General features: G+C 40.1%; 21 protein-coding genes, 3 long non-coding RNA genes, 2 other non-coding genes and 1 pseudogene across 43 annotated transcripts; 11 read left to right on the top strand and 16 right to left on the bottom strand.

Moving 5' to 3' along the window:
- Positions 1–3,709: 3,709 nt before the first annotated feature.
- si:ch211-51c14.1 (protein kinase C and casein kinase substrate in neurons protein 3) lies at positions 3,710–18,351 on the bottom strand. Of its 4 annotated transcripts, none has more exons than XM_038706341.1 (11): positions 18,135–18,351; positions 16,660–17,001; positions 14,438–14,505; positions 9,829–9,985; positions 9,380–9,615; positions 6,726–6,881; positions 5,814–5,989; positions 5,079–5,199; positions 4,903–4,973; positions 4,673–4,752; positions 3,710–4,055 (listed from the first exon to the last, which is right to left on the bottom strand). In XM_038706341.1, exons 3-11 carry the CDS (start codon positions 14,495–14,497, stop codon positions 3,946–3,948), a joined length of 1,167 nt encoding a protein of 388 aa, XP_038562269.1. In that variant the 5' UTR covers positions 14,498–14,505; positions 16,660–17,001; positions 18,135–18,351; the 3' UTR covers positions 3,710–3,945. The 4 variants fall into 4 exon arrangements, with proteins under 4 accessions (XP_038562269.1, XP_038562278.1, XP_038562253.1 ...); XM_038706350.1 differs by lacking the exon at positions 18,135–18,351 and adding an exon at positions 17,692–17,919; XM_038706325.1 differs by lacking the exon at positions 16,660–17,001 and having other exon boundaries at positions 18,135–18,350.
- Positions 18,352–21,105: 2,754 nt separating this feature from the next.
- Positions 21,106–22,982, top strand: LOC119893909. The gene is made up of 3 exons (XR_005442848.1): positions 21,106–21,355; positions 22,056–22,102; positions 22,855–22,982. It is a non-coding gene; the product is annotated as an uncharacterized LOC119893909 (long non-coding RNA).
- LOC119896655 lies at positions 21,889–21,980 on the top strand. Its single transcript, XR_005443272.1, has one exon. It is a non-coding gene; the product is annotated as a small nucleolar RNA SNORD88 (small nucleolar RNA).
- Positions 22,680–22,771, top strand: LOC119896654. Its single transcript, XR_005443271.1, has one exon. It is a non-coding gene; the product is annotated as a small nucleolar RNA SNORD88 (small nucleolar RNA).
- Positions 22,983–27,082: 4,100 nt separating the features above from the next.
- shank1 (SH3 and multiple ankyrin repeat domains 1) lies at positions 27,083–102,819 on the bottom strand. 3 transcript variants are annotated; one of them, XM_038706290.1, is made up of 28 exons: positions 102,464–102,819; positions 81,321–81,878; positions 68,465–68,668; positions 67,711–67,782; positions 67,229–67,337; positions 62,297–62,451; positions 61,353–61,520; positions 59,991–60,107; positions 59,291–59,368; positions 58,671–58,737; positions 58,228–58,397; positions 56,628–56,749; positions 55,914–56,062; positions 54,048–54,161; positions 52,106–52,181; positions 39,844–39,926; positions 39,589–39,713; positions 38,630–38,765; positions 38,450–38,530; positions 36,470–36,478; positions 36,193–36,219; positions 36,045–36,101; positions 35,745–35,860; positions 34,906–35,029; positions 30,710–34,286; positions 30,465–30,476; positions 29,259–30,149; positions 27,083–27,603 (listed from the first exon to the last, which is right to left on the bottom strand). In XM_038706290.1, the coding sequence occupies exons 2-28, from the start codon at positions 81,828–81,830 to the stop codon at positions 27,516–27,518; spliced, it is 7,437 nt and encodes a 2,478-aa protein (XP_038562218.1). In that variant the 5' UTR covers positions 81,831–81,878; positions 102,464–102,819; the 3' UTR covers positions 27,083–27,515. The 3 variants fall into 3 exon arrangements, with proteins under 3 accessions (XP_038562218.1, XP_038562235.1, XP_038562226.1); XM_038706307.1 differs by having other exon boundaries at positions 34,930–35,029; XM_038706298.1 differs by lacking the exon at positions 30,465–30,476.
- Positions 102,820–107,897: 5,078 nt separating this feature from the next.
- Positions 107,898–122,843, bottom strand: kmt5c (lysine methyltransferase 5C). 2 transcript variants are annotated; one of them, XM_038706254.1, is made up of 9 exons: positions 122,463–122,843; positions 121,880–122,012; positions 120,339–120,504; positions 120,122–120,231; positions 119,832–119,995; positions 117,047–117,066; positions 116,640–116,776; positions 116,327–116,499; positions 107,898–114,954 (listed from the first exon to the last, which is right to left on the bottom strand). In XM_038706254.1, the coding sequence occupies exons 2-9, from the start codon at positions 121,990–121,992 to the stop codon at positions 109,535–109,537; spliced, it is 6,303 nt and encodes a 2,100-aa protein (XP_038562182.1). In that variant the 5' UTR covers positions 121,993–122,012; positions 122,463–122,843; the 3' UTR covers positions 107,898–109,534. The 2 variants fall into 2 exon arrangements, with proteins under 2 accessions (XP_038562182.1, XP_038562189.1); XM_038706261.1 differs by having other exon boundaries at positions 116,339–116,499.
- Positions 122,844–127,131: 4,288 nt separating this feature from the next.
- Positions 127,132–135,945, bottom strand: ppp1caa (protein phosphatase 1, catalytic subunit, alpha isozyme a). Its single transcript, XM_038706275.1, has 8 exons — positions 135,785–135,945; positions 135,396–135,510; positions 130,084–130,215; positions 129,571–129,801; positions 129,365–129,469; positions 129,057–129,280; positions 128,471–128,605; positions 127,132–128,077 (listed from the first exon to the last, which is right to left on the bottom strand). Exons 2-8 carry the CDS (start codon positions 135,448–135,450, stop codon positions 127,961–127,963), a joined length of 999 nt encoding a protein of 332 aa, XP_038562203.1. The 5' UTR covers positions 135,451–135,510; positions 135,785–135,945; the 3' UTR covers positions 127,132–127,960.
- Positions 135,946–137,759: 1,814 nt separating this feature from the next.
- cldni (claudin i) lies at positions 137,760–141,996 on the top strand. The gene is made up of 3 exons (XM_038706242.1): positions 137,760–137,893; positions 139,323–139,455; positions 140,679–141,996. The coding sequence occupies exons 2-3, from the start codon at positions 139,324–139,326 to the stop codon at positions 141,174–141,176; spliced, it is 630 nt and encodes a 209-aa protein (XP_038562170.1). The 5' UTR covers positions 137,760–137,893; position 139,323; the 3' UTR covers positions 141,177–141,996.
- A 50-nt stretch (positions 141,997–142,046) lies between these two features.
- On the bottom strand, positions 142,047–148,849 carry coro1a (coronin, actin binding protein, 1A). Its single transcript, XM_038706181.1, has 11 exons — positions 148,699–148,849; positions 147,214–147,417; positions 145,167–145,289; positions 144,868–144,997; positions 144,158–144,336; positions 143,898–144,017; positions 143,484–143,588; positions 143,260–143,405; positions 143,063–143,120; positions 142,743–142,958; positions 142,047–142,335 (listed from the first exon to the last, which is right to left on the bottom strand). Exons 2-11 carry the CDS (start codon positions 147,409–147,411, stop codon positions 142,243–142,245), a joined length of 1,368 nt encoding a protein of 455 aa, XP_038562109.1. The 5' UTR covers positions 147,412–147,417; positions 148,699–148,849; the 3' UTR covers positions 142,047–142,242.
- A 2,931-nt stretch (positions 148,850–151,780) lies between these two features.
- On the bottom strand, positions 151,781–160,717 carry paqr4a (progestin and adipoQ receptor family member IVa). The gene is made up of 3 exons (XM_038706194.1): positions 160,108–160,717; positions 155,618–155,836; positions 151,781–154,735 (listed from the first exon to the last, which is right to left on the bottom strand). The coding sequence occupies exons 1-3, from the start codon at positions 160,391–160,393 to the stop codon at positions 154,302–154,304; spliced, it is 939 nt and encodes a 312-aa protein (XP_038562122.1). The 5' UTR covers positions 160,394–160,717; the 3' UTR covers positions 151,781–154,301.
- Positions 160,718–161,155: 438 nt separating this feature from the next.
- LOC119893819 lies at positions 161,156–168,965 on the top strand (annotated as a pseudogene).
- On the top strand, positions 168,338–172,825 carry LOC119893808 (perforin-1-like). Its single transcript, XM_038706158.1, has 5 exons — positions 168,338–168,412; positions 170,335–170,910; positions 171,048–171,186; positions 171,282–171,493; positions 171,607–172,825. Exons 1-5 carry the CDS (start codon positions 168,387–168,389, stop codon positions 172,454–172,456), a joined length of 1,803 nt encoding a protein of 600 aa, XP_038562086.1. The 5' UTR covers positions 168,338–168,386; the 3' UTR covers positions 172,457–172,825.
- Positions 172,826–173,031: 206 nt separating this feature from the next.
- Positions 173,032–185,150, bottom strand: LOC119893842 (glycine-rich cell wall structural protein). 4 transcript variants are annotated; one of them, XM_038706213.1, is made up of 18 exons: positions 185,083–185,150; positions 184,751–184,795; positions 184,305–184,355; positions 180,534–180,596; positions 180,371–180,439; positions 180,208–180,261; positions 178,726–178,779; positions 178,429–178,461; positions 178,231–178,266; positions 178,063–178,122; positions 177,695–177,739; positions 177,136–177,177; positions 176,883–176,942; positions 175,601–175,675; positions 174,432–174,464; positions 174,100–174,138; positions 173,612–173,668; positions 173,032–173,385 (listed from the first exon to the last, which is right to left on the bottom strand). In XM_038706213.1, the coding sequence occupies exons 4-18, from the start codon at positions 180,589–180,591 to the stop codon at positions 173,381–173,383; spliced, it is 720 nt and encodes a 239-aa protein (XP_038562141.1). In that variant the 5' UTR covers positions 180,592–180,596; positions 184,305–184,355; positions 184,751–184,795; positions 185,083–185,150; the 3' UTR covers positions 173,032–173,380. The 4 variants fall into 4 exon arrangements, with proteins under 4 accessions (XP_038562141.1, XP_038562149.1, XP_038562133.1 ...); XM_038706221.1 differs by lacking the exons at positions 184,751–184,795; positions 185,083–185,150 and having other exon boundaries at positions 180,371–180,418; positions 184,305–184,475; XM_038706205.1 differs by lacking the exons at positions 184,751–184,795; positions 185,083–185,150 and having other exon boundaries at positions 184,305–184,474.
- Positions 185,151–186,343: 1,193 nt separating this feature from the next.
- LOC119918270 lies at positions 186,344–186,877 on the bottom strand. Its single transcript, XR_005447414.1, has 3 exons — positions 186,845–186,877; positions 186,588–186,647; positions 186,344–186,424 (listed from the first exon to the last, which is right to left on the bottom strand). It is a non-coding gene; the product is annotated as an uncharacterized LOC119918270 (long non-coding RNA).
- A 10,530-nt stretch (positions 186,878–197,407) lies between these two features.
- Positions 197,408–198,799, top strand: LOC119893803 (cytochrome c oxidase subunit 6A, mitochondrial). The gene is made up of 4 exons (XM_038706146.1): positions 197,408–197,566; positions 197,942–198,017; positions 198,295–198,437; positions 198,585–198,799. Exons 2-4 carry the CDS (start codon positions 197,942–197,944, stop codon positions 198,672–198,674), a joined length of 309 nt encoding a protein of 102 aa, XP_038562074.1. The 5' UTR covers positions 197,408–197,566; the 3' UTR covers positions 198,675–198,799.
- An 831-nt stretch (positions 198,800–199,630) lies between these two features.
- On the bottom strand, positions 199,631–206,348 carry armc5 (armadillo repeat containing 5). Its single transcript, XM_038706093.1, has 7 exons — positions 205,357–206,348; positions 205,242–205,272; positions 205,013–205,123; positions 203,612–204,500; positions 202,710–203,512; positions 201,946–202,078; positions 199,631–201,658 (listed from the first exon to the last, which is right to left on the bottom strand). The coding sequence occupies exons 1-7, from the start codon at positions 205,744–205,746 to the stop codon at positions 200,170–200,172; spliced, it is 3,846 nt and encodes a 1,281-aa protein (XP_038562021.1). The 5' UTR covers positions 205,747–206,348; the 3' UTR covers positions 199,631–200,169.
- A 196-nt stretch (positions 206,349–206,544) lies between these two features.
- si:dkey-66i24.7 lies at positions 206,545–208,718 on the top strand. The gene is made up of 2 exons (XM_038706115.1): positions 206,545–206,761; positions 207,077–208,718. Exons 1-2 carry the CDS (start codon positions 206,668–206,670, stop codon positions 207,682–207,684), a joined length of 702 nt encoding a protein of 233 aa, XP_038562043.1. The 5' UTR covers positions 206,545–206,667; the 3' UTR covers positions 207,685–208,718.
- A 273-nt stretch (positions 208,719–208,991) lies between these two features.
- LOC119893767 lies at positions 208,992–211,900 on the bottom strand. Its single transcript, XM_038706105.1, is given in 4 exon segments — positions 208,992–209,770; positions 209,861–210,092; positions 210,851–210,920; positions 210,922–211,900. Coding segments are annotated over 4 exon segments (1,254 nt in total). The 5' UTR covers positions 211,158–211,900; the 3' UTR covers positions 208,992–209,054.
- A 111-nt stretch (positions 211,901–212,011) lies between these two features.
- On the bottom strand, positions 212,012–216,215 carry elob (elongin B). 2 transcript variants are annotated; one of them, XM_038706126.1, is made up of 4 exons: positions 216,067–216,215; positions 214,498–214,632; positions 213,705–213,813; positions 212,012–213,492 (listed from the first exon to the last, which is right to left on the bottom strand). In XM_038706126.1, the coding sequence occupies exons 1-4, from the start codon at positions 216,067–216,069 to the stop codon at positions 213,380–213,382; spliced, it is 360 nt and encodes a 119-aa protein (XP_038562054.1). In that variant the 5' UTR covers positions 216,070–216,215; the 3' UTR covers positions 212,012–213,379. The 2 variants fall into 2 exon arrangements, with proteins under 2 accessions (XP_038562054.1, XP_038562062.1); XM_038706134.1 differs by having other exon boundaries at positions 216,108–216,175.
- A 2,296-nt stretch (positions 216,216–218,511) lies between these two features.
- On the bottom strand, positions 218,512–225,417 carry zgc:153292 (uncharacterized protein LOC100003014 homolog). 2 transcript variants are annotated; one of them, XM_038706073.1, is made up of 12 exons: positions 224,624–225,200; positions 224,007–224,208; positions 223,488–223,520; positions 223,181–223,281; positions 222,095–222,203; positions 221,887–221,919; positions 221,752–221,784; positions 221,415–221,648; positions 219,850–219,953; positions 219,413–219,578; positions 219,251–219,313; positions 218,512–219,098 (listed from the first exon to the last, which is right to left on the bottom strand). In XM_038706073.1, the coding sequence occupies exons 1-11, from the start codon at positions 224,686–224,688 to the stop codon at positions 219,269–219,271; spliced, it is 1,125 nt and encodes a 374-aa protein (XP_038562001.1). In that variant the 5' UTR covers positions 224,689–225,200; the 3' UTR covers positions 218,512–219,098; positions 219,251–219,268. The 2 variants fall into 2 exon arrangements, with proteins under 2 accessions (XP_038562001.1, XP_038562008.1); XM_038706080.1 differs by lacking the exon at positions 223,488–223,520 and having other exon boundaries at positions 224,624–225,417.
- Positions 225,418–225,565: 148 nt separating this feature from the next.
- rusf1 (RUS family member 1) lies at positions 225,566–229,322 on the bottom strand. Of its 2 annotated transcripts, none has more exons than XM_038706054.1 (14): positions 228,984–229,322; positions 228,817–228,894; positions 228,608–228,722; positions 228,484–228,529; positions 228,321–228,353; positions 228,134–228,239; positions 227,356–227,457; positions 226,821–226,891; positions 226,525–226,709; positions 226,345–226,402; positions 226,191–226,255; positions 225,970–226,101; positions 225,815–225,880; positions 225,566–225,725 (listed from the first exon to the last, which is right to left on the bottom strand). In XM_038706054.1, exons 1-14 carry the CDS (start codon positions 229,131–229,133, stop codon positions 225,640–225,642), a joined length of 1,293 nt encoding a protein of 430 aa, XP_038561982.1. In that variant the 5' UTR covers positions 229,134–229,322; the 3' UTR covers positions 225,566–225,639. The 2 variants fall into 2 exon arrangements, with proteins under 2 accessions (XP_038561982.1, XP_038561990.1); XM_038706062.1 differs by having other exon boundaries at positions 229,022–229,322.
- A 2,250-nt stretch (positions 229,323–231,572) lies between these two features.
- LOC119893749 lies at positions 231,573–235,442 on the top strand. The gene is made up of 3 exons (XR_005442838.1): positions 231,573–231,811; positions 233,332–233,564; positions 234,508–235,442. It is a non-coding gene; the product is annotated as an uncharacterized LOC119893749 (long non-coding RNA).
- prr14 (proline rich 14) lies at positions 234,938–250,346 on the bottom strand. Of its 4 annotated transcripts, XM_038706041.1 has the most exons (12): positions 250,222–250,339; positions 249,095–249,123; positions 248,815–248,994; positions 246,953–247,115; positions 246,793–246,858; positions 246,190–246,230; positions 242,400–245,132; positions 242,181–242,316; positions 241,718–241,827; positions 238,531–238,599; positions 236,792–236,943; positions 234,938–236,167 (listed from the first exon to the last, which is right to left on the bottom strand). In XM_038706041.1, exons 3-12 carry the CDS (start codon positions 248,955–248,957, stop codon positions 236,118–236,120), a joined length of 3,663 nt encoding a protein of 1,220 aa, XP_038561969.1. In that variant the 5' UTR covers positions 248,958–248,994; positions 249,095–249,123; positions 250,222–250,339; the 3' UTR covers positions 234,938–236,117. The 4 variants fall into 4 exon arrangements, with proteins under 4 accessions (XP_038561969.1, XP_038561961.1, XP_038561945.1 ...); XM_038706033.1 differs by having other exon boundaries at positions 234,944–236,943; positions 248,815–248,924; positions 250,222–250,346; XM_038706017.1 differs by having other exon boundaries at positions 234,944–236,943.
- A 281-nt stretch (positions 250,347–250,627) lies between these two features.
- On the bottom strand, positions 250,628–255,515 carry cd2bp2 (CD2 (cytoplasmic tail) binding protein 2). 2 transcript variants are annotated; one of them, XM_038705999.1, is made up of 7 exons: positions 255,431–255,515; positions 255,031–255,109; positions 253,653–253,782; positions 253,276–253,433; positions 252,610–253,195; positions 252,442–252,527; positions 250,628–251,780 (listed from the first exon to the last, which is right to left on the bottom strand). In XM_038705999.1, exons 2-7 carry the CDS (start codon positions 255,103–255,105, stop codon positions 251,670–251,672), a joined length of 1,146 nt encoding a protein of 381 aa, XP_038561927.1. In that variant the 5' UTR covers positions 255,106–255,109; positions 255,431–255,515; the 3' UTR covers positions 250,628–251,669. The 2 variants fall into 2 exon arrangements, with proteins under 2 accessions (XP_038561927.1, XP_038561935.1); XM_038706007.1 differs by lacking the exon at positions 255,431–255,515 and having other exon boundaries at positions 255,031–255,407.
- A 1,037-nt stretch (positions 255,516–256,552) lies between these two features.
- Positions 256,553–259,641, top strand: zgc:153733 (uncharacterized protein LOC556313 homolog). The gene is made up of 4 exons (XM_038705986.1): positions 256,553–256,851; positions 257,316–257,404; positions 257,493–257,796; positions 258,489–259,641. Exons 2-4 carry the CDS (start codon positions 257,324–257,326, stop codon positions 258,884–258,886), a joined length of 783 nt encoding a protein of 260 aa, XP_038561914.1. The 5' UTR covers positions 256,553–256,851; positions 257,316–257,323; the 3' UTR covers positions 258,887–259,641.
- A 4,642-nt stretch (positions 259,642–264,283) lies between these two features.
- Positions 264,284–269,295, top strand: mylpfa (myosin light chain, phosphorylatable, fast skeletal muscle a). The gene is made up of 7 exons (XM_038705975.1): positions 264,284–264,438; positions 265,212–265,310; positions 266,548–266,623; positions 266,731–266,835; positions 267,471–267,549; positions 267,748–267,796; positions 268,416–269,295. The coding sequence occupies exons 1-7, from the start codon at positions 264,436–264,438 to the stop codon at positions 268,515–268,517; spliced, it is 513 nt and encodes a 170-aa protein (XP_038561903.1). The 5' UTR covers positions 264,284–264,435; the 3' UTR covers positions 268,518–269,295.
- A 376-nt stretch (positions 269,296–269,671) lies between these two features.
- Positions 269,672–280,530, bottom strand: LOC119893655 (TBC1 domain family member 10A-like). Of its 2 annotated transcripts, XM_038705953.1 has the most exons (10): positions 280,283–280,530; positions 278,245–279,246; positions 277,412–277,511; positions 277,201–277,308; positions 276,214–276,320; positions 275,591–275,705; positions 274,354–274,419; positions 274,083–274,272; positions 273,662–273,816; positions 272,571–273,500 (listed from the first exon to the last, which is right to left on the bottom strand). In XM_038705953.1, the coding sequence occupies exons 2-10, from the start codon at positions 279,225–279,227 to the stop codon at positions 272,571–272,573; spliced, it is 2,754 nt and encodes a 917-aa protein (XP_038561881.1). In that variant the 5' UTR covers positions 279,228–279,246; positions 280,283–280,530. The 2 variants fall into 2 exon arrangements, with proteins under 2 accessions (XP_038561890.1, XP_038561881.1); XM_038705962.1 differs by lacking the exon at positions 280,283–280,530 and having other exon boundaries at positions 269,672–273,500; positions 278,245–279,227.
- Between the last annotated feature and the right edge of the window lie 2,693 nt (positions 280,531–283,223).

The following is a 283,223-nucleotide window of genomic DNA, read 5'->3' as shown; positions in this document are numbered from 1 at the left end:
TAAAGGTCAAAGGTCAAACAGACGTAATGACTAATTTTCTGTTGTGGACGTCCGAAACATGTCATCGATTCAAAATCATGTTAATTTGCAATTTCCATGAAATTAGGAAAAGTCATGAAATATCAGATACCTCCATAACCCCAAACAAAACATTAGGGTTACACTGTGTAAACAGTATAAAGTGCTAGATCTTTTACAACATTAAAATACTGCTTACACATTAATAGTAAGTATATCAGAACAGAAGACTCATTGTGATGAACCTACAGAGAATTATCACCTGCATCAACAGATCCCTTCGGCGTAGCATAGCTTAATAGCGAGTTTCAGTTAATTGTTTAGCTGTCCGGCCCACAACTTTACTGTTTTGGTTTACACTCACTGCGACATTTCTGGCGGCAGCATGCAGCTGTTTTGGCAAGTGGCAAAAAAAGAATTTATTTTAAGTAAAATGTTAAATGCACGATTTCACTTGTAATGGAGTATTTCTACACTGTAAACTGCTACTGTTATTTTTTTCAAAACATGTTGACCCCTTAATCTGGCCAACTAGCTAGTCTAACTAAAATAATGTTTACTTTCTGTATACTACATATACTCTATTCTCCATCTTTTTGAAGTTCTTCCGCACTTTGTCAGAAATGTTATATGGAGCTGGGTGTGAGAGCTCAGCTGTGACTGTCTTTGTGATTACAGATAAGTCTATGTTTGCTACAAGCAAGAAAACTGTCATCAGGTGAGCAAATTCCTTCCAGGGTGACATCATTATATCCATTACTCCTGTGGAAACAGACATTCTTACATACTTCTGAAATGCTTGTTTGTACTGCAAAACTCACTCACACTGTGTGTGTGTGTGTGTGTGTGTGTGTGTGTGTGTGTGTGTGTGTGTGTGTGTGTGTGTGTGTGTGTGTATGTGTATGTGTGTTTGTAAAGTGTAACAATATACCAGGATTTATCACTGCATTTCTTGCTATTGGTTCAAACATAAACACTGGTGTGAGACAGTTTGCTTGGCTGATGGCCATGTGTTGATGTCAGGCTGCGTCTGACTCTGTGGTGGCATCATCAAGATAAAGAGCAGCATTTGACCCGGACATAGTTCTCTTGACATGGACACAAGGCTTGAAAGTGACTGTGTGCGTGTATGACAGCTGACAAGTGTGCACATTTAATAACATCCACAGGCACAGGACTCAAGAGGATGATGGCATAATGAGTCACAAACTCAAACACACGTACACAACAACAATCTCTGTCTCTCTAACACACACACATGTGCATACTTTCCATTCTAAATTCAAAAATACTTATTTTGTTTGTGTAACAGTTTCAAATTTATTTCCAAAAGACAGACAATTAGCAAAAAAAATTGGGGGGGGGGGGCAAAGTTTTTACATGACATATAAAGACACACAGCACATACACAGATACTGAAGAAAGATAAGGACAAAGGCAAGACAAATTCAGCTGTTTCTGGAAGCCGCTTCCTTACTTTGGTAAAGATGCTCTCCATGATAAGCACCATACAGTATAGCAACATATGATTAGATAGATAGGAAAACTATTTGTTCCCCAGTACTTAGCTTAAAGGAACAGTGACTTGCTAAGAAATTTCAATGTTTGATGTCAAACTGAGAATCTGATGAAGAGCAATATCAGTTTCATCTCTGAACGTTCTGGCAGAGTTAGCTTGACATCTGGGACATGGTTTAGAACTTGGCCACATTCTTCAAAAGCATCTGGATGCTTAGAGAGACAGGGAGAAACTCCTAGCCTCACTCCATCAAAATTTTAAAAAATGATAAATGGACTGCACTTAGATATCCCTTGTTTATGTTAACTGGTGGTGGCGCTGTCACTGGCCTGGCTATCAGAAACAATTTTGAGGTTTGAACCACTTATTAATGCAATTAATGGACACCCTACTCTTCCTCCGGAGCCTCAGCTACCCCAGAATATGAAGAACTCCAAAGCTGTCTTATGTACACTTTCACTGTCCCACAAAACAAAACAATTAATTAAGTGAAGGAAAAGAAGGCCACAACATAAAGTGAAGTCCATTATTCTCTATATGAGTACCTCAGAGTGCATTATTGTGATTATGACATGGACTCTTACCAAAGGAAAAAAGAGGGTTTAAATATTTTTGTGATGTAGCATGAAGAACAAGTATTGTTGTTATGCTATACAAATCGTAAAGCCACTTGAGGCACATTTGTGATATTGGGCTCTATAAATAAAATTGACTTGACTTATAGGCTAACTACCGTAAAACTTCAATTAAATAAATAGCCACCTACCCTGTTTACTGGCCTGGTGTGGGAATGCATTTTGACAAATAAATGCAGGTCCCCATAAAACGCCTGGTCTGGTTTTTATAGAAGTTCTTTGGATGGATAAAACCTCTTAAACCCTGCGGGGTCACCTGCTTTAGCTTTAATACAAATATTAATGTTTAGACCTATGATTAATAGCCTATGTCAGTATGGACATGCTACACATCGTTAGATTGGTTCGTTTCTCCGCAATTCAATCGTTCAGTTAATTTAACAGAAACAACAAGCCCCAAACTCTAATTCTTATAGATTTACCGGTGTAACCTGCGTGGTACAAGAGATGAAAAGGGGAAAAAAGTGCCAACTTACGTTACCTTTGAAACCCTCCTTAAGTCTGTATGTGTCAGTTCCTTGATTATTTATATTCCTTTAGTCTGTAAGGGTCCACCGATCAAAAAAATCAAAACAGCTTTTCATAAAAATTTATCCAAGTTGTGATTCCTGTCATGTGAAGTCCAGCGCTCTCTGTCTGCTAACTTCTGCCACACACTCTCATCCTACAGTTTAATACTATATTGGCGTTTTCCACATATTAGATTGTAAAAGGCACCTGCCATCAGTATCTTTGGTGGCCATAATATATGTCTTGTTAGCTAGAAAACTAGTCATTAATACAATAGCTACCCCGAATTTTGTTTTCAGAAGGACGTTTGTGATGTTGTGTGCAGTCACCAGGTCAGTTTGGCAGTTTCTGGCCATGTGATTAATGTAGGTCCAACATTCACTCTCTTTTAGCTCTGTCTTTGGTCTCCACCAAGTCCTTAGGGTGATTTAGCTGCTAAATGCTCCACTAAATTCACTAGCTAGTTACTATCTGTGTCTTTCAGTAAAATTAAAATATTGATTATAGCCGCTTTAAGTAAACAAAGATACACAGAAAGACAGCACTGGAGTTCCTGGAATGTGTGTTGATGCTGCTAGCCTAGAAGTTTCCCCCTTGACACATCATCATCTCATTGTGTATTTGACAGAAAATAACCATATTTTTTTTAACTGTTCCTTTAAACCACAAAAAACAGATGAGAATTACAGGTTATGAAACCATCTATATCTGACTCCACTTGTACGGCTGCTTCGGATGAATTATAATCACAGTATCAGCGTCACTTTCTTCGTATGTTGAGAGGCTTTGTGAGAATTTTAATAGCATGTGCTGAAGTGCAAAAAATTAAAAAAAACAGCTGAAAGATAATAGCAGTCCTTTAAAGCAATTTTAGCACCAAATGGTTATATAGTGTACCTTAAGAGCAGCATTTCATACCTTTTTTGCAATAAAGCATTGTTTATAATATGGCTTCAAAACAAGTGGTCTATGCATACTGTATATATTAAAACATTTGTCAAAATCCTTTAAGAGATTACACAAGAGATTACACAACCTGGGTAGTTTTAAAAAATCTTTGTAAGCTGAAATACTAAAACATCCACTTAAGCATGATCATACTCTCATCACAGCCCAAATCTTTGGCTAACAGCTACATTGTGTTGTTCTTTACAGCATCGGCTTCATGACATTTAGAAGTTTAGCCAGGTTGTGACTTCACACAGTGAAATGAAGCATGGTATGTGACATGATGTTCTTCATTTTCAGTCGAGATGCTTTTAACTACACCACCTCAACATAGTTCGCTGGGTAAAGCCCCTCCCACCCATCATCCTTCATCCCCCGACACCAGCCCTGATCATCCTCATCCTCGATCTTCAAAAACCCCTCACCTGCAGGGAGACAGAGCCATTTTCTTCTTTATAATCCAAAATTTAAATAGGGTTGAACCAATATTTTCCTTATCGAGTATTTATTTATTTATTTTCTTGATAAACTGTTTTTAGCTAGTTTTTCTATAAAATGTCATAAAATAGCAAGAAATGACCATCATAGTTTCCTAGTGCTCAAATTAACGTTTTGTTTTCTTTGATGCTTGTCTTGCCCAATCAGCAGTCCAAAACCCAAAAATATTCATTATATCATCATAAAAGAGCAAGAAAACAGATGTTCTCATTTGAGAAGTCAGAACCAGTGAATTATTGGCACTTTTGCTTAAACTATTAAATTACTTTTATTACAATTAACAATTAAATGATTATTAAAATAGTTGCTGATTAATTTTCTGCTGTTCAACTACTTGATTAATCAACTAATCTTTTCAGCTCAAAAAACAAACAAAAAAGACAACTGAACAGAGAAAAATTTGTCATATGAAACATAAATGATAGTATGCCAAATTACAAAACTTTCACACAATAATATACACTTCAGCATACTGTTTATGATTAACATGTTGTCTACACAGTGCAGTTCAGTTAGTCTTGTAGGATGATATGTGTGTGTTTACCTGCTGTAAATGACAGCTCATCTGTCTCCTGGCCAACATAATCATACAGAGCTCTTACTCTCACTCCTCCAATCATCACACTACAGGAAGAAAAAGAGACAGAGAGACAAAAAGAAGAGACAGAGAGACAAATGGATGTTTGATCAGCCATACACAACGGCTTCACAGCATCAGATCATTGTAAACATAAATTTGCATTTCACACTTTCCTTTGGGATAGATTTACTCACCTCCTCTCTATTGTACCTTTCTTGTCTTCTTCTTTCTTCCCTTTTTTAGGTTTCTTCTCAGGCATCCATTCCTTACAAGCATTTGAACAAAACAATGGGAATTAAAATAAGAAGAATTGAACGTCACATTGATTTGAATAACAGAAATGGTTGGACACTGACAAAAACTGAAATACCTGGAAGTGAGGCCAGTCGGTGGGCATGCCGGGCCCATGGGTTTTTTTCCACCAGCGAAGGTCCTCATGCTCATCGATGGCCATTAGGGTGTTGTGGAGCTCATCATACACAGCCCTCACACTAAATGAGGGGTGGAGAGTAAATAAGATAAGCCAAAATAATATTCATACATATTTTAGCAGGGTCACACCAATACAGAGCTGCACTAGACATGTCTCCAATCTTCAGTATAAACCACCAACATTAGTTTATTCTCATTGCAAAAACAATGGGCTGACTTTCCTAAATACCAGAGAAATGATTTGTCCTTTATGCTAAATGTTTTGGCTTGTCAAAGAACCAAAAAGCCTCACATTTCTGCTGGTTATACTGTAACTAAAGTTTGCTTAAAATTGCCAAATTGGCACATAATCTGCTTGCACTGCCATCCAGAGCATTTACGTAAAGCGTTGCCCAAAAATTAAGCAGATTAATAGAGTACATCATTTCTCTCATCTATATCCCCCTGTGGCTCCTGCAGATTTTATAAAGCAATTAAGTTGTTGTCTTTGCTATTATTTTCTTTATTAGAGTACAAGTGAATCACTGAGAAACATTTATGTGCCTTGTGTAGAGGAACAACATTTAATAAGGACTAAAGTAAGTCAAAAGATTGATTTTAAAATCAATCAAACACACACACACACACACACACACACACACACACAAATAAATGTAGAAGTACTGTGCTTCACCTCTCATTGTTGGTAATGTCCAGGTGTTTATGGATGGAGAGAAAAGCCTGTTTGAGGAAGACAATCCTCTTCCGCTCTTCGTCCTGCGATTGGTCAAAGATGGACTCCATCTCCTCCATGTAGCGTGGAGCGTAGCGGTTCACCTCCTCAAGAACTTTCTCATAGCGGGCACGAACCTGTGAACATTTAGATATGCCTTTACACGCTGCTCAGGACTCAGTTGGTCTTATTGGATTTACATGTGAAAACAATTGAACGTCTATAAATCTAAAACAAAAGCATTGTATCTAAATTAACTAAAATAAAAAAAACTGCTGGTGGATTGTTCCTAATTATGGTTGTGATACAGTTCTCAATAGGGAGACCCTCCTCTTCTTTTTCTTGAAAATTCACTTCAAATCTGAATTAAATATACCACACAAGCCACCATTTCCTCCCAATTCACTGAATTCTTTATATCATTTTTTGCTAGCTAGCAGCATTGTTCTTCCCAGCATTTTTTTGGCATGCCAGTTTTCTTTGCACCACAGACTGTCGATCTGTGAAATAGCCTGAAACAGCCTGAAATCGTGGAGAGCTTGTGTGTGTGCACAAGATACAAATAACTTGGGGACCCGCTCACAAAAACACTGCTCCAACAAGTGTCCTTTGGCAAGACACTGAATCCCAAATTGCTCCCAATAGTCAGGTCAGCACCCTGTCACACCTACACACCAATGGTCGCGGTGTATCCGTGTGTGTGCGTGAGTAAGTATATGAACAAAACCTTGTAAAGCGCTTAAAGCTGGATAAAAAGCTATTTACTATTTAATCACTGACATCATTTCCATTCAGCACATAAAGTGATGGAACAGATGACAAAAATCATGAATACCCAATGATAATGATAATGAGATGAAACATGATGCTTACCTTCTCGGCCTCCAGTTGAACCAGTTCCCTCTCCTCCTGGATCTTCTTCTGTTTGTCGATGGCAACGTCCGGGTTTCCCTGAGCATGTGCCTCTCGCTCCCTGGCTGCCTGCTCTTTACGGCTCACTTTGTGGTACGCACTTTTGGCTTTATCCAGCTGTGGATGACCCAAAACATACCTTATGAACAGGTCACAACAAAAAACAATACAGCGCAGACGCGGCCTTTAGTAAACTAAAATCTTACAATGCTTACAATATCCTTGCATATTTAACTAATATGTGCTGTCTAGAGATGATGAGAAATCAAATTCATTGCACCAGTTCATTGGTGCACCATACTACACGTTTGTAGTCAGAGGTCACTATTCTACAGCAAAACTGCCAGAAAGTCAGACACACAACCGCAGATCATCATGACCGCTCAAAACAGACCTACTCAATGTTGAACCAGAACCAAAGACACTATCATAAAATACAGGCTGCATTGTCATCTCTGATTCTTAATAATTATCATTTCAAGTTTCAACCTTTATTTAGCAAATATCTCCTTTCCTCTTGCTCATGTTGACTGTAAATGAAATGTAATCTGCGTTCAATAAAGCAGCTGTCATACACTGCTGGGGAATTTTTGGGTCTCTGTAAATAATATTAAACAGAGTACTGTCTAGACCTGCTTTATATAAAAAGTGCAGTTAGATGCCTTTTATTGTGAATTGCCGCTATATAAATAAAAGTGAATACATTTGAAATAACATTTCCAGGTAAAACTTCTGAATTCCACAGTGAAGACAAATATCATGCTTATTGTAGAAAGACTCACAAACTACTTAAAATAAAATAATAAACTCTAAATTGATGTCAAAATGTAGCTTACCTACAATAACTAATCCTCAATTTCACTGCTCGTGCCTAAGCACCATTGTTAGCTGACCATTAACAGTTACATAAAATATGAAATGGTATAGCCAAGTGGTAATGAAATGACAGGGTGGGCTATCAGCTAGCTAACATCAGGTAGCTCATTTAAAGTAAAATAAAAGCTAATAACAAAAACCTGAAGATAGGAAAGTTAAGTGTATTAAAGAAGCTAGAAAACTAACTACTGACATTAAATGACAGTGTTTCCACCTGGACTGGAGCAGCTGTGCTGCAGTGATGTGGGCCAAAACATACCTTATTATCTACAGTTGTGGATAAAGGAAGTTCACAAAGAAGGGTGTGCCTGTCTACATGGACTTAACATTACACTAACAACCGTCTCATCGATTCAAAAGTAAACCCATACAACTAATTTTGAAAACTGAGATGCTCTTGGCTTTGAAAAGCATCTTGCTCATACTCAATAAAATTGTGGTGCATTAGGTCTCAGTGGTCTAAATATAGGCCTATAGATTGATCTGAGACCATTTGTTTAATGAGTACCCATTTGTGAAGTTGCAGTCACTTTTAGTATGTATGAAGTATTGATTTTTAAGGGGCTTGTGTATATTTTTGATGCAAATATGCTATTCTGCTTTTGACTGATGTCCTTAGCAGCTCTCAAATCACAAAAAAGCACAGATTCAAGTGGCTCATTGCTGTGAATGCGTAAGAGAGACTGTTGTGGATTCCTTGTTTAAATGTCTCTTTTCAGATCACTGTAGCCTAGTCCCGACCTGGTTGGGAAAATGTGATTTGAGATTGTAACAGAGAAATGCTCCCCAAAAACAAACACCCAAATTCTATGACTACAGGAGAGGACCGTGGAACTCAATGAATGTAGTCATATTGTAGTCAATTATAATGTTAATGGTTTGTTTAAATGTATTGTTAATAGCTTAATATTAAAAAGAAGAAAACTTGCATGATTGACAGCCACTGCCAATTAAACAATTACAATTAAACAAACTTGAGCCCTAGCCCACATGTCACGGGCAGACAGTGTGTTGTTACTGGTATTGAAGATCGAGTAAGGACCACACCAGCATCTAACTGGACCTATTGACATTTGCAGGTAAGTTTACATGCTGTTTAATGTTCAGCATCTGAGGAGCTAATTAGCTATCTAAGCTATCTAAATAGCTAAGTGCATTTTCCCCAGTAAATGTTTGTTTGGTGGCTCAAGCTAAGGTGCAGGACAAGATGTGTTTTCATGTTTGTAAGTTAGATAATAAGGAGACTATAGCCTGAAGACTAATATGGGTTGTTGCTGTCTTGTGTTGTGTAGCAGGCTGCAGTCTGGCTCTGTATGGCCATCTGCTCTGCATGTGATAGATCGCGGACAATTCTTCTTTATGCAAGATTCGATGGGCTGTACCTCAATAAGGTCACTGTCATGTTACGTGTCTTTGAATGTGACCCTGTCATCCAGAAGTAAATTGTTTTTTCTTTCTCTTATACTCTTTTAGGCAAGAACTTATAACTTATAATATACTATTATTATTATTATATGGTTTTTAATCTTTAACCTGTTCCTTTTATTATTATACTCATTATTCTAGTCTGTCCACATGGGTTTAGGTCAGAGATGTGAAGTTGTTCATCATTCATCTATTTTATATTAGTGTTATAAAACTGAGAGAGTCTGACAGAGTTTTTAATCATCATGCGTTGTAAAAATAAATAAATTAATAAAAGCCACAGAACCTGGTTTTTAAATCTGAAAAATTCAGACCTTTTTAAGTCTTTTGGCCCATGGCTTCTGAGCACGTGTAAAGCCTGTCTCAATGTCCTGGGACTCCTTGAAACCTCCAAATAACCTCTTGTGGAAGGTGTCCTTCTGCCAGGTCCTGACCCGGTCTCCATCTTCCGACACCAGGGAGCGACAGATGGAGGCATGTAAGGAGGCCAGCCGGTCAGCGGAGGACAGAAAACACTGCCAAGCCTTCAGAAGAGATCCGTACAGAGGACCTGACAAAGGAGGACAAAGACCAGGAAATCACACATTCCTGAAATTCTCTCTGTACTCTCTAAAAAATGTAATATTTTTTATATACAATATAGCTGAAATAAAACTAAAAGGTACATATTACTACCTCTTATCACAAAAAGGAGATTTTCTGATCCCAGTTTACATGTTCTACACACACCTAGCTGGGGTTGCAGCTACAGTAGGCTACTTACTGGAGTCCACTACTGGTTTCCACTTGTTGCTCCATTCACTGAGCTGCTGGGCATACTGCCTCTCCACGCGAGCTCTCTCTTGGAAACATGCCACTATGTCATTACAGGCCTGGAAGGCATCTTCTGTTCGCTTCACAGTGCGCTGATAGTTCCCAGGCTGCCAGGACACAAAGAGAAATGAAGATCTACTGGTAACACAAAATAAACAGGGGAAGGAGGGAAGCCCAGTGGACTTCAAACCCTGATACTAACACTCAATTAGACATTTGGATTGAAAAAGCCAAAAGTTGATGATATTTTTGCCGATATTTTTTGATAAAGTATTATAGTTTCTTTTTGTATTTAGTCTTACAATTTCAATGTCAAAGAATATGAAATTGTACATCTGCTCACAGTTTATTCCTGGCAGAGTGGCCATGTAGACCATAAAGTGATTTAGACAAACTAATTTAGAAAACGATTCAAGCCAGTGTGACTCTTCGACTCTCACTATCACTACTACTTTTATTATTACTCATATTGGTACTAAGAGCATTACTTGTGCCTTATCTCCATTAAAAGGAATATTTCACCGTTCTGGGGGAATCTTTTTTTTTGCTTCCTTGCCAAGAGCTAAATATGGTGATTGATACCAGGACTGTAAACATGTAGATGGAGCGAGCAGCCTGTTAGCTTAGCTTAGCAGAATGACATGGGAAGAAACTGCTGACCTGGATATGGCCAAAGTTAACATAATCCGCCTACCAGCACCTCTAAATCTCAAGGTCAAAGTTTTCCTTTCATGATTTCTCTGTTCCATTTTGGTGTCCCAGTAAGTTGTGCCAGTTAACCAGCATGCACAAACCCTTTAACTGGAACTGGCACAGCTAAGAGGAATGTAACGATGATTAATGTTGTAAGTCACACCTGTGTTTGAAATGTCAAAAGGACACTCTACATGGTGAGTGTCTATTAGCACTACTGACTACTTCTACTACTATAAGAACTTCTGCTTCTTAACAACATTAAACAGTCACTACTGGTCTGTATCACATTCTCTGTTCAGCCAGTCATAACAAGGTGCAGCTTGCATCCGCCTCTCTTTTCACAGCTGTGACACTGCTGCAGCCGTCTAAGGTCAACCCCCACAGGCCACAAGTGGCACTTTATTGGTATTAAGTTTCCTGTGGTAAACTCTAATGCTGGCAGCAGCATGGGGCGTGGTCATTGGACAGGAGGACAAGGCCTAGCTGTAAAAAAAAAAATACTACAAAAAAAACCGACAGGGAGGACAAGAGGGCAGCAGAGGCAAGGCTCAGAGTGTAATAACATATCTGAAGAAATTGTGTTGTTTGTGGATGTGGTATTTGGAAATCTCTCTACAATTTTCCTGGCAGCTGCCATCAGCTCCTTCTCAGCACTCACTCCTACACTCTTTTTCACTTTCTGCCTGACTCTGTCAGACTCTCAGCCCCTGACACATTTAGACAGCTGGGTGAAAGTTTCTGGACACCACATATGTTGTCGTGTTGTATAAAATCATCTGAGGCAAATGCACTTCATTTAAATACAATACCAAATAAAAAAAATATAAGTAAGAAATAGACATGAGTGAGCAGAAATTTCTCATGGCTTACATTTTCACTTGCATACAACAAACAACAAAGGTATAACAGATAACATCAGTCACGGAGCTCCAATTACTGGTGATATGCATGCTGGCTCATTGGCATGACTTACTAGGAAAGCTAAATGTACCAGAGAGACATCTTTAATGTTATTAGTTACGGGTTTTTTAAAAAACTAATTAACAAGATCCTAATGGGACTCTTAATTAATGGTATATTAAATGCAGGTGCATGGGAATGATCAAGCAGTTAAGTCAAAACATGTTAGTGCTAGCAGCAATTGTGAGACAAATATGCAGTGTGTTTTCTGCTACAGGTAGGTATAGCAAGATTAATCAATATGTTGGACATCATTTTTTAATTCAGTATCACACATTTTTTCTTACATTCTTTAATTTTTAGCTACTTGTACTGGTGTTTCATTGTGAATGCATTGTTTAAAGTAAGCTATGTGATATATGTATTTCCCATATAAACATCTTTTCTGTCCATTGTCACCTAGTCATCACATTAAGTGGTTAAAAGCATGCATAAAAGCATGCACCACGGCTGTAAAAGTGATTTATTTTCATACTCTTACTTCAACTAAAGTAATCACATCAATATGCCTTTAATGAAACACTGTAGTTAGCACTACAGTACTACTACATAGTTACTTGTGCCTTAATCAGAGTCAATTGGAGTACTTCTCATCAGTGCCCTCCTGTTTCTCTCTCTCTCTCTCTCCTTCTTCCTTACTTTCTGCCTCTGTTGTGGTTTTCACTGACTCTCCTCACTCGTCTGAGAATTAAACAGAAACAGCTGAGGAATCCAGTTTGAGGCCAACGGCAACGCTGCAGAGCCCCAGTTGGCCAATCTCTGAAGCAGATGCAAATCCGCTACCAGAGAATCTGTCTATGCAACAAAACACAGTATAAGAAAATGGCCACGGTCCTCCATTGAAAAATCATATTTCACGTATCTAACCGATCCTATCCAGACTAGCAAACATCTCAGTGCACAGAAAGAGAGCTGGGAATCACTAGCAGATGTACTACAGCATCCGCAATAGTAATTAGCAGTTATCAAGTTACTAATGGTTGCAGTACAAGAATTGAAGTAGTAGTAGCAGTAGTGGAGTGATTGTACAGTAGAAACAATGGCAGCTGTGGTAGTTCCAGTCTTAGTAGTTATAGTAATAGTAAAGAAATAGTGAAAGTTGTAGCAGCAGTAATAATAGTCACAGTAATAGGATTAGTAGTAGTAGTAGTAGTAGTAGTAGTGGTAATGGAAGTAGAAATAGCAGAAGTAAACTATATGTATGCCAGCGTTTATATTCATGCCCTTACTAAGTTCTAAGCAAATATAGATCAATGCACAAAACAAAACACAGCCAGCTCACAGGACACATCAGAGCATTAACAGATTAAGATAAATGTCAGCCTGACAGAAATGTTTGTCTTAAAAACAAAGAGGGAAATCGGTTCAGTCAAATATTTACAGTGTCTGTTGCAGATTTAAAAACACTATCAGCTTTTGTTTTATTGCTGAAAACAACAAAAAGGGATGTGATCAGCGAGTGTCTCTATATAATCTGTAGTGAGTAAAGAGGATGAAGAGTAATTATATAATATATTATATAGTATAATATGAGATCCACAACTGAGTCCAAACCGTCACAGTAGGATGTGTGTATCTTTCAGTATGAATATTACACTACAGAACGCACCGTAATTGCCACCTTGTTGAAGTGCAGGTGACTTTGCAAATACAAAACAAAAGAGCTTCAGTTTGCAGTATAATGACAGACAGCCCTTGAGCATGGCGGCAGGATGACACAGACAGGAACTGGCCTGGAAACACATCCAACTCAACAGGAGGCTGCCAAAATTACAGGAGGGGAGAGATGAAAGTGGGGCAGTTCGTCGAGGCCAACGGGAGACAAAGCCAATATTAAAGTGGTAGCACAAATTAGATAGTCAGGCACTTTGTATGTTGGAAGTGTTTACAGCTTTAAAATATGGTGATTAAAAAGAACTGTGTATTGCAAACAGTGCAGAGCAGTTCACAAAACGGAAAAGTAAAACAGTACAATGTTTGTTACTAGACCTGAATTGGAACAAAGAAGATTTAGGCAATTTAAAGCAGACATGTCTTATGATTTAGGCTGTTGCTGTATGTGTAATTCATTATGTGTTATCATGTCCTGTGAATTATTCTGAATGAAACGGTACAGTATGCTGTACATGGAACAATCTAAAGCTGGAATTTATTGTTTATTTGTGAAAATTTACATATGCAAGCTTAGTTTTATGCAACATTATGGTTTAGATCTTATTTTAAAGGAATATTTGACATTTTGGGAAATACATTTACTCGCTTTCTTGCAAGACTTAGATGAGAAGATCAACATATATGAATATGAATATGAAGCTGGAGCCGGCAGCCAGTTAGCTTTGCTTTGCACAAACTAAAAACAGGGGAAAGGCTAGCCTGGCTCTGTCTGAAGGTAATAAAATCCACCTACTAGCACCTCTAAAACTCACTAATCAACACTGGAGTCTTTTATTCCTTCGAGTCACAATGGACAAATGCATGTAATATGTTGGAGCTGACCCTCAGTTCACACAGAAATTTTTCCTTATCCACAAATAAAAACATCATGCAGTAGCAGAAAGAAGTGGAAATAAAAAATACTTGTCCTGGATCCCCAGAGACATGACCCCTGTGCTACTGTGTTCTACTCTGTCGAGCAAACACAGACAATCAAATGCCTAATGAGCTGAGCACTATCACAAAAAACCTTCCTGGAGCACAGTTAAGCCAAGAAAGGCAATTCAGAGTGTACAATGGTTACAATTCACATTTAAAAGTGAAAGCAGTTCACGCTGATATGTAGCCTGAACGACAAAACAATTTAGTCTATTTTGACTGGAAGGTCATTGAGACTCTCTCAGAAGACAAACAGACAAAGACAAAGACAGAGCCACACACAAAATTCACACACAAACACACAGTCTTACCATCCAGAAGCTGCGATTGTTGGCATCTTCAGAGCTGTTTTCTGATGATAGCGTCGACATCTTGTTCTCTGAGAGTAAAGAGTATATGATTATTTCAGAGTATGGTATCTCTCTGCCTTTTAATCTGCACACTGACCTTTTTGTAATCGACTTCCACACGTGGGTAATGAACTCTGGGGTTTTGTAGCTACACTATGAACAATGATCTAAGGTAGAGACTAGACGATCTCAACCATGATGTCAGTTCACTGATCCCATATAGGGATTATGTGATTTACAGCCTTTTAATTATAGATTTTATTCTCACGTGATTATCTCCTCACAGTTTTAATTTTTAATTTAGTTCAAAACCACCAGCAAAAAGCCTTCAATGTAGGAGTCAGTGGAGACATATCCATGAGGAAACCAGGTCCTCTAAACCCTTTGTCAGACATGCCCCACAGCCCTGTCAGATGAACACACATCAACACCACCCAGATGTGTTCATTAGGGCCACCCCCCACCCACCCCCAAATGAATCACATATTTGAGGGCCTAAAGGTGCTCGAGAACTCACTAAACTTTGCACACTTGTCAGAAGTGGCGAAACTTGTCATCTTATATGGATGTGGCAAAATGGCTCGAAAGCTTCCCCTTTTTAAATTAAAACAAAGTAATCAACCAGGTACGTTTCACCCAGATGTACATTTGGGAGGCCAATATATCATCATCAGACTTTAAGATAAGCCTCATGGAGCTATACCCTAAACTCAACAGGAAGTCAGCCATTTTGAATTAACAGTGCAATTTTAGGGGATTTTTTTTGCAATTCACATGCTCTGCTCTTCAACAAACTCCTCCTAGACAATTCATCAGATCGACTTCAGATTTGGGCTGCGCAAACTAAAGACCTTTGTTATGAAAAGTTGAAAGTCAAAGTTTCTGTGGTGTCAAATCTTGATGTTTCACCTTTAAACAGGAAGTTGCTGTAACTTGAGTGCAGGTACTTGCCAATATTCAGTCACATAGCGTCATAGCACCACTTACACTGGCAACAGGAAACGACATGTTTACTTTAATGTACTCCTAGCAGACTGACCAGATCCACCTCAAATATGACCAGCAAAGTCTCAAGCCAATGGTGATGCCAAAAAGTGAAGCTTGTGAGTTTTTATCAAACAACGTTCCCATGATGCCTCATTATCGCCATAGAACAGAAATTGTCGTACATTGTCCAATCTGCCCCAAATTTCAGACATGTGAGAGGTGCAAGGCGCTGTTCATTGCTGCTTGCAGCTTTAATTTTAATTAATTTTCAACTGGTTATTTAAATGTTAAACAAAAAAAGGCTTACTTTCAGTAAACTAACTGGTTTAGCTAACTATTTCAACCATTACTTTCATCTAACTTTCAACTGTTAATCTATTACTTCAAGCTATCTATTTCAACTGTTAATCCATTATTTTTAGCAAACTGTTAACTCCTTATCCATAAGTTATCTATTCAACCATTTATACTTCACTTTTAGCTGTATAGTTTGACCATATTCCATCACTTTTAGCTAACTGTTTCTCTACGCTTCGCCCTTTCCATTTTTGATCAAATCAGAATCAAATTACTTGAGCTACTCCACAATCTTCCCACATACCCCCAGGGCCCTGGTAACTGCAGAAGTAGCCCCTGCAGTACAATTATCTGTGGTTGGTAATAACTGCTCTAGAGTCTAGAGTCTGTGATATGAATGCATTTGATATCCCCTCAGATAAATGACTGGGGCTCTTTTTTCAGGATCAATGTGTAGATATACACAGGTGTATCGTGTCTGGACTGAACTGTTTGGAGCCTCTGTAAACCCATTTAACAGTGTAGTTGCTGTTGGAAGTCGGCGAGCAGTTAATTTGGACCAGGAGGTGTACAGTAAACCGATGCAGTGTCTCACACACTGTAATCAGTGTCCATGGAGTATCCTCTCCCAGCACTGCCAGCTTTGAAACATGAGCTATCTTAAAATAAACTGGGGGTAAGGGTCAACACATCCTGTCATTTGCACTCACTTTCTTCCCATGCTAGTGGCCTGTCTGCTTTTTTTTTTTTATCATTATAAAAAGAAAACACTGGCACACTTCCTCATATGCTCAAACCAACAACAGACTCACATGACAATGGTGACGGAAATACATAAAAAGTTCTGTCTAACTCAAAATTAAGTGATCCACATACAGTATTTCAGATCTTTGAATTACTTCATGCTCATGATGTTCCACTTCCAAAAAAGAAACTTTTCCAGCTTAAATATTTAAGCATGCAGCAGTTTTGCCTCCAGTCTTTCAAACCCTCGATGCATCCGGAGCTGAACTCCACCCAGACACAGCTTGCATTTTCTTGCCTGTTTTTCCTCCCTGCAGCCATGGCTCTGTGAGGCACACAATTAGATTCAATGATTTTCCTCCTCATTCTGCTGTTCACGGGGCATCACATGCTCCACAAAGAGCATGATGCCACGCCTCACCCTGCCTGAATCTTCCTCAGCTTGCTTCAGTTGTGTCTCCAACGCTGAGGTCTTGTAGATTACACAACCCAGAGATCTGCACAAGGTCAGAAAAATAATAAATCGCCTGCCTATTAACCCTTGACCTCGACTTCCTGTCCCCCACGCTGTCCGGGTGTTCAGTTGGGGACAGGGGTGGTGGGGGTGGGGGACAGGGGTGGGGGACAGGGGTGGTGGGGGCAGGGGAGCTCTGTTGTCCCAGCATAATATCAAATAATCTGTGCATTCCTGCAAGTTCTACTAAGTACAGTCTCCAACAAACTACTACGTGTGAATTCAGTCCCAGCTTTACCCTGTAACTGCACAAGAAAGTATAAACTCTAACTTTCCATCTACCATCATAGCTGTGATCTACTTGCATGCCTCTCAGATATAATTTCATGCTTTTATAAGCATTATGATTCTGCTTTTGTGCAAGATCTACTCTGTATCTACTAGAACAAATCTGATGGCACCATGGGCCTTTCAGATTTCATGGACTTTATAATCAATTTAAACATCCTCTAAAGGTCTCGGATTGGCCCAGATTTTGCCCTTGTAAATGTAAATAAAAGTCTGAAATCTTATTTGTAAAATAAAATGAAACAAATTGTTAGAAAAGCCTGACTGGAACTTCTTCCAGTTGGTTCTCGTGCCATATGTGTGAGGCATATTCCCTTATTCCAAACCTGCTGACCTGCTGTCCTATGAGTACAACGCAGAGTATATTGTACAACTAACCACCTACCAGCACAGATCTAATTCCACCATGGGTCCTCCAGACTTTTTTTTAAATCTCTTAGAAGGTCAGACAGGAAATGTGTTCCCTCAGTTTTCAAAAGTCCTGTAGCATTCCGGTAACTTGCGTTAATCCAGTCCGAACAGTATCTAAAACTTTACGTGTAAAAAACTTTTTAACAACTAAACTAAAACTAAAGCTCTTTTGAGTTGTAAGAACCCATCTGGAGTTTCCAACCAAGAAACTCTTTCACCCCTGAATCCTGCACACATACTCACTCCTCCCCCTGTCCCCGTTTCATCTGTCACACATAACTCACCACACACACGCATTGCATGTAGGAAATATATAGTAACAAATGAACACACAGAGCAGAAATAGGAGCTCACTCACTCCATCGGATCTCTCTGAAATGCAGCTATATTGCCATGGAAGGCTAACAAGTTCCTTACCTCTCTAAATGTTGGGGCCCTCTCTGCCTCAACCCCCTTTTTCTTCTTTTGTTTGGCAGGTTAAAACTTTTTTCCCTCCTAGTTCAAACTTTCTGCAGACTCTCGAGCTCTCTTTCTCTCCGTCTTGTCTTCGTTAAACTTCTCCTCCTTTTCTCTTACTTTGATTTTCCACTCGTTCTGGACAGTTCTCCTCCTGCTCTTCCCCTTTCTTTGGCCCACTGTTTGTGTCAGATGAGTTGGCTTCTTCTTTTTTTTTTTTACTCCCTCCTTCTCCTCCCTCACACCCTCCCTCCCTATATCCTAGTCCCTCTCCCTCCAAAACTGCTGGAGGGAACTTATTCTCTTGTTCTTTGTACTTTGTACCACTTGTTGGAGAAGGTCTCTCTCTTTTTCTCTCTCATTCACTTGATTCACCTCCCTCAGAGTAGTGTCAATGAAGTGTGATATAGTGTGGGTTTTTTTGGTGTTTGTTTGAACATGGAGGTGAATCAGACCATAGATGAGTCACCCAACCAGACTGTTTATGTGTCTGTTTGGTCTGTTAACTATGTTTTACTATTTTACAAAGAAGCACATAGCAGCATGACCAGATAAGGATAACCCCATCCCTCTGTGCTTATCTTTATACCCCCTTAGACACTCCCCTCGACGTTCCCTTGGGATACTTCGGTAGGCCTGCCTCCACAGCTGGAAGATTCATCCGGTGTGTGTATGTGTGCTTGAAGGGAGAGATTCTTTTAAGTCAGAGGCCCCTGAAGAAGAATTGTTCACCCACACATCCAGCTCTTGCTTCATGCTATGCTCAACTTGTGAAACTTTGCCTTGCCAGAACATGCCATGTAAATAACCAGACAGCGTACGTTGCAATGTTTACGCCCAGCTACAACCTGCTCTTAGGAAACAGTAATCCTATAATCAGATCTGCAAGGATAGTAGACAGAGATCATGACAACACTGTGAGATCCTGTGATTAAAATGATAATAAGCACAAGAGACAGAAAATGTCAACAAGTGGAATAAGGTTCCATGAGACAATGTTACGTCATACATTCACAATTCAGTAGCACAGTATAAATCTCTATAGGAAAGTTTAAGGAATATTATAGTGATTGTAATTGCAGAGCAGCAGGTAAGCACTTTGTTAAAACGCATTGATGTAAATGCATCAAATGTACTTAGTTGTCCTTGCACCAAAATCATGATTTACTTTAGAGCTGTCTGTTATTCATACTAAGAAAAGAAACTACACTTACCCTACACAATCCCAGCTGACATCGGGCGAAAGGCGGGGTACACCCTGGACAGGTCGCCAGTCCATTGCAGGGCCACACATAGACAAACAACCAGTCACACACACTCACACCTAAGGGTCACCAATCAACCTAGTCTTTGGATGGTGGAGAGAACCCACGCAAACACGGGGAGAACATGCAAACTCTACACAGAAAGGCCGGGGCAACCGAGGTTCAACCTTCTTGCAGTGAGGCAACAGTGCTATCCACTAGGCCACCGTGATACCCCATTTAAAATAGTGTTGATTACAATTTTTTTTACCTCGTATACTTTAATGTGAGTTAAATATTAGACTTAACCTTAGGTCGCGATCCAAAATATGTCACGGACTCGTTTTTATTGGGTGGCCAAATTGCAGAGTAAAATAGATAATAATGCTATGAAATGCTTAATTTGTAAATCAGAAGGTCCTGAAACACAGTGCACACAGAGAATATGTTGTTCGGCGGGTCGGGGGTGAGAAAAAGTCACAGGAATGCATCAAAAATCCACAGCGCCTGGAGCACATTGGACAACACTGCAGTTGCTAGTTGTTAAACGAAACACAACTGTCATCACAAAGAAAGCATTATTTATTTACATTTAATCATCATCAGAGCATTCACTAAATTGATACAGCTGTCTACGTTTTGTAGCTCTCTCTCCCTTGATTGCTGTCCCTTCACTTCCCTGTCGTTTCCTCTAAGTTCTATTTACAACCATGAAAAGCAAGCAGGCTAAGACACAAAACTAAGATGTGCTCTGCCTGTATGTCTGTCAGACTCTGTTTGCCATTTCACAGCACAAACACCCCCTTGCTCAGATGTGGGGCTTACTGTAATTATATGCAAAAATATTTAGACACCAAAGAGCAAACTCACAAAAGGTGTTTGCTTAAAATATTATGTTTATTGGGATTAAATCACAGCAAAATATGTTTATTTTGGATTCATACCACCGGCACAATATTTGCAGGTTATGTTTACTCGCATTACTTGCAAAAATAATCCAGAGGTCATACTCAGTGAGTCACGGGAGGTGAAAATTCACTTCGCTTTCTGTGGGAACACACCATCACTGATCACAGTTTGTACTTCACTAGAATCAAGGCAGATAGTTGCCTGTAGTACTACCTCTAGCTAATACCCAGTGTTGGGGAACTAGTTAAACAAAGCATAGTTATGCTCTGTAACCAATAGAGGGTAGAAATACTCATTATTCTAAATACACACTGGTTGTCGAGCTCACAGGCTGGCTACGTAGTGGATAAATGCACAACTCAACTTACTTTCTAACGCAAAGAGAAAACTCTGCAAGGTTTGTGAAGTTTTCTCTCTTCTTTACCTACGTTTGGTCCCGACACCACTTCTGAATTTAAAATCCAAGCAATAGCAATAGTTATTTCAAACAACCACTAATAGCCACCATTGGGCTATTTCCACGTTTGTGAATGCCAGGTGAAGCCAACATCTCAGTGTATTTATTAAGAGATATTTAGGAATAGCAAGTTAAGTATCCTACATATTACTAATTTAAAAATATAAACACAAATATAACTTTCACTTGGACAGTTGTAATGTTTGCTCATCTATTAATTATAATAATAATAATAGCCTAGCTAGCTTGAAGTCAACTGAAAAGTTATTTGTTATTTGTGGGTTTTTTTAATCATTGGAGGAAGCCAAACATAATAAAAAGTTAGGAAGTCTTATTCGGTAGACATCGAGGCAGACTTAGTCATTTTAATAAAATAGTTAAAGGTTGTTATGCAGAGCTAATTTAGAGTAGTTAGCCAATTTACTGCGCCACACTTCCACTCCAGTCCAGCAGGTGGAGGTAATGTGCTTACGAACTGGCTGTCAAGCGCCGACATTTAAAAGCCAAAGAAGCAGCACCGGTTCAGTCAGTTGGTTCTTCTCTGCATTGAGCTAACATCGTTGGTGAAGCTGGTAAGATGACATTAAGACTAGCACAAATCCTGTCTGATTGATTCTGTTTAATTAACGTTAACGCCAGCAGTATTAACGTCGTTAAACAGCAGGCGTAGTATTGAAAGCAAAGTGGTTTATCAATATATAAGCCGGCTTTGTTGGGTAAATGTAACGCCGAACTCAACACCGTGCCATGTGGCTGCAACTCAAAGCATGTGGTCTCATATAGGACTCGTGTTGAACGTGGCAACATTAAATTTACACATTGCTGAATTGGGTTTGGTGTTATCGCCCGTTACTGCGGTTTGCCAGCAGTTAAAACAGCCGGACAGTTGGTAACACTGTGGGCCTATCTCCACGTGGAAAGCCTACCAGGTTACATTAGCTTGGTAGCTAACAGTATGAAGAGCTAACGTTAACTCCGACTGTACTCACAGGATCAGAAGCAGCAAAACACTATTTATTTAATTTGATAACACTTGAGGAGTAAGTTAAGTGTATTTGTTTATGATCACATGGGATATTATCTGAAGTGTGTGGCTTTTGCTCTCCCTCTCCCCTGATGACTTGCACTGGGCTCTGAGTAGGTATGGAGATAAACGTGCATCTTTGGCCCTGACAAGCCAGAGTCTCTGAGGAGAAAACTACTTCATGCTGGCCAAAGATTATAGTCATGACAATTCAGTAACTCATGCTTTTGTCGTTTTTTTCCCCCTAGATCACTTCCATCAAGTTAAAACCACTCCCAGACTGGACTCTACTTGGGTATGTAAAATGATATCATAATAAATGCTCCTGTGGCAACCATCACCAACTGAAGGCAGACACATTTTTACAAACTTTTTTTGGTTAACACATTTTGAAAATGTCCTTAAACGATAATGGTGTAGTTATGAACTGTGACCACTGGAGGGCAATGAACACTTGATAATGCACATGAACTCGGAGTCAAAGTGGATGTACCAGCACTTCTGTCAGATATATAAACCCTAAAACTTTTAAATTAGGCAGAAGTGAAGATGGGGTGCTGTGCCTATAGAAACTGGGATGTTGTGCTCAAAACAGACTTCAAGAGCACTGGTCATAGCATTTATGGTGTGTTGAAGCAAAGCATTGATGTATCTCGCCACAATACATCTTCATTGAAAGTCACCACGGTCTGCTTTGACATCACTGTGGAAATGGTACATTACTGCACAATATTGCTGTATAGAAAATGTAAGGTTTATTACCTTAATGTTTAGGAGAGTATTGTAGTGAGATTTACTTGTACATATCAGCTACTGCGACCCAGTGCGTTTCTGTTTTGTATGTGGATTACATTAATTTGGATTTGGCTGTCCCTCTCCCCTGATGACCTGCACTGGGCTCTGAGTCTGTATGGAGACAAAAGTGCATCTTTGGCCCTGACAAGCCAGAGTTTCTGAGGAGAAGAGAAACTATTGTTGGTCAAAAGCGAGAATTATAACACACATTAACGCTTGCTTGTCTTTTTTTTTTTTTTTTTTGTTTTTCAGGTACGGGTTCAACAGCAAGCTTCATCTACTCATGTCATGTTCTTGCATGTTTTGGTTAGTGTGAATTTTTATGAAGTTATTATCCTGTATTTGCTATAATTTGATCAAATAAATAAAGCTGCATTGTATTTGTCTCTTTACTTTTCTACAACTATACACTCAGCTGTGAGAGCTGATAGTGAAGGGAACTGATTTAAGTGTAAATGAAATGCTCAAGGTTAATTTGAGTCAGTTTAATGTTTTGCAGTATTTAAGTCTGTGCTGTTACAAACAACATTGGTGACACTAAATCGTAGCATCGAAATTACTATAATTTAAAATAGTGCCAATATAATGCATTTACCAAAGCAAATATGGTATAATTTAAGATGAATGGTAAATAACAGGGTTAACAACTTTGAGATATTGAATGAAAATAGTACTATATACTTAATAAATTACAGTAAAAATGCAGAAACCATGTAATAGAGCAGAGATTTAAATTGTATCATAAAAATGAACTTGAGAAAATTTGAAATTTTATGTGCTTAATATAAGCACATTTATAGGAACACAACCTTTAGGCTGAACCTCAAAAGAATGCTGCACCTCTCATAGCAATAATAAGTTTGAAATACAGGGGAATAGTACTGTAGTGGATCCGCTGCACTATATAATCCATCTGATCAAAAACAACCTTCTATATCCGGTCAGATCCAAAAAATAAGTATGGAGCACGTACAGTATAAACTTAATGAACAGTGTGGCAAGCTATTGTAGGTGTGTGCACAGCGCAAAGCAGACATTTTATATTTAAAGTTTATATGTAGTTTCGCTCTTTTTGATGACATAGCTGTTGTGAGAAGACATAGGCGATGCTTTTTGGTCACTCGTATGTACCTTGTAAATATTTAATATTTACCTGGTATTTAAAAATGACGAGGTTGTAATTAATTTCTAGGTACCTCCTAAATATACCCTAGGTACCTAGTAAGTATATCATCAGGACATTGTATATACACTGTAATCTTAAGCATTACGGCAACAGTTTAGTGTGCAGATTAAGTTGCAGAAGATTTATAGAACAAGTGTTGTATAGTATTTTTTAAAGATAGATTTGAAATCAACTCTATAATCCATCTGAGGAGTGATGACAAATCTGGGACCTGTAAAGTGAGTCAGGGAGTGAAACCGTTGTCTTGATCCGCAGGAACAATGTCCAGATGAAAATTAATCATTTCAAGAAAACATAAGTTACAACTTTGTTTCTGTATCTTTATTATAATTCTAACAATTTATTATCTCTTAAAACATTTGAAATTCATATGTTTATATGAATGTGTGTATATGCATATAACATATACATATATATTCTGTAAGTTACCTTTCATCAGTTCATATTCTCATTTTTTAAAAGATCTCTTAAAGGAAAAGAAATGCTTTCTATAGAGTCAGACCGATTCCCTCAGATCTTGCTTTTTCTCCCGACAGCAACGATGAGCCATCACTCCTGAATTTAACTACTAAACGCAAAGAAAGAATTAATAACAATTCTCCAAAAACAGTTTCTCACCAGTCACTTAACGAGATCATCATTGTATCAGCAAGAGATGTTTTCAAAATGTCTTATCCGAAGTTATTAATTGGCCCTATTCACACTAGCAAACTTTTTAGAGACCTGAAAGAAACAAGCAGAATCTGGCTGTGGATTGGGTCTGGACAGGAAGCCACATTCTGCTTGTTCAGAAACGGCCCCTTTCAGGCTCAAAATGACTCCAATACCTCTAAAGGGACGTGTGAAAAGCCACAGTTGCTAATGGAAATAGGGTCATTGCATAATACGCTGGTAATAAACAATGAGCTGTGAGCATACTGGCACATGTCAGCGACGGCAGAAGGTGCTTTGTACAAACAAGAAGATGCATATGAGCAAAAACACACTGGAGCTCTTAATACTGTCAGGTCAATAACAGTGGAAGGGGGCAGATGTAGAGAATGGGTCGAACTGTATAGAAAGCAGAACAGTTAAATAAATACATTGTACCTTTTCATGTTAAACATTATTTGGAAGACAGAGATTCTTTAGAACTTTTGAGACTTCTTTTTTACATCTTAAACCATAATTAGGTGACCATTATTTTCATCGTCCTTACTGCTATTTCCCTTAGCATTCAAATATAATCTCTCCTTGACCGCCAACACAAAGCACTTACAGAGTCAAATGCCCCCTTAATGACCTTTGCTCATTCACATTTGTAGCCTGTGCACTTGATGAGCGACATGATCTAAAAACTCATCTAGCTTTTTGCAAAAACAGACTGAGGATGCCCGATGTAAAATGCACATTTGATATGTTTCGAGGACTCAAAAGCAGCAGGACAGGTGAGGGGAAAGTGGTCATGAGAGAGCCCTTATATTTGATCTCAGCAAAATTGAGAAAAGCAGGACTGAGGTTATAATGAGATATAAATGTGCAGTTATAGCTGATGGGAAAATAAAAGGACTTCAGTGTAATATGGCACATCAAGACATAATAGAAGAGTGACATTTGTGATTAATCAGGAGGGGATGGCGGTTATCTGGAATTGAAAACAAAAAAATTTCACCTATGTGTTTTGTGGGCATCCACAGAGTAACAGTTGCTACATTTTCAGCATCTCCATGTTATTAAGTGGCAGCCAACTTTAAAAAGAGGGAGGAAATCATAGTTTGAGGCCATAAAAGTCAACATGTAACTTTGATTAAAGCTTCTTTTTTTTTAGTCTGACAAAAGAAAAACAGTAAGGAGGAAGTAAGGAATTGATTATAAAATGTGCTTCACATTAAGTTGCAACGCCTCTTGTCACATAAAAGCAATGTTAAGGGTACCGTGCATGAAATAATATGCATCTTTCAATTCAAAAATACCTACATTTACATATATATTCATATAGCCATCACGATTATCTTCAATACTGTCGTAGCTGAGCCATCTCAGCCATCAAAGGCAGAAACCAGGAACTCTTCGAAGCTTTAATAACAGTAAGGACGATGATAGTAATGATAAATAGTAACAATAAATCTCTTCATATCAATATCAGTATTCCAGTATTCCCATTTAAAGTTTAAAAATTGTAAGAACAATCATAGTATTAAAACTCGATATAAGCGGTTCTCTCAGATCCTCTCAGCCGGGTGGCTGCATGTTTCCTCCAGGATTTTGTCGAGAGAGAGAGAGAGAGAGAGAGAGAGAGGGACCACTCCTGGAAGGAGCAGGGGGGATTGGCTGGGAAAGAGCAAGTAAATGGCAGTTTTTCCTCGTTCCCTTCCCTCTCCTTTCCAGTCTCCCTCGGACTGAAGGTCTGAATGGGTGTACAACAGTTGCCTCAATGCTGAGGAAGTCTTTCTCGGTAAATAAAATCCTCGGGGTTTAGATATCTCCTCACATGGTCACATATCCTGTCTAACAGTTGAAAGCACAGTCTGTCTCCTTTTGTTTAAGTACATCTTGGATCCAAACATATAGTGTGTGTCTATATATGAGGTGTCCCATAAACTCTAACACAATCACTTGTAAGTGCTTGTGTGTGTTTACATGTTGGTGTCTGCATGCAGGCGTGTATAGTAGTAACTTGGGTGCCTGTGTGTGCGTATCAGTGTGTTTCCTTTTTTTATTCCTTTTTTTTTTTGTTGGTCTGGGCACTTATTTTTGCTACAAATTTGTGATACAGTGACCAGTCTGTATATATGTCATTATAAGACTTAAGATGATAAATAGATATTGAGAAACACACAACATCCTGATCACAGGACCTGCAGTGAGGACAGAGCCCTACCAGTGATGAGGTAAAAACAACACGTAACCAATCAAAGCCACAGCCAGCCTCCTTGGCCTTAACCAAGGAAGTTATCTGTGCCCTCATCACCTCTAAAAGACGTGGAAGCTGTCATGATATACTGCCCTGCGTCGTCCAACGTTCACCATGCAGACAGACAAAATCCTTACTCCTGCACACATTCACCCACATTCACCCTCAAATATTCATCCTCTGATATTCAGACACGTTTTAAGCATACTGACATCCATTCACACGGGGACAGGTTGTCATTGATTGCACTCTTAAATATTCGTGGTGGGTTCCACTCTTAAACCTGAACAGATATAACCAGCCAACTGAGGGGTAAGAGGACTACTCAACAAGATGGCAGCATGATGAAGGACACCTTTATCTTCTCCAGCTCGCTGCCAAACAACACAACCTGCTTGATTAAAAAAAAATAATCTAACTGGCTTTTGATTGTTCCTCTCATGTATTTGGTTCGGTTTCATCGCTGTTCTTCACTCCGCTGCAGCCATGGTGTCTCCGTATGCATTTTGGATGACAGTGTGTTTGTGTTACTTGTTTGTTGATTGGTGTGACCGTGCATGCATGTGGGGAGTGTACTTGTGTATATCAGCCTGCCACAACTTGGGAGCGCCAGCCACTGTCTTTATGGATCGTCAGCCCTTTTTCCATCCCTGTGTTTCCATCTCCCTTTGGGACTTGACTCCCTCTTTCTGTCGCTCTCTGTGTGAAATCTGTTCCCCCCTCATTTGTTGTGTGAATCCACCATGGATAGCAGCAGTTGTGTCTTCCTCCCTCATTGACTCCAATCCCTCCTTCTTTCTTACTCTCTCTCTTTCTGCCTCTGCATTTGCAACCTCAGCTCCGACTCCCGTCGTCCCTCCTCCTCTCAGTCTGTCCATCCCGAGGTGAGAGAACAGAAATGGGAAATGGGCTGCTGGACAGCCTGAGGACAGAAGAACAAACAAAAGACACACGTGACGTTTGGTGTTTTTTGTGAAATAATAATGAATGGTGTGTGTTGTTTTGTGGCAGTTGTGAGTTGTTCTCTGGCTTGACTCTCACTTTTTTGGAGATAATTATTTGTTCATTATGAAAGTATGGCCGCTCTTGTGCTGTAGACTCACTACATGACGGATTAGATTAGGAAAACATTGGTCATCACACATGCGGTGATAGAGCATTTTTCAATCCATACATTTACAAATCCATTTTACGGTATAACATAGCATGAGAATAGAAAAAGCCACGCATCAAAACCATAGTAACAGTAATTTAAACTAATGAGGAGTTTTCACTGTGGGGAAAACTACTTGAATGCTTTAAAGCACAAAACAGGAAGAGGGCGCTGTTCTTCCAGTGCAAATGGAGCTAAAGCTTTTTAAGAGTTTGAGATAGGGGCAGATGGTGAATGGAGTGAATGGCCAAATGAAAATTATTCCATCCAACATGTTTATCCTGAATGACAAACAACAAGCTCAATGACAAAAGGGAGGGAGAAGCTTTTATGGTGTCTTAATTTTAACACTTGAATAAAATATAACACTGCTGTGACATGGAGGTAACCAATCATCTCAGTTATGGTCTTTTTGTTTTAAAGTAATATTATTATTAGTATACTAGTGTCCACAGTATTTCACAACACGTGAGTGCTGTGTGTGCCACATTGTTAACTCTGCTCTCTGTTTAGAGCCTGGACTACAAGAGGACCTCAGTGTTGTTAAAATAGACTTGATGATTATAGATTACAGGTTTTTAAAACCTTTTTTAAAAACTCTTCACAGAGTCAGTACAACAGCAGTCAAGGTGGACTATGCTTTGTCTAATATGTTGTTTGTTATTGTTATGCGTTGTACCTGTCTGACTATTATTCTGTATATATTGCTAATACGTGCGGATTGTAATAAGTCATTTTATTTAATTGTAATTCTTTATTTTAGGTTGCCCTTTTAATAACTGGCGAGGGACAACAGATGAAAATTAGCCTGTTGAGCTAACTCTTGCTCATTTACAGTGACTTTACAGTTAATTAATGAGCACTATAAACAAATAAATGAAATTAAGTGAATAACTTCTCATTACTTTGTCACAAAATGTGTTCACATTGTCATTCACTCTACTCCACAACCACATCAGCTCTGTATTTACAGATTTGCAAATGTATGCTGTTTGTTAACTGTTAGCACAATCTATGCAGTGGTGCTATTCCTTTTTTGTAAGGTAAACAATACATGAATAAAAGCTACTACAGACAACACTAATACAATTTGTAATGCTACTAGTTATTAGTGGTTTTTTTTAGGTCATTGTGGGATGAGTGACCAAGTTTTCTCGTTGGAACACAAACGTTATGGTACATCCTGAGCTGTGTATAAAGTGTTTTGGTGTGCTGTGTAGAGATGCATATTGATAAAGAGAGCTGTTTGTAAAGTTTGTCAGACAGAAAAAGCATGTAACCAGGTGCAAACATTCAAAATAATTGAGATGGTCCTGCCAGGTAACATTTAAGGATAATCTTTGGTTACTTTCTATTGCAACTCTTCTAAATGAGTTGTAGTGGTTAATTGTGTTTCTCAGCAGCCTGTACAATTGCAGCCATACCTGTCCATTACGCTCCTCAGGGCCCGTTCAATGTTCATGCGGTGGCCTACACGTGTCACACCCAAATCTAGATAGTCATCCTTGGTTAGCGAGGGAAGGTGGGTGCCGTCAATCTCGTTGTCCAGGAAACGCTCTCTGTGCTCACCCAAGTTCAGGTATCCTAGCCAGTCTGCAACATCATACTTGGTCCAGTAGGGCAGCGGCTTGGAGGCAAAAGGTTTTGTAGGGGAAGGGGGTGGAAGATGGGGGTAACTCAGGCAGGTAGGTGGAGGGAGAGGGTGCAGGGGTGGAGAAGAAGTCCCGGACAGGAAGTGAGTTGGAGAGAGCGATCGAGAAACAACTAAGGTGGAGTTTGGAGGAGGAGGGGCACCAGAGGGAGCAAACAGTGGAGGAGAGGGCGAGAAGTAAGGATCTCCAAGAGGGTTCCCAGGTGATGGTGGGGTGATTGAACCTCGAAGGTCATAGATGGCACTGTATAGGGGTGAGGTGGGGAGGAGTGGAAGGGATGATGGCCGCGGTGGACCCAGTTTGGGCCTCTCTGACGGGGAGATGAGGGGGCTGGGTGCTCGCCTACGCTGGAGTATGTGTGATTCTGCTTTACGGGACTCTCGACTAGGGATGAACTGGAATTCTAGGGCTTTGGTCCGGTAGACAGGTCTGTGTTTGGGGGAGGTGGGGTAAGGGGAATAAGATGTCGGAGACAGCGGGGAGTGGGAACGTGGAGGCTGAGAAGAAGCTGGAGGCTGAGGAGATGGGGATCGTCCCCAGTTAGGGTACTGGGAGGCAGGGGTGGGGGATGGGGATAACGACGGCTGCGATAACGAAATTGGAGACGGTGACTGGGATCGAGCTGAGGGGGGGCTCAGAGCTGAGGCTGAGTCTTCTGAAAATCTGTGAATGGAGAGGGAGATAAACTGTTACAAGAGAAAAACATGATAGAAAACAGAAAACGATAAAATTAAAAACGTGCACACACATTAAGGGTATTGTGGGTAAAACATTGTCCAGCCATTTTTAGAAACAGCGGATTAAAATTATTTTATACTGTCAACATCTTGATTGTGTACAATAAGTCTATCAGTTGTTTCAAGTTTAACAAGGGTTCCTCTCCTTCCTTACTGTCTCAGGCTATAAATTCAAGCAGATGTCAAAGTTTTATGTCCTTCCTGACAGAAAAAAAAATGAGTGTGGAAGTGCCTCTATTACCTGTTTCTGCTTCTGAGAGAAACACATGGAAAAAGCCAGAGAAATAAAAGAGGAGAGGTTTACACAGTATAGACAACACTTACACAAGACATAAACAGACAGCAATTGTGGGAGGTAAAGAGCTCACAACTCACAAGTGGCACACTGACATGAACAGAATGACAATGCCGTGCCTCAACAACAACTACAACTGTTCATGCTGTGACACTGAAAAACATAAAGCCAAAGTTTTCACTGATGTGTACCTGTGTCTGCTCAGTGGTCTCTGGCTGCTCCAGCTGTCCTTGCTTCTTTGATGCAGTTTGCTGCTCAGCTCATTTATGATGCTGGGCTTCATACTGGATGCAGGAGGGTAAATCTTCTTCCCCTCTAAAAGTGCCCCGGACTGACCCCCTCCATCACCGGACATCTGCCCTTCGCCCCAGAGAGGCTTCATCTCAGGAGTGCGTGGGCGATCAAAGTATGGTGAAATGGGACGTCCCAAATTCTGCATGTCCCTCACCCCATACCCATCCTGGCTACTTTCTTCCTCTGCGATTCCCTCCTCGATCTCGTCCTCTTCCTGCTCGTCCCTCCGTCTGTGGGAGTGGAAGGACGCAGGAGCGGTGCTGGTCTGTCTGTGTAGATCACTGGTGCGACCTCCCTCTCTGAACCTATTGGCTTTTGGGTAGGTGGAGGCTGCTGCTGTGGCATTCTGCATTTCAAAAGTTTGTCCGTCCAGGTAGCTCATGTAAGACTCCAGAAAATCTCCTCCCCTTTCTGATTCCCCTGTTCCACTTCCCCCTCCCATCCGTCCGCCAGCTCCACCTCCTCTCTCCCCTCGGTCCAGCCTGTCTCCCCGTACGCTGGCTCCACTTAAAGCCAGGATGCTGTCCAGGTGGTGGTCACTGCTGCTGCGGCTATCCAGCTCTTCAATCCCAGAGTCTACCACTGTCTCCTGGGACTCTCCTTTCTTGGTAGTAGGGGGAGGACGGTGGTGCTCCCCTGTCCTGCGACTGCCCGTGATGGAGGTGGAGGATGTTGTATGTGTGGTGTGTGCACGCTCTTGGTAGAGCTGAGTGGAGGTGCTTGTTGTGGTGGCAGCAGCGGTGGTTGTAGCGGCACAGCTAGCGGTCGTGGCGTATGAGGCGTTGCCCCTAAGTGGAGCAGAGGTGGCAGCAGTGGAGGAGGGCGTTGGGGGACCACGGTAGGCGGGAGGAGGAGCGACAGTGTGCGGGGGAGGCGTGGGGGAAGAGCGCCCAGGAGTATGAGAGCTGTTGTAAAGGTGGTGGGGGTGGGACATAGAGAAGGGTCTGTGATAGGAACCAGGAGGAGGTGGCGGTGAAACTGACGGGGGAGGTGGGGGTCCTGCTATCGAGGTGGGTTGCAAGGTAGAGGGCGAGGCAGGGGGTGGTGGGTTAGGTGATGTTTGGGAGGGGGAGGGAGCGGACTGAGTAAGGTTAGCCACCTCACTGTCATAAGATGTGAGGCTGGAGGCAGTGGAGTCCCCTGCCTGAGGTGAGGGCAGGGGTGTATGAGAGGGAAACCCACTTACAAATGGTTCTTTTTGGGAGGGTGGAGGGGGTGGTGGTGGAGGTGGAGGAGGAGGTGGTGGGGGTGGGACCTGCTGTTGGCGGGATGTCAGGCTGTTGGGTAGCATCCCGTGTTGTGTGTACCTTGATATTCCCCTGTCAAAGCTGTTAGCAAACTCTAATGGAGGTGGGAGAGGGTCTGCGTAGACAAACTCATCATCAGCATCAACTGAGGGGGCAGGGGGAGGGAGAACCATCAGGCCAGTCCCAGTGCTCCCAGTAGTGTTCACTGTCTGCTGGGTACTGGTAGGTGGAGGAGAGGGAGGGGTGAGGGACAAGATATAGGCATCAGATTGACTTTCCATCCTGAGAAAAGTGGGCCTCCGAGGCTGCTGAGGCTGGGACACTTGCTGAGCCGAGCTCTCAGCAGCCGCCGCATTGGCAGCAGCCTGCTCTGCCCTCCTCATGTAACCCTCTCTCTCTTTGTCCCGCTCTCTTTCTCTCGAAAGCTCCCTCTCGCGTTCCCTTGACCTCTCCCGCTCCCTCTCCTTGTAGGTTGGCTGATACGGCTGAGACTGGTAGTGGTGCGTGTGGACGGTTTTGTCCTCAGAGAAGCGAACTCTTAGTCCTTCACGAGCCCCTCCTCCTTCCCGCTCCCTTTCTCCTCCACCCCCTTCCTCACTCCACACACTCCCAACTCCTCTGAGGATTCTGGGTGAGGGTGGACGGCCAACAGTGGGCGTGGTGGCAGCCAGAGAAGACGAGGTGACCAGGTAGGAGGAGCTGGAGGACTGGGCGGTGGAGGACTGGGCGTTGGACGACACAGACTGAGAGGCGGCAGAAGATGAAGGAAACACCACACTCGACATCTGGCGGCTGAAGTGGTGCTCTGTTCCCCTCCTTAACCTGCTGTCATCCCTCAGAGCACGCTCTCTAGCAGCCAGGGCGAGGCCTAGTGGTGATGTGGGGTCAAGAGCCTTTCCTGTTAGAGGGTGAATGAAGGTGGTGGTAGCAGAGGTTGCTGGCTGCCTGCCTGCTGCTGTGTACAAGTCAGTAGGCACAGACTTAGGTTGATAGTCCAGGGCAGGTGAGGAGTACTCAGGTAGACCAAAGGCTGGTGGCATACTGCGGGTGTGATGGATAAAGGTGTCCCCAGAGAACATGCCCTCATCAATTGATTTGGATGGGCGCAGCCGTGTTGATGAACTTTCACCCTGTGTGCTAAGCTGCTGCTGTGACACCTGAGTCCTTGTTACTCCGCCTATTCCATCACTCACTCCCCCAAGGCTCACATCCTCCTCAGCAGACATGAACAAGGAGGCACTCTTTCTGCGGGCTTCATGAAACCGTTCCCTGTCTCGGCGAGCTGCACCAACAATGGCAGCCCCAAACTGGCTGGTAAAGTCCAGGTTATCCTGGGCTCGGATGGAAGGCAAGGAAGGAGGCGGCGGTGCTGGGATGGAAGGCGGGGCAGGGGGCTGTGGAGCGGGAGTTGAAGGAGGAGGACCATGGGGTGTTTTGGTTTCATCTGTCTCCCCTGATGTAGGAGCGTCAGCCTCCACACTGCTGCCCTGGCTGCTGCGTCCACTGCTGCTGGTTGAAGGGGCCTTGACGATAATGGTGGGGATGGGGATTGAGCTTTTCTCCACCGAACCTTTGCCCCCCAGTGTACCCTGTCCCGTGCGCAGGTCCTCTACCTTGGATTGCTTCACCAGGGGACCCTTACCTCTCCGGGCCCCTGCTTTAGGACCACCTGCTCCAGCCCCAGCCGCACTGCGGTCTGCTCGCTGGGGTTGACTCTGGGTAGTCTGTTGTTGCTGAGGCATTACAGTGGCAATGCTCGATGGGGGGACAGCGGTGCTGTAGCCTCTCCTAAGACCTGCTGTCTTGGCCCCCGCACCAGCCCCTATGCCAGGTCCAACAGGCTCCCCAGTATAGGCAACTTTCCGCGAAGCAGTCCTGCTTTGAGTAGTATGGGGAGCTGCATGTGCATACGAGGTTGTGTGGTCCACCGCTCCACCACTGGAGCCGGTGCTGGGACCACCTGCCCTCTCCCTGCCCCCATGGGTGAAGTGCACTGACTGGGGGTAGGGCTGGTAGTGTGCAGAGGTGGATGTGGACTGAGACACAGAGACAGAGGGCTGTTGGGATGACTTAGCTCTCCAACCTAGTGGCGGAGCAGAGGAGAATGGAGGGTCTGGTGGAGCTGTGGTGGGAGGAGGAGGGATGTCGTCTGGGCCAGGCACAGACAAACTGCGAGCAAACTTCATGGCTGGAGGGTGCAGGAACTGCTTCTCCTCCTCAGGCACCCCTGCAGTACAGCATTCACAAATGGAGAAAAAACAAATTGATGAAATAGGGATTTTTAGATGGTACAGATGGTATGGAGTGAGAGTAAGAGAGGCAAAAGATTTTGGGCGAATAAGAGTGGAGAGCAAATGGAGCCAGAAAAAAGGGAAACTGAGGATACTATGAGAGTGTCTGTCTAAATCTGCCTGCCCGTCTACCTGTCAGCGAGTCTGTCCTCAATTATTATGCCTGTTAGTAGGTAAGTCCGTTAGTGCTATATATTCCACAAACAGCAACTGGGCAGCATCACAAAACAGCAGTTTTGTTGGTCACCAGAGAGCACAATACTAGTGTAGAGTTAGCAAGGCCTTAGTAAGTAAGAATAAAACAGGATTAGTGGCACTACAATATGACAAATAGTAGTAGGGTGAGTATAAGACAAACAAACATCTTATTTTTATAGTAAGTTAAACAGGTACCACACGATCAGCTACAGATATAGAAGTGCGCACATTTTTGGCCGCAGACAAGACATAGTTGGCCACAGACAAACAGGTTAGCACAGTGTAGACCCTCTACTGGTCCAGAGGACAGACAGACAGGCGGATGGAAGGGCAGACAGGAAAAACAGACAGCCTCACCGATGGATTTTTGCCGCAGCATACCGTGCTGTGGGCCGTGACCTGAGGTGTACTGGCCACGGTCATAGCCGAGGCCCAACCCCGACGACATCATCCCCATCCCGGACTGATCCCCGTAGTTTGGCTGAAATGCCAAAAAAAAAAAGAGCACGTGAAGTGGAGAGAGCCATGAGACTCAACTGTAAATTACATGTATGGGCCGGAAAACGAAAATAATAATCTAAAAGAGACTTAAAGTTACTGAGTCTGGTGTTAATTCTCAGTAGTTTTGGCAATATGAGTGACCCCTTTGTATGATTAGTTTATTGTTAATCAGTCAGAAATAATATTTAATGCAGGTTTAAATGAGCTAAGAATAAAGGCTTCACTGGTACATCAGTTGTTCACTTAGCAACATTTTCATGCCTATAAATGAAACATAAGCTGTTGTTGTAGACATTAGCATGTTTTAAATCTTTAGACTACGCATTCTGCTTCACAGAAACGTGAAAAAATGCCACTTCTGTTGTTTTTTTACATTGGTTCATGACCAGGTAATACATGACTCAAGTGTATTTATATGCAAGTCTGTCGGTCACATTGAATCGGGATCTTTAATTTTGAAATATTTTTGACGTAGGAATATCTTGCCCAGTGCAGCTTATAAATGTTACTGTTGAAACTAATGGTTGCATCAAGTTTTGCTTTGACATTCTTTCAATTTATATTCCATAGTCTTTGCTGTCTCCTCCTACAACTCATTGTAAGACTGGCACTCTTCTCAACCTGATGAGAGACACAGTCATCACAGATTTAAGACACATGTAAATCAATCCTGTAGCTTGATTCACAATACACACCTCATTGCCATAGAAACTTCGTCCCCTCTCTCTTTTTGGCCCCTGTCCCCGTGTCCCTGGCGCCTCATTGGTGCTGATTGTCTGCTGAGCTGCTGCAAGAATTTCATCTAGTTTATCTGGGAGGAAAAAAAGGGAGAGAAAGAAACAGAAAGAGAGACAGAAAGGAAGAGAGAGAAAGAGACATACGACGATGAAACAGAAAAATGGACAGTAACAAATGTGTGGAAAGGGACACACTTGATGAAGGTGGGTGAGAAAGAGATTCAGAAAACGTTTACTGACAAACATGAGCTCCCTTACTCAAAGCCATCTGATAGACTGTCCTCTTCTTCTCTGTAACTTGTGAGGATTCGAATTCTAAAAAGAAAAGAAATGCAGAATAAGTAAGTCAAGTCATTTTGGACAGACATAAATACAATGCCTTAAGCAAGAGTGTACCAGAGCATACCTGATTTTTTTTTCCAAGGGGTAGCAGCTGGAAAGAGGACAAAAGGAGACTTAAGTTTTGGCAGGAGTGTAAGTGTGATAGCGTTGTTACAGTGAATACTAATCACATTCCCCAGAGTCTGACAAACTGAGTCACCTCGCCAGGCTTTTCAATGTAAAACAACATATCACACTCACATTTTAAAACAGCTGAAGGGTGCACACATATGTTACAGTAAATATGCTGCACATACAGAATGCTTCTTGCTGTTATTATGTGAAATTAGTCTGACCCCCACCTCTCTCCACTGTTAAATGGTTAGGATCCCGCCAGCGGTGAAGTGGGGACAAAGGAGACAAAGAAAAGACAGAGTTAGTGGTTAAACCAGTGAACAGTAAAGGGACATAGAGGAGTAAAGAGGATGAATTAAAGGTGACCCTTCAGTGTTTGCATCCACTGGTGTGAGTGAGCTTGTGTGTGTGCACTGAATAGGGATAGGGTTATCTGCCATATGTATACTCAAGCCATTTTATTTCATAATGTGTAGTACAAAGATTAATTAAACAGAAATAAAAATGTCTGATAGTTTAACAAAGCATGAAAGGGCTTTGAACTTGTGCTCATTTCATCTCTTAAACACAACTTTACTGCACAAACCCTTTTTTAAAAAGCCATAGTTTTATCAAAACATGTGTCCAACCATATTTAAACAACAATTGCATGAAATTATTGTCAGGAAAACAACAGGTTGTGGACTTATATGCACTGCAGGATCATTTCCATTTTAATGTCCTTGTTATCTTGCAGCATAACTTCTAGGTGAACTGAGACACTGCACCAATCACAGAGGTGAGATAGTTTAATAGGCGTCACAGCTAAATTAATTCTAATGCATTAGAATAAGCATATGGCAGGGGCTGACATGGCTTCATCATACCTTGTGCTCCTCTTACCTTGATCCAGAAAGAGGCAAAAGCAATGAGGATCTGAGTTAAAAGGTGTCTGACTGCAAAGGAAACTGGTACCTGTGTTTCAGACTGGGTGCTCATGCTTTATGCTGGTCACGTGAGGTCACACCACAGAGAGAAGGCAGGTGAGGGGAAGAGATGGGGGAGGAATTGGGTAATGGGCAGATTTCTACACTCAGGATAAACTTTCACTCGTAGTATGGGTACCGGTTTGCGCATTGTTTGTTGTGAAAGCCTTGCAGATTTCCCTCCCCTTCAGCAGTTACACATGTCATCATCTTTCAAACACGGTCAATCGCTCACCAGGCATGCTCAGAACCAGACAGCAGCGACAGATACAAGGACAGCAAACGCCATAAATGTTTAGAAGATATAACCCAATCACCAATAAAACACTGGCCCACGTTCTGATCTGCAAATGGGGGGCGTTGACCCTCACCATGCACTCTCCTCCCACTATTTTGCCTCAAATAGAGATGGCATAAGCACGGCCACGCATAATGCTGTTACCACAGCAACAGACCTGGAACAAAGTTGTTTGTTTTGTTTTTTTTCACAAAAATTACTCATCTCAATAATTTTATCCTGGGTGTGATTTCGTCTAAATGAATCAAAAACGCTTTCAACAAAAGACATCAATCTTCACAAGAGGCACATATTTTGCCACTTGCTCTAGAACACGTATGAAGTCCGTATACACTTTGCAATGATGTTTGTGGCGCCCGGAAAACTCTTGTCAGGTGACGCCCATTCCCCTGCAGTGTTACCTTGGCAACAAATACTTGCTGAGTGTCTGCGTGTGTGTGCGTGTTGAGCAGAGGGGCTGGTAGACTTGCTCTGTGGGCGCTGGGGTTAAAGCTGTGGGCGGGCCAGGGAGCAGTGGGAGGTGCAGGGGGGTAAGAGGTAAGAGAGGCGGGCAGTGAGAGAGGGATCACAGGGTGGATGGCGACACTTTTTCTGGGTGGGGTTACCTGTAGTGGGGGTGCTGGAAGTGACAGTGTGGAACCTCTGAAAGAACAGTGAAATGCATTGAGACCGTCATCCACGGCGGTAGCCAATCTTCTTTCTCCTCTCCATTATCTCCCTCTCTACTTTCTTCCTGTCTAAATTTAGCCTAAAGCTCAACTTCCCTTCACACGTTCACCTTCTTTAGCAACACTGTTTCCGTCAATTCCTCAATCTATTTCTTCTAGTAACTTTAATGTCTCCTCCTCTTCAACTTTAAATCACTTTTCTTTATTTGTCCACAACTCTCTGTCTGTCTGTTTCTTCATTATTTGTAATTTTTTCACTCCCCAAAAATTTCTTACCCATCTCCTCCAGTTCTGAAGTCATGGATTTGGATCGTAGGGCGATAGCTGGAGTGCTTAGCCTCTTACTCTGCTGGGGGACTGGAGGGCAGGTAAGAGACAAAGACAACAGTGGTCAGGCAACTGTTCAAGAACAAGGTTCAGTCCCCAACCAGCATTCACAGAGAGAAGCACTCTTACTTTTCTTCCTTGAACCTTCCTCCATGTCTGGGTTGCGGGTTACCATGACAACCTTTACCATGAGGCTGTTGCCACCTTGCCGGATCATGTTGACGACCTGCCGGTGACCAACCTTCACGACATTTTGACCATTGACCTGGGATGGACACAGAGACAGGAAGCGACAAAGAGTTTAGTTGCATGGCTTGTTGTCAATTTTACTATCTTTTCTCAATTGCAATTTGGGGGTCTAGGTGGGTGATGGGAAAGTGCGCAAGCACATGCCTTTGATGTGGGAGACCTGGGTTCAATTCCCACCGTGACATCAACTTATGGGTCCCTGAGCGAGAACCCTACTTGCTCCAGAGGAGTGCAAACACTGACATATATAGCAATTGTAAGTCACTTTGGATAAAACTACCTACTAATTATAATTATTATGTTCTTAGGTATAATTTATGTCAACAAATGACAAACTGACATGCTGACAGTGAAAGATAGAGTGAAGTATTTGCTTGTAGTTTAGGGTTCTTGGACATTAATATCAGCTAAACTCAGAAACAGTTGTCGCAGAATATAAAATAACAGAGGGTCTACAACTCAATGAATCTTGAAATCATTTGTACTTGACTGAAATATATATTTATTTCTAGTTTTGCAGGCTGTTAGAAGTATCTCAAAGACCTACAAACAGCTTTAGATGAAATTTGGTGGTAAGTGAGGCCTTAGGCCACTGAACAAAATATATATTTTTGGTGCATATCTGGATCCAGGTGTCAATAAAGTTTCATAAAATAATAATTTTGAACAGAACAAATTTGATTTTGACGATTCAGCTAGAAATATGGATGAAACTTTTTTATCCCACATTTAGGGGACCTTTGCCTTGTGTGATTGCTCTTTAGTTCAGAAACCTCTACAGAAAATCTGTCAGTGCTTTTAATCCCAACCCATAATGCAGTGGTAAATCATGGCAGTACTTCTATCAGGAAATCCCCCATCCTGAGACCGGCTCTCCAGGCGACGCCTCCCTCGTCCACTGACTCCAGGTACTGCAGTGCAGGGAAGGCCGGGGTGGGAGTGAATTCCTCTATAGGAGTCTGAGCTGGAGACGCCATGTAAATATGACAATGCATTAGCTTTGCATGTGAAACAGTATGTTAAATATGATTACAACTACCATACCTACATCAATTATTGCAAGGCAGGATGTTTGTTTATTTCACATGTGTTACCTTTGGCCCCTCTCAGCACAAAGCCAAAACCCTCGCTGTCTTTTTTCTGCAGCAGCACCGTCTTCTCCTTGATTATATAGTCACTAGCAGAGAGAAGACACAAGACAGAAATTAAAGACAAGGAGGACATGCACTGTAAATCCCATCTGCAGTCACCCTCTGCCTCAATCACTGGAGATTATGGGTAGAAAGTAAAGTTTTAAAATCCATAAATCACAGCATTTCAGGTGTTACTTTTCCCTTCCTCAACTACACCACTCATCTCCTCTGCTGTCTGCTTCCCGCTTCCTGTGTCCCTCTCTGATGACATCACCACCAGCACTAGGCATAAACTAATTACTAACTAACAGTCTTGGATTTAAACTGGAAACCAAGTATATATCTGTATTTACGTTTATATAATGTATGCGTATACTTACTAATATCCATGTTTTTTTTGCTTTGTTTGTCACTTTCTAATCTTAAAATGATAATACATTTTGACCTCCTGTTCTTATTTATGCTTTATCGCAGCTCTTTTTTCACTTTCCTTTCTATTATTTATACATTGTTAAAATCTTTACAAATAAAGTTTCAAAAAGTGTTTTGGATTGATATTTGACATCCAAACAGGTGACTGTCATCCAACTGTAATGTGATGGAGATGATGGTGTTTAATTTATACTTTTAGTGAAGAACTGATCTGACAATGGGTTAAGGGTACAGTATGCTTGATCTAATAGACATTTTATGTACCCTTAAATATGTTACTGTTTAATAATAATCTATTGTTATTATTAGAAGTAGTAGTGGTAATATTAGTAATAGTAATATTAGTAATGAAAAGTTTACCTGTTTCAAAAGCTGTTTAAAAGCTTTTCTGAAATGATGACAATATACTTCTGAAATGGAAATAATAAATTTAAATGTAAAAATTGACAATTGATTTAAAAATATTGCAGCTTCAATTTAAAACTACCGCTATCAGTCTTCATAATTCATACTCCAAACACCACTAATTGTAATTTATGCCACACTCCCTACAGTACGGTGAGGACTTCACTTTTTCTGTATGTTCTTGACAGCGAGCCCAGAGCCGGTTTCTACCAGAACCTCAGTGAAGATGCTATATACGGTATGATGGTGCTGCTTGTTGCCTCAGCAACAGCTAGAACTGGACACAGAGAAAATTTGCTTTGGTAGGTCCACACCAGAGTCAAAGTCATGAAATGGTAGTAGTCACTGACAGCAAAGAACAGGCAGTGCCTGCTCACATGTAGAGGCTGCATTGTATAGTATACTTTCTATTCTGTCCAGTGGCACAAACATATGGGAAAACAGTGGTTGAATGTAACTACATATATTTACTGAATTAATGCAAAATGTTGAGGTACTTGAATATTTCAGTTTTATGCTACTTTATATGTCTGTCAACTGAATTTCAGATGGACGTATTGTGCGTTTTACACAATTGCATTTATTTCTATGTTTAACTATGTTATTTTCAGAGGAAGATTTTACACAAAAAAAACAGATTATCTAATAATTACAATGCATTGAAGACTAAACCAACATTTTTGGCTTGTGACTCCTCACAAAAAGCAGTGTCTAGTTGAAGCCTTTGTTGTGTTTCAGATGATTATGAGAAGTTGGCAGTCCCACCATACAGTCATTTTCCCTCTGAACTGCTCAGATGACTAAATCTAAGTAACTAATCAGGGCCGAGATAGACAGATATAACCAAGATTTCACATAAAAATAGAGACAAGAGAAACTTTTTTAAAAAAATGAATGCAGATTTGCGTAGCAGACTTTTTTCTCCTTTCCTCTCTCATTAATCATCTCCATTCCCTCATATTTATCTTGTGACCATTTCGAGTGTGCCGACCTCTAGGTTGGGAACCACTGAACAAAACTACCTAACTGTATATAAAGTAGTTAAAACCAGCTCCACCTTGACCAGCTACAACTGTAAAATCTTACTTAAGAATGAATGATTCAGTAATAATAATCTAATAATGTCATATATAATAATATATAATGTTGTTTTCTGCAGAACAAGTGCTTTTTGCTTCTGATAATTTAAGTAGGTTTTGCTGATACTACTTTTTACTGAAGTGGGATTCTTAATAAAGGACCTTAACTTGTAATGGAGTATATTTACATTGTTGTATTGGTACTTTACATAAGTAGAGGATCGAAAGTACAAAACATAAAGGACTGAATGACAATATATAAATTCACACATTTTGACTGACTTTTAAAAACAATTTTGTAGCTAGCTATCATAATGCATTTGTCCTAGCCCATTAAATGCTGGAGAAGATGTTATAAAAAACTTTAAATTCTCAATCGTGTTGTATGTGCCCATGACAAGAGGCTTATCTTATCCTACTAGCATGAGAGTTCAGAGACGTACACACTTGGACGCTCGGCCTCTTCAGTTTAAACCACTTTGGTGTAAGAAACAGCACCGCTTCTAAGGTTTTCTGGCCTCTAACAGACTCTTGTTATGAATGGAAAGATCATCCAAACAGTCATTCAGTCAGTCAGTGACTCAGAGAGGTATATATACACCGTGTCAGCTGTAACATACTGTAACCACATGCTGATAATCCCATCGTGCACCAAAATAGTCCCAGCCCACTCCATCTGTTCATCCCTCTCTCTTTCTCTCCTCACTGGCTTTTCTTCTTTTTAGATTTTTCCCATCCTGATGGCCCCAACTACTTCATACCTCACTCTATATTGGCTTCCTTCCTTTGTTCTCTAAACTTCCACTCATTTTTTTCTAATTACATTTCCCCCTAATGATCTTTGTCATTCAGTCTATTGAGTGCACAATGCTCTCCACAGGCTGCGAGAGCCTCTCTGTCTCTGCCAAGACTCTGTCTCTTTGTTACTCTTGTCCTCTTCTTTCCATCTTTGCTGCCCAGCACAGACCTCAAACACTCTGAGGGTCCAAGTTTAAACGAGTACAAAATGCACAGGCAAGAATGTTCACACAAGTCTTATGGTAGGACTTTATAGTAAAAGAAATAACTACTGGGAATTAGGTACAAAGTAATGTAGACGTGCAAACACACACATCACATTCCCCCTGTAGCTGTAAGCCTGCCTTGTTCCCAAGGGCAACACAAGCAACAAGTCACTCTGGTGGAAATTCAGCATGTGTGCAGACAACAAACATATCAGTTCAGGAAACTTTACCAACAACAGCAATTTATATTTTTGCACTTGTTTCCCTACTGATGTTGTTTAGTTTCATGGACATTAGTTCGGCCCAGTAAATATAATGGATTACTACTGCAATATGACGTTTCTTAGTTTTATGCAACCTTTAGTTAACGAATGATCCCTACATGATCATCCCTACAAAACAACACTGAAAGAACTATTGCATCCATCAATGTGGCGCATGATAAACTCTGAAGAAATAGTCTTGACTTGACAGCTATATTTACTGATCAGAATGACAAAACTTTACGAGGGGTGTTACCAAAGCAGCGGAAAATGCAAAATATGCCTAATCAAAAATATAATGACAACTGCATAAATGCACCGAAGCCTTTTGCACAACCAAAAATCACAGAGAACACGATGACACTGTCAAAGCCAAGTCATTCGCAATAATTAGGGCAACTGCTCTTCTAACTATATTCTTTACGAAGAATCTGTCATTGGAAGATGTGTCAGATCATAAGTGTCATGTTTATGTTGTACAACTTATCCTATATTCACTCCTTGAATCCAATCGCTTGAAGCACCTACAACTAACTCAGAAGTTGCTGTCTTCAAGGATGTCATCAACTTTAAGTGGCTATAGCAGTGTCCCAGTTTAGTGGATCCTCTGAAGTCCGAATTTCTGGACGAATGCTCTTCCAAGTGAAGCTGAGAAATGCAGCCTACATTTGCTCACAACCAGTGCATCCTTAGAAGTTCCCATTGTCCTCAAATCCACTGTGTGCTGGCCAACTTTTTAACAGTGTTTAGGCCTCTTCAGCTTGTAAAGCTGGGGAATAGCCCATCACCAGGTCATATTAAGCAGGTGTCCGTGTTCAGATACTGTAGGGTGTAAATCATGGAAGCCAGGCATAAAAACCACAGTCTGGTCGTGTTCTTAATCACAGGGTATTACAGAAAAACAGAACTAAAATGTTAACACTATTAGCTATGTGTCCATAATGTGCTCCTTAAACTTTTAATGCAATTTTGGACATCATTAAGCGAATCCCAGTTTATCGTATCGTTCTCGTATTTACACTTTTCTAGGTGTTTCGATTTCTCAGTGACAAACTTTAAAACTTGTTTTCTTTACATGTTGACACTGGAACACATCATTACTTTTGCTCTTTGTGAGTTCATCTTATTTAGAGAGAAGACCAGATTCACCACCTTTGTGGACTACATCCATCAGCTGTTCCAGCTACTGATCTGAGACCCAGTGATAGTGCCGCGCAGTGTCTTTAGTGACCCAGTGTTGTCATCAGTATCTTAGATGCAAGTAACTGAGCTGGACAATCCAACACAGTATACAGTGTGCCTAATACTGGATACGTAAGAAGCCAAGGCATTAGAAAGGTTTGGCCAAGCAGGCTTCAGAAAGATGTCAGAAAGAAGCTGGAACTTGTCATGCATGCTGCATCGGTTAAACTCCCTCACCAAGCGCGGTTTCCAATTCATCGGCAGCCTCCCTTTCTCTCTCTCTCTCTCTCACACACACACACACACACACACACACTGGTAAACATACAGAAGCACGCCACACATCACACAGGAAACAAGAACACATGCAATCAACCATCCAGCAGAGGAAGAAAAATTTCCTCACCATACCTGTTTTATGTTTTTGATGGACAACAGCAAACACACCATCCATCCATACACACACACACACACACACACACACACACACACACACACACACAAACATAGGCATGCATGCACACAAACAAACACGCAATCGATTTGCACATCAGTAAAAGCAGCAAGCATCACTTGTGCCGGTGCAGCATTGCTAGAGGACGTTTGTTCTGAGAGCAATTCAAAGCAGAGAGAGAGAGAAAACGACACGCACATGTTCATACAGCGAAACACAGAACGGCTGCACTGCTCATACACCGGGCTGTGCAGCAGCAGCTCTCATCCGTCTTCACACACGTACATTACACACACACACCATCCCATTCAAATTGAGACACACTGAATCAAACACATCCGTCTGCAAGCATGCATTGCAACATCTGTCAATCTATCTAATTGATCCTGCCCTGCCATCCATGATTACCACATGCATGCATGCCTCCCTCCGCCCCCCCCATCTCCCCCGGCAACTGGAGGGAGAGGGGAGAGAGAGGGAAGGGTAGGAGGGTATGAAAAACCATGGCAGGTACCTGTAAATGAACCAGACGCTCCTATTCACAGGGCCGAGCGACGGCCAGGAAGAAGAGAGGGAGAGGGAGAGGGAGAGATCCTCCTCGCCGCATGCCCCCATCGCCATTTCCTCCCCTCCCTCTCCTCCTCCTCCTTCTCCTGCTCCTGCTCCTTCTCCTTCTCGTCTTCCAGCGAGACAGCAGCGAACGCAAGCCGCGAGCGAGGAGGAGGAGGAGAGGAGGTGGAAGAGGAGGAGGAGAGAGAGATGGAAGAAGGGAAAGGGAGAGGGCCAAGCTCTCCCAGCCCCTTCATACTTAAGACAGAGAGAGAGGAGGAATGGGAGAGAGAGAGATGGAGATGGTTCATTGTGACTGCGACACAGGGAGAGAGAGAGAGAGAGAGAGAGAGAAAGAGAGGGAGAGAGAAGAGGAGCAGGGAAAGAGGGAGGGGGAATAAGGTGGCTTTAAAAAGGAGAGAGAAATGAGGTAATTTTGAGAGAGAGAGTGAGAGGTGATTGGGTTTGTTCGCAAGGGGTTTCATGAACAAACACACACACACTATCTCACACACACACACACACACACACACACACACACACACAGTCCAAACATGCATGCATTCATGCAATCAACTTACACACAACAACAACACCACATACACCGGCTAAACTCACTATCCTCCTCTTTTTCCATCCTCCTCTTCCCCTTAGATTTCTGTTCCCTCCTTGACTTCCTATGGTTTATATGTATAGTATTCACTCGGCCTATCTATCACTGTCATGATTTCCCATTCATAAAAACGGATGCTACTGAGATAAGTCTTTGTTAAAACGTCCAAATAATTAATTCAAAGGGAAAGATAGGATAGTCTTGCAGTTAAAATGCGAGGTATCAACATTATGAGATATAATGATAAAAGACAAGTCAAATTATTATTATGTAATATTACAAAGAAAAAGCTTACAGAAGCTGATTTGAAGAATAAATCTGACTTTGTGCAGATCCTTCTGGAGCCTGCTGCTGTCCTTCCCCTGCTGTTATTGACCCCACGTGCCTTTAAATCATACTTAACTACCCTCACCCACCCCTTTTTTTTGCTTTCTTTCCAACCTCTAACATGCACACACACACACACACACACACACACACACACACAATGTTCTCACATTTGCTGTAAACAAAGCATGAATGAGAGGGTAGAGCAGGGAAAGAGGGAGGGAAGGAGGAGACGCATCGACGCAGACAGGAAGAGGAGAGAGGACAGAGAAACAGCTGGCGGGTGAGTGGCGGAAGGAGGAAGAGGAGGAGAAGAAGAAGAGAGGGAGAGAGAGGTACAGATTCTAGGATAGGCACTCACATCATCTCTTAGTCAGAGGCTCCTTCCACGTATGTCGAAGCTGTCCTCCGTCGACTTGCCCTCCCTCCCTCCTTCCTTCCCTCTCTCCGTCTCTCTCTCCTTCTTGCCTGCCTCCTGCATTCGAGGATGATCACAGCTCTTGTCCCCTCTCTTCTCACATCTCTGCCTTTTTGTTTCTCTCCCTGCATGTCAGGCTTTACCGCTGTGATTCTGGGTACAGTATGTGTGTTTGTGTGTGCATGCATGTGTGATGAGGGGTGGGGGGGTGGGGTGGAGATGAGGGAGGGAGCAGGAGCGCAAACAAGACAGAAGGTCCACATGATTGTGTTTATGTGTATCTGTGTGTCTGCCTAATGTGTCCTGTATTACAGTATGTGTGTGTGTGTGTGTGTGTGTGTGCGCATCTGTGTATCTATCATGGCCAAACCTGAACACACGCTGTTGTCTATCTCTTGTTTCAAATTCCAGCCCAAAAGTCAAGTAAGGTGAAGTCATACATGTCTGAAATCAAACAACTTTTCTTCAAACCACAACATTAGTTTTTAGCATTCTTCCAAACTGTGTGTGCTAATTTGACCCACTGTTGGCCAAAAATGGCCTAATGGGGGCTGTGTACAGATTGTGTACAGTTACTCAGTACATATGTGGCAATGACACAGAGATCTGATAATAGTTTATAGCGTCCATCTCTTTTATTGAGAACAGTATGAGAAGCCTTTTGTAAGCTAGTTTAAAACTAAACTTCTTGCAAATGTAGCTAAACCATTTCTCTCAAATGCTGTAAGACAATGGTTATATTACTATGTGAATATAAATTAATAAGTACGTATGTATGTTGTTCATCACACATATGCAGTTCTCACTCCAATGAACAATAAAATTAATTTACTGTAAGTTTTGTGACTGGGGCAATTATAGAGGCACAGAGAGTTCAAAGCACTGCAATTTGACATCACATATGTCATAGAAATAAATTATTGCACACATCCACCAATTTGACAACACATAAGCAGCATAGAGTAGCATGTTGCAAATAGGAAATCAAAAGCAAATAAAGCAATGCTGCAAGTCATACACAAAAGAACAAAATAAAGTTACACAGCAGATGTTTCTGGTGGTCACCAAAAGCTGATTAACACTTCAAACAGTTCAAATTTAAATTAAAGTTGTTAACTGACAAGTGGACACTTTGTAGAGTCCATTGTGTTGTGTACAACTTGCAGTATTTCTGTATTAACTTGTGTTTTCTGTATTTGCAGAAAATGCTTACTTTGTCAAAGTGAAAAAACATGTTTTATTCATTTACTGGGATTTTTTTCTATTTGCATATGTTTTCTGAGGTTGCAGTGTGATGAGCTCTTTCAGCTACCATAGGCAATTGGCTGATGACCTTCTTTCAGAAAAGGAGGTCATCAGTGGTTGAAGTCAATAGTTTTCCTCGGTTTATCATTTGGATGCTGTTCACTGCAGAACAGACCATATTTGATGAAAATATTTTCAACTCTGATGAGGTTTGATCAGACCCAAATAGTCGAGCATGTCTTATGACTGACTGACTGACTTGACTTTGCCAGTTGAAGACCTTTCTAATATGGTTAAAAAAGAGACAAGGTGCGGAATATCAATGCAGCCATCCAAAGAGAAAAAAAGTCTGTGATGGTTGAAGGACAAGGAGCAGAGGGGAGGATGATTAAATACAGTACATCTGAGGTGGAGGGACATGGCAGATTAACATAAGAATTCTCCATTTGTTTGTTATTTGTCACTGCTGGTTTTCCAAGTCATCATATGTCTCACTCGTTGTGTTCTTATTAATGTAATTGTCACACTATATTATCAAGTTAAAGCAGTTAATTTTGCTGATTGCCAGGTTTCAGTTTTCATGCCTTGTTATTATGTCATGGCTTGTCTTGTGCTCTAAAACGAGGCAACAGAATATACTCAGCTGTCATGACAGGTTCTGGGCAGGACAGAGGGTCAGAGAGTCAGACAGATAAGATGTCCCTGTTTAATAGAGACGACATTGGGCTAATGCGAGGAATTGATCAAAAAACTCCATTGTAACAATAGCAGGCTTATTTACATTCCTCCTCTAACGAATGGAACGCTAGCCACCTGAGAGGGCATCTACCTGTCACTCAAAGCAGCACACTCTTAACTACGCATAACTTTAAGCCTTAATATAATTTACGAGTGAGTTATATACAAATTCAGCCCCTGCACAGTTGGCATGAAGGGGGAAATTATAGATCAAAACCATTTGTTTTTTGTACCAGGGCTTTGTACCAGGCTGTATGTCTTATTCTGCTGTAAAGTTGGTTAACCTCTTACCATTCCAATAAAATTCATGCAAACGCCTGTTCAAGGCATATCCAAAGTAAATTGAATGTAGTTCTTGAACCCTTTGAAGTAAATATATGGTTTTGGACTTCTCTGACAACTGGGTGTAGCTTTAACTTAACGCTAGCTTTCTATGTGTTCAACGAGCCTATAAGTTGGCTAAAAAGCCACAGTCACCAAACGTACCTTTCTTTATGGGTTCTGTAGTGACGGATGAAGTTGGATGTTGTGGGTGTTGTGTCACTGATTTTTGAGCTGCAGACCTTCCACACCGCTGTTCTTTTCTTTATACTGTCATCAATATCTACAACATAATCCTTGAATGTCTGTGTTGTACACATAACGTTAATGGTCTTTTTATACGCCGCTGGTTACGGAGATCCCGACTTCTATGTGAAAGCACACATGGTTGCAGGATTATGCCGCAAACGTTAGAATAAGCGAATGCAAGTATTTAATAAAAAAAAAATCAGGTCATTTTCAAGTCATCTGTCTCAAGTCTAAGTCAAGTCTCAAGTCATGAATACCAAGTCAAAGTCAAGTCGAGTATTTTGTCTTGCTTTTGGAGCCAGCCTCAAGTGGCCATTCAATGAACTGCAGTTTTTGGCACGTGGGCGCTGGCTTTCCTCTGCTGTGATTTGAGCTAAATGCTAACATCAGCATGCTAATATGTTCACTATACCAATCCTTACATGCCGATGTTTAGCAGGTACCACGTTCACCATCTTAGTGTAGCATTTTAGCATGCTAACAGTTGTTAATGTGCACTAAACAATTAGGCTACAGCTAAGGCTGAATGTTATTAAAAACTTAAGTATTTGAGAAATACATTTTTTTACCTGATGGTATTAGATGAGAAGTTGGGGGATCACCAACACCATTAGGGTTAATCGTCTGGAAACCATAAATGTCTGTACAAACTGGTCCTGAAGTGGTGGACAAACTGACCGACAATGTCATCCCTAAATAAAATCAGTATCATAGGAGCCTTGAAAATTAATATTGGTCTCGCTTTGGTCTTTACAGACAGAATGAAGAAACATTGCAGAGGGCATCCTTCTTCACGCTTTTTTCTAACCTGTTTTGGCCCCCTGTTGCTTGCACAAAAAGCTATGCATATGTCTCTTTTCACCCATTTGTAAACAGAGTAAGCCTTTGTTCCTTCATCCAAGCTCTTCATCCCTCTCTCCAAGTGCCCTTCACTGTCTGACCTCCAGATGGAGACACCACAGGGGAGATAGGGTGATAGAAATAAAATTAAAAAAGTACAGGGGGGTTAGCAATACAGTGATGAATAGAAAGCGAGGGAGGGATGCAGAGATGGTCAGGAGATGTGGCCAAATATAAAGGGATGAAAGGAGGGATAGGTGAGATATTACATGTAGTGATAAAGGCTGTGAAAGTAGGCCCATGTGAGGGCGGCTCTGAGTCAGCCATGCTTGCCTGGCCAAACAAACAGTCTTTTGGGCTCCGTCTATGCTGCAGTACACGGCTTTAATTATCCATGATGTGTGTGTTAGCATGTGTGTAAAAATACACGTGCATGAGTTTGCATGGCTGAGTGAGACCCTAGCATGAAATGCCACTGTTGATGAACAGCATTTAAATAATAAATGATACTTTGTGCATGTGCAAGAGAGAAACAGAGTTACTGGGAGATAAAGAGAAAGGAAAACATGAACCACAAAAAAATAGCATGCCTGAAAGAAAAGGTTGAGGAATGATAAAGAAGGATGATGAGTGAGAAAGAGGGGGAAAAAGACGGAGAGAGAGGCAGAAGGCAGGACTTCGTGTAAATAATACATGTGATTGATAATGGCCTTTTTTCTATGTAAATAATTCTCTCTTTGCTCAGTCCAAGTCACGGATGCTGAAATTAGTTTGCCTCAAAGCGACGCTGTGTTCGCCACGATGCAGATGCAAGGCATTAAAGGGAATGACATTGTATTAGGCTGAGTTAACGAGGAGAAGTCACACATCCAAAGTAAATACAGGAGAGTTTTCCCCACTCATGTGTCAACGGATCTCCTCCACAGAAGAGATAGCAAAGTTTCCGTTCTGGGTCTATGCTCAAAAAGCTCAATAGGAACCGTTTTCTGGTAATGTTCCCACACTGATTAAGTTGCAATGGGTGGATGTCTGTATCAGGGCAAGACGCATAATGACCTTCTATTAAAAGTTAAAGATCTCAGCTGCTGGTTGGTTAGTCCAATGATACAGTATTAATATGCATCAGTTCAGATAGTTTGGTCATTGAGGGCAGTTATGATGACCCGGTGATTACATAACATCTGTCAACATAAAGAAATCTCAGACTTAGTCATCAAAGTGGTCTGAAAGCACCTTCTTTATCGCTGACAAGTTCATCCCACCTAAAAACTGCAGCTTGGCAACAAGACTTTGCACCTCAGAGCCAACAAGCAGACATACAAAAGGAAGAGACTTACTAAATTCAGCAAAACCAGCAAGTCAGAATATGGCTGGTAAACGTGTGCCCTAAGGATGACTCCAGTATGAAAGCAGGAGGATCAGCTTCTAGACCTGAGGCAGTGAACCCTCACACTTAGTCATCCTACCGCATGAATCACTCACAACCCATCACACAAATCAAAGTACCAACATATGAATCACTACATGAATCATCTTATCCAGATAGATGTATACAGTATGCTACCGTACAAACAAATCCCCTCTCAACATGTGCTGTGTCTAAACACTGGAGCAGAAGGGTCATAATGAATAGGTTGTCAATTTGATTTGCAGTGCTCCTTGGGAGGATGGAGGACAAGTTACATTATGCTCTTTAGCAAGGCAGACAACCCCTTCTTGCCTCTGTAGAGCTGTTCTGTGGCCGATGGTAGAAAACAGTCCTTGCCGACTCTAATCTGAATAATGATCTGAATGTCAAACTGCCCATCTCTTAACCTTTATTTAACCAGCATGTGAGTTTGGCCTAATGGGATACTTTCATGCTTCATTCTGGTCCTAATGTCACACCAAACAGGCACTGAAGCATCTAAATGCTTCTGCTGTCAGCCCAAGTGCCCCGAAGTGCCGTTGTGTTCAGCTCAAATGCCCCTCTGGTAGGTGAATTGCCACTCTGGTGTAACCTTACCCTAAATGAACCCCACCACAATCCGTGTGAGCTGAAGCAGGGCTCTTTATTAATTTTTGCCCCTCCTGTGCTTCTTTGAATAAAACTTGAAACTCTTACCTGGGAGCTTCAAAGCTGTCATAGGATCCCACAGTGTAATGGCGGAACAGCCTTTTGGCTCGTTCTCCGCGGCTCTCTGAAACATAAAATCACAGGGACATAAGCATAATCGCACCTGCATTAAATCTATTCAGCTACTGTTCAGTTATTGTATTACTTTTACAATAAAATATTAACATCACAGGAAAATATCACTTTTATCAGCTGACAGCAGACCTGCAAACTAAACCAAAAATTAATATGTATATTTGTGTGGAAACAATTAGTAAACTGACAGAAAATCAAAAAATCTTGATAACCAATTGTTTTAATGGCTTAAGACATTTGTTGATGTCACTCCATTACTCAGCGACCTCCACTGGCCACCTAAATTAAATTCAAGTCACTAATGCTTGCATACAGAGTGACTACTGGGTCTGCACCCATCTACCTAAACTCAACAATACAAGCTTACGTTCCTTCTCGGCCAATGCGCTCCTCCAACGAACGCCACCTGGTTCTGCCATCCCTACACACAGGCCAATCTCATCTGTGACACCACGATGGTGGAACAAGCTACCACACGCCATCAGAGCAGGGGCATCCCTCTCTTACTTCAGGAAGCTCTTGAATACTCATCTCTTCCGAGAACACTTCTTCTTTTAACACCTCTAACATGCACTTCCTGTGCTCTTCTTCTCTCCCCTTACAATTATCTTGTATTGCACTATTTCGTTAACTCTTACTTCTTTCCCTAGGTAATTACCTATTTTGCCATATGTTCTAATAGCTCTTACTCATATTTATTGCTGCTCTTACTACTATGTATTGTCACTTGTAGATCTCTTGCTGTATTGATGCTCTGTTGATGTATGTATGTTGTTCCTCAAATGGAAGTTGCTTTGGATAAAAGTGTCTGCCAAATGAGTAAATCCATCCATCGTCAAATGCTTATCCTGTGAACGTGGGTCATCAATCCCAGCTTACATTGGGCGAAAGGCGGGATACACCCTGGACAGGTTGCCAGTCCATCGCAGGGCCACACATAGACAAACAACCACTCATACTCACATCCACACCTAAGGACAATTTTGGAGACACCAATTAACCTAGCCTGCGTGGGAGGAAGCCGTAGCACCCGGAGAGAACCCACGCGGACAACATGCAAACTCCACACAGAAAAGCCGGGGCAACCGGTGCTGTGCAGCGACAGTGCTAACCACTGCACCACCGCGCCACCCCAAATGAGAAAATGTAAATGTTAAATAAAATTCTAAATATTACTTAGTTTCAGCTTCTCAAATGTAAGAATTTAGCGGATTTTCTTTCCTTTATGTCAGCTTTGGGTTTTGGGACTGTTGGTCACACAAAAAAAGAAGATTGGTACCACTCTTGTGTCTGCACGGTAAATATGAATACTGGAAACCGGGAGAAACAGCTAGTTTGTTTCTGTCCAAAGGTGGAAAAATCGGCCTACCAGGACTAAAGCGCACTAATGACAAGGTATAACTTTCTTTTTTAATCGGATAAAAAAACTGGGGTGTTAAAAGGGCACATTATCATTCTGCAGGGGGTTGTGTGCTGAACTATTTCTTGGCACAGAGCAGCAACTTCCTGAAGTTTGTCATCACCATGAGGTGTCCAGGCAACCAGCAGAGATTTTAAGAGGTTACTGCGTCCAGCCAAGAAATAGTCCACTTCATAACCCCCATAATAAGGGTATTTCCCAAAACTAATACTTTATATATTAACATAGCTTATTGTTTCCAATCTGCAAGGTTACAAAACACCGAAACTAGCATCATAACTCCTCATCAGACTTTTGTGAGAGATTAATTTTGTTTTAATGCATAGGAGGGGAGGTGTGAAACTCATTGCTAAAAGGTGTGTTTTTTCCTATTGAAGTGATGCTGGATGTTTTTCAGGATGAGCCTGCTGAGTTTGTGTAACTGGTGGTGCTCACCTGATCGGTTGTCTTGGCTTCGAAGCATCACTTCCTCTACACAGTCAGAGGGGAACCAACCTGTGCGACCCCTGACCGTCCCCTCCCAGTATCCGCCTTCGCCAACACTCAACACTAGAGGGGGGGAGCAGGAAAGAGCAGCATGTCAGGAAAAGGCAACACAACACATGCTCCAACACACACACACTAATGAGAAATTAACACACGCAAAAAGACAACAACATTATACTGACAGAAAACAAATCATGTAGACCCACACACAGACATGCAAACCTCCTACATACTCACCAAGACATACATACCTGGCAACACCTTAGACTCACTCACAAACACACACATATTCATACCTGCAGACATTGAATACAAACATATATAGAGACCTTACACACATGTTAGGACATGGCCATTTTACAAACTGATCTGAAGACACTCTAGATCCTGGCCTGGGTACTGATCTGTCTCTAAGACCGAAAGATCCCTTTTACACCTGGTGTTAACATGCATCTCCTGCCAGACTTGAGTCATTTGTCTTTTTTAAGTATATTGTTGGGGTTGTTTAACAATGTTAGTCAACTCACTGCTTCAAAAGATTCTTAAAGCAATAGTTTAGATATTTAGGGAATTTTTTGCTTTGAGTCATATGTGTCTGTTGTAATGACTGACAGCAGTGTAAACAGCTGTCAGTCATTACAATGTCAAAATGTACAAAATGTATATTACAGCACCTCTAAAGCTTATTGATTGACATTATTATTATTATATTATTGATTATTATTGATAGTGATTGTTTAATCTGTACAATAACCAAAGTGTGAAAACAACAGGTTGTGGTTTGATGAGGGGTTGTGTAAAGCTTTGTAGGCTAGAAGTCCATCCATCTGCAGTTTTGGTGGGAATGCTCAACATCTCCAAGCTTTGTTAACATGATAGTTTACTATCATATCACTATGTTCGCTAGTAACAATTCTGTAGCCCAACACAGCTTATTTATTGCTTTGGTTTTACAGTCCAAACTTGGTCTGAATGGTTGAACTTGTCACCAGCCATGTTTTCATATAACTTGTAGGCGGAAAACAAACACAGAAAATCTGTAGGCCTACCAGAGCTTAAAAAAAGAGTGAATGTAATGTTGGACTTACATTAGTCAGGTGGCTATAAATAAAACATCAATGGGATGATCGTGTGGCATCCTGCGCCCTGTGTCTGCAAGATGTGAAAGTAGGCATTTGTTCGATAATGTTAATGTCAATGTTAGCCAAAACACCATAATAAACCAATGGTGTAACGGTTTGTTTTGGATGATAGTATTAGCAATGGTGTTGTTCGCCAGTGTAATATTAGCTAATGTCAGGCAGATAAACTTAATATTCTTGTGATGCAGCATCTCAGATCATGTCCAAAATACTTCATCAGTTAGCTAAATGGTGTTAGCTTAAAAGCTGCTAATTAAATCACAACTCTGGAATGATTAAACCCCTGCAGTCAGCAGCTTACATATTATACTGAATAATTTGGGGCTATGCCAGCGCCCCAAACAGAGAGGGACTACTGTACATGTAACCTCCTGTTACATTCATATCTTTTAAATGTTGTTTTGCCAGTTTCTGAATGTGCCTTCATTTCATTTTTACAAGTGTGTGGATGTCAGAGTTGCCTTTCTGATACATGTGGAGATTTATTTCATTTACATGTTCTTTTTAAAGGGGAAAATGCCCTTCACACACCTCTGGAGGTGGCCTGAAAGAGGAGAACATCACAGTTTCATTGCAGTCATGTTAGTACCAGGTGTAAACAGCATCACAAACAGTGACTCCCAACAAGACAGACGTTTTGAATTCACATGAAAGACAAATGAAATATACTCACCTTTGACCCTGTCTCCCTTATTAAAGCTGATTTCTCGCTCTCCCTGGGCAGAGTGCGCTCGAGTAGCTACAAAGACTCGTCCTGGGACAGCGCTGTAGAGGCGTCTTCGCTGGCCAGCGGTTTGCCCAACTGTGCTGGCTGGAGCAGGCCTGGATGGGAGGGAGCAGAAGGTGGGGCGGATGATTGGAGACTGCAGTTAAAAACTCATAGCCTCCTATGTATAGGTCACTAAATTACTAAATGCAATACTTACTTTGTTTGAGAGAAAGAAATCTGAGTATTTTTAAGACTTTGTCAGCCGGTTTGTGAGAAAATTTGCCTAAACAGTCCAGGGTTCTCTATTTGGTCACACTGTACATTCACTTAACATATTGAATTCTCCTTAAGTAATAATACAACTTATTTTAAGAAATTTAATCATTCTTATTACAGATCTTCAGAGAACTCTACCTAACCCTACAAAACCATTTGTTCCAGAGAAATTAACTATTGCACCACAGAAACTTTTATTTTCAAAAACCATTTAACCACTTTTGTAAATCCTTTTAGCACCTTGACTCAGGTAATTCACATTCACGTTAAGGACTATTTTAGGACCTTCAGACATCTAGTAGAAAGTCTCAAATGTAACTTAACCGTCCTAGATGAACCTACAGTATTATGCACTTAGAGAAGTGGAAGAGAGGTTCTTCTGGTTCAGCCTTTGCCACTCACCCCTGTCTCCGACTCTGCCTGCTCCGGTCCTCCTTGTCTCCAATCCTCCCTCGGGACGGGGAACGCGTCCTCGCCCCTCTGGGACTGCTGGAGCTCCGCAGGGTTCCTGTATGCTTATAGCCCTGTGAGAGACAGAGAGGGAGAAAGGTGTTGTTTCATTCAAGATGGTTATATGTAAAGGTACATACAATATTCAGTTTATGATTTAGCATTACCATTATAATATTGAAAAATTGTACAAGGACATATTTATGTAAATAGTATAACTCTACTTGCACAATGTGTACAGTCTTTCTACCATATTGTGTACATGTACACATTGGACCAAAATAACCTGCAATGTTGTGATTACAGGAATTGTTTATTTTGGATGCTGTGTTTGTTCTTTTTCTTTAAATTTTATATAATACATTCATTTTGGTTACTAGTAATACTAACTTCAGTGCATTTTTCTAATCATTTATTAACTACTGGCTCTTCTTCTCTGCCACTATGACAACTTTCTCTGACTACTCTCTTGCCATTGATTTGCTTTTAAGAGCACATAATGTTTACAGACGATAACCTAAACATTCATAAAATTATAAATATAATAAAATGTACATGTCTCATAAATTATGTAATTTTATTTCATGATGTCGCATGTGTATGGGCAGTCACTCAAGGGCAAAAGCTTGTGACTTCATGACTTATTTTCCTCTACATAGTAAATAAAAAATAAAAAAACATGTACATGGACAGCTTATGCGAGAAAGGGAGATGGAAGTTGCTGCAGTTAATAGTGTTAACCACTAGAGGTTGGCAAAGGTCATCCAATATGTAGTATAATGTCCCTTCAAATTTCTGTTTCTGAATTGTTGGGATGCAGCTGCTCAGGCCTCCACCTGTGCAGTGGAAACAGTCATTATCTGGGCATTAACTATTTCTCCAGGCTGTCAGTTTTAAAGAAAAGTACTGATCTACCCTTAGCTCTTCTTTTATTGGAAGAATCAAAATCTACAATTAAACAGACATCAGAAAGCAAGCATATTTAGAAGCACCAAACACCATTTCTGTCCAAGAAAATAACAAACTTACAGTGGACTATTACTAAGTGGATAAAACCTCCCAATTAGGCTTGTTATGTGTCTGCTACTTGCTATTGTGTCCTTTGTTTTGCTTCCATGTGTTTAATACAATTGAATACAGTATTACTTCATGTTGTTAAGTGACTGATTGTTTATGTATTAAATGTATTTAGCATTTAAAAACATTACTTAAACAATACCAGATAATGATGATCTGTGCACTAAGAAATCTCTGGTGTGTGTTTTGCAGCATACTGAAATTATTAACATACATTCAATATCTCCTTAGATTACTTCAGAAGGAGTCAATAATATTCAGGAGCACTTTGTACTTGCAAATCAGTTAGTAGAGATAGTATCTATGGCATTACGCAAGTTATTTTGTAATACATCAGTAAAGTGTGTTAGTGTTCAGAGAGGAGCAACTCTGAATTCTTTAGAGAGGTCAAAAGCTCCAGAACAGCTACTAATTGGACCTTGAGGTGAGGTCTGTCAACTACTGTTTGATCCTCATCTTTTGCAAACACACACACCTGCACAGAGACGATGTTGGTCCCCGGGGCATTGGGCACTGCCATCCAATCTGGCAAGTTCATGCTGCTATCACTGTTGGCACGAAGGAAGGGATGAGGGTGGGGTATTGTCAGCGTCCGGGCACTCTCCCGCCTCTGAGGCGCGTACTTCGGAGACTCCACAAAGGGAACTGGGAGGTGAGGGGAGACAGTAAAGAGTGAGAGACAAAAAAAAAGACCATAATGTAAAGTTTTTCTTCATAATTAATATTCCAACATGCGAATTTTCCTTTGTACTATATTCTATTTTTTCACTGCTTCTTCCTTTTTTTTTTAATTCATGGCCTAATTTCCACCCTGAAGAGCCAATGCATCATTTCAGATTAGTAAAATGTCTTACATTAAAGGACATTACATATCTCCAAACCGGCATAAAACATTCAGACCAGACCTCAGCTACTCACCCACATCTGTATCCCTGTGGTTTTTGATAATTTCTCCCAGCTCAAAATGGCCGGACATAACAGCCACCTGATAAAAACACACATAGACACACACACACACATACAATCTTTTTGGCAAATAAATACACAAAATGAAAGGGTGAAACAAACAAGGATATCTACAACTACAATGTCAGGGGATAATTAATTTGTTGTTTTCTTGAAAAAAAAAAAAAAAACATAGGAGCGCTCTCACGTGAGAACATAGTTTCGTATTCTTTCAACCATAACCCAAATGCTTTTTAACCTTTTGTTTTACAAATTATACAGGTCAGCACACAATCAGACACATTTCAATGCTTTCTCCCTGTTGTCTCCTCTCTTGTTTTCTCTCTCTCTCACACAGACGCACAAACGCAACAGATTGCCCCAGCTGGCTTTTTCTGCACTGACAGAGTTAATGTATCCAGATTAAGGGGTCACATGCAATCCTGCCACCTGGGACCTCTGTGTGCATCGCAGCACAATAATGGTTTAAAGTGAAATTAGGGCTTGGCACTTTCTGCTACGTTAACTTAATAAGACACTAAACCATACAACCACCCAACATGCATAATTACCCAGCCAGGCACAGCCATTACCTGAAAGGGTGTCTGACCACTGTTATTCTTTGTGTCTTTATTTGCTCCCCGGTAGAGAAGAATTCGTGCACAGCTTTCCTGCAACAAACAGTGTTGACTAATGTACATTAATTGTAAAATTTAAATTGTATAATTTCTGCTACAGATAGTTCATAGAGCATTTGTAACATTTCATCAGCGTATTAGTTGAGATTTACCAATTTATCTGTTTCACAGATAACATCATTTTCTAGGTTTGGTTAGGTTTGGGCACAAATAACATCTTGGTTAGGGTATGTTCATGGATTGTCACACCTTGATAATTTTATCTACAGACAAAATTAAACAGTTGTTAAAAAACTCTTACCAAATACTCTATGAAACATGCTCCTAAAGCAAAGTGGGGTGAAAATCCAAGAAGGTTATGTAAAAGAATGGAAGCTCTTTGGCAGAAATAACTAGTTTGCCAAATTTAAACCTGTTTGTTGACATAATGTTTAAAGTATATTATTCATACAAGTCAAAGTAAAATTCATATACAGATTTAGGTTTATATGTTTTTCAAATTACTCTAATTGAATCGGTTTTGCATTCAGGCTGAACCTAAAATTTCTTTAGCAAAGGTAAAGAGTATTTATGTGGTTTTCACTTTGTTATACCGTATGTTCAAAGAATTTACATGTTTTATCGTAACATTTTCCCTACTGTAAAGTGAGTCTACCTTGTTGTATAAAGCACAGATGTGCAAGGCAGTGTTTCCAGATGCATTCTGGGAGGAAGAATCCGCCCCATAGAAGAGGAGGTGCTCCAGATGTTGCGAGTTACCATTCTGACAGGCCTGAGTGAGCATGTAGGAGTGATGGAACGAGGGAGAGAGACAGCAGGAAGATTTTGAAAAGGAGGTAAAAAAAAAAAACAGGATGAACCAAAGAATAAAGGATTTACATGGTTTAATAAAGAGAGAGAGGTGGAGAAGCAAACAAGGATGAAGAAGAGACAGTGACAGAGAGAGGAACATGGTGACAATTATAAATTGGCACTGTATTTAATTAACACCACCTTCAAACTCAGAGAGCGAGAGAACAAAGTGGGATCCAATAATAACAATAATCTTAGTTAAAACAACAAGAATTATCATTATAGTGAAATGTACATACAGTAACATCATACAGGGAAAATCAAAACTACTAATGGTTTTTATTGAATCATAGGTGATTTATGTTATTGTCATTTATCCCATGGCCACATTAAATGCTGATTTCTGCAGCTCTCTATTACAATCACATATCAGGTCACTGAGCAAATTTTAGGTCAACAACTTCACAATGGATGTAAATTAATTGTAAATTAATTTGTGGGGCATTTTGGGGATATAATGAGTTTCAATCTAAAAAATTAAAAAACATAGTCATAACATAACTCAACACACACAGACAGTACAAGATGAAGGCCACGAGTGGATAGCAGAGCTGAAGCGACAGATGCTGATGACGTGTGGGTGATCCCACTGAGACGAAGAGGCTAATACCTTTATTTTTCTGTCCACTTCACTGCTGGTTTATGAAGCCACAGAAGCAGGATGGGTGGGATGAAGGGCGAAAGGTGTCTGAGATAAAAGATGAGAGGTGTAGTGTTTCATGGCATGAATGGTTTTTGACGTAGACACAGATGATGTACATACGCAGACACTGGAACACAGAGTACACTGGTACATTACAGGAGGCATGCACACGTGTGCAATACAATAAACAGAAACTAAAACCCCAAACACCCTAAGGAAGGACTTTTTTCCAGTGATTTTATATCATAACCCCCAAATAGACAGAAATTAGGCCACTGACCCCATTAGACTGGAAGATTTAGCCCCAAGCACTCTCTAACAAACGCTTTGCTGTTGATTTAGTATAGAATTAACTGTATAAACAGCACATGGGAGATAATACAAGAAAGAAAGAAATGAATTACTTTCTATATTCAGATCCATATCTGATTAATTTTTTTCCCAAAATCTAATCAAATGCCCTTTAAAGACCCGCTGAGGATTCCCTTGAAATCTTACTTGACCCAAATAAAGCACACATACCTGATGTGTCTCGTCCCAGCCGTTCTCATCCCTGATGCCCAGCTTGCCACGGTGGTAAAGGAGTGTTTCGCAGCAGGAGGTATCTCCCCCTGTCAGCACAGTGTGGTAGAGCGGAGTCAACCCTCTTCGGTCCTTATAGTCTGGAGACGCACCCAGAGACAGCAGGACCTGCAGAAAGACACAGGAGGAGAAAAGGTCAGCCTCATATGCATGTTATTCTCAAATACTGGTAGTAATGATAACAATAAAGGAGAATTATAAAGAGTAAACACCACAACAATAAAAAAGTAGCAAGGTGAAATCTCTTAAGGTGGTTTCCAACTTCAAGTCGAGGAATATTCATGGAATTTTAAATCGTAAGGGGAACACATAGCCGGGTTTCAGAGAGGTCATGCAACACCTCAGACTAGAGAGCATTATGTATTCAAACAGAGTCTGCAGTAAATCTTAATGGAGTTTAGCAGCTGTTTCTTTCCTTTTTGGAAAACATGGACTATGGCAATGTAATACATGCAATTATCTCCCCTTGAATGACTTTCTTCTTTTACAGGTACGTGACTTCTTGCTGATTTGGGAGCTGAAATTCTGGACAAACGCCTAAAATGTAAATGTGCTACATACCTTTAAACTAGGCAATCTGAATTTTAATGTTTTTTTTCTCTCTGGTTGAATAGAATACTGGGTTTTTTTATTGTTCATGTGCTTTATGTGTGTGGATTGCTGAGTGGGAGGGTCTGTTTATTCTGTCTTCAGCTTGTCTGCGTATACAGTAACACAAATAAAGATAGCACTGCATCAGTTTCAGTGCAAGTATCCAGTGCAGATACATACTCTGGTGCTGGTTCGATTTTCTCCTTTTATGGCATGACAATGAAAACTCATTACTTGTTATGATTAGATAACAGCAGTTCTATAAAAGGACAACAACATGTGTGAATGTTTACCAGCAGGGCTGTATGGCGGTGGCCTCGAACAGCCTTGTGTATCGATGTGAGTCCATCTTTGGCGCGGAAATCAATATGAGCCCCTCCCTCCACCAGGACCCGGATGGGCTCACCTCCACCCGGCTCACACTGCACCGCCAGGGACAGAGGAGTCTCTGGCAGACACACACACGGAGATTCAAATAAAGTTTTTAATGGTCAGATGGTCTGTCCTAGAGCAGGGGTCTGAAACTCTAATTATCTGGGGCACTGTGGCCAGATTGTTTGCTCCTAGGGGGCTGCTTGAACACTCAGTGGGAAAGCTGTTTCAACAATAAATTTACGTTTAAACTCTTCTGTCCTTGCTTTGAGGTAATATTTTTGAACAACAGCTATTTCCCCTTGCTGCAAAGTTGCAGCTTACTTTGTTAACGATACCCTGTGGATTATGTTTACATTCAGTGTCTCTTAACAAAATGCATTCTGTGTGTCCTTGAGGTCTAACAAAAATGCTGAAAACATTTCTTTCCTCATAAAACATGGGCAAAGTTGATTTAAAAAAATTTTAAATCGTACATTGTGAGCATGTTAGCATGGCGACATTTGCTTTTAGCCTAAAGCTCCACTGCTGCAATCAATAAGCCAATGAGTAAGTGTTTTCTACCTTGCAGTCTTCTTCTTGCTATGCTTTTTTGCGAATTTTATTTTTGCCTCATTCCTGAGCGAGCAATGGGAGAACTGGATCACAGAAAAATAGCGGGCATATGAGTAAAACTGAGTGAAAGGGGTTATTATTGTTCGTTAACATGGATAATAGCAAACGTGCAAATACCTTTATTGAGCACAGAATAGATTTTTGTTTGATCAAATTAAAAAATGCTTTGCTTCCACAAACTCCACATTTTTAAATATGAAATAAACAAGTCGAGTCTTCAGTCATGCTAGCTGCTCGTTGACTATACTTAGGCATAACAATGGTGCTTTGAGCTAAATGCAAATGTCGCCATGCTAACATGCTCACGATGACAATGCCAACATGCAGCTGTATTACTAATCAGGTTAGGTTTACCATGTTCCCCATTGTAATTTTAATAGTCAGTTCAATCATTTAGAATTAAAAGAGAAGGAGTTCCCTGGACAATATAGGGATCAGTGACTGGTCCTTAATAGGCACACATTCATAGCTCATTCATGTTTCTGTGTTGCTGATGATTGGTTGACTAACTGTACTGCAGCTTTTCTCTACAGAGCCACAGCCTCATGAGAGCGCATTCACTGAGATTTTCTTCAACAGAAAGTCCAAGAAGTCCCAAAAGCTAGCTCGGTATTAAAAGTTGCTAAATCTAGCAAGAAAGTAATAAAGTTGGCAATCCCAGTTTTAGAGTTTTAGGCCAGTTTCACATGTAAAGGGGATTTTCAGGTACAGTTTCTGACATTCACAGTCATTCTTAAATCATGTTTTATTCCAAAACGCACACCCAGAGACAACTCAAACAACTGTAAAGGTTCCTGCAAATCTTCAAATTCACCTATGCTAAATGTCAGGCAAAATAAAAACATCTCTGGAGATTTACCTCCCAGGACTGGTTTCATCCTACAGGCAGCAACGCAACCTTTGCTGTTTTTCCTACAAATGCACCGATAATTTGCCAATTACACTGATATCAAATAAAGCAACAAAGAAGCTCACTAAAAGTATTTCATAATAAAAGCTACGCTGTGTCAAAACCCTTTTAACCTCACTTAACACACTTGAACTTCTTCAGCAGGAAAGTTCAATGGCATCTAGAAGAATAAAAGCATTTGAAGTGTTCCTAGTAAAAACAGGGTACAGAGCATTGGCTGCCATGGCGACAAGAGTTTTTGGCAAAGAGGCAAATGACTGAGGGCTTTTATCTTCAAACTCCTTCTGTAGATATCAGGTACAAATAATTTGAGGGAATGTTTTGACTACACCTCCCCTGAAGTTCCCATGTCAGGACGACTTAGGGAATGCCCATTAAGCTTTCCTTGGCATATATGGAAGTGAGCCCCTACTGACAGGAGCCTCATTGAATATGGTAGAATTGTTTTATGTCCTATTAAAGGCACTCAGTGTGAACCATCTGCTGGGTGGGAAAGCATGAAGGGTTTCAGAGAGACAGGCAGGTCAAATGTAAAAAGAGTTGGGAATATCTGCATCCCAGAACCTTTTGATCGCCTCTTTGCTCTACAAAGACCTAACACCTAGGACCTAATAGTTCATGGATTGACTGTAGGAACACCTTGACATTACCTCACAGTCAAGAAAGAAGAGGAAATCATTTGAACTCATTGTTTTTTCTATTTTCTGTAGATTACGGATTATCCTTAACAGCTTTTTTAATAGATTTTGTGGGCTTTACAGCAAACCTAAGCTGTTTTGTTGCAAGTTTGTTGCATCAATATAATTAATATTGTCAAATTAATTAATTATGCTATCCAAATTTAAAAAGGATCACTACCCTTGACTCTTAAGCACACAAAACAGGACCCACCATCAAAACCTGATGTCCAAAGTAGCAATAACTGGAAGTATAATTTTCAGTAAGGTGTATATGCCACGCACAGTCTTTCCCGTTCAATGTGAGTGGATTGTGCTGGTGAGGTGGGTTCACCAGGGCTCTCTGTTGCCCCCCGGTGTTATAAAGTAGAAGTGTGTTTCACACTCTTGATGACAGGCTGTGTTTTGTGTTTTGACACTTGCTCCCAGAGCGGCTGGAGTGACACAGAGCAGCACACCCAAACTGTAAATGAGCCGTCTGCTGTGCTCCCTAAGCACTAACAGGATCTGAGAAAAGCCACCAAATTGTGAACAGCGCTGGCTCAGATCCTTGACAAAGTGTTAGGCCAACATACTGCAGAGCTGAGGACAGAAAACGGATGGAGGAGGTTTGTTATTTGCAGAGAGTTCAAAGGTTGAGTTTATGCAGCAGATCTACAGGTCACAAAGCTTCTGGCTACCGGCTTGCTAATCTAGCAGAGAGGAGATGGTTAACCCGCTTAGGGGTGTTGAATATCAAATACATGTTTGAATGTTTGATGGACAGGCATAAATAGAGAGAGACAGATGAAAGAAGAGATTTGATCATATGTGGGTGTGTAGATGTATGTAGAGTATGGATGGATCTAATGGATGCTGTGGCGGTTTTGGGGGGAAGCCAACAGGGACCAGTGTCCCTGCAACACAGACCTTGAACCCCCCTATGAACGAAAAGTCTACAGCGGCCCTACTGAATTGGCGGCCCGCGGGCCACATCTGGCCCCAAAGCAACCTCCATGTGGCCCAGCACATATTCTAATATGAAAACAAAAGTAAACTAGGCCTACATGTATATTGTATAGAAGTAGCTAAAGAGTGAGCTATATCTTTTCCTTCTCATCTTTGTTGAGTTTCACATGCGCTGTACCGATCACCGCCAATCAAGACATAACTGCCTCTCCGATCCTCTGTGTCTGCAGAGCGCCTCCACACACAGATCGAAGTCAGCCAGCCGATCAGCGGACATTGACTACAACTACTCTCGTTAGCATAAGTACATGGTGCAATAACAACGTAGCGAGTAAAACGCCATTACTTTACCAACACACCTGTTTAATAAGCATGAACACGCAAAATGCTCTGTTTTAACCCGCTCAGTCTCTCATCCACGGCAGCTGTGTTTTGGTTTTATACAGGCACAGCTCTGTCTTTAGTGACTGTTTAGCCTAGTTTGCCACGTAGGCCTACATTAAAATATGGCACATTATACTCAGCTGGTGGCTGAGACAGACTACCAGCAGCAGCAGCAGAGGGAGGAGGAGAGATGGCCCATGTCCAACATGTCCAATGTCTGGCCCATCTCTGTGTCCTGGTTTTAAAATCCAGCCCAATCGAATCTGTAATTGAATAGCCCTGGTCTACAGTAATCATAGTAATATATCTTCCTCGCAACAAATGTACATCCATTATGGATGGATGGATGAAATGAGCTGAATGAAGTGAAAACCCTTAACTTCAAACCTATTTTTTTGAATAATTGTACTTCTATTTTCACAGGGGTCTTAAAGACAATTCTGTATATTGTTCCTAAAAGCACAACATCTTATTTGTTAACTTTAAACAATCTGTGAGATAGTAAATCTGTTAGTAAGTAAACCAAATTTTGCAGTCCTGATTCCTGTAACTGAGAACCCATCTTTAGAATTTAAACCTTTTTGTCATTTAGTATTCTATGTCATCAATGCACCTCATTAACTTTGTCTGGTGATGGCGCAGTGGACACTTAACCCCTAAATGCTCCAGAGGCGTGCGACCTCTGACATGTATAGCAATTATAAGTCACTTTGGCTAAATGAATAAATGTAATTTCTTATTCATCCTCGTCATGTACAAAAAGCAGCTGCAAGAATTAAAACTGAAGCAAACAGCTGGAATTATAGTATATCACTCTGGTCCAAACATCCCTAACTCTGATTAACTGTCACTTCTATAATTGATTTTAAGCTTTTACTTTATTTTTTAAAGGGCTCTTACCTCTTAACTCCTTAAGAGCCACAGTTAAGTAACAAGGAACTTTGTGGCTGTTCAAAAGTCTCGAGTCAGGACTCAGGGTAATCAAGAATTTTGTAAAGATGGCTGCTGTTCTTTGGTGAAACAAGCCCAAAAACATTGCACTGATGCTAAACATGCTATATAGAGACAGTAAGTAATTTTTGCCATTCTTGAAGAACTTTGTAAATTACTCTTTCAAATAACTGCAGTACATGTGTAATGTGTTGATTGATTGACAGAAAGATCTCTCGGTGGATGAAGCGAATGGAGCTGAGGAAAACTCTTCATCAATCTGATCTCCTTCCACTATGTTGTTGTATTGCAAGACCTTTTCGTGAAGCTTCTTCTTCAGCTCTGTGATATGCTAAATGACAGTGGGGAGGCTCTTTGGTATTCCTTACCGCCGGTGTCAGAGTCCTGGAAGTTGGGATCAAGGCCTTTGTCTAAGAACTTGATCATCTTGTCCACAGCGCTGGTTTGGATATAATCCATGAATTTCTTCAGGCTGGCCTGCATCCAGAGAGAAAAGTGTTACTGTATTATAGACAACAGAAACAACTCCTCCTGCCTTAGAAATTATGTATGCGCAAGTAAAGGACAGTACAGTATAAAACAGCAAACTACAGTCCAATACAGTGCAGTACAGAACAGTACAGCCCAGTGAAATACACTCATGTATACACTTACATTGGTATACATACTGTACAGTATTGATTTGATTTGAGGTAAATTTATATTACTGGAACATGCAGATAGATATATATAACTTTATTGTCTGTAAAACACACATTTAAAACACACATCTAAAACCAGCAGCTGTACAATGTCTATTTTTTGCTGAAACGCTTCAGCGATCCAACTTCAGCACTAATGGGTTTCATACCTTAGTGTGCAGTTTGGCCAGTTGCTTCTCATCAAGATTGGTCTGTTTGTACACCCTGGTCTTGTATCGAAACTAAACCCGGGAGACAAAAAGAGAAAGGAAATGAAGAGTTAATCTTAACACAGAGGGCGTTTGTCCTTAATTCTCTTAGCTTTTGGCCTAGATCCACAAAATGGTCCCTGCAGATTTATTTTACAGGGAAGCTTTATCTGGTTTTCTATACAAACCTCCTCTTCTACTTCACTGATGACATGAATTGTGAAAGAATTGGTCTGGCTTTACAGTAGTTTAAAGACGGTTTAGAGCCTCCACTGGGTCATAATATAGCATGAAAAGAAGGCGACCGTACAGACTGGTTAAGCGATTAGCGGGTATTGCATTAAACAGTGCACTGAAGCTGTGACACTCATCTTAGAAATGTGTATGAAACTCATAAACCAGTTTTTTTTCAGACCAGGTTTAACTTAATCAAGACAAGAAACATTTGCGGTAGATGTATTCTAAACTGCCTTGAACTGCTGCTGTTCAGTCATCTGGGATCTGGATTCTGGACACACAATACAAAATGTTTCCGTTAATCTTGGTCTCCTTTGTAAAACAAGAGGAAGCCATCACATGAGATTTGGTTTTTGACCATTGCATTATTGAATTACAGTGACATCTTGAGGATATGCAGGCTACATTACATCTCTACTGGGTAGTACTGTGTATTACAACTATACACAACTGTGTCAAAGGAAGAGTGGAATCGTACCTCCAAATATGGTACCCCTTTCTCAAAGGACTGTGGGTACTCTCTGAGCAGCCTCTCCTCTTCCAGGAACTTGGCATCATGGCCGTCCGTGGCGGGCTGGAACAGACCATAGTTCAGGACGTCCCGCAGAGATTCGGTCAGGGAGCACAGCACCTGCTGCTTGGCCTTCCACACTGTGGCATCTGGGTTAAACCGCAAACATTTCTGCAGGAGAGACAGAAGTAGATCAACTGATCATTGATTCATTGGGGAACTCTATTAATAAACATCTTACCATGTGAGGAATATTAAAAACTTTTAACATTAAAAGCACGTCAATAAAACTGAGCTTTGAGAACTGACATTACAGATGATGAAAGATACAGCTAGATTTGTTATACATCAATCTAGACACTGGAGGTCATGACAGAAACAACTTGACCAAGCTTGAACTTGAAACCAAGAAATAGTCTATAGGAACCACATCACTATAAAACAGAACAGCCCAAATTAATCTTGTTTTCAACATATATTGTGGAAAAGGCACAATTTTTAAAGTTTAAACTTTTAAACTAAGCCCTGCCTGAGTACCTTGGGATGCAATCTGCAAACTATTTATCTTGTGATCCTTTGGATGGGGCCCGACCCTAGGTTGGAAACCACTAGACTAAAATACCTAGCTGCATGTAGTACCCAAAAGTAGCTCCACCTCAACCAGCTACAATGGCAACATGCCATGCATTGATGCATCAGTATTAAGAAACCAAAACATCGTATATTAGTTTATTATATTAGTCCCTGCGACCCTGTATGCAGGATAAGCGGTTCACGATGGATGGCTGGATGGATATTATATTATTCACAGGGGTCATCTTTCTGCAAAACCAGTACTTTTATTTTAGCTGATCACACATTTGTACATTTACTTTAGTATTTTTAGATTGCTGTAATCTGAGTACTTCTTCCACCACTGATTTCAATTGAATAATTGGTAGAATAGAAGTCAGGGAAATTAATACTATACATTTTGTGTAGCAGAGAGAGAGAGCGAGCAATATTTTGCTTATTTCCTGTCCCGTGAATCATCTTGTGAGTCCTAATGTTTATCTTTGGTCCTCTGGTAGACAATCCTGTGGCAGTAGGTGCTCTAACCTGAGTGACTGCAGCACACTGACAATGTTCTTCCTCTGAACCAGTAGGGGGAGACGTCGCCAGAGTAAAGTGGATGATTCCCAGTGGCCTCTGTTAGCAGACTGTATATGAATAGCAGTTTGGTGCAGCTTTAAGTGTCTCCGGTGAGGTGAGGTCGTGAATGGGCAAATGCATAATGGCTCAGGGGCACAGTCAGCAAAGTGGAGCGTAACTCACTACACAGATGGCTGACAGAAGGTTTTTGGCGCTGCTCTCTCTCTCTCTCTCTCTCTCTCTCTCTCTCTCTCTCTCTCTCTCTCTCTCTCTCTCTCTCTCTCTCTCACTCCCTCCCTCCCTCCCTCCCTCCTTGCCCAGAGTGGAGTTGGGTTGTTCTCTGACCTTGAGGCAGCAGCAGGATGACTGGCCCATGCAGAGTACAGCCAGCTGCAAAGATCCCTGCCTCTTGCTGCATTACTGCATGGGCTTTTGTCTCAAACCAACACTTCCTCTAACCCAGAACATTCGCTCAGTCATTGTTACTCATCTTAATCTCTTCACACATAGGCACACGTTTCTGTGTGTGTTTTCTGTGTGTGTGCGCGCCCTACAGAGAAAGAGATAAAACCCTGCACGGGGGTTTTGTGCAGAGGAGTAACATAACATTTTCTCCCTCTATTTTATCCAGTGTCTCCATTCGCACACAGCCAACCCGGTCACCACAGCAACCGGTTCATTAGTGGAGCAAGCTGCTTGTTGCTATAGAGACATCCCTGTGTTCCCTAGGAGATGGGTACCAGGAGGGTGTGCATGTGTGTGAGGATGTGCATTATTGTGCATCTTTTTTTTATGTGTGCGCGTGAGTGTCAGAGAAGCGTGGCGAAAGAGAGCAGAGAAAATGGGAGGGGAATGTCTAAGACTGAGTATGAGAGTGAAAGAGGATGAAAAGGTGTGTCTGTTTGTATTAGATTAGGTTTCACACACAGAGACACACAGACACACACAGATGCACTCACAAGCCTACACACTGCACTTACAGTTTCAATAAAGGATGCAAGCAAACACACTCTAAAATGAATCACAATCACAGCTGGTTAAGGATTCAGTTATGCAGGAGGGATATCCCCACAGTCAAAGTGAACAATTATAAAACAGTGATAATTATTATAAAATAATGGTGATTCAAATGTGTGTAATAATTTTATTTTTGGCCTAATAAGCGTCAAATAGTTGAAGATTTTACTGAGGCTGCTTATTGATCTGTATACCTCCAGGAATGTGATTGATCCTCCAGCTTCTAACCGGTCAACCAATTAGGGCTCATCACATATTTGGTCCTGTGAGCAGTTTTCCCACAGATCCAACCTATATTACTGATTTTTGTACTGTTAGAAATACAATAGTAAAGCCTGTACACTATGCTTTATTAAAACCATGGCTATATAGTCACAGACAGCCAATTTGTTACATTTGGTTCACTTGTAAATTACTGTTTTGTGGCGCCCTCTAGTGGTCTATGAGCTTTGTGCAAATTAATGAGACTTTATAGGCTTTGCAACGACAATGATGTTTCAGTGTCAAAATATAAAAACATAATTGCTGAGATGTTTATTTCCTTCCAATCTATGCTTTTTCTAATGCTAGTGTTCTGGCTAATCAGTGCTCACTGTCTAAATTACAAAACACTTACAATACCAAGTGCTAGGATATATTTAAGTAGTAGAAGAAGTACTCCAATCCTTTACTTAAGTAAAAGTACCATCAAAACAATGTAAAAGTATACTCCATTACCTAGATAAGTGCAAAATTAAAATCCTAGTCAGATAAAAATGATTCTCTGACAGTATTAGATTGTCAATACTGATGCATTTTACTGTTGTAGCTGGTCAAGGTGTAGTTAGTTTTAATTACTTTATATACAGTTTTGGTAGATTAGTGCAGTGGATCCTAAACTAAAAGTTGGGTCTCTTCAGGGGGGGGGACATAAAATAAATCTGAAGGGGTCGTAAGATGAATAAAGGGGCCGAAAAGAAGAAAAAACTTCTGATAAAGTTCTGATACAAATCTGTTGCTTTAATGTAAATTATTGGATATTAGTATCTCTTTGGGCCTCAAGCTGTTGAAAGGGACAGTTGACAAGGGGCCCAGACAGATCTACTTTTATGTAAGGGGTCACAAGCCCAAAAGGTAAATGCATTGTTTAATGTAAAATCTTAATCTGAAAAGCTGTCACATAAATGTAGTGAAGAAAGCATTGAAGGAAAAACATGAAAATACTAAAAAATAAATTGGACTCAAGTACAGTACTTGGGAAAATGTACTTTCCACAATTTATATATTTTCATCTAACAAGCATTCGTCAATGTAGGATGAACCAGGATTAAAGCAAAGCATTAATCCTTATTTGCTACAGTTTGAATTAGAGAAATGTCTTGTCCCTGTTTACTTGATTATAACAGTATCCAGGTTTCTAATCGTTTGTGTGCATTTGTGTCCTCAAAATCTCAGCCACTCATTTCTGAGCTTGAACACAATTTGGTTTCTGGCTGTCAGAACTCTGCTGTATTTACCACTCTGCAGGGATTCAGCTTCTCCATCTGATCATTTGTAATGGAAAAAGAGTGACAATACAATTTTTGCTCTGCATTATCTAAGTCAGACATTTTCATTTCAGCTTGTTTATATCAGCTTTGTTTCATAGTACCATTATATTTTTGTTTTACTGACAAACTACTACTAATTTGAGCTGATCATGCACCTGCATTTACATGCCCCAACTTCCAGTGGTGGATTGTAACTAAATATATTTACTCAAATACTCTACTTAAGTACAGTGTTGAGTGTTGACAACATTGCAGAGGGAAATATTGCACTTTTATCTGTCAGTTACTAGTTATTGTGCATATTGTCATTTGCAAAATACAATCAAGTTTATTAAATATAACATGTATTGTTATAGGTTAAACTATCAAAGAGTAGAGTAGTAGTATATAAAGTAATTACAATTACCTACACCTTAACCAACTACAACAGTAAAATACTACTTACGCATTTATGTATCAGTAATAATATGACACTCACAGTGGCCATTTTTCAACATAACGAGTACTTTCATTTTTAATACTTTAAGTACACATAGCTTACAATACTTTCATACTTTTTACTTAAGTACAATTATTGCGACTTTTACTAAAGTAAAGAATCTGAATATTTCCTCCACCACTGTGGGCACAACATAACCAGGATCCAGCAAAAGCCCAATCATAACCGGGATACTATAATCACATATAAGCCCACTATATGTCACAGCTTTTATATAACTTTTCAGTTTTACATTAAAATCTAAACGCAGCTTTAAGCCCTTCTGTTTCTCTTGTGGTTTTATCATTATGCAGACCAAAAATTCAGTCTTGCCTCCTAAAGCTGTGATCACACTTTCCCACTCACGTACGCCCACTCACTCTGTCCATGCTGCTCTTTATCTTCCCCTGCCTATCTCTATCTTATTCCTCCTCCTCCTTCCCTCTCTCTAAATCTTTCTGTAACAGCTCTGTCAATTATCTATGCAGAAATAAGAGTCACTGTAGCTCTCTCTATCTTTGTCCCTCTGGCCTTTTTCTGCAGGCCATGTGCAGGGGGAGTAGAAGCCTTTAATGAGATCTACGGGGAAATAACCCCCCACCAAACACATTCACACACACACGCCAGCCATGTCACCATTTAAGTCAACTTTCTACTCCATATCTCACTCTTTCTCTCTCACAACCACTCCAACCACCCCCTTCCTCTCTCCAGCAGTTCAGAAAAAGAGCAAATTAATTTCTTTTAAGCAGTCCTGTCACCCCCTCTCTGCCTTGTTCTCTCAGCCTTCATTGTCTGTCTCGCACTCACCCAGTGCTGCAATCCCTCCTCTCCTCCTCTTCCCTCTCTTTTATCTCAGTCCCTCTGTTCACCTTTGGTGGGGCTCACGCTTTCATTAACTTACAACCTCTCCACAACTGTAGAGAGACATGGTGGACACCGTCAGTGTCTTATAGTATTAGAAGTTCACATATCTGAAATATCAGTTCACATATCCAATGAGTGAAATATCAATGTGTGTGTCTCTGCGCGCATCTGGATTGCAGCATAGAAGTGTTCGTGAGGCCAAATCCTGCCTGAGGGGCTGCTGCTTATACTTTGCTGTTTGACTTGAGCTGAATTCGTGCAACCTCTGAAGAAAAACTCATTTGTTTCACGCTGTTTAATGCACTCGGCAGGGAAATGCCAACGTGACTGCATGTGTGTGCGTCTGACAATCTAATAAACCTGCAAACCAAACTGCCTTGATCTCCTGCTGTGACAGAATCATCAACAACTTGTGACACATAGATCTGACAATTGGTGTGCACAGAAGTGAGTTAATGAACCAGTGCCTTCTTCATCAGCCACTAGTGGAAGAGGAAGGATCCGTGCAGAGTACAGCTAACTCAGAGATCCCCCTCACCACTGTCACTACCCAGTTATCAAAGAGTTGGTGGCCAAAAGATGGTTGAATTAAAAAAATGTACTTAATGTATCACAAGAAAAAAATTACCACTGTGAGTTTTATATTATTGTATATTATATATTATATCAATGGATTTGTTAGGCTGCTGCTGGCACCCCTGTTCTTTTGTGCTAACATGTTAAGTAGGATGTGTGATCCCCCTCTGAGGATTGGCTGAGTCAAGACCACTTAGTCCTGCCTCCTCCTCTGGTGTTCCAGATTGGAGCGGCATCCAGCTACCACCGCAAATCCGGAGGCTGCGATCGGGCCCGCCTCCTTCCAAAAAGCCTGTCATCCTGCAGCTCAGGGCAGCTTCTCACTCCCATTGAGAAGTTATCCTGGGTGCCACCTGTTGTAGCATATCAGTGTGTGTTTTCATGTTAGTTTTTGCAAAATTCAGAGAACTCAAGTGTGTGGTCTCAGTAGAGAATAAGTGGCATGTTTTGTACAGTGCTCAAAAAAAAAAAGGGAATACTTAAACAACGCAATTTAACTCCAAGTCAATCACACTCCTGTGAAATCAAACTGTCCACTTAGGAAGCAACACTGATTGACAATCAATTTCACATGCTGTTGTGCAAATGGAATAGACAACAGGTGGAAATTATAGGCAATTAGCAAGACGCCCCCAATAAAGGAGTGGTTCTGCAGGTGGTGACCACAGACCACTTCTCAGTTCCTATGCTTCCTGGTTGATGTTTTGGTCACTTTTGAATGCTGGTGGTGCTTTCACTCTAGTGGCTCAAGTAGTGCAGCTCATCCAGGATGGCGCATCAATGTGAGCTGTGGCAAGAAAGTTTGCTGTGTCTGTCAGCGTAGTGTCCAGAGCATGGAGGCGCCACCAGGAGACAGGCCAGTACATCAGGAGACGTGGAGGAAATGCTAGACCTCACATGGCTGGGGTGTGTCAGCAGTTCCTGCAAGAGGAAGGCATTGATGCTATGGACTGGCCCGCCTGTTCCCCAGACCCGAATCCAATTGAGCACATCTGGGACATCGTGTCTCGCTCCATCCACCAACGCCATGTTGCACCACAGACTGTCCAGGAGTTGGCGGATGCTTTAGTCCAGATCTGGGAGGAGATCCCTCATAAGACCTCATCTCCGCCACCTCATCAGGAGCATGCCCAGGCGTTGTAGGGAGGTCATACAGGCACGTGGAGGCCACACACACTACTGAGCCTCATTTTGACTTGTTTTAAGGACATTACATCAAGGTTGGATCGGCCTGTAGTGTGGTTTTCCACTTTGATTTGGTTTTCCATGGAGACCTCCACGGGTTGATAAATTTGATTTACATTGATAATCTTTGTGTGATTTTTTTACATTCGATTTAATGTAAAGAAAGGAGTATTTAATGAGATTATTTCATTCATTTGACCTAGGATGTGTTATTTTAGTGTTCCCTTTATTTGTATATATGGTTCCTCTAGAGGATTTTGGGCAGGGGATTAGTTTCAATACTGACACTGCTTTAACTCGCGTAGTGTGTTCATGTTAAGATTCACTAGGTTCAGAGATGCTGCGCTCCCTGTGTTTGGTTTTTGTTCTTATTTAGACAAAGAGGCCTTATTTTTACTTCTATTGTTTTGCTGCCCAGTAGTTAGTCCCTCGTTTAGGAGGGATTTTTTTTTTCGTTCTAATGTGTTCATTTATTTATGCAGCACCTACTAGCCCATTTTCCGTTTGTAGAATTTGTTGAAACTCCCTCCTGAAAATAAACAACTTCCATTTACCAAGAACAACTGGTTTATGTGTACGTCTCTTTCCCCCACACGAGCTGGAACGTAACAGGATTATTATTACTGATGCATGAACACAATCAGCATTTTAATGTTGTAGTTAATCATAGTCAAATAAATGTAGCAGAGTAGAAGTGTAAAGGTACTGAGCTACTTTCCACCATTGAGTGTCATTACACAGTAATCTGAGTTGTTGATGTGCAGGTATATGATGTTCATATATAAACAATAGAATGTATAAACTGGATGATATTTGGTTGGTACAGTAATATACTTAAAATGCTGTTTAAAGAAAAGCTATGTCACTTAGATTTCTAAAAAATATTTTAACCAAATGTAGCCTTGTTTCTAGACAATTTGATCTGCAAATCACCAAAACTGTGCTTATGTGATACCCTAAGGTTTGTATAATTTTTCTTCAATACAGGTTCAGTATCCCAGAAGTGCCTTGACCTTCAGTACATAATCATGGACTTGACATCAGCTGTCACAGTGTAAATAAATAATTTTCTACATAGCCCTCTGATCTGTCTCTCTCACCGGGCATAAGAAGGCTGAATTTCTCCTTGACCTATAACAACTAACTACTAAAGCAGGATTTTGTCTGCATGTAGCAATGGCCCAAATTGTCTGATGACAAATGCAGTAGTCTGATAGTACACACAGATCTCTCACTCTGCAGCACCATCAGCACTGACAGTGACGTAAGAGACATCTCCCCAGTAGGCTTGCACAGCTCTGTTGAGAGAGTTTTGAAGCAGCAGAGGTAATCCCACAGAGGGGAGGCAGGATGTATCACCAGATGTTTTCTCTGAGGGCTCTGCGGAAACGTTTCACGAGAGAGTAACAAACACTGACTTCTTGACAAAGGTCAGAGAGCATTACTAATTTCCATGTCACAAAATATCTTGCAATAGTCTGCAGAAAAGGGAGTCTATCTGCTCAGTCTATCTTACCTTTTCTGTGTTCTTCAAGTGCCAGTATCTGTGCACACATATTCACACAGATTCTTTGTAACAAAACATCCTGCTTCAGATATGTACACATTTATCACAGCTCTTTATTATCTATTTTTGGGAGCCTTGCCAAAATAACTGTTTATAATATGCCTGAATGTAAAACAATTTTTTTTTATTTGCAAAAAGAATATTCACTGATATCTTAAATATCAGTATCAGCCCAAACAATATAGTGCTCTTGTCACCAGGTGCCACTTGCTCTGTTTGGTGTAAATGCACCCTGATGTGCAGCAGTCCCACTGGAACCATAGCATTAATAGCCATATCAATTTGTCAATTTGTGAAAGTAAATCTGTAATCAAAGTGTATCAAATTGGATCACTTAGGAGATGCACAACACTGATTGGTGAAAATTCAACAAGACGGGTTAGATCCACCACTAATTACCAGTGTTTGTGTGTTTATGTGTATTCTCTGCATAGACGCATGTAAGTGCTCCTTCGTCACTCAAAATCCTCCTCCCTCAATTCATAGCATTTGCATTTACATTTGCGTTCCACAGTCACTCCCTCGTCTCATTACAACACAATTAACGAGCAATTAGAGTTTATAGAGGGTGAATTAGCTGACATGTAGAACAAACCTAATGTACTGGGAGTGTAACGGGATATTGCCCAACACCAGTGAGTGGAGGAGGACAGAGGGCAAGAGATGAACCAGTGGACAAAAATTGAGGAGGATCAGAGAGTTTTTATTCTGACTTTGCACCATGCGAATGAGAGAGAGAAAGTGAAAAACGGCCTGAAGAGGTTGAGCCATGACAGGGGGAGAGAGTGAGGGAGAGAGAGAGAGAGAGAGAGAGAGAGAGAGACTGAGTAAATGTCACTGTGATGGTTATAACTCTCCTGACCTTGGGGAGCAAGACAATATGTACTGAGTCAGTACATCTTGGCAGGAAGTCTATAGGTCATGTTTTAGCTCTTTCATATGTAAATGTTATCTGCATCTGTGAGTTTATTTAGCTACTCAGTTTTAGACATGTGGATAATAATTTAAAATAAATAATTAAAAAAATAATAATAATTAAAAATACTGTACAGACTATATATTGGATTATTATTGCCATTTTCCAGCCAGTCTAATTAATATACTTATCAATCTTGAGAGTCTATAAACAAGTAATTGTATGAGAAATAAATGTTGAAAAGGTTGTAAATAAGGTAGGCTTGTGAGTCAAAACCTTCAGCAGTGAATGTTTCATTTTACTTTTAAAATATATATTCATTATTTCATTTCCGCCTCCTCGCTACTCAAAAAAATCAACAAGATTTGCATAAAAATCTTTGCTGTTAAACGACTCAGAGAGAAAAGTGAATATGTCCTCCCACAATGATCTGAATTTGTTCTTTAATGTGGTCTTTGTTATTTTGTTAACTGATCTGGAACAGCAGTGATAGTCCAGGAGGGCCTTGATTTTTTTTTAGTGCTACTAAACTAAATGAGCAAAACTTTAGGAGGTGTGAACATCTAAATCTAAATGTAAAGATACATAACTCAATCTAAAAATACTGTCAGCTTAAAAAGTCGAAATATCAATCACCAGCCAAACCCTTTCTGAATTCGCTATTTCTGTTTCTTTGTTCATTCCTGTCTGCTTCATGTTATCCATCTGGATCTATCTCTATCTCACTCTGTCTTCTTCTTTCTACCTTTATCTCTTTTCACCTGTCTTTCTCAGTTAACTTCTTTCTACATCTATCTGCTTTGATCCACTTCTCTCTGTGTCCACCTCAATTTACCTTTATCTCTATCCTCCTCTATTGTGCATCTACTCTGTCTCCACCTTTTTCTGCCCTTTTCTGCCTCTACTTCCAAATGCCCATGTCTATGTGCCACATTCTACCTCTATGTATCTGTATTAGAGCTCAGTGATATATTGAATATGTTCGATGTATTCAAATATCAATTAATACGCCATACACCATATCGTCATGTTCAAGTTTTCAGAGTTTCCGCTGGTCATCACTGAGGGGTAGTTACGTAACTTTAGTCAGGGATAAAGTGTATAGATAACTCAGGTTGCAGTACAATAGTTACTGAAAGGCTGTGTGTTGCTACTTGCACAGAAAATTAAAATTAACGTTTATGTAACGTTAATACAGCGTCTTCTACTCTTCACAGCAGAGCTTGTCCAGACTGTGAAAGGCAAGCTTGTTGGCAGCTATGTATGTGTCTTCATGTGACTGAGGTTTTGACCTCAAGCTTGACTGTGCATTCTCCTCCCGCGTATTCTCATATATCCATCTTTTGACAATTAAACTTTGATGCCGATTTGTTAGAAAAAATAGGGAGTGGTGAATTATTTATGGCTGGATTTAAAAACACTGAATCAAGCACGGTGGTGTAGGCTATCCACACGCGTACACACACACTGCTGAAAACACCCATGCACAGATCAATAATAAATCACACGGCAGCAAGAGGGAGGAAGAAGCGTTGAGCGAGGAATTTATAGTGCACTGGGATGGTAAATATAAAATATGGACACTCATACACACACACACTCACAAACACATTTATTTCATTTCCAGTCTCATTCTTGCTGATGATTTATAAAGCCAATCCATCACAAAGGGCTTGATAGCTTAATAGAAAGGAGAAAAGAGGACAGACTGCTAATGTCTGAGGGACGCGGCCTTCCGTTTGTCAAACACAAAGGCAGTCTGGTTTAGCTTCAATCTAGCAATGAGCAAAGATGTGTAGGAAATATGATACTCTCTTCTCTTTCTCTGCTACTCCCTTTTCTTCCTCTTTGTCTGTTTTTTCTCTTCTGCACATAACAAACACTTGGATGCGGCCTCAGTCCCTTGCAGCCCCGATTCCCTGCTCTTCATAATTGAATTATCAGTACAATTGAGTAACTATTCATGATTCACTTTAACAGATCGCCCATGAGAAAAACACAGAGGTAGGGGGAAAGGCTGACTAAATGCCTGGGTGTTTGGCAACTGCCTAATTTTTCAAGAGTGGGAGAATGGCTTACTGTACATGGAGGAAGCTGCATCTCCAGCCCGTGAAGCCCATTTAGACACGCTTGTGACGAAAGCTTTCGCAATGATGTGATGTAAGACCACATCTGGGAAATGGAGAGCGATGGCGGATTGGTCTATCATGACTCTTTACAACCCTCTGAAAACCAGTCACACCGAAAAAGGCCTTTTCACAGCATGCCTCATCGCACCATTTAAAAGCTCTTTGGCGACAGTAAGCCAGAGGTAGCGCTTCCCTCTATGTTACACTCTTCACCTTCAACTTCCCTCTATTTGATTCTCTATGAATCCTTTCTGGCTTTTAAAAAAAATCAAATTCTTGCCCTCATATTTTCATAATGATATGCTCTTGTATGCAATTTGGCTCAGCCTCTCGCTGTCTCTCTCTTTCTCTAGCGCTGGGTCACCTTGAAAGTCTCTCTCACCCTCTCAGATCGGTCACTTTGCTGACGAGTAATTGCGCTTCTCTCATATTTCGCTGGTGAGAGAGAAATGGAGAGATAGAGAATCTAATCGACGTAATGCGCCTAATCTTCTGAGACTTGCAGTGTTTCTGGAGCACTGCACATTGCAGGTTTTGATGGATCTGACCACACATACTGTCAAACACCCATGGACAGATTATGAGCCCAGGGCACAGACAGCGAACAAGGCTCCCTCCTATAATCACTCCTCAAAGTCCCAGAGACCATACTGCATGATGTCAGTGAGGAGGTGTAAACATTCACTCCTTTTGAAGGTCATGAAGGCTTCCTTGTTGTGACATCTTTAAAGGGACAGGAAATCCACTCTTCCATTTTTTACACCAGTGCAGGGTCACAAAAATGATATCTAATAGAGGCCCTGGATTAGGGGCCCTGAGCACTTCTGGTATGTTTTAACACAATGTATGTTAAAGGAACAGTTAAACATGTTGGGAAATGAGAAGATCGATACCACTCCCGTGGCAGTACATTAAATATGAAGTCACAGCATCAACCAGGTAGCTTAGCTTAGTCACAAAACCCGTAAAACAGCGTTTTAAAAATCGTTTTTACACTTTTGCTTTTGTACAGGTTAAACATACAAATAAGATACAACATTAATTAGTGAGCTTTAAAGGTGCTGGTGTAGTGGGGAATTTTGTCACCTTTGGACAGATCCTGTTTCCACTCTTTGTGGTAAGCTATGCTAACCGGTTCTCATCTTACTCTCAGCCAGAAAGCAAATAAAAGTGTATTTACCAAAATATCAAACTATGTCTTTAAAGACAACACCACCTGATGCAAGTTATGATGCATATGTTGTGTTTTGAAAAGAAAAACTAAACACATCTTTGGTGGAATTGATAATAAAACGTGATTTGTTAAGAAAAGTTTAGATGTTCAAACTAATGGGACAAGAGCAGGACGGCCCTTTGTGTTTTTGAACTTATCAGCGATTGTTGCCATGATGTTGGCAGATTTTGTGGGTGTGTGGAGACAGCACTGACCGTTTGCTTTATGTCTGGGATGCCGATGCGAAACACCATCATGGCAATGTGGGTGTCCTCAGATGGCACCGAGCTGGCACTGCGCTCCTTCAGCCTCCTCTGCTGCTGCTGTTGTATGTGATTGGCTGGCTGTTGGTGTGTGGGTCCAGGGTTGGACGAATAGGGGTTTGTGGTGTGTCCAGGGTTCCCTGGCCGTATCTGTCTGTCCCCGGTGGGTCGTCCGGCCAGTTTACCTGACTGCCTGTGTCCCTCACCCCTGCCCCCCCGCGATAGGCCTCCTCGCCTGACCTCCTCCACCATCTCCTCCTCATCGTCTTCCTCCTCCCCCTCCAGCTCGCCATTCTCCTCCTCCTCCTCCTGGTCCTCATCACGTTCATCTTCTTCCATTTCCTCCTCCTCCTCTTCCTCCTCCTCTTCCTCGTCCTCTGCCCCTGGATAGAGATGTCGATTGTTTCCCAGCATCCTTTGTTGCTCCTCGTCGCTGGACAGGGGGCTGAACGGCATCGTCATGGCGACAGAGTGGCAACCAGTGGCAACACCATCATTCCCAGAGAGACACTGCAATGAATGGGATGAAAGAGGAGACATGAAAAACTACAGAAGGTTTCTTCCCTGGCAGTATCAAGGCTGCCACACCACATCACTCTATGGGAATAGACTGCTTCAGTTAATGACATGTAGTACTTCTAACCCTCGACGCATGATGACATACTATTCACACCTCATGTATAAATGAACCCACTTGTGCTATTAATTTTCAGCTTACAGACACTCACCAGACATTCAGACATCCTGCTTGTGGTATTAAACTTAAGATATGGCTGCAGATGACTGAACCTTCAGAAGCTTGAAACGCCTGAAATATACCAGTATTTCACTCTGAGCGATAGTACTATGGTGGTTAATGTTATGCTATATTGGAATATGCTCCTAAGGAGAGCACTACTGTGACTGTGTGCATTACTGAGGTCCTATTTACACCATAACCTTGAAAAATAAAACTAAAAAGAAAGTATTCCTCTGTAGATATAATATATATCAGACAAACAGCTAATATATATATATATATATATATATATATATATATATACACACATTATATAATTTTTATTAACTATAATTATATATCATCTACCGTAAAACTTCACTTAATAGCCCAGGCTTTTATTTGAGGAGAATCTAACCAATTTAACAATGTGTAGCATGTCTTTTCACCAAAGTTTAAACATTTAGGTTTTATACATCCAAAGAACTTCTATAAACATCAGACCAGGTTTCTATTTGAGACCTGCTTTTATTTATCAAAATGTGTAGCCACACCAGGCCAGTGGAAGGGACAGGTGTCTACTTGGTATAGGCTTTTAAGTTTTACGGTATATTAAGATATATTTTGGCAATTTGTTTGCACATAACTTTGGGCAATTACTGGGCAGGTTTTCATGATATTTTGATTGTTCAAAGAGGATAAATCAGGTTCTGTTAACCTCCTGACCTTTAGCTTTGCGCAACCAACAGGCAAAAATTACCACTTTTACATAAGAAATATCAAAACCTAGTCAAGAATTTACATGACTTTCATTAAGCACATCAGAAAATTAAATATTTCCATTTGGATGTCACAGCTCTCTCAGTGTAATCTTCAACCAAAAATGTCAGCGTTGCACCTTAATGGTATGATAAAATAAGCAGATTGTCAAATTCATGTGCACTGGAGAATAAACCTTTTGATTTTAATGTCTCCTCAAGTGTTTTTTAACACTTCTGCCAGGAAAAACTTACCCTCACTACTGTTAAAGCTCTAAAAATAGAAAAACCAACTGTGTTTTGTTCCTTAGGTTAAGCACTATAATACTGTTGGTTGTAATCAACACGAACCTTAGACTTTAAGTCTTGTTACAGTGAAGCTGCTGAGAGCTGATACTGATACTCCTATCCTTGAACAATTTAAATGCACAAAACAGAATTTCGCTTGAACTAAAATCAATTGAAATACATACCATGAAATTACTTTGTGATTGTAGTTTCTTAAGGCAGGATGAAATTAAATGTCAGTTTTTACCAATGCAGTTCCTTGAAGCTGTGTGAAAAAGCTAACATCATCCACAGTAAACTAATATGTCGGTCTAGCACTGCACAGCAGACTATTAATCAATGCACGTCTGCTATATAGACACTCCAATGGACAACAGCTCTTCATATATACACACTCTTTTGCTCTTGCCATCACCCGAGAGAGCCAAGAAGCCACTTCAGAGCATCAGTGATGCAGCGCTGTATTCAAGTACAAGCTGAGCAAGATAACAGATCTGTCCCTGGTGCCTCCTGGTTGGCTCTGTGTGCTGTTTCAGGATTTTCAGCACCACTACATTCTGGACAGCTCCACACAGAACCAAACAGCAGAATAACGGTGAGAGAGACAAAACAAATTTCACACCAGAGGATTAACCAATCAGCACAGAGAGCTGGAGAAACACCAAATAAACATCTGATCTGAAAATAAAGAAATCAAGCCTAAAGGTGGAGTGTGGGACTTTTACATATAAATAAATGTCCGATCTGACAACATGCAAAAACAAAACTTTGAACTTAATTTCAAATGACGGTTATAATTTCAACATTCATCTGAAAATTAAATAAGAATCAAGGTGTTTGTGTTCATTTTACTTCTAATGAACATCAAGTGCAGAATAATGAGGTGACATTATGCATGTGTGTGTGTGTGTGTGTGTGTGTGTGTGTGTGTGAGTGTGTGAGTGTGTGAGTGTGTGTGAGAGAGAGAGAGAGAGAGACATGGGAATCACAGCCATGTTGTGAAAGGAAAAAAGTCTTAAGACACACAATGTCAAGGCTTTCCTCATGGGACACTGAGATAAAACTACCAGCTTTCCAGTCTGACATGAAACAGGAAGGGAGAAGGGGGTACCACAAGAAAATGAAAAAAGAACAGCTAAGAGTGAACAGGTTTCAACATGTCAATTAATCAGGTATCAAGTCTTCAAATATTATTCTTCTTTAAAAAAAAAAATTTTAAGCATGGAAGTTCAGGGAGATAATAACAAATTTTTATTATGCAACGTGAACCAAGACTGCACCAGTGGAGCAATGTGTACCTAGATTGTGCCGTTTGGTGGCAATAACTACAATAAATGAAACTGTCAAAGAGAAAATTGGAATTCTTGCCACAATCCTTCACTTGATCTAACAAAAACACAATTTCAAGCCTAAATGTGAAACTAAACGGCCTGTTAAACATTTTTTCGTTTTGGAGAATATATGTCAGTCTTTTTTCGATTTTTCCTCTCTTCTCACACAAATAAACACACTGACTGTGTCCAACTATAGAAATCCTATTAGCAGGCAGACTTCTTCACAGTAATAAAGAAAGACAGAGATGGCAAATGAGTGTGAAGTTTAACACACACAACATGCAGACTGTAGCACAACTATTAGAAACAAGAAGAGGACACAGGCTTGTGACACTTGACAACAAAGGAGAAATGATAAATTAGTCATTATTATTACTCATGCATTTTATCATTATTGATGCGTTAACCTATAAATAGCCTTTTTCAATATTACTCATACTTTATGCACTCTTGGATTATTAAGTGTTGCAGGTTGTGTCCTCGACTTTCTCACTAACAGAACGAAGTGTGTAAGGGTGAACAATAAAATGTCTAGTGTGTTGAAATCACTGGCTCTCCTCAGGGGTGTGTATTCTATATACAAATGACTGCCGAAGCCATTATGACAACAGACACATCATTAAGTTTGCTGACGACTCTGTAATTGTCAATTGTAATTGCCTTCTCAGTGATGATGAAACTGGTTATGGTTTGGTTGTTAACGATTTTGTATCCTGGTGTGATCATAATTTCTTACAACTTAAATGTTTCCAAAACAAAAGACATGTGTACTGATTTCAAACGTTCCCATCCAGCCAACCAGAATAGTGTTGCCAAAGGATAGGCAGTGGACATGGTCACTAATTATAAATATTTGGGCATTATGATAGCCTGTTAATAGCCTGAAATTTGACCTAAACACTGAATTGCTATGCAAAAAGGGCCAGCAACACCTTTTTTGCTTAAGGAAACTGGCTAAATTTCAGTTTGAACAGACTCTAATGAAACTATTCTGTAGAGCTTTCATTGAATCTGTCATTTCATTTTCCATTATCTGCTGGTATGGTAACCTTGGTATCAAAGATAGAAATGCCCTGGCTAGGATTACTAAAGCGGGAGTTCAGTTTAGCAGTCTGAACCATATATTCATTAAGCGTGTGCTTATAAAAGCAACGGCTATTCAGATAGTGCCCATCCTCTTAACTCTGAGTATACTCTACTACCACCTGGCCAGCGCTTAAAAGCCCCTACTGCCAGAAAAAACAGGTATAAGAACTCCTCCATTCCTGTCTGTATTCAAGCTTCAAATGCAAATAGCAGAAGGAGGTAGCCACCTTATTGATGTTGAGGGGATGGTTGACGGTGACCATGCCAACACGAGATTGGGGCAAGTATGTAGCGGGGTTTTTTAGTTTTTGTTTTATTGAGATAATTATATCCTATCTGTGTTATTTACCTGCAGGGTTATATTTTATCTAGGGTAAAAGTTGCGCAAAATATATCGTAGTGTGGGATAATTTCTGTAGTGCAGAATGTTAGTGGTGTGATAGGTGTACATATATTTTATAGTTGTCAATGCCTTTGTTTTTAGCTAGGACGACCAACGTTGTATTGGTGTGAGGAATCCAGTGTATAGGTTTTGTTTGTGTATGTGTGTGTGTGTGTGTGTCTGTGTGTGTCTGTGTGTCTGTGTGTGTCTGTGTGTATCTGTGTGTGTCTGTGTGTATGTATTTTTGTATTATATTGTATGTTTATGGGTTTTTTTGTGTTGTGTTAATATGCCTGCTGCAGCACAAATTGCCCAAATAATAAATGATTGATTGATTGATTGATTGGATTATTAAATACACAACATTATATGTTCTCATCTCACCCTATGTTTTGCATGTAAAATCTTTATGTCTACAGTAATAAATAGTAACTAAAGCTTTAAGATATAGTGGAGCAAATTGTGCAGTAAGTCAAGTATTAAGCTTAAGCTTAATTATAGTACTTAGTAGATTAGTTAATATAGTAAACATAAACATAAATGTGTGCTCTTGTTATATGGTCAGCTGTATAAAATGCATTTTTAAAACTTCTGAAAAGGTTTAAATGGAAATGGAAATGAATGAGGCTTCTTATATAAAGCTGTGTCTGACAATTTTGAGGAGTGCTAGAAGAATGGAAGAAACAAAGATGAAATTAAGCAAGCTTTTGTGACTAAACAAAGAGATAGACAAGATGACAGGGGAGCAGAAGAAGGCTAGAAACCAAATTGTTGGAGGTAATTGATGAATAAAAGAGACAAGGGCACAGAGACAAAGACAGACGGGAGTGGGAGAAAGTAACAAGGTTGGTACAGTCTTGTCAGAAAGCTGACCAACCAGGGAGTTATGATAATAAATGGAAGTGAACAATCCATATTTTTGCATAGTGCTGAGTAATCAAAGATAGGGGAAGCTAGAGAGGAAGGAGAGGATAAAGGGAGAAGCAGTAAGGTAAGACGGGTGTGATCAGAAAGAGAGGGAAAAAAGAAGGGACTAAAACAACGGGACGGTTTAACCAAGGGGAGGGGAAGCACATCGCAAACAAGGCTAAAAGCTAAACACTAACATATTTTAGCTTAGCGTCTAAGCTTATTATCACTGGCTAATAAGCTGTAATCACAAATTACAGCTGAGGCTGATGAGAATGTTGGTAGTTTTGGACATGAACCAAGGAATTGGACAAATAAAAAAATGACCTGAGGTGGGCAATAGAGGAAACGTTAAAGGATCACCAAAGTTATTACAGGTCATCCTAAATATGTGCACCACATTTCAAGACAATCCATACAATAGATGTTGAGATATTTTGCTCAAAACCATTATTGTAAATCGAATGTTGGTGCTAGAGGCAATAACAGGGGATCACAAAAGGTCATTAGGATGAATCCTCTAAGGAATTTGATGGCCAACCATCCAACAGTTGTAAAGATATTTCCCTCTGAATCACAAATGCCAACCTCATGGTGACTCTAAAGGAAAAGTCAGGGGATCACCAAAGTTATTAGAATACATCGTCTGGGATGCAGAAGTGAAAACTTTGACCTGCTGGTGGCACTACCAGCGTGAATCATCTGGAGAACTTGAATATGTGTCTGCTAAAGGAAAAGTCAGAGGATGCCTGTACAAAATGCCATGTCAATCCATCCAGTAGTTGTTGAGATACTACAGTCGGGAGTGGTGGCCAACCAACACACAGACAGACAGACAGACCCACACTGCCATAGAAACAAAACAGCAGAGATATTGAGATGGAACAGGGACACAAAAGAACACTGAAGGAGAACAGTGAAGAAAGGAGTTGAATGTGAGAGGTGGCTGTGAAATCAGAGGTGTGAACTCACAAGGCTGGATGGTGGAGAGCAGAGAGGAGCAGAAGGCTGAGAAGATGAAGATGGGGTCAATTTACCAAAAGCCAGAGCTACTGTTGGTATTCATTGTATTTGGATTTGGCCTTTTTTACACATTTTCATGCCCAAAAAATAAAATGTCCCATTCTGGTCATGTTGGGAAAGACAGCATTTAGACCCTCACAGGATTCTAAAATGCCTGACTGAAAGCCATAATAGAATTAATTATACAAAAAGGACCTCCTTAAAGCATGCAGAGGTAGATTTCATTGCAGGTTTTACAGACTGATACCTTGAAGCTGTTGAAGTAAAATCCACCCACACCACACAGTGATCATCAGCCTCAAAGTGGCTGGCATGACAGAGCTGTTTGTCACGCACTCTTAGTTACTTAGATTTTTATTCGAGGTTGATATTAGCCGGATCCTGGCTGATCCAGAGGGACAGAGCTGAGAAAATAAACGTGGGGTTAAAAGGCTGAATCCAAACTTTTGAGAGAATCACTCATCGTCAATTAAGCTGGAACAGGTCAGGACAGAGGGAAAATTATGAGAGAGAAAGTGATAATCAGTTCCCGAGAGAAAAGTCATGACTCACACATAAAAGACCTTCATAATGAATGCCCTGTGTGTGTGAGCTTATGTGTGTCTATCTGAGTGAAGATGAAGAGGGCGATGGAGTGATTAGATATTGCCTAATGCCAACAAGTGATAATCATCTCCTCCGCTTCATTTCTCGCTTTCATAAATCTTTATCTCTCACCATTCTCATAGGAGAGCTGTTTTCAATTTCAGGTCATATCATTAACACTTTCAGTCAGCTCGGCAACTTATATAAACTATATTAACCCTGCTAACCGTCACCTCGCCGAGCAATAAGAGATGTTAGTTCCACTAGGAAAGTAAGAACATCCCTGTAGGAACAGCGAGCACACTCAAGCCAATCGATTTTCAAAAAAAAAAATGTGCCAGGTGCACAAATGGCAGCATAAATGATACATTTTAAACAATATTAAAGGGATTTTCTTGCTGTCACACTTAATATGCATGATATTCTGCACATTATAAGTTAATGCTATTGTTTTTGTGGAGCTAGTTTCCCTCACACTGCTTCTTTTACTTCAATTTTATCCCATAATACCTCAAAAAAAAGGTAATGGAAAAGAAGTTTGCCACATTTGGCTGTAGATTATAAATTCTCTCATGTACGTGACATACACAAGATACATAATACACTGCTCTCTGAAAGCACACAATGTAAGTGAGTTGGGCAGAGAGGGGACAGGGCAGGTCTCCTGAGCTTAACATGCATTGCAAGCTTTACAGAGTGGTGAGTTAATGGGTATTAGGAGATGGAAAACTTTATTTTACTAGCAGTATTATGCTTGATGGTGTGCCCCTTCCCTGACATTTGCTGTAGATTCATTTTTACATTCAAAAACATCTGACAGCTTTTATATTTATCTGTTCTGTCAGCAGTGTCGCTTTCAATAGTGTTAGTTGTGCAGAAGGCAGCGTGTTATGCGCACACAGGTTATGTCATTCTTGCTTTTTATGATGTGTTGATATTCAGCTGGGTTGTGTATACAGTTATGTTTTTTAGATTTTAATCAGCTATTGGTAGCCTTTTACAGCATGTGAACAGCATTTAGGTAACTCCTTTTTGCTCTGTAGGCCCTCTGTTAAAATTTATGAAATACACATGGTTCTCATGGATTTTTCTTTTGTCCCTATAGTCACCTGAAGTTTGCCCCAATGATCAGGAGTCTTGAGGATAGACTGCAGAAAGCATGACATTAAAACTTTACTGTATGTCTGATGTTTACTGATGATTCTGAGCTGGATGTATCTCAGGTTGACATCACCTCATTTACATTTTGTCAGTCTGTGAGTGTGAGACCTAGAAAGGAAAGACACACCACTACTTACTGTTTCTGGCAGTGCTAAAACATTTTAGGCTATTGATTCTTTATTTTAACATGCATTGTGCATTGGTGTATTGTAATCAAGTATAGTAAGATGTGAATGTTGTAAATTTACCCAGTATGCACTGAAGCTCAAATCAACAAAAGGAAACAGTTGGCTGGCGGCTCGGGTGGTAACACACTTGTCAGAAAGGAAATGTTCAGATATTCATGAATGAGGAACAAGTCAGATGAGCAATTTAACATCTGTTTTAAAAGACACAAAGCTCAGTGGCATGTTTTAGCAAATCTGTGTTGGCAAGGGAAAGATGAATTTGATCTCTCAAGACACAGCCGCCAGGTGTAAATGTGATCCAAATAAATCCTTCGTACACACAATCACGTGCTGATGCCACCTGCCATTGGTGGCAGAAGACAATGCGCAGAAGAAAATGGGGTTATGAGGCAGCATTTCTACTTCTACTTGAGGAGTTTTCATATGACAGAAGTGAGAGGGAAAATTAGGTAACTTTGCTGGGTGACTTGCTGGAGTCTTGACCTGGTTCTTCTAAGCTTCAATCTATCAGCGGTCTGTGTGATGCCATCAAAAGACTGATATCCCACCAGCACAGTGACATTTAACCCCCCCTCCCCCCCTCTCTCTTTATCTTTCCCAGACACACATGTGTCTTCATGTGCTCGCTCACTCCTTCTCTTCCGCCCTCTGGTTCACGGTCTTTTATGTAGGACATAGTGTGTATATAGATAGATATTTTCAGTGTCTTGGTCCCCAGGAAATTTCACTGGGAAACTTCCAAAGAACAGATCGCCCCACTTTCCTGCCACTAAACTGGAACGGCCAATTTCCCTCCCTCCTTGTTTGACATCTACTCACAAAATGGCACACTGATGCGCACAAATGGACACAAACCTCCTGTTTGTGTGTGTGCGATGTGTGTGTATGTGCAAGGACTCGCACCCACATCCACAATATCCCCTAATGCTGTGTATACAGATGGATGAAGGCTAATGTGTGTAAACTTTGACCCTCTGGTCAATTGAGCACATATGTAATCATCAACCAGCACTATGGCCTCCACATGGGAGTGGTCGTCACAGAAAATGGCAATCTAAACTGCAGGGACCCAAGGGAGCTTGAGCAAATGAGAATTAATCTACATGTTCTACGCACATTCTGATGTAACCATCTTGTGCTATTAAACTAGGGTGAGCGCCGGTGGAGGAACCTGGTTTGAGTTTGAGAGGAAAGGGTGGGGTGTACTACAGCGCCACTGTTCTCATCATGGAAATTTCGCAGAATTAGGCCCAGCACACTTCAGAAAAGAACACAAGCTCATTTGGTGTCCCACAATCTCCCCTCTGTTCCCCATACACACCCATCATATCTACAGCATCTACCAGCAGGCCAACAGGGACACAAACCACTTAAGACTGTACTTAAAGAGCTAAATGCTAATGTCGGCATGCCAACTTGCTCACAATGATAATGCAAACATGCTGATGCTAAGCAGGTATGATGTTTACCATGTTCACCAGCTTAGTTTAGCATGTTAGCCTGCAGACATTTGCTAATTAGCACTTAACACAATGTGCAACACATCCTCATACTTAAACGATAACATTGGTTGAGTATAATTGTCCCAAAACGAGTTTATATGACCATTGGAAAGTAAAAGTCCAGTGACAGTCATACCGGACCTTAAGTATGTTATGTATCGACCTATACGGCCATTTTTCTGGTGAGGACAAGGCTGCAGTGAACTTGCTGAGGGGAATGTCATTAGTTTTGCAGATATTTGGTCATAAACCAAAATACTGGACAAAATGAAAATTTAAACTGAAGATGGCGCCAGAGGTGATGTCAAAAGTTATTACATTTAGGATTCATCATCTGGGGACCATGAATGTCTTCCAGCTACCTAGTGCCAATCCTTCAAGTGGATATCAAGTTATTTTACTGGATAAGTGAAAATTTAAAACTGCTGGTGGTGATAAAGGAAAAGGACAGGGAATCACCAAAGTCATTGGGTGATTAGGTTATAGCCATATTCTGGGCTCCATGGACAAAATTTCAAAATGGCAATCCATCAAGTAGTTGTTGAGATATCTCAGTCTGGACCAACCAACTAACAAAACCAACTTCGCCATTTGCCATTCCTAAAGCCATGTCATCACCATGGTTAAACATCCTTCTCATAGACTATACTTAAGTTACTTTAGTCCACCTGCTAAGGCCAAAACACTCCAACTGCAAAACAGTCACCAAGACATTCATGCTTACAAGAAATCAAAAGCCTTTCATGTAGACAATAAGCCCAAAGACATCCATCCAATTCTGTCTCTCTAATTTTTGAGCATCAAAAGAAACAGTACTGTAATACAGGAAGCGGATTTAGAGACGTGTGGGGGAAGAGCAATAAAACAAACCCTTGGAGGACTCCCTATATATAGACAAAAGTGGATTATAGTGAAGATATGAGTGGGTGTATGAAAACTACATAAAGACAACAAGAAATAAATGAACGTGTGAGCATTTCCTGAGGGGTAAGAGTGACCTCGTAGCTCATCTCGCTGTGGTTCAAAATGGTGTTTACCTCGGGCTACCCAACCTTGCCTCACAACACAGTGACTTTTAAGATATTTTCCAGACGAAATCAAGCTTTACAGACTATTAAACTCTGTTTAATAAACGTTGGAAGCAGACCCATTAAAATCTGAAAGATTCTAATCAACATTAGTAATTTATAAAAGATTTCTCTTTCTTTCCTGCCTTAAAGATTGCCTTTGTGGACTGCATAGGTTACCTGTTATATTAATTTGTATACAAATGTTATTACAAGGTTGCTGGTGACCCTTTCGCAGAAGGATTGCTCATCTGCAATTAACCAAACAGAGGTTTGGTTGTTTACAAGGACCTGTCAAATCTTGACAGCTGATGAATGTCAGAACCACACACAAAACAACCCGTTAGACTGAGCAACAAGCTATGACTCTTATTTTGAATGGTTTTGCCAGCAATAGTATTTCATACTGTAAAGGATATTCCAGTTTTGTTTTAACCTTAAGAGCTAAAATGTCACTGCATTGATTCAGTTAAAAATTAAACTCTTCAGTGATTCCAAAGTAGTGCATCTAGACTGCAGAGATCACTTTCTTTATAGTCCCTCTTTACACAGCAAATGTTATCACAATAGGTCAAAAGTAACAAAAATGATTTTGTATTGTGCAAGAGGCATGTGTATATGCCACACAACTTCACGTTAATCCTCTGTTTGGATGAAAATTAAGTTCAAGTGTGTAAGCAAGCTGGTAGAGGGTTTGCATGGTGCAGTGCAGTGATTTATTGCAGTACATTTAGCTAAATACTATATATTTTATTGCAAGAACACACACTCTGTGTTACTGAAAAATGTTTTCAATTAAGTGATTAAACCTTTGCCCTGTAAAATGTCATATAATAGTGCAAAATGCCCATCACAATTACAAATATTCACTAAACTATCGCAGGAAAGAACAAAGCAGAAACTCTTCACAAATGAAAAGATAGAGGTAGAAAAATATTTTTGTCTTATATAGTGGTTTAAATAGTTGCTGATTATTTTTCTCTCAAGTGCCTTCTTGATTAATTGAATAAACGTTTCAGCTCCACTTTATTATAAAGCAGTCTATTATAAGCAAAAACAGTATTTCTCTGCATGCATGTAAGAGAGCACAGTGTTTGTTAAAGTGTCCCTATTCTCCACAGAATGGAAGAAGACAGTCAATCAGCTGGGGAACCAGAGAGATGTGCTCACATTCAAATAGCCTGCTAATTTATCAGCTTTATTCATCATCGCCACTAAATCTCTGTGGGACTGCTCAGAATTTTTTTTATTGTGATAATAACGTACTTGTTTTCTGCTTGCAGCTAAATATGCTGCCTGTTTCACAGAGCTGAGTAATATCCTAAACCACACAGACTTGTGTCTCTTGTCTAGCTGAAGAGCTGAAGTGGCTCAGCTCAGAGTGGCAGGACCCACTTGCTGCTATCTAGGACCGAACTGAGGCCCAAGTTGGGGCTATTAGTTGGCAGTGCGTGGGGAGCTCATGAATAAATAAGCCACAATGGGAGTAGCTGTAGGGGAGGAGACTGCCTGAACATACGAGGGGCTGTGAAATATTAAAGGTGGGTGCTGTTTCACGGCTACAAGTGCCAAATGGGTGCCTGACCATGTGGCAACCTCCAGGATGTCCCTTTTTGTTTTTTTTACAGGCTTTTCGTCCACATGTCTCATTGGTTGACATTCACAATAGCTTTGCTGGATTTCTGTTTTGCTTGTCTCTTCAGAACAACGTCCTTTGAAGTCCTGTCAGAAAGTACCAACCGTCAGCAGAGTCGATGTAACAATGGAAGTTTTGATCTCAAGCCGCTGGGAGTTGACCGAAGCTGGGTTTGTGATGAGCGTGCAGCTCTGACAAAACTGACTAAAAAGCCAGGTTTGGAATTAAACACCTTGAACCAGGAGACATCATGCTCACTCATGTACTCTCCAACAAAATCAGGTAGAATGAGTAGGGGCCAAAAGCTGGAAAAAGCTGTTATAGTTTGAAGAAGCGTTGTCTGACCAAGTGAAGGGAGTTTTTCAGCTCCCTGCGGTTCAGCAGCGGCTGATTCAGCACTTCTTCCAGGAGGGTGTGTAGTTTCAAGGCTTTTGAATGGGAAATCTCGTCAGACAGATGCAGCATCCCAAACATACACATTACTTAAACACATCTCTCAGCCACTCTTTCACACAGACTAAACAAATGCTGGTTAATTCTCAGCACATTTGCCACAACTTAGCTGCACATTTCGACTCTTTTCTCATAAGTGACATGTACATGCCAATCACGCTACTGCGATCTTCATAGATACAATCAGCCACTCAGTCACAGGAAGTGGTGGGTGGGGATGGCGCATAGATAAGATGTTTGTCTTTGGTGTGGGAGCCCTGGGTTCAATTCCCACTCTGAGATATCCACCAATGTGTCCCAGAGCAAGACGCTTAATCCCTAGTTGCTCCAGAGGCGTGCGACGTAAGTTGCTTTGGATAAAAGTGTCAGCTAAATGTAATGAAAAGTACATTTACTAGTACTCTATTTAAGTAAAAGTTTGTGGTCCTTTTCTTGAATAATTCTATTCTGCTACTTTATACTTATTCTTCACTATATTTATTTAATGCATTGTTCAGAGCTCCTTCTTCTCTAGTAATTTTAGTCTGTAATTTAAGTTATATTTTCTTCTTGTTTTTAAGTGAAAAACAAACAAACAAAAATACGTGCAATAAGAATGTTCCAAGTGTTTAAGTTTCAACCGTTTTATTCAGTAACCCACCTCATTTTTTCTTGTTTCAAGGATTAGTCACTTTGTTCTACAGGATTTTTAAACAAATTGATTTAAAATTAAAATTGATCAAATATAGTATTCTTACTGCACTGACTGTTTTTCTTACTTGTTTTAGGAAAAATCTTTTAAAGACATAATTATATGCAGAAATGTTTTCATGACATTAAACTGTATATCACAGTATATAGAGTAGTTAAAAGTTGCTCCACCTCAACCAACTACAAAAGCAGCCATTTTGAGCAGAATAGGTATTTTTTACACTGGATACTTTAAGTAAATGTGACTGATAATACTTATGTACTTCAGTAAGTAAAAGATCTGCCTTCCACGACTGGTCACAGAGCTGAATCCACATTCAAAGAAGTGGATCTTTAAACATCATTGCCATTTATGTGTCATGGGACAGCACAGATGTTGTTGCATATCACATGATATCCTTTCATTTCCTCACATCCCTGCTGTCTTGTACAAAAAACCGGTTCACCTCCTTATCCTTCACTTCAATAATCCACTGGGACTCGGCCGCTTCTGATGTGCAACTGTCATCTGTGTTCTTGTTATCTAGCTTGAAAATGACAGAAAAAGTAACAAAGCCGAGGAGTCGAACAACTGCGAGTCACAGATTCTTCATAAACTTTAACCACAGAGTGTAAAGCCATCACATGTTCGCTGTTTTAATCTTAGCTCTGTAGGCCAATCAATATGGCTTTACATCAAACGACTCCTATAGGCTATAGGTCCTTTGCCTCTATCCTTGGGCTCCTCACTCCATTTTTATTCTCCTCATATAGCTTAGACTGACAATCTCAAGCACATTCTAATCATCAGCATCACTTCTTTTAGCTTTCCTCCTCAGCCTTGTGTGCAAATGTATCCACACTGTAAGTCTGAGCATGTTTTTGTGAATGTGTCTGTGGACATGCCACCATCAGATCCCCCCCCTCTGTCCGCCAATTTCAGATCCAGCACTGCCTACCGTGAGGGAACTCACACCGTCTGATGTCCAGGCGAGCTGGCAGGATGTACTGTATCTCATATATCACCTCCCATTCACACTGCCACGGCCCCCCTTCCACTGTTTCTATAAATACTGCCAGCTGTGCTTCCATTATTAATGCAGCAAGACGCCCAAACCTCCCCTGGCCCGAACATCGCGGATTCATCATCTCCAATAAACTTTAAAACTCCCACTACTGCCTACTGCTGGTGCAAACTGACACGCATAAATAAGCAGATAAGGTGCATGCACACACACCAACACACACTTCTGTCCATGACAAGTTCATTGGTGGAGGAGGAGGCAGGCAGAGAGGGAGAATCAGCATGAAAACCAAAAATAACACATTGCATCTTGATGACAGATCAGTTACTGTTTGAAAAAAAAGGCTGTAATGCAATATGGAAGCAGAAGGCCATAGCTCAGTGGAGGTGAATTGAATCATGGCTCCATTTTATTTTATTTTTTTGCTGAGGCGTCGTAACAAATTGAGATATAATAGTGTTATTTAAAAAGGTTGCAGGAAGGGACAGGAAGAAGAAATAATAAACTGTTTTAGTAATGTCAAAGCTAATCACTGCATTAGAAAATTTTGAGTTGAAAGCTGAACTATGCTGCATTTTTATTCAGCTGCAGCTGTTTACCCAACAGGGTTACACTGTGACAAAAACAAGGCGATGCAGCTTGACACCTTTCAATCACAAGCAGCAAACCTGCCACCAATTGGAGTTTGCACAAAGCGCAGAGTCACACACAGTGACAGTAACGTTTGCAGAAATCCCAACAACACAACAAAGGTCCTGAACTGAACTGACAAGCTAGTTGACATCTATTTTAGCATATGGACTGTAACTACTGACGGAAACATCAAAAAACAGTCTATTTTTTTTATGTGATAGGGAGCAGAATAGAGAGGCATTGATTTGCAAGATTCTTCACGAATATCTACAGTATCTGAATGTGTAGTATGCATTTCCAAGTGAGATCTCATATTAATCTATAATGATTTGTGGCACAATGCCTTCTACAACTTTTACAGATCTTACACATTTCACTGTTTGGTTGAATCAAATAAGCCTCTCACAGATGAATGAACATGAAACACTTGCTTCGGTTGGATAGTCTTTGAACGCTGCTTACGATCCTATCACACTGTAGTGCTGCACTCAAGGCTTAAGGGAATTACAGTGAGAACAAATATAGGATTTCCAGTAAGAAACATGGAAGTTTTAGTGTGTTTTAGCTCATTTGAGGTCACTAAAAGAATCAGAATTTAGGTTTTCTGGAGATTTTGTTGGTGATACATTGGAGTTGATCACAAATCCACCTACCATAGATTTTAGTCATAACTCAAAAGAAAAAGTTTAAACAAAGAATAATGCTTTTACTTATTGTGATTTTTTTTTTATGAAAACAACATACATTTTTTAGTATATGTATCCAAAATTCCCTAAATTTCCAGATGTAATTAGCACCTGAAGCTGATAAGAACACTGCTTTCAAGTAAGAAGCTCACACCTACTGTCTTTCCCACCAGACCTGAAAGAAGCATTAGATCCTGCTGCTGATGCTTATGCTGCTGTCTTCTATCGTGCACAAATACACACACACACACAAATCACACCCCACCCTGCACTGTGCTCAACATCCCGGGCCAGCACTACTCCTGTGCCGCCATGCATCTGCTGCTGCTGCTAAATATAGCAATCCCACATTGATGATGCAGCGGTGACTGAACTCAAAACCCCCAGCCCCCCCCCACCACTCCTCCCGCCTCTCAATGGCGCAATTAGCCCTAATAAACTGAGAGTGAATTCATGATGCATGGAGGAATCTGGCTAACCCTCCAAACCCGTGCAAGCCCCTACCATCCTGCCCTCCAATTGCCATGAATGGAGTCTTTGCAATGGGACAGATGTGATCTGTTTGTGAGGAGATGAAGCAGGAGCAAGTGAGAGAGAGCATAACATTAGAGGTAAATAAGAGAGATAGAGAGTGAGTGAGTGAGTGAGTGAGTGAGTGAGTGAGTGAGTGAGTGTGTGTGTCCAAATCCTGGCTGGGCATCATTTCCACTGGGAGAAGTACACACACAGCAACGTGGCTCTATGGATAGCAATGTGGTTTTATCAGCGGGTCCACAACTTTGGTCCAGACTGAAAAATCATTACCAAATATGCCAATGTTAGCATGCTAACATGATAAACTAAGATGATGAACATGGTAAACATTGTATTTGCTTAATGTCAGCATGTTCGAATTGTCACTGTGAGTGTGTTGGATCAAATCACCAGCCTCACAGAGTCGCTAGTCTGGCTGTAGACTCTTACTCTTAACATTTGGTATTACAAGCGTGTGACCAATATAAGACCTTTAAACAACTAACATCCAAAACGCATTAAATTGTAGCATGCATACATATATGTGGGAAGACAAAATGAAACCATAATACTGCATTTTCAATACTGTATATTGTTCGACCTCTAATGAGCAGAGAAGAGGTAGCCATTATTGCACTATAGAAAGATGAGCACCTACAGACACTCCCAGATAATTCAAACAAAATTAAAAACAAACTGTTTTATTGAAATTCAGCATGAGCGTCTGCTACCAGCAGAGAGAAGAACTGAATTTCAAAAGCACGTAAACCTCACAAATTAGCCTACCATGGCAGATGGGTGACTTTGTTTTCATATAAGAGAAAGCAGTTTGAACACTTGTACAAAAACTCTGAAGCTACACTTACACTCCTAATCATCACCTCTCCTCAAAGAAGGGCTGTTTCATGGCATACAAGCATCAATTTTCTACATCACACCAGGTAGAGAAAGATTTACTGTTGGTAATAACGCCTCTGTCTGCCAAACATCCTGACAGCCTATTAACACCAGACAAAACCATCACTCTGGTATGATGACAACAGTCACAGATGGTTAAATGATTAATAGAGACGGAGACAGGGCGACTCACTAAGAGATAGGTGGATATAGCTAAATGACAGAGAAAAAGGAATAAGGAGAAACAAGAGAGGACAATGCTGAAGTAGGACAGAGCGCAGGGGAGGCCCGTCTGTCCCAGATCAGTCGTTTACTGCCGGCAAGAGAGGGAGAAGGAACAAGTGAGGTAGGGAAAAAAGAGAGAAAGGAGTTAGAGAGTAAAGAGATGGCTAAATTTGGAGTTATGAACTACATCCCCCCCCCTAGCAGCGTAGCAAATATTGAAAAGACTGTTAAGCTCCTATCCTTGCACTTGGGCAAATATAGCTAGGAGAGGGACTGAAAATAAAATAATCGCAATACCTCAGACAAAATAAGGCTACAACTATAGGGCTTTGACAAGTTGTCAGCACAGCATCAACTGAACAGAGGGATGATCAGTCCAAAAGACACAGCATTTTCCCCCTTTCTCTCCTTCCAAGCACCTGTGGAAGAGCATTCAGAATAAACATGGATTGAAATAATCCAATTAAAGCCAATTAATCAACATGTAACTTCTTCTAGTCCTGTTTTTCCTCTTTGAGACAGGTCATTTCTGCCCTAGTCAGAAGAGATTTTGATCCGCAAAGAGGAACTGCACAGGGGGGTAATGTCAGCTGGATGCTTTGTCCTCTGTGTGTGTAGTGTGGAACTGAAGTGTGGCGTTCCATAGCACTTTACAACGAAGAAGAAATTAATGGTATTTCCCTGCTAACGTGGGCAGAATGTTAATTCCTCGGCTCAAGGGGCAAATCATGGGTGTTTGCTGGACCTTGACTCTCTTTGTGCCAAACAACATCTGAAGTACAAACTACATGACAGTCAGATCAGCTCCACTTCCACAGGCCAAATTAACTGAGTTCCCATGGTGTCAAACTAAACAGATCTGCACGCTTCCATCTGCACCTAACCTCTGAACCTCTTCACACTGACGGACTCCTGTTTGATGCTGAGTTTCTCACATCATTCAAAGACTTCAAACATGATCTGACCAGCCTGCTGATTAGTTGGAACAGTCATTGACATTTTGCCTGTTGTTGAGGCAAGTAAAAAGACGTAATGTTGTAAACTGAAGATTTTCAAAAGTCAAAATTCGTGCTTCACATCAAAATGATCTGACTACAGTTAGATATCAACAGCACAAGAATTTAAAAGAAACACCAGAGATCGTTAATAGTTTTCATACAATATTTTGTGCCTTTTCATCCTTGCATAACAGGACTTGCTACTGTTGCTATAATGGCTACAGTGATTAGCCTGCAGCTCAAGCCGACGATAACTAGGCCCATGTATAAAGAATTAACAGCATTAACAGTTTACAGCTTTAAAAGTAACTTACAAGAGTTGGACAAGAGGTAGACTATGTTGGTCTGGACCGCTATCACAAAGGAGTCTCATTTCTGTGATGATTAGCTATTAATTACACACAAATGTTGAAAAGAAAGAAAGTTCTCAAAGGTATACAAAAGCCAGACAAGCAAATCACGTGGTATAGTGATTAGTTGGACCTGCATTCCAGCCTCCATCATCCATCTCTGCCTTAGAAACTGCAGGAGGATTAAATAAATGTGAAACTCATTGCACTGCTTTTATCCAACATGTGCAATCTAATGTGTTTGGCAGATAAGACTCTCTTTTTTTTTTTATATGAGCCAGTGAAGCGCCACTGAAACTGATCTATGGGGAGCTGGTAGCAATAAGTTAACGTGTAGCGACTGCCTGACATTAGTATATGATGAGTGTGTTTGAACTTACAGCACCACTCTCAGCAAAGACTGAGTCATGTATCTGTAGCACACCAACACTTAACAGAATAATCACTACACATTGTCAAAAGCACTTCACTTTTGTACATCAATACAGACTATACACTTCACCAAATCGACCATTTATGCGCGGATGGTAGCTTTCAAAGTTTTCACTGTTAAAAATTTCACCCATGGTATGTAATGTCGGCTGTCTTCTCTGATGATCCGCTCTTCCATCCTCTACTTCCACGTCCCTGAGGCGACGCACCACATACAGAGCATGAATAGCATGTGCATGTGTGAGTTACTATGACTCTGTGTGGGCGAAGTGCCGCCATATGCCATTGTCCAAACCTCTGTGAAGCCAAAACTGAACACACAGCCAAATCTCTTGCGCTTCAACGCCTCCAACAACAAGTTATTTGCAGTTTAAATTCAATACTGCCTCATTATGCTGAAATCCACCTCGCCGCTCTGTGCATCACACATATAAAAGAAGCTTGTGTGTAATTACGTGTGCCCTGTAAGGTGACCTGCCATCACCTTCCTGTGGGCTGTGTTCAATAAAGACAAAGGCATCTATAGACAGACCAAAATCAGGTGGAGAGATAATGACAGGGGTAGCCCAAACACATGTTCTCTGCTGGCAGGGTGACCCTTTTCTTGTAGAGGTAGCCACTCGAGTGAAAGGACAGCAGTTTGAATATCCGCTATCATATTCATCTGCTGTTTAATGCATGGCAAAACACTTATATCTATATCCGCTCCTGAGTCTATTATTCCACACATTTTTATGATAAAGTGCATCTGTGTCCATGTTCATCCATGCATACCTTGCCTAACACGCTACAGTCAACACACAAGTGTAGCCAAAGTGTGATTTACTAGGTGACTTTATGCACTGGTTTGCCTTTTAATGTGAACACAGAGCAGTGAGCTGCTCAGTGCACCATATCATCAGCAATCCCTGGCAGGCATGCAAATGTATGTGGGAGGGATTATCAGTTTGACACAATGATCTCACATTTCTCATACATCTACCTATATCTATCCTATTTATTGATGCTGCCACATAAATTGTCTGATTCCCTGTCTTGTCTCGGTCTCATCTACACTACATCTGTGTTCCTCCACTGTTGCCTCATCGTTTTTTTTTATTCTCCTACTTTCTCACTTCTCCCTTCTTCTTCTGCCTCTCTTTAAAGCTGGGATAGCGTTCATCTGCTGGCATCAAGGAGCGATCCACTATCAAACACACTGCTTGGTTTGCTTTCCTTGTGTCTGTGCATCCTTCAGCAGATCCTTTCAAAGCAGTTTTGCTTTTCTCATTTCATTTTACTTTCATTTCAAGTGTTATTTTGTGCAGCTGCGGTGTATCTTCATTTAAATCTGGGATACAGCATGCGAGAAAGGAATTACAGTTACAATGCAGGAAACTTGAACATGCAAAAACCGCCTCCCACCCCCTGCTGCACACACACACACATACACACACACACTCCCTTTTGACTCCACCACTGTCCCTCCACAAACATAAAATCACTCTCCTCCGCTTTTCCATCACCCCCCTCCATCTCCATGCCTCCTTGAGAGAAAAGAAAGAAAGAAATGCAGAAAAGACAGAAAACCTTCTTACTGTCTTCTACAATCCCTGATGAAAAACAGAAATCCCTCCACTGGAAAAAGGGACAGAAGTAGAAAAGAGAGGAGGGGTAGCCCAGCGGTTGCCAATTGCAGAGGAATAAGGAGTGAGGAGGGGCGAGTAGGAAGATGATGAAGAAGACTGTGGTTAAAGGGAGAAAAAAAAGAAAAGAAAAGAAAATCACTGCTGCAGCAATGAAGACCCTCTTCCTCCACAGTCGCCGCTGCCACGAGAAATCACAAGGTGTCCAGCGTGCTGCCGTACGCTGAGGGATGGAGCATTATCCTCGGCTCCCAGCCCGTCCACCAGCAGCAGCAGCTCTGTAGTAACACTTCTATCCACTCGGTCCAGCAATCTCCCCATCCCTCGCTCGCTATCCTCCCCTCCTCCCTCCCTTCAGCATGTTCAGAGTGCCCCTGTCTCTCTCTTTTTCGTTCCCTCTCTCTCCTTATACTGGTTGGTTGGTTTCTCTCCCTCACCCTCCCTCGCACACCTCTCCCTCGCTCTCTTTTGTCCCCCCTCCTCCCTACACCTCTCTCTCCTCCATCATTACCCGGATACAGGGCATACCCCTCCCTCCCTCCGTTTATGTCTCTCTCTCTCTCTGTGTCTTTGATGTTATGGAGTTAGACTCTTAGCTGTGAAAAACTCTGTTTTTTTCCTTCTCACAGAACTGGAAGCACCATAGAACACAGTGGGATCCACCCAACGGTGCAGAGATACACACCAAAGCACACACGCACACACACACAAAAGATTATCCAATAATTACCACGCAACGTCAACAACAAAACCACACACATCAATTAGAGCAAAATTTCTCATTTTTAACGGATTCCTTCCATAATCCAATGATTATATCCAAATCAAATATACACAACAGCGCAGTCTGCGGCAGTGAAGCCAACATGTGTATTCTCTCTCACACACACACACACACACACACACACACACACACACACACACACACAGAAATATGAATAAGGAATGAAAGAGATGTGTATAAGAGGATGAGGGAAGCCACTGCTGCAATGCTTATTACCATACGTAGAGCAGAGTGAGGGAGTGAGAGGACTGTGGGTGGAGAGGGAGTCTTTTACTGACGAGCTGAATAGCAAGTAGAAATCAACTCCATTATGCCAATCATTGAGGAGTGAAACATGTCAAACTCATCATTGGCTTTGATAAGCTAACACCCCTTTAATAGTTGGGGATGAGGGGTAGGGGGGGGACAAAGAAACAGATGTTTCTCACCAGTCAGATCTCCCTCTTGTTGCTGAGGGTGATAAACATAAAGTCTGTGTTGGCTTTGTCGACACTCAGTTAGTCAAAAGCTCTTGTGGATATTAAAGCAAGACCCCCCCACCCCCCCCAAGAAAAACTGGTCTGGTTACAGCTGATGATGAGAAGTGTTACGCTGCATGTCAAATGTTGACAACATATCACTGGTTTATAATCCAGTGATGGATCTAAAGGGAAAGCTCTCCTGCATCTGTTTCACACTGTTACATGAAACATTATTATTATCAGACTATGAAAAATGGCTTCTCCAACCTGGCCTGTGTTACATTTTACCCTGTTAGGTTGAAACATTAGTCACATTAGTCCAGCCAGAGGACCCAAGGTGTTCCATCAAACAAAACCCCAAAATTTACAATTTTCTTAAATGTAGGACAAAAGAAAAACAGGAGAAATATCAATCGAGAAGCTGAAATGTTCAATTAAACGATCAAATATTTGGAATATTTACTTAAAAAAATCATTTAAACGGTGAGTCGATTATAAGCTCAAGATATCACCCGCCTTCTTCTAACAGAATCTGCCATCCTGCAACTGGACTAATTATAATAGTCTCACAGATACCATACTCCATGTTTCAGGCATGGTGAGGCAGCTTCAACTTAAAGGTTACAGTGACTATGACATCACAGCTCAGTGGCATTAATAACTATAAATATCACAACCCTTCACTTTATTTTCTCTCGTTAACGTTACATCCATTAGCTCCAAGCTGGGCGTTTAGAAACAGATGCGATTGAAATGAAACCTCACACAGCGAAGAATGTCCACCTCTTCACACAGTCATTGACTCATGCGGAGGTAACTTTCTCACACAGTATTAAAAGTATTACGCCACCTGCTCTATTGGGTTTTTTTTAAATTAGGTTTGCATTGATTGGTCACAATGCATTTTCCAGCACTACTCTTTTGACTGATGAGTCTATATGTTGCCAAGGGTGTTTAACAGGTTTAGTTAATGAGGCTCAAGCTGGACCAACAGTATTAATTGGATGAAAGTAAGCAAGCAGTTGTAGTAAGCTAAAAGGCATTGCTGTCTTTCATCAAAACCACAGGCGAGACTCTAGCTTGTACAAAGAGACGGGGGAGTTGCCTTAATAGCAGAGTCAGACTTAATAAAGAAAAATACCCATAATAATGATAAGAGCAATATCCCTGCTTGTGCAGCTGACATATTTATTCAGCCCCCTCTGTCAGACACACAGGGTTTTGTCACAGTCATAATTTACACTAATGTACTGACACCTCAGCCAGTAGCCTAGTCATTTAGAGCTTCTGCCACCTGTCACCTGGGAAATAATGTGCAACGCCAGTACACCTTTCTAAAGCTCTGTCCTCTAAATGTGTTTTCCTCTCCCAGCCTAAGCTTCTCTGGGTTACAGACCGTTTGTGTTTCTCTTGCTCTTCCACCACCACGAGGGTGACTGCTCTAATGCTCATGAAGACCAAAATCCAACAGTAACTGAACACAGTCAGCCATTTCACAACGCTACCGTTGCAGTGCAACACTCATATCCCATTACGGATTATAATCCCTCGGAACATGGGGAACATGGAGTCATGTGGCTACATACATACATGTGTTAGAGTTTAATGGAATTGTTATGTACACAAGAGTAAGACGAGGAGCGAGAGAAGCGACGGCTTAATGAATAATTAAAAATGTGGAAAACAAGCAGGGTTAAAATGGTTGGGAAATATTTTATGTGGCACAAAATGGAAATCTACTGTATTTTGTATAAAGCAGCGCTGCAGGGAATAGACAAGATTAAAAGCAGTGGTGGACGGTAAGTACATTTTCTCAAGAAGCTGCCACGTAACTAATTTTTTACATTAAAAAAACACATAAGACAAGACACATTAGGCTTTTTAATAGCTCCTAATGTGTGAACGATGTTAGAGAGACATTTCTCCTCTAAACTTCTCAGATGCTTTTATTTAAATAACAGTTGGAGGCCTAAAGAGGTCAAAGATTAGTAAAAAAAATTAATCAATACAAATTTGTGCAGCAGGACTGTTTTTTTATTTCCTTTTTGTCCTCATTAGGCATCTCACAACCTGTCAGATTTATCTTGTGAACCAGTGGACTAAACTAAATAAAGTAGTTAAGCTCCACAACAGTAAAATCAGTATTAAAAATGTAATAATGTAACATGTAATAATTTAGCAGACACATTTAACATCAGAGGGCTTTAACATCTGATGTACAGTACATCTGGCTGATATTTCTGTACTTTTACTTAGTTTACTTACTAAGTAGGATTTTGGATCCATTCTTTCACCACTAGTTAAAAGGATATCAAACTGAAATCAATGCATACATCTAAGTACAATAAACCTGGGTACTCACTGGGTTTAAATATTTACAGTTGTCACCATGTTCTTCTGTTGTCCTGGATTTTCTGTCCCTTTAACTGTACCATCTCCAAGACACCCTTTCCCTCACTACTATAACGGATAATCCCTCCCTCTCTTTCTGTCCTCATTATGAGAAAACTGTTATACTTGGCATACTTGGCATCAGAATTAACTGCTCTGCAGCTACTGAGAGCTAGAAGGAAAAGCAGAAGTGGGTCACATGCTGGAGGAGAGGAGGGGATGGAGGGGAAGAACACAAATGCTGGTTGTGTAGGATGAAAGCACAGGTAGGAAGGAGGTAAAGGCTGAGCACTAAACCAGGAGGATGAACGCTTGCCCCAAGCTTTGAAATTTACCGGATGAATACAGTAGAGCAGGAGGAGACTTGATGTGAAGCAAAACTGAAGGAATACAGAAGAAATTGCTGGGAAATGGGATTTTAACTGACAATAACTAACATTTCTTTAGTCAATATCAAAGCATCAAAATATTCTCCAACTACCAAAAGTAAAAAATATACAATATGCAGAATAGCCCATTTCAGAATCATCACTTTACCGTTATCAACATTTATATTACAGTAATGTGCACCACACCATGACCTTTATCTCTATGCACTGTACACAGCCAAATAAAACATTACATACCTGTCGCAGGGTTGTGTTGAATCCTTGCAAAGATTCTCTCCATTTGTTGAATGGCGGACAAAGGTTTCCACCCGTGCTCTATCACTGTCCCTTGTTCTTCGGTCAATACTTTCTTTTCCTCTTTGTAGCTCCTGCCCCAGTATCACAAAATATAACATCGAAAATAAAATTCTCCTGCTTCTTTTTAACTGGCTAATGTACCAGCCTACGCACTGTGAAACTTTGCATGGGAAATTGTAAACTTAGGCTCTTCCACTCTGTCTGCCATAAGTCGTTTCATCGGATTTTGTGGAAAACTGGACCGGTGACAGGCATTTAGAATAACAATCTTTTCGCTGATGGTCTAGTTTGCTTATGTAGGTCAAACAAAAGGCATCAGTATTAAATTGAGACTGTTTCCAATTCAGTTGAAAAACTCCTTGCAGTTACTTTAAGCACAGTACTTCAGTAAAGGCTCGATCATTGCTACTTAATAGTTTCATAAATTAATGCCAGGGTACAATTTAAGCAGGATTTTCACAACTTTCAACTAGACTATTTAGAGAGTATACAGCGTCTGAAGAATCTGATTCTGTATTAGAGCTAAAGTGATTAGTCGATTAATCAATATACAGAAAATTAGCAACCAGCAACTGTTTGATAACCAATTATTGTTTCAGTTGTTTTTCAAGCACAAATGTGTTTTTTTATATAAATATTATTGCATTTTCACTATTTTTTACATTAATCAGCAGATTAATTGACAATATCTACAGTATATCAATTATAATCATTAATGAAGCCCTATCTAAATACAATGACACCGGAGTAAATTGATTGATTGTGAGGGGCACAATGAAATAATAGATTGTCATTAGATGTGGACTTCTAGGAATGACATAACATGACTAAAATGATCACATGAATGAATCAACTCTGCTGGCCATCCCATCACTTGTATTTACGTTAAACCAGCTGAAGTGTTTATAATTATAATTTTTGTATGTTTCCCTTTGGTAATACCTTTGCATTTCAAGTTTTTTTATATACACAGTACACATAAAATTGGCAAAATACTATAATGTAAACAATCACATGTTGTGGTCTTGAAGGAAAATGTTAAAAAAAAAGTCAAAGAGAGGAAATACAAAAAAAGAATTAAGAGTCTTTAATGATATACGCTACATTTGTACATTTCTACAGCAGACTTTCAGTAAGACTAACTGCCAATTAGAAAAAAAGAAAATATTAATATTCAGTTTAGTATTTTGTCCCATTAAATAATAATTAAAACATTTAATAGTTCATAGAACAATGAATGTGAAATATAAATTACATTAAAGCACCATTTCAAGGATGAGGATATTAAAATAAATAATTGGCCTTTCCATAACAATAATGTAAGGCTGTGCAGTCACACTGAACACTCCTGCCCAATGATGTCAAATGGGTTCAACGTACAGTACATCACGACATGAGGGGAATGCTCGCGTGACTTTCACACTCAACAGCAAATTACTCTATTGCTGTTCTCTATGCTTACACAATAAAACCTTTGAACATGTAGCTCTGTCAGAAACAACAACAGACAAGACAGTCACTATTGTAGGCAATGAACTTATCCTTCTGTTCTTTCTGTATAATAATTAACGATTTTGGGGAAAAAATGTCATAAGTGAGTTACACTATGAGAAGATTGTCACTTTCCTTAATGTAACAACGTAATATTGAAATGTTTCTCTTTTGCCAATTGTGATAACTCCGCTTACAAATACCCCATGTTGTACTATCCCTCAATCGATTAAGCACAACTGGCCTTAAAAAAACAAAAATAACAAAAAAACAAAAAGATATTGCAGTTTCTCTCACTCGCTCAGTCACATAGGTACTCAAAACAACAGCTATGAGAAGCTGCAGTTCATGTCACGCATATTTTCACCCAGTAGAGCGGTCCTTGAAAATATATATATGCGAGTTTCAGTTCGGGAAAACATTTTACTGTATACTGTTCATGCAAAAACCTTTCATTTATGCACTAATGACTAATGAGCTTACCAAAAATCTGGCAGAGCAACAGTCACACTATCAGGTACCACGCCACACCTTACTTTGGTCCCTCAAGACCTTCCCACCAACTGCATGCACACACACTCACACACACACACACCCCCACACACACACACACACCTGGAGGTACACACACAAAGTGAGAAAAAAGCTTACTGTGAGTATAAAAAACAAGGGTGAACCGTTTCAACAGGTGCTTCAAAAAGTCACAAGAACATATCAAAGACTGAGGCACAAAGCTGCCTTTTTAAAACCAATCGATACAAGTACCAGCAACCAATGATGGTGCTCCTGTCTCTACTGCCATACACGGTATAGAAAACTTCATACAGCTATGTTACAGTACAGTAAGAGGGCTTTCAAAGTTTACAGGGTTCAAACTCCTAGTCACAAATATATTAATGCTTTCTTTTCTTTATGCATTTTAAATTTGGTATTCTATGCAAATTGTAGTGGATATTTCATTTCTTAAAAATCATACAGTAGTTAAAACACGCTGATACTGCCTGCTTTACATAAAACCCTGTACATGCCATTCATACATTAACAGTCCATCAAAATCCTGACTGAAATATGTCAATCAGTCAGCGCGCTTTAATAACTGGTAGACTATGAATTACAGTGTTTACAAAAACATCTTTATAATCCTGAATAATTCCCCTTGAGGAAAACAACATCCAAATATATTCAGGGATCCAGTGACTCCAGATACAAATCAATCCGAGTACTGGAGATCTAAGTCTACTGTGCCGTCTGTCACCACTAACCTCACTCTCTTGGGTTTTGTGGCACCCATGGAGTGAGACGTTGGAACAGGTCCATAGTGTGCTGCGCCTTGGTGTTCCCCTGGCTGGCACTGTTGCTGCATGTCCTTCCTGCAGTGTTCATCCTGTCCTTTGAGCCCTGAAAATCCACCCAAAGAAAAAGACGGTGGGTTAGACAGCTGGGGTCCACAGGGCTCAAGAACCAGCCGCCCTTGGGTGCCTGAAGGTTCCATCAGGCAATGGTAGGTGTAGTTTGTCGAGCCTAATCCTGGGTAACCATCAGCTCCATCCCTGAGACCCAGGGTCAGTGAGTGATCTCCACTGAAGTTTAGTACGTAAGGGGGACCTTGGTAGCCATAAGGGAAAGAGGCTGAGGTTGATGACTGGCTCTTGTTTGCTGGTGCTGGTGTACCAGGAGGTGTACTGTGGACCACTTGGGGGCTGTTGTGATGAGACATAGGAGAAAGAGACGAGCCAAAGCTAAAATCAAAAGAGTCTTGCTGAGTGTAACATGGCTGGTGTTTGTCTGAGGTCGACATAGTGGATTTTTCCTGTTTTAAACTCTTGTCTTGTGGTGATGAATAACCGTCAGACATTTTGCTAGGAAAGAAAGGTCTTGGCAGCGCTGAGAGGGTTTTGTATGTCATGTTGGTTTCAACAATTTCATGTTTGTCGGATGAAATCTTACTTTTACTACAAGACTGAGGGAAAGATTGGTTGGGTTTGTTGAAATGAAGGTTGGACCTGCTGGGGTTGCTGGAAGAACCAAGATGGCCAACATCCTTTCCAAACCCTTGAAAAGAAATGTTGCCTTTATGATGACTGTCTGTATTAACACCTAGTTTCTGACTCTGCTGGGTCCTCTCAATAGCACCTGATTTATGAAGTGTATGAAGTGTTCTGGATGCGACGGTCGGGCTGCCTGCAGCCATGGTGTCTTTACAGGGTGCACTATACAAGTTCTGACTCTGGTTCCCCCCCTGAAACTTAAGCACTCTGTGAATAACTGTAGAGGTTTTCTCGTGGAATTTGAATGGATTGTCAGGAGGATTGGGATTTTTCACAGTGAAGAGTTGAGGAGAGAGGAATTTGTTAGACATCTGAGATGCCGGGATGGATTTAGTCAAGCTACTCGGGGACACTCCTCTGACTGTGTTTGGCTGACTATTTGAAAAACACTGGGATTTACTAGGAGTGGTCATTCGATGGAAGGGGCCCTGGGTTTTAAGGTTGGACTGGGCTTTTGAATGACTAGCGCTCGCCTTCATGTTGCTGGAGGGTTGTGTTAAAGTAACAGGAACTTGAGATGTAACAGAAGATGATGTTGTGCCAAATAACCTAGGCTTGCTGACTACAGACAGGGGCTGAGTTTTGAAGTCTTCTTTGGACAGCCTCATTCCTGGATTTCTACTTATTATTCTATCTTTAGCACTCAAGTCAGAGCTGCAGAGAGCTGAAAAACTGAAACTGGGATTGGGGAGGTTTCTGTCTTTGGAGGTATCCTTCATTTCACATTCCAGAGGAACAGAGTCACTTTTGGAAGAAATTAGACCTGGAAAAAACTGCAGGTCCTCACTGTTAAAGTTATTTCCTGGACTGGGAGGGCCAAGGTACGGCGTTTCAGTGGTCCATGTATCAGACGGGCTGTGAGAGAGGGGACTGCTGAAAGGATCTGTGGGTGGATCCAGTGAACACAGATCTGATGGGGAAGATGGAAGTATGTTCTGTGGCTGATAATACCCCTCAAAGTTTAGACACTGAAAGTCCAGAATATCATCACAGCAGTTTGTGAAGCTGGGCTCCCCAGAAAGCATGTTATCTGCAGTTGTGAATAGAGGAGACTGGGACGGGGGCTGGGCGACAGCAGTAGAAGTACTGGAACAGGCTGTTGGCTTCTCCAAAGTCTGAGATGAACACAAGCCCTCGGAGAGCCTAGAGAGACTGTTGTCAATTTGTTGGAGTGTGTGACTAAGACAAGTTGTGGGCGTTTCTACAGGCCCACATTTGCGTGTTCTCTCCATTTTGTGCCTCTGTTTCCTTCCTCCGCTGTTCATCTCTGGCCTTTCAATGACTGTATCTGCAGCCGAGGATATAACTTCCGCTTTATTGTCATTAAGAGGGGAAGACAGAGACAGCGGCGACAGAGACAAGGAAAATGGAGGTGGTTCTATTTTCAGAAGGGCTGAGTTGCGGTTCAGTTCCTGCGAAGATGGGCACTCTTCTTTGAGCTTGTTAAAATCAACACATTCTTTCTTTTCTTTCCCTAAAATGTGACCCTTTATCTCATTCTTAATATTGGGTTCTACTTTAAGTTCAGTTTCAAAAAGCCCTTCTTTGCTGTCCACCTCCCAGATATCCTCTTTCTTTCTGCGTAGTTTGATGACTGGTAATGGAAAACCATTTGAATCCAATTCAGGCTGCACTTGTGACCCAGTTTCAAACAAGCAGCAATTCTTCACAAAACGATCTTCAATTTTGGTTTCTTGCCCTACTGCTGGCAACATGTCAAGCTCACTTTTACAAATCTCAATTTTTTCTGGTAGTACCTTCTCTCCATCTGTAAGTTCTTTATCAAGCTTCACTTTAAAGTCTACTTTGTCATTGGGTGTTTCACTGGGTTTACATGCATTTCCATCATTGTTGAGGTCTTTGTCAGATTTTTCATCTGCGTGATTTGTGAACTGTCTTTCACTCAGCCTCTCACCTCTTCTTTTTAAACGATGCAATCTGCTTTTTGACTTCTTACTAGCATGCACATGCGCCTGAGCTGCCTCCATCTCCATGTTTAAAACTGACACGGAATCCATGATGGCTTTAAATGGATCGCATGTCACCAACTCGTCTCCCTTTTCTGTTTTTAATGCCTTATTTTCAAATCCTGCTCGTTGCATTTCCCATACTCTCCCTCTCCTCCTTTTAAAACGAATCTTAAAATCAAGGTCCGGCTTTGTCTCATCCAAATCACTTTGCTGGATTAATGTTTCCACCTCATCTTCCTTTTCAGATTTATTTGGAGTGTGATTTTTACCACACTGCTCTTGAATTTTAGCAGGATCCACAGTTTGTTTGTCCTCTGCAAGACTCTCTAGTGTCTGAGCCTTATCAATGTCATCCTCATCTTGCGTCTCTAATTTACACTTTCGAGCTTTCCTAAATAAATGGCTTCGCTGAACTTCATTAGCTTGGGAGCGAAGCACTCTGTTAAAAGAGTTCTGTTTTGTGATTCGTTTGGAGGTTAACCTCTGGACTTCTGTTCTCTTTAATCTGCCTTTACCATCGTTTTTCCGTTTGCTACTCTCCCCTGAACAAGTGGTAAGGCCCTGCCTTAGCTCGGCGGACGAATTTAACGAAGTGGCTTCTTTGGAAGCTTGATCTGAAGCAAAATTCAAACCTTGTTCAGAGTCTATTTCCACGGAACTGCGAAATGTACGTTTTTTTAGAGGTATGTTGGACTGTATGTGTGCCGGTGGATTGGTGTCTGGATGCAAATTAGTCGTGGCTTTTGCTGAAGTTAGTGACTCATGAGGTAGTGGGTTGAGGCAGGTGGCCGGTGGGTCATTTTGCCTCTGTGACGACTGAAGCTGCAAACTTTCCTCATTTCTCACTGCAGCTGGAACTTCTTTGCTGAAGCGTCCCTTGGTGGTTTGTTTACTTTCTGCTTTTGTTTTCGCTGTTCTAGGCATTGACTTTCGTCGTCTAATAATCCTCCTCTGCACTGAACAACGGTACATGCCTCCATTAATTTCAGTCTGTTCTCCTTCTTCCGCCTCAGCACTTTGCGTTTCTTTAGAGGCCGAGGTAGAAAACCTTGTTTCTACAATATCTCCGTCTAATCTCTTATCTATTAAAGGTTTATCTTTTTTTAAAATATCAGATAGCAGAACCTTTGCCTGCTTTATGACAATATCTTCTTCATGCCTACTTACTGGCTGTTTACTCACACTCCTAGACATTTGTTCTGGCAGTTTCACAACTTCCTCCTCCACACATGCATCCTTGACTTTATTTCTAACACACTGCATGTCATTTTGTCCACTATGTTTGTCGCTGGGCACTATTTTATATTCAGACTCTTTCACTTCTTCCAGGGCCTTGTTACTTATGCATTCCGTAACTGTAGATGCAGCACTTCTATTTTCATTCTGCTCTTCAATTTTGCTTTTTACAATGTCCTGCTGCTCCCTAAGTATATTATCTTTTTCTTCTGAAACTGTTTGTATTTCAATGACCTTGTCATTCCCCCTTTTCTCACATTGTGATAAATCACTTACAGATTCACTTGCTTGTCGCTTCCTTAAATTTACTTTATCAATGGCCTTGAAAAACATTTCTCTCACCCCTCTGTTACCTTCAACTGTGCAGATCTCTGAACTTCCTCTCTGCCTCTGCTGAGATCTGGACACCCTTTTTTCTGACTGTACTGTCAGAGGCGCTGGTCTGGGACACTGGGTCTGCCTGCTCCTTCCTCTCACCTCCACTCTTCCTTTCTTGTCTTCACTGGTCTTTTCTGCTTCTATACTTTGTGATACTGATAACCTTGTTAGGTTAACTGTAAGGTATTGCGTCAGTGATTTTAGCGGATTGTCCCCGGCTTTCTTCAATCTATCTGTGACACTCTGACAAACTTCAGGTATAAACAGTGATGAACCTCTGATAGTCCTGTGCTTCGTTTGCTCAGTGGCTGGATTTTCTGCTGTGTCCACAGTGCAGGATTCAATGCTGCTGCACTTGCTGCTTTGGCTCTCTCCGATAGTCTTTTCAGTTTTGTTTTGTTTTATTGCACTGCAGGTATTGTCAACTTCGACAGGGTGACAAACTGTTGTAGTGTTGGCTGTGTTACTGGACACCGTTTGTTGTTTGGACATGGGATGAACCAAGCTTCTTGTTCTCGAAGAGGTCCTCGTAGGAACTGCATGCTTATCCACCACTTTGACAGACTTCCCATTAAGGCCTGCGTTAATTACTGCAGGTCTACTTTTCTGATGAACTGACATGGAGGAATTTAGAGTGAAAGGTTTCAAGTTTACTTCAGTGGTGTTATTTTCTTCACCAGTCAAAAGTTCACTCAACTTGTTATCTTCTGGCTTCACTTCCTCCAGTTGTTGAAGCAAGGCTCTTTCTTTGCTTTTTGGATCCTTGCAGTTGACTAAGAAATCCACTGTGTGGCGCCGTACTCTGATTCTAAGGTCCCTCAGTGTAACCTCAGACAAAAGTGGAACTGTCCAACAGGGTTTGACTGTGGAGGACTTCAATGGGTGCTTTCCTGATCGTCTATGCTTCTCTCGTCTCCACTTCTTTGTCTGACTAAATTTTCTGTTCTTCAAGGCATTTCTCCTCATCTGCTGGGTAAACGAATTCCTTGAGGGGATTGCTATGAATGAAGGACAACAAAGAAGCAGTTAAACTTGAAGCTGCTGCATACAAAGCCATCTTATGCTAATATGCATGTTTAATCAGCATAAGAAGGGCACAAAAACATGCTTATTTAAACAATGAAAACACTGAAATTCTGTTGTTTAAAATTAGCAAAAAATGGTAACTCTTATAAACAAATTGTATATCCATTTAAACTAAATATCTAGCCATAGATATTATCTGAGTGACTATTGAGCAATTTAGTTTTACAACAGATGCGAGGATAGTCTGTAGTGCTAGCAAAACATGTCATGCTTGTAATGGTGGGACAAAAGTAACCTATATCTACTTATTATTTGGGTTAAAATGAGTAAAATCCATTGTTAATGTTTATGATATGCCCCGTTTGTTTCCTAAGAAGATGTCAAAATACTTTATTTCCTCCATGGTAAATCCTTTTTTTGATTTGTTTTGTTATTGTTTCACAGTCATACAACATGCTACTTAAAGTACTGATGCTTTGTATTGTCATAACAGCGCTAATAATAACAAGGAAAACACAAGTGCTTCAATATTGTTTAGCAATTATGTACCAATTAAGAAAGTTATTTAAGTAAATGTTTGCATGCTATATTTAATCCATACGACATGAAGAAGCAACACAATCTACTTCGTAAAATCAGGCCCAATGAATCACATTTGTAACATTTAACATACGTGGGTCTGGATGCCTGCATTCACTGTGTTCATTGTTTCAGACCTAACCGTAAAAGACACATCTGGTGGATTTCAAAAGCAGTTAAAATGTCACCTTGATGAGTTTCAACCAGAATTTCATCTTGTTTGATGCATAAAAAACCCTGTGCTTTTTTGCAATGATACGGTCATCACAGCATTGCAATTTTAAAATGTGAAAATAAGCCGCCCCTCAACTGTTTGCACGCTGTCTCCACAGTAAGTCAGTCAGTTGACATTTTTTGGAAAAAATACAACGTACAAAAACATTTGTTTTTGTTCCTAAATTATGGTTAATATTCTTAGATCTGCAAACATGTTTCATTTAGCAATTCTGAGATCATCAAGCTCTCATAATGTTAAAGAAATCTGTATGAGGTAATACAGCAGGTACGTGCTGAAATCTGACTTTCACAAAAAGGTATATTGTACAGCAAATGTTCCTATTAGTTGGTTTTGAGAGACTTCTGTGGTGATGAGAGAGCTTTCAGGGAGCCAGCAATGGAGATCTTCTATTTGAATTAGCTTACCATATTTATTTTGTTACTTTCATTTTAACAGTACTTAGAAATGCAGCGCTAGTAATTACTTTCTATGATTATCAATTACTGATTTGAGATAGATCACTTTAGAGAAAATCCTAAAGCTGTTACCTTTAATGATACCTGAGTGTATTCCTGGTATTATCGGCCTTGTGGGACAGTGTCCTTTCTCTCTGTGCTGACGAAGATATCTCTCTCTCAGGCGGTACTTTTGGCCCACAGGATCCTTTGTTTCTTCACATTCAGGCTGCTTCCCTCTGTGCTTGAAGTGACCCTCTCCGTTTCTAGGGAACAGTTAAAATTGCAGAATGAAACTGAATTTAAAAAGTCAACAAGTCTTTTGACATCTGAAAAACAAACTCTTCAGGTTTGAGAAGAAACCACACTATAATGAAGACAATGTCTGATCAGAAGAAAGACACACCTCTCACAGGTGCAGCATTCACACATTTCATTGCCTTCCCCAAAAAAGCTGGCACCATAGTAACATGTGATCTCCTCCCCAGGTGAGATGGGTCGAATCACTTCAACACATGCGATATTCTTTTCACCAGGGACGAACTGGGCGGGTGAAAAGGGAAAGAAAAAAAACAGCAAGAGACAAAGACAAAAGGTTGGTTGGCCCATGGGATACATTTACACAGAGCAGTTAGGAAACAGACCAGGAGTGTAATTCTGCACCTAAAATACACTTTCAATATGCAAAATTTGACAATAATAATGTTACTAGATTATGCAAATAAGCTGTAAACATTTGTCAGAGAAATACATCAATTATTTAAATTTGTCAAATCACTTCAGTGCGTGTGGTAAATAAATATTGCTGATTACCTTGCAGTTCGGTTTGCAGTCTTCAACCCAGAAGGACAAACAAAGACACAAACACAGAGATGAAAGATTTCAAGTTATAAATTCAATCACGAATAAAAGACTCATCATTTTGTTGATCAACTGATTTGTACAGAAATCACTTTGCAAAGGCTCAAAGGCTAAGCTGATTAACCCTCAAAAATGATTAAAAGATCTTGTCACAAACGTCCTCCTGGTGGACGGAAGAATTAACCAAAATATCACTGGACCTTTTGTATGCATTACAACTCTGTTCACACCGTTGGCTGACACCTGGTCTGTGATACATTGGAGATGTTACTTTTGGATTTTAATGCACAAATTAAATGCTTTGTAATTATCCAGAAATCCTGTATAGAAAATAAATGATGCATCGATAATCGTTTTATAAATCGCATTACAGCCCTCTGAATAGCAATCGAATCGTGAGGTGCCAAGAGATTCCCACCTCTAGTACTTACATAACGCAAAAGTTAATTATAACGATATAAACTGCATACATATTTGGCTATATGGCTGAAAAATCTGCATTTTGTGTCCCTCAAATAATCGCAATTGAAACTATAGGCCTCTTTCAGTATGTACTGTCAGTAATCAAACATTATTAGACAACAAATGACTAAGACTTAATTGTTGTGTAGTGTGACCACATGTGATAAAAGACCTGTCAATCAGTTTGAGAGTGATAGCATCTTATAATCTTGTGTTTTGAATGTTGGTATTTGGATTGCCTTTTGTTGACATTTGGATCACAGACATAAGGGGTGGAAGTAACAAAAAAAAAGTATAATTGATCAAAAACAGGAGGTGAAGAAAATGCATGTGAATTGAAAACGATTGGGGTAAAAATGAATGAAAAATTGTATTATAAATTATCAAGTGATTCGATTAATTTAAAGCCAATTTGATTAAGTTAGTTGTGATATGAAGAAAACAGAGTAATGTATCATCACAAGAAAAATTGCCACTCGTCAGTTAAGGAAAGTGGCCTAATTTCTTTGTTACTACAACAATAATTGAAAAAATGCAAGTAATGAAAATTCTTATGAATTAACAATGGAAGGTATATAATGTATGTGAATTGAAAAACAGTGATAAATTTTATTTAAATCATTTTATTTGAAACAATGATGCTCTGATAATCAACTGGGTTGTGATAATGTCTATTGTCTACTTTTCATCAATCACAAAAGAGAAACTGTTGTTTCCCCGGTAAACACACTGACCTCTTCGGCTGTTGCAGTGCCTCCTGCTCAGCCTGATTCTGCTCCTTTTGGGAGCAGATCTTCGCTGCAGAGTGGACAAGCCAGGTGGATACATGGCGGGCTGCTGTCAGGCTGCCCCTCCATGCACACTGAGCACTACCTCGTTCTCCGGCGGACTGGACCTGCTGGCGGCGGCGCTGGTACAATCCCCTGTATCAGCACTGCCACTGGCTGTTTGTTCTACAAACCAACCCTCAAGACAAGGAATGATAACCAGGGCTACACATAATACATCCTCTATTGCTTGACTCAAACTGTTAATAGTCCTTCAGAATTAACATTTCCCGGTACTCAAATATGAAAAACAGTAAATTTATTAAAGTCAGTGCCCCATGTTGCTATTTTTTAAGCTACTGTTGCTGTCATGTCCCAAATGACATTTATCGTTTATAGCAAGCTATTTTTTGTTACTTCCATCATGGGTCAATCGTTTCCAACCCACTTCAGGTGAAAGCACGCCCACTTCCATATGATGAAAGCTTTAACAGCTGCATGACAGGACATGACAGCTACAGTAGATTAGAAAATTGCAACATGGGGCACTGAATTTCATAAATTCACTGAATGTTGAGAAATGGGAAATGTTAATTCTGAAGGACTATTAACAGTTTGAGTCAAACGCAGAGGCTGTATTATGTGTAGCCCTTTTATTCCCCCCTTGCATTTACAGCTAGCAGCGGTGCTGAAACAGCGGATTGTACCAGCGCCGCCGCTAGCAGGTACTGGTCCGGACCCGGAGCTGGGTCCAGGTCCAGTCTACCAGAGAATGGGGCAAAGAAGTGCTAGGTGTGCGTGGAGGGGCAACCCAACAGCAGCCCACCATGTGGACACCTGGTGGTGGAATGGCTCCCCGAAAGGAGCAACAGCAGGCTGGGCAGGAGGGACTGCGACAGCCACAGGAAAACAACAGCTCACAATCTTTTGTGAATGATAAATGGTAGACAATAGACAGTAACACAGCCCAATTGATTATCAGAGCAACACTGTTTCAAATAAAATACCCATCAAGTTTATCAAATCAATTCACAATTTATTGCTCTATTTTTCATGTTACATACATTTCATCTGTTCCATTATTAATTTGTAAGCATTTTCATCATTCCACTTTTTTTTTTTTAATCATTTGTTACTTGCACCATTGAGGCCACTTTCAACACAATTTTGTGTTGTGAATGATGAAACATGGCTTTGTTCATATCAACTATTTTCAGTCAAAACAGCTTTAAATTAATCAAATCACTGGATAATTCATCACTCCTTTTTCATTTCACATCATTTGTTGCCTCTCTATTTTTTTAATTCACATGCATTTTCATCACCTCTCTCTTTATCAGTTTATTTGTGTTATGTCCAGCCCTCATATACAGACGCATTTAATTTTTTTTTTTTTTTTTTTTTTAAGGGGGAAAATCTTCTGCTGATGAATCTCACATGTGAGCTCTCTTATCAGCTCTGTGTGCATGTACTGGGAAAGAATGAGTCATGAATGCAAACAAACTCACCATGGTTAATGAAAGCTGCAGGCCCGAGCCAGAGCTGAGCGCAGCGTTTGCGTGTGGAATACATCACACTAAAGTCATTGACTCCAGCCCTCAACACAGCGCTGTCAGCAAGGCTCAGTTCTGCTATGCAGCCCAGTAGGACCTCCACCCGCTCTCCTGCAAACCTATGAGGTAACAATTCAAGTATCACATAAAAAATCCCCAAAATAAGACAGCAGTGTCCAGGACATGCAGAAGCTACATGCTACCTTTACAAATGCAAAACAATATTACGAGTGTGATTAATTTACCAGTGCCTTGTTGAGGTTATCTTTGCTCCGTTGGTCTCTGAGGAGTATCTGTCACAGGACTCTATCTTGACACCGCTATCTAACAGGAAGGCACTGAGGTACCGATACACCTGCAGACATCATAGATTGATTTATGTATTTTGTCTAAGTAAGTTGTAATTCGTTTGTGACATTATGTTATATTTATACTGATTAATAAAATTAAACATCAGCCTACATGTTGTCTCAGCAGCTCCTGTCGATGGCTCCCCAAAGCATTAAAGTAGTCACCAGCCAGATCACCCACTGTCAGCGCCTCAAAGGTAGCGTTGAAGTCGTGTGTACGCTGAAAGCGCAACAGGGTCTCTTTGAGGTTGCCCCACCGCCGGATCTCTGGCGGCGGACTAAAGAAAAAAGGAAAAAAAAGCAGATAATGGCAAACAGGAAGAGAAAAAAAACAGTCAAAGGACAAAGTCTAAGTTTTTGTAAGGCGTGTCAGTGTAAAATGCTAATCTTGAATATTACATAGATAATGTTGGATATCAGAAGAATGCGTCACCATATATTCTTTAAATGATCAAAATATTAGTGCTCATAATTGTTGCATAACACAAAAAAATAAATATAAATTCTCAAGGATTTGCATTTTAGTAAGATTTTTAACATTTCTATTGCTTGATGTGCTCGGAGAATATAAGATGAAAAAAAAAAACACCAAAATCAAACACCAGTTAAACAATAGATTAGGTCTAAATGATACATGCAAATGTTGTAAAAAATTTAAATAATGATCACTAATTATGTATGCAACTTTCCCAGTAAAATAGTTAAACTTTCACACTGTCTTTAATAAATTACTTCAAGTAAACAAAACATTTAATAAAATGACTAAAAATCTGTTATTATTAAATTTGTATCATCAAATAGTAGCTTTTTCCCTTCACAGTAAATCAAACTAAATCACACTTGCATGTGACCTGCAGCCACAATGCACTGGAAGCAGAAAGCATTAATCACAGCATGATAAAAACAAACCTATTTGTTTGGTCACATGAGCGTCTTCCCTAAAGTCACAATTTCAAAAGCTTTTATTCCAGTTGTTGTGGAGAGCTAGGCAATAGTTTCCAACTAGGGCTGGGCGATATGGCCAAAAATGTTATCATGATAAAAACATTTCCTATCACTCGATATCGATAATTATGACGATATATGACAAGTCATTATTTCTTTCAAGTTTAAAGGCTGATTTTTGCTTCCGAGTGTAAATTGAAGAAACCAGATGGTTAATTATGTGATTAAACATTTCTTTTTGGTCAGAATGTGACAAACACTTGATGCCAAACAGTAGATCACATAACAAATCTGACATAGAACATTCAAAACCATTATAATAAAATCTTTTTCAACATTTGATTAGTAAATCTTTTTTCAGTCCCTTTTCCTCAACAAAATAAATATTTTAATAGAAAAATTAAGTAATTGTAAGTATTGTCAAATATTAATTGACAAATATTTCCTCAATAACAATATAATTAATGTTCAATATATTAACTTGCGTGTCTATATCTATATATACACCTTAAGGACAGGTGTGGGTGTGGTGACATGCTTCTACATGTCCCAGTAAACATAGAAATAGAACAGAAAAAGCAGGCATAATACTGTACTAACGTGGAAACAATAAATAATCAATCAACAACTGTTTAAATACCGTTCAAGTGTTAATTAGAGTCTAGGATTATGATAGTTTGAACTGACAGTCATTGAGTGACATATTACCTTATGTTCATTTTGTGGGTGCTGAAGCCCAACAGAGGGTCCAGCACCAAACCGGTGGCCAGGTCATCGGTCTCACACAGTTCCTTCACACTCATTCTAGTGCATCCGTCCATTGCCTCCCACTATCAGCATGCTGCAATCACAGGGTCAAAGTAACGCTAGTATAACAACATCATCATCCATCTATGAGTTGTGCATATAAACAGATCCAGCGTGCAAACGACATTTTCACATTATTAGCTACTTGTTCACTTGCTAAAGTTGGCTCAAACACGGTTTTTATCTGAATTATATATCATATCCTTACATTAAATCAGTAAATGATAACGTTAACTGTAAGTAAGGAATGTAACGGAGTTCGCATTAGCTGCCATAGCACATTAGCGTAGCTTGCTGGGAACAAATGCTAGATTATCAGCTGAAGAGTGAACGGGCTAACAGTATGATAGCACTAGCGGTATGCAGCTAACGTAACAAGACTCAGATCGTTGAGGAAATCCAGGCAACGTTACTGGGAGCCGACTTGTGAATCAATATGCTCTCACGGTGATGCATATTGTTAATGTGGTTTTCAACAACATACCTGGGAGTGGGTTGTAGTCAACGAATGTATCGTCAGATAGACAATTTATCGCAAGCTACTTGCTTGCTCCGGCTCTCGTTCGCCTGCCAGGGAAAGTTAGCCTAGCAGCATAACCAGCTAGTTTTCCGCCGTCTTGCTGGCTAGTCCGGTCAGCCGCGTAGGAAAATGGAGTCCCCTCGTCACTTCTGGAATTTGCTGGTTTGTTGACGAATGCAAATCCCAGACTGAAATACACAATGCAAAAATGCGCCACACACGACGATAAATTAGCTGAAAATGTATATGGTGTGTAGCTAGCTAGCTAGGTAGCTTTGCACAACGCTCGTCTATTAGCAAAAGTTGATGGGCAACGTCCAGTGCAACCGAACTACTGTTGGCCACGCCCACACGCTGTGCTATTCGCTGAGGTCAAGGTCAATTTTACTAATCAAACGAGATGCCGCGTTTTAAGCTCTCTGATTGGTCAGAGTTTAAATGGGCGGGGTCATCTTTTGAATTTACTATGTTGATGCTGGAAAGCATCTCACAAAATCACTCACACGAACAAATTGCTAGTACACATTGGAGATGTCGCCAGGAGCAGCAGATAAGCTTTCCTGCTACTGCATGATAGAAAAGCTACGCATAGTACTGTCCTATAAAGATGTCTATACCAGGTACTAGGTACAAGGTTGTTTATTTGTCATTATACAGCACAAGGTTTTATAACGAGACGAAGTTTGTAAACATCTAGCAATTAGTGGGTAGATCTGGATTAGTGTTTCAGAGGGGAAGTACAATTGACAATTTTGTACAATGTACAGACTTTGATGCAGGGTTAACCAACGAGCTTTTAAAATAAGCCAGTGTAATGAAGAATGCAGTAGGCTGTTTAGTTTAGTTTTTGTAATAAAAATGTGAATAACACTCATAAATGGAGGGGTTTGTTTCAGAGATAGAAAGTCTAATTTGTATGTGTTTCTCAAGTTATCATAGCTCAAAATACAAGCCTGTTGTAGCCTACTGGCAGATACATGCAAACCTTTAATAAAAACATAAGAAGAGATTCAAAATAAGAGACTGAGTTGTTGTTTACATTTTTTGCTTTCCACATTTTGTTTACAAAATGGGATATTGCCAACAGCTGATATTTTCACGGTTGAAATATCTTGGAAATCAAGACGCCCAACTGCAAAAGAATCTACAGCAGTGCTACTGCATATTTTAAAGGGCGTCACGGCATATATGCTCTAATAGACAACAAGGACTTGAAGAGTTGCTCTGTCAAAGGCTCAGCTGAGCTAATTCATGTGGCTGCAAGAATTTATCCATCACAGATTATGGTTTCAGTTTTACACAATAGCCCACAATGAGTCTGTCCTCCCCCGCCTTAGCGCAGGAGGTTGCACCCTGGCGAACATTGTTCAGGATCTCCGGACAATCACAAAATTAATTGTCTATTATAGAGTTACGTATTTTTAACTGAGCTACAGGCCTATAGCCCACCACCCAAGCTAATGTCTGCTTATTTTATTTTATTTTTGTTCGTTTTAAAACACTGCATTAACACTGAATACTCATTCACAAGTCTGATTCATAAATCTGCTGACAGGACAGGCAGTGACTTCGCTGTAAAGGACTTGCTGCACCGTCATAAATCTACAGGACCAGCACAGGCAAGACTCCTGATGTGAATGCTGCAGGTACGGCAAGTTACCTTTCACCAGGTGTTACATAAGAAAATAGTGCTCCCAAATGTTTTCATTGCATTTGTTGCTACTAGTGATTTCCTTAGCTTTCTTTCAGTAAGCTATACATAGGCCTATAGCCTAACTCATATGTCTCTGTTTTCTATTTTAACTACACTTGTTTATACTTACAGTAGGTTATAAATAGGCTACACTGTATTGTATAGCATGTTTAGCAACATCTCTTTCATCCTATTTCTATTGTAATTTTCAAACTCTAAACGTATTCGTTATTTTGTTACAGTAACCCATTGAGTAGATTCACAATTTTGTTTTTAGAAGGCCTGCATGAATGAAATAGATTTTTTGTGTTTCTGGTGGGCTCTGTCTGAAGCAGTAGACTGTGGTTCAATTTAGAGGAACTCTTTTACATATTTTAAGGCCCATTTTTTAAAACAGAAGCGACTGGCAGCATGGATGGAGAAAGATTGTTGTCTGTTTTTCTTTTTATGATAAACCACGCTGGATGTGGTCTTTGGCTCTTTGATTTGGTAAAGTGTCTGTGTGGTATCTGAGGCAGGTGACATTTAATAAATAAGAAAACACACAGGGATAAAGACCCATCCATGCTCTCACTCATGCCGAAAGAAATACAGACACAAATATACAAATTCTATGTTTTATTTCTACCTTGTAACAGAGACAATTTGTGATTGATTTGAAAACAAATAAATATACTGTTCATTTCTGTTGTTTCTGTTTCTTAATTGTAACAATCTAATAATTTCATATCTAACCAGCGACAGTGCATGGTGCAAAACATCCCTGATTGATTAAAAAATCCTACACCAATAAGCTTGCAGTATAGTGTTAAATTTGTCAGTAAAAACAATATGAACATAAAAGCCATTAAAGACCAGATCCTAAGAGGTAATAACAGTTAATATAGAGAAACAATAAAAAAAATGTTATAAGCAGAGGTTTGTACAGCTGTGAAAATGGTAATGAAAGTGGCCTCTATTGGACCATTTATTCAGAAGACAGAAATCTACAAGTTCCATCATTTTTTCAGCACTTTCTTATTTCTTACATGAGCCACTTAATTGTTTAGCATTGTTAAAGACACAATTTCTCTCCATTGGAGAAGGTCCCCAACACAGCATAGCTCTACCGCTTTGTATTAACTTTTTATTATCCTATCAGGCTTTAATATATGTTCCCCCATGAACTCACCAGCATGCCAAAGTCAGGCTCGACTCATTTCAATTTAACCACCTTAAAACGTGAAGAGAAACTGCTAGTCATCTGACTTGTGAATATCCCGTGACAATGGCGTTTATTGATGTATTTTTCTACATATATGAATATAAATATGATTTCCTCATACCATTTATTTTGATTTAAATTTCACTTCCTGAGTTCATCTAACTGGACATGAACACACAATGAGGTCCAATATGATTTTCTTTTTGCCCTCTCTGACACAATATCTGCTGCAGATGAGTTGCACTGAGCAAATTGTTAGAAAGCAAGCAGGATTCTGAATAAAGCTTACTTACATTGCTTTGATTTCTTAAAAAACATTTATTTTCTGAGGTACAGAGTTGAAAACCTCTTGCTGAGAAAGTGGAGGGAAAAAGGTGGGCCAGGATGACAGCTGAATTCCAGCTTCCCCACCCTCTGCTTGAACATGTGCGTATGCACTACACTAATCTTGACCAATATTTACTGGCTTTGCAATCTGGAGAGCTGCGGTCACATTTGTTCATACTTGGTACAGAGGGCTGAAGAATGAAGACAGACAGCAGACAAATAAAACCAGACACGCCAATTAGGTAACTGGGGGGTTTGGGTTATTAGAAAAGGGCAGTGAGATACCCTGAAATACTGTAGAAATGTTTTTCCCCAGTTGCAACAGCTTGTGCTGAACCGTTTACTGCTTTCACTGGGAACACCCTGTATGCCAAAACATAATGCACAATGGCACATTTGTGACATTAACTGGTTATCAAGATAGTTTGGTTTTTAAAGGATGTATAAACAAGCAGTGTCTTTTTGATTGCCTGAACCCTTTTAGATTCATTCAGATTATCTTGATTATATTTTGTCTTACAGTAAAACAATAATTGTGTGCTTAAAGTCCCCATTAAGTTCAAAGAATCACCTGCAACTATGTCAGAAATTTGATCTATGACTTAGTTTTATCCAAACACTGTCTTTAGTTCTCATGTTCCTAGTTTTCGCTTGCATGCAACCCTCATGTGTTTAGATTTAAAATAACCCACTCTTTATTTTTATGATGGACTCAACTGAAGTGGTCTTGACTAGACCTGGAAAGGTCAGAGAAGCAATTAAACAGCTCCTCCTCCTTTGATCATTTCTGCCTTTGATCAAAGCAAAATGTGGAAAACCTTCAAGCCACTTTCTCCTCAGTGGGCGCATTGAATGTATTGTGTTAGTTCAATAGAAATAAAAAGCCAGATAAATAGTGGTATCCACTTGTGGAACACAACAATTGCACATGGTGATATTGTACTTTGTGAGGACTGAGTGTTGTGAGGCATTGAGCAACAGAAGCTCGGTAGCAGAGCCATTTACATCCTGTTCCTGAACTTCATTAACCACTTGGTCTTAATCATTAGGAAAAAAAATAAACATTTTGCATTGAAGAGATTCCTAATCATTTTGTGATAAAACAGGCAACGTCTGGTTCTGAAACTAGCTTTGAGCTGTCCCTTACTGCGGTCCACAAATCTCCCTTTAACAAAAACCCTAAACAAAACAAATCACGTTGAAGCAGCACATGAAATGCCCCTTTGTTTAAACTAAGTGAAAGCTGGGCCAAAATTACACTATTCAGCTTCCACATCTCATAAGATATCTCTCTTCATGCTGTTGTAATGTCAAAATCAACATACCACACTCAAGCGCAGCAACTATATATGGCAAAGGTTGCAGACAAACATGAAAAAGCAATGGCAAACACAAAGTGGTCAGCATGATGGCATAATTCAAATACATGGTTATTTTTATTCGTCTTTAACTTTCAGTGAACTAAAAACAAAAACAGGAAAGAAAATCAAACCAAGTTGGTTTCATGTATCTACAAAAAAGAAAAAAAAGAAAATGAAGCATAACTATTTCACATCCATGACCGCATTCTCAAATCATTGGTTTTCAAAAAAATGGAAGAGAAAAAAAAAATGTTATCATTGGGAATCCACTTCATTCAAGGATTCACCTGTACATATATCCAACTGTGCACCCTGTGTGCGTGGTATGTGCCGTTACTGTTTGACCATGCCCCCCGTCCCTCCCTCCCCACCCATCACATAGACATACACAGACCTCTGAAACAGGATGTACAAAAGCTTGTGTTTAGCATTAAACAGTGCAGGGCCTTAACATAAACAGCTATGGCTCCTCTTTTTCTCTCCCACTTCCCTTCTTCCCCCCTGCACCCAGGTTTGAAATTACATCACAGATGAGCAAGAACCCATCCATACAAAATGACAGGAAAACAGATCCGAGGGCACAGGAAGAAAAAACACATACATACAGAATACAGCAATTTTATCTACATCATTCTCACTTTGTTTTTTTAAAAACACACACACAAAAAAAATTGCACGCAAACAGCCAAATCAACAGTTAAAATATTTTAGAGAAAAAAAAACATGATTGAACCCTGGACACTTGTCTGCTTTGTTGCCATTTGGTGATGAGGGAGAAACAAGTTTAGGAGGTAGAGGGGGGGAAAAAAATAAAAAATAAAGGAGCGTTGGACCGACAGGGGAGGTGACAGATTGTGGGAGGGGGACCCAGCGGGTGTTATTTCTTGGCCTTGGCGGCCTTGGCTGTATTTCGTGGTGGGGTGACCGGTCTCCCAGATCCCATTCCTCCCCCTCCGCCATAAGGATACAATTTCTTATCTGCTGGCTTCAGAATCTGTAAAAGACAGACACACACAATGAGCCCTGTAATGACTGACAGAAATTTATCTGGCATTTAGTATTTAAATTTGACAGTATAGGTAAACTCAATAACGTTTGAAAGATAAAAAACAGAAATATACATGCTAAGCTATTCACTAGAATTCATTGAAAAAGGTGTGGTATGTGATTCTGGAGAAATCCAATGTAACTAACGTTAGCTAGGTTGTGGGTTAGCAGACTTTTGCTACAGTTGCTGCGGTGAGATTTTCAGTGAATTTGACAAAAACACATGTACTGGATTAGAATCACTTACCCCACCTACAGCAATGCATACTGTATTATTGTGGTTTGATACTGGTAGACAAAATACAAGCAGCATACAAATATGTTTCAAAATGAAAAGTACCTGGAAGGAGCACATGAGTGTCTCATCCACACTCATCATGGCACCGGCGTTGTCAAACTCTCCACAGTAGTTGGGAGCCGAGAACAGGGTCACGAGCTGCCTCTTTGCGAAAAACTCATAACCATCTTCTACCACCTCAGGACAGAAATGAGACCATTAACACCCCATACAATAAAACTAAAGCGAGAAAATAACCAATAACTGGTCAGCTGGTGACTCGCTTTGTTGGTACTGTTTTAGTTCATTGAGTGAAGTGTTTTTTTATTATTATTGTTATTTACAGCTTGTCCTGCCGAAACAGGAGTCATGGATCTTGATTACCACTAGATGTCACTACTACTTATTGACATGGATGATTGTAATGTACATTACATTTTAGCATTTTTAAAGTAATCAACTGCCTTTCTTGTTTATTTATAGTGAATATTTTAAAATATCCCTTTTGGTAGCGCTTAAATATGTTGAACTGCAATACATTCCTTAATAGTGGTACACCACTATTCCATATCATAAATTAGAGAGAGGACAAATGGAAGTCCCACAGCTTCAGTTAGTAGGAACACCAGACCTCCTGGCTAGACATTACCTGATGCGCCCTGCATATCAGGTCCATGTCGTGTTTGTGCAAAAATTTGGCCACCACATCTGCCCCGAATGTGAAGGAGACACCACGGTCGTTTTCACCCCAGCCCAGCACGTCTTTGTCTGGATCAGCCCACAGCAGGTCACACAACAAACCCTGGTCAGGCACGTCTGTGGGTCGCATTACTCTGCGGATCTGCTCCATTGACTGAAGATCAGGAGAGAGGCCTGGAGAAAGATCATACATCCATGTTAGTCTGATTCTTATAATCTAATGCGCATCCTGTAACATCTTATTTTAACAAGGCCTACCTCCATGACAGCAGAATATTTTCTCATCTACAATGGCAGCCACAGGTAAACAGTTGAAGCAGTCTGTGAAGGTCTTCCACAGCTTAATGTTATACCGTCGCTTACCTACCCACAAAAGAGGAGAGATGAGAATTTAGCAAAACACAAAAAAGCAGTCAAAACTAGATTTGACATTCTTCGTGTTTACAAATATACTCTGCACTTACACTCATCATAAAAGCCATAGATTCGATTAATAGAAGCGCACTCATGGTTTCCACGCAGCAGGAAAAAGTTCTCTGGATATTTGATCTTGTAGGCTAGAAGCAGGCAGATAGTCTCCAATGACTGCTTTCCTCTGTCTACGTAGTCACCCAGGAACAGGTAGTTGCTTTCTGGGGGGAAGCCTCCATATTCAAACAGCCGGAGCAGATCATAGTATTGACCATGTACATCACCTGCAGACAGCAGCAGAGAGGGGTAATTAAAACACCATACCTACACTCCTACTAGGTGTAGGTGCATTTGCATACAGAGTCAGCACTTATCAAGTGATACAACCGACAATTTCAGACAACTGTCTAGTAAATCATGAACAAAACCTCAGGAAATTATCTTCTCTTGCATCAGAGCCAGTCTACAGTGTAACCTCTTAGACTTTATATTTCACACTTGGTCTTGGTGAATTATTGAAGCTATATTAAAAATATATAAAAAATAAATAAAAAAACCCCACTTACCACAGATTTTGAGGGGAGCTTCTAATTCAAGCAGGATTGGCTGGCTCAGGAAGATTTCACGGGATTTTAGGCAAAGGCCACGTATCTCACCCTCTGTCAGCTGGACGTTCTTCCCTGGCCGAGAGCCCTTTACTGAAAAAAGGGAGATAAGGGGGTAGACATTTGATGGGAGATACAATAACACTACAAACAAAAATCTATTAGCTGTACGAAAGACTGAATGGAGGAGGACATAAGGCACAGCAATGAAACGTGATCCTCTTGATATTAAACCAGTCTACCAGACTGGGAAGTTAACACCTCCCACCAGCCAAATGCCGGCAAATTCTGTTAGCAGTCCAGTTTTTAGCAGGTAAACATCACTTAGACGTCCCTTGAGGGACTGGTTTGAATGCAGAGAATGAATTTCACAACAAGTATGTGACAATAAAAGGTATCTTCTATTCTTATATTCTATTACTCTAAAGTTTAGAAATTAGAAGTTACTATAACAAAATACAGTGTTTATCAAACCCCAACCCAACAAGATGAGCCTGTGCAGTATGTACACTTCTGAGAGAACCTGATCAGTGGAAACTAGCCTGACACCGTCAGCCTCAGAAGCAAGTCTTTCTGCTTAGGTAGCAGTTCAAACCCAATATATGAGAAAGACATAAAACCCACTTTCCCATTCTAGATGATGTAGCTGCAAAGACATTGCAAACACCTAATTAGGACTCTTAGGGCGCACTGTTAAGAAATTAAGAATGGCACAGCATCGACTTTAATAACAATGTTTCAAATAAAAAATAAAAAAAGGCCAAGAAACAGGTTGTAAGATGAAACTATATCAACAGATACAAGAACTGTATTTATCATGTGATAATTAAAGTAACACTCTGTTCCAGTCATCCAGATACTTTCACTGATGCTGTCTCGAGAATTCAGCAGGTTTGTCATGTCTCTTCTTGTCATGTTTTTTTTTTTTTTTTAAACACATACCAAACTCACGCTGAATGAAGCCAAAAACAAATCAAGAGACTTGAACATAGGTCTGGGCAATAAAACAACGATAATTATGGCAATATAATTTTCCTCAATAACAATATTACAAATGTTAAATATATTGTCAGTAAATGTTTGTTTGAAATGTTTTAATTAATTAAGATTTATTTATTTTGTTGAGGAAAAAGGACTGAAAAAAGATTATCATAATTGTTCTGAATGTTCTACCTCAGATGTGTGAAGTGATCCACTCTTTGGCATCATGCATTTGTCTCGCTCAGAACAGTTTTAAACCACAGTTTACCATCTGGTTTCACTCAAGAGCAAAAATCTGCCTTTAAACTTAATAATTATTTGACATTTATCAATTTTGAATGATAATAAATGTTTTTATCATGATAACATTTTTGGCTATATGGCCCAGCCCTACTTGAATGTGAACACAATTTATTACCCCGACAGATTATTTAGTCTTAAAAGTCTTAAAATGGAAACACGTCTTTGTGGCTCTAATGCTAGAGAAAGCAGGAGTTGGTAGTCTCATACAAGTTCTGAAAAGATTTACATCAACTACTGCCACTACCACTGCTTATAAATCAGATCAAAATATTTACATAATATTGACATGCCAACTGTAGGGTGCGGACATGACGCCATGAGACTATATGTCAGCGACTGTGTGTGTGTGTGTACTGTAACAAGACTGCCTCTGATGGAGTAAGGAATGTGGAATGTGGTTTGTTTGTATCACAGACAGAATCAATCACACCCCCATTCCTACACGTACTGCTTGATGCCAAAGTAGATCCCAACGCAAACTATGCAAGGCTACTAATGAGGAATCTAATTTCCATCCAACTGTCTGACAATTTTTTTCAAGCTGGGTGTGAACTAATCTCTCTTCAGTGTGTTTATGGAATTGATTTAACAGTTGTCAGGTGTTCACAGCTTAACAGACAAATAACAGGCGAATGACTTAATCTGTAAAATGCCAAACAATCAAAGTGACACAGATTAAAGGCAAATAAGAACAAGCACTACAGCTGTTTACAATGTAGATTTGTTTTACAACATTGGGTCTGTAATTGTACTTCCTGCTACAGGCAAAACTCAAAGCAAATGAACAAAAACTGGTTTAAAATGTACTCTATTTCCTTCACAAGACATAAATTTTATTTCACAAATCAAAGTTTAAATAAAATGACGATACTAATGCACCAGAGTAGCATTCAAACAAATAAGGATTCAATCTCTAAGTACACCATTCTGTTTCATTACACTTGCAGTTTGCCGTTGTGGTGAAAATGCTTTTGTCTGCAATGACAATTGTGTAGCAGAGAGCCATAAATCACAGCGTGCACAAAAGAAACATTTGTGACACAGAGCTCTTGATTTCATGTACCAGGGCAAGTACTTAAACACAAAACACTGATGTCACAAGAGATCAAATTAACATGTGGTCTCTAAAATCATGATTGAATTTATTATAATTATTATACAATTAATGAAACTACATCATAGAGACAAGAGGATTAAATTAAATATAAACAATTTGGAAATCAAAACATTGCAAATCGCTGCAGGTTAACTCTTATTTGGCAACTTTTGATAAATTGTGTCACAGATTGACTGCAACAGAAGCAATTGCTAATAACTGTCAAACTAACATTTGCATGCATACATACATATGGCAACAGAGGCACAGATCAAGTTTTTGCCCAAGCGATGCACCATAACCTGAGGAAAGATATCCTTTACTTGTTGTGAATTGTTGTTACATGCAGAGCACCTGGCACTTAATTACAGACCATCTCTCAGTAAAACAAATCCACTTTTAATAGTGCTTACAAAACACTTTGATAGGGAGGGTGAGAGTAGAAATAAACAAATGGATGTAAATTAATGGCACTACGCTGAAGCGGCAACTAAAAGCAACGTCCTAAACAATTAAAAGTAGGTATAAATACTGCAGTGAACTAAAGTGCAGTCACTTTAAACCTGGATTATAGAAGGTTAAGCTCTGACAGAGCTTACTCCAAAGTTAGCCACATAGCCAGTGGACAACAGAGAGCTTATCATGAGGGGTACAGACAAAAACTTTTCCACTAGACTGATCAGGGGGCAGAAAACAAAGAGCTTGACCAGTACAACAGAAAAGCTGTTGCGGTGCCGGAGTGCTGGAATCAACAGTTGGATTGGTCCAACACTCCTGACTCAGTGCTTGGTGTTCTTGCTGAGTTTATGTGATGTTATGCTCTCCAGACAATGGCATTAGCAACATACACTCCCAGAGTTCACTTAGCTCTAGATCTACAAATGTAATCCAATTGAGACCGCTAATTATCCAAACACATTTAATTGGTTTGGTCTCAAAACACAGCCAGCCAGCAGGAGAGTTTCCATAAGAGACTGAGCTGATGTGGGATATAATTTATCAATCTTCTGACCTGTGGTAGAGCAAGTATTGATGAGTCTACTATTGTCTTGAACAAAGTAGTTTAACACATAGTAATATTAACTGGAGAGTGGTTACTATGAGCAATAAAACCACAAATGCTAACAATAAAAAGGTCAAGTGAGTTACATAAGAGGATATAAATACTGCCACTGTCAGGCTTGTTTGTCTTCTCCTGCATTTGGCAGACAACCTTATCACAGCCCAAGTATAACACTCCATGTACAAAACACTCCAGCAGTCACATCAAACTCCCAGGAGGCACCATGAGTGCACGTGCATATTTATGAATAATCCCTATCACCTCCATCAGCTCGGTTTAGGCAGATCATGCAGGCCTGTATTTAAGAAGGTAAATAAACACAGGGGTAAGGGCAAATTTAATTGAGAAATTTCTCTGTACCCAATGTTTCTCATTTACAGGCCAAAACACCTTCTGATACTGTGACTAAAGGCAATTTTTATGAAATCATCAACTTGTAGAGGCTACAAACCACCTCAACATGTGATGATGCTCCTGCGAAATAGTCACACAAAGAAGCAGGCACAAGTTCCACATCCAGCACACTTCCCTCCCAAGGCCAACTACAGAGGTCACAACCTTATTTCTTGTGTTCTTTAGATTAACTGTACAGTTGGGTGTGAAGGGATTTATGCTTGATGTCCTTAGGGCTCTACATTCATCATGTGGATTGAAGATAAAACAGCCGTGTTTTCCCCCTCACACACATATACCTCCAACCATAACAAATCTGTTTTCAGACATGTAAAACCTACTACTTAGGAATTGTTCATGTCACATTTGTAGAGCTACAACAGCTTACCCATCCGACTACAGAACATCAAGTTTCTTATTTGCAAAACAAATAATTTACGCACACCATGTTTTACAGTTACAACATAAAAATGACTTTTGGAACCATAAATGTTATTTTTCATGGGGAGCACATAAGATACACCAAACACTGCTGAGTAGGGGGGGGAAAAAAAATGTAGTAAGCCGTTTTTATCTTGCCTTAAAAACGGCAGTTAAGTAGCAGAGATGGCCAACCAGCAGTTTCACACAGTATTACAGTGAGCGTGTGCCAATCAAAGCATCTTTGTTTGTACACCTCATTAAACAAGCCACTCTGGCCAGGGTTGTGTCTGCAAATTGTAATCTGAGTCTAAACTGCAAAACAGTAAGCATAACAAGGGCAGCCCACGTTGTAACTGAAAAGCTCTGATGGCAAGCAGTAACAAATGAGGTCGGAAAAAACAATGACCACAAGACTTCCTACAGTGTCAATGAATGTATGTATACATGTACGAGTCAAAGTACTAATCCTTCGCAGTCATGTTACACATAGCCCTTCTCAATTCCTCTGACTATTCAGACTGGGCATTTCTCATATTCTGAAAGAAGTAAGAAATCTCATATCAGCATCACCTCCTCCATGGGTAAAGCAAATGCAAAAACCAAGGCAGTGACGTATAAGGTGTAATTTGTCTACACTGTGTGTGATGTTTCCCCATTTCTGTGCCATTTCACCCACTTCCCCTTGATCTGCAGACAACGCTATAGCATTGTAAGTTATCTCAAATGAAAACACATATCGATGACTATAATAATAATAAAAAAATCTATCAAAAAACGTAAGCTGAAGAATATGTAACGTTAGGTTTATTTGGCTACACCCGTGCATCCAAATCCAGTCACAGAGCCGGCGAGCACATCAATCTTAAGTAGGCTACTAGAAGAAGATAACGTGACTAACTCACCTTTTCCTTTAGCTGACTTATCTGGTATATACACAATACACGTTTCATTACCATCAAGATACTCCCATAACGTAAATTAAGTACGTTTCTGAATGGGTTTGGTCTTTCTCACCTTCCAGGAGACGCTGAATTATAGAGTCGATGTTTAATTTGTCTGGCTCCGCCATTTTCTTTATTTTCTGACGTTCTCGAGCAGTCAAGACCTTGGTTTTCCGCGTTGGTTGCACCTTAGATTTCAAGAACAGAAAGAAACAGAGACGGAAACCAACAGTTACTCACAATATACGTTTTAACATCGGTTAGCTAACGACTGAGCATTGCTAGCAGACTGGAACGATGAATGATCTTATGCGAGCTTGAGCTAACCAAGCTAGCTGAGCTATGTAGCTACTACTAACGTTAGCCAAGTAACGTAGGCTAAACTAGCAGCAACACTGAACGGCTAGTTAGCTAACGTTAGCTAAGTAACATAACTTATTAACAGATAAAATCTCCCCGAACCCTGTCTTCGGTCTAACGGCAGTCGTCCTGGGATGAAAAATGCCTTAAAATTGATCCTCTTTGCTGAATCGTGGCCCCTTTTCTTTGACTTGTCCGGGTCCCTTCCCTCTTCCCCCAGGAACTTTAAAAGAGGGCCGTTTCCACCGAAATGTCTACGGTAACGTAGGAGGTTGAATCAAACACAGTTCTTCACACGTTTCTCAGAAGATGATTGGTCCATCCAGGAATTTAGAACTCGAATTGTTGTATTTGATTGGTCGCATGCTGGGTCCGTCTGACACTTAAGGCCCTCCCCCAGCCATTTACAACGGCTACAATGCTCATGGAGATTTAAATTGGAACTCAAATTGCGCCACCAAGTGTTTAGAAATGGAATTGAAACCTAAAAATACCAAGGGAAGATCATAGTTTTCGGTTTTAGAGAGAAACAAAATGGGCTTGTACATTTCCTCCACGACATAGCTGGTATCACTAAAAACGTTTGGTTCTTGACTAAAGTAAAGTGCTGTGAGTTTGAACTGTGTCATTTGAGTTTGTGTTGATAGACCCAACCAAAGCGTCTGTGGAATTGATGTTTAATTAAAAGGAACCCTTTTAAATGTAATTCTGTCTGCTAGGACTTAAAACAAATATTATAGAATACTAGAAAGCAATGACCAATCTTATATTTGTTTTAATAGCATTTAAGTTTCCTGACTGTCCAGCTGTTTTGACCATGTAAAAATAGATCAGAAAGATTTAGACTGGTACCTCAGTTTACATTGACACTTATTGTGATGTAATGTAACAGATACACTTGTTAAAATACTCTACTTAAGTAAATATGTACTACTTGTACTTTATTTGAGTATTTAGAAATATGATATTTTCATGCTATTTGATAACGGGAAATGTTATCCTGTAGCCTATACATTCTACCCTAACACATTGTTGACAGCTTTAGTTATGGTAATAGTTATGGTAATAAATACTTGTACAGATTAAGATTTTCCATACAAAAGATATGATGAGTTTGTGAAATATGAAGCTTCTTATAATAGATTAGATATAAAACAGCATATGAAAAAGTTAGAAAAAATAGACCGTAATTATCAACACTAATAGTAGCCTATGGTATAAAACTCAGAGGGGGCATATGTCTGTATCTGTACTTTTACTTTTAATGGCATACTTTTAATGTTAATGTTTAATTTAGCTAAAAGCACTTGGGTACTGTTACTGTAGTTTAGTGTGTGACATTGTTACTTTGACTTAAGTTTTAAAAAAGTGCTAGAAGAAGTCTAAATAGAAAAAAAAAAAGCTTCTCAATATTGCTGGTAATATGACATTATTCTTATACAGTTAATGTACAGCATCTGTTAAAATACAGTTAATGTCCATGTAAAATGTGAGCTCTGTGTACCATCACTGAATCCAAATCCAATCTACAATAAAGAAAATTCTGTATATTATGCAAACTGTGCGTGTTTCTAATTATGTTTATGGCAGGTACACATATTTGGTTTCACAACATTCCTTTTCAACTTCTTTTATTTCCTCCCAGTTATCCACAAAACTTACGCAAAATCCTAACCCCACTCTGTCTCGGTTTCCTAAATCAGTCTCCATGCATTCGTCATCACAGTTTCGACAGAGGTAGGTTTATGGGGGTTGAGCTAGGATGTTCAGGTATGATAGCCTTGGTGGTGTTTTCTTTAGATTATTAACATAGAGAGAACAATTGGCAGTGTTCCAGATGGAAAATTATTCACTCTGAGAATCTGAATCATCACAGCAATCACAAAAACATCTGAGGCTGGATATTGTTCTTATCATACTTTTTTCCCATGGAAACTGAGATTTCTCCACAGAGGTGTGGGCTCCACAACAGGTCAAAAAGAGAGGGAAATATACGTATAGGACAAGTCCAGTCTGGTTCCCTCTTGTTTACTTCAGCCCCACCCTATACCTCACATTCCCCTACAAATACCCCATCTTATCACACAGCCTCTGCACAATACCTGAGCATCCAAAAACAGCATCTGCAAACCAGCACACAGGAAGAAAGGAAGAACCTCAAGAAACACAGACTTAAATTTCACATAAAGTTTCGAGGACAGAGAATACAGGGTAGGCATCTTTTTTTACACACTTTTTATTCAGATGGACAGCCTATGCTTTGAAAAGAGACATCATTCTGCAAAAGCTTAAAATGACAGAGGATGAAAGGTTTGGCTGAGGATTAGTTGAATACCTTTTTATGGGCACCACCAAAAATCACAAAGTGCAAATGAACAGATGTGAGAGAGCAAATGGAGGGGTAAAAAAAGGTATGAAAGGCTCAGCAGCATATTTATGATTTTCCAGAAATTGTTTTTTTCTGTGTGTGTGTGTGTGTGAGCTCTGTTTTAAGAGACGTTTGATAACAATTTTTAAAAAATTGTAATTTGCAAAAAAACAGGAAAAATTAACAGGAATAATAACATCTGGTTTTAAATCCAGTGACCCACATCACATTAGTTTTCAGTGTTCAATCTGTTTTGAGACTTTGTGATCTGGGGCGAGTCACATTTGCGTAAGATATTTTTGTCCTGGTCTAATTCCAGCTCAAGTTACAGTGTCCAACCATGACTGGGTTGGGTTATTGGCTCTCCTTTGTTCTGTCACTAGATTTTGGTGTAGGGAATTAGGTTTAATGGTCATCGGTGGGTATTATTTGAGACATTTCTAACTTACAGTTACAAGAAATTGGGTGTTTTCAGATAGTGAAGATAATTTGTATTGTCTATATAGATGAAGAACAAAGAGAAGGGCTTCCTCGAATGAAAAGAGGATTATTCACATATCTGTAACAAATATACTGTATAAAAAATAAAGATATGAATAGAACATAGGTATATAGGTTTTTTCCAAGCACCTGTATTTAAGTAAAATTTTCTGACATTTTGTTGACATTTTTTCTTAATCAAAATATACAATTTATTTAATGGCAACGGTAATCGGCCAAACATTTAATTTACTATATATAATTAATTAAAGATCCCCTGACTCAAGATCAAAAGTATTTTCTTAAACCGCATCGCTTTTTGCATTGCTCTTCATAGTTAATCTGCCAGGTGTGGGTCCATTTTCCTGAAAATTATACAGCACAATTTTGGCTGTATGAAATTGAATTATACAGTGACCATAAAATAAAAAAAGTAAGGAAGATTTTCGAAGTAAGATGTGAGGGAGTGGTTCAGGGAGTGGTTCAGGCCGTCCTAGCCGGAGATCCATCTGGGGCCTGTCAGGACATGAATTTGTTCTATAACATAGCCCTGAGCAACATATTCCTGTGAAGGAATATATTGCTCAGTAACACCGCAGTAACACCGCAGCAGCAACAGATAAACCTTAGATCAGGGAAGAGATTCAACAAGCCCTCCTCTGAAACCAAAGGCGGGGAACCAAAAGAGTTTTACTCAAACAAAGAGCAGTACTAAGAATTAAAAGTACCTCCCCTCCTCAGATGGCTGGGGATGCAATTAATCTTTGTGATTTTCCTCTCCTTCTTTTCCAGAATGGGATCTGTTGGAGTTCAGATTGTTTGTGTGGCCCTTGGGGTCTTCGGCCTGATCGGGACCATCATATGCTGCGTTGTCCCAAACTGGAAAGTGTCCTCCTTCGTAGGATCCAACATTGTGACAGCACAGGTAATGAAACACCTAAACTCTTTTATTATGGAAGGTAATGAATAGAAAGAAAGTGTGTAAGTATGGCAGGGAAATAAAACCAACATTTAATGTCTAACGTACAGTGTACTCTTCTGCCACACTGATAGCATGTATCTGGAATCGGTTTTAACTACACATTATACTTTCCTGAAAGTACAGTATATTTAAACCCATAGTTAAAATATTAAACACAGGATTGAAACACACCATCACTACCAAACTGACTGACAGGTCTTTAAATACAGGAACTAAAACAACACAACAACTAAATCTGATTTCTGATACTGTTAGAGAATTGCTCATATTTGTAATGTTTGTAAATACTAGGTCTGTAAAAACAGACCTACTGATCATTTCCATTGGTAACCAACATACAAAATGTATATTTTTCATCATTATATAATATATGCAAATATACATTTAAGTCATTGCGTCATAATTTTACAGATTTGGCCTATAATCTTTTATAATGGTCATTAACTTTAGGGTGAACAGTTTAGCCACTTGTTTTTTCTTTTTACCACAATTAACTACAATATGTTTAAGAAATTTCTTTATGGATTCAAGTCACATAAGAGTAACCGCACTGAATTTATTATTATTACATTAAGACTTAATAAAATAAGACTATTAACACTGAAAGCATTTAAAAAGTAGGTATAAAATATAAAAGTATTCAGATTGCACGCCTATTATCTATTATGCCATTAGATTACCATTACTGATCCATTATTGTGTTAGTAGTATTTTACTGTTGAAGTTGGGTGGACCTTATTTGAAAGTTAGGTTAGGTTTTGTCATATACTGTACTTTAAAGGCCCTGTAAACTTATTTTCTTAATCAGCTTCTTACTATGAGTGAGCTACATGGACTAAAAATGTTCTGCCAAAATTAGAACAGCTTATTATTGTCGATAAGTCGCTGCACATGAGAGATTTCCTTCTCTGTGGGGTGGGGCTCATTTGACGATGTTGTTTTAGTTATGAACTTTTAAGGAAATAGAGAAGATTTAAAACCAAGTTTACCAACTTTAACTATAACAGTGTATCATTTTTTTATGAGCTCATCATATGTTTTGTAGGAAAAAGTATTTATTTATGGTATATATTTCCCTTGTTGTGGAGTAGAAGTATAAAGTTAAGTACCACTGGACATGAACTATATTTGAAATGACTTAACCCCTCATGTCTGTGTGTGAGTAGAGCTCCCAGGATGGTCTGTGGATGAGCTGTGTGGTGCAGAGTACCGGCCAGCAGCAGTGCAAGAACTACGACTCCCTGCTGGTGTTGGCCTCTGACCTGCAGGCCGCCCGTGCCATGACCATCATCAGCTGCATGCTCAGCAGCCTCAGCGTCCTCGTCCTGTTCTGTGGGGCCGACTTCACCACCTGTATTGAGAATGAAGAAGCCAAGCCCAAGATCAGCCTAGGGGCCGGGATAGGCCTGCTGCTGGCCGGCCTCTTGGTGATCATCCCCGTCAGCTGGTCCGCTAACAATGTTGTGCAAGCCTTCAACAACCCCCTGAACCTCCAGAAGCAGGAGCTGGGAGCATGTATCTTTGTGGGTTGGGGGGCCGGCGTGCTGCTCCTTCTGGCTGGCGGTCTGCTCTGCTGCTTCAGCAGGCCAAAATCTGGCAGCTCCGGTGGAACCGCCAAGTACTACAGCAACAGTGCCTCCGCCCCTGCTAAAAACTACGTGTAGTGGCTTTATGAGGGGGACTGGTGGCTGAGAGAAAGGAGGGGAGGGTGATTTAGTTGGTGAAAGAGTGGGGAGCAACAAGATAGATGACATTACGGGTTGTTTTGGAAAAAAACAGAAAAGGTCTCTGTAAATACCGAAAGCTGATAATAACTGTCCCCAAGTTTTACTTTTGCATTCATAAGTATGCTGGTGATGTCTTAAATGTTTAAGCTGTTTTGCTATTAGGTACTGGGTTATGCATATGCTATATGAAAGTATATGGAAAGCAAATGGTATACAGGCTGTAAATTATAGATCAGACCCAACATTTTGTGATCTTAGAATTACAAAGGTTTTATTTAGCTTATTGCTTTGAAATATACAGTATAAACTACAATATCCTGTTGCATTCAACTTATTTTTCTTGAAATTTGACTTCAGATGTGACTTTAAAAGATCCACCAAGTGTAAAATTAAATGAAATATCATAAAAATATGTAAACTGTATTTGTGAGAAGAAAATGATCTGATAATCTAAGCTCTCCATAAAAGAGCCATTCAGTCTTTTTAGATGCACTAGTGTCTCATATTTTACATAGTTTGGATCATAGCTTCTTTTCAATCTTTTTAAAAGAAAATCTGTTTCTATTATCCAGTCACAAAAAGCTACTCAAAATAGTCTTTAACCAAAGGCACCTCAGTAGGCCTCAGGGAGCATCTGTGTGCCCGTGTTTCTCTGATGATATGTTTTCCATGACCTTACACACATTTTATATAATATTTGTTATTGCTAATTTTGTATGATGATGAGTATAAATGAATAAAATTTGGTGTAATTCAACCATGTGTTTCATGTGTATTTCATGTGTTTAAAAGAAAGTCAAAACAGCATTTGGAAAATACAGAAGACTTTATTTCAAACTAAAAGCATATATTAAAATAGGGTTATTTTCAAATTGATCAGACAAACCAAACAACAAATTCAAACATTAAGCCAAAGAAAACTTAAGTTTCATTACAACTGTTGTCTTCTCTCCCTTTGTTAGAAGTTCACTCTGCTTTTTCTTGTTTTTCAAACTTCTCTAATTTAATTCTTGTTCTCCAGCTCACTCACACGTTTGGTCAGCTCCTCTATTGCCGCTTTGAGGTCTTTCACCTCCTTTTTCAAGGACTGAACCTCCTAGGAGACGGACAGACAGGCAAAGTTATGATACGATGGAGTCAATCAATCAGTGGTATGTGACTTATTCAGATAATTTACTTCAGTAAAAGTAGCAATACTAATGTGTAAAAATACTTGGGCACAAGTAAAACTCCTGCATGCAAAATTGTACTTTAAAAGAACAGAAACAGTAACTGGTAAGTAAATCTGTGAAATCAATGTAGTGTAAAAACTACAATATTTCTCATTGAATCATAGTGGACTAGAAGTAAACAGTAGCGTAAAATGGAAGTACTCGACTAAAGTACAAGTAAATCTTCTTAATTACAATCCTTGAGTAAATGCACTTAGTCCTAGAGACTAGCACAGTTTTGAAACAGTTTGAACCCTAAATGTAACATGATATTTAGCTTTAAACGTCTCACCTGACTGTTTTCCTGATGATGGCCAGCAGAAGCAGTCTTGGTCTGCAGGAGAGTCTTATGAACTTTGAACTCCTTGGCTTTGGTGGTTGCTGTAAACCCATCCTTTAGAGAGATCAGAATAGGCTGGGCATCTTTTCCTTGAAACCACTCATCAGCTTCGGCTGAAGGCTCAGGACCGATGGTGTTTGGGTACAGATCCTCCTGGAACAGATCAGACTGCACAGGCAGAGAAGAAAAAAGTTAAAGATAGAAACTCAAAAATGAACCTCAATCCATGAACTAATACTGTCTGATAAAAGTACATATATTTTATACTGTACCTTGCGTGGCACCGTCATGACTATGGGCTCACATTTCCTCTCATGGAGTTTGTAGAACCTGAAGGAATGTTTGTTCATATTTATAGTTTAAATGTCAGAAATTGATTGTCTAGATGCTGTATTGCTTTTTTTTTTAGCATAAGTAGAGCTAAAAACTCTGAGCTACTTTGGTTTTATAAAGACATAAATGTCACTACCTGGCGATTTCACATTTGTTGACCTCCAGGCCCCTCTTGGGCATGTACCCCATCCCCTTCTGGCTCTCCTTGCTGCTGTACATGGACAGGTAGTGGACATAAGGAGCTTCATCTGTCACCTCAAAGTAACGGATACTGCTGTCCCCCTGTGAATAAGATGTGTAAGTATGTGTCTGTGTGTGTGACACACACAGAAAAGAGTTGTTTCAACATCTAAATCTAACCTTGCCACAGAGGTAGACAATGCCGGTGTCTGGGTCAAAAAATGGCAGAAGGACGCCACTACTGGTGTCCAGTTCCTGCAAGGTCAGTGGCTCTCCAAAGTTGTTCTGTGGAAGAAGATTCATATACATTTGATTATATCCAATGTATTATATATGTTGTGTTGTATTAAACAGGTTGAGCAGACTGCAATTAAGCCAAGGATTTAGTTAATTGAGCCTGATGTGGGATATTGCAGAGCAACACCGCCCTTAGTGCTGTAAGCTGGCAGTTGTGAAACAGCAGTGTTGTAAATACAGTAAATAACTCCCTAGTAACACTGTGTAACACCGTGCAGAATGATGTATGTCCAGAGTCTGACACTAGAAGTGACTGTAAGAGACAAAAGTCTTGAACTGCAGGTTGTTGACACTCACTGGGTCCCACAGCGCCACCTGTCTCTCGCTCACGCGACTGAAGCCGGTACTGAGGATCTTCCCATCAGACACGAACACCGCCCTGATAGGCCTGGAGCCCTCATGAGGCTTCTCCTTCTCCTGTAGATGTGTGAGGAGGACCAGAGATGGTGTTACAGACAGTGCAGAGAAATATACTTTAAGACTTGTTCGGTAAAGCTTCTGTGATGTTGGTGCCGGTGCAGCATTACAGGGAAGGACAGTAAGAGGAGGGAACCTACAACGAGGACTGTGCCCTTGCGTGGGTCTAGCACCCGCAGAGTCTTGTCCTTGCAGGAGGTGAGAATCCTGGAGCCGTCCCTGTTCCAGCAGGCACTGTAGATGAGGTCAGGGTGTACGTCGATCCTTATCACTGCCTCCCCATGGGCCACGTTCCACAGGATCACAACATTGTCGCAGGCTGCATGGACACAACAGTGACAAAAGTGGTAAATGAAAAGGGAAGTTTCATGCTTCACTGTGGATCATCATAAGGCCATTAATCTACAGTATAAATCAAGATCCAAATAATTTCAGTTATGTTTTACAGTAATATTCTTATTTTCTCATTTTAAACATGCACGTTTCTAATAATATCTTGATATTATCAATTTCAAACATATTGTCCTTTCCTAGTAGCTCCCAGATATTAGCAGTATTGTGTAGCATGTCTCTAACTGAGGGGTTTAAGGAGTCATTGTAATGTATCAAAGTCTCAACAAGAGCGCTTATCTGTGTTCAAAGTGTAAAAAGTGGGTAGAGGCTGTGAGAACTTCCTGGTCAATGGAGGTGTGAGTTTTTTCAATAATACATATGTGATATACCATACCCACATTCATACCACCCCAGTTCCTCTAATATACAAGCTACACGTCTGCACAGGAACTCTCTGTCAGAGCATGTAAATGCAGCTCAGGTGGAAGGTGCATCTGTGTTTTTAGCAGGTTTATACCTGCACTCATCAGCACATTGTGGGCGGTGGGGTGCCAGCTGAGGATGCCAACACGTTTGGAGTGGCCTTCCAGCTTGACAACAGGATCTGTGAGTGATGTTGTCAGCCCGCCGTCCGGTATCTCCCAAATCTATTTACCATGAAAGCAATTTAGATACTGAATTTACACACATTACAGTATAACATTACAGTACAATGTCATGTCATGCTTTAGTGGCTGAAAGGCTGAAACTGAAATGCTTGAAAGATCAAACTGAAAATGTCTGCCATGTTTGCTGTTACAATATGGTAATGCCTACCATCACACTGCAGTCCTCAGAGCCACTGGCAATGATGTTGTCATTGTGAGGACAAAACTCGATGTCTAGGACCGGTCCTGTGTGGCCGCACACAGTTGGGTAGGACATGTCAATACGTCCTGTCTGCAGAGAGAAACATCAAGAAGGGTGGTGAATACAACTCATCCATAGTGTGAAGTGAGATTAGGTAAAGCACAGGGACGGAAAGGTTAGACACAACTAAACTAAACATGATGATTTAGTCTAGGTAGGAGGAAGAAGTTGATAAATGCCACAGCTATGCCTCCAATTTGCCCTAATGTCTAGTAACTGGGTTAGAGAGGAGATCAGGGCCACGGAGATGAAATCCAATGGTTCTCCTTCCATGCCCCGATCTGATCTGTTCTCCCTCGAACTAACCAGGATCCCGTCGACTTACAATGTCAAAGGAGATAGTGGAGTTGGCTTGGACACACCATCAGAAAACCTGCCAAAAACATCACCTGAAAAGCCCTGAAAGGGAACTCCAGGAACAGCTAGAGACAACGTTTCCAGGCAAGAAATGTCTGGGAGTGGGTGGAGTAAATTGGAGGATGTTTGTCAATGGCCTATACTCTCTAGAGGAGAGTCAAGTAAGTCAAGACTCCTCGAAACATCATGTCTGACCCATGGCATCAGAAAGATTCATTTTATCTGTTTGACTGAAAAACTTTGTATAGACATTTTTTGAGCATGTTTTCAGCATACTGTATCAATCAGTTCTGGCTCCACCGAGTTTCTGCAGTTAGTTTATTAACAAGGGAAAACTAACCTAAACAAGTTATTGGTGCTTGAAGCGAGATGAGAGAAGCATGATAGCAAAACAGGATGAGCATTTCCATGTCTCCACAGCACATTTCTCTGTGATTTTATGCCCACTGATCCCTTGACTAATTTTTTCCCTTGAGAATTATGTACTACAGAGATAACACCGTGAGTAATGTGGTTTCTGCAGGATTCACCAAGTTAAACTTGCGACTTTTAAATACCTCACAGAATGCACTTCCCATCATACTTGTTTCACATCATATTCACAAATATTTATTATTATAAAACATTTTTGTCAGTACTTCCCAAAAGTGTATAACAATATTTCCCAGTAGGATAATACATTATATTAACAGTACTTGGACCCTGATAAGTGGCATAAAATGGATAGATAGATTAACAAATGAAAAATCATTCAGTTCATTCACTAAAAATTTAAGTTTTCGCTAAAACTGACATCATGAGACGATGAGCATCATAGCTGCTATAGCCAGCAGTAGTGACAGCATTGTGCTGACTGAAACTTCTCAAAAAGGCTTCCTGTGCACACAATCCGCAGTCGAAACCATGCCACTCTTAGTTTATAGGTGTATAAAGTCTTTCAACAACCCACAATTACATACAAAAATATTTTATCCCTAACATTAATGCCTACAGCAGGCAAGAGAAAAGACCTTTATTTATATCATTATTCTTGCAGAAACTGAATTCAATGATTTTTAAGCCTTTTAAAGACCTGCAGATGGCCAATGTATATTAAATTCACAAGTATGATGGAAGATGCAGGTGATCCTAAGAGAAACTTAAGTGAGTTCACATTCTATGACAAATTCAGATGTTCGGATGACCATAAACAATTTCCCACCTTTTCGAGCACATAAAATGCACAAAAAAAAGTTTCAAGCCACCTAACATACTCCATAAGTGACTGCAGAATAACAGGGCTGAGGCCACATCCTGCCCTGACTGAGCTCACAACAAACTCCTAATATGGTGAAAACCTCTCTCAACAGCAGAGCGTGTGACGTGCAGAAAGTCGGCATCAAACTTCCTTATTCAAGTGAATGTGCGATGGTGACTGGCAACATTCAAATTTTAAAATGTAAGCATGGTGTTAAAAAAAAATCACACTAACTTGCATCTGAAATGATCAACACGTCCAAAAATGGTATGATGAGAAGTTGACGGGCACAGAGAGCCAAGCAGCAGATTTAGTTTTCATCTTTGTGCGAATATAAGCAAGGTGTTTCCTGTGACCCACCTTGCTCAGGGGCAACACCATGAAGGCTCCTCCACCACTGGCGTCCACAATCATGGCCACAAACTTGGGGTTAACAGAGCAGAAGTTGCTGTCCCATGTCATCTGGGAGATTCGGATGTCATCGTAGCATTGGTCAGCTTTCAAAGCCTGGCCAAAGACGTGACGGAACTTACTGGTCCTCACAACCTTCCTGGACATGGTGAACTGGAAAGAAACCATGGGTCAATATGATGACAGGCTCAGAATGAAAATTTATATGTGCAGGAAGCCTGTAGTAAAACCTAAAATTGTCTATAAGCTGTTACACTGTGCATTTCAAAGGCCCACCAAATGTCATCATTTGATTGAATAAAAGACTATGTAATTAACCTGTAGTAATTCCCTTTATGTTTATGCTTTTATGTTTCATGTGGAAATAAACTGATAGAGACAAAGCTGACGACACAGCTGAAAGTCACGACAGAGGAAACCTAAAAAAAAGAGGAAGAAAAGCTTTCACAACTGCTTCCTCTAGTCTGTCTGTGACTGATACTTTGCTCCCTTTCTCTCTTTACTTTGGGGTTCTGTGTGTTGCTTAAATAATTGTGCATGCTGAAGACAATTGTACAAGACAACAGTATGAAGATAACCCATAAAAAGCAATGCTATGTATCATCAGTTGAGCTGCACATGCTGTATGCCTAATAAGGTAGATGAGTTACCCAAAGCAGCAGTTACACCACATCCTTCAGAGCGAGCAACAAAACCACCAACCTGTCTCTCTGGTGAAATTTGTCATTCACACACTCATGCTGTCATTGTGAGATATACACACTTGCAAATACATATTTTAGCAAGTTGCAAGTTAAAAACATTAAACACAATAAATTCACCCTTTAGCAAAGCAGAAATCAAACAAAACTGAATGAGTTACAAGATTTGTGTCAAGCCTCAAATCATGTATAAGTTCGGTCAATACCAGCTGCAAAATAAACAAACACTATTTTGCGACAGTACCACCAATCAAAAACACTGAATATGTTTTGCTTTACCTCCATTTGTAGATTTTACTTCCTGAAATCTGCAGCCGCGCCTAAGCTCTGACTGAGAAGCGTACAACAGTTTTGCTGCATGTGCATCACAAGACCTCTCTGGCTGCTCTGCGCCTAATTTAATAATCCTTTATAGAGTGAGCAGTAATTTTATCAGGAACCTAAATGCATGTCAATAATTTCTCTCTACCACTGTGACTCTCTGTTGTGATGGAAAACATTGCCTGGTACAAAGTAGGAGACAATTCACTGACTCGAAACAGGAGGAAGCATGTGGAACATAAGGATCAAAGATGCTCACTTCAAATCAATGACTTTCTGTTAGTTTTACATGTTATTTTACTATTATATTTTAAAAAAATTAACCTATTATAGATACATTGGTATCTGCAGAGATGTTTTGTAGGCGTAAATGAACTGAATCACAAACTGCAGACAGATATTGCAGGCCTACCTGGGAGTCGTGTGGGGGCGATTCAGCTCAAGGAGTTTCGGCGGTGCACCAAACACCCTGCCACCAGAATGAGGACTTAAGAGGTCGGTAGGTTAATGCATATCACAAAATGACACGGAGGAAGTGACAGTTTCAAATGATTGTGGAAGTGGGAGGTGTCTCTTGTGACAGTTTTAGGGTTGAAAAACTGCAGACAGCAACACACAAGCAAAGACGGTGCAAGTTTTAAAAGATCTTTTGCAAGATTATATCAAGATAAAAATGCCAACCCTATCCTAACCTCAGCCCCTACCCTAACATTAACCTAAACGTGATTCTAACTTCAACTTCTCTTATTGCTTGACAGTATTTGTGTGGACCTCATATCTATTTGATTCATTTCCTAACCTCTAATCTTACAAATAATGCGTACACCTTACTTTGACGCTCACTGATATTAAAACTAAACCCAATTTATTAACTTCAACCTCTGACCTTACACTAAAAGCTCTACCTTTCCTTATCTATGACAGTAACAAGCTCTACCCCTGATTTACTACTTGAAGAGCTGAGGTCAAGTAGTGTCCTCTCCTTTTAGGATTTTCCTTCTATCATTGTGGGGACAGTCAATCCTGATTATACATGCACACGTACTGCTGTACTTGTGAGTACTCTTACTCACATAATGCATTCCCTAGCCCAGTGTTTGCAGATTTGACTGACACCAATTTGCCTAATCAGCACTTCAAACCTGCCCAATCATAAACAAAAGTATTCCTAAATCTGCAGCTCAATTCAATAAAAATGATTTCAACCAAGTCTTAGGCAAAACTGCATTAAACTGAAAAAGTATTAAATTATATAAACAGATGTCAGGATTTTATCACAGAGATGATGAAAAATATTTTGAAAAAAAAAAAATGGTTTTAGCCCAGTTGTAATAAACTTTAATGCCATTTGGCTTCATCAAGCTCAATGATAAGATATGTACTAATTAGAAAAGAGATTTGTCAGAATATAGTCTTACTTTTAGTGGGAAATTTGTATTCCGATAAAAAGACGCTTTTTCAATTGGGCGTCAGTGGAAACACTGCCCTGGTCCCCAGTCCTAACCTTAACCACCACAACTACATGCATAACTTCAACTTTTATGCCAACTTTAACCTAATTCTAACCCTAAAACCAAATCTAAACCTTCAAACAGCCGTTTAAAGAGGTGCGGACTGGCCAAAACGTCCTCACTTCCCAGTCCTAAAACTCAAATTGTTAGTAAGTACAAAAGGACACACACACACTTCTCAGTAAAAGGAACATGGATGAAAGAGATGGCATATAGGCGAGTTTAAAAATATAGACTTCAGTTTATTGCACAATCGTTGCTGGAGACTGAGGAGTGTGAGAGCCTGTCTGTTACACAGGACACTAATGTTGGACAGACGCGTGAACTACAGCACAGGAACAAAGTGTGCGTCTGTGCTCATGCACATTAATTTGCAAGCACACAGACTGGATAATGACACACTCTGGGGATGCAATCAGCACCCCATCAGTGCAAAGGGAGAAAGTAAATTTGACAACATACAGATTTCATGCTTGCATGGGTTTTGCAGGAGAGATCATACACGCGTCATACATACATGGTCTGGAAATATAAATAAACAACCCTGGAGAATAACTACAAATCCACAGCTGACAGCCTGTCAATTATTTTCATTTGCCTGCAGTATGGCTACAGTAATGCCTGCATCAGTGCACATGAAGTTCCGCTAGATGGAGCCACATTCACTCCTTTGACTGCAGATATGAAGAGACAATAACAGACAGACACTCCAGAAAGCTCCCTTCATCCTAAAGGAAAGGGCATGTCTCATTATCTGTACACAAAGACCAGTGTCATTATTAGATCCACAGAATAACAGTAATCATAATAATCAGTATATAACAATACAGGTAATCCATTATAAACAGGTCATTAACAGGCTATCCGGCACCTGTTATATTAAAAAAAATTTTGAATTTTGTTTTGTTAGTGATGTGTTATTACATCATGTCACTTTTTTTCATATAACATACAGACAAAAGACCAATTTCTCTGGCCAGATTCCACTCCTGTAACATGGTTTTCTGAGAGAAACTTCTTTCCACCTTTTCTCTCCCTTCTATCCAATCTGTTACACAGTTCATAGCATGAACAGACTGGACCAAGAGGGCAGGTGGAGGTAGGTCAAAGTCTCGCAGCCATGTTTCAGGCAGCAGAGGTCAGGTCTCGGATGTTACAGCTACTGTTATGGCACCCTGAGAAGTGGGAGACCCAGGATGTCGGAGCGAAGCCCTCCGTTACAGTGGATCAGAGAGCTGTCTTACCAAACACAAATCGACTTCACTGTTACATTTCCTTCAGCTGATAATGCATAGATAGACCACTGGTAGTCACGAGGTATTCACATGCCTGCCAAGATTCCCCGCAATGGTCAGGAATGTCTTTCCCACGTGTCTAAAAAACCTAAACGATCAAATGCATTCTTAGCTAGGGTCACAAAAGGTCAAACAACTCTACATTAGCACTGAAACCAATTTCAGTATTTTTTTTTCTGTGTTATTCACATACATATGGATATAGCTAAGCAAACACACGTCTTCGATATTAATCTGAAGCACCGCACCGAGCCGCGTCTGCTTCCCTCTCTCATATTTCACTTTGGCTGTGAAAGAGAGCAGCAGCTTATATGTGGCTAACCATTATTCCTGTTTCTTCTTATTTTTCTTTCCTTAACATTATGGTGTGTGTGTATCAAAAATTAATCAGGGTATATTATTTGCACTGTATGTATACAGAATCTACATACATGTATTTACATTATTTATATGGACTTTAAATATGGTTCACAATTGTAATTTACTTTGATCCAAAGCCCTTTTTAGAACGATGAACGATGCAGTTTATTTGATAGTGATGTATTGCTTCTGATCGGAGCTGTTCAATAATCTTCCTGTAGTGGACATCCCCCAACATCACCCATCCCACCCCCACCCCCCCAACTAATCAACAAACAATTGGCTAACACTATTGGACAACAATTTCTGTTTCACAACTACTTTCATGCATCTTTTTCAGTTTCATTCAATGGCCAAAAATACATACATTGTCCCATGGTCATAGTAAGTAATAATCATCATAGTGAGACTAGCAGACGTCCAGTATCTTGCTCTTTATCAAGGTGGGGGGGTGGGCACAATGTAGTGTATGTGATAAAGACTATGGGAAATCCTTCTTCATCATGAGTCAGTGATAGCGCAGGAGGCAGAGGATATGCTACACCTCAGACTCTGCTAATTTGGCGAGATGAAGTGAGGCTGGGGAAATTAGCAACTACTCAGTGGGCGGCTGTGACTGTTGGCATGGAAAACAAGTGCAATGTCATTAAGAAAGTAAAGTCTCCCTCTGGAAAAGAAATCGCACTTCAACCACTAGTCTTGAGAATGAAGGTACAGAGCAACAGCGACTTTTACTCAAGAGTAGTAACTGAAATGCTACAGAGGAATACAGTGGCAAAACAATCATGGACATTCACAAAGACCTAACAGGAGGGCATAGGGGTTCATTCCTGTTTGGCAAAGCGAGCTAAATTAAATACTACTCCAATTTAAAAAGACTCAGACTGTCTAACATCTATTCAGGTTTTTTTTTTAAAGTGCAAGTCAAGCTGTTCAATTTCACAAAACACAAATCTAGCTGCAGAGCAAAAGTGGTGCATTTAAATAAGAAAACATAAAGTAGCAATAATCACTGACCCTTATAAACCATCAATATCTAGCGTCAATGTACAAGTAAACATCCAAATACAATAAAACTGTTTTCATTCAAGCCCGAGAAAAAGTAACATCTTCAGAAGAGTTTTAAAAGTCACATAACAATGTTCTTCTTAATGATTATTGTGAATGTTATGTGAATTGTAATGCATAGAGACCGACCTTCCCCCCCGCCACATTATTGTGTGACTGAGAAGTCAAACATCGCTGGAAAAAAAGTGTGAGGGGAGAAAATGAGGATTTAATCCTCGGGATTTGCACGGCTTGAATAAAATAAAAGATTTTCTCTGACCTCTAAATTGATCTGTCAGCCAGTGATCCTGCACAGCAACAACGTAAACTGTTCAGGCAGAAACAATGTTACCTGTATCTGCAAATAAATACAACTGAATAAAAAGCTTAATAAATATAATGTATTTCATTACAGTATCTTGCGCATATTGTGCCAATATGCAAGTGAGTTTTGTCTGTAGTTTGTCTGAACAGGTTTATAGTGTAAAGATGTTTAATTTTTTAAGATCTTATAATTACAATCAAGTTACCATAAAAGATGTTTCGTGCATCTTGCTTCCACATATACATCATGATCTAATTGACATATGATGGCGTTTCAGTGTAAAACTTTGTTATCATCAGAGGACCTGTCTGAGTCTGTCAGTCATTTTTACAGAACAAATTATAAATTAAATAATGTTAAACATAAGACAGCACTTATAAAAGTACTAAAACCTCCTCTTCCATAAAAGGAAATAGTGGTGACAACCTTCCTTATAATGGGAGGTTATTGTAAATGCACAAGAATAAATTACTAGGACTTTGCTATATGCAAAGGTTTGGCAAAGGGTAATGCCACTGAACAACATAGTTTGTAAACGTGTGCATTTGTTTTTCTGATTAAAAATGCCTGAATATCATTGGCACTGAGCTCAGGTGCAAACAAAGCCAATAACACTGCACAATTGATTCTAATGTGTGGTCCAAGCCACCAACAGCAAGTTAACTCATTGCCAACATGCTAGCACACTTTGGAATGAACCCCCTCGCCCATCTTCATTTCCTCGTAATCTTGTGACTTTAAGGACGAATCAGACACACACATAAATAAAAAGAGGCAGTGGCAGAAAACAAGGAAACACAGACAGAACAACCAGTCCAGTAAAATTCAGTCCGTTGGACATAGTGAAAACTCTATGAACTTGTACAGTATGTACATGTAGTATAAAAATATATGTGCGAGGGTGTCTGAGTGTTGTTGAGTGTATGTGATGTGCATGACTTGTGATATGGATGTGCTGCATAGGTCGCAACAGTGACATCTGAGAGGACTTGAGCATGTGATATAATTTAGCCACAGGCTGTCTTAACCAACTACATCAACTACTGCTCAAGTAAAACTTCTGTTACTAAGTAAAGGCTTTAAACTCAGCATTAGCCTTTAACTAGAGCCTTTACTTAAGACTTTATCAATGCATGTATATGTTCAAAACTAATTCATTAAATTTACTGTTTAAAATATTTCCATTCTGCTGTGTGTGTGTGTGTGTGTTTGTGGCAATTAAGAGTCAAAATGCTTGTGCGTGTTACTTGACATACTTTTGTATGTATCTGCACAAAGTACCAAGATGAACGGAGATATGAACATTCTACGTTTCAGTGCATGAGGTGAACACATGCACAAACAACATATCGTCTCACCTCACAGGATCAGTTCCCCCTGATTTCCCTTCCTTCCCCTTCCCTCTACAGACACCCACAGAGGTCCTTTAACATTATATCCCAGTGTTCTTTGTGAGGGGGTGAGACTGCGGGGGGGGTCAGTCTGAGGGACAGTTATAGCTGTTGATCCACAGCAGATCGTCCAGCACACCCCAGTGCAGGTAAAGGATGGAACCCACCACCAGTACATGCATGATCTGGTGGCTATTGCACCAGTAGTCAAAGAGGCCCGGGCGGAAGCGCTCCGGGATGCGTGTGATGTTAATGACCCCACCCAGCACGGCCAGCGCGTCCATCGTGAGGAAGTGGCGTAGCGAGGTGGGGCTGCCGCCGCCCACGCCCACCCAGCGCAGCAAGAAGAAGGAGAAGCGGAAAAGGGCCTGCCAGGCGAAGGAGCGCAGCCGGCGAACGCTGCTCCGAGCCGTGACGGCGCAGTAGATGGCGTGGCTGGACAGCAGGATGTAGACTAACAGAGCCACGGTGCGGATGAACGGGTAGCACAGCAGCGTGCTGTAGACGATGGGCAGCGCCCCTGAGACAAGAAAACACACAAGGGAGAATCAGCATAGAGATGGAGCTGATGGCGCGCTGATGCTTGACTCAGCAATGCAACACCTGGTGCAAACCACAACGCTAAGAGGCCAAACTGTTTCAGTAGTGTGACACTGCTCTTTCCGAGTGCGGTAAGCAGCTTGCAGACCGTCTAATGTTTAATTACTGCCTGACTGGGCAAAAATATAGCACTCAACTACTTTGATAAGCAAAAACACTCCAGCTTCTCAAATAGGAGGATTTTTTTCTGATTTATTTATATATAAGTCCATTTAGTCCCACCTTTAAAAGAAATGACAGGCCAAATCAATTTTATTATCTTTTATGATTATATACAATACTAAATCTAAGCTAGGGGTAAAGTAAGGAATAAAATATAAGTAATGTGGGCATGTTGGCAAAGCAGGTAGAGCCATTCAATGTTAATGTGACTCAGCAGGAACAGCTGCATCAGATTAATGCAGCCTTCATTTAAATTGTAAGTCTCATGTCACAATATTAGTTATTACTTTATTTTTATTAACAGAATAATAACAGTGTTGCCACTCTAAATTGTTTGTTATAAGCACATAAGAACATATATAAATATTGCACTTGTCATTGTTGTTATAATAGGTTCATGCCGGCACCATGGAAAGATCAATAGTCATCTTAGAACTTGGATCAGTGCTTGCATTGGCCACTTGACTCAGAAGTCAAATTTGTTTCAGTGCGCCTCCAAGCAAAATACGTCTATGGTAAATCATTGACAATCGATACAGAAAAATATATTAAAACCACTCCCAAAGTAAACAGATAAGTAATAACAATAGGGCGAATATACGGTGAAGAAATCTGCTGAGCTTCCAAGAAGTCGTCTTACCCAACGTGTTGATCATGCAGATTCCACACACGTCGAGTTTGAGGAGGGTGTGGTAGACGGGTTCCCCTCCCTCGTGGTTCATGAAGAGGTGGTAGAGCACAGAGCCTAGCTGAGGTGACAGGCAAGCCAGGAAGTGCACCACGCCCAACCACGTAACACTGATCTGAGACCAGGGGATGTTGAGAGGCAGCAGCACCAGAAAGCAAACCAAAGGGATGCCTGGAGAGAGGAAGGGCAGAGACAGCACAGGTTGTAGGAGTTGGCTTTAGTTGTGTAGCTCCACTCACGGCTTGACACACAAAGATTTTAAATTGAGAATACCTTTGTTGTACACAGTGTCATGTGCTTTCTGTGCAGTAATTTCTGACAGTAACGTGTTTGAACCTGAGGTTATGTGCATTTTGGTATGAAAACCATCAGCTAAAAACCAAATTTCAGTGTCATGTTTGTTGTGATGGATTATCAACCTCAGGACTTTCCACGCCTGTGCATGTTATTTTATCAAACTGCACAAAAGTGAGTCGCCAGGAAGGGCTTGCAACTATGCTGAGTGTGTGCAGACGACAGCAAGAATAATGTGGAGCAGAGCAGAAACCTACTTGATGGGCAGAAATGTATCAGTGTTACCCTTTGAGGGGAAAGACAAAGCTCCTACTAAGCTCATATTTTACAGCAAAGGGCCATATCAGAAATCAGAAATACTTTATTGATCACCGAGGGGAAATTCTGCGTCACAGTTGCACACACATAAAAGGAATACAAATAATAACAGAAAGTTGGTATATAAAGAAGTATAGAAATATCAGAGTAAAAATATAAAATACAAAGAAATATAAAGGAGTGTGGATATGTACAATATTTAGATAATTAAAATAATTGTTATGGTGAACAGTAAAACTGTATAAATAGCAGCAGAACTGCAGCAGAAAATATTGCACGTTACGTTTTTAAACAGATTATTGCACAGATAATAATGTCTAGTTTAATAACTAACTAAGCGCCCGTGTTTCAGGCACTTAAAGGGAGGAGTTATAGAGTTTGATGGTCACAGGCAAGAATAACTTCCCATGGTGCACTGTGGTGCATTTTGGTGGAGTGAGTCTTGCACTGAAAGTGCTCCTGTGTTTTAGCAGCACGTCATGGAGTGGGTGGGAGACAATGTCCATGATGACATGTAGCTTGGACAGCATCCTTCTCTGACACCACCGACAGAGAGTCCAGCTCCACCCCCACAACGTCACTGGCCTTGCGGATCAGTTTGTTGAGTCTGTTAGCGTCCGCTACCCTCAACCTGCTGTCCCAGCATGCAACAGCAAACAGGATAGCACTGGACACCACAGACTCAAAAAACATCCTCAGCATAGTCCTGCAGATGTTGAAGGACTTCAGCCTGATCAGAAAATAGAGATGGTTTTGGCCCTTCCTGTGGAGAGCTTGAGTGTTCTTGGACCAGTCCAGTTTATTGTCCATGTGCACTCCCAGGTATTTGTAGTCCTCCATACTGCTAATATACAGTAGCTGAAGTGGAATTCACTGCTATGTGAGCAAAATCCTTGAAATTTGATCCACATACCATTGTTACGATCATTTCTCATATTGCACTCCCTTCCTCTTTTTTTGCTCACTCTGCCTTTCCCAATGTCAAGGCCCAGCCAGGTGATACAGGCACTGCCATCTACTGTAACACATCTATTTTAAGTGTGTTATCTCTGTTCTTACCCCGACTCGTCCTGAGCCGACGGGCTGTACTCAGTCCCACTCAGGGTTGGAGAGAGTGGGGGGAGGGGGGGACCTCTCCTGAAGGCCAGCGACATGAACATGGGGAAGTGTCTGAGAGCTGAGCCGCCGCGGGCAGGATGTTTTGAGTTTATATGCAAAACAAACCAGCTCATGAAACTTAGCTGAAATGTTACAACACAATACAAACTCAACAATGTACCATCTGAGCACTGCACTGCATATTTTCTTTTAAATTTGAAAAAATTGGACAAAATCTCATTGGATTAAACATCACTTCCTTATATAGGCAATGATGTTAAGCATGCATTTGAGGTCAGATGCTCAGCTGACGTCAGTGGAGTGTAATAAAGACTTCCAGGGCCGCTTCCCTGATGATCACTACTGTGGTTTCGCTGTCCAATTCTCAGAACACCGCAACCTCTACGGCTATAGGATGCATTTAGATGGTAATCAGAGGAGGGGTCAAAGTCATGCTACTGTGTGCCATGCTAATGTCAGTCTAATCATATCACAACAGAAACAATGACACAATAACACCATGCAGATTGCTAACAAGCTGACACATCAGTCTCACCTCTGGCTACACAGATTAACACATAACTGCAATTAATCTGGGTTGCACCAACCTTTTCAAAGAATGCCATATCTTTGTGTAACTATGACATTTTGGACCAGATGAAAAAAGCCACTCCTGGCTATTTTTGTTGTGTGTATATATATGTCTGCTTGTTAGTGGCGATACATAGCTGGTTAAATTTGGCCTACGGTCTGTAATTTGAAACAAATGCTATATGCAATGTATGTATGTGTTGTATTAATGTATTAATTAAAAGAAAAAGTGGTTGAAGTGGTTATCTCTGCTCGCCATTGCAAGATTAATATTGGTAGGAAATTGTGGCAACCTTTAAAGTGCATGACTGACAGTGGTTAAAGAAGTATTTTGATGCTTTACTGAAGTATAGATAAGAATACAACTGTGTAAAAATACTCATACTTACAAGCAAAAGCATTCAAAATCTTTTTTTTTTGTAAAATTACAGAGTAAACGTACTTGTTAATCTGACAAACCCCCTCTGTGATTGTTGTTTTGTTGTATATCATAATAATGGAAAAATGTTACTGATGCATTAATGTGGAAGTAGCATTTATAGCAGCTTTTACTGTAGCGGGTTGAGCTGGAGCAAACTATGTTATAGATCTGAAACGATTGATCTATTATTTGATTAGTTGATCTGCAACTATTTTGATAATCGATTAATCGTTTCAGTCTTTTTTAAGCAAAAATAGTGAAAAAATGTCAAACTTTCTGGTTCCAGTATCTCACATGAGAGGATTGGTTGCTTTTCTTCATCACGTAGCATTGAAAACTGAATAAATTTGGGTTTTGGACTGTTTGTCAGACAAAACAAGACATGTGAAGTGTGGCTGGGGCGATTTGTTGGCGTAGATGATGTAATCGATTACATAAATACATCTACTCGCATTAAGTGCATCGAACTTGTGTTTCTTCATCGCCTTCATGTTAAAAGTAATTTCTGCCCACCTGCTGTCATGGCAACGTAACGTTACAACGTGTGTCATCTAACGTTTGGCCGTTTCATATTTTCTGTTTATTTTACCGCCACGTATGAGCAACAAAACAGCTGAATCCAATCCATTACAGACAATCTGTGACTGTCTGCACAGTCTGTGAGTCGTTTCAGTTGTTTTCTTTGCCCCACACTGATGTAGAAATACACTTGATTATCATACTGCATTACTCAATATTGAAATAAATCCATGTCAGAAACATTTAAAGTTTGTAGCCCAATTAATGTCTGTTATTGTTATTATCACAACACATGAGTGACGTGGAAATTGGAATGTGCTTCAGGATGATTGAATAAAATATTGATTTATTGATTAGACATGTTTTTGATATTTATTTTGGATAAATTGGTATGTTAAACGAGTAATAGGCTAAAAAAAATCTTTATAATACACAAAATTATAGTCCTTAGATTAATCAACTAATCGAAAAAATAATCAGATTAATCGACTTGAAAAATAATGTTATGTACAGCCCTAATTTGAAGACATCACCTTGGGCTCTGGGAAGATGTGATTGGCATTTCTTTACTAGGTTTTTATGTTCGGATAGGAAATAATCAGTACTTAAAATAATTGCTAGTTGCAGCCCTAATACATTATATTAGTAGTTTAATCTTTAACAACGGGTCATATTTTAAAGGTTGATCATAATCAGCTAAGTAGTAACTACATCTGTCTAATAAAGTGGAACAAAAGTACAGTATTTCTCTCTAAAAGGGATCGGAGAAGTATAAAGTAACATCCATACTCAAGTTAAGTTCCTCAGAATTGTACCTTACCTGAGCAAATGTCAGTAGTCACTTTCACATTTATTAAAACCAACCTATGACTCTCAAATTGACTGACAGGCATTTTAATACATGGACAAACATTATGCAACAAATAAATACACGTTATTAAATACTTATATACTAAATGCTTATATTATATATCGAATTAAACATTCATTAATCATTAAGACAAGTTTTTCAAATATAAATATGAATTTATCTCAAATATATGTGGTCAGATAATAAGGGTGTGGATCATGTGTTCCCTGGCCTTAGTGCAATAATGCCTGGCATCTTTCTGCAGGTCCAGCATCTGGACGGTGTGGGTTAATAGTCAAAGTCACACCGGCTACAGAAATCTCACCTGCTGACTAAGCTGTTCTTACTCACCGTGAGTGTATATGTTTCCAAGTTCATTGTGCAGGTAAAACAGGCTTCTGATGCAGTCTTGCACTGAGGAGATTGGCCGGTAACCCGTTAAGACGTATCTGTTAAACTGAAGATGTGGAGGTGAATTCGCCCAGTCAAGCAGCCTGGGTCCATTTAGAAATGCCATAGCAAAGAGGACCGTTAAAAGGACGCCGCCGAATAAGTATAAAACAGACTGTACACCTATATACACATTTAGTAAGATTATTGCGACGAAGACCTTATGGGATACCATTGGTGTTGGCATTTGTCTGGAGTTTTTTATTTTTATTTTATTCTTGTGCTGTTAGCTTTCTAGCTTGGCGTCTCTCAGCACTTCCCGGTAACGGTGAGTCCGCGCCGCCGCTGTTTGCTCTGAACCGCCGGTACCTGTGTGAGTGTCATCCGCAAGGTTGGAGACAGACACGGCCAGCCACATACATGGTGCAAGCTCGGGGCGGTCATTACATTTGGCATCTAAAAAATATCCATGTAGCACCCGAAAGCCTTGAGCGGCCGGGAGGCAATGATGTCCCTCGTCATGTTACAGCCACTTCCTCGTTTAGTTAGCATTCCGGTGCAGCTGCACGGGCTTGGACGCGTCCCGGGCTCCGGGGGCAATGATGCTGAGGGTGGTGTCTGAGCCGGAGCCGCGCGTCCATCCAACTCCAGATGATGCTAGCTTGATCCTAGCGGTCAGATTTGCGATAGAGGACTAACTAGATGCAGGTCGTGCCGTTACTTGAATGAAAAGCAGTCAGATGCTCGGGTCGGTTACGCGCGATGCGGGATGGCGTTCCTGATGCTATTAAAACAGATGTGAGCCGTGATTCTGGAGCGGTGCTTTTTGGGAAAAGGACTGCTGGCTAGCAGCAAGCCGGGGCACTCGGCTACCGATGCCCTGTGACTGAGGAAGCTGATATCTGAGCCGGCTGACTCCAAACACACGCGGTCCGGTGGGTAAAGCGTATATTCAGTTTATTCAACATCTGCAGCCACGAATTATTTAACACCATTATTTCTTGGCTAGCTGTATTCCTTGAAACGCGGAGTCTTCCCCCGGCGGCCTCAAGTCCCCCGCATCGCCGAGTCGCCTCTCCAATGTCAAGCTACATGGTACAGAAGGAGCAAGACTTCCGGTCAGTGTTTTCAAAATAAAAACTACACTCGTGAACACGTCAAAATCTTTAAGCAAGGTACCAACAAAGTTTTAAAAAATTAAATAAATGCTGCATTTGGTACTGCATTGTAATTTTTTTTTTCCACTGCAGGCACCAGGGTCTAAATTAAGTTCTAGGGTCTTTATTTGGCCCCTACTTAATATCTGAATGGTTGAATAGAGGCAACTTGCTTTAAGTCAATCTTGTCGGGTGTTTCGCTACTACTGCTCCGTCTTCAACCGTCAAACCAATAAATCACAATCAACACCAAAAGATAGCACACACAAGTCTCCCCAGATGTCTGCCTGAGATCGTAGTCTACTTCATATATATATAGCTCGGAAATAGCAGCCGGTGTGCAGCTAGTCCTGCTGATGGAGTTCAGCTAAATACTGGGTCCGGAGTCATTGTTTTCAGTCAGGAGGTTTTTGCTGAAACAGGCCAGCTGATTACAACAGGTAATAAAGCACTTTAAAAACCACGTACCTCTTTATTCCTGTGTCTCTTCATTTTACTCCCACACAAAAAAAATCTATTGTTAGTGGTCAAGCATATAATTTTTCATTGTAGGCTCTTCATGCAAAATATTTTTGGTCAGTGAAAATGAAATTTTCCCACTAAAATCTATACTCATAATGCAATCGCAATGTCTGTCAAAATAATCACTACATGATTATTATTTTTTTGCATATTGAATGCATGGAAGGAATTGCATCCCGTTATTGCATTTAAATTTTCACACAGGCATTGAAGCAAGGCAGTAATCATTCTCATTGTTCAGCTGAGTTTAGTTCAACCTGGTTAACATAAATACACAATATGAAGATGTCTCTGAAGATTATCAGTCATCCAGGTCTAGTTATCCAAGGAAAGTTAAAAAACAAAACAAAAAAAAGGGCAAATCCTTGGATACAAGATGATGATGATGTTCTTTAGAGAGGCCACAACTGCACCTCCATTTCTCCACTCTACTTTAATAAAGAATATGCGCCATGTGAGAACAATATGTACTAAATATAATAAATGCAGGGTGTCTCTACAAGACATGCGACAATTAGCAATAACCCCAACCAACTAAATCTGGGACTCTAAAGGACCTAAAGCAGCTGCCCGCTTTGAATCCAGCTTTCTCTTTTGTTAAACAGGCTTTCATTTAAAGATCAAATTTTATTTTGAAGGGGAACTATTTGAGCTTCTGGTGTTATTCTGGTTGACTGACTAGTTTGATCCTGCTTGGCTGCACTTGGCAATGTGAATACCAGCACTGCCTGAGCTGCAGCTGCCTTCAAAACAGCCGGAAACATCGCAGTTACTGCCTGAGCTCACACGATGAACAGAAAGAACACGCTCAGTATTTCTAAGGCACTACGAAAAATAAATATGTCCATTACAGTATAACGACATGTGTCTTTTCCTTCTGTAATAATGATACAAATTATTTTAATTTAATTTAAATTAGGGATTAATTTTGAGGTTAGCCTTTCAAGAATGATTCCAAAGGCCTAGATGCTGAATTTTCTGAAAACTATTTATTTTATAATTATACTAGAGGGGGAAAAGTCACTCTATAATTATAGAAATGACGGGAGTCTCAGATTTCATCATCAGAAAATCTGTTGCCTGACAAAATTCAAGTTAGTCCAACCTCCAAACCAGTGATTTTTTGTCTTTTCACTTCTGCGCTTAACAAGGAGTCATTGGATTCAAAATAAGGCACATCCCTGTTGTACTGTGATTATTATTCAGATGCTGCAATACGCATGTGAAGGACTGGTAAAAGACCTTCTACCTTGTGATTTTTCTTTTTTTATGTACAATAAAAGGAGTCTTCACACTGAAAGTGTCAGGTTCATAAATGAGTCACCATCAAGACGCATGACAATTTCAGTGCAGTTTGCAAATCTCATATATGCAGCGTGTTGCTTGACTTCTAACTCAAACAACAGTATAAGGTAAATTTTGCTTTTATTACTGCACACAAGTAATGTCCACGTGCAATTGGGAGTTAGACGTTTCCTAGGAGCACTTGAAGGCAGCAGGTGACGTGCTGTAATCCTGTAATGGGAGAGGACTGTTGAGGAGCTGGATGAATCACACCACCTCCACCTCTCACCCCTCTCTGCAGCTTGGACCTTATGATATGTAGCCGCCTACAACCACACCTCTGTACTGGAACTGGGACAAACAAGACCCCCCTTTACTCTTTGACTAACCACATGTCACATGTTAATCAGATGTCGCTAGATGTAGCCTACTCACATCTCTATGGAAAGTGGAGGGGAGAAATGAAGAACACAATCATATTGTTTTAAAGTACCTTCATGTTACAAATGATTCATATATTTCAACTGTCAGTTAGTTAGTCTCTGACTTGCAGTGTTGCTTTACCTCCTTTGTGCTGAGAAAAAATTTTTTGTTTCTGTGCCCTAAAAGCTGTTAAAGCTGTCCTGGGAGCTCCCTCTCTCCTAGCTGTCGGTGCCTCATCCGTTGATCTGGATCTTCGTCCCCCAGGAGATTCAGCCTCATCCCCCACTCTCCCTAGTTTGCATGTTCTCATGGCCCTTTCTCCCTCTGTGTGTTTGTTTCTCCTCTCTGTGTGAGATGCTGTTGTCCTCTTCTGTGTTTGTGTGGCTTGTCCTCTTCCCGGGTCTGAAGCTGCTCACTTGTCCTCCTGTATCCATCCTCTTCACTTATGTCTTACAATCTACTTTTTGTCATCGTAATAGTATTTACTATGATTTCCTGTTGTGAATCTGTTTCCTGCCTGTCCGTCCTGGGCGAGGGATTCCTCCTATGTTCCTCTTCCTGAGGTTTATTCCTTGTTAAAAGGGTTTTGAGGGTTTTTTTTCCTCTTCTGAATTGAGGGTTTAAGAACAGAGGGTGTTGTATGCTGTACAGATTGTAAAGCTCCATGTGGCAAGTTGTGATTTGTGATATTTGGCTATATAAATAAAATTTACTTGACGTATCAGTTTTAACAGTTTCTTCTCAGTTAATTTCAAACATTTTAATTACTCCTTATTAGATTTACTTACTCTCAAAGTGGCTCACAAAAAATTATCTTAGCATGTTATATGCAACTGCAAAAACACATATTTTTGTTTGTGATAGGAGCGTTTGCATGTCACAGTCAGCTCTTCTCACCTAACATGGCCATGGCCAATAACTACTTCAGAAAAATATCTCACGGTCAAACTGTCAAACCACTTGTTTTTTCCTGTGTTCTCTCAAAGACCACTCTCACCTCAGCCCACCTCTATCACGTCTATAAAAGCACAAAATTCCAATATTGATGCCCAGAGCCCACAGAGTCACGCATACAGTGTGAACACAAAAGACAAATGTAAGTCTGTGCTGATTTGCTCATTTTGAAATATTCTCAAACTTTATTTTAAAAAAAAAAGCATTTTGTTGGCTATTGAATATAACAATTGTAAAAATATATAGTGTTGTTATTAAGTTATTTAGCAAATGTTCCTTACTAGTTAAGTGTGGAAATCTCATTAATAAACTTCTTCACTTCATGTTCATGTTTGTTCAACTAAAATGTTTGTTTTTTTCAGGATCAGCCATGTTTCTGTTGTATATTTGCGTCTGTGCCGGCCTCATGCTGTCCCTCCCTCAGTGTACGTATCAGTCATGCATGGAAGGGACACCCAGACAGTGCCTGGATGCGGAATTTGCTCCAGGTACCAATTTGGCCGGGGAAGGCTTCGACATTACCAAAATGGAACGTAAGGGGGCCTTTGTGCTCGACATGAATCAGTGGAAACGCAAGGACAAAACATGCACCCTGTGTAGCAACCCCTATCTGGAGAACAAAAAGCAAAAGCTCCCCTTGTCAGTGGAGGACTGGAGGGCGAAATACTCCTGCAGCATGAAAGTTACCAGTAATCTCCACAGATCTAGTGAGTCTCTGGTCAGTTCCAGCTCCTCTTCGGTGGAAAACAACTGGCAGGCCAATCTAGATGTTAATGTTGGTAAAAAAAGGAGGCTCATTGATGCTAGCTGGAACCAATTCTAAGTTAGCTGAATACTCCATGGAAAAAACGAAGAATGACAAGTTCAGCTTCACAAGCCAAAGCATGTCCTGCGAGTACTACAGGTAAGAAGATGGGGACTGAGATGAAACTTTTCTCCACACACTCTCTTACATGCAAAGATTTATGCCAAGGAACAAAAGTAATGTACTTTAAGGCTCAAATACAACATTGTGAAATACCTGTTTTATACTGGTCTGTCTTTTATTGTCCGAAAACAGCTACCGAGTGTCCCTCAGTCCCAAATTGCACAGAGAATTTTGCAAAGCAGTGAAACAGCTCCCCAAAATCTACAGCCCTGAATACAAGCAACGATTCTACAAACTGATTGACAACTTTGGCACCCATTACCTCAGCAAGGTGAATCAAAATGATGGCGTGGTTGTTACAAAACAAAATGCAATTTTATCACATTTAACACATTTTCCTATGTGTGTTAAAATATATCATTCCAGGTGAAGTTGGGAGGAAGCGTTCAATCTGTGACCAGCATCAGGCAGTGCCAGGCCAGCCTGCAGGGCCTCAGCGCAGAGGAGGTGCAGATGTGCCTGGAGGTTGAGGCGTCCGCCACATTCAAAGCTACAGTAAAAACTCAATCAAAACACTGCAAGAAGGACATAGAGAAGACGGACAGTAAGTCAGCCTTCTCCAGCCTCTTCAATGACAGGTAAAAAACATTTTCTCATGTATATTGCAATGTTTTCTATTTATATCAAATCGAAATTATTATTCTCAACACTGGAAAAGCCGAACTGTGGTTGACTTAAATGCCAGAATTTAAATGTCACATTTCAAATCCAATCTTCTGTGCAAACCAGTGAAAGACTTTCAATATCATGTAAGGCAATATTAATTCAAATACAATAAAAACCCTTGTACTCAAAGATAGGCCCCTAAAAGCTGTTGGCTTCTCTAGTGTTGTTTAAAATTATGCTCTGGCTGAGTTTTTAACACAACTCTCTCCCCTACAGGTTCACAGAAATAAAGGGGGGCCATACCACGGAGCCAGACATTCTCTTCTCTGCTGACAAAAATCCATCAGCCTACAAAGAATGGCTGAACACACTGCCACAGAATCCAGACATATTCTCTTATTCCCTGGAATCGCTTCATGAGTTACTGCCTACAAACACCTCTGTCAGGAAGAACCTGCGCTCGGCCATTAGCCATTACATCCTGGAGAAAGGCCTGTTGAGGAACTGCAGTGAGCGCTGTCAGGCCGGCATCAAGAGTGACCCGAGGGATACCTGCGTCTGCCAGTGCCACAATGACCCTGCTGTAAACCAAGACTGCTGCCCAACCCGTAAGGGCATGGCGCGGGTTATAATAACTGTACAACGGGCGTCCGGTCTTTGGGGAGACTACTTCACAGCCACGGATGGCTATGTCAAGGTCTTTTTCAACAAACAGATGGTCCGGCGCTCTCCTGTCATTTACAACAACAACAACCCACACTGGGGCATGATTGTCGACCTGGGTTCCCAGGATATATCAGCAGGAAATAGAGTGAGATTTGAAGTGTGGGATCAGGACAACAACTGGGACGATGACCTGTTGGGACAATGTGAGAAAGATCTGTCCGCTGGAGTCAAAGAGGATCTCTGTAACATGCACCACGGCCAGTTCTACTACAAACTGGAGGTGAAATGTGCTCCGAGTCTGAGTGGAAATTCATGCGTGGACTACAAACCTTCACCTATGAGTCAAAGTCTGAAGAAGCTGTATGTGTCCCGTCATGCCCAACCTATTCCAAAGGCCATCCTATTAGAGATGGGTGTGTTTGTTAATGAAACAACCTCACAGAGAAACCTTACTGTGACTGAGAGTCAAAAGGTTCATGTGAACCCCCATGTTTGGCCTTTCTGAGGCTTATGTTCATAGTAATAGCAATATTTCTGTATTTGTATATCTCATTTGTATTCATGAGGTTAATCAAAGCAACAGGATTTATCCATACCCCTTATTAAATAATAATTGCTCACAAACGATGAGCTGTACATCAGTTCAGGAAGAACTGACAAAGTGCTGACAAAGTGGCTGCAGCTTGGGTCACTTTTGTGTGTTAAGTTTTTCTTCCTTTTTGTTTTCTTTTTTAATCTGTACTTTTAAAAATAACTGTATTGTTTCGATACAGGCATTTATAACATGTACTAAGATGCTTTAAACTTTTAATCACATTATTGCCTTGTTGGTTTTTTGACATGTTTGACTCCCAGTTCTAAAGAAAGAAATGAAGAATAGGACGATAAAGATATGTATAGGTCACACCTGCAGTGTCCATTACACATAAAATAGCATATACTTGTTTTATACATTTTATAGTCAGTTAGTTTCTCTTCTACTTAAACTGTTTTCTACAACTTCTTAGCAATGATATAGATATATTTTAATGTATAAATCCAATGCATTTATCAGTTTTTATTGATTGTTTTCTTACCATCTGTAATTTGAATGCCTTTTTCTCTCTTAATTTCAGATATGTCAATTTCTCCATCTGTGATTTACCTTTTAGTGCTCTTTAATCAAAATAATCAGATATTCATTGTCATATGTCAATGGGTGCTTTATGTGTTTTATTTTAGATAAATTTTCTTTGCTGTACAGTGTTTGCTGCTGAAACAGCCCAATTCTCAGCGCTCGCTAAAATTTTATCCCAGCTTAAACAATTAGTAAGTTACTTTGTGTTTGTGATAAACTTAAGAAATCCATCTTTGTGAATGTGACAGTCTCTTGTTCTCACAGAGCATTTGGCCACAGCCCACCACCACTTCAGATAAATGATCGGTTTGTGGTCACTGGTCCGTTACTGACTGGAAAGCCAGGCTGAGTTTCATGTAGTCACTATCTGTTTGAGTTTGTCTGTAGACCACCGGCTCCTCCCTCTCGGTGATGGGTCTGCTCAACATCGATGAAAATGTCAAACTACTCCCCCAACCCCCCAACCCCCCAACCCCCCCTTCTCAGGCCACTGTCACCTCACCCCCTCACCACCTCCTGCCGTTTTTTTTTTTTACTTTTAAAGACAAGGCAGTGATGTGTGTGCTCACTGTCAGTTTCACAAATGCAGTGTGAACAGGCAAGGCGAAGGTGAGTCTATGCTGATGTGCTCATATTGAAATATTTTTTCACTTTACTTGAATATATGTAACCGTCTATTCATTGTTTACCATAGTGTTAAGTTACAAAGCCTCCGGTACAACCTAGTCATTGCTGTATCACTTAGAAATTGCATAGTATAGTTTAGCTCTCTGACATTTGTTAGAGCACAAAAGTTAAACATTCAATGAGCTATTATTCTGTAAGTCACGAGCATTCATCTATAAAGCACATTTAAGAACAACAAATGTCAACCACAGCATTGTTTAGTTATGATCATTCTGGAGACCCAAACGCAGCTGTAAAAAGATTGGTCTTAAGACAGGATTTAAAAAATGGCAATGGACTGGAAAGATTTGACAGTAAGGGTTAAGATGTTACACAGTATGGGGGTTCACCTTTGGATTTTGACTAAGAACATAGAATAAAGGGGAGCAATTGAGCTAAACGTCAAAAAAGCGTTAAGTTGGAATAGAGGCCAACGAGATCTCAGATATAAACACTGCCAATCCATACAGTGCTTAAAAGGAAATAAAAGATTCTTTAAAAAATCAGTGCCATATTTTATTGGTTACTCTTGTTGCTAAAATTGAAGAGATTCTTGACAAACCGCAGGCAAGACTAAGCAGATTGACTGACGCAGAGAAAGAAAGTTACAGCAGTCAAGATGCGATGAGATGAAAACATGTAAAATCTCCTGAACCTAAGAAGACAGATATGGTTTATAAATATGGGAAACGCTACTACTAATGACAGAGTTTGTGTAAGGCAGATTCAAAAGTGCCAACCAGATGTTTGAATGTTGAGGGACATTTGACCAAGAATGTTAATTAAACCAACGATGTAAACTGAAGGGCTGGAAAGTAGGAGTTTTGTCTACTCTTATTTATCTGTGAATGGAAATGCTCCGTACTTGTATAGCGCCTTTCTAGTCTTTCCAGTCACACAATGAGCCTAAGTGCTCAGACGGAAACTAACATTCACACTCACTCATACATTCGGGGTTCAGTATCTTGCCCAAGGACACTTTGACACGCAACCAGGGGGAGCCAGGAATTGAAACACCGACCTTCCGATTAACGGCCAACCCGCTCTACCTCCTGAGCCACAGCCACCCCTGTGGAAAGTTTTAGGCCATCCACTACTTGACATCCATGTGGCAAATGATAAGAGACTTGAGGATGCCCTGCTGAGTTTTCTTGCAAGATATGTTTTTACTAAAACACATTGTGTGTGTCCTTGAGGTCTATCAAACTTGTTGAATGCATTTCCTTCCTCATAAAACATTCAGAAAAACAAAACAAACCATGGGTTGTCATGTTTTGTAAAAGCAGACTCTAGTGAAGGTATAATAAAAAAAAAACGTCTTAAAAAAGGAACTTGAGGTACACCACAAGAGAAAGAATCAAAGGAAGGCAAAGAGTTTCAGTCAAACTGAACCTGCAGATAAGAATCCAGTCACAAGACCTTACCTTGATTATGAACTACATGATTTAAGAAGCCCAAGATAACAGAAGGGAAAACTTTATCAAAAGCAACAGAGGGGTTAAACAAAATTAAATTAATGTAATTCACAATTTCTGAAGACATCACAAGGTGATTTGTTACCCTTAGGAGAGCAAGCTATGTCGACAGTGTCTAGAAGATAAGCTATGAAAAGACCTAACCAAGACCTTAGATAAAAATTCTGAAATGGTAAATTATAAAGTACAGTCAGATCTACAGAAGGTTTATGTGATCAAAAATGTATCACTGCATGTTCGAAGGAGGATGTGACATAAAGATGGAGTACTTTGTTTATTATCACTCCATTCCACTGGGGTTAACACCTTTTTAATGTCTCCAACGACTAAGTGTTGGACTATTCAACTGCTTTACTTCAGGTTTGTTCAACAAAAATGTTTTTTTTTCAGGATCAACCATCAGTTTGCATCCATCATCAGACTTAACAACAACATGTTTCTGTTGAATATTTGCGTCTGTGCCGGCCTCATGCTGTCCCTCCCTCAGTGTACGTATCAGTCATGCATGGAAGGGACACCCAGACAGTGCCTGGATGCGGAATTTGCTCCAGGTACCAATTTGGCCGGGGAAGGCTTCGACATTACCAAAATGGAACGTAAGGGGGCCTTTGTGCTCGACATGAATCAGTGGAAACGCAAGGACAAAACATGCACCCTGTGTAGCAACCCCTATCTGGAGAACAAAAAGCAAAAGCTCCCCTTGTCAGTGGAGGACTGGAGGGCGAAACACTCCTGCAGCATGAAAGTGGTCAGTAATCTCCACAGATCTAGTGAGTCTCTGGTCAGTTCCAGCTCCTCTTCGGTGGAAAACAACTGGCAGGCCAATCTAGATGTTAATGTTGGTGAAAAAGGAGGCTCAGTGATGCTAGCTGGAACCAATTCTAAGTTAGCTGAATACTCCATGGAAAAAACGAAGAATGACAAGTTCAGCTTCACAAGCCAAAGCATGTCCTGCGAGTACTACAGGTAAGAAGATGGGGACTGAGATGAAACTTTTCTCCACACACTCTCTTACATGCAAAGATTTATGCAAAGGAACTAAAGTAATGTACTTTAAGGCTCAAATACAACATTGTGGTCTTTCTTTTATTGTCCGAAAACAGCTACCGAGTGTCCCTCAGTCCCAAGTTGCACAGAGAATTTCGCAAAGCAGTGAAACAGCTCCCCAAAATCTACAGCCCTGAATACAAGCAACGATTCTACAAACTGATTGACAACTTTGGCACCCATTACCTCAGCAAGGTGAATCAAAATGATGGCGTGGTTGTTACAAAACAAAATGCAATTTTATCACATTTAACACATTTTCCTATGTGTGTTAAAATATATCATTCCAGGTGAAGTTGGGAGGAAGCGTTCAATCTGTGACCAGCATCAGGCAGTGCCAGGCCAGCCTGCAGGGCCTCAGCGCAGAGGAGGTGCAGATGTGCCTGGAGGTTGAGGCGTCCGCCACATTCAAAGCTACAGTAAAAACTCAATCAAAACACTGCAAGAAGGACATAGAGAAGACGGACAGTAAGTCAGCCTTCTCCAGCCTCTTCAATGACAGGTAAAAAAACATTTTCTCACATCAGTTGACCGAATACACTTTCATAAATTATTATTTTCAGCACCAGAAAAGCCTTGTTGGCGGAGTTCTTTAAGCAACTCTCTCCTCTACAGGTTCACAGAAATAAAGGGGGGCCATACCACGGAGCCAGACCTTCTCTTCTCTGCTGACAAAAATCCATCAGCCTACAAAGAATGGCTGAACACACTGCCACAGAATCCAGACATATTCTCTTATTCCCTGGAATCGCTTCATGAGTTACTGCCTACAAACACCCCTGTCAGGAAGAACCTGCGCTCGGCCATTAGCCATTACATCCTGGAGAAAGGCCTGTTGAGGAACTGCAGTGAACGCTGTCAGGCCGGCATCAAGAGTGACCCGAGGGATACCTGCGTCTGCCAGTGCCACAATGACCCTGCTGTAAACCAAGACTGCTGCCCAACCCGTAAGGGCATGGCGCGGGTTATAATAACTGTACAACGGGCGTCCGGTCTTTGGGGAGACCACACCACAGCCACAGATGGCTATGTGAAAGTGTCCCTCAACGGGCAGATGGTCCGTCGTTCTCCCGTCATTTACAACGACAACAACCCACACTGGGGCATGATCATCGACCTGGGCTCCCAGGATTTGTCAGCGGGACATCGAGTGAGATTTGAAGTGTGGGATGAGGACAACAACTGGGACGACGACCTGTTGGGACAATGTGAGAAAGATCTGTCCGCTGGAGTCATGGAGGATCTCTGTAACCTGCAACACGGCCGGCTCTTCTACAAACTGGAGGTGAAATGTGCTCCGAGTCTGAGTGGAAATTCATGCGTGGACTACAAACCTTCACCTATGAGTCAAAGTCTGAAGAAGCTGTATGTGTCCCGTCATGCCCACCCTATTCCAAAGGTCATCCTGTCACAGATGGGTGTGTTTGTGGATGAAAAAAGCTCACAGAGAAATCTTACTGCATAGAGTCAAAAGTCTGATATATAACACCCGTGTTTAGCTTTACTGCGGCTTATTTAGCAACATCACTATTTTTATTAGGTGTATCGATGAGGTTAATTTAAGCAGGACCTCTTACCCATAATTGACACCCCCACTAAACTCTACTTATGTGTTGACAAAGCAGCTCTAACTTAATTATTTTAAAGTGTTATTTTTTTCAGTTGCAGATTTGAAAAGTACATATTTGTTATGTATTGTGCAATCATTATGTAGCATTTTATTATCTATACAAACATTTATTACATCAAATAGTGTGTTTTATGTAATTTAATCACGTTATCTTGTGGATTTTTGACATGTTTGTTTATCATGAATAAAAGCTTAGTATATGAACTGTGCTATTTGATGTTTCATCACATTACTTTTAGTTTTTATTTGAGTGTTCATGTTCCGTTCGTCTTCGACAGTGTTACCCGACATGAGAAAGGAAGTGGTAATATTTCCTGTGTGCGGATGAGGCTTCACGATGCTATTAAAAAGAACAATGTGTGCTGGTAAACATTATGTATGCTGTTTTTACTCAGAAGCTTCTATTCAGCATCATTTGACATAGACTTTATTGAATTCAAAAAGTAAAATCCTTTTATATCCTTTATATAACATAGAGACAATTTTTTTGCACTTAACATCTATTTATGTGAATTAGTCTCCACCAGTGTTTTCAGTGTTGACAGAATAAGACTGGTGCAGGTTTTGGACCTACAAGACAAAGAGACATTGTGTAACAAATGTCCACTTACAGAGAAAGACAATGGTGTCAAGAAAAATCAAACAAAAGACAAAACAGACAACACAACAAGACAAAACAGAGTGAAACACACAAAAAGCTTTAAAAATACTGAACACATTATGGAAATGATCCACTTGAAGAAGTCCACGTCATTTGAATTAGCCTGGTTAATAAAGACAGACAAAGAGAGCGGGCAGTGGGGGGTGGGAACACAAAGACAATGAATCAGGAAATATAAATGAATTTGATTGGTTGATAACAGACACAAGTAAGGTAAAGTGTTTTATATTCAGTCCACTTTTCTTTAAAAGTGAAAGGTTCTTTTTAAGGTTTCCTGATGTTTTTGCTTGACCTTCCTGCACCAAATATAAAACTTTCTTCATTCTCACCTTTGTATCCATTTCCAAGGGCAGCATTGACTCCGCCATATTTGCCAGGTTGCTCTCCTGTGAAAGAATCAACCTAGTTCAATGTTATGAATGTGGTCAGAAGAAAACATACCCTTCAGTGGAAAATGATCCATAATATACGCAGTTGTACTTTTTGAGTGAAGGCTATTTCAATCAAAGTAAATGTTCAGAGCACTTAAAAAGAACAATTATGAGTACAGTATTAATAAAATTAATAAAAACAATAGCTTCACTTTGTTTGTTTTACTCAGGAAAGAATGTTTGAAAGCATAGGGATATTTAGACCCACGGAAAACCACACAGTAATTAGATATGAAAGCTATTGTGTAGCACAGCAAAATGTAAAGCACAATATGTGCTGTCACTGTAATATCATGCTAGAAGACATGAAAAATTAAGGTCACCAGAAACGGCAAAGTCAGTGGAAGTTGATCATAAATGACGATGTCTGGGGGTTTCTTGCTTACCCAAGGCATCTTGAGTTGCTCCTAGCTGTGCGCCGTAACCTTATCAAACACAGGCAAATAAGTTACATTTTTCAAACAGACCAAGACAAAAGGCACAAAATACATTTATGTTGTGATTTGGTGTTATTTGGACATCAGGAGTAGCTGGAGAAACATGTGCTGCTTTAATTTAAAATTAAAATTCTCAAATATGCAAGACATACTAATAATAAAAAGGTGTATTACTGTCATGCTGATTCAACCATCTCTGTTAATTGCAATGTGATGCACTAGTGTGACAAAAGACATAAAGGATTTGTTTATTTTGGGAAAGAGAGTCAATGAAAAATTACCTGCTTGCTGAGCTCCATATCCTGCTCCGGCTCCTGAAACAACACAAAACATGTAGATAGTTGGACTACAACAAAGATGCTTTGGATTAGCATTATCAGAGCGAATAAACAACACGCAGACATCTAGTTCACTCTACATGGAAAGCAAACTGTTATAACTATATTACAAACTACATGTTGATTTTGCACAAAGTTCTGTATACTTATTGATGTCTCATGTACGGCGCAACATGCCAAAGTCCATGCAAGGGGACCCACGGTGTATGTAGATAGAAATGGCTCATTCTAAGGTAATAAAAACATAATGGTTCATTATGTAAGGTCTTTCTACACTACTGAAAACATATATATATATATATATATATATATATATATATATTATATTGCATTTCTGTAAATAGATTCTCCTAAATATTACACACTGGACATTTGAATCGTATTATTCAGTATAAGCACTGAATGGGTGTTGATGAGGGCTGGATTGCGTGTACATTGTTGTTACAGGCTGGTTTGTTGATACGTGACCCTCGCATTTGATGTTAGTATGGTAAGGACTCAATCAGACTCATTCTGTGATGTCTGGGTGTAGTTTGATGTGGTTATATCAGATGATCTGACTTAAGCAAGTAGGCCTACATGCTTGCAGCTATGAATGTTGTTGGTTTTTTTACAACAAGAGTAAGTCCTTTCTTTGAGGTATGCGCAAACGCCCCTCGCACCAAAAAAAAAAGAATTAGCCCCCCCGAGAGCCATAGTATAGTATGCACACTGTGTAAGGGTAACAAAGATAAGTCATAATGGACAGAGATATTGCACACACACAGATATGACACACAGAGACACAAACACACACAGCACAGCCTCATAGATTAGCTTCACAAGACATATTTCTGATGTCTGTCCCATAATGCAAAGACAGAAAGCATTCATATTCACCGGGAATCTGATGAGTTCAAGACTGAAACTGAAACTGAAAAATCAATGGTATGTTTTCTTGATTAATTTTAGCCTTTTTAAAGTTGTTACCTGTTTTCACTATTATCTAGGACTTATGTGGTTAGATAAATATTAGCCACCACGCTGCTGCCTTACAGAAACAGTGAAAAAGTACTTTTTCCATTACCTACAGACTCTCACACTTTATAGCTCAAACACTCAGCTATTCTCACCATATTTGTTGGCGGTTTTGGCACCTTCAGCCCCGAGGCCAAGCTGCTGAGCAGCATATGGGTAGGCACCATCACCTGAGGGGATGACAAATCTGTTAAGTGTCTAACTGTTCTGGTAGGTGTGATAAACTAACAGAGTGGCTCAAAGGATACTAAAAGTCAGCACCCACCCAGACACAGCCCGTTCACCCTGCTATTATACAACCCTGTTGTAAAATGACAAATAAATTTATCTTGTGCCTTTTATTTGTACACCAATAAACTGAAATTTCCGCTTACAGATCACATGTGAAAGATACACGCCAAAGTGTCCTGAAAATGACAAATGAAGTGAAGGAGAAAAAGGGGACCCCATTTATTTTTTAACTCCGAACACCCTGGAGTGTTTTATTATGCCTTGTGCAAAAAGAGACACTGTTTATCCAAGGAAGGTTAAAATCAAGGGCAACTTGACTTGGTTTTAACCTTTCTTGAAGTGCAACCCAGATGACAGAGACTCTTCACAGACAGACACTGTTTATTAAATCCTCATCTGTTTATTCCATAGACTGTAGAAAACATGAATGTAATTTCAGTGACTTCAGCGATTGCGAAGCTTTAGTGAGTTATGTAAAAATTCGCCCCTGTACAGTTGTCATGAACGGGGAAAAACCAAAACAGTTTTTTTTACCAGGCTTTGGATTCAGCCTCAAGTGGTCATTCAAGGAACTGTAGTTTTTGGTGCTTAGCGTAGGTGCCATTTTTTTAGCCCCGGAGAGTGCCGCTCTCCGGGGCTAGTTTATTCAAGTTTTTATAATGAGTTTTACTCATAGTCAGATCCAATAATACTAGATTAAGATCCACTAGTGTTATAGCTTTAGTAAGATGTACTTAAGTAAGATGGTGTGTTTTGGGAAATATGTTTAATCTTGCTTAGAGTTGGGAAGGTCAATAACATTCATGTGTGGTTATTATGTAGCTTGAGTCAGGCATCAGTTAGCTTAGTTTAGTTTAGCAAAATGACTTGAAACAGCAAGCCAGCCTGTGGAAAGATAACAAAATCCATCTACCAGCTCTTCTAATTATCATGTTATATATATTGCGTGTTATAATCTGTGCAAAAACCAAAGTGAAGAATGACAATTTTTACTGCATATTTTAACTGCATAAATGTAACAGGTATGTTGATCTTCTCATCAAGCTCTGCATGAAACGTCAGACTATTTCCAACGGTCATAGCACATCTCATTATGTACGTAAGTTTTATATAAAGTAATATGATGCGTAATAGAACAGCTCTTACCATCCAGTCCAGCAGGAATCACTGGTGCATTACCATAAGGAACCTGAGCAGCTCCTCCTCCTGCAGGAAAAAGATCAGATGGGCAAAATGACTCATCTGACTTCTCTATTTTCACCCTTCCACCTGCACAGGCTGTAAATCAGCTCCGTGGAATCCACTAGTTCAAAAGTCTGACTCATGCATATAAAGCCACATCGACAGGAGCTTGACTAATAGAGTCAAAGAAGGATGATGTCATGTCAGCACTGCTCACCATATTTGCCACCAGTTGATTCCAGTCCTGCACCAAGTGCTCCTGAAAGAAGAGAAGAGGGCCTTCAGTGACAAAGTTTTAATTTATCAGAAAATATATTCATACTGAAAACGTAAAACGTTTTTTCAACAAAGTAATAGATTTGTGGTAGACAGATATTAGACAACACAGAATTTATGAGGCTCTAGCTTTTATGCTAAATATGTGATTGGACATTATATCTGATTGTAACTACGCTGCTATTTAGAACTAGATGTTCAACTGATCCCACGACCCTGTACGCAGGATAAGCAGTTGGATGGATGTTCAACTAATAAGTTACTATGAACAAACTTAAGCCATTACAGAGCCTTCAGCTTGGCACGCTGCGAAGAGGACAATTGTTTATTTATATTATCTTTTCCTCTAGTTTAATTTTAAATTGTATGAATTATATTGTGCAGCCATTAGGGAGGCATTCACACTCTCAGTGCTCTCTAGTATTGCCATGCGTTGTGTCCATGTAAACAGTGCGCAGCAGCCAGAGAAATAAACGGTGCTCCATCCTTAAATCTCTTACCATACGCCCCCTGGCCCTGTCCGGCATAGCCTCCTGTACTGAGGGCTAGAAAAATCAGAAATACATTTACATGAGAGTCAGGTACTGTTCAATCCATTGACTGATTGACAAATTTAAATAAAACTGAAAAGCATCTATGTTAGCAGGACGTCAGAAACCACCAGATTAAACTGGTCAGCTTCTATACATAAGAGGCAATAGCTACACCAAGTGGATGAAAGACAACACTGGACATGTTAAGCAGAGGAAGTGTGCTTCCTTGACGTCCTCTTATTTTTTCAGCTGTCAAACGTCGCAGGTTAAAGCATCTACGGGTTAGTGCCACCTGTTATAGGTTTCAGCAGGTTATAACTCCTCAAAACTGTTACCTTCACTCTTCCCTGCTTTGTTCTCAGCACCATCAGCTAACTCTGCAGGGTAACCAAGCCCTGAAACATAGTTCTAATTAGCATTATATTATGTCTGTGAGCTAATAACTCTTTAAATGGAGCGAGCTTCTCTTAAATTCCCTTCTTTTTTCTTTAAATGGCACTCACCAGCCCCGTAACCATCGCTGTAACCATTCCCATAACCTGTTGAGAGAGGGGACTATATGTTAAAACATTTAAGAGGAACATTTACTGAATTCAAAGCTAATATTTTTAACTCAGTGCTGTATTTGACATTTCTGACTGTACCCAGTAACAAAAGGAAAGGAAATGTTCAAGAGAGTCTTCAGCATGCATGTGAAATACCTGTAGACAAAGCTTTTGCACCAGCATCTCCACCTACAGTGATAACAGAACAAAGAAATTCACTCAACACAAAGGATCGGCCTGTCTTAACTGAATAACGTCTGTCCTGACAGTGATGGCTTTGATGCAGTGACAACAAGAAGGAGGAATGATCCCCAGGCAGACAATTTACATTTCAAGCATAAAGTTTAGATTTTTTTATTTAAATTGTCTTCTATGCTTCCTTCTGTAACTCACAGAGTACACAATTTGACTAGTAGAATTTGAATTTCTATTTGTGGATGAGTTGCCACTTACCGAAGCCATTGCCTGCCACAGCACCCAGGTATCCTGTTGCTCCCTCACCATAGCCTGTGATAACACACATTCAAAACATATTGTATGGGACACAGACTCTCAGAACTTTTGTTTAACAGAAGACATCAATATTTAACTTGGGACAAACATGAAACAACACAAAACCATACCATACCATCAAAACAAAATAAATTGTTTTGATGGAATGACTTGCATGCATATGAAAGAAGAGGAAAAGACATCCACAGGAGTAAAATCTGATCTCTAATCCTTTGTTGTTGTTGTTGTTGTTGTTGTTGTCTTCTACTTTTTAAATGCACTATCAATAATTCACCAGAAAGGAAAGGAAGATACTAACGCAGCTTTTCCTCTGACCTTTAAAGGAAGGTTGAAATGAACTCAGACACAGCTTGTTTTTTCTAGAAAGACTCATAAGCAAATGGTTGGTTTACAAGGCAAATTAGGAGAAACAGCTGATTCTCTGCTGTGTGACACATGATCTACTGTGCACCTTCAGCTCCATTCACATTTTGAACATTCAGATTCAGTTCATCATTCATCATTCATTTGCATAGGGTCATTGGGAGCAATGTGTAAGATATGGCCAGACGTTTTGTTTAAAACATTTAAAAAATGGACTATTGCTATCAATAAAATGTGAAGAAATAACAGTTCTGACATTACGTCAAAGATATTGTTTTGCAGAGTTATCTACTAAAGTTAGCACATTAACCAGCTAGCCCCAGCCCATCCTGTCTCTTATACCACTTTGTACTTCATGAGGCAAGTTTGTTGTCTTAGATTTTTAAGTCTAACAAATAAACAAAACATACTCACAAAATGTCAAGAAAGGAAATATTCATACAATGGCTGTTTCTCTTATCAAACAGATAAATAGAACCGTACACCTTCTCAATTCAAGCTTCTCTCTTTCATCGAACTAATTGCCTTTTTAACTCATCTCAAAACATATTTCATTCAAACTCCACAGTAACAAAAAAAAATTCACCAAAACCGTTGTGGTTAGTGTTTCCACTGTTCCAACAATCACCAATCTGGTTTGGTTGAAATAAACCCTTAGATGTGAAAATATTCTGGCTCTACAAGCTGTTGCTGCCTCTCTGATGCCCGAGCTCCCTCTCGCTCATCTCCCACTTCACACCCCTCCTGTCGCCACCTGAACTCGGAGTCAAAGTCCTCGCCAGAGCCGCTGTAAATCACCTAGGTACTGTATTCCCTGTCATCAAACTGGCCTCCGTCGGTCTCTGAGGCTGTGTTTGGTCCCAGTCGGCCAGTCGAAGTTAGTTGCATGGCTGAGTGAGCTGATATGTGAAATGCTGCCTCCTATATTTTTTGGAGTATGAATTTGTGAAGGTGGAGAGTAGTTTCAATTCTTACACATTGTACCTTTAAGAATCAAAAGTTAGAGTACAAATTGAGATTGAAAATGTATCAGAAAGTAAAATTATTCCACAGCCTCACCAGTTGACCTGCCGGCAACTCCATGGGGATACCCACCCTGTCCAGCAGCAGCAGCTGAGAAAGTTGGGAGTCAGGACAAAAGTGGTGCAAAAGGAAAGCATGAGAGCATAAACCCTAAATTGTAACAAAGAAAAGAAAAAAGTATGAAAATATACATCCTTACCTGCATGTTTGCCAGCTGCACCACCAAGGTATGCTCCCTGTCCCAACCCTGTAGGCAGGCCATGGGAATCTGTTAGCACAGGTAGTGTCAATTTTACATCACCATCTCCATCACTAGCAGCATGTTAACTTTTCCTGCGTTGCATGTCAGTGCTTAATATTACCTGGTCCATAGCCCCCTGCACCCAGGCTTGCTCCCAGATAGTTTCCTGCGCCACCCATATAACCTGTGGAGGAAGATAACGCAGGCTCAGCAAAAATCACCGGTAACTTGCTGTGGGCTAGAGGGACATGACCCCTGATTTCTGTATAAAACACCAGTGCCAACATAAATATTGATCCCTCAGTACTGCTTTTGGCTGAAAGTCATGTTTAAATCAAAATCACATTTTAAACACATGATAAAACTGGGACATAACATCCCGCCTCATTCACTTGTTTCCATATACAGAAGATACAGAGGTTGCTGTTGAGGGAGTTTTTGACATGTACAGCTACCAGTGGAACAAAAACATTTTTTAACTTCCTCTTCATTGGACACTGACTCTCACACAGCAATAATTATTGATTGGCTCAGACACAATAATCAGTTATGTGTCACACCTGAACAAAAAAGCAGATACTGATTTTGTAAATATGGATGATGCACAAAGACTGAGTTGCTCTTTATCAGGATAAACTGCAGGCATGCAGCAGTTCTTTCAATTACAGTTCATTTGAATTCCCACAAAAATATGTTATTTGAAAGAATGTATGAACTTCTTCCTATGTATTACTGTAAGATGCATATTTTGTTAAATTTAACTAAACTCTAACCATGGCCTAAAGCACAACTGCAGCACTCTCTAAACACATAGACATGACAAGTAGGCATCAAGGCACCAATAAAGAAAAAGATTAAATCAACAGTGAGGGCGAGAAACACTGAAGCATCTGTACAATGTGCCATTGCCTTCAGTTAACAGGGTAAATATGGAATCAGCATGGGAACTGCTCCCAAACCACATACACAATGCTATCCATTTATCAGATAATACCCAATAAATACATCATATTCAGAATCATAAACGTCAGCAAAAATGTACACATCCATTAATAAACAAACAATAACAAATTTAATCAATGCAAAATCACAGAGCAAACAGTGTTTGCATATCCAGGGTTGGTGTCTCCTATTACACCGTGGATCATTTCCAGATAAATATCTAGATAATGCACCTAAATCTCTTCTGCCATCTGCAAAATATGCAGAAGACGAAAAAACTTTGAAGCTAGCTAAGAAATGTGTTTAGCTAGCCCAGCTAACTATCAAACAACTGGTACAATCACATGGGTTACTCACACAGACTAACAAACAGACAAAGGTTTTGCTACAGCAGTCAGATAGCAAGTCACTAATGTTTCTTTGTTGCATTTAAACATTTGTTTTTTGATATCAGATTGTTACCAAATAAGCTCAAGACAAGTGATTAAAGGTAAATGGGATGATTTTAAGACAGCTGCCATCCTGCAGGAGACTAATCTCTCAGCAGTAAGGAAATGAGGGATTATTAGTTAGAAGTCCAGTGAGAACAGGGTCAGCGTTTCAGAAGAGATACATTTGTAGAGACGCTACTTTCCAAAGGCAACAAGCACCTGAAAAAAATGCCGTTACTCAGAAAATCACCTCTGTTAGTACAAAGTAATATAAACAGAGGAAGCGAAATACAGAAGGAAATGAAAACAATCTGCATTTCACTTGTATTTAAGAATTTGGATAACCAATAGAAAGTGGAAGATTTCAAGAATGGGCAAAAAGACAAAGTGATGGTGAATAAGTACAAAGCTTTGCTCTTACTTGTTGCCTGGGTATTCCTCCCAGTCTGTCCTGGGATACTGAGAGCTTTTGATTTTATGACGTCACGTTCAGCATGGGAAAGGTGTTTTGCTTTCTGACCATCAGCAGTTAAGCCTTTAGCTTTCTGCCCTTCTACTGAGGTGATGCCTAAACTTTGGGTTCCACTTGCACCTGGGATCAGTTGTCCAAAGCGCTCCTCTCCTTGTACTTGAAGATTTAGAGAACCATGACCATGGTTTTCTACAGCAAGAGTCCCATGGCTTTTAGCCCCTTTTGTGTCTTTAGCCACAAACCTGAGGTCTTTGACACCCCGCCCGTCTGCTACAGAAGATAAATAGTTTGCCTGACCTTGTGGAAGAGAGAATATATTGCGACTTGAATCCTGAGTTTGTGGCAGTCGAGCTGCACGTCCAAGATGCTTGCTGTTCTTACCAGAATGAGGCTGGGGCACTAAACTTTGAGTCCTCTGGGTTTCTAATCCCAAAAGCACATGGCGATTGATTTCCAATATTTCTGAGAAATCACTAGAGGATCCACAGTTTTTCTGATTTTGTTGGATAGATGAATCATAGTCTCTCGCACTCTGTACCTGAGAAGAAGCCGGACTTCTGATGGTGTCTATATCAAGAGGCAGCTGATGTCTTACACCTCCAGCAGCCATTGAGACCATAGGTTCAAAAGTTCCTTGTCCTTGTGAAACAGCCAGACCAAGATTTTTACTTTGTTTATCAAGGGGTGCCATTGGTCCAAGACTTGATGACGTAACTACTGGATCAAGGCTTTTGACTTCTCTTCCAGGTGGCAGTACAGCAGGTCTAAAGCCAGCTTCTGTCTGTAATTCAGTAGCAGTGGGACCATAGCTTCTCCCCATGTTGGGCATTTCAGGTCCAAGACTTCTGTCTCTTTTTCCATGCGGGTGACCTACTGCTCTGCTCTTTTCTCTCTTCAGATCTTGAACAGCTTGGCCCAGATTGGCCATCTCAGGTCCACCCAAATCTGCTGTAGACACACCTGGCAGAGAAATATCATCATGCATTCACGACTTCTTGGTGGCTCAGAGACAACAGTGTTTCTCTGAGGGTGAACAGCACACTGTAGTGACGAGTGGCAAAAAATTTTTTTTCTGATGTGTGTATCAGAGCATTCAGTGCAACATAACACATCATCCACAGAGTGATCAGTACTAAACGGGCACAAGGCAAAATCCATTATGGCTTGAAATTAGTCCAGTTTCATAGGACAGAATCATCACCATAATAAGGAACTGAGACAACACACATGTGAAGCCACTCTTTGGAAGGACACGGTACTTCACACTGAGTCAGAGCAATGACATCAACACATAAAACATGACAACATAATGTTGCCATCCCAAATTGTGGAAATGCCATAAAATACACACAGGACGAGACAAAGACACCACCAGACACAGAGAGCAGCATCAGTGTGGGACAAAAACAACTGAGAAAAAATCTGATTCTTCCTGAAACTATGGATATAAGGTAAGGTAAGGTAATGGATTTAAAACATTAGATAGCTCGCAGTAACCGGTTACCCCCCAGAGGGCAAATTAAGTGTGTGTGAATCATTTGTTTTTGTGAGTAAGATTTAGCAAAGATTGATTACAAGCGAGCAAAATACAGCTTTTGCAATTATCAGCGTATCGCCCTAAGCTCATTATAATCGAGTTGTTAATGTGTATTTACATATTTTCCAATAGCCCCTTCAGCACTTGTTAACCACAGCGCTAAGTACTCCACACACACCAACTCTCATTATCTATGATTAACTCTCAGACTGAATCTGTGTTAAGAAGAGCTGGGGAGCTCATGCAACATGCAACACAAACACTGACAGACAAACACAGTCAGACATCAGCATCTGAATCTCCCCTGTACACGCAAAAACACAACAGTGGAGCTGATGGTAATATTACAGTAGATAGGTTTCATGCAAACAAAAGCCAGCATGAACATGACATCAGTGAATTATAAGACACCAATTCCACAGGGAGGTCACAGACAAACACAACACAGGACAAAGACAGACAAAGACTAACAAACACAAAGACCACAGGTTGCTGGGGTGAAGGTTTTACCAGGTTTTTGCTCCTTAGCCCTGTGTCCAGTGGGATACCCAAGTCCAAGTCCTAATAATAGCAGATAGAGGAACTGTCATTGATTTCACTCAGCATGCCAACTGAAAAGAGACACCCAGGCCAGCACTATGGCCAGACAGGCCTACAATCTTTAGGCGTGTTTGCAAAGACGTGCATCACTGTAACAGGGGAGGTGCTAATAAAAAAGGCCCTCAGCAATAAGTTGGACATGGTTTTGCATGACTAGCTGCCTTAAAATGTGATAATAAACAATCTGATTGTCGTATTCTCTTTTGTGCAATCCGATAAACCTGATTTTATCCATGACTAACAGCATAAGTGTGTGTTTGTGGCAAGAGCGATGAGAAAATACCCTCCAGCATACAAATCTGAGCTGAATGGAAGAAGTAATGGGTTTGTGGGGAAGGACCTGATTCATTACTTACCTGGCTGCGCTCCAGGATAGCCAATGCCAGCTAGAGGCCCATATCCTGGCAAGAAAACAAAGAGCCAAGTTCAGAGGATGTGGGACAAATCTCTAAATCTGACAAGCACTCTGATTACATCACTTGTGCCCAGGGTTTTTCTCTGTTTTACAAGGACACATAATTTATTCGCTAAGATGCAATCTGCTCCATATATCATGTTCACAGACAGTGACAGAGAGCCACTTAGCTGAGATTTATCAAGCAAATAAGTATAGGGTTTACAGAGAGTGTAATTCGGAGTGTATACTCTCATTCGGGCAAACAATATAAAAAAACATATAATTACTTACCTGGCAGAGAGCCAAGGCCAGCGCCATAAACTAGAAAGTCACAAGCACACAGAGTTAATCTTGATTATTTACAAAGATTTCTACGGCTAAAAACTGTTTATGTAAGATCTGTCTTCATGCTTGCCTTCGTCTTTTTCCCTAAGACATTACACAGACTGCTTTTTGACAATTAACTGTTTCAGTGTAATGCCAATAAAAAGTTACAATAAACCCTTGCCATGTTTAAATAAAGGTAAAGGATTAAAGACACAAAAAAGGAAGACATGAACAATTCAGCACCTTTCATATAGCTGATTCATTTTAGCCTTTTCTTTTACTAGGGCTGAACAAAACGTATGAGAGACTACACTGGGTTGCCTAATGCCTAATGCCTCTATAACATGAATATTCATAACAAAACCCAGCAACAATCAAAGTTTGAGTTTGGGAAAAACATAACTTGTTAGTCTTTAGTTAAGTATCTTAAATATGTAGTTAATCTGCTGTATTAGAACTGTTGGGGTGTGGTTTGATCAGATTTGGATGATTGTGGCCTGGCAACACAAGCAAAAATAAACTCTGATTTAGATGACAGTTCAGATGACTCTGATTGGTGCACAGGGATGCGTGGCTTCCCCTTTTCCCACCTGAGAGCTGGCCACTTTAACCAGATGAGAAAAGCACAGACAAAAACAGAGATGCAAAAATCTCTCATGTGAAATGGCCAAAACTTTAACTTTAATGGGCCTTAAATATCACCACAATCAGTTTTTCAAATTGCAGTGAGTCAGGCTTTTACCTGCAGGTGCTGGACTGTTAATGAAATGTTCTTTATTTCTATTGCACGTATTTGTTGTTGTTGTTAATCATTGTTATTCTTCTACAGTTTTAGATTTTGTCAATTTACATATTTATGTAAATACAATATCCTCTCCCACGGCAATACGTCTGCACAACACAAACCCAGAGTAATACACAAGTAAATATCTGCCACGTTGTTCTTTCTCTGCACAAAGTTGTATTATTTTTTATTATTCTTTTATTATAACTTGCATCTGTTTGTTCCATATTTATATTTGTTTACATTTACACTCATATGTGTGAAATACTACTTGGCAGTAAAGCTCTTTCTGATTCTGATTTATCAAGCTTAAAGTGTGTTCTATAAATGTGTTTGATGGTCTATAAATGTATCCAATAGGTTTGGCTGCCACTGACTGTTGCTTATGTCTGTCTATATAACATTTTATTCATGCACATGCATGAGGGAACGTCTTACCACGTTTCCCTCCCTGGCCCAAACCCAGTCCCAGCCCATTTAGAAGTCCAGCCCCCAAAGCCATTCCTGTGCCCAGACTGGCCCCTGCAATCACAATAAATATGTTAGTTAAAAAAAAGGTCGTATTTTTATAAACAAGTTGTATTGTCTACAAAGAGCAAATCAGTAAATTACAGCAAAAGTCAAGGGAAGATAAATAACAAGGAAGCAGGCTGTGAGAGTTTGATAAGCAGTTATAATGATGTACCATAGGCTCCCTGGGTTCCATGTCCACCTTGCTTTGGGCCTGCTCTACCTCTGTAACCTCCTGTGAAAACAATAAAAACAACACATTTCACAATGAACAGCAGAGTCTGCCAGAAATCATCATCATTCAGGCTTAAGATGCACAGATTGTTTCTATGAATCAGAACTGGAGGGAGGTTTGTTTTTTTTTCACTTTCACCTTAAATGATGGAAAAAGTTTAATTTAAAGTTTAACTAAGATTTGTTAAGACAACTTACCAACACCAAGCTGAGCCCCTGGATAATGTCCAACTAAGATGTTTTTTTAAAAAGGGAGGGGGAGAAAAGATAAAAACATTAATCATATGAGGTAAAAGTAATATACAGTAAAACAATGTTGTGTGCTGAAAGGTAGACATACTTCTAGTCTTCATTGCTTTGGTGCCATACTGGCTCCCCAGTGCACCTGCTACTGAAAAAAGTAGAAACAGAATCAGTCTGTGATTTTATTATGCCATTTAATATCCATCAGCTGTGTACTAGTTCTAACTTGAAGCAAGAAATATGCATTTCCTTTACATTCATTAAATAGATTATGTGTCATGTGTCAATTTAAAGTGAAAACTTTTAACATGAACCCTCAGGACATATTTTAAACATGTCTGATATGTAACTAATTACCCAAATGTAAATCTTACTACATCCAGGTTACATGTCACATATAGTACATCTGTACATGATGATGATGATGGTGATGATTATTAATTAATTATGCGATTAATATTACATGTGGCCTCTTTAATTGTTCTGGTGACTTATCTGTAAATCATAGGATTTGCACATGTAAACAATGCACACTTATGCATCCACAAAGCTATAAATCAGTCAATAAAGGTGCTAATCATGTGGCATCATTTGTACTTTAGACATTAGTTAACCATGTAGCTTTGGTGTAATGGTGTAACGCGTGCTGAGAAAGCCACTGACCCCCGGGTTTAACTCCGATGCCAACACCTGATGAAAAACAAAACACAGACACAAAAAGGAAAGACATGTACTTGATTAAATTTCACATTTAAGGAAAATGTTTGTTTTGTTGTTGCTGTTTCCAAGAGTTAATAATATTATGACAGTTTAGTCTGTGGCTACAAACCAAAAAAAAAAGTTGAATACTTGAAAAAACTTTATTTGATAGGAGCCTAGCTGGTATTGCTCATGTTCCAAGCTAACAAAGCTAATCTAAAACAGACCTTTAAAAGTCATAAATTACACGGTCATGAACGGAGCGAATCTACTATTTGTCAGTCTTCAAAGTAATTAAAACACGTATACATGCTTGGAGAACATTTAAAAAGTTTGTGACATACCTCTGGCTGGTAGCACTCTCCCCCAGGCTACACTTTGAGGTCTAACCCCTGAAAAGAGCAATACACAATAACAATGTACCATTTGTGGAAATTTGTTCTTTTAATTTGTCAAAAGACCAAAATTTATAAATTATTCAAAATTATTCTTGCAGTATAAAATGGACCAAGAGACCTGCTTGTTATTTTATAGTAGGACATAAATTAAAATTAAAATCACCAAACTACAGACAGACACAATACACAGATTAGTATATTAAATATACGTTATACCTACATCCACTGCATGCAAATTATGATAATAAAAATAAAGCATGCATGAGAAACACTATATCCAACACAGTGTGAACAAACAATTTGCAAGTGTGGTCAATGAAGTTCCACACACTTTTTTAAACTGGTCTTGTTATTTATCTTAAAAAATAATTGACTTTTGCTGCAGGAAAGGTTTGGAGTTCTGTTACAGTAATTCTTTTTTTCTCTTTTTTGGCAAAGATTTGTTGGCTTGATGGTTTGATGAAATGTCAGTAATTATATGTTTTGATTAACTTACTTTTAGGCCATAACCTCCTTGAATACTATCCTCAATAAGGTACATGCTTTGAGTGACATGTGGATGACAACATGAATTACTTCAAACTACTGAGTATCACAAATACCACTGTAGAGTTTCAAGAATATCGCAATCTGACTGGGCAACAGTAGGAGAGAAGAACAGCGATGCATTGATGGATGAGACTAAATGGAGCGACTGTGTGGAGCCTGTTACTTCATCTCACGATTGGTCGTCAAATTTTACCTGCTGCTGCCATCTTTTCATCGCATCCTTTGACTCAAAGAAATTAGATAATATAAAGCGCAGTGACTTGGCAGGATCACTCAATCTCACAGACATGATATCTGACAAGTAAGTGAGAGAGAGTCACTGGAGATGCTGATCCATCTGGGCTTTCAAGGTGAAATCATACTGCTTTCATTGATCAAGTTAACTTGTCCCTCAAAATGACAAACACCTTATCACATCAACAACAGCTATAACGTATAAATACTAATTGAGTAAATACACCAATGGCAATGAAAATTTACCAAACATCACCCCAAGTCTGTGCAGAAATGACCAGACTGTGCTTTACATTTTTGATATTGTTTAATTTCAATAAATATTTCAGTTTTGCAGCAACTTTTTCTTTTTGAATGATTATATCCTTTACAACCAAAAAGCTAAATTAATATTATTACACAAATGTGACTAGTACACATAGTAATCTAAAAACTCCATCAACCAAATCAGATAAATATAATTATTTTAAATGATTACAAATAATACTTGTACTAATTAGTAAGAGATGCCAGCAGCGGAAATAAACAGGATGTTTTTCAACAAGAGCATAGACAACAAAAATGGTCCAGATCATAGTTTTTGTGCAGACATAGTGTTCAAGACAAGCTGAAAAATTATCAAATAATACTCTCAAGTTTGAACAAAATTGAATTGTTTATAAAGCTGTATAGAGCCAAAGTTCTGTCTTTACTTATGTAATCCCTTGTTTTTCTTACCGCCTTGCAGAGTAAGCTGAGCCAACCAGAGAACCAGCGAGGTCTGGAGTAGAGCTCGAACCTGCATGATAGAGGAGCCGGGGTACAAAATACTGAGCTGCACTGACAGAGAGCAGAGAGAACAAATGATGAACGATGAACGACTGGATGGATACTTAAAGCATGACTACCCCTGATGTCTTATATATGATATTCTCTTTGATACACTCCCACTGCGTGGTCCTGCCCTCTGCACACACACACAGGTCTGATTGGGCAAAGCCAAAGGTCCATTTCGGTCCATTTCGATTAGCTGAGAACGCACACACACACACTGGATATAGATCCAATGCTTTCTGCCACAGTAACAAGGGAATAGAGGACATAAAAAGCAAAGCAACTGGGTTAAAAAATTATTTTAGTAGACTGAGAGCCAGAGAGGAATGTCATTCTTGTGAATACAGTGTTAAAGAGCAAACACCCAGTGTGTCTTTCTGAGTTTTCTGCCACTTTCTGCGCTGTTAAAAGAGTCAAGGATTCAGGATTCAACGGTTTGTCCCATATACAGGTAATAAGTGTGGTGAAATGCAATTACGCGTGCTCCAAAGGTTGTGCTGAAAGACTACTGTGAAATACGAAGGATTATGAAAATGAAGATTTTGTTTTTCTTCAGTCTTTCTCTGTGTTGGGCTTGTGGTTATAGAGGCATTCCCTTGAGCACAGAAGCTGGGAGTCTCTTGCTGGGGAGGTGAGGATGCTTCAAATCTTACCAGTGCTGGTTCTGCACCTTCTAGTGTATAAGTCCTACACAGTGGGGACTGTCCATCAAATGGTATGCTCTGCTGAATACACCACTCTCAGTAATGCTCTGTGGTCTAGCAGAGCAGTTCCCTGACCAGTGGTGGTGAAGACCTTCTACTTTGGTGCTGTGGAGGCTTTCCACAACACAGTAGAAGGCGTTGATGCAAAATGAAAATTTGTTTGGAGAAAATTAGGTTTCAACAGATGGGTTTAACTCAGCTCCCCCACAAACAAACTCACATGCGTCAAAGATTGTTAACAACAGACCTGTTTTTCTTGGGTTTTTATTGGGAGAGTAAATATTACACCTTCTAAAAACAAGAAGGGGAAAAGATTGACAGCAAACAAACATAATCTTTTTAAGTAATGTAAATATCTGAAATGTGTACACTGGAAATTGCAAAGTAAACATTACATCCTTTTTGTGTTTATGTTTGTAGGTGTTTGTTGGGGGGGGGTCATAACAATTTAGTAAAAAACATGCAACAATAAATGTTTAATATGGAAACACACACACACACACAAACTTTACCGCTGCAGAAATAGCCCTTAAGGCTGCCACCCCAATTAAACGTAATTTTCAAGGTGTTTCCATGGTTTTCTACAGAAGAGCGTTGTAATTTCATTTGAAACAGGCTGTCGGCTGTCATTGGGCTCTCAGGGGCAACATAGTGTGTGACTACCATCTGTTGAGACTGTGTATAAGAAGCATTAGCCCATGATGGTATCAACTCCAATACTCATCCTATAGTGTGGGAGGTCCTTTGTGTAACAGCCATTTCTTCATGTAATGTTTAAGTTTATTTCTAAACCTCAGGCAAGGCAGCGCTCAATGCAAATGGTTATGGGTTGAAAGAAGGCCGTTGTTTTTAAGCCACCTGAGGAAAACTGATGTCTCATGTGCAGACCACCACATCGTCTTCCCTGGTGGTACTGAGAACAAGACAATAACATAACCCACGTCTGACTCACGACTCCTTCACCCATGATTCACCTCTAAACATTTGTCTGTCTGCATGTTTGAGAGATCCCTATTAAAAAAGTATGAGTATCAATTTTTCAAGGCGAGATGTCAGAGCTTTGAAAAGAGGAGCTGATTGTTGTCTGCAGACTGTGTTGGCAGGGAGAGCAGTGTCTGTGGAGACACATCTGGCTGGCAGTTACACTGTGGTCTGTCATATAAGAAACATTGTGTGCCCCAATATATACATACAAACTACATTCTGTGTGTGTTCGTGTGCTGTCCTTATGTGTCCTTTATGGTTGAAAAAGGTAAAAAAAATAAATTTTAAAAAACGCTTTAGTAAAGAGATTTGAATTTTCTCTTATGCACCGGGATCCGTGGACAGAAAGGATAGACTCAAGATTATGTTTAGTACATCAGATTTACCAAACAGGATGAACGTGATTTTTGAAGGTTGGCCTAACAATAAAAACTTAAAATAGCTTTATAAAGTTCACCATTTAAGTCCCAATAAAGATGTAACATCACTGGTATCTGCCCCTGGTCAGTGCTTTTGCAACATAATAGAAAAGTGCATAACATTTTTGTGACCTACATTGAATAAATGCAATATGTAGCAAATATATATGCAATTTTACCCTAGTATAGTGGTGCTACACGCTAGTCTAAGTTTATATTTTGTGTAACTTCTATCAAATATTTTATGCAAATCTGAGAGTATGTGTTTGTTGTTGTGCACAATGGAAATTGCAGATCTGCAAAAATTCATGGTTACTTTTCATTTAGCTTCAGTGGTACAAAATGGTCATTTTCATTTCTGAGAAAGTTTGTAAAGGAGTGAGTTTGTTAGCGTTAGAGTTGGTTACGAGTACTGCAGCCACCAGGGGATGGGTGGATGGTTTCCCTCTGTAGTGACTATTTGCTATATTTTTCTGTATTCAAATGACAATGAGGGGCTGCTATTCTGTAAGATTTAGTTATGATTACCTTCCGAGTTATTATACAGCTCAATACAGCTCATCAGTTGTTGCTGCAGTATAGCCCATTGTTTCCATCTCACTTAAAATAAACCAAAATGCTCCACAAAAATGGTCATAAACACAGACTAGGGCACGGTGTGGCCGGAGCGCAGTCACAAACTGTGTGCCTAACAAAGCTACAACACCTGTCCCTGATTACATTTACCTCCTCAATTAACAACAATAATAAGTACAGATGCTCTGCTTGGTGGTTGGAGGTGTAAAGACAGATAATCACAGTTTCAGTGTGAAGTTGGAAATCTGGATCATCTCAAAAAACATGACCACTTTCATGAACTCAGAAAAAATGACCAGCTGTGGTAAAATAAATATCTTCACTCTGGTAAAATGAAAACTTTCACTCTTGACAAAAGAACTCCAATTTAACTTTAGTCTTGAATTTTCTGGCAAGTTTTTTTTTAGCTTTGGGACTGGAACAGTAGTGTTTATTGGTGGTTTTATGCTCTTCTTCTTCCAGCTTGTAAGACACTGTGGGCCACCTCCAGGGGACTTAATATAAGCGTTCAGCTCCATGTAGCGTGTGCACATTAGGGGAAGAACACAAAGACCTACAGAGTGATGGTGCTGGCACACTCTTCATGCAGGTGTTTCAGCTGCCCCTTCATCTGACTGGGCATTTCAAGCCAGAGAGTGTTTGGAGCTGATGTGAAAAAATTACAATAAATCAGCCTCACAATCAAATCAGTACATTTTGGTTTTGAAGACAACGCAGCAGCAAATTTACTCAATCAGGGAGTCTATGATGAAGTAGGACTCCATCACAGGTCTTCTAGCAGGACTTCATTGTGACTCAATATAACCATTTAGCCAGAATTTAACATTATTCTTTCGTCAAAGGGAGCCATGAGTGTCAAAAGGTGGAAAGTGCTGTGTGGGGAAACTCGCCTTAAAAGTGAGTCTGATGGAAGAGTGAGATTGCGGCAAAGCAGGTGGACTACCATAGTGACATTACTCCAAAAGTGTGTTGTGAAGAAATGATATAGCCTACATTACAACACAGGGAGGCAATAGTTAGGTCTATCTAAGGATGAACCTGGTTTATATTACCTTTTATAAAAAAAAATATCAACGAAACCCATGAAAAGAAAAGAAACAATAAATAAATCATACATCAAAATATTGTAATTTTTTACACTCAGCTGAGGTGGAAAAGTTGGTGTATTAGTAAAAGCAAAAATGCAATGGACACTCTAGTAGTATATGTGGTGAATTAATCATGATGAACATGAAGAATGTGACTTAAATGTCCACTGAAGAGATGAAAATGAGGTTTAGGGTTGGGGAAAACAACCTGGAATAAAATAAATGCCACATTTCCACTAAAAAAACATTCTCTCTTCTCTTCATTAGTAGAAAAGTATTAACAATGCAACATACAAGGATCCATACAACTCATAAGAGATACAAAGGTACATATAGCTAGGGGGCACCACAACAAAATAAGAGGAAAAACCAACCAACCCCTTACAGTAAATTCACATGTTCTTTTGCCCAATTTCTGATAGTTAAGTTAAAATTTGCACTATATTTTGATGGAAACCTGTCTACTGAGTACATGACCTTAACATTTACAGCTCCATGGTGCAAGTCTAGAATAACAGGCACCAGAAAAAAGCTGTGAAACAACATCGACATGTTACAGTGTTTTATGTTGACATGGTAAACATGTTAGCAAACAGCAGCCTATTTACTATCTAGCGGATTCAGACATTAGCATTGATACTGAGTCATGTTTCTGGCCAGTGGATGAAATCCAATTCCAGCTCTACTGACTCCTGAGTGAAACATCTGGTTCTTCAGCCGCCAAATGCTTCACTATGTAATGTTACACTTGCTATTCGCTGACTGTTTGGTGCAATGAGTTTATCAGCTTTTTTCGCTGACACAAGCGTCTTCTTCTTCTGAAAACAACGACGTAAGAACAGTGAGAGTGAACCAAACCAGTAAAGTTGTGAGCCAGAAAAACAAAACAATGAGCTGAAAGATGCAATAAAACTCTGTAGACCTGTAAGGAACTGCAGAGCAAGGTCATGTGACCTGTTGTTATAAACATTTTCAACTTTAAATTGGCTTCCACTAGCTGTCGCCACTGGCAGCCAGTCGGTGGTACTGTGCATTTCCACTGGCATGTTCAACTGAAAATTAAAAAATACCCAGACCTAGTCATAGGTCGTGTCAGACTTGGTGTGTCAGACTGTCAGTAAATATCCAAGCAGCAGACAAATCTATTTTTCCCACCCGCTCTGTCTGCACGGGACCTGCTGATGTGATGGACAGTGTACAGAAGTTTCCACTGCAAAGTACCGCTGGCACTCACATCGCTCCAAATCCCCTGCCGTGGGACAATATTGATGGTAGATTCTGACTCCTCACGGTTTGTTCAAGTGTTTGCACCCAATTACCCTACAGGCCGGTTCCAGTTCTCACTCACTCACAATTAGAGACCTCTTTCCAGTGTTATACAAGACTTCTTACCGAGTATTAGTAAGTAGGCCTATTTCCGTAAGTAACAAGAATAACTTCTGTCTAGTAATTTAAAGCCATGGTTTGAAATCGGTTCAGTCGTGGAGATAAACATTAGAATATTTTAATAGTTTGTTTGTCAGCCTGGTGAAACGCAGACATGTGGTAGCTAAGTGCCCAGAAAAGAGAGCGCCACACAGATTTACAAGGGAAAGATGGGACAGACAATTGGCACAGGCTGCGTTCACCTCTGTCCAACATCACACACACTTACTGCATTGCACACAATCCATAGTTGTCTTTCTCTTGGCATGGTGGACACACAGACAGTGGCGTATGGGTGTTAAGGGATGTTGTGGAGAGTCAACCCAACTGAGCTCAGTTTACACACCTTTTTTGAACACACTTTACACAAACTTCAGGATGACTTAAATCCCTTTAAGTGATGTCGAATTGATTAAGACTATACAATCAGGAAAAATCATCTGCAATACTTAAAATATATATATAATTGTGTTTGCTTTCTGATGTAGGAGGATATAGTTTTCCCCCTTTTTTTTTATTCAGTGTTCGTCTGTGTCTGTCCTGTGCTGTGTTGAGTCTACAGTGTTTCCTCCTGCTGCTGTGCACAACGCCACACCCACTGAATGAAATGCTGTACTGCATCAGGTTTGGATAGAAAACCTGTTGAATTGGTTCTTTCTGAATGAGGCTGTCCATCATACTGGCAAAAAAGGCTGTTGTATTCAGTAATGGAGAGACACTCAGCTCAGGAGGAAGCTATCAGCCCAACTAATGAGTGTTATGAAGAGTGGATGTTGGGAAGGGAAACTGTATGTCGTCACTGTGAATTGCACTGAAAACTATAAGTGAATGGTGAAACAACCATTTCAGATCTTTCATAATTAAATAAAGCACTTACAGGCTAGTGCTAGTGGCTCTGTGAGGCATAATGGTTCACCAACATCAACATGCTAACATGGTAACATTGAAAATGCTTACATGATGATTTTTAGCAGGTGTAACAATCACCATCTTAGTTTACTGTGTTAGCATGCTAAAATTAATAAATAATAATTAACATTATCAAGTGAAGCTGAGGCTGAAAGAATTGTCATTAAGTTTGCAGATATTTTTGTAATTATTAAACAAATAAACATTTTGACCTGATGACGGCACTTACGGAAAAGTTAAGCGACCACACAAGTCTTTACGGTTTATTATCTGGAGAGCATTAATGTTTGTTTTAAATGTGTCTGCCAAATGAATGTAGTTTAAAACTAAAATATCTATCTCACAATGGTGCTAGAGAAAAAGTTAGGGGATCACCAAAGTCATTAGGATTCATCCTCTGGGGACCATGACTGTCTGTAGTGTGGACAGACTAACAGACCGCTTGCAGGGCTATAAAACAAAAGAGGCGTCACAGACTTAACTGGGTTTGGAAACTTCATTCACATACATCTCATTTGTCATTTTTAACTAAATACTTGCTTACAGATACTTTACACGTTTAAGTAAGGTTCTGCATTAAATAGGCTATGCTTGTAAATAGGCAGTTCAGCCTTCTTAATCTTAATCTTTGTAGGTTGGAGGGACTGGATTTTGGCCTCTCCAGCTCCAGCAGCCCACCTGCAGGATATGCAAACCTCCATGTGTCTATCTCCCCAGTCTTCAAACTGAGATGGTGTTTAACCTGTGCCCACAATAACACAAGTTCTAGACATTCAGACTGGCTGCTTGCATGACTGGCTGACATCACTGCTGGCTCTGGCTGCTGTTTGCACTGCACCCGCAGCTGCCCAGACAGAGACGACAAAGGCATTACTAAGTGTAAAATTAAAGAATGGGACACTCATTGGAGGGGAGAACAGCACAAATATAAGGAATGCTAATTTGAGACCTTGCTCTTTTCAAAAAGGACCCATTTTGTATCCGATTACATTTTTTGACCTTTCAAAGTTGTGAAATGGACTCTACCAAATGAAAAACATAAATAAAAGAAATCAGCTGTAATACATATGTATGAAACAACTTTTAATCAAATTTAACTTTAATTTAAACATTATACAGAGTCACTGGAGCAGTCCAACTCTAACCAAGAGGAAGGAAACCCCACTGCAGAAGTGAGCCTGTGTAACACAAATGATGAAAGGACACGAGTCTGAAGGAGGAACTCATTGCAACACTGCCCCACCTGGTGGAGAGGCTATCTTAAGGAAAAAATAAAAATAAATGTTTTTAATAGTCTCTTTTACATGTTTTTTTCACAGAAGGTAGGTTACCAAGTAAGTTACCAAACAAACCTAGTCAACACTTAAGCACAGGCTGAGTGGGCCAAACTAAATATGAACTTGGACTTGGAATATGGACCAGAATTAGCCATAACTTATCAATCATTACGGGATTCGGTTCCCACTGAGCTGCCAAACACAATCCCGTGCACCTGAAACACTTGGTTTATAAACTGTTTTATTCATAATGTAATTTGTGTTGTTTATTCGCATCTAGGTCCTAAAATGTGCATAGATTTCACAGTCATCGTGGCTCAGAGACAGCAGTGTAATGGCACAGGCTTCTTTAAGAAAAGCACACTTCCGCCCCCACAACCTTCCTCACATATCAGCACGCCTTTCACTTGCCCAAATATGAACTAAGCTTCTTTGCGCAGGGACAGATTGAAATGGGGAGGAGTCTGACAGACTGAGTTCAGATCAGGACAGACTGAAGGACAAACAACCAGAAAGGAGGAGTAAATTAAGTGAGCAACAGGTTCGACAGAACCAGAACCACAAAAATAAGAGGGCAATAAATATTGCCTGCCTGAAGAACAGTAAGTTTTTACCTGTTTTTCTTGTATTTTAATTTCAGTAGGGTTACCACAACTTCTAAAAACACAGAAATACTAGTAGGCCTTGCCCCAACTGCCTGCTGTTGTACAGTTACTGCTTGTTTGTACAGGGCCATATGACATTTATTATGCAAACTATGACAAATATATGATGCTTAAATGGCTGTATAGGTTCTCTTTACTTGATTAGTCATTATTTTAACATTGGTCTGAGTGTTTTGGCTGAAGTTTATGAACCTCCTTTGACATTACAAGAAACTGAAGCATAAACTATCATTTTCATTTCATGCAGAACATTAAAATATACTTTAGGTGTTTATCAACGCTTCTCTTTTTTCTCCCTATCCACTTTTACAGATGTCTCTATCTCCCGCCGCCTTTGCAGCTCGTCGGGTGTTTGCTGCTGCGTCACATTCAAGCCATGAGGGTGGAGGTCAGTGTGTCTTTACAGTTGCTCTCAACCAAATACAACAAAAATGCATCAAAGCCTCCAGATTCAGAGCTTCTGCATGCAGCAGCACCTCTGAGTCACGTATAGCTGCAACCTTTTGTTGAACATTAACTTAAAAGTCTGCAGAGCTGGCAGCTGTCCTGCTCTTTGGCAAATGATCAGGAATTATACTGTATTGTTGATATGTAGAGTTGCTATAATTCATTTTGCCCTCTTGAGTGCTGCTGTCATGTACTTTCACTGGCTGTGTTTTCCACAGCGAGGACCTGGAAAATACTGACCATTGTGTTGGCCTTTCCTGGTGTTGGCGTCTGCATGGCTAATGCCTACATGAAGATGCAGGCGCACTCACACTCGCAGCCAGAATTTGTGGCATATCCTCACCTGCGTATCCGAACCAAGGTTTGTCTCAAACTCACACATATGCTCCAAATCTTTCAGCAGGATTTCCAGAACGACACCCTTCCAGTAAAGAAATGGTATAGGATGAATATTAATGGATTTTCCCTCCATTGTTGACTTTACCTAAGTGTTAATGTCTCCTTCCAGAAATTTCCCTGGGGTGATGGAAATCATTCCCTATTCCACAACACTCACACCAATGCTTTGCCTGATGGCTTCGAGAACTCCCATCACTGAGAAGATCGGCCACATTTCTCAGCTATGTTTCCAGTCAGCAGTGTACTTGGATTAATTATATTGACTGCACTGCCTTCAAGCGTTGCAACGAGAAAGGAATAAAACCACTTTGTGCTGTATTACAATGAGTGCCATTTCTTTTAATCATTTAATTTAATTCAATTTAAATCAACCCTCAAGACTTATATCAGAAATGTCTCCTTACATCTCATTATCTGGACCATGTTCTATTATTTCAAGTGTTACCGCAGCACGCACTGCTATCACATATGGTGTCTTTTTACGTATTATCACTAAGGGTCAACAAAGCCTTGGTGGCATGTTACATAATTTCCGTGAACACACACATCTTATTTTCACTCAATCCCACATACAACGCCCTGCTGCCTCAAATAAAATTCTAATAATTATGTGTATTAATCCACCAATGAACATTGTCAGCAAATACACAATTCACTGCTTTTTGAGTAAATGTTTTTTTTTAAGTAAATGACATATTCTTGACATATTATTAAAGGTCGATGTCTTCAGTATGAACCAATGCATTTGGGACTAAGAGCAACAAACAAGATATTACTAAGATATAGTATTGAGAGACGGACTAACACACTGCTGCTTTTGGTCTTTCATGCAACATATTGATAATAAGAAAAAGATAATACATCACCAGCCCCAGCAATATCCTTTAAAATGCTAAGATTAGTGTAGGACAAGTGGGAAATTTGACTTGAAAATGAAAAGTCAGGGGATAACCAGTGTAATTATGATTCATCCCCTGGACACCAACGAAGAATGATCTTAATGAATGAATTGATGTTAATCCAACCAATTGCTGTTTCACTGTCTGTTGTAAAAGTGAAATAATATAACCGACGAAACTCCCTAAAGACATGCGATCAGATTACTGTGCCCATTCTGTAACCCCATACTCCAACAACAAGAAACCGAAAACAAAGTGGTGTTCCAACAATATATTCAGTGGTATAAATTAATATGTAATAACAGTTGGAATCTATACATATTATATCTGCTAATTCATAATATCTCTATGTACAAAATAAACAACTGGCTCCTAGACCAACCCTGATAATTCCAGTACATCCAGCTAAATGACACTATCAAATGCATTGTGGACATTTGTCTTGACTTTTTCCTGGGGGAAAAAAAAATCACAATACAAATGTTACAAGAAGTTAATCCAACAACAGTAAATTATAATACAATTATGTCATGCTGGGACAGGCTAAAGTTTATATCAGATTACATCAAAACTAAATAGAAATGTATGCTTCCAGTTTATGAAAATAAATCAACAGTCAGTTCTATTAGTGCTGAAGAAATTCAAACACCTGTTTTTGAAAACTGCACTTGCACTTTTATAAATTAATGGCAACTTTTCGAGAAGCTTATAACAAGCCCCGAAGTTGACTCTCCATTTATCTATTCCCTCTGAATTCATCCCACCAATTACTCCACTCAATATTTCCCTCTTTGCTTAAGTCAGGGCTAATGTGGCCAGACTTAGTAGATCCTGTTTCAGAGTCTCCGTACAGTCGGCCTCTCTGGCAAGCGTGCAAAGGCAATCCCCAGCAAGGGAGGTGGACAAGAAGGGCCGAGGACAGTCCTGACAGCCCAGCAGCAAAGACAGGCAGGCCCGACCCAGTGCTGGATAGCTGTACCGCTGGGAAAACCAGTATATGTGGGGGAGGAGAGCGGCCAGGGCCCTACCTTCTGCACTGGCTTCTGAAGAAAAACTGGAGTCTTGAGCTGCTTGTTGCAGAAGCTGTGCTGAACTTTTCATCAAGTTCTTTGGTCTTAACCTGAACTGATCTGGATTAAGTGATTTGCCCACCACTGACACACGGATTGATTTGGAAACAGGTGTGTCGCTTTTGATTGCCTTATGATCCGAAGTTGTATTAAGTCCTCTGCTGGCCTTTTGAACTCTTCCAGTGAAAGAGGTTTCATTACTGTCCGTCTGGTGTAGGGAAATTATTGGGTCCTTCGTCTGTCCTGGTAAATTTTCAGTTTGGACTTCAAAACCGGTCAACTCTAACTCAGATGTTCGATTAGCCAGGCTCTCTTCTGCAGACTCAAGTCCCTCTTTGTCTGTTATAGATTCAGCCTTTTCAGCGTTGTCCTCTTTGGGAGCTGATGCAGCACGACTTGCAGCCTTGGGGAAGGATGGCAGGAGAAGAGACACACAGAGGTCCTCCAACTCTCTCTGCAGCGCTGTCACCAAAAATCTGCGCGCTCCAATCATCATCTCGCCTAAAGCGGTTTTCTGGAAAGCCAAGTCTTTTTGGTGGATCCCCAGTCCTTCACGGACCAATGTGTCCAGGATCTGACACTTTCCTCTTCTCTCTCTTTCATTATTTTCCCTTGTTGTTTCTGGGTCCTTGGTGAAGCGACATCCATGCAGGTAATGCAGCACTGGAAGCAGCATACCTGTGCTGACATCTTCAATGCGGATGGCTTCTCCCGCTTTACCCCGAGCTTCTTCAAATCCACCTCTCAACAGACCCCAAAAGTATTCAGAGCCGACTCCGTCTGTCCCCTCCACCCCGGCCACAGCCTCCCTATTGGCTGAGACCCGAGTCCCGTCGTCCAGCAGCAAGAGGAGGTCAAAGTTCGAGTCTCCATAAGGACAGATGTCAGCCAGGCGAGGCTTTTTCGAGGGAGGGGGTGAAACTCCGTCAATTTTACCGACTGATTGTGTTGTAACTGGATTTAAGTGGTTTTTTTCAAGCTCCATTTTGATGCCACCCATCAGGGTAGACAGGCATCCGATAAGAAGGGAGAAGTACAGGGAGTGGAGCTGAGCTGTCCGGCCTGAATGTGGTGAATTTAACCAATCAGAAAGCAATCTTACACATTCAGCGGGGTGGTCTTCATCCGCTTCTTCGTAACTGCAACCAAGGGGCTGCAGAGCCAAGAGCAGCCCCCCGCTGTCCAGAAGTAGCTTCTTCAACAGGGACTTGTTGCTGTTAGAGAAAATGAGGGTTTGTAAAGCTCATATATGATGTATAAATATAAAACCATTGAATGAGTATATGGTTGATACAAATCAATTCACTAAACTGCATGTAAGGATTACTGGAAATAATGTTTTTAATCAGGACGTAAATCAGAATTTCTAAAATAAAATACAATTTTTAAGATCACAAACACAAAAAGGAAGCCAGAAGAGCGTCTTCTGTGGCATTAGAGCTATGACATGTACAGATTCTCCTGATTACTGAGCTCATATTCATATGGATCTACTACTCACCTGCTGATTAATGGCAGAGATAGCGCACAGTTCATCTTGTCAGACTCAGAGCCCGACAGCATCACATGCGCAAGAACCCCAGAGCCAAATCCAGACTCACACTGGACACGCAGGTTGTTAAGAAGAGCAAGACCTACAGAGACAGTGCACAATTAATGACAACCTAAGTCTGATTACATAAAAGCTAATTGTTGAGAATTACTCATGTCAAAAAGTAAGCATGAATCTGATATGCTGACCTTATTAAGAGTAAAAAACATTGGCCAGATGTGACTGACGCACATTAAATATTTAAGATTTATTTGTCTATGAAATTCAGTGTTTTCACTGTCCGTTACATTAATTCAGTCGGGCCGCTGACTCTCCATTATCACTGTCCTCATGTTGCCATTACATAAAAGTTATTCCAATTCCAGGTACACAAATTTTAAATTTGGTAAACAAGGGAGCACCAGTATCAGGTCAGTAGTTAATTGCAGGCTTCATACCCTGAGTTGAGGTATCAAGACCTGGAAAGTTAGATAGGTGCATCCCTAGTCAGAGGAATAAAATTTAAAGATTTAACCAATAAGATACATAATACTACTAATAACACAAGATTAATAAAATGTGAGTTGTCTATAGCGTTTATAAGGCACTAAGCAAATGTAGGTTTTGTTATCACAGCAATTATAAACAGCAACATGGTTTATGGGTCATATAAAGCCTCTTAGTCGCTCTAATGTTACGGAGTTGCAGATTACTGATCTCGCTCTTTATCTTACCAAGTTGTTTAACTTTGGCTTTCACTCGGTCCGTCTGCCTCTCTTCTCCCTCAAATCCTCCCCCTCTCTGGCAGAGATGGTGACGAATCAGCGCTACCGAGCCGGTTCGGACCAGCGCCTGCAAACAGTTTGGGTTGCAGCTCAGCCGGCAAAGCATACGGAGGCACCTGCTGCTGGGGTCCTGGTGCTTTGTGAGGTAGTAGAGCAAGCCGGACATGACACCTGAGCTGACCAGAGCCGCACTTGGGTCGGTGGCGTGGGAGAAGCGCGACAGCAGCAGCAGGATCGGCGACTCGGGCGTCCAGGGTTCAGGGTGGTAGGGGTGTTGGTAAGCCATTGGTCGAGGCACAGAGGGTGGGGTATCAAGAGTGACTTTAGTCAAACAAGCTGCTGAATGAGCACGCTGCCTCCTTCTGTGAGGGGATGAGAACTTTGACGGAGAGACTGGTGTTTGGGTTGTTTTAGAGGTTGAGGAGATGGTGGAGGAACTGGTATCGGTTTGGGGTGTGAGTGCAGTGGAAAGTTGAGGACTAGAAGGAGGCGGATCAGTGTTTTTCAGTGAGGATGACATTTGGGGCTGGGCCGAAGAGGACACAGAGGAAGGCTGAGCTGCTTTTTTACAAGAGGCAATAGGATTGGATGGAGAAGAGTTTTTAAGAGAGAAAAGGGAATTGGAGTTTGGGGAAGAAGTTTGAGGGGATGAAGACAGAGGGATCTGAAGACCCCCCCATTCCCCTTCAACACCAGAGGAAGCCAGCAGTTCCCCCTCCGAAGAGATCAATCCCTCAGACACCAACCAGGACCTAAAGACAGAGCAACAAGCATGTAGATCAACAACAGAATATAGTAGAATAAAACAACTGACAGGGAAAATAGGTAAACTTGAGCATCATTTTCCATACCTGAGACTTAAAAAGCTTGATGAACCTTGCTCCCTACCAGCCTCCTCCTTTTTGCAGCCCTCAGGAGGAGGAAAGTCAAAGGACTCAAAACATGAAGAAGGCATGAGCTCAGTGGGAGACATGGTGGAGGAGAGGCTTAAATCTATCTTCTCAGCGGGTTGTTCCTCACCTCTGGTGAGCTCGACTAGTCGTGAAATAAGCAGAGGGACCAGCCCTAACTCTTGCAACTGGTCCATAGCGGATTCATCAAAAACAAAGTCTACACACGCCAGGATAGCTAGTCGGGAAAGAGGGTGACTCTGATGGGCAGCCAAAAAGCTAATGAGCACCTCCAGTCCACCACTCTCCTTCACCTTAGCACGGTTAACCGCCTCCTTGCAGCACAAGCACAGCGCCTTGAGGAAGACTCCAGACCTCAGTGGGTCCTTCTTCACCTCCTCAGTGAACTTCCGAATGATCCCCAGTGACCCCACAAAAGGGCGCAGGCAGCCTTGGGAGCACATGTTGGCCAGGGTTTTCAGTGCCAGCTCCTCAAAAGGTTTACCCGCCTCCCCTGACGCCATGACACCGAGCTGATTGAGGACTCCAGAACGGGACAACTCCCTGGCGCATTCAACACCACAGCCCCGGGTCAGCTCGTGGAGGGTCCTGAGCGCCACACGTCTCAGCGCCTGGGGATATTCTGGAGCGATGAGAGGGGCGAGAGCAGATAAGGTCCCTTGGGTGAGTAGTGAGAGGCGGTTGGAGGGCGTATCTGAGAGGTAGAGGAGAGCCCGAGCAGCCGACTGAGCACACTCCAGTTTAGGACACTGTTCTTTGGGGGGAACGGCAGTGGGGGACGACGGGCCAGAAGAAATAGACACACAAAGGAGGAGAAGAGGAACACCACCTGTAAAAAACAGAAGAAAATAAATATTTTATTTAATCTGAGAACAAATAATATATCTCCACAAAAAACATTTCACAGATCCTTTTTTGCTCGCATTTCATAAACATGTTTCTCTGGCTGTGGTCAAGTTAATAGATGATGTGATGTCTGGCTCTTATGAAGAAATAACAACAGCTGGATGTCTTGACCTGTTGTCCTTCGATCCCACTGATGATGTATGGTAATAATAAATAGTATTAAAATTATTTTCAACTAACGTTTAATCTGTCAATTCTTTTCTTAACTAATAATCTGGTCTATAAAACATCAGAAAAACAGTGAGAATTTGTCTGTACGTGATCATTCTTTCAAACCAATGGTAATCATTATTATAATAATTACTGCACTATACAATACTCTACTGCCACTGCAAACGTATCATTTCCCCTCAAGTAGCATTGAAGGTGCATCTGATTTTGAATGCTGTCAGCTAAAAAATTATGCAGTGAGACACAGTGACATTTCAGACTTACCGGAAGAGTGGATAAGTGCAGAGCTCTCTGGATCCATGGCCAAATTTCCCAAAGCCCGGGCTGCTCTGTTCTGGACCGTCTCCAGGGCTACATTTCTCTTCAGGATCTCCACTGAGACAGTTAAGAATGTTTTTCCAGATTATATGTCATTAATTGTGAAAACATCACAGACCTAAATGTAAAATATCCTTAGATCAAATTCCTCATAAGATTGTAAAATACCACTTACCTACTATATTTATTCCATCAAGCTTGCGAACCTATAGTGGAAGACATTTTAAATGTGAGCAATGATTAAATAAATACAGCGTTTAATACCTTCACTATTATTCCTTTTGTCTCACCTCTACACGTGTCTCCAGCTCAGTGCAGCAGTTTGCCAGGATGCTCAGAGCCAGGTCAAGGGTTTTCCTGGAGCACTCTGGGTGTTTGAGCAGGTCCAGCAGGGGTTTGAGACCACCTTGAGTTCTGAATCTGGCAATGCCAGCCTTGTCACCCTTGATGTGCTGCGTCCGGATAGCAACCAGGGCTCGCCACTGAAAGACTCTGGACTTCTTATCCATTTCTCTACCACCGCCTGTGTCTGCCTTGCCATGGCAGTGATGTTCAGCCTTTGATCCAGGTTTGCAGAGGTGTGCCAGGCACCACGTCAAAGAAGACTCTGGTGATGATTGGTGCCCTTCTCTGGAGGTTCGAGGTGGTTTCCAGTCACCCTGAACAGGTGATGCAGCCATGGTACTGCTGCAGGTTCAATTATCTTAATGTTCCTCCTCACAGTTTATACTGATATTCAACACACTGTGGAGCATTACCGGATGCTTCAAACGAAACACTGAGAAATTAAATAGCATAGTCCTTTCGCTTTAAATTGTTAGCTAGTATGTGCTCTTAATGAGTCACTTCATATCTTTTCAAAGTTTCCGCAAAATTAACATTCTGGTGCGGTCAGAAAACTACAGATACCGTGAAAAAGGAAAGTTGTACCACCTGACGCCGCACTCCCTGACGGGAGATGGAGTTCCAATCGCTTCGGTCCACTCCCTAAAAAACGGGCCTACATCGTAAGAAGGCCGCACAAACGTTATTCTACGTAATGGACGTGTATTTGCTCAGTGTAACATATTTTGGCACATCAAATGACGAATTAAAGCTCTATTTGATCAATGTTTTGTTACCACTGGCCGAATAATTTTTGTGAAACAAAATCCAATCGTCTGTGTTAGCCGCTAACGCCATCTTTAGCCAAACAACAAAACAGGGGCGGTCGAGGGAGGGAGCAGGGACTGAGGAGGTGGGTCGGTAAGATGTATGCTGGGACTTGTAGTTCAAATTCCCTGGCCTTCCCCTTCCTCTAGCGCATTTAATCCCTTAAAAAAACCACATTCCCCGTGATAGTAAAAAAGCCAGTTTACGTTGAAATTTTCTCAGCGTTTAGGGATTGTAGTTCAATTGGTACGTCAGATAACTCAAAAGCTCTTTCGTATCTACCGAAACGAACTACACTTCCCGAGTTCTCAAGTGACGTTGTTATAGTCATCGTTTTACTCGATGCGACAAAATGCATCGGTGTCTCTGGGAGGTTGTTAAAGTCCACGATAGATACACCGCTAATTAAAAAACAACAACTTTGACTGTAATTGTAACGATTTAATAGCATGGACGTTATCGAGACAATTGTGATACAAAGCAGTGAAGTGGAAGGAAAGGAAACGGTCGTGTCCAGTGTGGACACCGATAAAGCCAAAGCAGGTTAGTAACTGTACACGCAGCCTGAAGTTAAACATGTTTCATCCTGTCATCGCAAGAAGCGAGGAGGGTTTGATGAGTGCGCAGTCTCTGCCTGTCGCAGTGATTGTAGTCATAAACCGTAATCTGCACTAATGAGATGAGAATAATATGTAGTCTGGTAAGTTATTACCTCAAATAGGTATTTCAATCAGACAAGTTGTGTCACATAAAAATATTAAACTTTAAACACAGGTAAGAGGTTCAGTGCAAGAAGTTCAGTGCAAGAAGTTAATAATATCAGACGATGACATGATACACCTTTGTTTTCTTCTGCAGAATTCATATGGACACTGCAGGCTACATGGCACCTTGTCAACACCCGGCTTGAAATGGACCAGGCTTTTGACCAGCCAGTGTGCAAGAAAAAGAAACTTTGGGAGATGGTAGCAGAGAGAGTGAATGCCAAACTGAGGGAGTCAGAGGTCACCGATGTCACTGTGAAGGCGTACGAATGTGACCTTAAGTGGAGAAACATGCTGGCCACGTACAGGAAGAATGCAGAGAGAGCCAAGAGGCTCGGGGCGACCAGCGTCCACTGGGAGTTCTTCAAGTCCATGCACGAGGTCCTGGGTAAGAGCAGGGAGGAGATCGAAGACCAGCGAAGGGCCAAGCTCAGTGGGACGAGAGTGGGTAAGGCCATAGCCAACAAGAGGTTTACCCCCATCCTCCCTACACCTCCTGCAACAGCTGCTCCCTGCTCTGCGTCCCGGCCTCCACAGGACGTCCTACAACTGTACATGGAGCTGCAAGAGAGAAAGATGAACATGTGGGCACAGCAGAAAGCCCTGGAGGAGAGGAAGATAGAGGCCATTAACAACCTGGCGCAGGCCATCTCCAGCCTGGCTCAGAAGAACAGCACAGAATTATCAAAGGATGGACATTAGAGGCGTGAATCTGAACTCCCATGTGTGTCGTTTGCTCTTACCAAAAACCTTTATGATACTGCATGAGGAAAGCTGTTTGAGTGTGTTTGGTAAATATGCTTGCAGATTGCACATTTGCACTGTTACAGTTTTTATAATAGTTTGGCCTGACACAGCAGAGAGAGAGACAGAATTCATAATTCAGAATAAATGAAAATACAACAGTTCGGGAAAAGGGACAAGTGGATTGCATGTCCTTTTCTGGTGATGTCATGGCATGTAATCATCACTCATTTTTATACGATACGAGAGTGAATTGTGGTCGGTTGATGTTTCAGAGTAAGAAAAACTTAAATAATTCATGCAAATAAGACTAATACATGCTTTCCTACACTGGACCAGTTCATCAAATGACAACAACCTATGCAAGAGTACATGTTCTGTTTGATGCAGGCACACATAAACAAGCTAACAGAAATGATCAGTGATTACAGTCATTGCTCAAGAGAAGTCACAGAAGTTTTTCAGTGAAAACAATATGCATATTCAAACTGATATTTAATATTCCTAAGACGTATTTATAGAAATGTTACACTTTATTATCATACAGTATAAACGACTTCACTGTGTCATGCGGTCCAATAAACAGTCCTGCAATAAATGCTACCTGCATGAAGGTTTTGTTTGGCGGTGAACAGAGTATTAGAAACACTGCCGACTGTTTTATAATGACAGTTTTACCGATTATGTTATGATATTGTGTTTACCTTGATGCTGGAAACTGGCGCAGCGGCAGATTGACGTTCACTACCGTCCAGTGATCACGAAGAAGAACTGCAACAATGCATTTTTTTATGTGGTTCATGGTTTTAATATCAGTGTAATCACTATTAATTATATCTATGTACATCTCAGTGTTAACAAGATTATTACAGATATTGACGTAAGTATTGTCGATAAATTATTAAAAGACAGTTGTTTTAAATAGTTTTTCTTTGGTCTGGAGATCAGTTTCCGGTTATCACTTTCAAAATAAATGTGAGCGCTCTAACTGAATACAGAAAATTGTTTATTCTTTGCCTATTCATTTACCTATTTGTACTTTTATGTCAAATTGTTGCATGTTAGTGAGTTTTTAAGAGCCTGAAAATCCCATTTGTCATCAATCATTACTCCACACTTTTCAGTGGATCTATTCTGATGGAGATGAACACTTGAAAAACGCTGGCATCTACATTTCTGATTAACGATCATGTAAGTCTAATATTAGAATAAGGCCTATGTTCATGTCAGGGGGAAAAAATTTAAATTAAATCAGACAGTAGAGATTCTGTTAAAATAGCCCTTTATATTACAGAAATGTTCATTTACATCTGTAAACGCAGGTTTCATCATGTGCTTCCAGAATCAACTCTTTTAAACAACAAATCTGAGATGCTGTCACGTCTGTGTACACCCTCTTCCTCTACCTCCCCCTCTCGAGTTATGGTTTCCTCTTTCTCAATTTTTCCTTGAACCACTTGTCCCATGTCCAGAAACACATTGTGCAACACACAGGCAGTCAGCACCACAGCTCTGGCTCGATCATAGTTTCCAATATCCAAATACCCGAGCCTCTGAAATCTGGCTCTCAGGTTGGCGACAGCCTGATCCAGGATGTGAAAATGCTCCTCCAGCGTCTTGTTGAAGAGCTCCTCTTTTGGTCCGTGACTTCCTGAGTATGGAGTTAAAATCTGAGCCGTGAGCGGGTAGCCGGCTCTGGCCACGAGGCAGGAACCAGAGGGCATCAGTTCAGGATGCTGTTTGAGTTTTTCTCTCAGAGCGCTTCCTCTGTCCAAGACTGATCCTTTACTGATTCTGCAGTGTAGGAACCGGCCCTTATAGTCACATACTAGCTGAAGGTTTAGCCAGGAGTCAGGATGGACCTCCTTTTTCATCCTCTTCACTTCAGACACTGCGCTCTCCACGTCATGTTTCCCTATTGGCAGGCGGATAGGGATGCGGGTGTGTCCCAACACTCCCAGGACCCGAGGGACACCTTGCTGCTCCACCTCCTGCTCCTTCTCCAGACTGAAAAGTGGGAAAAGGGTCTCTACAGCCTCTCTGCCTGGAGAATAAAGAGGAAATACATTAGGAAATAAAACATTGCACTGGTCATCTAACAAATCTCCCACAAACAACACAGATATCAACCCACCGAGTGGCCATCTGATGAGCGTCTCCTCCAGCATGTTGATACGTTCACAGAAAGAAAAGAAGATCCTGTGGATGTTTCCTTTCTCCAGGTGGAAGCGGCGGGACACGGAGCGGTAGCTGACGCGCTCAGAGAGCAGAGTGAGGGACAGCAGGACAGTGTGGGACAGGGATAAGCGAGCCCGTCCGGCCATCCGAGCCCTGGATTTAGAGTTTTGAAGCAGGTCTGCGATGTGCTGATGAGAGAAAAAAAGAAGAAAATTATGTTACAGTAGTCAACATAAGTCAGTCAGGAGATTCAACAGGTAGTTCGGGGTGAAATTCATCGTAATTCTATCACAGTGTGATCATAACCAGTCCTCGTGTTTATCTCAGACACTTTCAGGGTTGGATTATTTGTTCAGAAGAAGGGTCAGCTAGTAAACATTGAGCAAAGGTAGAAAATGTGAACATTTGGCCTGAAGATGTGTGGATATGTGTGAATGTACATGGTTATGACCGGCTGAGTCAGTGAATTCTTTAATGTCTACTCTTAAAACATACTTTTATAGGAAAGCCTTTTCTGATTTTAGATGATTTATTTATCTATTTTCCTTTAACGGTATTTTATTTCTGATTGTTCCTGCTTTTACCCCTGTGCCTTGTTATTTGTTTATTTTATTGTCTTTATGAAAGCACTTAGTAACTTGGTTTTGAAAAGTGCTCTATCAATAAAGATTATTAGTAGTAGTAGTAGTACTAGTACAGTGCTGGTGTATGTATTTCTGTATCCATGAAATGCTGTTGGTACCTTAGGACTGTTCTAACTTTGCCTGTATGTTCACTGTATTTAAACTTATTCTTAAATTTAGATAATTTCACTCAGTCTGTAATAAAAACACTTGATAATATACGTGCGATTAAGTAAAATTATCTTTCCCGCTTTGACAGATTTGTAAACTGATTAGAGTATCAGGTGTGTTCGTGGCCCACAGCACTACACTGCAGACAGTACCTGGACTGCAGCACTGTCCACGGGCCCCTGTGGTTCTCGGGGACCTGGTGTCTCCTCCTCGGGGGGGGCTGGATGTGGTGGTCTGTAACATGCGGGGCAGCACATTAGCTTGACTCTGCGGTATTTGTACGTATATGGCAGGAGGAGACTGGGTTTTGAGTTTTGCTATCAGGTCAGCCTCCAGGATCTCTTCCACCGACTGGTCCAGCCGCTGCTCCAGCTCAAGGGGCGACAGCGGCTGCCACTCCCGCTCCACCAGGTCCAGCACGGCTCTGGCCGCCGATAAAACACTCTCACTGACGTCCATTAGTCTCAGTGATGGCTAGACTATGTTCGCGTGGTCAGTGTTAAACCATATGTGTTAATTTCTTTATACAGGGGGAAGTGAATTAAGTTACTTGCGCGGACAGGATCGTTGCTGGCAAAATGCTAGCTTAGCCTGCTGCTGGCTAACGTGCGCTGCCTTCAAGTGCTGTCGGAAAGTTCGTATTAGCAACGAGCTCAACTTGTGTCAACGTTTGCAAAGTGTTGTTCACTAAATATTGAGGTTAGAGCTGAACATTTTCGTAGATAAGTACATTGTTCGACTGTCAGAAATGTAATAATTTATCAAGTAAACATCCTCTGGTTTCAGCCTCTCAAATCCCAAAATCTGTTGCTCATCTCTGTTGTCTATGATTGTAAATTAAATACAGCCAAGTTTAGTTATGATTTAGCGATTTGAAAACGTTAGCTTGGGTTTTATTGCTGAAACTCTTAATTGATTAGTTAAATATTGATTATTTTCTCAATCTTAAAAGTTACACATCTTCGCACAAGTTGCTGACTATTTTACTAGTTCAGTATAAGTTGATAAACACTAACAACCACAAACTTTAAGTTAATCCTAGAGATAGTGCAAACAATCACAAGGGATTGTTTGCATGTATACATTTTTTTAAAGATCTTACTCACCTGGCGGTCATTGCTTAGTTATTGTATGTGGCAATTACTGTATTTGTGCTTTAAGAAAACACAACACACTGAGATATCACCCGCTGTTTAAAAAAACAAAACAGTAATTGATTGGCTTCCTCCAACTGTGTATAAAATACCCTATTGTGTTCATGTTTACACAGCGATAGACTACAAAAGCGTTCAAAACACCACAGTGCACAAGGGTGAAAAACAATTGTTTTAATGTTAAGTCAGTTACAAGTGCAACTTTGATCATGTCCCACTGTTTAACAGCCTCAAATTGCAAATGTGGTAATGTCAACAATTTCATTCAGCACCCCAAGGTCGGAGTATACTTTCCTGTTGTAACAAATGTTGGATATTTGATAAAAATTGTAGTTTTCTAGATCATGAGACCCAGTGTTAAACTTTAATTTGACGTTTTGATGTGGAGAGGAGTTCATTTCTAATTCACCTTTAATTTTAGGATAATACTGTGTCTTACGGTATTAATGGTGTATAACAACACAAGTTGCAGCATGAACTAATCCTAAATGGATCATCCCAGTGATTCTGGGATGATGGGGAGTCAAATGTGCAGCCCACACAAGTACGGCTCAAAAGTACCTGTTGAACTTTAAACGGTTTAGGTTTACAACTCATCAGCATATCCAAGATGTCATGAGCTACAATCAAACATTGGAGAGGAAAGTTAGTCCCCACCTTTGTTAGTAATGTAAAAAAAAAAAAAAAATTCTCTATACTAATCAATTTTTGAATGCTGCTATGGCTGTCAGTCATTTTATTTTCAAACACCAGGTCCACGCCAGCGATACATGTGTTGTAGATACCCACGACTGAGTGCATTCAGTCATTCTGTGAGCAGCTACAATATCAAAACTACAGCCAAGTACCAAGAAATGTTCATCTTAATGCCTGATCGTCTTCCAACATGTGAATCTATTTTTTTTTTTTCTCCCCCCCCCGATCCTTATTGTTCAAAAGTTTTTGAAATACAGATATTAACTTAGAAATTCACAAACTCCTAGCTACTTTCGTAACACACATCCAGGCCAAAGACATGTTAAATCCTAGTAATAGTTTAATAAAGAAACACACAAACATAAAAGCCTAAAAATGTCACACCTTATCAACTCCCACCTTTAAGCCAGCAAAATAAAAAAAATACAAGCAAGGCAGCAATTACCTTACTCCAAATAAACACTAGAATTAATTAAATACGAGGTACAATTCTTTATGTTCAGCCTTTACCAATCCCATGGATGACTGACAGTGTTGTGACAAGTCCATCAGGTATCTCTGAAGGCTCTTGTGTGAAATTATCAATTTATCTAGCATGCGTTCACCAATTTCAGGACAAATGAACCACTTTGAAGCACCTGCCCTAAAATTTACAACAAGGGGAATCTGTGTTTGTAATTGTTTTTGCCCAGCTGAAGATCTGTCATCGGGAAGTGAGACTCACCCGCTGAGACATCGCTTCCCAAAATTCAAACCCCTGCCTTCCCCCCACCCCCGTGCATCCTCCCTCTGACCCCCCTGTGCGTCCCTCTCGTTTCCCCGCCCCCTCCCTCACTGTACAGCCTGCTCATTGGCTGTGCTGCCCGAGTCCTGGGGCTTCATGACGTCAGGGAGCTCTGGGGGAGTGGAGAAAGACTCGATCCTCAGCTGCTCAAATGAATCATCTGAGGACAGAGAGAGAGAGAGAGAGAGAACAGTGAAAAGCCAGAGAGAAGATACCTAATGCAAAGTAAATCAGAGCAGAAACTCTGAGCTAGCTGAGTTCAAAACAACCTACTGAGCGAAGCGAATGAATCTAGTCACGACTAGCCACGCCATCTTTAAAAAAAATAAAATAGTCTAAAATGGGGTTGCATAAAGGTTACAAACTACTTACCACTCAGACGGAAAGCTAATCCCACCGTGGCTGGGGCCTGAGGTCGGGCTGTTTGATTTGTGAAGCCACAATTTCCAAGAGTTTGACCGTCATTAAGCATTACATCATCCTGGGGGGAGTTTTAAAAAGATAAAAAAGTAGTGTAGAGGCAGCTGTTGAGTCACTACATTTTTATTTTTCATGTTACACAGTGTGCATTATTAGCCTTTTTATTCAGCTGGGGAACCTAACACATTAATGTACTTCATTGTAACGGGGAAAATAGGGGTTACCTATAAGTCCTTTATTAATCCTGTATGTCATTACCTTATGTACTTTGCTCCTAATTATGAGCAAATTCATGAAAATTATATTAGAATCCAATATTACCATACAGCAGTTCTGCTCATTGACTTGTAATATTCCACACATCTAATTCAACCAGACATATTAAAAGAGATACTAACTCAAACGGTATTAGAAATAATCACTGCAGCTACACACAGTATAATTGCCCACCCCTACACTCTCCTCAATCAGGTAGAGCTACAGCATGAATGAATTGTAATATTGCTCAGGTGGGTTTGAGGCGAGCAAGAACAACAACAAACCAAGAAGATGTTAGCTATATGTACATAGTCCACTAACTGGTTATTATAACAAAAACACATTTTATAGACAGCTCACAAAGGAATAGTGCAAAGTTTTGAGTAACACAGAATTGTATTACTTATACAGACGTATTTGTCATTGCAATATATTCCAAACAACTCTCCCAACGGAGAAGATACTGACATGGAAGATGGTAATTTACCTTATAAAGCCTCTGATCTTCAGGTGGCCTCTTTAAAATACCTTCCACAATGCGCTTCAGTTCATAGACTGTGGTGGACTCTTTGGCATCTGTGAAGATGGTAGTCTTGTGACGTCTGATCATTAGAAACACATCCTGAAATGAGATCATGTGACAGAGGAAAGAATGGAAATGAGATACTGATGACTTCCAAGAATATCCACATCAGTAAAACATCATTGATGTTCTTTCCTCAAGCATGATGCTTTAAAGCCCAAATCCATAGAGGCACATATCATCCTGAAACAACTCATTCATGTTGCGGTGTTTTAAAAATCAGGCTATCTCAAAGCTAGAACAACAAAGACTTTCATAAGATATGCTGCATCTATAATAAACACCCTGTTGTCTATTTTCCAAACCCATAAGCTACATGAAGGAATAAGGCTCCTTTTGGTGTAAAGACAAATAATTTAAAATCTACCTAGTTCTGGTCGTCTGTATGGTGAAACCTGCCTTCAGTAGACAGAAGCAGTTTCATTTGCAAATATTGATTAATTACAGCAACTTCAGTATACTTACCACACAACGATGCCCGGGACGAGGCCTGACACCAAGTTAATGACGAATTTGTTTTATTCTGTCCAACTATCTCATGTTAACGCAGATAAGCAATATAACCGATGTAAAAAGTATTAGGTCCAGTTGTACATGGATCCATTTTGGATGGAGATAAAGTTTCAAATTAAACTTGCAGCGATAAGCACTGCTGGCAAAAGATAAAGGAAACCAGTAACGTTAGTTTGCTTGTTGTTATGTACTCAAACTAACTACAGGGTTGAGCTGTGTGGCAGCGGTACTGGAGAAGCTGACAGTAGTTAGTTTGGGGAGTTCAACTAGTTGATAAATCGGGTTAGGTTTATAATAGAAGACCCAGCTCTACACCAATCTCTACACCAAGGCGTTTAATGATCCACGGTGCGGCAGCTGCTAGCTAGCGTCAGGACCACCTAGCTTAGCTGTGGCTACTGAGGTTCAACCAACAGGCCTCCAAGCTTCCACTCACTAAAGTCACTTTGTGGTAGAACCTGCCAAATGTTAAAAATAGTTAAATTACTATATTATTGACACCATTCCAGTATATTTTTAATCCAAGTTGTTTAATAGGTAATAACGTTAGTCGAGCTAATAAGTTACAGCAGCAACTGACTTAGCTTTTTCACGGCCAGCTAGCCATTTGATCAAAAGCAAAGTTTGTTGGTTGAGCTGTCACTCAGCCAATATTCATTTATATGCCATTTTGTCTGTACCCTTCTCCGCTAACCTTGCTATCGACATGGGCATTATAATGCAATGTTCAGCTAGCGTGAGCTACTGTGTTGTCGTTAACGCAGGGAAGCTAATCCACGATAGCAAGGGTTAGCTAAACAAAGACATCAGCTTTTGGATGGTCGCTTTTTAGTGACAAGCTTGGCTCAGATAGTGACAACAGACATTTTAACCATTAGAGAAAGGCTTAATTACTGAAGTAAGGGCTGGCTGGACAACAGATGATTACATTTTAAGCTGTTATCTGTTTTCCTCACTCACCATTTCTTGCGGTTGGTTGCACACAGAAAAAAAAAACCCACCTCCACTGCACAGCGGCAACTGTGAGATCACAGCAGCACCAAGAGCTGCGACTCCCAAGTCAGCCAGCAGATGGTGGCACCTTCTTCTTCACCGTCTTCTTCTATTAGTTCAATGGCGGATTGCAACCATGACTTATAAAGGTGCAAACCGCCACCTACTGTACCGGAGTATCAGTAGTGTTTTACACGTACGAGATTTTGCAGAAACAGATGCAAGTTATAAAATAATTATAGAACTACGTGTAAGAGAAAAACACAATGTGCATTTATATACATATAAAATTGAAAAAAAGATTAAAAGTTTTCTAAATATATATGTCAGTATGCGCAATATGTAAGTTTGTGGGGTGAAAAGTATCAGTGGGGATCCCGGCCTTTGTTAATAATGAGGCCATCTGCAGATGGAAGAAGCTGTTCTTGTGGCGGGAGGTTTGTGTCCTGATGGACTGCGGCCTCCTGCCGGAGAGTTACTGAAACAGTTTGTGTGAGTATCTAGCATAATTTATGTTAGATCAGACTACTTTACAACATAAAAAACAGCTAAAAAACAACAACTAAATCCTGTAATATTACCCTGGATCTTTCAGGTATTGCACAACAGTTTTCTTTGTCTCCTTTACATTTCCTTCCTGTCTGACTTATCTTTGGACTTGGCCGTATCCTCTCTACCCTACATTTCCTAAAACCGTATATGTTCTACACTTAGTGATTTTTCATTCCAAACATTCATCTGATTGACTTTTTAACTAATAAAAATGTTTTATTTAACCCTGTGTGGTTAAAACTGTCACCTCCTGTCTGTTCCTTCTAATCACATCCTGTGCATTGACTGATTTGTGCACAAAGTAATATTTATTTAATCTCTATCTCTATTATCCATGTCCCACCTGTCCTGCCATTTCATCATTTCTTTTTTGATTATCTTAGCTATTCCTTTACCAAAGGGTGCATTTATGACATAATTTGTCCTGGTTGATTTAATTTTTTAAGGTATTTTGTCTGCTTTCTCATTCTCTTTTATACCTACATGAGCAGGCATGCAGCAAAATCTTACATCTATCCGGAGCATCTGTAATCTTAACAAACTTCGATGGATTTCTAGCATTACATCTTCTCTATTGGATTTTACATTTACTCATTTGGCAGACGCTTTTATCCAAAGCGACTTACATTTGAGGAACAACATACAAGCATCATTATATTCTGAATACTGTAAAGGGCTGTTACAGAATCAACACAGTGCACCTCTCTGTCTGGTTCTTTTTTTAATGGTGAATTGCAGCCCAGCATTATCTCCAACTCCAACTGTAATCCACTGTGTCTTCTAAATAGGGGAAGTTAAAAAAAACAAATAGTTCTAAAGGTCTGTGTGTTTAATCCCTTTTAAATCCCATTCGTTCCTTTATATCTTTTATTTGCATATAGGACAAACAAAGATTGAAGGAATAGTTAAGTATGTTCCAGTCTAATCCTACTAATTACTCATCTGTCCCACTTTTCCCAAGTAATCTTCCCACTACTACATCTGAATCCTACGTTTGAATCTGAAATTGAATAATTAGAAGATGTAAGTAGGTTACAAAATCTCACAGTTGTATGTTGCAGCTCAGTATACCAGCACAATTCAACATAGAACATATTTGTTTAAGTATTTAGGTTTCTTGTGGAGTTTCATCCCTCCCTTTGTACAGTTCTGTACGATCAAAACCCTTTTAACAGCATTGAGCAGAGCTTACATGCATCAGACCAATTATAAACCACGTCTCCCTCCCTAGTGAACAAACAGGTGTTTCTTTTCACTGTGTGTGAGGACTTATTTTCTTTTACATTTGTCCATCTGTCACCAGTTAATTGTGACAGCTGAACTGACCACAGCTGAGACATACAAATCAAACCAGCTTAAGATATTTACAATGTGACATTTGTTGGGGCCAAACAAATGTGTTTTCTTACATCTGGAGAATAACATTTGTAGGCCGGGGCACCTCTGCAGCACTTCTTTATAATGCTGTTTTTACATTACATTTATTCATTTAAAACCTGGGACTCTCACACCAAAGGCGTGTGTCTTATCCACTACGCCATCACCACACCTACAGTTTCTGCAATTTCGATTAATTGTGCAGCCCTGTGTATGACACTGTAGCCTTGGACAGCTCGTCAGCAGGTGCTTGAAAAACTGTGAAAAAGTAAGAATTAAATAACAAAAATCTAAAACCATACTCACATACACAGACACACCTGTTATATTCCTTTAAAAAATATATATTTTGTTTAAAAATGTACTGAAAATGTCTATGATTAGTAGAAAACTTGACATACGCTCCTGAAACTCATAAGTTGTTCTGTTTAAAAATTTTTTATAAAGTACTCTCATTTTGTATTCTGTATGCATAATCAATTCTCATTATTTAAAGCATGTTTATTGACATGTTTTATATTTCATAGACATAAAACAATAGAAAACCATCAGGCACAACAGCCTTAAATTTGCCAAACTCAAATGCTTGGACTGTTTGCAGTACAGCTAATTAACAGTTGCCCAGGAAATCCCAGTTAAGGCCAACTTACAAAATACAAACAAATCCTGCACAATGCTGTATCTATCAGACTCATGGCTCAAGCCTAAACTACACCTTTCTTACCTGCAGGCCAGGACTTAGACCTGTATTTATGCATTTAGCATTTTGATAATTCATTGTCGTACAATGTTAACATCTGAAACACAATACTACATTCAAAAATATGATGGTCTTTTCCTGAGCTGATGGACAAAAAACAGGTAAAACTGAGAAAATGTATTTTTATGTGCTATACATGTTCAGTCAATAAAGAACTCATCATGGTCAGACTATTAGGGTTACCACGTTTCCACTGTGGCCATGAAGTACAGTCGAATTACAGCACTTTTGCTTCAGTGACCGAAAAATAACTCTTCTTCCCTGGTTTGTTAATAAAACTGATCCCAGTTTGATTTCCACATCAAATTACCTGAAAATTATAAAAACCGAGTGAGAAATTTGTAAATTACTGGAAATCACTTCATGAAAATACTAATACGATATCTATACAAATATTATAGAATATTATATTAAACAATTGTATTGTATTTACATAAAAAAATAAAATAAAATTCAACTCACCAAATAAACGTTAAATATCTATCTAACCACGAAAGCACTCTCTCGGATCTTGGAATAAGCATACTGTGGAACAGAGCGGAAAAAACACAAGAGTCACTTTACAGTAAATATGTATAAAAACGAAGCCTCAATTAAACTCAAATGTGCAAAACCTTCACTTACATTCAGGCCTCTGGGGGACTGGACAGGCTCCAGTCCCTTACAACAGAGTATTGAAAATGGCCTTTCCTTAGTCTTTGAATGTTCTTTGAAGCACAGACTGAACACCTTGGCAGGCAGGTAGACATCCCAGTCAGCTGCATGCTCCTCTATTAGATCACTTACCATCCTGTTGGGGAGCAGCAATTACAAAAGCATTAATATGTAGGCATGATGACAGAAGTTTCAATTATAGAAAACATTTATCAGCTTAAAAGGAGAAATTCACAGGAATAAATATGAATATTGTCTGGGAGTTTGACATTTGCACAGATAAGTATTTTTACTTCTACTTATGTATAGTATTTATTTGTAAATTTGTTAATTTTATTTTATTTCTTAATAATTTTTAACATACCTTAAGCATGCATACCAATAGCAATATTCACAGGAGTACAGACCTGTCAATCAGCTGCTGTGTGATCAAATCCACAGTGCCAGTCTGCTGATGATGGACAACAAGAGCGATGGTGACCTTTAGGTGATCTTTTAGTTCTCTGTTGATCTAGCATGGGGATGCATTCACACCACATATATAGGTGAGATACTGGCTGATTAGGACTCAATATTACGCCAATACATTATTATAAAACAAAATGTGCACTGTGTAGAGAGCTCAAATTTCACTCCCATTCCTTGCTAGGATCTGTCCCACTAGCATTTGTTACTCAGTGAAATTTCAGTCTTTTTGAAAAACTGAAACTTGCTTCAGGGTTTTCTGTACATATTCTAAAATACATGGGAGTCTACTGTTGTACTTAACAGTCAGATCCAAACATATGGTTATTTCATCCAAGATAACAACAAATCTTAAGCTCATTATGCTCCATTCACATCATACATTATTGATGATGATCGATATGGCACTAGATCCATTAAATTCAGTGTTAAAGGTTCAGTGTGTAAGTTTTAGTGGCATCTAGTGGTGAGGGTTGTGAATTGCAACCAGTGGCAAACGGTGCAATCACATGCTCCTCGGATGGAACGACTTTCCAAGTTGTGAAGTCGTTCTTCGGACTTCAATGTGTTCATGTGCTCTAATGTTGGAATAAGGAATCAACATGGACGTTACTATAAAGATATGTTGGATTAGCATTATTGGAGCATATAAACAACACAAAGACATCTAGTTCACTCTACATGGACAGCAAAATAATCATTATAACCATACTAAAAATGATATAATACGTAATTTTGCACGAATGAAAGTACTGCATACTTCTTTATGTCCCATGTACACTTTATTTCTATATTAGCAATAAAGATTTAAGGAGGAAAAAAAGATTCTGATCATTATCCCTTTCCAAGCAAGCCGGAGAAGCTACGGTGGCCAACACGCTCTGTCAAATCTTTTGCTAAATTACATGTGTGGGTCTCCATTTGTCCAATTTTCTCTTTTTTTCCCCCTCTTTTCTTACTTCTAATAAAACAGACTACTACTACTTACGTTACTTGTTCTTCTTCATACGTATTAAACGCAGTAATGAAACGCGCTCTGAAGAGCCATTTGACCATTTGGGCTACTGTAGAAACATGGCGGCGCAACATGGCCACATGCTTATAAGGGGACCCGCAGTGTATGTAGGTGGAAATGGCTCATTATGAGGTAATAAAAATATAATGGTTCATTATGTAAGGTCTTTATACACCACTGAAAACATAGTTATGGATAGTATATTGCAATAGATCCTCCTAGATATTACACACTGAACCTTCAAATGAACCTTCAATGACAGACTTTAGATGTTGTGAGGCATCTTTATTTTCAGGAACATCCATATTAAACCCCAAGTGGGATATGTCGGATTACAACTTGGATGTTGTTGTGAACTAGTAATTACAATAATCAGAATCAGAAGGAGCTTTATTGCCAAGTAGTGTTTTACACATACGAGGAATTTGCTGTAATTTGCTTACCTTAAGCTTTCTATAACTATGTGCGCAGTTCAATCAGCAATGCACTCACTTTGTGGACTATGTCATGAGGGAGTCTGGAGAGGATTCTGAACGGGTATCCAAAGTGGGCGATGATGTCCACAATGTGCTTCGCCACATGTGAAGGTAGGCACGACTCCATAGGCACAGCTTCCACCCACTTGGAGTAGTAGTCCGTGACACTCAAAATGTATTTGTGTCCGTTCAGTGTTTGTGGAAGCGGTCCTCTGACATCCAGACCAAGCCACTGCCAGGGCTCTTTCACCTGCCATCACATTATATTGTGCAGTAATACAATGTGATAGAAGTAATAAACCCAATCACTTAAATCCGTCGCAATACATTCAGGTAATCATACTGTATCTTACCTCTATCACGTTTTCAGGATCATTATATTCTGTCTATGAAAATGACAGAAGAGCACTCGATTAAAATACTCCATATAAAGATGCCAGAGTATAAAAGACAAAATATTTAGGTTTCAAATCATGATGGCTACTTACATTCACATTATCATCTGGAGCCCACTGAATATCCTGGTGGTACAGGTGAAAAATTACACAGACAGATTGGATATAAATATGAAATAAAAATAACAAAATATAAACGATAAAATCCTTTTGATTTGCCTAATGTAGTACCATAAATTATGGTAAAACTTAACATGGCACGTTGATTAGGAATTTGTATATTACAGATAATACCACTTACCCGTGGTACACAGTAATCTCCATGGAAGAAATGTGGAAATGACTCGATCTTCATCAGCCCTTCATCTACTATAATCCTCCATTTGTCAATTTTTTGGGGTTCTTTGTCTCTAAAAATAAAACCAGAAAAAAATCATGTACATCTGGTCAGCATGGTCCAAGAAAGGCCAGCTCTGTACGACACTGCAGACAAATAAACTTGGGATATCAGGTGAGATTCTTTTGTCAACCATTGTGGCTCCAAGGACTCTGTTTCAGTCGAGCGTGGAGGTTTGTATGTGGACGGTAGGGAGAAGGGCCATGTCCCTACCAATATTTGATCACTCTTGTTTGCATTATCTTTGGACTAATAGAGGTTACATCAAATGATTGGCTGACATACATGTGACTATTGCTTAGGTGTCGTTTCAGAACCATGGACAGCACTGAGTGAGTGAGAGAGAGAGAGAGAGAGAGAGAGAGAGCGCGCTGTAAGTCTTAAACAGCTGTTTCTACATGGCCTGCTGATTTTGACAGAGATCTTTTTAAAAATTGGAAAACACTTAAGGCTTGTGTCCATATAGGGTTTTTCTCTCGTAGGGGTTAAGGTTATTTTAGCACCATTCCAGAAATAATCTCCACCCATACTATTGGCTGAAAACGCATATCACATGATCATTCGTGTACACAGGGCATGCGAGTGGCGAGGTAAATAGGAAGCAGATTGTTTATTCTGCATTTCGTTGCTTAGTTGCAGAAAATACTACAAACAAAGTACAGCAATGGAAAAAAACAAAGTAAGTAAGACCAGAGATGTCTTTGCTTGGACTGACAATGTGGTTGAATTGTTACTGAAAGTAAAATGAGTATAAAGGTCCTTTCAGACACAATGACTACGGCACCACTGCGCTCTGTAACCATTTCTTTCCACCAGTAAAATTCTGGAGACTTGGGCTTCTAGGGATGACCACAATGATGAGATTTCAGTGTACTGCAAAAAACCTTGAACGCAAAATGCAGAAGTTGCCTTCATACACATTCCCAGCATTAAGTGGCCACTCTCACACCAAATTATTACTTCTTATAATCCCTGTCTATAGCAACATACCCAGCAGGCTCTTCGTCTGTCTGGCTGGGCTCTTTGTTCTGCTCGCTTCGTTTTGCTGTGGCAGGAGCAGGACTCGCCTGTGAGGCTTTAACACCAGGTAACTGGGTTCACAACACAGGGAAACAAAACGTGCATATGTTCAGAGGTTTTTACCGATAGAGGTTGTCAGCTACTAGTATACTGACGCTACCGTGCTAAAGTGAACAGCTTGAATAAACTTCAATTAACTTATGTTACTATCCTTGTCTTAAAATGACCACACATGACACCTGAATCACAGTTAAATGTCAACATAGTATGCTCTCACCTTGTATCTTTTACTTCTGGGGTTGACTGACACCTACACGAGGGGGACAGTGACAGCCATTTCATATTAGATCTTTATTTTAGAGAATTATAAAATAGATTTAGGGTTTTACTGTCATGCTCTGAAACTTTCTTTTTCCATGAATGAGGCAGCTGATGTTTTATTTTTAAATGATCCACTGACTACATACAAACAGAGCTGCAACGATAAGTCTCTTAACCGATGACTTGTCAACTATTAAATTAATAGCCAACTATTTCGATAACCGATTATCGTTCTGAGTAATTTTTCTAAGAAAAAAATTTCCAAATTCTCTGATTTCAGCTCAAATGGGAATATTTTCCTGTTTCTTTCCGCCTCTATGATAGTAAACTTATATCACTACTTAATATCATCGGGTTGTGGACAAAAGAAAACACTGATAGACATTTTTCAACATTTATGACTTTCTACAAACGAAACAACTAATCGATTAATCAATAATGAAAACAATCGTTAGTTGCAGCCCTACACACAAACCTTTCTTTTCTGTTCGTCGTCAGGGGATGTAAATATGGTGGGAACCGCATTTTCTGTAAGTTTCACACATTTGCCTGTACGGTCAATGTATTGTTCCTCAAAATGATTGACGCACAGCACAGAGAAGCGAGACGGGGTCCAGTCCTTCCACTTCATGTTGGTGAGCCATTTCTTGAGTTTTCGAGGATTATACAAGGGAAACCTGTAGCAGCACACAACACATCAAAACAGTCCTAACACGAATGTGTGCAATTCTTTCCTGTATAAAAGGTACACCAAAGTCACTAACTTTTATATATTAGTTCTCACTGACAATATTTGATAGTAAAACTAACTTTTCACTGCTGTTTTATTTTAAAAATCGCATGCACAAAGAACATATCTAACGACATTAATCTACTAAACGTTAGAAACGTTATTTCAGCTCTACGTCTTTGAAAGATGCTGAATGTTTTCTTAAATTTGCAGATATATATTATATAAAAATTAAGACAAGCTGGAAACACACAACGTTAACTCAGCCTGCAAAAACCAAGAAGTGGCTAATGATGTGATTCTTGTTCATGTTAGCTAGCTTGAGTTAACCACAAACCCGAATGATAAATGTTAATACTCACTTAAAAAACTTCACATCTGACTCGCCGGCGTTTTCGCATTGGTAGGCACATTTATATCTTCCCATTTGGTAGTGAATTTCGTAAAAGTCACAACTACACACTGTTTTTAGCTCTCAGAGTTGTTTGAGCAGTCAAGTTAGCAATAATACAACTTGAACATCCGGTCAAAACTTTCACAATAATAACCTCCTGACAAGTTTGAAAGCTTTAGAGTAACGAGGCGTAATCGGAAATTTACAATAATTATTTAGTATTCCGTAATATTTAGAAGTATATTTTGCTTGTCTTGTACGAAACCACGTTGACGTAAATATTCAACGGTATTTGTTGAGTATTTTCACTGGTCATAGACTCATTTTCAGTTATTGCCCAATACAATTTTGCTAACTTGACGCAACCGTTTTTCCAACGGATGGTTAATTCTTCTTCGTAGGTGCATTAATTGTACATGAGCGCCCCCTGATGGATAAAACATCGAAGGGCAGTGAGTTGTATTTATTGTTACACTTGTAGGTGGGTAAACACTCCCTTTCAAAGATCAGAGGAAAACTTAAATAGTCTAAATTATTTACAAATAAAATTTAATTAATTAATTAATAACATTTGCTAATTGTACATTGCACATTTTTTATTGCTCATAGTATGATTTGTTCAAATTCCTTGTTAATTATTAGTAATATTTTATTATGAAAACTTACATTTTTGATCTCTTTACTTTTTCTATATTTATGTTCATGTGTACTGTTAACCACCAATATATAGGCTACCAAAGCAAATTCCTCGTATGTGAAAATGAGCATAGCAATAAACCTGATTCTTATTTGCTCACTGACCGTCCAGCTTTGAATTTTAACATACCTGTAAAAATCTAAATATTCCCATACAAATATTGTTTTTTTTCTCTCTACTTGTATCATACCAAAAGATTGAATCAAAGAAGTGATACTTCAAAACATCACTGTTTAATTAAAAAATGTGATATAAACAATGCGAAATGGCTGCAGACGTCTCACAGCTCAGTTGCTTTTTGATTTCCACTCGACCCTCCATTCATCCCAGTCCAGTAGAGTTCGTTTTATGTCCCATCCTGCAGCTTCCACACCTGGATGAGCAAAATCATTTTTCTATTGATAAAAATTCACAAGAAAGAGATGATGATTTGTAGGTTAAAAAATTTTTGTGCACGCTCACCTTTGAGAAATGGATTGAAAATTTTGTCCATCAATTTGTGACTCTCATGCACCATTTCCCAGTGACCTTTGAAAAAAAAGTGTGTCTTGTGTTAAAGAGAGAAACCACCTCTATAAATGTAGTAAGTCAAAAAATGAATGGTGGTAAAGGCTCACTTTGCTGTTGTTGTGTAGGAGGTCCTCTGGAAGCTGGAGTACTCAACATGCTGCTGAGCCACAGAGCTTGGCACATTACTCTGATTTCATCATGTACTGATGCTTCTGGTCCCAAACACACACATATGCAACCTGAGCGGAAGACAAATGAGTTAAAAAACATTCATGTGTGTTAAATGGCTCTTAAACACACTGTTGTTCCGTGGAGGAAGATGACATACCATTTCGTACTCCTAATAGATAAGGCATGTTGTTTTTCTTCAAAGCCAAATTCAGTTCCTCCGGGCTACAAAATAAGCAAACTTATTAAAATGTGTTGAAATGTTATTGTGTGTAATTCTTCATCATATAAGCAAACGTGGTACATGAAATTACCTTTGTGCAACCTCCTGTAGCCTCACTCCAAGTTTGATTGGCACAGTTTTCCTAAACTCTGGGGGAAAAAACAGCAGAATCCATCATTTTGAATGCACAGAATTAACATATTACAACTGTGTCTCAACACTCCTGCTACTGGATGCAAGAAGACAGCAAAAATAAATTCATGATTCTTACCCAAGAAAACCGGTTCTCTCTGATTGGCCTCTAGTGGACCCAGGATCCGTCTGTCTCTCAGGTACTGCTGCAGTACGATAGAAAGCCGGGCCTCGTTGAAGGTTTCCATTACAACCGAACGCACAGCCTTGTAGTTGGCAAAGAGGTGGAGAATGGTGAAGAGGAAGAAGAGGCTGAGAGTCAATCTGAGGGGCAGAAAGAGAGAGGTGAAAGGAGGTTGACAACATTTAAGATGCAGACTCTTTGGATAAGTCCCTGTGTAAGATTCTTATGGTAATAACAATGGTAACACTCACATTGGATTATCAGTGACGAGGGGAATGAGTACCAAACTGATCAGCAGTCCAGCCAGATTCACTAAGGTCTCCTGTGGGAAATGAAAGGCATGATGAAGATAATGATTTTGCAGATTTCTATAGAGACTTATTATCAATTTAAACTCAGAAACCTGCAGCGAAAACAGCTGTTAGTAGGCGTTTTTTTAATGAAAACATTTAGACATGTGACTGTAGGAAAAGCACAGGTGTAAATAAGAAAATGAATGTAGATCATTTCCATTTCTCTGCTTCTGTTTCAGGGTCCTGGTATTGTTCATGCTGGCTCAGAGTGGCACTGTCAACACCTGTTGCTTTTCCCACTATGACAAGACAAAATGCCTGCTGTGAAAAAGTATAATGGGATATGCCACAGTTATATGTTATACACTTATAATTGCCATTATAACAACATGAATGGGTGGAGGAAATAGACCTCTGTATCACAACTGTGCACAATGTTATTTATCACAAGTACTCACACTGTTATCGTTCAAGAAAAAACAATAAAATGTACCTGACTGCCATCTTTGGCAGAGATGTCAGCCATGTTGTCTCTGCGAGCCTGGTGAACAGTCAGAGCAGCTCTGGTCGCTCCGCCTGCCACTCCAACAATGGACTGGACAAGAAAGACGCACATAATGTCAGCAAGTCAGCTAATATTTATCAATCAATACTTAGCAGCCATAAAACCTTAGGCTGATTAAGTGTTTAGTAGGTCAACAACAAAATAATTTATATAGCATCTCTATAAATGCAATTGATAGTGATAATAACAAATAAAGTGACTTGAAACAGTCATGCGGTCTGATTATCAGGCCAGGGGACAGTGGATCCTGGGCCTTTTGGCTTGTCTACTGTCTACTTCCCCTCCCGGTGGCCTCAACAACAAACAAAGAGTGATTTTGCCTTCTCAGATTGTTGTATTAGAATATTTTCAGGCTTTGCTCATAAATAATAAAAAAACATTAAAAGATAAAACATAATTTTGTATAGCACAAATGTGTTTGGGAACCACTAGTTTAAGCCTCTCTCTCCGGCCTTGGGTTTTTATAATTGCCATTTGCAATAATTTAATTTTATAACTAAATAAAAATTTTGATAATTCAATAATAATAATAATAATAATAATAATAATAATAATGATTTTTAAACAGTATACTGTGAAAGAAATTCTAAACTCAAGATTCACTTACTTAGTTACTAAGTATTTAGCTGCAGGAATGGCAAACTGAGTGAACTTAAAGTTTTACATTTACATCAGCTGACTTAAGTCTTTTAATGTTTTACTTTACCTTGAATATCCCTGCAGTGCACACAATCAGGGTGAAACAAGCAGGAGAGAATGGAGCCAATATTTCCATGAACATGGCAATGTCGTTGAGAACATCAGCAAAAAGTCTGGTAAGATATTAAAAGAAAGAACTTAACACATGTTTTAGGATAACGTCTAAAAATGTAGCACCTGTACACTGTGCATACCTCCATTTTTTGGCCTCAGAGTCCAGTTTGCTCCTGGAACAAAGACAAAAAAAATAACATTAAAAATATAAGGGACAAATAGAGATAATCTATATAGTGGATAAAAGCTCCCAAAACCTTTACTGGACTGAAAGAACAACATGAACATGAAACATGAGCCTACCCTTTCCTCCAAGCGAAGAGGATTCTTCCCAACATGCCAGTTCCATCTGCAGGGGAAAACATGAGTTTAACAGCGGCACTCATGCAAGAGTAATGAAAATGTATTGTACATTTTAAGGGATCACCTCTTAGTAACCAGGTGACTGTGGCTGCAGCTACTGTTGCCTCTTGGTTTCCAACACCGACACCTTTGAGAGAGGCCTGAGTGGCTAGAGTCCCTGACAGAGAGCTGGAGAAAGCCTGAGAGATAAAAAGAGAAAGAAGAGTGTGGCTGGAGAGTTTCAATCTGATGGTGATGTTGATCTGAATAGTTATGGTGTATCATATACTATACCTGCACAGTATCCCACAACTGGTACTGCAGGTAATCGTTACTGACACTCTCTGGATAGCCTTGAGGCAGAAAGACACTCTGAAATAAAATGATAAAATGTAAAAGTTGAAGGAGGGAGTGTACGAGCAGTCAACGCTACATGGAAACACTGTCATGTAAATCCTTACTTTAAAAACTCCAACAATAGAGTTTCCACTTGATTCACCTTCACTCCCATCTCTTCTCCTCTCCATCACTCCGTCCTTTCCAAAATACTTCCAGGACTCTGCACTGCCATATCTCTCTGTGGCCAAAACTGCAGCTTTATCTTTCTCCATTTAAGGCTGTTAGGAGAGACAAACACAATTGAGCTGAGGAAACTAACACTAAACTAATACTACAGTTTGAAATGCACCGGAATATATTTAAATTAAGTCCATTTTGGCGCAGTATAGTATAAAACTGGACACATCCTACGTGTCGTCCTCTCCTTTCGTGTTTTCTTTGCAGCACTTCCGTGATTTCTTTCCGCCTTTACAGTCTGGACACTCCTGATTGGTTGATTGGGAGTTTAAGGCTGTGCTTAGATTGATGGACACAACAAACCACCAATAATCAGAGGGAAGGAGAGATTCATGACATTCATTGGCTTCACAAAACAAAACTACTGATATTTATAGAAATGTGTATAGAAAAAAAACATTTTTAAAAAATAACTGTCATTCAAGAGAGCATTATTGTCATTGTCTCTCACAACAAAATCACAGTAAAACAACATAACAGTATAGTATATAGATGACAAAATATATCAAAGTACGAAAATACACATAAAACAGGGAGAGGGATAGACAAAAAAAAGTTAAAATAAATTAAAACAGACTAAATTAGATGTAAAAAAACTCTAGACAATGTGTAGTATCTTAGCTTAGAGTGTTAGCATGCATACAGTTTGGGGATGTCATTCATTTTGCATGTATTTGTGATTAAGTACGTAATTACAATTCATCCTCTGGGCACCATCAATGTTTGGGCCAGATTTCACAGCAGTCCATCCAATAGTTGTCAAGACATTTCCCTAAAAAAATATAAGAAAAGTTAACCTCATGGTGGCTCTAGAGGAAAAGTTAGAGGATCACCAAAGTCAGTGGAATACATTCTTGGAAACATGAATGTTTTTTCCAGATTTCATGGCAATCCATCCAATTGTTGAGCAACACTGCTACCATTATTAGATATACCATTGTTAAACAAATGCGCTGTCTGCTGCAGGTGTCACCAGAAGGCCTATAAAAACAATAATTATTGTACTGTATATTGTAAACCTACTTCACTTCCTCCCCACCATTCAAAACATGCAGGTAGGTTAATTAGTGACTCTAAATTGCCCTTAGGTGTGATTGTGAGTGTATGGTTGTTTGTCTTTATGTGTCAGCCCTGTAGTGACCAGGCAACCGGTCCAGGGTGTACCCCTTCTCTCGCCCAATGTCAGCTGAGACTGGCTCCAGCTTCTCCATGACCCTGCACAGATTAGCGGTTATAGATGATGGGTGGTTACATGGATATTGTAAATGTATTGTACTTCATCTGTTTGCATATTACACATTTGTTATATTCCAAAACAAATCCAACTGTAGGATGGAGTGGGATGTGGGATGTGATAAGGAGAGAATGGAGGAGTACAGTTTTTGAGCATTAGTCATTTAGGTGACAGCCCTGGGGAAGAAGTGGATGTTCCTGCTGGAAGATCAAAGACATGATTGCTAGCACAAGTCAAGGACCTGACCTGCTGATGTTTGTGACCTTCTTTGAACATCCTGTTAGGCCAGTTTGTCATTTCTACTGTTAGACACAACACTGAATGGATCACAACCAGAGTAGGAGCTTGAAACTCAGAGGTTTGAGCTGTATCCACAGTTTAATGTAAGCAGTTTTGTCCAGTCTGTTCCACTACCTTAAACAGAGGAATTCACCTGACAGCATGAATAACAACCAGTAAATGGTGCAGACACGGGGTCAACGACTGAACATAAAAACATAGCAGATCCCTCCTGTGCTCTTTTTCGCCATGGGGAAAGATTATTCAGCTGTCTATGAGTGTCGAGTGGATGGCGTTGGCTCTGAAAAATGCAGTTAGGTAGTCATTAATCGCTGAGTTGAGGGGGAGTAAATATTTCTTATCTCTGGGTCACAGAGCAGAGGGATGGCAGGAGACCAGAAACAGCAAGAAGAGACCTGTTTGACCCTTCAGGCCCAAAAGAAGATTGTATGTTTCAAAGTGATATAAAGATTGCAGTGATTGAGTAAGAAACATAAACATTACTCTTCCCAGACGAATTTAGAAAACAAGACAGACTGGAATCTGTGACTGTTTCCCTCAAAGGCGAGACAAGTGCTGACACACCTTTTCTCTAGTCCTCAGGAATGGGGAAAAGAAGCGAGGCACAACTGTACTGGAATATCCTGCAGGATGTGAAACTGTGACAAACCAAAGAAGAGAGGGCACCTAACCTTTTGAATACAAGTAGAGACCTATTGTAACTGAGTGAACGAATGGTTTGGATGTGTGGGAGGGTTAGCAAAAAATCCTTCAAAGGAAATGGGCGTGGACGTTATTCACTGAGTTTCACTGCCGGTTCTCAGTCGTACCATTTAACAACTCAGTTTACACTGGGCATTCACAGGGGCAAGTTCGCCTCGGAGCTGTTGTCTTTTGGACTCCTACTACAATGACAGCGGTGGTGTTTGGCTGACCATGTGTGGAGATCTTCACTGCTGACCATGTGTGGAGATCTTCACTGAAACTTTGATTTCTAAAGGAAGAAGCTTCATGCGGCAGCTGTAACCGTAAACTGGAATTTTGTTTAGAAGAAGACAAAACACCTGCCTACCATCTCATTAAGACTTTAATATCACTCCAGATAACACACTGGACAAACCAAGAAATATCTTGTTTCACTAAAGGAGAGTATTCAGACTGCGGAGCAGATTCATAACTGTGCCTTTTAAATTGGATCAGGTTTGTACTTTTGAGTAAGAATTCAACTCTGTGTTTAAAGTATCAGGTATATTTTAAATTCATGTCCTTTATTCAACTTATAGAAACTTATTTTCGTCTTGAAGAACCACCTCAGGATTTTTTTCAGTTGTGCATAAATACAGAACAGAAACTTACCAACTCACATTTAGTAATCCACATTAAGTGACTGATTCGTGATTCACAGGCCTGTGTGAAATTACGTGATGAAACATCTAACTCAGTCCAACTCGCTACTGATACATTTTTAAAGTAACAAACACACAGGCTATGCTGGCATGACGCTCTTTGATTAAACCAGAGATTAGATAAGTTCAGTTTTATGTTTTCATTTCACCATGACAACTTGCCAGCTGAGAGGGATGTTTTGTCATTTTTAAAATGTGATCGTACAAGTTTTTCAAGCTTTTGTTTATTTGCATAGTTAACAGGGAACACTAGCCGCTGCACCCCATGTTACGCCATTCAAAGGGCACTTTCTGTTTCAGGCTGGAACTAACCGGTCCAGAGAAATTCCCGTGCTCTCTAGCCAAAACGTACTTTCTGAATATTTTGAAGAACGTGTTTAGACTTGTAGGGGAAATTTCTTTTACATTCAGTAGGACAAAGTGCTCAAAGTGAACTTCTTGTCACTACTTGTAAACTATTAATACGAGGTGTGAACACATTCATCTGTTTTAGCATAAATCAAAGCAGCAGCATGCATCTGGGCAGTCAGTGATGGAAGTAACAGCATTTATATATTTAGATATGATTAGAGAGCCATTTCAAATCCTTGAAAACCCCTAACATTCCCCTTGGGCCATGTTGGCACGAATTATACTTTTTTTTTTTTATTCTGGCATGTTTTCATTATGAGTCCAAGAAACAAGTGAGCAAGGTTTAAGAGGGGCTCAAATTTATTTTATTGTCATTACTCAGAGACATTTAAACTCATGGCTCTCTGTGGGAGTTTTGTAATGTTGTGTACAGTCATTATTAACAATAGGGCTTGCAGATGGGTTCTGGCAGAAGACATGCAGCGTTCAACCTGTTTTTTCAGCTACTCAGGTTTAATAATGTAGGTACTATCTGACTTTGTGACGTTTAACGGAGGTTACGTCAGTAATCAGGTTGTTATTTTAATTATCATGTAGTCCGTGAGAAATAAAAAAAACACTAAAGTCATCGGTCCCACTGGGTTGGAACAATATTCTAAAAAGACCATACACAAGTTCCTCATACATCTGGGACATTAAATATAACTAATAATAAAATTATAACTAAATACTTAAGTAGGAAGGGTTTGCCTTTCATAAAGGGTGAAACCAGTTCCTTATATGTCCATTTAACTTGAAAAACAAACAATTCTATCAGGTGTGAATAAAGTTAAAACCACAAAGCGTCCACTCAGACAAATCATTAAACTGTTCTTTGCTTTTCAACACTTTTGCACAAGTAGTTTCAGTAGTTTTGACATTATTCAGGTAAACCTTTCTTAAACACGTTGTTATGTTTTGCAGAAATGTCTGATTCACCCCAAACTCAAATAATGATGGATGAAGAGGTCCCACTGAATACCATTCCAGGATCAGGTGACACAAAAAATAATAACATTTGCAATCAAGTAATCAGCTCCAATGGACGGACTGCTGCCTCCTGCTGCGATGATAAGTACCACAGGAAACTAGCCATCTGCAGCATCATCTGTGGGATCTCCTGCATTGGAATCAAGTCTCTGATCAATTCAGTCAAGGTATTTTATCATCCAGCTCTTTTCTTCCTCGGGTATTCTTTCAACTGTCAGTCACAGCAGCAGCAAGTGACAGTTGGACCAATGTAAATTTCCTTACAATGAGTTCATGGTGTCAGTGAACAGCACTTAGCACGCCAGGCTGTGCTGCTCTGTGGCGCTTAAAGAGTTTCTGTCGACGATTTCCACGTTCTCTGGATGAGGCACACAGGCTAAAATAATTTTATCATTCAGTCTCAGTTCAACAGAATAAACACATTCAATCTATACTACTTCAGAGAAAGCCTTTTTTTTCAAAAACACAATTTTTGGATGTTGTTCGAAACCTTTAACCCTAATGTTGTGTTTGGGCTCCTGGAGACTCCCAGTTCCTCTTATCTAATCATCGTATTACACTTATTGTTTTATCACCTTGATCCTTCACAACTTTTTGTAATTTTGTAAGAATTGCTTATAAACATGATTTTAAACAGGTAATTAGTACTTCTGCTTGGTCTCTACATGGTAAAATACAATGGATTTTCATTACAACATCATCACTCTGCAGGATAACATACTATTATACTACATTTCCTTGTCTGTACATCACTTTTTTGGCAAATATAAGGAATATATTTTTGATCCTACATAGTCAGTAGGACATATATAACAAAACATTATAATGACACCAAATAAGGACATATTTCATTATATTTTATGACCTAATGTGCAAGCACAAAAAACTATTGATTTTGCAGTTATTTGCACATATGCAGCAGAGGGGTCTCAAAAAATCAGGATGTAAAGCCAAAGTCAACTACATACAATAGTTCAATAGTGTCCTATAAACAACAAAAGTGGTGAGAAACTAGATTACTTATGGTCAGTGATATTAGCTTCATGTATTTATCTATTAGTTTTATTTTAACCCTCAATTAAAAACACTGTCTGGTCCTTACTTCAACAGGCTGAGAAGACGACAGATCTAGAGGAAGCTGCAAAGTTTTCACAACGGGCAAAAGAATTTGGCATCATCTCCATCGTGACATGGGTTGTCATTTTGGCTTTAATTCCCATACTAATGGCAGTGATCTCCTATCTTCTCACTCTGCAAGACTGACCATCTTCGATGAAACCTTTACAGAAGATAACCCGCCGAGTGGCTCTTCTGATTTTGGATTTTGACAAGGACAGACAGCGGACAGTACAAAGCTGCTTATTAACTTCTAAAAGCCATGAAGATACGAACAAACTGGTAGTTACACAAAACACAAAAAGACTGCCTTACTCTTTCTTGTGCTTATAAAATGACCTGTCCTAGTTTACACATTTCTACCTATTAGCCTTTTGCATTTTTTAAAACTTTTTTACACAAAGAACAACCACTTAAAAAAACATTTACATGTTTGTTTTTTTATTTACACTGTATTATGCATTTAATGTATGAACATATAAACGATTCAAAATCTAAAGGACATATAAAATCCAGCATTAACTATAGTTTGAGACACGACAGCACATGACGCATTTACATCATATATTAAAGATTAGAACTGTCACTGCCTGGTAACGACTCAATCCTTAATATTTTTGCACCCTAAATGTCACTACCATTTAAAATTTACCATTCTTAGATACTGTATATACTTGCAGATACTACAAAAGTTACTTTAACTGTCACTCTATATAGTAGTAACATTACCTTTTTCATTAAGGATTAGGTCATTACTGGAAATACAATGGCATGGCAGTGATTCATCAGAACAGGAGATCCTGCTCTTGTTGTTAACATCATCTTGGCATTATTGCATTGTTACCATATTTACTTTATTAATGTATCAATGTTGTACTTTTATACACGCATACAAACAAAAGAAATTCATAATAAAAACGGCAAACGTGTGTCCTCTGAGTTCCTTGAAGCATCTTAACATGACCTTATAAAAAACCATTACAAATACGCCTACAAAACATCTATTTAAAACAGAACATCGTACAGTTAAGGCAACCTCAAACATTTGGCCAAAAGAATCATATCATACATAGGTAGTTTATCAAGAAGTTACATTTTCAATACTAAAACCAACACCACAAATCAATCCAGAGAGAACCACAGGTATTAAAAAGCAATCTGGACACCGCCCCTCTTGATTAGAAACACTCTCTCAAGTGCCTTCTTGTTTCCAAGTTAGACTTTTATACAAAAAAACCTCTTCAGCCATCAAATTACAAACACAAACAGTTGAATAATTGAACAGGTTCTGCCCTGAGCGGAGTAAACTTATTTACATGGTGCATGCTGCTTGCAGACATACTTGACTGTACATAGAATTAGTGGACAGAAACCTGGTTGTGAAATTGGTTGTTGCAAAACACAAATCTCTTGTTGGCATGTTTTTAAAGTTATATTGAGCATTTAATAAAAAAAATTAGCTGCCTTTATAAAATAACTTACAATGACTAGGTCACGACTACTAATGTAATACAATGCGTTCTTTTAAACAAGACAGCACAAAAGAAATCATATGCATTCTGCGTTCTCATTTTTCTTTTTTAAAGAAACAAACAAAAATGGCATTAACACTCACCCAGGGAGGTTGTGCAGGTTTGTAATACTCTGGGCAAGTCTGAGATAAAAAAAAAAAAAAAAAAACTGAAAATGCAAAAATGCTATGACACTGTACAAGGGTTTAAATCAACGATGTCAACGTTTGCTCTAAACAATTTCACTTATCGCAGATGGAAAGTGGCCCGGGGTTAAAATGGACGGCAGACGTGTGAGTGCATTAATGACAAAAAAAGCGGCTTACTGTATATCAACCACTAGGTTTATAACCAACTTCTATGAGGCAATACATTTATGGTGCTATGATGTTTTTAGTCTTCAACTTGCAGGCTACACATGCTACAGAATGAAAATTTAATTCTTCAATAATACCTTGTTTACACAATAACTATACACTGATTGTGCTGACAAAAAAAAAAAAAGAGCTGGAAGAATCACATGACTCTTCATGCTGAAAACACAGACATTGTCATTTAAAACAGCATTATCTCTTACAGTGCTTTTTTTAAATGGCTGCCAAACAGTGGACATTTAAGAGGCATCTGTCAGCTGTCTTTGTGATCATGTATCAACCACAAATTCAACTGATCCAGCTTGGCACAGAGAAGCGAGTCCACATCCTGCACACCCAGGGACGGTTCGTCTTTCGGGAAGCACCCTCGTCTTGTCCTGGAAGATGACATACCTGCCTTAGCAAAACCAACAAGGGTCTTCTTTGGTTTTCTGGCCTCGCCGACTTCCAGGAACTCCAGAAATCGCTTGACACGCCTCTGGCCAAACCAGGACTCAGAACCATTCCGGCGATTGAGAGGCACCTCGAATATGGTCTCCAGCCGGCTGAAATACAAACAAACGAACTCCAATCAGTAAGCAATTCCAGGAAGTTAAGGGGAGTATAACATGTTATTAGTTACTAATGATGCCACTTTTTCCATTCCCAATACAGAGTATGGAACTCCAAATAGTAACAGTAATAAACAGTAACAACATGATCTTTCCTCTACAACCACCCTCAAACTTTTTTGTCTCACTAGCATAAACAATCTGATGATGGTGAAGCTGCAGCTGTGTCCCACATCCAAACTGCATACTAATTCTAAGCAGGGATTTTCGTGTGTTTACACAGGAGAAATGACATCATAAAGTACCCTCAAAACACTCCCACAATGCAATGCATTAAGGGAATAAAAGCAGCTGCTCACAGCTGGGAAAAAATAAAAATTTAATTGTAGATAATGGTGAAACCGAAAACTAATCATTATACTTTGAAATTATTTTCTTTCTGTTTGTGAAGTTAGGCTGGCATTGGCTTTGATGGCAGACTGATCAAGCATTTTATTATTTCCTGTTAGTATAAAACGGTTAGGTATGTTGACTTTCTGTATACGGACTCTTAAAACAGAATACTGTATACACACACACACACACACACACACACACACACACACACACACAGTATACAGTTAGTTTGTAGTATGGAAATTGGGACACAGGATTTGCTCCATTTTTAATCCATCCAATGTTGTTTTTTGGTGTGTGTGTGTTTGATGAGAGTCACATCATCACATGGTTGCTAGTGGAGCTATTTCTCTTAGTTTTGTCTGTAACATGTTTACAGCAAGGCCACACTCGAGCAAACATCATGCGGATTAATTTTACAGTCTGCACATTGAATAATTAAATAAAACAGATTTATTAAATAAAGTACTAATTTATGAATCAAATTATTATTAATTATTGTTATAGATTTAACTCTGCAACTCTATGTACAGTAACGCAGCACAGTGCCATAGATAAATTATTGTTCCAAAGTCTAAAAGGGAAAAGGTAAAGCTGAAAAATATTTGTTGAAGACTCTTGACCTTTTAAACTTTCTGAAAAACCTAGTGTGTATGTGTGTGTTCAGGTTCAGGTTCCTTTATTTGTACCTATAAGTAAATTTGTCTTGCAGTGGACAAGTCATCCTCACATTTAAAAACAAACCCAGACAATAGACAGAATACAGTAAGATAAAACATAACAGATGTAAAAGTGTTCAAGGTCCAGTCACCACTAAAATAAATTAATTAATGTTGCCTCTACATCATTTGTGCAACTTATTCTTCAGAGTGACGGCTGCTGGGACAAAGCTATTTTTTATCCCGCTCTGTTGTGCACTTTTGGACTAGAAACCTTCGTCAAGAAGGAAGACGCTGAAATTGGCTATGCAAAGGGTGGTAATCATCATTTCAAATCGAACAAGTTATCCGCACAATTCTCTACAAAGTTCAGTTTTGAGTCAATAATTAACCCAAGATATTTGTGAGATTGGGCACATTGGGGGCACAAGTGAAGTGTAGTTGTAAAAATATGTTGAAGTGTGCGTCCTTATGTTATATCATCTTTAACATGTATGTGCAATCAGTGTTGTAATGCTGACCTTACCTTTCAGGGGGTTTGCTGAAATTCTTATTGGTGTAAATTTCTTCCAAACTAAACTGCTTCTTTTTCAGCCTGTGACATAAGATAAGGAAGGGAAAAACACTGTTGCAATCAGTCTGAATATTGATCAGTAGAGTTCAATAGACAACATGTATTGACACGGACATAAATTCACTTTCAGTGGCAGTGTGACCCAATGCCCTGCTTTGAAACGCCAGCATATTATGAGGCAGAAGAGTGACTGCTGCACAACTGTGTAATGTGTGTGAAATAGTTTGATTTTGTTTCAAATGATCAAACACAATAGGGCTGTCACAAATAGTTCAAAGCTTCAAAACCTCCACATTCGAATTCCAAATTATTATTAGCGCCCGGCAACAGTTAAAATTTTAATTGCTATTAAATCGCATAGTTCTGCGCAAAATTGAATAATGAATTCTAAAAGTAGTGTATTGCGCATATTTAATATAAATGTCCTGCTATAAACACAAAAAAGTACAGTAGCATGTGGTTTGCAAACACTTAACAAATAAGGTGCTTTTTGCCAGCAGTATTCCCTTTAGTATTTCCCTTTAAATCTCGACTTTAACATTAATGTAATCAAATCAAATATAAAACCAAAGCTATTTGCCACTGCCAGGGCATTACCTTTTATCTAGCTTGTTAAAACAAGTCCAGAGCCACAATAATAGTATCATAACAGGCACATTCTGAGCAACCAGTTAACATACAGTGAGGAAAACACCCTGCTATTTTGCAAGTTCTCCCACTTAGAAATCATGGAGGGGGTTTGAAATTGTCATCGTAGGTGCATGTCCACTGTGAGAGACATAATCTAAAAAAAAATAATCCAGAAATCACAATGTATGATTTTTTAACTATTTATTTGTATGATACAGCTGCAAATAAGTATTTGAACACCTGTCTATCAGCTAGAATTCTGACTCTCAAAGACCTGTTAGTCTGCCTTCACAATGTCCACCTCCACTCCATTTATTATCCTAAATTAGATGCACCTGTTTGAGGTCGTTAGCTGCATAAAGACACCTGTCCACCCCATACAATCAGTAAGAATCCAACTACTAACATGGCCAAGACCAAAGAGCTGTCCAAACACACTAGAGACAAAATTGTACACCTCCACAAGGCTGGAAAGGGCTACGGGGAAATTGCCAAGCAGCTTGGTGAAAAAAGTCCACTGTTGGAGCAATCATTAGAAAATGGAAGAAGCTAAACATGACAATGTCAATCTCCCTCGGACTGGGGCTCCATGCAAGATCTCACCTCGTGGGGTCTCAATGATCCTAAGAAAGGTGAGAAATCAGCCCAGAACTACACGGGAGGAGCTGGTCAATGACCTGAAAAGAGCTGGGACCACCGTTTCCAAGGTTACTGTTGGTAATACACTAAGACGTCATGGTTTGAAATCACGCATGGCACGGAAGGTTCCCCTGCTTAAACCAGCACATGTCAAGGCCCGTCTTCAGTTTGCCAATGACCATTTGGATGATCCAGAGGAGTCATGGGAGAAGTCATGTGGTCCGATGAGACCAAATAGAACTTTTTGGTCATAATTCCACTAACCGTGTTTGGAGGAAGAAGAATGATGAGTACCATCCCAAGAACACCATCCCTACTGTGAAGCATGGGGGTGGTAGCATCATGCTTTGGGGGTGTTTCTCTGCACATGGGACAGGGCGACTGCACTGTATTAAGGAGAGGATGGCCGGGGCCATGTATTGCGAGATTTTGGGGAACAACCTCCTTCCCTCAGTTAGAGCATTGAAGATGGGTCGAGGCCGGGTCTTCCAACATGACAATGACCCGAAGCACACAGCCAGGATAACCAAGGAGTGGCTCTGTAAGAAGCATATCAAGGTTCTGGCGTGGCCTAGCCAGTCTCCAGACCTAAACCCAATAGAGAATCTTTGGAGGGAGCTCAAACTCTCAGCGACAGCCCAGAAACCTGACTGATCTAGAGAAGATCTGTGTGGAGGAGTGAGCCAAAATCCCTCCTGCAGTGTGTGCAAACCTGGTGAAAAACTACAGGAAACGTTTGACCTCTGTAATTGTAAACAAAGGCTACTGTACCAAATATTAACATTGATTTTCTCAGGTGTTCAAATACTTATTTGCAGCTGTATCATACAAATAAATAGTTAAAAAAAATCATACATTGTGATTTCTGGATTATTTTTTTTAGATTATGTCTCTCACAGTGGACACGCACCTACGATGACAATTTCAGACCCCTCCATGATTTCTAAGTGGGAGAACTTGCAAAATAGCAGGGTGTTCAAATACTTATTTTCCTCACTGTATATTAACGGGCGGTCAAGCGACAATCTAACAGCACCATAAATTACATTTACTACAATAACAATTGTGACATTGTTACCCAAGTTATAGCCCCCAGTCCTTCGCAAGATGCTGATGAATCTCTTCATTCCAACAGATTCAAATTTGTTCATGTATTTTATTTTATGTTTTTAAGGTAATTGCGTCACACAATATGACATCAGACATTCAGAGCTTCATTCGTAAACTGCAATAGAAGCTTTGAATGTTAGACAATAAAGACGACCATGTGTATTTATAATGAGTACAATCCTTACTTAAAGGCTGCATCTATAAAGACCTTTTCATTTGAACCAGAGTTTGGCAGCCAGCCAGGTAACATTAGCATGAAAACTGCTGCTCAAACCTTCCCTTTGAATTTGCCACACGTGTTACTATTCACCATCTAGGTTAAATTTCTTTAAGTACTATGGCAACAAAAAGAATTATGATAGTTTATCTTGTTCACCACAGCACTTGCCACAGTTATCTTTTGTGTGTCCGGTACCCCTGTAGCCAACACTTGCCATCTACCGGACCTTGCTTATCTTGCTTATTAACGAGAAGAGAGAAATGTCTGAAGCATTGACTTGGTTACTTTTAAATTTCAGCAAGACACCAAAGCAATATTAACACTAACATTAACCAACCAACACGTCACACTTAGGTTAAGTGACGACACTTCGCCCAGCTCCATTCCCTAATGAAGACCACGAGATGCTGTTAGAAGTACCAAAAAAATAAAAAATAAAAACACTAGTATGTGAACCTTTGAGTTGACATGAATTTGTCACACATTCTGTTCCCAAGGTCTAAAGTAAACCTCCATGCACATGTTTAGAACAGTATTTACCTGATGGGTTTGGGCAGACCCATGGGTGTCAGGTTGTTCTGAGGTTTGGGTAAAGTTTTGCGAATTCTAATAGACGACACCTTCCCTCGTTCCTCGTGCTTTTGCACCACCTGTGATGATGAACAAAGAATGGAGATAACCTAAATCAATGAAAGCATTACATAAAACAGCAGTGACAAAAGTATACACAAACTACAGTCACCAAATCTCCATAAAGTTAAATCGATTTCAACAAAAACGGAATATTATATCTTTATGGAGGAAGGATTGATTGCATGGCTGTTGTATTAGACAGCACTAGTAATATCTAGGTGTACCTAATAAACTGGCAACCAAGTGTAAACCCAGACAAACATGTTTACATGTACGAACATGTGATAACATAAGCGAATGTCAAAATGGGATTCAATATAAAATATTGTGTTTTTACACCTTCAGTACACAATGTCAAGATAATGTATACCTTGATTTCAGAATCAGAAAAGGCCTTTTCTTCTCTCAACCCTACATCTTCAAACTCCTGACTGGATGAGCTTGTGTCCTCGCCGTCATCCTCCTCTTCACTCCTCCTTTCAATCTGACACTCCAGGGGATTCCCGCTGCAAAGAGGCAGACTTGATCTTAGCACAGAGCTAAATCATTTGAGCATCTTAATACAGATTTTCTTTTAAGTGTGTGTTACCTGCTGCTAGAGTCTAAGGCAGCACTAGAGGAGTCAGTTCTTTGGAGGAATCCTGGAAGGCGCCACGGTGAGGAGCTTGATGAGTACGAAGAAGAGGAGGTGGGAGAGGAAGGACTGGAAGTGCTGGAACTGGTAGCAGCTCCCCTGCTGTCAAATTTCTTAGAAAGGAAAGCCAGGGGGCTTGAAAGGAAACAGGAAGCAAGAGCTGAGAGGGAAGTGCTGGGAGAAAGTGCAAGACTAGCAGACAAGTGTTGGGTGGTGCTGTCATACGGGACAGATCTTCTGGATGGGTACACCTCCTTTCGAAGGCAGAGCGGGGCAATCTCCCTCTCCACTTCGACACTGCAGACTGTGTGTCGACGAGCACGCTGCAGGGATTTGTGTGCATGATGGGCGAGAGGAGTGTGGGGAGACTGATGCTGATGTGCTGTGTGAATCCTGCCGTGATGGGGTGAATACAGAGGAGAAGTCCAAGGCATGTCATGGGAACGGAGGGAAGGGATCTCTGGGCAAGAGTAGCTGCGTAACAGGCGCCGTGAAAGGCTTTTTTCTGATGAGCGTCCTGCTGTACCGAGGTCTGCATCATCCATGGTGACTGAGTTTGTAACCTCTTCGCCTTTACATGTCCTGCTGTGCAAAACCCTGCATTTCCTCCTTTGGTTATCTGCTCTCCTTGGCTTAATGTTAACCCTTCTTGCGCTAGACCTTAACCTAGAGACACCGGTGCTGCTGTAGTTACTGGCTACAGCATCAGTGGGAAATACCTCATCTGCCAAAGAAGTAGCACTCATTTCTTTCTCATCCAGGACATGCTTAACGCCATTACTTAATTGTACATAGCAGTCTAAATGAGGCTGCAAGGGTGAAGGAACAAGTTGGTGATTACTTTCCAAAGGTGTCATTTCAAAATATACAGGGTCCGTCAGGGTTTTACCTTTGCCTTCTTTAGACTGGTTTTCTTTGGTTATCAAATTAAAGTTATTGATACATTGCTTTGTCTCTTGAGTCCCACCTGACGCAGATGATTCAACAGCACCTCTAAAACCCTTCTTGGGTCTCTTGGACGGCCGGTTCACCTCCATTGTCCTGGTCTCCTCTTTCTGAACATGCTGAGAGGTATTGGGGACAAGGACCTCGGATAACAGTTCCTGCTTTCCTTGTTTTGTAGAGGTGATTGCCACAGTGGTTTCCAGATCCATACTGTTATCAATGTTTACATCAGATTTACCAAGACCTGTTTTTGACTTCAGTCTTTTGCATGAACCACGGGGCTTCACCTTGCTGCTGCTGTCCTTTTGGCAGTTCTCCGATACGCCACTGCTTTTATCCAGTGAGCAAACCAACATCGCATGAGAGGAACATTCAATCTGTGTGTTAAACGCTGCTTCATTTATTGTAGCAAGGCTTTCTTGTCCACCTTTTCCTTTCCTATTTGGTCTTGCTGAAAGCGCCTGTCTTTTTCGAGCAGGCTTCACCGTTTCTTCCTTATCCACCATTGTATTTGTCGACACAACTTCCTTCCTTGTTGGTCTTAGTGCTCTCAATACGCCACCATCTGAAGCCTTTGTATCCTTTGTACATATATCTGCAGTCAATCTTTTCCTCTTCACAAAGTCTTGGGAATGACAGTCCTGTTTCAGCACCCTCTTTGCTCTCCCAAGACTTGCAGCTGAATAAGTTTCAGTGTTTATCTGACACTCCAGTTGCTGAGTATCCAAATTAGGCTTGTCACTGTCAGGTAAGATATTTTGGAGGTTTTGGCAAACCAAGTGGCAACTTTCAACTTTCCTGCCATCGTCATCCCCATCATGCTGAGGACAGTCTGTGTCAGGCAGATCATGAGAGACGGGGGAAGATAATGACAGTGTTTTCTCAATATCTCTTGAGTCAGCTTTTGATTTGACTGAATTCCCGTGAGAAACCTGCTCATCAAAAACCTCTGAGTAAGACTCTTCCATTGTGACTTCAGACGTTAAAGTAGCTTTCTTTGCTTCAGTTCTATTTCCTCTACACCTCCTTGGCAGTGGTTTCAACCTGACAGTCAGTTTGCCTTTCTGGTACTCCTTAGTACTGGACAGGTTTAACTTGGATTCATGTGAGGCACTTAGACGGACGGAGGGCTGTAACAGTATAGAGGATCTAATTACAGACCCATTAGATTCAGAAACAATGCAGGGTAAGGGGCTGTGTTGCAACGGCACAGAATCAGGTGAGTTTATTTCTTTCTGAGTAACAGCACATTCATCTGGCTGTTCAGAGCTGTGTGTTGACAACTCCAGGTTAAATGATTTTTTTTTGGAATAGTTAAGAACAGTTTCTGCATTTTGAGCATCCTCCACTTCACTGAGCCTCCGATTCTCACATTTTGCTTCTTGATGAAAAAAATCACTTGGCTCTACGTGTTCATCATCAGATGTTTCAGCAGCCTGTAGCTCACAGTCACTGAGTTTATCTGGATCCATGGATGGTGGAGGGCTATTAGCTCTGAAGAGTTTAACAGGACTCATTACTATCTCTGTGAAACTCGCCATCTTCGACCTGAAGGACTGAAACAGGGGGCCGATCACCCATCCCTTCGGGGCAGATGCATTTTCTAGAGTGTTTCCAACAACCAATCCTCCGCATGTATCCATGTCAGATTTAGTGGCATCAAGATTCTCAGTGGGATTGTCGACTACATTTTCTGCAGCAGAGACATTCTGATTCTTCTGTGGGCTTTCCTGGTCCATTTGTCTATAATAAAAAACAGCAAAGGGAAATTCAATTTTCACATAAATAAGTTAGAAATAGTGGCATTGTGTCAAATAAAAACACCTACATATATACTCAGCAAAAACAACACCTCTCACTTACAACTGCTTTTATTTTCAGCAAACTTAGTGTGTTAATATAACATCTGTCCTTCCCATCTCCCTGTAGTGCTTTCTTATGCATCTCACAGTACAGACATTGCACTTTATTGCCCTGGCAACATCAGCAGTCCTCAAGCCTCCTTGCAGCATACCTATCCCCGCACTCACACAGGCAGCACGACGGTTTTGACCCGTCCTCAGCCCTGCGTCAACTCACACTGGAAACGTTTCAGCAGCGGACCGTTTAGCCTGCCCCACGTTGTTGACTTGTATTTTATTTGTCATACTGTGTGCTTCTTCAACTGATCAGTTTTCCCCCAGTTCCCTGCAGGGCAGAATTTCTCCACATGGAGCATTTCAGAATAAGAGCATTTTGCCTGCAGGAATTTTTTGAAAAATTTAGATTTAGTTGATTTGGTAAGTAGGCCTTGATTTTTGTGCTTCTACCATGGGTAAAAAGGCTACATAGTTAAATAGTTTCTTTTTTGGGCTGTTTTAACTGTGTTTATTGTACAATCGGGAGTCTGTACAAGGTATTTTATTTTGGAAATCGACCGGATTCTCTTTGCCATTTCTGGGACTGACTTCCTGCTCGGCTCATCTGCTCGGTGCTGCTTGACGCCTCTTCCGTGAAAAATAGACCGGCTGCCTATTCTTCGCGCAGCAGAGCGGAGAGGCGCTTCTGGTGTGAGCACAAGCACTACAATGGCAGCGCTTTGCTCCGGCAGCCGTGGCTCAGCTGTAACGCAGCGCACATCGACGCAAACATCTGTTGCCCCTTTTCCACTGCTATGGTACTGCAGTCATGAAAAACGACTTAACGCCTGCATCACATACATAATGTACATACCTGAAAAGAAGGTTTGTCCCACTTCCGTATCAATCAAATGATTATCATGCATACACACAAGCAAAGAAAAGGTAACTATAACACTTACTTATTTTGCCACTCTGCTGCACAACCAAAATCAAATCCATCCTGCAAAACAAATACACAAACATGTTACGGTTGTTTTAAGACAATAAAGCAGTGTTTGGCTGAGTACTGATACCATCTGAGCTGCTTATTCAACCAACAAGAAAACACTCAAATGCTGCAATTTGTGAAAAGCCATTATAGGCTCATTTTCCAAATATAAAATGAGATGTTTTTTCAAAGCACTACACTACTAATGTGGATTTTAACATATTTAAACTCTATAGTTTTTGAAAGGCAAGGGAAAGGGAACACAATGAGGACAATGCATATCTGCAGTCTAAGCGTTAATGGGTCACATTAAGACCCTTGATTGGTTGTCTGTGTCAGATGCAGCAGACCGTGAAGGAGGATTAAAATCACTCAATTAACCTTCACACCCAGTTTACTGTACAGGTCTCCAATGTTGACATACACAGACCCACAGTACTGCTGCTGCGCAACAGATTAGACTTACATGAAAAATACTATAAAGGGCATGCAGACAGATTGTGAGATAGAGATGAACAGAGACACAGACAGGATCGAGTGTGGGAACATCTAGAGCAAGAAAGATAAATCTGACCTTGTTTTGTTTCTCATGTCCATGTTGGCCTTCAACTCTTGGCTGCTTGGACTGTGACGCTTGTACCTATGAATCAGAGAAAAGCATGGGCGCTGCATGAGCAGTGACTCATTTGATTACTAAAAGGGTATCTGAACAAGACTTTTTCTTGTACTCCTACCATGCTCCCACTCTCCCTTTGTCTCTTTGTGGGGGATGGATTCTGTCTGGATGGTTTCTGAGCTGCTCCGATGTCTGTATTGCTCTGCTTTTTGGACGGCTGTCCTCTGATCCCTTGAATGCGACCGCTCCTTCTGTGTCCAGATATTCCATCGTTCGCACAGCTGTGAAGGTTTCAAAAAAATCTGTCAGTTTAGCCAATATCCAGCATTTTTCAAATACAGTGGGGAAAAAGCAGTACTTAGAAATGCATGATGCATCAGTACCCATCTTGGGGATGTCTCGATCAAGTTGTTTTGGGCCCAAATCCCAATCCGAATCTTTTACTAATGGGTATCTACCGACAGAGTCTGATCTGATAATTTACCCACTGAACAAAATTATAAACCCAACAATTTTGTTTTTGCCCCCATTCATCATGAACTGAACTTTCTTTATGTACACAAAAGGCCTATTTCTCCCAAATATTGTTCACAAATCTGTGTTAGTGAGCACTTCCCCTTTTGCCGAGGTAATCCATCCACCTCACAAGATGCTGATCAGACAACATTGGCATTGCACAGGTGTGCCTTAGGCTGGCCACGATAAAAGGCTACTCGCCTTTTTGTAGTCGCTGGCCTAATGGTCTACTCTTGCTTGCCGGATGGATTATCTCGGCAAACAAGAAGTGCTCACTAACACAGATTTTGACAGATTTGTGAACAACAGAGAAAGTTCAGCTCATGATGAATGAGGGCAAAAAAAAAAAAAAAAAAAAAAAATCAATAAATTAAATGGTTGCGTTTATAATTTTGTTCAGTATATGTATCTGACACACTGGAATAACAGTAGCCTTCTAAATTTGGCACACCTTGTTTTCACAAGCTGCTTGATCCAAATAATGAAATTAACGTGAAGCGATCTGCTAGAGAGACTACAAAAACACTCAGTCCCCTTGAGGTTGTACTGTTACAGAGAGATGCTAATTTTACCTCACAAACAAAACAATGTTTGGCTGAGTACAGACAGAGGCTGCAGAGAGCACACAAAGCAGACAACAAAATTTTTGTTTGGTCTGCAATCAAATTACAAACCGAATTAACGTTAGTAAGTGACAGCTGATTTCACAAGCTGCCGCTCATTTCAACCAGCAACGACCTGCACCATCTAAAAATGATAAGCTAGCTAGCTGAATGTTTTGACAGATGACAGATTAGTTACTGGATGAATTTAGCAAATCTGTGTATTTTGCCAACCTGAGTGCCAGAGTGCCAGAACAGAGTCACAGATGGGTGCGACCAAATACTTTTTCACATCCACCCACTTAAATTTTCACTTGGATATGCAGTGAAAGGCTGCACTATCATTAGGGAGAGCACGCTGCAGCATAAGCAGGCTGAGATGGAAAAAACAAAAACAAAAAAACAGTAGAGTTCAATAAAAGGAAGGATACAAATTTTCTGCCTTTTTGTAGCAGATACCGATCCATTAAAATATGATCCTTCTCGGGACATCACTAATCTTTATTAATATACATCATACTAACTGAAACCAATTTGTGACAATGATATATTGGTTCTATATATCCAGCATAAATACAATGATTAGTTTCAGGACAGGTGCTGAGACCAGTGTAGGCATTTAAAGCTGCACCACGCATAGCAGTATAAGAGATAAATTTCAATGGAGAAAATATATTTTCCTATTATCAGTACCGATGGAAATGATCAATTATCAGCAAAATGTCCACAGTATGTACTCCTATAGTCTGCAAATCCTACAACGTTCAGTCCATAAAGAAAACAAAAAGTGTCAAAAAGCAAGGAGGGGAAAACACACCTACAACAAAAGAAACCAAAAAAAAAGGTGCCAGGACAACTATACCTGGGAGTGATGGAGGAAAGGGGGAGGAAAGGTGGTGGAGGTTCACTGTGGGGAGGTGCACTACAGAAACGGTTTGGGGGAATAGAATCTTCATCCATTGGACAAACTATCTGAGGGAGCAGGTCAGAGGCACAAGTCAACATCCCCTTGCTCTCTCTTTCTCTCCTTGTCTGTCCTTCTCTGTAAATAACAACAACGGAGAAAAAAAAAAATCCAAACATGCGGGGTATCATTTCAGTATGAAAGCACTTCAAAATCTTAAAAATGAGGCTTCACTTACTTTTCTGATATCTGGGATGGAGGGCTATTCTGAAATGAAGAATACAGTATATTATATTTCCTTTAGGGATGTAACAAATTATTTTCATAATAAATATAAAAAACTGATAACTGATAATTTTCTCAACTTATCACTTAGTAATAGTGGAAAGTGGCAATTTTCATCACAAAAAGTCCAATGTCTTGTTTTTTGTCCAACTAACAGTCCTAATTGAATAATTGTTTTCTGCTCTAAAAACAACAGAAAAATACAGAGAGATGCGAGATGATGAGAGAGACAAGATAAACACTTTGCTAGGTTTAGAGGTTGTTGTGAGACCATTTGTGGGGAATTTACATTTTATATTAAATTAACACAGTCAGTCAATCTGATTGAGGGTGATATAGAGTAAGTTAAAGGTTTTACACTTGTTTTTTTAACCAATGTGTAAATAAAACGTTACTAATAAAATGTGGCTAAGTGTTTTAAAAGATTTAAAAAGGTGTTGTAACACCCTTTATAATCAATTAACCAGCAAAAATTAGGCTCGAAGAAAAAAAATAGATATATATCACTCATATTTTGAATTTAAGCTCGCAGTCTTTGCCAGTCATGGTCGTTGGCACATCAATATTAGCCACTTCTCTTGCACTTGCGAGAAAGGTTGCTTGCATCTCAAGCTAGCTATATGGGAAAGTAGAAACAGACCAGGTTTTTAATCTAGCAGTAATTAAACACGAATACATTTTCAGTGAATGTTTTTAATTAAACGGAAGCGGCGGTTCGATCAAATGAGCGACGTCTACTTGCTGGAATGGACAGTGGCTCACATATCCAAAGTTTTATTTGAGCTAACGTTAGCCAATGTCATCGTATCTCACACAAAGGTTATTATAAGAATCCTCAGAGTTCAAGCTTTTAACTACATGTGAGCATAGCTTTATTGTTACTCCGTTAAGAGTGCATTCATGGTTCGGCTAATGCCGATATTCATATAGTTTCTGTAACGTTACCAGGGAATAGCCGTAGCCGGGAGCTGTCACATCCCCTAACGATCAAATGCTTTTAATGTGGCAACTGGATAAATCTTCATTCCGTAGTTAATTTGCAAACAATTATCGTGGCTAAATAATATTAAACAAACTTACCAGAAACGTTTAGCTCAACCGCAGGCTGGTATTCCGACCTCACCGTAAACAAGACATGCCGGACGGCGCCCTACAGCGACTCGTAGATGTATCCGTTTTTACAAATTCAACTACCAGACAGGCGGCTCATCCAATCACAGCACGAGTTCATTTTCCACCCCGCAAGCCCTGTTGGAATCTGACCAATGACAGAAGACTTTGAGGAGTCGTAGGTGAGGGGCAGCCAATAACAGAGCGGCGACAAATGGCTAAAAAAAAAAGTCTTTTATGTCCTCGGGTGACCTAGTAACATTTTATTAAGGGGAGGCGTTGAAATTAATCAATTCAACAAAATGAATGTGATCACAAGTTAGTATTTTCCAGTGAAGATGTAACAATTTGTCACATTGATTACACTTTCAACTAGTAACAATTCAACTAGTTGTAACTTTTATTGGAAGAATATTTTAAAGTTACACATTAAACAATTTTAACATTCCTTCAGTCTAATTTAATACAAATTGCTACTTTTGAGCAAATTGTACCAGGTTTGAAATTAATGATAATTTGCATTGATTATTTTTTGGATGAATGTTGGTTGAATGGTCTGTAAAACATAATATCCTAGCACACAGGGTGACGTGAATAACAATGTGACACCTAAAACATTTCCTATAACAACCTGGACACATCATATGTTGGGTATTTGTGATTGAAAAGTGGCTTCAATGTTTCTCAAACCAATTAACTTTCTTTTGATTAATTCTTACACCGCTAAAATTCAGCATCTTGTCTTGTCACTTCTGACACTAAAAACATGAACTTGACCTTTTGCATACTTGATTTGAAAGAATATAAAGCATTTCCATTGGCTCAGTATTTTACAACAATGTATTTTTGGGAGGTGATGTATATGAATATATGCAAAGTAGGGCATCTAAAATATGAATATTTGAAGTTGTGTGCTGTTGAACTTTGTCCTCAACATCTCTATATTCTACTCTACTGAAAACATGAATTTCTTCACAGAAAAAGTGCCATTCACTATTGAGGATTGAAAAAAGCTTGCTGATTGACAAGCTAGTGCAGCAGTACCTTTAACTATTAACAGTATAAGTACACAAGTGTAAAATACTCTATGGTAACAAAAAAGTCTTAGTTGAATTACATGTTAGTGTGCAAAAGTATGTCAAGTAGAATGGCCATGTAAATTTCCATCAGCCTTAAAATGAACCCACAATGTGATTTGGTTCTAAAAAAAAACAAAAAGAATGGTTGATAGCAACACCACATCCATGAGTAATTTATTTAAAAACCTTGTACAGAAAATAAAGCCCCTGTTAAAATGATAGATTTGAGACCAAAACCCTGGATGAAGAGATTGAAGAAAGATTCAGGGCAAAAACATGAATGCTGCTAGTGGCCGTGATGGTGATGGTTGTGATTCATTTGATGATGCTGAACATAATTCATGTATAGAGCTCAAAGTCAAGTCTCTTGGAGTTGTAGAACTGAGATCCCTCCTGGTCCTTTCGCCTGCAGTAAACACCACTGCTGAAATAGCCTTCATCCACCCAGTCCTGAACAAACAGACAATAAGAAGATTAAAACACACCTGGTCAGATTGAGGTTAAAGGTAGAACTGGCCTGCAAGTCAACAATCCAGTAAAGATAACTAGATTAACTAATAGGTTTGCAGTCACATTAGTTTGCAAGAAACAAACAAAATAAATGAGTAAATAACTAAATAAAGTTGCTATTTAATGTGTCGGCATAGGCGCAAAGTTATACAACTTGTGCATGTACTTGATAACACTTTAAAACAGTCATTTCTGATATGGTGATAAGCATGAAAACTTGAACTGTGTCCCAGTTAACTTACTTTAAAACATCATAAATAAGCAGAAAAATGTTAAGTCCCTTTTTGAGACCTTTTCAAATCTGCAGTCCACAATTTCCCGCTATTTTTTATTATTCATTTTCTTTCTTTGTCATTCATGTTAAATTGAAATAATAATTAGTCCAATGTCAGAATGCATATTTAAAAACAAAAGTGCCACAATCAAGAACACTCAAAGACATCAGTACACATACTAAATTTGTTTTATGTGCATTTTTACTGTATATGTTATATCTGTAGGAAGCCATTTATTACACAACCTGTAACCAATGTGGAGCTTCCTGGAGCCCACCGGTCCACAATATTACCTACAAACTCGAGAACTGAGTATAAGACAATACCTGCATCTGCTGACTGGTGAAAGGGCCGTAAACTTCTGAATTATCCTCGTTGTCCCATTTGTACTCCCACAGCACTTCGTCATTCACTGAGAAGATAAAACTGGATTAAACATAACCAAGATATTTTGTGATATTGAAGGGAATTGCATACAAGTAACACTAAGTAACCTCTTGTGTCGTCTGCCTCCCCTTTATCCTTTTGTCCGCCACCATGCTTATCATCAATTGTATCTGCGAACATGTCAAGTTCATCATCATCTTCTTCATCACTGTGTTTCTGCCTCACAGCTGGTTGCTTGCTGCTCATGCTTCTCATCAAATAGGCCAGTTTTTCATAAGTTTGCTGATAGATCTCAAACATCCCAGATCCAACCAATCTGTCAGCCAGTGCTGTGAGCCTGTCGAGCTTTTCTGTATCCCTTTTGGCCTCCTCTGTGGGTTCACTCTCTTCTCTCATCTTCCCCTTCTTACGTCCTCCAAGGCCTCCTAGCCGACGGAGCGCTGTAGCAACCGTCTCCCCAGGTAGCAACAGTTCGACTACAGCTTCGGTGAGCTGATGCTGTGTGTAGGATGCCAGCGGGTCCTCTGCAGGCTCCATCTCTTCCTCCTCCTCGTCTTCTTCATTTTCTCTGTCTGCCTGCTGCTCTTCCCTCCGTTTCTCATCCTCAGCCTCATCCTCATCTCCGACTCTGCGCTTCCGTTTGGCTCCAAGACCTTTCTTCTTTTGTTTGAAGGGTTGTTCTTTTATTCTCACCTGGAAGAAGTAGCATGTATTATTGCACATTGCTTGAAAGGTTTTCAAACATTAAGCAAAAGTCCCTAAAATGTAATTACCCAGTCAATGTTGTCAAGCCAGTTGTCTCTAATCTGTTGTTCCTTTTTGATGAAATAGTTTCCCTCTGAATCAAAATGTCCTTCCTGCATCTCCTCATCCAGGTTGAAAGGTGTAATCGGAACTCCCTCATCACAGTCGATTGTTGCTCCCTCTTGGCCTGAAAACGTAGTTAGCATTGTCACAGGTGACTTAATTACTTCATGTTTAGGCAAAACACTTTCTTGCAAGACTCATGGCACTTGTATGAAGCAGAAATAGACAAAAATCTGTCAAAGAATTCAGCCGCTTCATGTTCAAAGCTTGCTTCTTAAGACAAGACAACCTCTCTGCCATTTATCACTTCATAGTTACAGTTCAAATGATAACCAAGACATACCCTCAACGTCATCATTGGCCAGAATATCATATTTGCTGTTGTTAGTGTCATCTCCTTCATCCTCTTCATCGCTGTCGAGGGAATGTTTGCCCTTAAATCTGGAGCCTGGTCCACTCACAGCCTCACAAGTCTAGTTCAAGAGTAACAGAAAGACGCATAACATTATATAAAACATTAAAAGTACTACATTCATCCATTTTCTTGCTAGATTTAAAGATTTATTTCTGTGTCCTGACATTAATTTAGCTCTTTAGCGTGGGTCCATGTGTCTGTCTGACAGGTTAAAAGTGTAGGTCTGCACTTTTGAGTCTTAAGGGTTAGAGGCGCTGAAAAGTCCTCACAAAGGACAAGAAAGAAATGATCCTGCACAAATCCAAAGCATGCAGCTACAATCAATGACATGGTGTGTGAAGACAAATGATCAACTCCTCCTTACAGATTATTTAACTTGCATGGTAATCTACTAGAGTTTGGAGAATATAGTCTGGTCCAGTGACTTAGGGGGCTTTCACACCTACCTCGTTTAGTCCGGACTTTCGGACTTTTCAGTTTGGTCCGACCCAAAATTGCAGGTGTGAAACCTCCTCCGGACCACGGTCCGCAACAAACAGACAGAATTTGGTCCGACCAAAAGAGGTGGTCTCGGTCCGGATCAACGTGAACCATGGTTCAGCATTGCATTTTAGGATGGTTTTGGACTTTCAGACTATTTACAGGAAGTTCGGCGGTTGCCGTTTAAACCGGAAACAAATAAATGCACGGATAAATGCATTGAAATAAGGACACAATTATAAATCTCCCGTGACAGCTCATCTTTTGATACAGACGGCCACTAGGCCTATAGTATCACACTGCCAACCATCTCTCAAGTGGACGTTTAATTGCGAATATGAACTAGCCTTCACTATAGTTGGTGCTGGAGGTAGTAGCCTAATACCATAATAATAACAATACAGTGGCAAATATGCATATATACATTTTTTCATTCATTCATTCATGTCAAAGCTCCCCGCTGAACTGTTTAATAAACCAATCAATGTCAAGTACAGGGAGACGCAGCCAACACAGATGACGACAGGACGCAGGTCTGTCATTTAGCCTAAAGTCCTTTAGAATGTTTCAAAATGTATCACAACATGAACTTTGGTGCAGACTTTTGAGTGTGAGCCCTCTTATTCGTCCCTGAACCAGGGGGAATCCAGCGATGAGTTTATTATTGTCTTTTGTAATGTAATATTTTTGGAGTGCAAAGTTTTACACTGATCATGGTATTCTGGCTATATCATATCCTTTGTAAAAGAAGTCACCTGTAAGCAGTTGGGTACATTAGTTAATCCTGAAATGAACAGTGATCTGATTCAAAGCAAAGACGTGCTACCTTTTTACTTGGAAGTTCGTCATCCAAGTCCAACTCCCCGGTCCCGTCCTCAAATGTTACTTTCCTCTTCGACATGGTGCTACAGAGGGCAAGACAGTAACTCTTTTATTCCTCAAACGCAACTGTAACATTAATAGTGAGCAGCTTTATAACACGTTCACAGAGCACATTCTTGTAACGCTGCGACTGGGGAACCCATGTTAGCTTTGTTGCTAAACATGTTAGCCAACAGCAGCACAGACACACAGCCCGCGCAGAACAAGTAAAGCCTCTCTCAGCAAAGTCCAAAATCTTGCTGGAGGTACATTTATATTTAGTTAACTACTACAATATAACCCGTCTGTGAACATATGCAAACAAGTCTCAGAAACTGAGATTAAACTGGAAAATGTGGCAAAACCTGGTCAAAATAACTCATGCGACGTTCGTTTTCGTTTCTTCTTCGCTTGTTTTCGTCTCTTTCTTGGTTGGTAAACAACGAGACGGCGCACTACTGCCACCACCTGGTGAGGATCGTATTTTTTAAATCTCTAAAATTGAATTGCTGCATTAAAAACAAATACTATCTTTCCTAGATTCTGACAATGAAACAATAAAATGTAAAACTCAAAAAAGACCGGAAGAAAAGTTGACATTTTAAGCTAAGTTAAGTTAATTTTTCATGAATATATAACACAGAAATGGGCAGCACGGTGGTGCAGTGTAGAGCAAACATGTACCTTGGTCTGTCCTGGCCTTTCTGTGCGGAGTTTGCATGTTCTCCTTGTGTCTGCGTGGGTTCTCTCCCACTGTCTCAGAAGTCTGTAATTTGAATCCCGTTTGAATGGTTATAGTATAAAGTATAATATAGAATAAACATGCATATTGTGAATTTGATGCCTGACCAGGGTCCATGACTGAAATGTTGTATTTAAAAAACAAACAAAAAACAAAATAAAACACATATAAACTTAACGACAGTGTGCAGGAATTTAACACTTTCTGTGAAACTCTTCTAGTTTCTGCATTGAGGTTTAACCCATGGCCGTACAGTATATAAAGCCCTGTAAATCTTTTCACCTGGGACTCTTTTAGTTTTGGAATTCCTTGAGGTCCTTACAGATAAAAAGGATAAGTGTGTGTCAAAAATAGATACACCAAAAACAAGTGAAGAAATGTAGAGGGACATTTGCAAGAGGTCATGTAATGTCTGTCTGCCTTTATTATTCTTATTTAGCAGTTAGTTAAATAAAGAGAGATGGATTCGGTCATGGCATTGCTTTAAAGGCAGATCATTTGACACACTATAGCAGATATTTCACTATGTCTGAAAATAAGCTGTGTATCTCCCTAAAGAATCAATCATCTACCAGGGGACATTTGATTTTCTCACCATCAGAGATTAAAATTAATTTGAAATTTTAAAAAAGTAACACAAAATGCAGAAGTGAAAGAGAGCTAAGGCCTCAAACTGCACTTCAGTATCCAGCATCTCACTTCCAGGTAGCTGTTCACATCTAGGAGGTTGGTTTCAACTGCTTAGTTTGGCTGATCTGCCGGCTCAGGGTCGACTGAAGCGCAGAGGAGAGAGAATATAACGTGTCAGGATTTTGTTACCAGGAAGTGGGTCGAGTTATTTATATTTCAACACCCGTCGTACCACTCGTACCCAAGGGAGAACCAATGGTAGTAACCTGAAACTATATATTCAAACATTGTCTGGTTCTGGATGCGTCAAACCGATAGAGAACAATTGGAACTCTGAGGACCAGAAGAAACTATCTGTAAATGTAAATACTGTGTGGAAGGGTGAAGTGACCCTGTGATTCAACACTGGCAGTGGTAAGTTTCTATTTTCTATTCAGTTGGTGACAATGTCTGCTGCTTTTAAAGCTTACAATGGTGTTGATATGAAATGTAAAATCTTACATGCACTGCACTGTTTCACTTTACCTACTGTATATACTACTTATGTTAACCTGTTTATATCTCTGTGTTATACATGTATGTGTGTATATGGGCGTGAATACAGTATATATGTATACATACAGTACATATGTGTGTAAACCGGTACTTTCCTAATTGTACATAACTGGTTCTTACTAAGCACATATATTTACTACATTAATATTACAGTGTGCCGATACTTGGAGGATATTTAATATCTATCTATTTAACTGAACTTACAAGAAAATAATAACTTATTGTGGTTTCTAGTTATAGTACAATCATTTTAATGGTTTTTGTGATTCTGGAATTAGTTTTTTAGTATTTCAAATTCTAAATGTAAAAGCACGTTTCTTTAGGCGTTGGGATGAAGCTCCATCAGAAGATTTTGACCCATTACCTATCATGCACCTCTCCGGTTGATAAAGAAGGATATCTCTACAAAAAGGTTTGGATTAACATATAAAACACATACAACATAAAATAACTGATTCCCATATGATAATCCTGCTTTACTTTGACATCTTTCTTCATAGAAAGAGCGAACTGCCACCTACCAGCGGCGATGGTTTGTCCTGAAGGCAAACATGCTTTTCTACCAGGAGCGCCCAGCTGACCGACACCTGCTGGGTGTCATCGTGCTGGAGGGGTGTGCAGTCCGGCACTCGGAGTCTGATGGACAGTTTGCCTTTTCCCTGGTGTTTGAAGGGCCTGGACTCAAAACCTACAGATTTGCAGCAGGGGATAGTCAGACTCTAGAGAGCTGGGTGAAAGCTTTGCTCTCAGCCAGTCACTGTTACCTCTCCCTGCTGGTGAGAGACTTGGGGAGGCAGTATGAAGGTTGGTTATGTGTTATGAGTGTTGTGGCCTTGTTCTTTATATTGGTGCTACTGCCCTTTCTGTAGACTGAAGTTTATGTTTTTTGGGGCCTTTAAAGAAGTGTAGTCTTTTATGGACAACTTTTATTGGCTGCATCATACATTCTGTATTTTTTTACTTCATAAACATTGTTTGAAAGTAGAAAATAGCATTAGTTGAGCAGTACACCATCCAGGTACTTATTGTGCACTTAATTTAGCCATAACTGTCACTGTGACACACTTGTGCAGTCAAAATAGCAAGTGTAACACAGCACAGTGACACAGCACAAGGGAGGACTGACAGCAAGTGTCAGGCTCAGGAAGTTACTGCTCCCATTCAAGAAGCAGTCTCGCACATAACCACCAGTATTATAATTGTTGTTTTTACACTTTATTTGTGTACAGATGAAACAATTGAGGAATAAACTGTTAATTAGTTATCTTCATTAGTGCTGGTAGCTGTAATTATGTTGTCCACTGTTATATGTCCACTGTTTCCAGTCTTTGTGCTAAGCTAAGCTAACTGGCTGCTTGTACCCAGATATGTGGTATTGATCTTCTCATTTAACATATTTCTCAAATCATTCTTTTGCACTATTATGTAAATAATATTTATTATTAGTTATTATGAGTAGCCTGTGTTTTTGTTAACTTCTTGTTTTCTATCTGCAGAAGCAAAAAAGCAACAAGCCTCTGGTGAATCCAGTCACAGCTCCTCTGTAAGTGACCCTAAACAGTCCACCTTCAATCATTTCACTGTGCAGCGGCCAACAGCAGTGGTCAGGGAGGGGAGAAGCTTCAGTGCCAGCACTGTTTTACAAGCACCTTCTAAAGTGGTATCTAAGAAGTCCCCTAAACTGTGGCTGAGGAGAAATGCTCATGTCACACCACTTAATGGACCGGCACCTTTGTACGGCGAATGGCCTTTGGTGGGTTTTGATACACTTGAGGAGTTTAGCAAACTTCATGATTATTATGGCCAAGAAGTGAAGAAAGCAAGAGAGGAATGGCTGAGGAGCCGACAAGCAGAAGAGGAACACACTGAGGGGGATCTCATTGACCTGGGCTGAAAAAAAACCTTACAACTTAGCCACTTAAGAGGAAGTGAGATGGAGTGGTTCATGTGTGTTAAAGAGGAACTTCACTGAAAGTGTTAGGAGTTTTGTATTTACAAACATAGAGTTTGATGCCCAGACCTATGAATGTGCTCAATGTCCATTTCATGTGATGAGTTTAGAACATTTGTATGTTAATTTTGTTTTAAAGTAATTTTCCAGATTTTCCTGAGCCAAGCCAGCCTTACAGTGTTTACGAGATGTAACAAAGAGGAAGCAAGGAACTTGCCCACAAAGGGTCACATAGGGCAGATACTGCAGGTGTTTGCACATCTGCACCTTTTGGACAACAATGTGGACATGATAGGCCCTTTTCACATCATTTCGACTACTGTTACTAATAACCTTAACAATGTCTCAGTTCTATTTAACTGCCATGACAGTTTAACAGTGAGCCAGCATGCACAATAACAGGGCCCCGAAACTGAAGCAACTAAATGGAATTCAGCCATGATTCATTTTATTATTTACACCTGTTCGTTTCCTACTGTGACATGTCAAAGGGCCTTTTCCTTGTTTGTTCTCATGTTCTTACTGCTAATTGGAACCTGCACTCCTGCTGCTAATTGCATATGTACAACAATGCCCTGAGCACTGACTATTCACATGTAGTGCAATTAAGAATTTTATCCATGTCATGGAAAAGAAATCTGATACAGTATTATACATTTTTCATTGCATGAAAAATAAAATTGACCTGTTGTCTCAAATGTCTCATAATCAGTTATACAGCTATACATGTCTGATATAAAGTAATATACTCTGACAAAAAATACAAACACAAATATAATTTTATTTCATGCACATTGTGAAGTTTTCACTCAATTCTTCACACAAGAAGAATCACAGGGAAATAAATGGACATAAGCACAAGACATCTATAATTTTCCTTTTTACCGTACATAATAAACTTTTTCAGAACAGAACTTTAGACACATTATAGCAGTAAAATTACAGATGTTATTAATTATATTAACAGTGGCTCTGTATTATTCTAGTGTGCCTGAAGCAGCTAAAGTGAATTTTGCCATTATTCATTTGTTTTTAATATTAACTGTTGACAATGACACAAAAAATACAAAGACAACTTTGGTCTCTGGCACAGTTCATAAAGGTTTAAATCATAAAAACCACTTTCCACTAGAAATACAAGGAAGCATAAGATAAGACAGAACTTTTTTTATCCCAAAGGAAATTCTTAAAGCGAGAGAGAGAATTTGTCCATTTTATAGTCATAAAGAAATGGGATCTTTTGTTTCCACATTTATCTCAGTTAAAGGTAGGATTTTGTTCAGTCAAGTCCTTGAAGCGAGCAGATAAAAATGATGTGTGGATGATTGCCACAGAGTGAGGAAAACCTATTTTAAATTAGATTCAACTTTATTGTCTCTGTGCAGAGTACGGGTACAGAGCTAATGAAATGAGGTGGAACCAGAAGTGCAGAAATATAGTTTTTGTGGATGAAGTCAGTACTCCATCCTAAGTTTTGCTACATCTTACAGTAAAGGTGCATTATCCAAATATGATACAGTACATGTGAATATATTAAAAATGTATAGAGGACAAGTGGACAGAGTTAGATAATGGACAGTGCAAATGTAAGGTTGTATGTACAGTAGAACAGCATCTATGCATTTGGTAAGTATGACGATGTATACACAGCAGGTTATATATACAGTAATACTATTTAACAGTGCAGGGGTTCAATCTGTGCAAAAATATGAATAGTGAAAATAGCATGTGTGTTAAAGTGTGAACAGCTCAGTATGAGTGCAAAGGTGCGATTAGATTGAAGGTGTAGAGTTCAAGAGGGTCACAGCCTCAGGGATTAAGCTCATCCTGAGCCTGCTGGTGTCAGAGCGTAGGCACCTGAAACTTGGTTACATTGTAGGAGCAATGTCTGACCCATGTTCTATGACAGTCAGTGGAGGATGTAAACAACAGAGGGCGCTGCAGGAACAGTGTGCTGATTCTGGGCTTGAGAGAACCACCAGATTTGAGAGTAATCTTAAAGGTGTGATTTTTGTCAGAAATCAGTGATTAATGTAAGTATGCAAGAGAGACAAAAAGTAATACAACTGGTGTTAAAACTAACAGGTTAAATGTTTTGGGAAATGAAGTACCTTAAATTGAGTTATCCATTAATTTATGTGGATTATCACAACATGTCTGACTGTAATTACCATTGATTTTACCTGGGTTAGTTGGACAAAGTAACTGCTCCAGAGGCACAAAATGTGGTCATGTGTAAGTGTAATAATTTTTACTATGAACTGAACTGTTCATTTAACTGCCACGCCTTACCTCCAAGTTCAAAGCCACCAGACTGAAAAAAGCAAAAGTTGACATCTGACATGCCCTTTAAAGTTACTGCATGGTGATCAATAAACCTCCATCCTTTATGGACTCAAATAACAAAACAGGGCAACCTGAGGCTGGAAGGTAATCAAACACACCAGAACAGAATATTACAAACATTCACGTTTCCTAAATCACTTCCTTCAGGTCGCCTTCCTCCATATGACAAGCTGGGAGCTTCTCTACATTCCAGACCCTACAGATAGACATACCAATCACCTAAAAAGTGATAGATGGCTTCAGAGGAGCGTGGCAAGACGTGTCACATTACAGCAACGGCCCCCCTGAAATGTACACATGTATGGAAACACTTCCTTACGATTGCATGGTGTAAACACATTGTGAAGTGAGACCATTTTGGGTTTTATTACAAGTGTGTTGTTAAGTCAGCAGCTGACACATCTGTGAAAAGTTTGAGATGACACAGCTGATTCTTTACCTGTCACTCATAAAATGAAATTAGTTGACCAAAACTGCTAAAAGGGTAATAAATACAATATTTAAGAGTTTATTGAAACAGATTAATACTTACTATTTATGTCCGAATCAAGACAGAAAACAAGGTAGAGAATTCAAAAGAGAATGTAATGCTAAAGTGCAAAATTACAGATGACACGCAGTTGACCTATCAGTCTACGCCTACACTTTCTTTTTAAAAGTAGAAATCACAGTCAGAACAGTCATATTTCATTTCTGCAACAAGGTGGTGAAAATCAAGTCAACCGGGGTTCAAAGGTCAACAGGAACACAAGGGGAGGACTGAAAGCTAGCGTCAGGCTGCGGGTGTTCTGAACGCCCAACATAAACAAACGTCTGTCTAATCTAAATTATTGCAGGAGTGGAAACCAGTAAAGAGCAGAGACATGACTCATCATCGACCATCAGAGTGTCACATTGAGGACATCAGTGGAAACACAAACAGTCACAATGAGAGCGGTGAGAGAGGGGACAAAAATACTTTTCTGCAACAGTCAAGATTAACAAAGTTGTTGATGAAATGAAAACAGATTATGTCTGAGGTAAATCTGGATATAAAAGATGAAAAAATTAATAAAGGAAAGCATTTTGCTCAGAGGGGCCAACACATTGGCAGACTGTCAAGTTTATTTAGCTATTTTGGTCGCCTTCAGCTGTCCCTTTTATGTTGTTCTGGGAATGTCTGCTGCCATCACCCAGCCAAGTAATCCCCTTCTATTTAAGGGGGGAGGGATGGTGGACGGCGTGAGAGGGGGGCTGGGGCCAAACAGGTGGGAAAGTGTTCATGTCTGAGGCCAATCACCAAACACACACCTTTGTAGTAATGAGAAAGTGTGACAGCAGCCAGAGGTTAACGGTGCTTTCACCTGGCTGGCATGTTGTTGTTCATTTAATGTTGACAGCTAACCTCATCTTGTCGACCAGAAAACAAAACTAAAAAAACAGGAAACAGACACAAGAAACCTCAAACATGAACCACATCTTTATCTGACAAAAATAGATGCTTTGACATTTGAGCGACTTCTGCTCATAATAAATATAACTGTGAAAAACAATTTTCCAATTACGTAATTGCATTTAATGCATTTACTCAAATACTGCAATTAAGTATTTTACTTGAGTACTCCTATTTCAGTTTTATTCTTCTTTTTACTTTTATGCCTCTACATTTCAAGCAGACATTGTATTGCTTTACTCCACTACATTTATCGGATTTAGTTGCTTTACAAATTTTGCTTTAAGCCCATTATAAAGCATTGTTAAAGATTAAAACAATGGTTTCCAAACCTTTGGCTTGTGACTCCTTACAAAAAAAGCAGTGTCTACATGAGAATAAAATAATTAAAATAATTTTTGAGACCCAAAGAGGTAAAATTATCCAATAATTCACTAAAAAGCAACAATTGGAGAAAAGTCTGCAGTTACACCGGTCACCGGGCAATTTTTCTGCAGAGTGCTTTTATTTCTGATACTTTAAGTACCTTTGCTGATAATACTGTACTAACTTATTTATTTTCAGTTTTTTATTTATCAGTGGATTTATTTTTGCTTTTGTTTCTTCCTGGATTTTAATGTATTTTATTGTTTTGGGCTTCACAATCAAAGATAATGATGTTAATGACAATAATGCCAAAGATTATGACCCTGACCATGAATAATAATACATTAATAATAATACTAATATATATAATATATATATATAATAATACATTACTAATAATACATTCTTGAAAGGTGAGATTGTTGTATAGTTTTCTTTTACAACTATATATAGTATGGTCAATACACCCAATTCATCATGATAGAGTAGAACAAGTAAATAAATGAAGATGTGTTCTTAATAAAGTAAAGCCCAGTAAACATTTACATGAATGCATCAGAATACAGGAGAGATATATTGTATGCAATACGTACTACACTGTGTGAGCACGAAGGTCCAACGATATATAAAGATATTTGGATTCATTTTGGTAATGAACCTGACAGCTATTCATGCAATGATACATATTTGGTGTTACTACCGAGCCCCCTCCATCATAACGTCTGTGGGAAAATCCTAAATTTGACATTAGCATCAGTACTTTGTCGCAACTTAAAATGAGTCGTGCACATACAGGGTAAAAGCTGCATCAGTTGCTGAGGGTATAGAATGCTTGTATGCCAGTCTGTAATATCGCAATGGACATCACAAACCAAAAATAAAGTCAGCAAGTGGCCGCTGTGCCTCTCTGCAGGCAGATGGTGGTGGACAGAAGGAGGGTGGAGAGACAGTGTCCAGTGGTCCAACGAACTTCTATGTCCCGAATGTCCTTATTAGTCCACGTGGGACTGCAGACCTGCAGCATGGTCCCTCAGCTATCAGGTTTACTTAATTCCAAGACTCCTGGGTCTATTTCTGATCTCTAGTAAGGCGATACGCTGTTCCGCCATTCTGTCTCCTCCACTTTTGCCATCAGTTCATCCTTGAGCATGCCCCCCCACCACACCCCCCTTCATAACCCCCCAAAACACCCACCCTCTCTTTTTTATCCCATCCAAACTTGAGGCTGTGGCTAAAGTTAGATTGGCCAGTGTTGGGGTATATAAGCCCCCGGGGAGCTACGTATAACGCGGCTTCACAAGGTCTTCTCCCTCTTGATCATCCTAACCTCCGCTCATACCGTCTCAAGATGGTGAGTACCAGGGTTCCCACATCTCTGCACTCTGCTGATGGAAATAACTACAGGGGAATCAAGACAACCCTCTGGATTAACTTTTCGATGAACGTTTTGTCGAAGCTTGAACTAATATTAACAAAAAGATGGGAACATTTGTCATCACTTGCAGTAGATCGAGTGATTTTGGACATTTCTTTGTGGATTTTTGGATGATTGCAGGTGTTCTTGGTGATGCACTTCACTTCATAATGCACTTGCACTGGCATTGCATGCCAAACTCAAATATTTGCAGGGACAAATTAAGGAAAAGGATTCTTTTAAAACTCATAAGCCAAATGCATGTCACAGATAGTGGTAGGGACTGGTAGTCAGATCAAAAATGTCTTTACTAACCTGAGGACTGCACCTGAACTTCTGATGATCTGCTAGAGCAGTAGTTCCCATCCTTTGGATCAAGACCAGATAAATCTGAGGGGTTGTGACCTGATCAATGGGACACGATAGATATATACATTTTTCAACCTTTTCTCTAACCTTTGTTTTTGTAGTTTTACCCTTTAAGGCTTCTAACAGTTATCCCCATTAAACAATGAAAATTAAAGAAGTTCACAGGGGGAAATTACAGTTTTTGTTGAATATATGCAGGTTCACATTGGTTAATTGTAAGGCGCCACAAGCCAAACCTGTTGGGAACCACTGCCTGTACAGCACTCAGTAGCATCAATTTGAGTTTTTGCCAAAAGCTAATTGATTTACTCTAAGATTTCACTCATGTGTTTGTCCACCAGGCACCAAAGAAGGCCAAGAGGAGGGCAGCAGCAGCAGAAGGCGGCTCCTCCAATGTGTTCTCTATGTTTGAGCAGAGCCAGATTCAGGAGTACAAAGAGGTGAGGTTTGTCCAGCCACACAGCTGTCCTTCACCCCTGCAGAAGTTCCTTTATTCTACTATTAACATCATTAATGGCAGCCTAGGAAGCATTAGACATCTGCGTTGCCTCTGGTTAGTTGATAGACAGAATTTCAGATTCTTAATTACTGCTGGTGTATTTTCAAATCAATTTCTTGTAGACAGTAACCAAAATTAGAGTTTGGTTAAGCAGCTCTCAGATCCATTTTCACGTCAGTTGCTATTTTGCGTGCCCTCCTCTTCTCCCCTGACAATTTAATAAGCGCGAGAATGTCACTAGGAGGAGCACTGAAATTTCTGACGCCATCTGAGGCTCTCGACGTTTTGTTCACCTTTGACCACCCCCAGCTGTCACTCAGACATCTCAGACCGAGGCCACACTTATTATAATGCAGAACAGATAATATAACATTTGATGTTTTTAAAACTTTACTTTTATTGCTATGTGTGCTCAATTGCAAACTGTTGACTTTTAAAAGTTATTTGATGAGAAGAGAAAGACAGACCTAAAGGCAAAAGGAGAAAAACGTGTACAAATGAGGCGTGAAAGGCGTGTGCAGGAGTTCAGTGAGGTCAGGGAGATAGGATTTTATAAGGATGGGCTGTCAAGAGATTGGATAATGATGGTGTGTGTGATGTGCTGCGAATAGAAGAAACATATCTCCTGTGATAAATGATACAGGGGCTGCTTGAGTGCCACTTAGGGAATGTATGACATGATGATTAGGATGATCTTAGCACGTTGCACAGTTTGAAAGATAGCAGCCGGGGGTTGGGGTGGGGCATGTAGGGGTTTATATCAGTTGGATGTGTTTGTTAAGTTCAAGTCCAAGGGGTTATCTTAAGTTTCATAGACGTGAATTGCACAGGGTCAGCAGCTGTTCTCTAATGATACTTTACCAGATTAACATGTAAGAAAAGACTCCCCATCTTAAGGATCCCCCCGCCCACTACTGTCACTACAGTCACTACAGTTAGGTCTGACAATGTGTGTGCAGCTTTTTTCTTGCACAGTATCCTCTAACATTTGTACAGCACTGTGTCAAAGATACTCGCCAGCTGCTACTTTAATGGACTAACTGTTGACTGAGGAGTCTCTAAAAGTGTAAAGAGGTCTCCTCACCCCTCATCCATCCACACAACTCGCGTGCCCTCTCCCGATCTGTCCTCAGTGCTTCCTTCAGGAAATAAACCTAATCTGTATCTCTTCTGTTTAGGCTTTCACAATCATTGACCAGAACAGAGATGGTATCATCAGCAAAGATGACCTGAGGGACGTGCTGGCTTCAATGGGTGAGTGGTGGCAATAAATAAATAAATGATACATCTACAGTGGAAAAGTACGTGTTACTATGTGTTTCATGTTTTCTTGTACTAATGCAAATTTTTGGGCTATTCAGGCCAGCTGAACGTGAAGAATGAGGAGCTGGAGGCCATGATCAAGGAGGCCAGCGGCCCCATCAACTTCACCGTCTTCCTCACCATGTTTGGAGAGAAGCTGAAGGGTGGGCATCTAATTTTTAACTGTCACTCCCAAATTTTTGTGTGTTTTACACTATTTACACTATTTACACTACTTTAGTACAATACTGAAGTAGTGCATTCAGTTGCAGTGGTGGGAAGTAATTAAGTACTTCTACTCAAGTTGTACAATTTTAAGGTACTTGTACTTTACTTAAGTAAGTTTTATGTTACTTCATACCTCTACTCCATTACATTTCAGAGGGGACATTTGTACTTGCTCCACTGTGTCAATTTACAGTAATAGTTACTTTTCAGATCAAGATTTTATATGCAAAATATATGATGAGTTTATTATATACATGCATTCCCCTACAGTGTATAAAACTTAGCTCCATGTTGACCAACTACAACATTTACGTACTGCTTACATATAAATACATCAATGATAATGCTGTTCTGTGTAATAAGTACTTTCCATACTTTAAGTACACATTGTTGCTTATATGTCTACACTTACTTTTATTAATGTATACTTTTTACTCACTTTTATAATATATATCATAATGGAGTATTTTTATTATGTGGTATTGTTACTTTTACGTTGCATTTACGTTTAAGTTGTGAATGCTTCTTACGCTGTAAAGGTTAACTGACCTCTTCCTCCTGTGTTCGCCAGGTGCTGACCCCGAGGACGTTATTCTTAGCGCCTTTAAGGTCCTGGACCCCGAGGGTACTGGATCCATCAAGAAGGAATTGTGAGCACTTTTAAAAAATGATTTTAATAATAATAATAATAATAATAATAATAATCCTTATTTGTAGAGCACTTTTCAAAAACAAGTTACAAAGTGCTTTAACAAGTGTAAAGAATAATACAAAAAAACAATGTTCACCACACGAGTACAAAAAGGTTAAAATAAAATTTTAACCCCCAAAATGTTTTCCCATTCTAGCCTTCAGGAGCTCCTGACCACTCAGTGCGACAGGTTTACCCCGGAGGAGGTAAAATCACCTACAAATACTAATGTTTTTGGCACACTGGCTCGTTGCCCACTATTACTCAACATATCCTGAAGCACAAGTAATCAGTGCGGGAGACAATCATCCACCAGCAACACATAGATTTGCTTTTATGAGTTTATTTAACAATAGTAGAAATATAGAATTCTTAGTCTGTGCAACTCAGTTTCTCTTAGTTGTTTTCACTTTTCACTTGTTACAGATTCAAAATCCAAAATACAGGGAAAACCAAACATGATGAAAGCAGAGAATTCAAGTGGGGAATACATTCCTTGGTCACCTGCCTTTATGTCTATACTGTCCTTAAATCTATCCAGATCCAAATATGATAGTGACATCATTGTTTGCAAATAAGGTGATTTATCACATCTGTGAGGTTCTCCCCCTAAATCCATAGGGAAAATGTAATTTTGTTTAATTACACCATTCATTGTAAGACTGAAAGGTTCCTTTTAGGACTTTTTAAAGTGTATCATTTAAACAAGAGTATTAGTTGGCAAAGCCATAGATTTTAACCTGAGTTAAAATCTTAATTATTTTGTTAAGTATGGTGTCTTTAAAGGTAATTGTTTATTCTTCCAATCCTCATTTTCTCCCTCAGATTAAGAACATGTGGGCCGCCTTCCCCCCAGATGTTGCCGGCAATGTAGACTACAAGAACATCTGCTATGTCATCACACACGGAGAGGAGAAGGAGGAGTAAAGAGAAAGCTAGAAGACAAAAAAATACAACAATCCCTTTGCTATTCTGTCTTCCCTGCATTTTCTTTCCTCTTCTTCCCCCCATCCCCACTCACCTTTTGTGTAAACCCATGTGCTCAGCTGCTCACGTTCAAACCAAAGACTTGTCACACTGACACATGAGGATGCCCATGGGATGTCTATGTTTGCTTATGGGGAATAGGATTGATTTTCAATAAAATCCTTAAATAAGATCCTGCAACATCATTTCCATCCAAAAGCTTTTCTCAAAAACCTTTTCTTTCCTTGCAACCACCTTCTGTCCTCTCACCTCTGTCTCTGTCTGCCCTGACACTTCAGCCTCTGAGGTGTTTGTGGAAATGCAATGTGTCCTTCTGCTTCCCTCAGTACGTGCGAGGAGAAGACGGGTTTACTACAGGGAGTGCACACAAAACACGAGGACATCATTCCAAATTTTGAAGACGTCCTCTTGGGTGGAAGAGGTGAGAGGAGGGAGAGCATTTGCAGGCTAGAGAAGGGGAAAAGTTGCCTCCTTAAAGCGATGACAACTATTTTCCTTGAAAAGTCTAAAAAAAAAAAAAAATGGCTGAAGGAGAGGAGAGAAAGGGCCGAAAGAAAACATTCAAGTCTTCGATTCTTTCCCTCCACTCCTTCCTGCATCCATTAAATCATCTTTTTTTCCATAAGCTGTCTCAACTTCAGTGACTGAGCTCTTCCTCGCCTTTCCTCTGTAATGAATAAAAGGGACAAACTGTGAATAAAATCTCTTTCCTTTTGTATAATAGTGTCTTGTTCAGTGGCTCTGTGGGACAGGGTTTGAGGGAGGTCTGGTGAAATAAATAGCAAAATCCCTCATGACTACACATCTAGTGACATCTTGTGGAGCTTCTTCACATCTCCATGTACAAAGTATACATACTGTACAGATCAGCACACATTATATATTGTTGCACTAATGGTAAATAAATAACCAAACCACTTATATTACAGCAGTGACAGCTGACTTTCCCTCGTTATGTACATTTTAAACTGCATAAGCAGACGTACAACATGAACTTAAGGTGGAATTCTTCATCACTCCTATAATTAATTTATCACGATGGTCATGTACAAACAGAATCCGCATTTGAAAAACACCAAGAAAGACGAAAAAAGTGATGATTTAATATATTATGGTTTATTACTCATCACAAATGTCATTATCATCATCAATTAAATACATCAGTTGTAGATCTGAAGGAATGAATTCAATTAGCTATGATTTTATTTCACTTTCGCCAGAGAGTGTAAAATGTAAACTTAAGAACACACAAGACATAACGGTATTGGGAGAAAAACAGCTGAAACGCTTTTTTAAATATTTGCATCAGTGGGGTCACTCCCAATCAAATGTAATCAAGGATGACAATTTCAGGATCAATGCAGAAATGTACAAGGGACCAGTAGAAATGGATTTAATTAATTCATCGTCAATATTGCAGAGTGCTGATTCCACAGGGTGAATCACAAGCTAGCGAGAGATTCATTTGATCATCATGACATCTCGAGCCCTCTGAAAAAAAGATATTATCATCAAGACATGAGCTGCGAGGACATATTGCTCGTAAAATACTGTAGTCCACGGGCCTCAAAGTGTGCTCAGAAAAAGTACTGAAGCACAAAATTCATCTTTCCATGGCACCGATCTGATCGTCATGATCAGAGGTGAAAACATCGCTGCCATCACCACGCACTACCAACAGTCATGATGGTTTGCATAGATGTGTTCAGTTTAAGTTTATCCTCACCAATACGAATCTGTGCCTCAAAAATGCACTGGCGTCAAATTAGAGGAGGGAGGGAGCGTGTGATATTTATATATTGAAATGACAACCATGTAAAGACCGGAAATAAGTGAAAAGCATGAATATGGAGGACACGTTGGCTACAATTACACGAAAGTCCCTCTAATCCTCAACTACAAAAACAGTACAGTTAAAGAGCATCAAAGTTTTTTTGCCATCAAATGGTTTTACACTATCTACCTGGCACTATTCATCGTATACTGATGGGGTTCAGTGCAGTTTTAATGTATGCATAAATATTTTACAGTACAGGACACTGAGTGTAAATAGATTAGGGAGATAAGTCTATAAGTCATTATGAATGTTACAACACAACTTAGTGAGACAGACATAAGATCTCAAATTAACAAACTATTGAAAGCTCATAAATCACCTCTTAGTATATTTATACAGTAGTATTAAGACCTTCAACTCCCAAAAATTCTGTCGAAATCACTCATCTCACCGTTTGTTCTGTCGGAGGCCCATTTTTCCTCTTTCTCTTTCAATACTGCACTTCAGTAAACTGGAGACTCGTGAACCTATAGCTGACCAAACCAACAACTTAAATAATAGCAAAGACATGCAATGAGTTTGTTGCGTAAAAGCAGAGGACTTGGCGTGCAAAGAAAAAATTTAAAGAAATTAAAAACACTTGTATGATCCCACTGCAGCTACACCATGTGTAGTCGGCCATCGTTCCAGTCAACCAGGTGTCTCTTACTCACATAGAAAAATAGTCAGATCCAAAATAATAAGAATAAGAATTCATAATATACTATATTTGATTAAGTTAACCACTTTGTACATAAATACAACAGAGCCCAACGGTCAAAAATCAGAGGTTAATGCTACATTGGCACACCTGGCACCTCCAGTCAAGTGGCTTCCTATAGGTCCTCAAGGTATGGATTTCAAAATATGAAACCGGCCTGTTGAGACCCTCGTTTTCTACGTCACAACACTAACGGAGTGGTCGACTTCAGTGGTGCTTTGTGACAAAAATCACAAGTGCAAAAATCATCCTTCATTCTCTTAAGATACTTGAAAATCACATTCTAATGGGTTAATGAACTTAAGTTCTTTCCCATACTGAAATTTGGCTAAATAAAATACATATGTAGGATTTTGTTCATCAAAAGCAAAACAATACTAATTTTACAGATGGACATTTGGTCTGCAGGACTTCTGTGCGGTCACCGCTAGGTACTGCATATTTTCACGCGACAAGTAAATCAATAATGTTGTTTCCACCTTTTGCTAAAATCCATCTCAGACAAGAAGTTTACACTGAGGCATGAAATTAAAACAGTGACAAAATAACACACATAAACAGACCATTAAAAAACAGCCACCAGTGCATGGTGTCTGGTTGTATTTTTAAATTTCTCCCTCTTTTTATCTGTGTACATTTCCTCCATCAGATTTATACCAATGACAGAAGAACTGGGTGGAGAGCCACACACGATTCAATGATGGTTTAAAAAGCAGGCAGAGGGATTCTGAAAACAGGGACACCACGCACAGAACATAACACATTACACTACACTACTAAGGCACACCCTCACTCACAACATTTAACATGACAATAAATACATCCTCAACAACGTTGCTAGCATTTCTGCCTTTAGTGCCTGCATCAGAGACAACTGTGTGAAGGGTTTTATTTTCTTTTTGTTCCAGATAACCTGTCCACAAACGTGAACTGATGGGGCATATTGAGCGCTAACAAGATCCTATGTGCTGTAGATGTTATATTTACATAATCTATGGCACCATAACTATTTCTGCAAACCTTCAGTTCAACAATCCTTTCAGTCAAGGTTCCTCTAACCACAGCCATCAATCCGATTAAAATAATAAAAATAAAACAAGAATTTAATAAAACTAAAAGAGATAACGACTGTAATCTTCTGAAATGTTATTCAGATTCACAGTCCATGCTCCAGTTGAAAAAGTAAATGTTTCCCATCTTACTAAAACTCAGTGAAAAAAAAAAAAAGCATTGAACGAGAGGCGAAAATCCCCTCGAGGTGCTATCGAAACCATGATCCAGTTTTCTCCATTATAGTCCTGGGACTACATTAAGTCTACAAAAGGTTGCGTTATACAGGAAGCCAATCCAGTTTTTTTATTAATCACTCTTTCTGTTTCTGGGGGTCTTTTGTTCCCCTGACCTCTTTTTTTGTTCGGCCTTCCTTTTCATTATCCTGGAATGACAGGGTGGGAAACTAGGCCGAATCTCTCGCTGCTGTAGCTCCATTTTTGTCCTCGGCTTCACCTCCCCCTTTGTCCTTTTTCTTCCCCCCTTTCTTCTTCTCTTTTTCTAGCCTCTCTTTCTCCTTCCGGAGCCTCTCTTTTTCAGCCTTTTCCTTTTCTTTCTTTTCCTTCAGTTTTTTCTTCTCATCTTCCTTTTCCTTCTTCTTGTCTTCTTTGCTCTTCTTCTTCTTCTTTCCTTCTTCCTCTCCAGTTGTGGCATCAGCTGCTGGCGGCACTTCTTTTTTTGAATCTTGAAATGGTGGCAGGGGGGCGTTGTTTGCAGTAGGAGAAGGGATAGTAGGAGTAATTTGCTCAGAGACGATCTTAGGGGAGGGGGATAGCATGCTGGGTGGTGGTGCTGTGCTTTGTATTGGGGCTGAAGCAGTAGGCTGACCCTGTGCTGAGGTGACGTCTGAGGCCTGAGCAGGCTCCTGTGATGAGCCAGCCGCAGCTCCAACTAAGGGGCTCTGAATGTGGGGTGCCGGTGGCCTCTGACCTGCCCCGGGAGGAATGGGTGGTTTATGGCTGGCGCCTTGTACCAGGCTTGATGTTACTGCAGGTGGGGACTGATACTGCATGCCCTCCATTCCTGATGGCCCTGAGAAGGAGCCTTTCTTGGGGTGGGACTGGAAGGGAGCCCTGGACTTGCGGAAGCCAGGGAGTGAGAGGAGGCTGGAGGAGGCCCTGAGGGGTCCTGGCGGAGGGATTGAGCTTCCCAGGAAAGAGAAGCTGCCACCAGAGCTGATGGAGGCGGCACGGCGTTTGTGCTCGAAGATAGCCCTTGTGCCGTGGAGGCGGCGGCCTGGCTGGTGTGTCAGCTCCCCTCTGGACTCCCTCCACTTCCTCACCTGGACGCTGCACTCCCTCTCTATGAGGGCTTCCGTCACCGGGAGCGTGATTATCTGAACACCACATCAGACAAGGACGAGACAGACAGAGGAAGTGAAGATTACTAAACTGGGGACTACAGGACAAAGTGACTCATAACGCGTGTCTCTGAGTCAACACAGAAGCAGGTTGTGTTTATGTACATGGTCTATGAGGCCAAGAGAAAGAGACCCACCTCGTGTACCAATATGTCCTCTCTGATAGCATCAGGTGAGATGTTCCTTAGACGCTCCATGGTTTCATACATGCCCTGCAGTTCCCGAAGTTTATCGACAGAGCCAAGCATTTGCTTCAGCAGCACCAGGCCCACACGAAACACTATCTTCACACCTAAAACCAGAGACTTAAGTCAGGTTTCTGTCAAACTACAGAGCAAAAATAAAACTGAATTTGACACACTTAGAACATCTGCCTAAAACATTTATATGTATACAAGCAAGTATCAGAATTTAAGACAGAACTTTTTTTTTTTAATCCAATTTCTTTTAACGTCATTACAATTCATCCCCAACAAGAGGTAAATGTAGGTATACAGTTCAGTTATAAACAGACAAAAGCTCTGAGAGCTGGCTGAACTTTATGGATATGTATGGTACCTTCACAGAAGAACATGTCCCATACACGCAGTACACTGGCCCATGGTAAAGTGCGTGAGAAGATACACATGAACCACTCAGTCATATAGAGAATCGGGTCAATCTTGAACTTCTTAAGATGACGGTATGCCATCGGACAAGTACGCCGTAACAGGGAGAAGAAGATCTCGCCATCTAGCTGGATCGCTTCCTAAAAGACACAAATCATGAGTCTTTAAGCTGAGAAACTTGACATGAAGGTCTGACAAAGACAGTTAGTTCATTCACTCACCAGTCCAGCGCTGTAGTAGCCAGGAAGGTACTTCTCGCATATCTGGACGAGGCACCAAAAAGCTTGCTGTGAAACAGAACCAAATTATAACAGCTGCAAATAAGGTTTAAATGTCATCAGAAAGTAGTAGTTTGTTTCTTGCTCTCTTCTCACTCTTCCTTTTTCTTGTGTTTGTTGTATGTAAATGATGGCAAGGCTGTGTTGTGATGTAGTGTTATGTGAATATACTCAGCCTCCCTGTCTTTTGAAACTGTGAAACAACACTTTCAGTAGATAAATACACACTTGCTGCTACCAGGCGTCCACTGAAATAACCAAATAAAACGTCAGTTTTGTTTCGCTTTCTCGCACACCCACTCTCTTTTTCTCATGAGCTAGCTCTTGATTAATGTGTTGAGGATGAACAGAAAGACCAACTGCATCTTGTGATGTGCTACACTGTGATGCTAATTCATCTTCCTGTGAGCCCACTGGTTGAACATCAAGCTGGCAATTATTTTATCTCGTGTAAAATCACACAGTGGGCATTTGAGATCACACAAGACTCTATCATAATACATTTCACAATAGAATTCCAGACATTTCGGTAGATTTTTCAGACCATTTTTGACATCTGAGTACAAATAGCTAGATGTTTAAACAAGCACTACCTATAATCATTTTTGTTTCATTTAATAAATAATATATTATTTGTTGTTTAGTTTCTTTTATAAATAAGAACTGAAAATGAGTTGAAAAAAGTTAAATAGTCTGCGCAGCCTTGCTTATACAGAGTGTCCATAGAAATGACGACGACGAAGCCATAAAAGATTTAGTTTCCTTATGCTGTTTACTTTTCTGATAACTACATCATTGCCATCCATCCATCCATCCATCGTCAACCGCTTATCCTGCGTACAGGGTCGCGGGGGGGGGGGGGGGGGGGGGGGCTGGAGCCAATCCCAGCTGACATCGGGCGCAAGGCAGGGTACACTCTGGACAGGTCGCCAGAACTACATCATTGCATAACTCAAATGTTTAGACAAGCCTAATATTTGGTTATTTGTGATGCTATGTATACAAGCAATTCAAATTTATTGCAGCATTTTCTTTTAAACAATTTTGGTCGTGGATGTCCAGTTTTGAGGCACTTGGGACACAGCTGTTTTGCAGGCTACATTCACAGGACTGACACCGATGAACCTTTTTCATTTCCCCACCTAGTGAGAACTTGTACCCCAATGGCTCAGCCCCTCACCTCAGCAGGCATATGCATGAGCAGCACTGCAGCCACTGGAGCCTGGGCCTGGCAGTAGCCCTCATCAGGCCGATAGATGGTATAGGCCTTCAGGATCCGGTACAGATCCTGTTGCCTGCAGGAACAAACACAATTATCCAGTGGCCAAACCACCAAAATACTTGACCAGTTAATGCACCTTCCTTTGACTTATGAAGGGAACATTGCAAATGAAACTAACTGGAATCTGGGTGTCCATAGCCTACTAGAGACAAATTTATCTGAAAACACAACAATAAGATAATCTTGATACATCTCAGTCACTTATATTCTAAAAGAAAATATATTCTTATATGTAAAGTGATTTCATATTTCCATATTTTCAATATTCTCTATTGGTATCATTTGCCACATGACATTAGTTTTTGAATTATCTCTTCTATTTTTGATATATTTACTCTATTCTAATCTTAGTAATTTTAGGTTGTATGTCGCAATCTGTTACTCCAACTTATGATACTGACCAGATAAAGATCTGTCCAGGATCAAAACATTGTCTTCTCGTGACTAAATAAAATTTGAGGATTGCATTCCGTGTGCAGACTGAGGGTATGTGTAGGGGGTTTTTTGTTTGGTTTTTTTACCCATGACCACCACGGGCAGCAAACATCTCATGGAAAGGGAACTGTCTATGGAGATCCTTCTCTATAATGTCAAGCCATTTAGCTTCTCCCGGCTCTCTCTCCAACTCCTGCAGTACAAAAAAAAAAAGAAAAGTTTTAGAAAAATTCTCATTGACTCACAGAGTCAGTTTCCAAATTAGCCATCAAAGTGGATTAGAGACAACACAAACAACACTAAGCAGACTGCTGGGACCCACACCCAGCTGAGGCTAGACACCACCCCCCACATGGACACAGATGCAGGGCCCTGACAGGCAGGATTACCGGTCCAGATAAGAGGCTTAAAGCATGTTAGGTCTGTGCCTGCTCCCCTTTAGCACCCCTGTAAATTGCCCTACTGAGCCACAATGGTCCTCACTTTGAGCCAGTAACTCAATAATAATACTGTAGCTTTTTCACTTAAATAATTTCAACCCAGCTACAACCAACTTTATAGAGAGAGAAACAAGTTAAGAATTAAGAGAGCAGACTTGAAGAATAAAAATATCAAACCAGATTTTCATGTTTCCATGTTAACCGCATTTGTGGAAGGCTGACCAAAAAAACATTTTCAGGACTGAAGATGTGGCTGCAAGTAGTAAGAATGTTACCAATGAATATAAGAGAAACTCCTCTACTATGGCGCTTCTCAGACACTGTTGAACATTTACACCAACTGGAGAGGATAACTTACACTATTTGACTACACAGAGACGAGGGTGAAAAATCCTGGATGATGAAATGTGATTGTTACTTTCAGGAAATGTACACCGATTACTGTTTTTTTTTTTTTTTCTTCAAACATTCTTCCTCTTTGTCTTAAACACTAGGGGACAACTTCCTGAATCTGTGTGTATGAAATGTACCTGTGTACGGGTGACTGCATCTTAGACCACATCAATTTGTTTTGTTATACTTTTCAGCCTCTCTGTTAAATTCAAAAATAAAGTAGGAAAAAAAAGACAATACATCAAATTTCCCAGGGTTGGCATCTAGGAGCTCTTGGCTGTTGGACAGCAGCTGCCAGGCTTTGGCTCTGAGAGAAGATGGAATCCCCTTCCTGCAGCGCAACTTCACCTACAACGCATAGACAGACATACAGGGTATTAGCTATGGCATAACGCCAAGTACACACAATCCAAGTATATCTGAAAACTATTTGAAAAGTTGTTGTGCAAACCTTCATGAAGCGATGTTTGATCCACTTATCCCAGTTGTGGAACATATCAAGCCATTTTACCTCTCTCTGTCTTGCGACTTCAACTCGAATTTCCTTTTCACTGTAATAGTGAAAAATTAATCACTGACAGAAGTGGGAAGTACTCTTTTTCTTTTCATACACCTAAATATTGCATATGATTGATGACGAATGATAATGTTCAGAGATTTCTAACTCGAATCTAATGGCACAAATAAATTACCTACACAAAACATTACGTTGAATTACTCAGATACAAGACATCCTTATCATTGACCAGAATGCACTGCCACTAATGAATGTAAATCAATTACATTTGAATCATTCAACAGTGGAAGAGCAATTAGCTTGTAAGAAAAGTAGAAGCAAATCTGACAAAAAAAATAGAGGAAGAGAGCAGATGGGTGTGAGTGGTAATAACTCAGAGACACATAGTCAGTACATACTGACTCACAAAAATGCTCGCAGCATTATCTGAGTCAGACCAAAGGGAGATAATGGATGGACAGAGCAGCAGAAAAAAAGAGGCCGATTAAAAGGAAGATAGACAAGCAGGATTTAAATCTATCTGTGTAAACCAGTTTTCTGGGCATAATCTAATAATGACGTCTTCTATTGCAAATAGTGAAGTGTCTACATGGAACCTTAGCGTACAAAAAAGAGAAGTGCGTTATTTTTAACAGCCATACTGAATATGAGTCTCTAATTTCAGATTATCTTAAGACTTAGACATAATGAAATCACACAGTGCACATGATCAATATTTTCCAAAGTGACTGTGAGAGTGAATCATTAGTTAATGTCCTTACACTTACCCTGATTCACTGTACTGAGTCCCACCTAGGAAGCCATATTTATCAGTGCGTCTGACAGTCAGGCCATTGATCTCAGAGTCTGAGCCCACAGAGCTGCCATCTTCTCCCAGCCCAGATAGAGACTCCAATGTCCCAGACATCAGGCTGGCTGACTCTAGGTAGCTGAGGGTGTCAGGGGCCGGCCGGGGTTTGGGTATCGGGAAGGCAGGCTCGTGGATCAGTGGGATAGTAGGACTAGGGTGTTCGGTTCTGGTAGGGGTGCAGGGCAGTTCTGCTTTCCTTGCTTCATTGTCAGGCTTTGGGGAGAGCGGAGGAGGCTGACTTTGTGCTTGTTGAAGTGGCTGTGGTGTCTCCTCTTCAGCCGATGCTGATGCTGCCACATCAGTGGATGCAGGAGGAGCAGGTGTGAAATTGGAAGCTGTAGCGACTTGGGGTTGGTATGCTGTAAGTTGACCGTCATCCATGACAGGATTTGGATTGTGGGTGACGTGCACATTGGGGTAGAGATTAGGACCATGGTTGAGATCAGGAGAGGGGGATGCATGTTGCACTTCACTCTGAGGTGATGGGTCACTTGACAGTACTGGGGTTTCTGTTTTAGTATTCAAGAGCTCCGCAGCTGCTGGGTCTCTGGTTATAGTCTCCTGCTTAATAACAATCTCTGCATCTTTCCCTGCTGATTCCTCTCCCTGAGGAACAGCATCATGTACCAACAATGTGAGAGTAGTCTGAGCAATGAGTTTGGGAGGACTCGAGGGTGGGTGGGGAGTCAAAGATGAACCCCCAGACTGTGCTGCAGTGGTGTTTCCAGTTAAAGCTTTGTCATTGTAGAGGGAAGACTTGGGCATGTGTACCTCCCTGGCAGACTCTGGAGCAGGGTTGTTGGTAGCAGGGAGGGCTGATGAGGACAGAGGGATGGATGGAGCTGCATGAGGATCACCCAATGTAGGTGGCGACGGGGATAGGGTGGAGAGTTCGGCCATGGTTCCACTCGGATCTCTCCTTTGCAAATAGAGAGAAAATGATGAAGGTGAGTGTTATTTTGCCAAAACCTGCAAATGTTTAGATCATATACAATGTATTTAACATATTTATAGAGGCTAGAGATGCTAATCTTCTTAGCAACAAGTCCTGGCAACTTTAAAGATCAACTTTGACACAAAAGAAAAGCTATCCATAAAAAACTGACTTATAGACATTTTTTTATGAAGAATGAACACAGTTAATTTCTTCTAAGAAACTGCACCAGATAATTAGATTGGGAAAACAACCAAAGTAGTTAACTATAGTTTGAAATCATGGAAATTCTTGGGAGACACTGCAGACATAAACATGCAGTTTTTACAAACCCCAATCCACGTTCAGATACCAAATTATTTATACCAAAATGTGATATTTGGTATAAATAATATTTACAGAAATAAATGTCTCAAGCTATATTTGCTCTTTTGCAAGAAGCCCGTGTCATACTGTAAAAGTACTTGAAGATAGTATATAACGTATGCGTATTTCAGCTACTTTAACATTTCAGAAAAGCTCATGGAAGCGTAACGTTACCACTCTGCTCTCAGCAAACACCAAGCCACAAAAAAATCTTACGTTACAGCCACTATAATATTTCACTTTACCACGATTTGACTTTATTATTGGGCTAGTCAGAGTGACAGAGAGACATTATTATTACTTAACAGTTTCTTCTACAGATGTACTATGACACTGGCTTTTAACGTTATCAACACAGCATCCACAGAGATCCAGTATTTTGCTGACGAATCAGGTTAACTTAATGTCTGTGGTGCTGGTTCCAAACCGCTATCGGTTACATGCTAGCAGCTAATAACACCACTTTTTGCCATATCCTCTCTGGAGGCCTCTCTCGAAGCGACTCAACTTCCCGATTCAGACACAGGAGCAATGGTTTACTAATAGCTAATACACCCTCCCAGCTTGCCAGGCCCTGGCCGAACAGCGTCCACGGCCTTGTCCACCCCCGCTGCCCCGGTCAACTGCACAACTTCAACTCCGTTGTTCAACTCACCCACCACCGGCTTGTCACTGCGACCCGTCCGCCTGGATAGCCAGGGGGTTCGCACGCCCCCCCGCCACAGCTCCGGTTCCGCAAACCACCTCTGTAAAATGAAAACAAAAAAAGCGAGACCGGGGCTGGAACCGCTGAACTGGGTGAGGACCTGGAAGAGCAAACGTCCCTGCGATCGGCAAGCTAGCTAGCTAAGTTATCAGCTAGCTAAGTTAGCTTAGCCTAATGTTAACTCTTAGCATCAGTCTGTTAGCAGTCTGTTAGCCTAGCTAGCTAGCTGAATGTTTCGGTTACATCGGTTAGACCTGCAGCGATTATTCTCACAAAATTCAAGTAACCTTCTAAGTAACCGTTTTCATTCTAAAAGAAAAAGTACATTCTTTGTTTTAATTTATCCAAGCGCAGCGGCAGGAACGGATCCAACACCCGCAGCCCGCATTTCCTACTGACAGCTAAGTTACGTGCGTGTTCCCGTCAATGTCGTCAAGCTCACGCACCCGCACAGGAGCCTCCCTTCCACCGCAGAAATATGCTGTGATAACACTGTACACTAGTAATGCATTAGTGCACTCTGCAATAATGCTTCATGACTTTCTTTCCTCCCCATTTAATTTTATCACACACATTCATTACAGTGCGTCTTATAATAAAATGTGTTTATTTTCAAAGGAAAAAAAGCTACTTAAAACCGAGAAAAAAAACACCCAAATACATTTACCAAGTCATAACAACGATGGGAGGCGGGTGAATAAATAAAATACACCATAATAATAAAAAAACATATCGGTGAACTCAGTGTTTTTCACTTTTAGTGATATGTTTCGTTGCACCAGTAGATGGAGCAATAACCTTTAATTACAATTTGTACAGACCTTGAAAATTCAGGTTTGTGGTGATCCACCACAAAAAAGCCTACATGTGGTAAACAGACGCACACACACGTTTTTTCCTCTATCACGACATTTCATTGACATAGATAAATAGAAAGAGTGCAGTACTGTGTACAGATCTTGTTTATTATGTTTATAGGTCAGAACTACATGAACACATGTGCACTGATATGTATGGAAAGGTTGATGAGTGGGTTGTTGTACTTTTTAAGTGCTATAGTGTTTAAGTAATGACAAATTGCATTTCTAAACTAGCTAGCATGTGTGGTAAAATTACTTGCTTTGTAGTGTTAGCTGCCTAAAGCAGCCAACTGTATGACTGACATGTTCTGCTCCTGTTCAGATAATAAACGGCTGCATTTAGAGATAAACGCGCTCTGTACTCATCATTCTACACACAATGCAAAGAGTCAAAGGGTTGCTTGAACCAGCCAGTTACAGTGAAGTGTAGCTGAGCGCAGATAACACAAGGAGCAAATTGCACATAGGCCTATTTGTTGTTATTTGTTAATCATTGTTGTTCTATATTTTTATATTTTGTCCATTTATATATTTATGTACACAATATTATCTTCTGTTGCAATACATCTGCACAACACAAACTGGAGTAATGCACATGTAAATATCCACCACCTTTTTCTTTCTCTCCAGATAGTCGTATTGTTTTTTTAATTATTTTATTATTCTCATATAAATTGCATTTGTTTATTCCATATTTATATATTTCTATAGTTATGTATGTCAACTGTATGTTTGTCTACATGTAGCACCTTATGACTAAAGCAAATTCCTCGTAAGTGTAAAACAGTACTTGGCAATAAAGCTCTTTCTGATTCTGAATCTGAAGTGATTAGAATAATAAGTAATAAGAGTCCCAGTTTAATAACCAGATACAGTATATTCAAGTGTTCACATACAATATGTTCAAGTGCCCTGGTAGTCCTGATGTGCAAAGAGTAGGGTGTTAAAGGGAATAAAGTCATAATACATTCCCTAGCCTGTTACCCCCTGGGTGCGTTCCGATTGCCCTGTAGTTCCCTGCTAAGTGGACTGCACAGGGTATTCAGCCATTTTAAGTGAGATTCCAAACCGCAGGGAGCACAACATGTTCACTTCAAAGGGCACTGTGAACCGTGTAGGGAAGAAGGGAACAACGGTCCATCAGTTCGCAGGAAGTTGACAAGAAAGATTTCCCATAAGCCTTTGCACCTCATAGGAGCTAACAATAGAGCAGACCACAGAGTTTGTATATCTGTAATTATTGTCGTTGTAACTAATGTTCTCATTATGTATATGATTATTTCAGAGGTTAGGTTGCCTAAAAACAACAATGCTCATATGACACTGACGTGTGCTTGATGATGTTGCAGGGTGTTCTTAATGGAAGAATTTTGTCAAGGGAAGTTTCCTTAACCGACATTCCCTGAGCAGGGAGCAGGGAGAACTGTTTATGTACACTGTGCATCGTCAAGTCTTAACCCTCAAAAACCAGCCTTTCTGTCGTTCTGACATAAGTCCCCATATACCTGCATTCACATTAAAGTCCCCACCAGGATATAAAAACATGAAGCACACATACACACCTTTCATTAGATTCACACTGAGGCATGCTTACAGGTATCATAATAATATTAATTTCAATGCTTTAAAATGTTTTGTTTGGGGAGTGTGAGTCGTTTCTCTGTGTTTGCTTTCATACTAGCAGGCATGTAAATGTTTTGAGGATTGCCATGGAAAACCACAGAAATGGGGGACACCCAGGCATGCTGGAACAACTTCAAGTTCGGCAAGGGAACTCCCATATACTTAGTCATACAAATGGTATCCAGCTGGATGTCATAGATCTGGAAGACTTTTTTCCACAAGAGTAGAGAGAGGGACTCGGCAACGTGGGTAAACATAGCTCATTGTCTCCATGGTAATCCAACGCCTGGTATCCATGTGAGGAAACATACACACTGAAACTAAATCAGTGATTTACGATCAAGAGTCAGGCCTCCAGGCTGCACAATAAAAACAAAAACAATCATTGCGGAAATTTGAAAGGAAAA

Source organism: Micropterus salmoides, unplaced genomic scaffold, assembly GCF_014851395.1.
Source record: "Micropterus salmoides isolate LMB-PRFRI ecotype aquatic unplaced genomic scaffold, ASM1485139v1 Ms_hic_scaffold_10, whole genome shotgun sequence".
NCBI lineage: Eukaryota > Metazoa > Chordata > Actinopteri > Centrarchiformes > Centrarchidae > Micropterus > Micropterus salmoides.
This window is presented reverse-complemented; position numbering and strand designations above follow the sequence as displayed.

Bases quoted from the DNA above. Each gene is read 5' to 3' on its own strand.
- LOC119893842 (XM_038706213.1), bottom strand. From the start codon at position 180,591: ATGGGTGGCGCAGGAAACTATCTGGGAGCAAGCCTGGGTGCAGGGGGC. The intron at 180,262-180,370 runs GTAAGGATGTAT...CAACTTTCTCAG, and splicing joins TGCAGCTGGCAAACATGCAG to CTGCTGCTGCTGGACAGGGT. The intron at 173,669-174,099 runs GTAAGCAAGAAA...ATTCTTTCACAG, and splicing joins AGCAACTCAAGATGCCTTGG to GAGAGCAACCTGGCAAATAT.
- si:dkey-66i24.7 (XM_038706115.1), top strand. From the start codon at position 206,668: ATGGACGTTATCGAGACAATTGTGATACAAAGCAGTGAAGTGGAAGGA. The intron at 206,762-207,076 runs GTTAGTAACTGT...TTTCTTCTGCAG, and splicing joins CACCGATAAAGCCAAAGCAG to AATTCATATGGACACTGCAG.
- LOC119893803 (XM_038706146.1), top strand. From the start codon at position 197,942: ATGTCTCTATCTCCCGCCGCCTTTGCAGCTCGTCGGGTGTTTGCTGCT. The intron at 198,018-198,294 runs GTCAGTGTGTCT...TGTTTTCCACAG, and splicing joins TTCAAGCCATGAGGGTGGAG to CGAGGACCTGGAAAATACTG. The intron at 198,438-198,584 runs GTTTGTCTCAAA...GTCTCCTTCCAG, and splicing joins ACCTGCGTATCCGAACCAAG to AAATTTCCCTGGGGTGATGG.
- cldni (XM_038706242.1), top strand. From the start codon at position 139,324: ATGGGATCTGTTGGAGTTCAGATTGTTTGTGTGGCCCTTGGGGTCTTC. The intron at 139,456-140,678 runs GTAATGAAACAC...GTGTGTGAGTAG, and splicing joins CCAACATTGTGACAGCACAG to AGCTCCCAGGATGGTCTGTG.
- zgc:153733 (XM_038705986.1), top strand. From the start codon at position 257,324: ATGAAGCTCCATCAGAAGATTTTGACCCATTACCTATCATGCACCTCT. The intron at 257,405-257,492 runs GTTTGGATTAAC...CTTTCTTCATAG, and splicing joins AAGGATATCTCTACAAAAAG to AAAGAGCGAACTGCCACCTA. The intron at 257,797-258,488 runs GTTGGTTATGTG...TTCTATCTGCAG, and splicing joins CTTGGGGAGGCAGTATGAAG to AAGCAAAAAAGCAACAAGCC.
- LOC119893655 (XM_038705953.1), bottom strand. From the start codon at position 279,227: ATGGCCGAACTCTCCACCCTATCCCCGTCGCCACCTACATTGGGTGAT. The intron at 277,309-277,411 runs GTTTGCACAACA...TATGCGTTGTAG, and splicing joins TCAAACATCGCTTCATGAAG to GTGAAGTTGCGCTGCAGGAA. The intron at 274,420-275,590 runs GTGAGGGGCTGA...TCTGTTTCACAG, and splicing joins TCATGCATATGCCTGCTGAG to CAAGCTTTTTGGTGCCTCGT.
- rusf1 (XM_038706054.1), bottom strand. From the start codon at position 229,133: ATGGAGAAAGATAAAGCTGCAGTTTTGGCCACAGAGAGATATGGCAGT. The intron at 228,240-228,320 runs GTATGCACAGTG...ATATCTTACCAG, and splicing joins TCTGAGGCCAAAAAATGGAG to ACTTTTTGCTGATGTTCTCA. The intron at 226,403-226,524 runs GTAAGAATCATG...TTTTTCCCCCAG, and splicing joins GAGAGAACCGGTTTTCTTGG to AGTTTAGGAAAACTGTGCCA.
- si:ch211-51c14.1 (XM_038706341.1), bottom strand. From the start codon at position 14,497: ATGTCGACGCTATCATCAGAAAACAGCTCTGAAGATGCCAACAATCGC. The intron at 9,616-9,828 runs GTAAGTAGCCTA...CTCCTTTGTCAG, and splicing joins GAAACCAGTAGTGGACTCCA to GTCCTCTGTACGGATCTCTT. The intron at 4,974-5,078 runs GTATTTCAGTTT...AATGCTTGTAAG, and splicing joins CCGACTGGCCTCACTTCCAG to GAATGGATGCCTGAGAAGAA.
- zgc:153292 (XM_038706073.1), bottom strand. From the start codon at position 224,688: ATGGGAAGATATAAATGTGCCTACCAATGCGAAAACGCCGGCGAGTCA. The intron at 221,920-222,094 runs GTAAGTGGTATT...CTGTACCACCAG, and splicing joins GAGATTACTGTGTACCACGG to GATATTCAGTGGGCTCCAGA. The intron at 219,954-221,414 runs GTGAGTGCATTG...TCCCCATGCTAG, and splicing joins CTCATGACATAGTCCACAAA to ATCAACAGAGAACTAAAAGA.
- coro1a (XM_038706181.1), bottom strand. From the start codon at position 147,411: ATGTCCAGGAAGGTTGTGAGGACCAGTAAGTTCCGTCACGTCTTTGGC. The intron at 145,290-147,213 runs GTGGGTCACAGG...TTCTCTCTGCAG, and splicing joins TGGTGTTGCCCCTGAGCAAG to ACAGGACGTATTGACATGTC. The intron at 143,589-143,897 runs GTGAGTGTCAAC...CTTCTTCCACAG, and splicing joins AGGTGGCGCTGTGGGACCCA to AACAACTTTGGAGAGCCACT.
- LOC119893808 (XM_038706158.1), top strand. From the start codon at position 168,387: ATGCAGTGTGAACAGGCAAGGCGAAG. The intron at 168,413-170,334 runs GTGAGTCTATGC...TTTTTTTTTCAG, and splicing joins TGTGAACAGGCAAGGCGAAG to GATCAACCATCAGTTTGCAT. The intron at 171,494-171,606 runs GTAAAAAAACAT...TCTCCTCTACAG, and splicing joins TCCAGCCTCTTCAATGACAG to GTTCACAGAAATAAAGGGGG.
- armc5 (XM_038706093.1), bottom strand. From the start codon at position 205,746: ATGGCTGCATCACCTGTTCAGGGTGACTGGAAACCACCTCGAACCTCC. The intron at 204,501-205,012 runs GTAAGTCTGAAA...TGTTTTTTACAG, and splicing joins TGCACTTATCCACTCTTCCG to GTGGTGTTCCTCTTCTCCTC. The intron at 202,079-202,709 runs GTAAGATAAAGA...CTGTCTCTGTAG, and splicing joins AGCCAAAGTTAAACAACTTG to GTCTTGCTCTTCTTAACAAC.
- shank1 (XM_038706290.1), bottom strand. From the start codon at position 81,830: ATGACGATGCCGTTCAGCCCCCTGTCCAGCGACGAGGAGCAACAAAGG. The intron at 58,398-58,670 runs GTGAGTAGCTGA...CTCACCTCCCAG, and splicing joins CCACAGGGATACAGATGTGG to TTCCCTTTGTGGAGTCTCCG. The intron at 35,861-36,044 runs GTAAGGGAGCTC...TTTTCCTCCCAG, and splicing joins AGTCTATCAGATGGCTTTGA to ATAAACTAGATGAAATTCTT.
- kmt5c (XM_038706254.1), bottom strand. From the start codon at position 121,992: ATGGACGGATGCACTAGAATGAGTGTGAAGGAACTGTGTGAGACCGAT. The intron at 117,067-119,831 runs GTGAGTTTGTTT...TCTGGGTTGAAG, and splicing joins TGCAGCTTTCATTAACCATG to ACTGCAAACCGAACTGCAAG. The intron at 116,500-116,639 runs GTGTGTCTTTCT...ACTGTTCCCTAG, and splicing joins GAATGCTGCACCTGTGAGAG to AAACGGAGAGGGTCACTTCA.
- prr14 (XM_038706017.1), bottom strand. From the start codon at position 248,957: ATGTTGACTTGTGCCTCTGACCTGCTCCCTCAGATAGTTTGTCCAATG. The intron at 242,317-242,399 runs GTAACACACACT...GCCTCTTTGCAG, and splicing joins GCCTTAGACTCTAGCAGCAG to CGGGAATCCCCTGGAGTGTC. The intron at 238,600-241,717 runs GTAAATACTGTT...CTTATGTCACAG, and splicing joins GGTCTGCCCAAACCCATCAG to GCTGAAAAAGAAGCAGTTTA.
- paqr4a (XM_038706194.1), bottom strand. From the start codon at position 160,393: ATGCCAACACCAATGGTATCCCATAAGGTCTTCGTCGCAATAATCTTA. The intron at 155,837-160,107 runs GTGAGTAAGAAC...TCCTCTCTCCAG, and splicing joins TGGAAACATATACACTCACG to GCATCCCTTTGGTTTGCTTT. The intron at 154,736-155,617 runs GTAAGACGACTT...TTCTTGTCTCAG, and splicing joins CTGCATGATCAACACGTTGG to GGGCGCTGCCCATCGTCTAC.
- mylpfa (XM_038705975.1), top strand. The intron at 266,624-266,730 runs GTGAGTGGTGGC...TGGGCTATTCAG, and splicing joins GGACGTGCTGGCTTCAATGG to GCCAGCTGAACGTGAAGAAT. The intron at 266,836-267,470 runs GTGGGCATCTAA...TGTGTTCGCCAG, and splicing joins GTTTGGAGAGAAGCTGAAGG to GTGCTGACCCCGAGGACGTT.
- cd2bp2 (XM_038705999.1), bottom strand. From the start codon at position 255,105: ATGTCGAAGAGGAAAGTAACATTTGAGGACGGGACCGGGGAGTTGGAC. The intron at 253,196-253,275 runs GTAATTACATTT...TACTTCTTCCAG, and splicing joins GGCTTGACAACATTGACTGG to GTGAGAATAAAAGAACAACC. The intron at 251,781-252,441 runs GTATTGTCTTAT...CTGTTTGTTCAG, and splicing joins TCACCAGTCAGCAGATGCAG to GACTGGGTGGATGAAGGCTA.
- elob (XM_038706126.1), bottom strand. The intron at 213,814-214,497 runs GTAAATTACCAT...AACTCCCCCCAG, and splicing joins AAGATCAGAGGCTTTATAAG to GATGATGTAATGCTTAATGA. The intron at 213,493-213,704 runs GTAAGTAGTTTG...CTCTGTCCTCAG, and splicing joins ATTAGCTTTCCGTCTGAGTG to ATGATTCATTTGAGCAGCTG.
- ppp1caa (XM_038706275.1), bottom strand. From the start codon at position 135,450: ATGGCGGAGCCAGACAAATTAAACATCGACTCTATAATTCAGCGTCTC. The intron at 129,802-130,083 runs GTAAGTGGGGTT...TGCTGTCTGCAG, and splicing joins AGCTCCCCTCAAAATCTGTG to GTGATGTACATGGTCAATAC. The intron at 128,606-129,056 runs GTAATGTCTAGC...TTCTGTCCTGAG, and splicing joins TGATATGCAGGGCGCATCAG to GTGGTAGAAGATGGTTATGA.